General features: G+C 42.6%; 1 protein-coding gene across 47 annotated transcripts; it reads right to left on the bottom strand.

The window, feature by feature from the left end:
- Window positions 1–40,217: 40,217 nt before the first annotated feature.
- LOC110490717 (supervillin) lies at window positions 40,218–190,109 on the bottom strand. 47 transcript variants are annotated; one of them, XM_090199969.1, is made up of 40 exons: window positions 189,688–190,109; window positions 137,275–137,338; window positions 134,535–134,626; window positions 132,029–132,095; window positions 131,808–131,950; window positions 130,636–131,449; window positions 126,697–126,780; window positions 123,800–124,753; window positions 122,922–123,125; window positions 115,895–115,929; window positions 109,627–109,691; window positions 109,195–109,331; window positions 108,200–108,353; window positions 106,324–106,503; window positions 103,648–104,230; window positions 100,164–100,389; window positions 89,745–89,877; window positions 78,253–78,424; window positions 77,518–77,610; window positions 75,737–75,823; window positions 75,174–75,357; window positions 74,882–75,054; window positions 73,093–73,248; window positions 62,588–62,724; window positions 57,035–57,182; window positions 56,612–56,757; window positions 55,761–55,936; window positions 54,615–54,768; window positions 54,138–54,340; window positions 53,868–53,950; window positions 51,347–51,501; window positions 50,661–50,766; window positions 50,208–50,415; window positions 49,627–49,760; window positions 49,376–49,531; window positions 47,769–47,912; window positions 44,234–44,355; window positions 42,235–42,390; window positions 41,837–41,857; window positions 40,218–41,446 (listed from the first exon to the last, which is right to left on the bottom strand). In XM_090199969.1, exons 4-40 carry the CDS (start codon window positions 132,034–132,036, stop codon window positions 41,360–41,362), a joined length of 6,921 nt encoding a protein of 2,306 aa, XP_090056095.1. In that variant the 5' UTR covers window positions 132,037–132,095; window positions 134,535–134,626; window positions 137,275–137,338; window positions 189,688–190,109; the 3' UTR covers window positions 40,218–41,359. The 47 variants fall into 47 exon arrangements, with proteins under 47 accessions (XP_090056095.1, XP_090056093.1, XP_090056090.1 ...); XM_090199967.1 differs by having other exon boundaries at window positions 78,253–78,427; XM_090199964.1 differs by lacking the exon at window positions 122,922–123,125 and adding an exon at window positions 189,120–189,205 and having other exon boundaries at window positions 78,253–78,427; window positions 106,324–106,500.
- Between the last annotated feature and the right edge of the window lie 27,944 nt (window positions 190,110–218,053).

The following is a 218,053-nucleotide window of genomic DNA, read 5'->3' on the forward strand; positions in this document are numbered from 1 at the left end:
ACAATTTAAATCACCTTTATTTAACCAGGGAGGCCAGTTGAGAACAAGTTCTCATTTACAACTGTGACCTGGCCAAGATAGAGCAAAGCAGCGCGACAAAAATACCAACACAGGCTGCAGGTGGTCTAGTGGTTAGAGCGTTGGACTAGTAACCGAAAGGTTGCAAGATCGAATCCCTGAGCTGACAAGGTAAAAACCTGTCATTCTGCCCCTGAATAAGGCAGTTAACCCACTGTTCCTAGGCTGTCATTGAGAATAAGAATTTGTTCTTCACTGACTTGCCTAGTTAAATAAAGGTAAAAAAGAAGAGTTACACACAAACATACAGTCAATAACACAATAGAAAGATCTATGTACAGTGTGTGCAAATATAGAAGAGTAGGGAGGTAAAGCAATAAACAGGCCATTGAGGCTGGATAATTACAATTTAGCATTGATACTGGGGTGCAAGAGGGTAAGTAATAATATGGGGATGAGGTAGTGGGGTGGGCTATTTACAGATTGGCTGTGTACAGGTACAGTGATCGTTAAGCTGCTCTGACAGCTGATGCTTAAAGTTAGAGAGGGAGATATAAACTCCAGCTTCGGTGATTTTTGCAATTCATTCCAGTCATTGGCAGCAGAGAACTGGAAGGAAAGGTGGCCGAAGTAAATGTTGACTTTGGGGATGACGATTGAATTATACCTGCTGGAGATGTTCATGAACATTTACATATATACTATAGAACCATAAACAAAAGAAGTTGTCTCGTCATAGCCGTCATAACATTAGAAAAAGACCCTCCACCTCCAATGTCAATTCGTTGCATTGGTCAATGTGGAAGTCCTAAATGTGTAGATGGCAGTGATTGGATTGTCATTGTGCTGAATTTAGCATATTGAAATATTCTGTATCAACAAAACTGCTCTGAGAAAAGTAATATTGCAACATGTTAGCCAACACAGGAGGCTATTTTACTCGAGCAACCCAAATTGTTCAGTGTTGGGGTCATAGAATTGTACATTTTCCAAGTTTTTGTGAAGGCTGACAAAAGAAAAGGCATGTATTGTAAAAATGTAACCAATTACAGAATTAAATGCATGTATTTCACTTAAAATGGTTTAGTTATTTTGTGTGTAGCCCCACTTCCCTGCAAAAATGTTTTTCCGGGCCAAGTTGTCTCTGTCTGATATTATTGGGTTGCCTACTCAGCATCTTGATGCTCATGATATAAAAAAGACCCCTACAGCCACACTATAGCTAAATAATTTAGGAATATTTAACGACGTTCGGACAGTAAGATTAATAGAATCTAATTTTAATTAAGAAAGATGGACAAGCATGACTGATAGAGTGAGAGGTGGAAATGCATTATACCAGAGGCAGGTAGGCTACAGGTAGGGATGCAGGCAGAGGATGATGATGTAGGCCTACAGAAAGAACTTTAAAAAAGTTAGGCCAACTAGGTAATCATTCATTATTTGCATTATCTCAATTATCATTCTGCCACTGCATGACAATGCACATTTGTTATAGCCTACAATTGTTTTAAGCCAAAAACAAGACACGTACTTTGGGGGAAATGCTCTCAAAAATCACGTTTTTTCCAGGTGTTAATTTTCATACCAATAGGCCTACATGAAACCAAAAAGGCGCAAAAATAATAATAATTAGGTTTACAGCTATCACAATGTATATTTTAATAGTAGTAAAACAGCTTTTGGTTTCGAATGGTCACCAAAATGGAGGGCTACCCAGCTCCCAATTACCATTTAGATTAACCCCTGGCTATAAAATTACAACAAGGTGGTTTACAAGATTTACATGGAGCTGGATTTATTTTTTTGGGTGAGCTACAGACGGCTTTATTGAACCGTGAAGGTGATCAGATTTCTGGGAGCACCACATACCTAACAAATACAAAGTCATAACAATAACATTGCATTGGTCTACTACACAATCCATGTATTCCCTGAGGCAGGATGGGAGGAGAGAAAGGGAGAAAGCGAGAAAGCGAGAGAGGGATAGAGAGAAGAAGAGACAGAGAGCTTCAAGTGCCCTCTAGCTAAATAGAGCCGCCTCGTTCCTCGATACAGTGTTTCAATATTCTCAGAAATACCTTGTTGATGCAAAGCCTCAATATTCTCAGAATGTTTCCCTTCCCTGGCAAATAATGCACAGGCAAATACAACAATTAGCTGAGCGTACACATTGTAAAGAACATTTCTCTGAATACATAGCAAAATCTTTGGTGGGAGGCGCACGAGACAATTGCACTGTCATAGTACACTGTATGCTCCTTCCATAAGTGTGAGTTCATATAGCCTATAGCAGGGGGTCTGCAATCTTTTTCATATGAGTGACAATTTATAATTGATCTTACAATTTCTAAAGATCTGCATGCTAGTTAAGATTTTTATATAAGCATTGTAGGCTAGCTACTCAAGTGTGCTCAGAAAATGTCTAACTGTGCACCAACAACAAAGCCGAATTCGAGCTGCGTTTCAGACAGAGGCGCTGTCCATTCAGCCACACCCCACAGAGCTCCAACTATACCTGCCTGTACCGAGGCGCTGTCCATTCAGCGGTGCTGAATCACGGGCGCGGCCTTATGCCTCGATCACACCAATAGTTTTTTTGCTACGCAGCGTCATCTGGATATGTGCACAACAAAAGTTCAACATTCAACTTCTGCCTCCATTTCCGTCAAGCCATCTATGCATACAGTTTGACTTATACATCCGATAAATCCAACGTTTGCACCACACAGAACGCATTGCAACTAACTCTGCAACGCAACGCTTCAAGGCAAAAGCAGCGTCCCATTGGAAATGAATGTACTTCTGGTGTACCATAATGCAATGATGCTGTCGGTGCAATCGTGGTGTTAATGTGCAGATTTTTCTTCATTCCTTAGTTGAGTTTGTTTGTCTTTACGCTTCCTTGTCAATTGTATACTTAAGGCATTGCTTCGATGTATGCCTTTTATTTCAATGCATGTGTAGAATTTATCTGGCATAGTTTGCATTCGCAGTCAGCAGTTTTATGCTACGGTTAATTTCACATTGATGTTCCTATTTGCAGTCTGCCTTGATGTGGTGTGTCATGACTGGCCTGTTCGGGTCATGTTACCGTGGATCACAGTCCTACAGAAACATCTCTATGACACCTCACGCCCATTGTAAATCTTAAGGCAGCAAACAAATAATTTGTCCTCTCAGTGTGGAGGATTGGAATGTATGGTGGGTCTATGGAGAAACTACCTCAGGATGGTAACAGGGCATAAATTAACTTTGGGACAATATATTTCATCAGCCAAAACGGTGGTAACAATGATATATGGAATATGAAAATGAATGTTGTTTTTGTTATGTTATTAAAAGTTAAAAACATTGTAACTTGAAGAATTTTCATATTTCATTGGGGCGGCAGGGTAGCCTAGTGGTTAGAGCGTTGGACTAGTAACTGGAAGGTTGCAAGTTCAAACCCCCGAGCTGACAAGATACAAATCTGTCGTTCTGCCCTCAGGGGCAGTTAACCCACAGGCCATCATTGAAAATAAGAATTTGTTCTTAACTGACTTGCCTAGTTAAATAAAGGTAAAATAAATATGTGTATTACCCGATCAAAGATATTCTTTCTGTAAAGATGAACTGTGAATTTAGTTGTCCAAACTAGATCAGAGTAACAACCTTGCCTCATAACTACAGTTGAAGTCGGAAGTTTGCTTAGGTTGGAGTCATTAAAACTCATTTTTCAACCACTCCATTTTTTGTTAACAAACTATAGTTTTGGCAAGTCGGTTAGGACATCTACTTTGTGCACAACTAATTTTTTACAAACAGATTATTTAACTTATAACTCACTGTATCACAATTTCAGTGGGTCAGAAGTTTACATACACTAACTGTGCCTTTAAACAGCTTGGAAAATTCCAGAAAATGATGTCGTAGCTTTAGAAGCTTCTGATAGGCTAATAGACATAATTTGAGTCAATTGGAGGTGTACCTGTGGATGTATTTCAAGGCTTACCTTCAAACTCAGTTCCTCTTGACATCATGGGAAAATGCTTTTCTGCAGGAGGGACTGGTGCACTTCACAAAATAGATGGGATCATGAGGGAGGACAATTATATGGATATATTGAAGCAAAATCTCAAGACATTAGTCAAAGTTAAAGCTTGGTTGCAAATGGGTCTTCCAAACAAACAATGACCCCAAGTATAACTTCCAAAGTTGTGGCAAAATGGCTTAAGTACAACAAAGTGAAGATATTGGAGTGGCCATCACAAAGCCCTGACCTCAATCCCATAGAAAATTTGTGAGCAGAACTGAAAAAGCATGTGCGAGCAAGGAGGCCTATAAACCTGACTCAGTTACACCAGCTCTGTCAGGAGGAATGGGCCGAAATTCATCCAACTTATTGTGGGAAGCTTGTGAAAGGCTACCCGAAACATTTGGCACAAGTTCAACAATCTAACGGCAATGCTACCAAATACTAATTGGGTGTATGTAAACTTCTGACCCACTGGGAATGTGATGAAAGAAATAAAGCTGAAAATAAATCACTCTACTATTATTCTGACATTTCACATTCTTAAAATAAAGTGGTGATCCTAACTGACCTAAGAAAGGACATTTTTACTCAGATCAAATGTCAGGAATTGTGAAAAACTGGGGTTTAAATGTATTTGGCTCAGGTGTATGTAAACGTCCGACTTCAACTATATATATCTGCAGATGATCTGTCTATCTGGTCAACATTACTGATCCAGATCCTCCTACACCCTCTGGTGGTATGGATAACTTGTTATTATGTCTCCAGAAAATCCTAGATTCAAATAAAGGTCCTATATTTCAAGTTATTGTAGGCATAATTATATGTTTTTGGCTCTGGTCAAAATGATCCCACAGGACTTGAATTTATGTTTTAACATTCCCCACTGGGAATGGGATGGAAGAAATAAAAGCTGAAATAATTCATTCTCTCTACTATTATTTTGACATTTCACATTCTTAAAATAAAGTGGTGATCCTAACTGACCTAAAACAGGGAATTTTTACTAGGATTAGATGTCAGGAATTGTGAAAAACTGAGTTTAAATGTATTTGGCTCAGGTGTATGTAAACTTCCAACTTCAACTGTAGATATGCCCCAGAGAACTTGCCATAAAGACAGAAATGCCCCTTTGTGACAATGGGGTATAAAACATGTGAGTTAAGAATTTACGTACAGACTAAAACGGACCACAGCTGCAGCATGGTCTAAGATAGTCGTGACCCCACAAACACAACACGAGGAAGAGGACAAAAGAAACTCGTAACAATCAAGGCTACGATTGAATGCTAGATCTACAAAGGTGAATTCAAGAAGGACCAACTGGTTATTCTCTTCAAATCATTGGTTGTCTACACGGCCCTCCTACCCATGCTGGGAGCATCAACACGGCTGATGAGCCTCCTCAGAAGTCCACTCTCACAGAACGAGTGCAAGGCAACAGACCACTAAGAGAAAGGACACCGACATCTTGTGGACAATCAGAGACTTACACCACTCGGTCGAACCGGCCCACTAAGCGGAACTCGGTCCACAAAGAGATACCCAACGAGACCTTCAACAAGTAATTACATCATTCTAATTCTGACCCTTAAGACCGGCAGTTCGGGGCAAGGTGTTCGGGCTAAACTATGCATAGTTTAGAAATGTATCTAAGTGTGCTTTTCTCTCGTGCACTCTCTCGCTCTCTTTCTAAATCCCCATCTTGTGTAACACGTGTCATATTGTGTTGCTCCGCTAGGGACCTGTTTCATTGTACTAAGTTCTAATCAATAGCCTGGACTGTGTGTTTGTGTACGTGCATCTTATATTTAGCTTGTTAGTAAATAAATAATCAACTCAATTGGTTTGGTATGGAATGATTTAGTGAGACCCGGGTTTGTGCAGATTTACGAATTATGCAACGTTCAGGAAAAGACTGTAGAGGAAATGTATGAATTAGCGACTGCTGTAAAATCAATATTCAGATTTTTTTGTGTGTTAATTTGGGATAACGGAAACTCATTAAACAAACTTTTCCGATGTGGCCCCAGTTTACTGAGTTAATTATTACCTGATTAATTTAATCACGTAATTACAAACATAGTTAATTATTTGATAAAGAGCAGTCGTCACATTAATGATACAACGTTACAACATATTTGATGCCCCGTGTGAGGAATCTAAGATAAAACACATTGTTAACTTCTTGGTGACAGGGGGGCAGTAATGAGTAGCTTGGATGAATAAGGTGCCCAGAGTAAACTGCCTGCTACTCTGTCCCAGATGCTAATATATGCATATTATTAGAAGTATTGGATAGAAAACACTCTGAAGTTTCTAAAACTGTTTGAATGATGTCTGTGAGTATAACAGAACTCATATGGCAGGCGAAAACCTGAGACAAATCCAACCAGGAAGTGGGAAATCTGAGGTTTGTAGTTTCATTTAAGTGATTGCCTATCCAATATGCTGTGTCTATGGGGCCAGATTGCACTTCCCAAGGCTTCCAGCAGATGTCAACAGTCTTTAGAAAGTTGTTTGAGGCTTCTATTGTGGAAGGGGGAGTCCTGGGAGTGCAATCAGACGAAGATCAGCAAAGGTAAGTGAAGATTTTTGACTTTTTTTTTATTTATTTATGACTTTTGTTGACTCCACAACTTTGCAGGTAACTGTATGGCTTAATTTCAGATTATTGAATATTGTGCTTTTGCCGTAAAGCTTTTTTGAAATCTGTCTATCGCGGTCAGGAGCGAGTAGACTCGGTCATAAGTCATTTCTAGAGCAGCGGACATATGAGCGTTACATTACGGAAATTTGAGTAGATATATTCGTTTGACCGAAGTGAAGTCATTATCTCTCTACCGCTCACGTTTTGGGAACATGAAGAGCTCAAGGCGGGTATTTATTTTATGCTTCCGCATAGTCCGGAAACATTGCTAGCATAGAAATCCAACCTACGCCGAAAAGGTTGAACTTGAGATCACTTAGTAAACCCATTCTCTTGTTGGAGGGGACTTTTGTCGTGTTGTAAAGTAAGATTCCAAACAAGTGAAGCTAAGCATTGCACTAAATGCTAAGCTAACAAGGGGGAGCAGCCATTTTTTTTCCCCCCTTTGTTCAAAGGGAAATCCCGCGCCGTCCGGGAATCGTATGTGATTTCAGCTTGTGCTATCAGTGACCTCTGGTGGTGAAGAATCACCAGTAATTGTTTTTAAATCATTCAGGTTACACTGTATGGTATCCAACCAATCTCAACTGATTAGATATCATTGTCTCGTTCAATGTAATAAATAAGTTAAATTGCCATACTACCTTTTCAGGTCTTTTATTGGGATAATGTACAAACTCATTGGTTCCAACTTTTCCACTTTAACTTAGATAAAGCAACGCTTTCAGGTTAATTCAAGTTTAATTCCCAAATAGCCTATACAGGTTTGATTAATCATTAACATTGATTAATCAATTACATTTGCATTTGCAAGCTCATTAGAGCCAACTCCCACATTACTGATCTGGTATTGTTGGAAGTCTCGCTTTTGCTAAAATCCAGTGTGAGTTCAGCTTAAAGGCTTAAGTGGTTATCCTGTTATGGCTGCAATCCCGATCCCTGGATCGATATAACAACTACCAGTGAAAATAGAGGGCGCCAAATTCAAACCACAGAAATCTCATAATTACAATTCCTAAAACATACATGTGTTTTATATCATTTTAAAGCTATTCTCATTGTTAATCCCATCAACGTGTCCGATTTCAAATAAGCTTTTCAGCGAAAGCACTACAAGCGATTATGTTAGGTCTCCACCAAACCACAAAAAGCACAGCCATTTTCCAGCAAAATATAGCATTCACAAAAAGCAGAAATAAAGATAAAATTAATCACTAACCTTGAATTATGTTCATCAGATGACACTCATTGGACTTCATGTTAGACAATATATGCATGTTTTGTTTGATAAAGTTCATATAAAAAAATCTGAGTTTACATTGGCGCGTTAGATTCACTAGTTCCAAAAACATCAAGTGATTTTGCATAGCCACATCATTCAACAGATATACTCATCATAAATGTAAATGATAATACACATGGAATTATAGATATACCTCTCCTTAATGCAACCGCTGTGTCAGATTTCAAAAAAACTTTACGGAAAAAGAAACGCATGCAATAATCTGAGACAGCGCTCAAAAGTAAAAACACCACTGCCACAAAGATGGCGTCAACTTAAACAAGAAATTACATGATAAATATTCCCTTACCTTTGATGATCTACATCAGAGAGCACTCCAGGAATCCCAGGTGCACAATAAATGTTTGTTTTGTTCGAAAATGTCCGTTATTTATGTCCAAATACCTTCCTTTGTTAGTGCGTTTGGTATACATATCCAAACGCTAATTCTGGTTAGCGTTAAAACGGACAAAAACTTCAAAAAAGTGATATTACCGGTCGAAGAAACATTTCAAACTAAGTACAGAATCAATCATTAGGATGTTTTAACATATAGCTTCAATACAGTTCCAACCGGAGTATTCCTTCTTGTCTACGTGAGCAATGGAACGCAAGTGACTACCATGAGGAAAAAGGGCAATCACAAAATGGCTGCTTGATGGACATCTGATATATTTTGCTCTCATTCACTCCCACAACAACATAGAAGCCTCATTATCATTTCTATTGATGGTTGACATCTAGTGGAACCCCTAGGCAGTGCAATATCATTCATATCTCAAGGGGATTTCATTGGGGACTCTTGTGAATACATACAAGCTCAGATTTCTGACTTCCTGTTTTGATTTTCAACTCAGAATTTTGCCTGCCAATATGAGTTATACTCACAGACATCATTCAAACAGTTTTAGAAAGTTCAGAGTGTTTTCTATACAATACTAATAATATGCAAATATTAGCAACTATGACTGAGGAGCAGGCCGTTTGATATGGGCACCTTTCATCCAAGCTACTCAATACTGCCCCTGCAGCCATAAAAAGTTAATGTGAACGTCCAACAGACACGTGACAAGGTTCATCCATTTACAAGAGCAACACGTGCAAAACGACTATGCTAAACTTGCCACAGTTTTGAAAATAGAATACAGGTGTTCTGCGACTCGCAAACATGACAGTTCGTTGGCAAACAATATTAAACAAGCTCGAAATGAACACCCACAAATCTACTATCATAGGCTTTGTTCAGCTTACTTTGGCATGTTCACTGAAACAGGAGTAGGAGAGCTATTACCCATTCAAACAACAGTTTCTGTCAAACGTGTCTCCCAACTTCGTTAACCTCTCTAGGGTAGGTGGGACGGTAGCTTCCCACCTGTCAACAGCCAGTGAAACTGCAGGGCGCCAAATTCAAAACAACAGAAATCCCATAATTAAAATTCCTCAAACATACATGTATTTTACACCATTTTAAAGATACACTTGTTGTAAATCCAGCCACAGTGTCCGATTTCAAAAATGCTTTACGTCGAAAGCAAACCAAACGATTATGTTAGGTCAGAGCCAAGTCACAGAATAACACAGTAATTTTTTCCAGCCAAAGAGAGGAGTCACAAAAAGCAGAAATGGAGATAAAATGAATCACTAACCTTTGATGATCTTCATCAGATGGCACTCATAGGACTTCAGTTTACACAATACATGTATGTTTTGTTCGGTAAAGTTCATATTTATATCCAAAAATCTCAGTTTACCTTGACGCTTTATGTTCAGTAGTTCCAAAAATATCCGGTGATTTTGCAGAGAGCCACCGCAATTTATAGAAATACTCATAATAAACATTGATAAACGATACAAGCTTTATTCACAGAATCACCAGCCGACACATATTGCCCTCTCTGATGTGGGAGCGGACATTTTGGTAATAATATTAATAATATTAAAGATATACTAATCCTTAATGCAACCGCTGTGTCAGAATTTTTTTTTAACTTTACGGAAAAAGCAAACCATGCAATAATCTGAGTACGGCGCTCAGACGACAAATCAAGCCAAATTGATATCTGCCATGTTAGAGTCAACAGAAGTCAGAAATAGCATTATAAATATTCACTTGCCTTTGATGATCTTCATCAGAATGCACTCCCAGGAATCGCAGTTCCACACATGTTTGTTTTGTTCAATAATGTCCATAATTTATGTCCAAATTCCTCCTTGTTGTTAGCATGTTCAGCCCAGTAATCCAATAACATAACGCACAAGCTGACAAAGTCCAAAAGTTCCGTTACAGTCCGTAGAAACAGGTCAAACGATGTGTAGAATCAATCTTTAGGATGTTTTTAACATAAATCTTCAATAATTTTCCAACCGGAGAATTCCTTTGTCTTCAGAAATGCAATGGAATGCAGGTCGCTCTCACGTGAACACGTTTTTTGAAATCTGACACAGCGGTTGCATTAAGGAGAAGTTTATCTAAAGTTCCATGGATAACACTTGTATCTTTTATCAATGTTTATTATGAATATTTCTGTAAATTGATGTGGCTCTGCAAAATCACCGGATATTTTGGAAGCAAAACATTACTAAACATAACACGTCAATGTAAACTGACATTTTTGGATATAAATATGAACTTTATCGAACAAAACATACATGTATTGTGTAACATGAAGTCCTATGAGTGTCATCTGATGAAGATCATCAAAGGTTAGTGATTAATTTGATCTCTATTTCTGCTTTTTGTTACTTCTCTCTTTGGCTGGAAAAATGGCTGTGTTTTTCTGTGACTAGGTACTGACCTAACAATCGTTTGGTGTGCTTTCGTCGTAAAGCCTTTTTGAAATCGGACACTGTGGTCGGATTAACAACAAGTATATCTTTAAAATGGTGTAAAATACTTGTATGTTTGAGGAATTTTAATTATGAGATTTCTTTTGTTTGAATTTGGTGCCCTGCACTTTCACTGGCTGTTGTCATATCAATCCCTTTTGAAGGATCTCAGATGTAAGAAGTTAAATACATCTTGGAGGACTGTTTGACCTGTGATGCTCTGATAGTTTCTGGTTTGATGATTTCCCTCATATCTGAAACTTTGCTGGATGAACTCAGAAGGGCAGTGGACCCAGCAAAACATTGGTTAAAAACACAATGTTGCAACACGTAACTTTGAGGTTTCACTCAAGCTCTAACCAAGCATCTCTTACTTTACTCAACTTTGAAAGCATCACTGATCCACCCTGTGTACGTGACTAGCATTGACACCAAACAGATGCTGATTGGGATATATTTAATTGATCGTTTTGGTACCACTGATGGATTGGAGAACCAACCAAGTCTGGTCACAAATAACTATGCCAACTCCGTTGACTTCAATTCATTCTTCAAAGGCTACATGCCATACATTATGCAAAGATATGGGTTTGACGTCAGCAACTGACGCAACCCCGGGGAACTTGGTTATGAGGCCGCCATTGGTGGCAAATGACAAGGTGACAAGTTCAACTCGAAACTTAACCAAACATGAGGTTTTCCAATGTGGCTTGGGTGAATCACCAGCCGACATATATTGCCCTCTCTGATGTGGGAGCGGACATTTTGGTAATAATATTAAAGATATACTTTTCCTTAATGCAACTGCTGTGTCAGATTTAAAAAAAGCTTTACGGCAAAATCCCACCATGCGATAATATGAGTACAGCGCTCAGCCACCATACAGATACCCGCCATGTTGTGGAGTCAACAAAAGTCAGAAATAGCATTAGAAATATTCACTTACTTTTGATGATCTTCATCGGAATGCACTCCCAGGAATATTTTATAAGCTCTTTATTATGATACTTGAAATTGAGCTCAGGTGCATCCTGTTTCCATTGATCATCCTTGAGCTGTTCCTACAACTTGATTGGAGTCCACCTGTGGTAAATTCAATTGATTGGACATGATTTGTAAAGGCACACACCTGTCTACATAAGGTTCCACAGTTGACAGTAAATGTCAGAGCAAAAACGAAGCCATGAGGTCGAAGGAATTGTCCGTAGAGCTCCGAGACAGGATTGTGTCGAGGCACAGATCTGGGGAAGGGTACCAAACAATTCTGCAGCATTGAAGGTACCCAAGAACACAGTGGCCTCCATCATTCTTAAAAGGAAGAAGTTTAGAACCACCAAGAGACTTCCTAAAGTTGGCCGCCCACCCAAACTGATCAATCGGCTCATTGACTAATTTAGCCTACTTGTGGAACAGTGAATACAGTGCAACATAAGATAGATGCATAATACACCTATCGTAACGTTGTATCATTAACGTGACTGCTGTGTATCAAATAATTAACTATGTTTATAATTACTTGATTAAATTAATCAGATAATCATTAACTCAGTAACCTTGGGCATCATGGAAAAAGTTTGTTTAATGAGTTTCCATTTCCCAAATTAACGCCAAGAATTTCAGAATATCGATTTTACAGCAGTCACTAATTAATTAATTTCCTCTACAGTCTCATCCTGAAGTCGCATAATTCGTAATTCTGCACAAACTCACTAAATCATTCTGTACCACATCAGTTGAGTTGATTATTTATTTACTAACAAGCTAAATGATAATATAAGATACACATACACAAACACACAGTCTAGGCTATTAATTACAACTTAGTACAATGAAACAGGTCCCCAGGGGACCAGCACAATATGACACGTGTTACACAAGATGGGGATTTAGAAAGAGAGAGAGAGAGAGTGCACGAGAGAAAAGCACACTTGATACATATGTAAACTATGCATAGTTTAGCCCGAACACCTTGCCCTGAACTACCGCTCTTATGGGACAAAATTAGAATGATGTAATTACTTGTTGAAGGTCTCGTTGGGTATCTCTTCGTGGACCGAGTTCCGCTTAGTGGGCCGGTTCGACCGAGTGGTGTAAGTGTCCTTTCTATTAGTGGTCTGTTCCCTTGCACTCGTTCTGTGAGAGTGGACTTCTGCGGAGTCTAATCAGCTGCGTTGACAAGCCCAGCATGGGTAGGAAGGCTGTGGAGACTAGCAGTCCCCAACCTTTTTTTCTCATATAGACAATATTTTCCCGGACCGGGGGAGGGGTTCATGACCGAAATATTGATTAGGCCTATAAGTTTAGTACAGCCACTTTTTCATAACATTTTAGTTTACGTATATTATAAAAACATAAAATGCATATTTTTCTTTAATCACCTTATTATAAAAACATTGCAACTCACCATGTCGCTGAATCAGTGGGAGCCCTGAGCTTGTTTCCCGGCAACAAGACGGTCCCATCTAGGGGTGATGGGAGACAGAGGCATGTTCCTTATGTCCAGTCTACTCCATAATTTAATTTTTGTTGCCGTCATTGCGAAAAACCCTGCTTCGCAGAGATAGGATGTTGGAAATGGAATCAACGTTTAGAGTGCTTTGTGGCTATCTCAAACATACTTTTAAGGACACTGTCATTTGCGACCTCAAGGTGTTGATCTTCTTGCACGGACGCTTCACCTGGGCCATTCACAAATGGGTCGCGGATCCATTCCTTCGCACTTCGTGGGTCTGTAAGGGTTTTCTTCCCTTGAAGGAGAGGAGGACCAAAATGCGGCGTGGTAAGTGTCCATGGTTGTTTATTAAACACATAAACTGAACACTCTTACAAAACAATAAACGTAACGTGAAATGACGAAAACCGAAAACAGTACCGTGTGGTGTAAAACACAGACACGGAAACAATCACCCACAAACAAACAGTGAAACCCAGGCTACCTACAGTGCCTTGCGAAAGTATTCGGCCCCTTTGAACTTTGCGACCTTTTGCCACACTTCAGGCTTCAAACATAAAGATATAAAACTGTATTTTTTTGTGAAGAATCAACAACAAGTGCGACACAATCATGAAGTGGAACGACATTTATTGGATATTTCAAACTTTTTTAACAAATCAAAAACTGAAGAATTGGGCGTGCAAAATGATTCAGCCCCTTTACTTTCAGTGCAGCAAACTCTCTCCAGAAGTTCAGTGAGGATCTCTGAATGATCCAATGTTGAACTAAATGACTAATGATGATAAATACAATCCACCTGTGTGTAATCAAGTCTCCGTATAAATGCACCTGCACTGTGATAGTCTCAGAGGTCCGTTAAAAGCGCAGAGAGCATCATGAAGAACAAGGAACACACAAGGCAGGTCCGAGATACTGTTGTGAAGAAGTTTAAAGCCAGATTTGGATACAAAAAGATTTCCCAAGCTTTAAACATCCCAAGGAGCACTGTGCAAGCGATAATATTGAAATGGAAGGAGTATCAGACCACTACAAATCTACCAAGACCTGGTCGTCCCTCTAAACTTTCAGCTCATACAAGGAGAAGACTGATCAGAGATGCAGCCAAGAGGCCCATGATCACTCTGGATGAACTGCAGAGATCTACAGCTGAGGTGGGAGACTCTGTCCATAGGACAACAATCAGTCGTATATTGCACAAATCTGGCCTTTATGGAAGAGTGGCAAGAAGAAAGCCATTTCTTAAAGATATCCATAAAAAGTGTTGTTTAAAGTTTGCCACAAGCCACCTGGGAGACACACCAAACATGTGGAAGAAGGTGCTCTGGTCAGATGAAACCAAAATTGAACTTTTTGGCAACAATGCAAAACGTTATGTTTGGCGTAAAAGCAACACAGCTGAACACACCATCCCCACTGTCAAACATGGTGGTGGCAGCATCATGGTTTGGGCCTGCTTTTCTTCAGCAGGGACAGGGAAGATGGTTAAAATTGATGGGAAGATGGATGGAGCCAAATACAGGACCATTCTGGAAGAAAACCTGATGGAGTCTGCAAAAGACCTGAGACTGGGACGGAGATTTGTCTTCCAACAAGACAATGATCCAAAACATAAAGCAAAATCTACAATGGAATGGTTCAAAAATAAACATATCCAGGTGTTAGAATGGCCAAGTCAAAGTCCAGACCTGAATCCAATCGAGAATCTGTGGAAAGAACTGAAAACTGCTGTTCACAAATGCTCTCCATCCAACCTCACTGAGCTCGAGCTGTTTTGCAAGGAGGAATGGGAAAGAATGTCAGTCTCTCGATGTGCAAAACTGATAGAGACATACCCCAAGCGACTTACAGCTGTAATCGCAGCAAAAGGTGGCACTACAAAGTATTAACTTAAGGGGGCTGAATAATTTTGCACGCCCAATTTTTCAGTTTTTGATTTGTTAAAAAAGTTTGAAATATCCAATAAATGTCGTTCCACTTCATGATTGTGTCCCACTTGTTGTTGATTCTTCACAAAAAAATACAGTTTTATATATTTATGTTAGAAGCCTGAAATGTGGCAAAAGGTCGCAAAGTTCAAGGGGGCCGAATACTTTCGCAAGGCACTGTATATATATATATATATATATATTCTTTCCATGTGGCCCAGTAGCGAATATGCGGCCCGGTGGTTGGTGGCCGCTGGTGTTGACAACCGATGATTTGAAGAGAATAGCCGGTTGGTCCTTTTTGAATTCACCTTCGTAGATCTACTACTCAATCCTTGATTGTTACGAGTTTAGGACCACTTTAAGCCGTACACTCCACAGAGCTGGGCTTTACTGAAGAGTGGCCAGAAAAAAAGCCATTGCTTAAAGAAAAAAATAGGCAAACACATTTGGTGTTCGCCAAAAGGCATGTGGGAGACCCCCCAAACAAATGGAAGAAGGTACTCTGGTCAGATTAGACTAACATTGAGCTTTTTGGCCATCAAGGAAAACGCTGTGTCTGGCGCAAACCCAACACCTCTCATCACTCTGACAACACCATCCAACCATGTGGGGATGTTTTTCATTGGCAGGGACTGAGAAACTGTTCAGAATTGAAGGAATGATGGAGGGCGCTAAATACAGGGAAATTCTTGAGGGAAACCTGTTTCAGCCTTCCAGAGATTTGAGACTGGGACAGAGGTTCACCTTCCAGCAGGACAAAGGCCCTAAGCATACTGCTAAAGCAACACTCGAGTGGTTTAAGGGGAAACATTTAAATGTATTGGAATGGCCTTAGTCAAAGCCCAGACCTCAATCCAATTGAGAATCTGTGGTATGACTTAAAGATTGCTGTACACCAGCGGAATCCATCCAACTTGAAGGAGCTGGAGCAGTTTTTTGGGGCGGGGTTCAAGTTTTCTGTTTTTTTTTAATCTTATTTCTTGTTTTTTATACAATAAAACATGTTTTGCATCTTCAAAGTGTTGCATGTTGTGTAAATCAAATGATACAACCCCCCCCCCCCAAAAAAATCTATTTTAATTCCAGGTTGTAAGGCAACAAAAGAGGAAAAATGCCAAGGGGGGTGAATACTATTGCAAGGTCAGTACAGGTGCATCAAAGCAGGGACCGAGAGACTGAAAAACATTTCTATCTCAAGGCCATCAAACTGTTTAACAGCCACCACCAACATTGAGTGGCTGCTGCCAACACACTGACTCAACTCCAGCCACTTTAATAATGGAAATTGATGGAAATTGATGTAAAAATATATCACTAGCCACTTTAAACAATGCTACTTAATATAATGTTTACATACCTTACATTACTCATCTCATATGTATATGTATATACTGTACTCTATATCATCTACTGCATCTTTATGTAATACATGTATCACTAGCCACTTTAAACTATGCCACTTTGTTTAAATACCCTACATTACTCATCTCATATAGGGTAGCCTAGTGGTTAGAGCATTGGACTAGTAACCGGAAGGTTGCAAGTTCAAACCCCCGAGCTGACAAAGTTACAAATCTGTCGTTCTGCCCCTGAACAGGCAGTTAACCCACTGTTCCTAGGCCGTCATTGAAAATAAGAATTTGTTCTTAACTGACTTGCCTAGTTAAATAAAGGCAAAAAAATATGTATATACTGTACCATCACTCATTCATATATCTTTATGTACATATTCTTTATCCCTTTACACTTGTGTGTATAAGGTAGTAGAGGTAGTTTTGGAATTGTTAGGTTCGATTACTCGCTGGTTATTATTGCATTGTCGGAACTAGAAGCACAAGCATTTCGCTACACTTGCATTAACATCTGCTAACCATGTGTTGATTTGATTTCTGAAACTTTGGACTGGTAGTGTACGTACCCAACAAGACACACAATCAGGGGTCTCTTCGGAGTCCCTGAGTCCAGAACAGAGGCTGTGAGACTCACAGTAGAGTATAGAAAAATGACTACATGGAATTCTCTTCCACCTCAGGTAAGTCAGGCAAACAATAAAATCAGTTTTTATAAAAACAGAAAAAACACAGACTGTGAAGAGACACACACATACACTCACTCACTCACTCACTCACTCACTCACTCACTCACTCACTCACTCAAGAATGTTTGAGATTAGTATTATTTGTTTCTTTATTTTTTCTTTCCTATTATTATTTTTAAAATAGTCGTATTGTTCTTTAGTCAAAGTGTTCTAAGTTACAATTTGTGTTGCTGTTATTTTCCTTTAGTGATCTGTATTTTGTCATGTTCTATGTTCTGTGTGGACCCCAGGAAGAATAGCTGCTGCTTCTTGAATGGGGATCTGAATAAAAATCTATAACAAAAAAATCTATAGACCACAGCACATACATGTGCATAGTACATTGCGCACACAACCCATCGGGACTTCAGTGGTAGCGTACAGACCAGTCCGCTTTCTGTACTCCAGGTGTGATAAATGATGCAGTGAGTTAAGAGAGCTGAACAGTGACACTAATACAACACATCCTCTCTGCTCTCACAATCACTCTCACTCTCCTCATCCATTCCTCTTATACACTACACTTTCTCCACCCATTTTGGTGCTCCATTCCAGAACTGGACTTTAACCACTTTGAGACTCTGAAATGCTCCCTAATTGAGCCTATCAGAGTTGCAGAGATTACTGCTTTCAGTTTCATCACTTTTCATCACTTCCCCTGGAGTTACCAGATTCTGAGATCTGTTCGAAAAACATTGCGGCCTCCCGGGTGGCGCAGTGGTAAGGGCGCTGTACCGCAGCGCCAGCTGTGCCATCAGAGACTCCCGCCACCGGGAGGTCCGTGGGGCGACGCACAATTGGCCTAGCGTCGTCCGGGTTAGGGAGGGCTTGGCCGGTAGGGACGTCCTTGTCTCATCGCGCACCAGCGACTGCTGTGGCGGGCCGGGCGCAGTGCACGCTAAGGTAGCCAGGTGCACAGTGTTTCCTCCAATACATTGGTGCGGCTGGCTTCCGGGTTGGAAGCGTGCTGTGTTAAGAAGCAGTGCGGCTAGGTTGGGTTGTGTATCGGAGGACGCATGACTTTCAACCTTCGTCTCTCCCGAGCCCGTACGGGAGTTGGAGCGATGAGACAAAATAGTAGCTACTAAAAACAATTGGATACCATGAAATTGGGGAGAAAAAGGGGTAAAAAAAAGAAAAAAAAAAGAAAAAAATAAAGAAAAACATTGCAATTAACAACAACCACCCCGTAACCCTCTCATAATGTGCCAATAAGCTGACCTACTGACCTAGTAGTGTGGGGCCTCCAGAGTCCATCCAAAACTCCCCTCTCTTCAGTATCTGTGTGTGTGTGTGTGTGTGTGTGTGTGTGTGTGTGTGTGTGTGTGTGTGTGTGTGTATCTAGGGCTGTGGCGGTCATGCCATTTTGTCAGCTGATGATTGTCAAGCAAATAACTGCCTGTCTCACAGTAATTGACCGTTTATATTAATTAACACGTTTAGCATCTCCTGGCTTCCACACAAACCACTGACGCAGACCTTTGGAACATCTACAATTAAGAAAGCCTAATAAATACATTTAATATAGCCTTCGCCTTCACAATAAATCCATTATTTATTTTAGACAGGTCTAAAGAAACATGATATGAAGAAAATGCAATCTATTTCGGAAGAACAGAATAGCATACTCTGAGTTGTCTTTATGTTAGGTTCTGATATGACTAAGCCACATGGCTGTGTGCTACACTAGTTCATTTAGCAGACAAGATTAGCTTATTTTTGCTTATTTTATAGTATGAAGAATACAATTAAAGCTTAATAAAATGAGAAAGGATATTTTCTCCAATAGATTTCAAAGGAAGTGCGCACATGTGGCTATTCTGTGTTGAGTGGTTAACAAAGAACTGGTCCTCATATATTTAGTTATTTATGCAACTTTAGTTGTGATACAAACATTGGGCAATGTTTAGACTTGTAATACATTCTAAGGCTGCATAATGATCTGAAAAAAGTTGCAAGCTGCACACACTTCATCAGTCTCTCATTCACAGTTTGACAAGCACTTGATAATATTCTCACCAGGCCTCAAATTTCCAGGCGGCATCCCCCTTGTGTGGCCATGATGCCCCCTAAAAAATCCATGTCTTTTGTGGCCAGTGGCAGTTGTGCCCTGGGCTGAATATAATAATTATAATTCCCTTCTCCTGGCTGCCTTACTCTGAAGCACCTTTCACTCACATGGCTCTCTCAGATATTTCAATTCTTATTAGCCAACGCCCCCCATGTGATAGGGTTCTTCTCAGAAGTAGGCTACAAGTGAATGAAGACAGACGCATCACGGACGCAAATGCACGCGTCTCTCTTATCGGACCGCCGAGGCACATATTGAAGATGCTAGAACTGTCCACATCTACTATTCTCCATAGCACAAAGTTAACCTATTCCGTTGGTCAACTTGTCCTTCTGTGCAAGAAATACATGTTCCAAATATACTCTGGGACAGTTGTGGGATGCAATAGATCCCAAATTAATTCAACCATTCGCATCAAAACATTTTTAAAAACAATGAAGCTGATGCAACAGATCAGAATGTTTAGTTTAAAATGTTGATCAACTATTAGGCTTTTTCTTCACATTATAAGCACAGCAATGCCGCACATGTCAGTAGGATATAAGAACAAATGTTCCAAAATGCAATCAATTCGCGCAAAAAACACGTCGAAAGTGACGCCAAATGCAATTTTGCGTGTAACGTTTTATTATAAATGTACATTTCTATGGTGAAAATTATCTTCCCCAAACTTGAAACTCATATGCAGCCTATGTATGCCAGTTAGGGTCTACACCGGTTAGAGTTTTTTGGGCTACTTTATTTGTGAAAAAAGCCTTTTCAAAAACACAGAGGCCTATGGCTAGGCTACATGAGGTGTGCGACTATGATTTGAAAAAGTCAGGCAAAAAAAGATATGCAAATGTTTCTTGCCTTGCTGCACAAGCTGGTCATCATTCACAAGTGATAGGCTAATATTGTCACCCATCAGACCATTCTTAATTTAATGTTATCTTTACATATATTAAACAAGATGTGTGAATTGAGTTTTTATTTAGAGTGGACCATTACTATGGGGCGGCAGGGTAGCCTAGTGGTAAGAGTGTTGGACTAGTAACCGAAAGGTTTCGCACGAATCCCCGAGCTGGCAAGGTATAAATCTGTCGTTCTGCCCCTGAACAGGCAGTTAACCCACTGTTCCTAGGCTGTCATTGAAAATAAGAATTTGTTCTTAACTGACTTGCATAGTTAAATAAAGGTTAAAAAAATATATAATTTGTCTGTTTCAGAACAGGGGCATGGGGAAAAATACATGTCATCTATGCACTTAAATAGCCAATGGAGGACACTTTTCCAGTGGTTAGTTTTCATGCCAGCCAGGTAGGCTATATTCCTGTTGTAATGCAAAGCAATGTGCTTAATATTAGGAACGTTGAATAATAACCTATAGCGTATAGAAAGCTGATGAGATCCTCCTCGTTTTAATAGAGGCCATCAAATTTCTGTTTTCTCCCGCAATTGCATAGCCTATAGAAATGCTGCACAACATGAGCTCTGATGAAGTGTTTGATTATATTTTCAATTACATTTGCATTGAGTGATTAGAGGGACAATAAAGTGCTGAGTACGAGGCAGTTAGCAAGCTTGGTAGGCTACTAATGACCATCAGTAGAATCAGAGCTTAGAGCCTAATTACTGTGACAAAACGGTCATGTGGAATTTGACTGCCGTCATGGCTTGTGACCACCGGTGTGGCCATAACACAGTCACTGTAGCAGCCCTATGACTGCCTATGTGAGCGTGTATGTTTTGCGCGCCTAGGGCTAGTCACTGTCTCCAGGTGTGTGTCTGTTTCTGCACTCCTACACTGTGAGGAAAACACTGCAGAGCTTTCAATCATGACTGGAATAACAAGGCATAGTAGCTCCGCAGAATTCAATTAAATGGTATGACTACTCCTTTAAAGTGTGACCGCCACCAACCCACACACACAGACCCAGAAACACCTGTGCATGTGCACACAGACACACACTTTTGTTTTGCTGTCCTTGACCTTGTGTAACCAAACAATTGATTGCCATTCAAAATCCCATTTACCCTAACCCCTGACCCCAAACCTTAATCCTAAAACGGTAACTAAACCTAAATCCTAACCCTAAATTTAACCCTAATTCTAACCCTAACCTTAAACCTAAAAAAAAAGCATTTTTCCTTGTGGGGACCTGTCTAAATGTCCACACGTCCGAATTTTCCTTGTTTTACTATCCTTGTGAGGATTTCTGGTCCCCACAAGGATAGTACAACCAAACCACACCCAGACAATGGACATGTTTGCTTAGGAATAAATGCAATTATAAACTGGGTGGTTTAAGCCCTAAATTCAGATTGGCTGACAGCTGTTGGTATATCAGACAGTATACCATGGGTATGACAAAACATTTATTTTTACTGCTCCAATTACATTGGTAACCAGTTTATAACAGCAATACGGCACCTTTGAGGTATATGGCCAATATACCACGGCTAAGGGCTGTATCCAGGCACTCCGCGTTGCATTCAGCATTGCATAAGAACAGCCCTTAGCCGTGGTATATTGGCCATATACCACACACCCTCATGCCGTATTGCTTTGATATACCTCCGCAAGCACACACTCACACATATAGTACATACACACACAACAAGGATTGCATCTGTCCTTTACTTGACATAAATTATTCTCCATAACACTATCCTCTATTTAACCTACTGTCTTTTTCTTCTCTTCTTTAATCCCATCGCCTCCCCTTCCTCCCCCTCCTCATCTTCCCCCTCCTCAGGGATGCTGGGACCTTAGCGTGTAATCTCTGTCCCACCCAGTTTATAGGTCAGGGGATAAGCCCATAAAAGGGCATGACATGACAGCTCTGTTCACTCCCACAATACCTCACTAACCCTCCTGTCCCCTGGCTCTGATGAGAATTGCTACATCCTAAATGGCACCCTATTCATTACAGAGTGCCTATGGCCCTGGTCAAGGGTGCCATTTAAGACACAAAAGAGGTTAATAAGCAGGGCGGTGCACAGTATTAACAGCTTTACAAAATGTAACACTAACCCTAGCTTCAACCCTAACCCTAGCCTCAACCCCAATCCTATCTCTTTGACTGAAAGTAGAATCATCTGTTCGTAGTCTTTGTAGACAACAACACACCCTGTACTGTAACACCTCTTCTAGACAGACAGACAGCACCACAGAGACCTCCAGTGGTGACACAACATAACCCTGAGGAATCCCTCACATTTGACACAGAGCTGAGATCAAATACATGGAAATATTTTCAAATACTTTGAGTCTGCAGTGCCAGGTGGGCAGGTTTGCAGTTTTGTGACTTTTCTATTGTCCATAGGGCTCTGGTTAAACGTAGTGCACTATATAGGAATAGGGTGCTATTTGGGACACAACCTATGTCAGCCAGTCCCCATGTGGAGGCAGAGCTCTGTAGGGCACAGGTGGTATAAATTATCCCCAGCTACAGGCAGCCTCAGCCGGGTAGACAAACGGTGACACACCCCTCACAGGGCTGGATCTCCTCCATGGCCACGGGCAGGGCTGGGTAGTGGGCAGAAAGACAGGCAGCACCATGGGACCATATGGCTGCCATGTATCACCAGCTACCTACAGCTCCTCAGAGCCAGGGGTGAACGATGGCAAATCTTTCTCCAACATAGATTTAGTATGTCGTTTTTTTGTCTCACTGCTTCACCAAGTACGCCATTTTGACAAGATAACAGATAATTAACCAAATACATTCTAATCCTGGAATGTGAGGTGTAGATTTGATGTGCATATAACTGAGACCTCTCAGAAGGTTCATAATCAATCAATCACTAAACTGATGCGCTGGCCCTTCATCCAGGAAATGTGGCAAAGCTCTACAAGGAAAAGGTAATACTCAAAATGAACCGTGCATAATGACCCTCAGAAGAACCTGAGGCTCTGGAATCTGGTAGTTTAGTTTTGGGCTTTCAGCAGCAGCACTGGCAGGCTGAGTGGCAGACCAGGGACCTCAGAGGTGGGAAATACCCCTGAAGACCTTCCAAAAAAACCTCTAACAGCCTTTCCCCCCTTTCCATAAATCCTTTGATATTTCAAACCTGAAGGCAGCTTCATATTCTTGATTCGTCTGCTGTACTATACCCGTTTTAGTACGTCCCTCGTGTTGCTGACTACGTTTCCTTTCACAAATGAGATTCATAAAGAGCCTCTGCTTTATTCACAGTGGGATCGACTTCAATGCCTCTCTCTCTCTCTTCCCCTGGCAGAAGGTACAGAGAGAGGGAGAGAGGGAGAGAGAGGGGAGAAAGAGAGAGGACAGGGAGAGGGGGGAGAGAGAGAGGCCCGGCTGCTGGTAAGGGGCAATACCTTTCCTAGCCTGCATTTGACATTAGTACTGTACCCCCTGATATTGTCAATGGCGATCAAGGGGCTTTGGTCAAAAATAGTGCACTATTTAGGGAAAAGGGTTCCATTTCGGACGTGTCCAGAAAGGCCTTCTCTGCATGTTCATCTTCTTATTTCCATCACACTGGTAGTATTCCCCTGAGTGCCTGGATGTTTGATGAAGTGCTGAATAGTATCATGGCCCTAGCATGTTCCACAATCGTGGCTGTCACGTGACAACTTTCCTGCTAAATGCATTATATTTTATTACATCATTGTAAAGGGTTTTCAACATCACATAAGTAAAATATGTTTCTATAACACATTGGATACATCAGTCTGTTGCAGGTTGGTTTCATGTAATATACTGTAATCCATCTCCCAAATGAGAGAATATATTTGTGTTGGAGGACTGTCCTGACAGACCTCAAGGGATGTGTCCCAAATGGGCCCTGGTCAAAAGAAAATCACCAGATAGGGAATAGGGTGCCATTTGGGACTCAACCAAGGTGTTGGTGATTGAAGATTATGGAGTGGAACCCTGAGGGGATGTTTTGCATTTGTCAGCTGAAGGAGGTGAAGGAGGGAGGGATGGAAGTAGGGAAGGAGGGAAGGAGAGCTGGAGGGCCCCATCTTTTCTCTCTTCACCTGAACTAATGGCCCTCGTCAGCCTGACAGTTCCCTGATTACTGCTTTTGAATCAAGCCTTTTGAGGAGAATGAGTGAGAGAGAGAGAGAGAACAGCCAGGTCACCCATGATACAAGTCAGCATTCGACATCCATGTCTGAGAATGTCTGGAAATTACGTGGAAATCAGACACTAGGGGCAACAGTGAGCGCTGTTACCTTCAAGAAGGTTCCGGCTTTGCTTGGGAGTTGTGGACAGGGATGGCGGATGGGTGTAAGCATCTGCCTCTGGTTGCAAGTTCGAATAGCGATAGAAAGAAAGTTGTTTTTTATTTTTTTTAATTAAGCCCATCCCAAACCTTAACCTTTCTGATTTAATGTCTGAACTTAACCTTACTCTTCTTAAACCTATATTTAACTAGGAAAGTTAGTTAAGAACAAATTCTTATTTACAATGACGGCCTACTCCGGCCAAACCCGGACGACACTGGGCCAATTGTGCGCCCCCTATGGGACTCCCAATCATGGCCTGAATTCGAACCAGGTTGTCTTTAGTGACGCCTCTAGCACTGAGATGCAGTCCCTTAGACCGCTGTGCCACTTAAACACTTCAAAATGTTGTGTTTGGTTCAACTTAGAAATGTTACATTTGAGAAACATGTCTAATTTGGACATGAGACAGTGAGAGGGAAAGGGGATTCTTAGTCAGTTGCACAACTGAATGCACTCAACAGAAGAGTGTCGTCTGTATTTAACCCATCCCCTCTGAATCAGAAAGGTGCGGGGGGCTGCCTTAATCGACATGCACGTCATCGGCACCAGGGGAGCAGTTGTTGTTACTGGGCGTTAACCGCTTTGCTCAAGGATAGAACGCCATATTGTTCCACCTTGCCAGCTCGGGAATTTGAACCAGCGACCTTTCGGTTCCTGGCTCAACGCTCGTGTGAGAGAGAGAGTGGGAGATGGAGAAAGAGGTGAGTAGAGAGAGCGAGGAGAGAGAAAAAGAGGGATGCAAGAGAGTGGAGTATTGGAGGGGGGCATGACAGGTTGAATAATTAAAATCAGACCACGAGCCGCTGGGAAGAGGTGTCCTCTCACAAAACACTCCATCTTCCTGACGTCCCTCCATCCCGCCATCCATCCATCCTTTCCTTTTTCCTCTCTCTCTCTCCCTCCCTCAACCCGGTGGAGAGGAGTGTGGTAAGGAGGGGAGGGGGTCAGAATTCAGCCTGGGCAGTGCTTCTCAGGGGGAACAAAAGGACAGACAGGTTGCTCAGAAGAGAGAACAGAGCAAGACGAGACACTATTTCTCACTTAGCTGCCTACAACCATGGTAAACTCTCCTTCCCTCATCTCCTTCCCTCATCTCCTTTCCATTCATCCTTACCCTCTCCTCCTCCTCCCTCCCCTTCCTGCTTTCAGGTGAAATTGATTAGGCAGGTCATTAGTCACCGTTCACTCACAGTCATTCAGTCTGCCAGCAGCTCACCGCTCATCTACAGTCACTGCTGTAATTTCCCACTCATTCACCTCATCTTCCCTGTGACTCATGCTAACACTGTTGTTGGTGCTCGGTCTGGCTGTTATTACCTCACTCTCTCTGTTGGGAACAGGAGTATGAAATCGCATCATTACCATCAATATCACCATTGTGATCATTGTCAACATTATCATCATCGTCGTCTTCGTCATCATCAGCATGGTCATCATTAACATCATCATTATCATTATTACCATCATCAACATCATCATGGTCATCATTAACATCATCATCATCACCATCATCAACATCAGCATGGTCATCATCAGCATGGTCATCATTAACATTATCATTATCATCATTACCATCATCAACATCATCATGGTCATCATTAACATCATCATTATCATTATTACCATCATCATCATGGTCATCATTAACATCATCATCATTACCATCATCAACATCATGGTCATCATTAACATCATCATTATCATTATTACCATCATCAACATCATCATGGTCATCATTAACATCATCATTATCATCATTACCATCATGGTCATCATTAACATCATTATTATCATTATTACCATCATCAACATCATCATGGTCATCATTAACATCATCATTATCATCATTACCATCATCATCATGCTATGCTTTTGTTTTGCATGTCAATGTGACCATCAAACATATCTGGATCTAGTTTTCCATACTGGCCACTGACTTTATTTTTTGTAAGACAAGTTTTTGTTGTCATTTGTGAGACACAGATAGTTATTTCATCATATTTTGTCTTGTTCCGTGACACTGACTGTTGTCGACGAGATTTACTCATTATGTATCTGAGCGTATGTGATAATCACTGAGACAGGAAGGTGCTGGCTGCAAAGTTCCATTTAGCATACACACAGACGATCTGCTGATGTACGCACACACACAAACGTACACACTCACTCATGCACGCACGCATGTACGCACGCACACAGCCCAACTTCCATCCATCTGTTTCTGCTTGTGAAAAAGAGCAATTGAAAACACATTTCTGTAATTTGGCGTGTTCTTTCAAATGGAAATAATCTGCAGTCCTGTTTTTCTTTCCAAAGGGAGGCACCCACCTCTATCACCGGGCGGCTTTCAAGGTAAGATTAAGAGGACGTTTTTATTGCTCAGGTTTAGTTCTTTTCCGGAGGTAATTTTTCTTCCCCTCTTAACTTGATTTTGAAATGTTCGGGGCACAATGCATTTATAAACAGCACTTCTGGCTGCCTAAGGAACATCCATCACACAAAGCAGAGAGGGAAAAGAGAAAGAGGAAGAAGGAAGTTGCAAAACACTTTCCTTTAACACCCAAATAACAACAGGATTACAATAGGGAATGAGGACCGACTCGTTTAACAAAGAATGCATCCCTCTACTCCTCGTCATCCCTCCCGCCATCCTTCTCTCTGTTTAGCAGCCCATCCCTTCTCCTCTTCTTCTCCTCTATAAATTTAGAGGACATTTTGTTCTTACCCCTGCTGTGTGAGGTTAATTAGAGTGAGAGCGATAGAGTGTGTGTGTGTGTGGGGGGGGGGGGGGGGGGGGGGGGTGCAGATTGCCGCTCAGATACTTACTGGCCAACCACACACAGAGTGACTTACAGTTAGTGTATTAATCTAAAGATAGCTAGGTGGGACAACCACATATCTTAGTCATAGTAACTTAATTTTCCCTCAAAGTAGCTATCAGCAAAGTCAGTGCTAGTCAGAGGGGGGGAGGGCACTGTGGAGTTGTCAACCTTCTTGGAAAGGTCTTGGAGCGGGCAGGCCTTCCCCGGGGGGAAGAGCAGCTCCATCATGTCGCGGTTGAGGTGGTGTGACAACATCCAAACTGAGATATCTGCCAGGCACGCAGAGATGTGTGTCGCCACCTGGGTATCAGAAGGGGGGGGGGAGGAGAAAAGTAGTTAAGTGTCATCCGCATAGCAGTGATAGGAGAGACTATGTGAGGATATGATGGAGCAGAGTGACTTGGTGTATAGATAGAAGAGGAGAGGGCTTTGAACCAAGCCCTGGGACACACCAGTAGTGAGAGTACGTGGTGCAGACAGATCCTCTCCACGTTACCTGGTAGATGCGGCCTGCCAGGTAGAATGCAATCCAAGAGTGTGCAGAGACGCCCAGACCTGAGAGGGTGGAGAGGAGGATCTGATGGTTTACAGTGTTGAAGGCAGCCGATAGATCTAGGAGGATGAGAAAAAGAGGAGAGAGTCTCAGCTTTGGCAGTCTGGAGGAGAACAGCCTTGTTTGATTGACCCGTCTTGAAGCCTGACTGGTTAGGGTCAAGAAGATTATTCTGAGAGAGATAGAGTTGGTCGGGGACAGAACGCTTTGGAAAGAAAAGAAAGAAGGGATACCGGTCTGTAGTTTTTGACATCAGAGGAGTCGAGTGTTGGTTCCTTGAGAAAGGGAGCGACTCTGGCCATTTTTGATGAGGGAAGTGAGGAATGGGAGAAGGTCTCCAGAGATGGTCTGGAGAGGATGGGGTCGAGTGGGCAGGTTGTTGGGCATGACCTTTTTCCAGATGAGAACAAATTGATGTTACTGTTTCATGCGGTCTCTCCTCATTCAAAACTAAACATCTCTACTGAGCAAGGACATGGATGCCTTTTTCTCTAAAAGTTTTGAAATACAAGACATCTCATGCCACTATCTTCTCAGGCAGACACAGACAGATGAGGGTAAATATCAATGCCTTATATCCTCTATCACAACTCCAACACACACACACACACACACACACACACACACACACACACCATCATAAAAACACACAGCTCAAACTGTAGGTTCTGGCAGAACCGTCCAAACTCACGCTGAAGTTGAGTTCTACTGAGGTCTGACTGGCAAGAGAGAGAAAACCCAGACTCCAGCCGGTTCTAATCATGGTGGAACCAATGTGAAACAGATCCTAAACCGTGTTGCTTCTGCTCTGTTCTCCATTCTCTCTCACCTAGGTGAGATGTGATGTCCACATCACCCCACCCTTCACACTGACGAGTGTAAATCTTCCCATGTGTGTGTGTGTGGTTGTGTGTGTGTGTGTGTGTGTGTGTGTGTGTGAAGGCACTCCTGACACTTTTTGGGGATAGGTAGATAGATTGTGCCATCTGACTGTGCTATCCCTGCAGGTTAGCTGGTTGTCTGAAGCCATCCTCCTCCTCTAAAGGGTAGATAGAAGATGGCAGCTTCACAGTCGTGTGAGAGCAGAAGAGCGGAGAGAGGAGGAGAGAGGCCACAGGGTTTTTCGTTTGCAGCCAGGGAAGACTGGGGCAGGTCAAAAAATAGTGCACTACATAGGAGATAGGTTGCCCCTGTTGTCAGCCTGGCGGCTAGTCAGCCACACAAATGGCCGACACAGCAGAATTATCCTTCTCGTCTCTTCACATCATTTAGCCTGTAGCGCTGTCCGTGTCAGCTACCTGCGTTTTACAGCAAAACCCCTAATTTCTCTGTTCTCTCTGAGGCTAAAGAACGAGAGCATGTGTGTGTGTGTGTGTGTGTGTGGGGGGGGGGGGGGGGGTCAAATCAAATCACATTTCTCTGTTACATGCTTCGTAAACAGGCGTAGAGTAACAGTGAAACGCTTACTTTCACTCTGCCCTTCCCAACAAATGCAGAGAGAAAAAAATATAAATAATTGAAAAATAATAGCACAAGGAATAAATACACAATGGGTAACAATAACTTTCCTATACACGGGGTACCAGTACCGAGTCAATGTGCAGGGCTATGAGGTAAGAGGTAGATATGTACATATAGGTGGGATAAAGTGACTAGACAACAGGATAGACAATAAACAGTAACAGCAGTGCATGTGATGAGTCAAAAGAGTTAGTGTGTGTTTGTGTGCATGTCTGCAGTGTGTGTGTGTGTGTTCTTTGTGACACTAAAGAGGACAGGCGGAGTCTCCTGTGTTGTGCTGCTCTGTCGTCCCAGCATGCTAGCTAAGAACAGGTCACCCTGGCTGTGTGAGAGCGACTGTTTACTAGATACTGCAGGGCTCAGGCCCAGCACTGCCCTGCCCTGTTGTGAGCACAGACATGCCAACACACTCTCTCATCACTCTCCTCTGAGAGAGAAGAGAGAAGAGGGCGTGTGAGAGAGGCAGAGAAAGAGAGAGAGGCAGAGAAGGTAAAGGTAGAAAGCAAGAGAGAGAGGGCTTGTTAGCACTAGCTGGTGGCACCCGAGTTTCTGCACCATGACACCGGCAGCTTAAAAAAAACAAAATTGGTAAGGAAATAGGAAATAACTGACACACCAGGTAACGTCCTGACTCACCTGAGATCTCTTACAGGGCAGTGCTTGGAAGGAGTTTGTTTTCTTTAAGGTGTACCTAAATAGAGATGACATGCCGTAGTGCTGCACGGCACAATGAAAAGTTATAGTACTCCCTCCACTGCACCGGAGGCCCTCGCCTAAAAAAAGCTGAAGTATTTGTTTTCTTTCTTTTTCTTTTCGCTAAAGATTCCTCGGCACACTATTTTCAATGCCAGAGAAAACGGAATCATTGTTGGTTTTAAATTGTTATTCTACTCCATATATCTGTTTTGACCTCCAAATTTGACAAAAAAATACTGATAAAAAAAAAAGAAAAAAAAGTTGAGACTACTTTGACAAATAAATGATGCTTTATGTTATTTAGGTATTCTTTTCTAGAGCTATTACTTTTAATAAAGCAAGACATTTTCCCTGACATTTTTGACTGCTCAGTTTTGATAGAAATTGACATATTGTGGAAATAAATTCCCTTGACTAAATATTTTAATAGCATGATGCATGTACAGTACCTTGACTTATTCCACATTTTGTTGTTACAGCCTGAATTCAAAATTGATTCAATTTATGTTTTTCCTCACCCATATACACACACACACACACACACACACACAATACCCCATAATGACGAAGTGAAAACAAGTTTAGAAATGTTTGCAAATTTATTGAAAGTTAAATACAGAAATGTCTAATTTCCATAAGTATTCATACCCCTTTGCTATGACACTCAAAATTGAGTTCAGCTGCATCCAATTTCCTTTGATCATCCTTGAGATGTCACTACAACTTGGAGTCCACCTGTGGCTAATTCAATTGTTTGGATATGATTTAGAAAGAAGCACACCTGTCTATATAAAAGTCCCACAGTTGACAGTGCATGTTAAAGCAGAAACTATATCATGAAGTCGAAGGAACTGTCTGTAGATCTTCGAGATGGAGGCATATATCTGGGGAAGGGTATAAAATAGAGTGTTGAACATTTCCAAGAGCACAGTTGTCTCCATCATTGGGAAATTGAAAAAATATGGAACTACCCAGACTCCAACCAAACTGAGCAACCGGTTAAGGCAAATGATTCTGTGGTCTGATGAGATAAACATTTTACTCTTTGGCCTAAATGCAAAGCACTATGTCTGGAGAAAACCAGGCACAGCTCATCACCCATTTAACACCATCCCTACTGTGAAGCACGGTGGTGGAAGCACAATGCTATGGGGATGCTTTTCAGTGGCAGGAACTGGATATGGGAACAATGAATTAAGCCAAATACAGGGAAATCCTTGATAAGTGCAAACAACCTTAGACTGGGGGGCGAAGATTGATGTTCCAACAGGACAAAGACCCCAAGCATAGAGCCAAAGCAACGCTGGAATGGCTTCAGAACAAGAATGTGAAAGTCCTTGAGTGGCCCAGCCAAAGCCCAGACTTGAAATCCATAAATAATCTGTGGAAAGACTTGAAGATTCCCCATTTAATTTAAGAGAGCTTGAGAAAATATGCAAAGAAGAATGGGACAAAATCCCCAAATACAGATGTGCAAAGCTGATACGGACATACCCAAGACAACTCAAAGCTGTAATCGCCGCCAAAGGTGCTTCTATAAAGTATAAAAAGGTGCTTCTATAAACTATAAAGACTCATGGGTGTGAATATTTACGTAAATTAGATATTTGCATTACATTTTCTATACATTTGCAAACATGATGGGCTATTGTGTGTAGAGGGGGGTGATTTTTTATTCATTTAATCCATTTTGAATTCAGGCTGTAACACAACATAGTGTGGAATACGTCAAGGGATATGAATACTTTCTGAAAGCACTGTATTTGTAGTAGATATCACCCAAGAGTTCTCTCTTGGGTCATGCATGATATATCTTTATAACATGCATGATTGCGTAATACATGGTGGCACTTTTTTGATAACGGTTGCATTATAGCCTGAATAAACCATATTAAAGATATCTATTATTATGGGTGTTTTGAATATCAAATATCGGAGTGATATTAAAATAAGTTGACTGAGGACTGAAGAAAAATGTGCTCCACGTTACAATAGTCTTGTATATCTTGTATCATCTTGGCCCGAGGTGAACAGCAAAAGCACACCTGAGCCAGCACCCTCCTCATTAACAATTCTGAACGCCCCCAACCCCCTTTTCCCATCATGGTTTTAATTTCCTGAAACTCAGAAGAAAAGAGTCTGAAGGATCCATGGAACATCACATGTTTTTTTGGTTTTACACATGAATCATGTGCAGTTGTGGGGAGGACACTGGTTTAGCAACAACAGGTACTTGAATCATTTTTATGGGTAGTAGGAGTTTGCAGCCTTTCTTTACATGTATACTCTCTGACCAGTTGTGTTGAGGATAAATCATATTGCTATCAGGCTGGAGGGAAAAGGTCGGAGAGAGGGGAGGGGAGGCTTAGAGGAGAGGGGAGAGACACAAGAAGAGAGGAGAGAGGAAATATGGTAGAAGGAAGAGGAGAGAGGGGAGAGGGCAGAAGAGTGGGAAGAGGTTCTGACAAAAAAAGAGGAAAGCCAGACTGCAGAAGCACAAGAAGGGTAGGTTAACACAGTTGAGGTAATGTCGGTAAAGTTTAATATTATCTCCAAATATTGACATTGAACGTTTTTTCTCTCAGGTACAGGCAAATTATATTAGGAGGGGACAAGAATAGGTCATCATGATTTTCCCATATGATCACACTGCTAGGCCTCCCTCCTCCTCTTCCTCCTGGCAAATTTCATTGAAGCAACATGACCAGGCTGTTTTGAAAGAACGTCCTAGTTACTCTCCTTATTAGAGACCAATTAGGCATCAGACAGAGACCAGCTGTTTAGCACGCCTCCGTTTGTTTGTTTGTGTTTGTGTGTGTCGAGAAAACAAGGCTTTTGTCACCTGCAGTGAACTAGGTCATAATAGAGATGTTAAATTTTGAGCGCTTTGAGCGCTTTGCGATATTTGCACATCATTTTTTTATTTTATTATTCAAGCTCTGTCCAGTTGGTAGTTGATCATTGCTTAGACAGCCTTTTTCAAGTCTGGCCATGGATTTTCAAGCCGATTTAAGTAAAAACTGTATTTTTATTTATTTAACAAGGTAGGTTTACTGAGAAAACATTCTCACATCAACGACCGGGGGAATAGTTACATGGGAGAGGAGGGGGGATGAATAAGCCAATTGGAAGCTGGGAATGATTAGGTGCCCATGATGGTATGCAGGCCAGAATGGGAATTTAGCCAGGAAACGCGGGTTAACACCCCTACTCTTACAATGAGTTAATTGAGATCTTTAGTGACCACAGAGAGTCAGGACACCTGTTTAATGTCCCATCTGAAAGACGGAGCCCTACAAGTTGGTATCTTTTTTTTAACACCAGAGGAAAAAGTGCCTCCTACTGGCCCTGCAACACTTCCAGCAGCATCTGGTCTCCCATCCAGGGACCAACCCTGTTCATCTTCAGAGGCAAGCCAGCAGTGTGATGCAGGGTGTCAAAACTGTAACTAGGCCACTATTGTCCTGCTGAAAGGTGCATTTGTCTCCCAGTGTCTGTTGGACAGCAGACTGAATCAGGATTTCCTCTAGGATTTCACCTGTACTTAGCTCTATTCCATTTATTTTTGTGTATTAAAAAAAAAATCCCTAGTCCTTGCTGATAACCAGCATACCCACAACATGATGCAGTCACCACCATGCTTGAAATGTGTTGTGTTGGATTTGCCCCAAACATAACGCTTTTTTATTCAAGACTTAAAGTTAATTTCTTTGCCACAGTTTGACTTTAGTACCTTATTGCACACAGGATGCATGCTTTGGAATATTTGTATTCTGTACAGGCTTCCTTGTTTTCACTCTGTCATTTAGGTTAGTATTGTGGAGTAACTACATCGTCGTTAACCTTTTTGGGATAGGGGGCAGCATTTTCACTTTTGGCTGAATAGCGTGCCCAGAGTGAACTGCCTCCTACTCTGTCACAGATGCTAGTATATGCATATTATTAGTAGTATTGGATAGAAAACACTGAAGTTTCTAAAACTGTTTGAATGATGTCTGAGTATAACAGAACTCATATGGCAGGCAAAAAACGGAGAAAAATCCAACCAGGAAGTGGGACATCTGAGGTTTGTAGTTTTTCAAAGCTTGGCCTACCGAATACACATTGAGATATGGATGAGGTTGCACTTCCTAGGGCTTCCACTAGATGTCAACCGTCTTTAGAAACTGGTTTAAGGATTCTACTATAAAGGTGGGGCTCATGAGACCTCTTTGAGTCAGTGGTCTGGCAGAGAGCCTCGGTCTCATGATGTGCGCTCCCGACAGAGTTACCTCTCGTTCCAATGCTTTTCTGAAGACAAAGGAATTCTCTGGTTGAAACATTATTGATGTTTTATGTTAAAAACATCCTAACGATTGATTCCATACATCGTTTGATATGTTTCTAAAGGACTGAAACAGAACTTTTCGAGTTTTTGTCTGGATGAAGTGCCTGCGCCTCATGAAGATGGATTACTGGGCTGAACACACTAACAACAAGTGGCTATTTGGACATAAATGAAGGACTTTATGGAACAAATCAGTCATTTATTGTCGACCTGGGATTCCTGGGAGTGCCTTCTGATGACGATCATCAAAGTGAATATTTATGGTGTTGTTTCTAATTTTGTTGATTCCAAAATGGTGGATATTCCTCAGGCTGTTTTGGGTTCTGAGCGCCCTTCTCAGATTATGCTTTTTACGTAAAGTTTTTTTGAAACCTGACACAGCAGTTGCATTAAGGAAAAGTCTATCTTTAATTCTGTGAATAACACTTGTATCTTTTATCAATGTTTATGAGTATTTCTGCAAAATCACCGGATGTTTTAGAATCAAAACATTACTGCACGTATATAATTATGTATTGTGTAACATGATGTCCTATGAGTGTCATCTGATGAAGATCATCAAAGGTTAGTGATTCATTTTAATCTATATTTCTGCTTTTGTGACTCCTATCTTTGGCTGGAAAAATGGCTGTGTGTTTTTTCGACTTGGCTATGACCTAACATAATCATATGTGGTGCTATTGCTGTAAAGCATTTTTGAAATGAGACATGATGGGTAAATTAACAAGATGTTTATCTTCCATTTGTTCTAATGGACTTGTTAATTTGTAAAAGTTACAGATTTCTAAAAAATATTTTTGAATTTCGCACACTGCCTTTTCAGCGGAATGTTGTCGAGGGGTTCCGCTACAAAGGTTAATCCATCCTCAGTTTTCTCCTATAACAGCCGTTAAAATCTCGAACTGTTTTGAAGTCACCATCGGTGAATTACTTGAGCGGTTTCCTTCCTCTTCGGCAACTGAGTTAGGAAGGACGCCTGTGTCTTTGTAGTGACCATCCAAAGTGTAATTAATAATTTCACCATGCTCAAACGGATATTTAATGTCTGATTTTGAATTTTTTACCCTTCTACTTATAGGTGCCCTTCTTTGCGAGGCATTGGAAAACCTCGATGGTCTTCGTGGTTGAATCTATGTTTGAAATTCACTGCTCGACTTGATAATTGTATGTGTGGGGTTTAGAGATGAGGTAGTCATTCAAAATAATTTTAAACACTATTATTGCACACAGAATGAGTCCAAGCAATTTGTTAAGTGACTTGTTAGGCACGTTTTTACTCCTGAACTTTAGGGTTGAATATTTATTGACTCAAGGCCACTGTCTAGGCCAGTGACATAAAATCTCAATTTAATCCATTTTAAATTCAGACTATAACAACAAAATGTGTACAAAGTCAAGGGGTGTGAATACTTTCTGAAGGGAGTGTTTTCTGTAGGAATGTACAGTAGTAGAGTAAAAGTAAAAGTTGTCAAAAAATACAAATAGTTAAATAAATTGACAGATACCCCAAAACCGACTTATGTAGTACTTTAAAGCAGTTTTACTTAAGAACTTTACACCACTGCTGCCAATGAAACAGAATACCGGGCTTCAGTTTGGACCTCAGGTTTTCAAATAAACAGCAGCAGTCGGTCAGACCTTGGGATCTAAAGTTGGGATAATGTTTTTGTTTCCTTGGATCTGGGCTGTGAAACAGAGGAGGAGTGACAGTATGAGCGATAGAGAATGAGTGAGAGGAGGAGAGGGAAAGAGAGCGGGTGAGAGAAAGAGAAGGAATGACTTTGGCTGAGCCACTCTCTCCATGGTAACACAGCTTTGTGATTTTGTTTTTCTCCATGTGAGTCCCAAACCGCACCTGACTCCCTCTCTCCTTTCCTAAAAATACTCACCAAAAAAATGCATATTGTCAAGTTAATGTACGTTGTTCACACTGGTGAAATTATGGAGATGTTATTTAAAAAGGATGGAGAGGTGGAGGAGAGGAGGATGGAGGTAGGACTCAGAGCAGAGAAGGTGGAAGGCAAGGAGGGAGGAGGGATGGAGGAGAGGGGAATGGAGGGGTGGAGAGGGGGATGGAGGGGTGGAGGAGAGGAAACGAGAGGAGAGGGGGTTGGAGGCAGGAGTTCTGTTCTTGTTGATTAAAGAAGCAGGATCTGTAATGATGGGAGGGCAAGCTCTTGCATCAGGTCCAACTGGGTTCGCATCTCTGTGTGGCACACACACATATATGGGCACACACGCACACACCCAGTAATGGAAGGAGGTGATTGGGTAAATTATTAGATGGAGATCACTGTTTGAGTTCTCCTTGTGCCTGAGATCTATGTTGACTGACCTGCTGTCACAACACATTCCTGCTAATGAACAAAATGGAAAAGGTGAGGCTGAACTGGAAGACAAGGATGTTATCCCAATAACAGGGCCCGGGGTATAAAGAAAAATGTGTTGTTGACAACATAGAGGATAGGGTGTGCACTGTTAGTTACAAAGGGAACTACAACAGGCTATAGTCCACAATCAGACTCCATCCATGCAACATAGCTCAATCCAGCCAGGTTTAAATCTGGGGTAATACGTACAGATTAACACAAGGACTGACTGAGAGGACTAAGCTTGGGCAGGAGTGAAAAGGAAAGAAAACATTTATTTCCCATAAATCATTTCACTTTTTCAGCTCAGGGTCTTTCAGATGTGGCTAGGTTATGTCCCAAATAGCACCCCACTGCACTACTTTTAGTGCACTATATAGGGAATAGGGTGCCATTTGAGACAGTATTATTCTTTGGATAGTAAACTCTCTGGCTCCAGGGGGCTTTTCCTTTCCAACCATAAAATGAGGGAACGAGTTGGAGTAAGAGAGGAGAGAACGCAGGAGGAGAAAAGGAGTAGAGACAAGCAAGAAACATAGCTCTTTTGTGATGCATGGAGGATCTCTGTGATGCTCCCAACATAAATAGAAACTCAAAACAACAAAACCAAAACAGAAGCACTGAAGAATATCTGCTCAACCTTATTACGCCTGTCATTGTTATGGGCTTGTGATCTTCTATGGATTCTGGAAAGAGGGGTGAGAGGAAGCGAGGGAGGAGAGGCGAGGATCGTTAGAGGGAAGAGAGGAAGAACAGTAGGATAAGAAAAGGAGAGGGAGGAGAGCGGCACCAGGCCAAATGCAAATATTGTGAAAAAAAGGTGCTGAAACGCAACTGTGCCACTTCGCACCTCAAGCCTGCGTGTTGAATTAACACTTATCATAAACATTATGTTCTCGTGGAAAGGGCCTAAGTAACGACAGATGGTTAAGAGCATTATGGAGATAGCTGCCAAGCTCTGTTTGTGTCCCAAATTGCACCCCATTCCCTTTATAGTACACTACTTTTAACCAGGGCCTGTAGGCCCATAGTGCATTATATAGCGAATAGGGTTCCATTTGCTTCCCCGTACATTTAGTCTATTAGTAGTGTATAGACGAGCTAGGCTAAATATTTACTGATATGTTAATTATACTTTGCATAAAGTAATAATTAATCACAAACAGTGCTGGAGTTTTTTTTTTAAGTGGTGGAATTCCCCTTTAAGAGAGTAGGCAAAATAGAGGAATCATGTCGATTTGATAAGAAACTTGAGGTGATGATAATGTGCGTGGTTGGCAGTTGCTTGGATTTGTTCCTTTCTACTGATGTATAATTTACTCTAATGCTCTTAACTGGAGACAGGCTCTTAACCGGAGACAGGATACTTAACCGGAGACAGGATACTTAACCGGAGACAGGATACTTAACCGGAGATAAGAGCCTGTCTCCGGTTAAGTATCCTAACTGGAGACAGGATACTTAACTGGAGACAGGATACTTAACCGGAGACAGGATACTTAACCGGAGACAGGATACTTAACCGGAGACAGGATACTTAACCGGAGACAGGATACTTAACCGGAGACAGGCTACTTAACCGGAGACAGGCTACTTAACAGGAGACAGGCTACTTAACAGGAGACAGGCTACTTAACAGGAGACAGGCTACTTAACAGGAGACAGGCTCTTAACCGGAGACAGGCTCTTAACCGGAGACAGGCTCTTAACCGGAGACAGGCTCTTACCTTGAGCAGCTTGACATGATGTGAATGTGATGCCAAGATTGACTCCTGGCTGTGATACAGAGTCACTCATGCATAGGAGTAACACACAAACACAAGACCTTTTTAAGGCGGGCTGGATGTGCAACAATTCTACCCACACCTGGGACTACCTACAGTTCTTTTATGTGTGTCCCTTTCTGCACGGTATTATGGATTATGGATGGTACACAGAAGAGAGAGGGTGGGAGGAGGGTTGCAAGAGAGGGATGAAGAGTGAGGAGAGAGAGAGAGGTGAAGAGGAAGAGAGAGAAACAGAGGAAGAGAAAGCAGAGAGAGGAGAGTCAGAGCATCTTACAGTGAGTGGGTGGTAGAGTGGGAGGAATCATTGCATGTCGCGTATCAAAGCCCTCAGAGGGTAGACTGGGACGAGCTCAGAAGAGACTTCACAAACAGACGGGAAGTTTGGAGATGCTACAGTGTATGAACAAAAATGTGGCACGCTAGTACACACACAAATAAACACACAGTAGATCTGACATTGTTGTGTTCAGCACTGTGTGTGTTTGCGTTGGTGCGTGTGTGAAGAGACAGAAAACTGTGCCAGGGAGGAGACGTCAGTTTCAAAGTGTGCTGCCTTGTCAGACAGAGACCCTGTGAACTTTGTGTAATGTTGAAACAAACAAACGCCCTGCCCTTCCAATGAATACAACATAAGTGATGGATCCACAATGAGCAGAACAGACACAGCTACAGTGACAGGCTGTGGTGTATACTGTATTGTTCTTCTGTGATTGCACCAAACTTAATCAAATTGGCCCTCATTCCTCTTTCGTCACAATCTCAAAAGACACGCAGGCGCTCAGACACGATCATGAATACGACATCAAAGCTCAGATCTTGACACCCCCCCCCAGAGGTCCATTTTACATGAGACAATCATCATGTATGTAGTCTGGAATAATAACATTTAATACAGGACCTCAAACTACAAATTGTGGGTGTACTATTCAATCAGACTGCACTTTACGCAGTGACACCATTAGTTACGTCGGCAAGCAAAAAAACCTGCAATTTACAGCAACCTGACTTGACTCATGCAACACCCTAAAATGACCCCTATGACTCAACAGCAACCAAGAGGAGAATCTCAGTGAATCAAAGGAAATTCAATTGAGAGTTTGTACCTCCTTCTCAAAACCCACCCAATGTGATTTGAGAAGTTGAGATTCTCCCATAGTATCTATCTGTGTTCAAGCATCATCCTCTCCACTGTAGAGGTGACAAGAACATAAGCAGTCTTTCAGCGCACTCTGTTGGAGAAACTGTGCATCAACATACCTTAGCAACAAAATACTTAAATCAATTGATACATATGCATAAACATACACCTCTGTTTTTTTATCTGAGAGAACATACCAGACTTACCAGTTTTCTGTGTCATTGAGGGTTTAGGCATTATATGGAAACTGAAAGCCTAGGGATTAAAGAAACAATGCGTATGTCCCAAATGGTACCCTATTCCCTTTATAGTGCACTACTTTTGACCATGGCCCATGGGGTTCTGTTCAAAAGCTGTGCATTATGAAGGGAATAGGTTGCTATTTGTGACATATCCATTTAGACCATTTCAGGTGATAAAGACGTAAAACAACATCCTTAGATTTAATTTCAATGTTTATTTCTCTAATATCCTTTATATCACAAAGAGAGTCTTTAAAACACAGACTAATATTGTTCTATATATAAACTGTACATAAAAGCAAGGCACTATACAACGTTGAATTTATAAGATTCTGTAAATTCATGCCTGTAAAATACAACAATTCTCTTCAATCTGAGCACCTGAATGATGCAGGAAAGCCTAGCAATGACAACAGACACTTCAGAATGTAGTAGATACATGATTTGTTCAATAAAATGGCGACATGTACAGTCTCTTGGGAAAGGAGCATTATTGTCCAACTACTTATCAACATATGACAACCTCAACATGAATAACAATACAATGTATTTCATTTCTTATCTCACAGATAATACTCAAAAGGCTTTTTATTCCTAATATGGAGTAAATATAAATATAAATGATTTATTCAAATGCACAAAGAACAGCTTGCAGAGAGTCTGTTTGGGGTGTGTCAAACAGAGTGGTTCTCCTGCTCGCAGACAAACTGCTGTACGGGCGATACTGTAAAAGCATGGTTACACCCACACACATACAGATATACGAGCACACAAGCACACACACAAACAGACACACGAGCACGCACATGAGCACGCACACACACACACACACACACGAGCACACGAGCAAGCACACACACACGAGCACGCACACACACGAGCACGCACACGCACGCACACGCACACACACGAGCACGCACGAGCACGCACACACACACACACAGTGTGGATTTAAAAAGCCGGGTGCCGACACATTACAAACATCCACTTAACATTCACCCGCACACCTCTGAACTACCCACATTTAGAATTACAAAACAAAACTGGTAACACATACAAATAAAATAAGAAAATAAGAAAACTATACACGAGGCTGGCACAACTCTGTTGATCCTCACTCCTTCCACCACTGTGTCTCTCTTCCTCTTCCCTCCCTCCAACCAGGGTAGGGTTCTCAGAAGTGTGTGTTCCCAAGCCTTCTCCAGTCCGGAGATGACGGGGTGAAATGTTAAATTAAAGAGTTCTCAGTGGCGGGCTCCTGTTACAACTGAACCACGATGCACTGACCGTCGCTTGTTGATGATGTCATCCGGTGGTCAAGCCTTCTGTCCAACGTACTAAAACAATCCTTTGGCTTTCTTCACGTTCACCTGCTTCCAACCTGGCAACACCTCATACTCATCCCTCGACATCTCCAGAGCTTTCTACAGGGGGGACAAATACACATTGTTACCACACAATAAACACAAAATCTGTCAACCGCTATATCAACTCTTGTGAAATTCCTTATACCCATGAGTTGCAAAAAACAATATCCACAAGAAAATTCAAGGTCACAACATGGTCAGTGGTCCAGTTCATCACTCCAGGAGCATCTAGTGCAGGAAATCCACAAAGCTATTACTTAGTGAGTTGAAACAGACCAAACCATGCAAGAGAGGTTCAGAGTGAGAGTGTGTTGATCCAGACACAGAGTGAGGAGGGAGGTGAGACAGAAAGCAACACACACAGGATTATGGGTGATCTAGTTAGTCAAAGTGAGGACGCTGTGTACATATCTGGGGCCACCTGTGCTCTCAATTCAAAGATCTCACCTTCCCATAAGCCCCTTCACCCTGGCAGAGGTAAACACATGATGAGCCAGAGAGAGAAAATGAGGACAGAAGGCGATGAAGGGATGGAGAACATATTATGTACATAAAAACACAGACAACAAAAAGTTCAAGGAGACTGAAGGACACTCCCATGTGATTATTGTGTGGATTTCAGAAAGAAGGACTGTTTTAGACCCGGACTACCAGTGTACAATGTACCAGTATGATCCCTTGTCACACACACTGGAGAGAGTCTCATTATTGTAGGCAAACATAGCTTAGCCCCAGATCGAGTAGACAAACCTGTAATAATATGGTTTGAGCCCAGGCAAACCTAGACAAAAAAGTCATAATTCACCAGGGAGCAGATGGTACCGTAGGTGTGGACGTGGCCTCACCTCAAAGTCATCATTGTCTAGGTAGATCTCCAGGCGTAGGGGGTCGACTCCCTCGGGTAGGGGCCGTGCCAGCAGGTCTGCCAGGGGGTAGGTGGTCTTACACAGCCGTGCCAACACATCCTCTACCAGAATTATCTGGTTACAAACCTCTGCCTCCTGGGAAACACAAAGATGTAAATAAACGTTGTGGTCAGTACACACACTTTCAAAATCAATCCCACCCCTATCCTCAGTACCCTGAGGGTTGCCAATTCGAAACTTTGGGCTGGCCAGGAGGAAATCAGTCTGGAATAAGTCGGCAACAGGAGGAGTTGGTTGCAATATACACTGCTCAAAAAAAATAAAGGGAACACTTAAACAACACAATATAACTCAAAGTCAATCACACTTCTGTGAAATCAAACTGTCCACTTAGGAAGCAACACTGATTGCCAATACATTTCACATGCTGTTGTGCAAATGGAATAGACAACAGGTGGAAATTATAGGCAATTAGCAAGACACCCCCAATAAAGGAGTGGTTCTGCAGGTGGGGACCACAGACCACTTCTCAGTTCCTATGCTTCCTGGCTGATGTTTTGGTCACTTTTGAATGCTGGCGGTGCTTTCACTCTACTGGTAGCATGAGACGGAGTCTACAACCCACACAAGTGGCTCAGGTAGTGCAGCTCATCCAGGATGGCACATCAATGCGAGCTGTGGCAGGAAGGTTTGCTGTGTCTGTCAGCATAGTGTCCAGAGCATGGAGGCGCTACCAGGAGACAGGCCAGTACATCAGGAGACGTGGAGGAGGCCGTAGGAGGGCAAAAACCCAGCAGCAGGACCGCTACCTCCGCCTTTGTGCAAGGAGGAGCAGGAGGAGCACTGCCAGAGCCCTGCAAAATGACCTCCAGCAGGCCACAAATGTGCATGTGTCTGCTCAAACAGTCAGAAACAGACTCCATGAGGGTGGTATGAGGGCCCGACGTCCACAGGTGGGGGTTGTGCTTACAGCCCAACACCGTGCAGGAAGTTTGGCATTTGCCAGAGAACACCAAGATTGGCAAATTCGCCACTGGCGCCCTGTGCTCTTCACAGATGAAAGCAGGTTCACACTGAGCACGTGACAGGCGTGACAGAGTCTGGAGACGCTGTGGAGAACGTTCTGCTGCCTTCAACATCCTCCAGCATGACCGGTTTGGCGGTGGGTCAGTCATGGTGTGGGGTGGCATTTCTTTGGGGGGCAGCACAGCCCTCCATGTGCTCGCCAGAGGTAGCCTGACTACCATTAGGTACCGAGATGAGATCCTCAGACCCCTTGTGAGACCATATGCTGGTGCGGTTGGCCCTGGGTTCCTCCTAATGCAAGACAATGTTAGACCTCATGTGGCTGGAGTGTGACAACAGTTCCTGCAAGAGGAAGGCATTGATGCTATGGACTGGCCCGCCCGTTCCCCAGACCTGAATCCAATTGAGCACATCTGGGACATCATGTCTCGCTCCATCCACCAACGCCACGTTGCACCACAGCCTGTCCTGTTGTTGGCGGATGCTTTAGTCCAGGTCTGGGAGGAGATCCCTCATGAGACCATCCGCCACCTCATCAGGAGCATGCCCAGGCGTTGTAGGGAGGTCATACAGGCACGTGGAGGCCACACACACTACTGAGCCTCATGTTGACTTGTTTTAAGGACATTACATCAAAGTTGGATCAGCCTGTAGTGTGGTTTTCCACTTTAATTTTGAGTGTGACTCCAAATCCAGACCTCCAAGGGTTGATACATTTGATTTCCATTGATAATTCTAGTGTGATTTTGTTGTCAGCACATTCAACTATGTAAAGAAAAAAGTATTTAATAAGAATATTTCATTCATTCAGATCTAGGATGTGTTATTTTAGTGTTCCCTTTATTTTTTTGAGCAATGTAGATCTAATGGATATATAGGTGGACGATAGGGATGTGTTTGGTGTAATGGGTAGGGTATGGGATGGGAAACAGGTGATGGATAGGTGACCCACCCTCTCAGTGATCTCAGCTATGTCCTCTCTGTGTTCCCAGCATGGAAACATGTTGGTGAAGGTTAGAGGTTCAAGTCCCGCATGGATCAGATACGCCTTGGGTGGCTTCTTCTCATTCTTCTCTGTGGGGGGTGGGGGCAACATTTTTTATGTTTAGTATAAATCAAACAGTTCCACATTCCCTCTCTCTTTTGATGATATACCTAGAACAAGGTATATCATCCTTGGCATGGTGTATGGCCAGTACTGACTGGTATGCCACTGATGAGATGGAGAGCGTTCATGCAAAGGTGGTGACGTTCAACTCCTGTATTCAAACTGCACTTGAATGTATGCATGCCAATCATAAATAAGAAAAACAACAACACTAGGGAGAAGCTCTGGATGACTGAACAAATAAAGGCTGCCATCAGGAAAAGACAGAACACGGTTCAACAGATGGGGAAAACCATGAAATTGAGAAAACACAGTGCAAATGCTTATCAAGGAAACAAATGAAAACTACTACAAAACTGAAATCCAGTGTCCAGAGTGTCACTGAAGACAGCGTTTCTGGTGTGCCACTTCAAGAATTGCATTTGGCAAAAAGCTCGGCACACGCATACTCAGGCTGACTGGGTCTCGTTCAGGCAAGTGAGAAATAAGTTCCCTCAGGCTATCCGGAAGGCCAATGTTAGTTACTTTAAGGGGGACGGCAGGGAGCAGATCTCTCCCTGTGGGTCTAACAGCAAGTAGCTAAAGAAAACGGTTAATAAAGGAGAATAAAGGTCCTAAATGATGTCACCATTGCCCTTCATTCTCAGCAATGTTGTGCTGCTATTTTTATTTTCTTGGCCAAAGCTTTTGATACGGTAGACCATTCCATTCTTGTGGGCTGGCTAAGGAATATTGGTGTCTCTGAGGAGTCTTTGGCCTGGTAAGCTAACTACCTCTCTCAAAGAGGGCAGTGTATAAAGTCAGAACATCGGCTGCCTTAGCCACTGCCTGTCACCAAGGGAGTACCCCAAGGCTCGATCCTAGGTTCCACGCTCTTCTCCATTTACATCAACAACATAGCTCAGGCAGTAGGAAGCTCTCTCATCCATTTATATGCAGATGAGAGAGTCATACTCAGCTGGCCCCTCCCCGGATTTTGTGTAAATCGCTCTACAACAAGAGCGATAGTGCCCAACAAGTTCTCTACCCTTAACCTTGTTCTGAACACCTCGAGCGGCTAGATGTGCTTTACCATTCGGGCATCAGATTTTCCACCAATGCTCCTTATAGGACACATCACTGCACTCTATAGTCCTATGTAATCTGGTCATCTCTGTATACCTGTCGCAAGACCCACTGGTTGGTGCTTACTTATAAAACCTACTCCCCCCTATATGAGATACAGTGCCTTGCGAAAGTATTCGGCCCCCTTGAACTTTGCGACCTTTTGCCAAATTTCAGGCTTCAAACATAAAGATATAAAACTGTATTTTTTTGTGAAGAATCAACAACAAGTGGGACACAATCATGAAGTGGAACGACATTTATTGGATATTTCAAACTTTTTTAATAAATCAAAAACTGAAAAATTGGGCGTGCAAAATTATTCAGCCCCCTTAAGTTAATACTTTGTAGCGCCACCTTTTGCTGCGATTACAGCTGTAAGTCGCTTGGGGTATGTCTCTATCAGTTTTGCACATCGAGAGACTGACATTTTTTCCCATTCCTCCTTGCAAAACAGCTCGAGCTCAGTGAGGTTGGATGGAGAGCATTTGTGAACAGCAGTTTTCGGTTCTTTCCACAGATTCTCGATTGGATTCAGGTCTGGACTTTGACTTGGCCATTCTAACACCTGGATATGTTTATTTTTGAACCATTCCATTGTAGATTTTGCTTTATGTTTTGGATCATTGTCTTGTTGGAAGACAAATCTCCGTCCCAGTCTCAGGTCTTTTGCAGACTCCATCAGGTTTTCTTCCAGAATGGTCCTGTATTTGGCTCCATCCATCTTCCCATCAATTTTAACCATCTTCCCTGTCCCTGCTGAAGAAAAGCAGGCCCAAACCATGATGCTGCCACCACCATGTTTGACAGTGGGGATGGTGTGTTCAGCTGTGTTGCTTTTACGCCAAACATAACGTTTTGCATTGTTGCCAAAAAGTTCAATTTTGGTTTCATCTGACCAGAGCACCTTCTTCCACATGTTTGGTGTGTCTCCCAGGTGGCTTGTGGCAAACTTTAAACAACACTTTTTATGGATATCTTTAAGAAATGGCTTTCTTCTTGCCACTCTTCCATAAAGGCCAGATTTGTGCAATATACGACTGATTGTTGTCCTATGGACAGAGTCTCCCACCTCAGCTGTAGATCTCTGCAGTTCATCCAGAGTGATCATGGGCCTCTTGGCTGCATCTCTGATCAGTCTTCTCCTTGTATGAGCTGAAAGTTTAGAGGGACGGCCAGGTCTTGGTAGATTTGCAGTGGTCTGATACTCCTTCCATTTCAATATTATCGCTTGCACAGTGCTCCTTGGGATGTTTAAAGCTTGGGAAATATTTTTGTATCCAAATCCGGCTTTAAACTTCTTCACAACAGTATCTCGGACCTGCCTGGTGTGTTCCTTGTTCTTCATGATGCTCTCTGCGCTTTTAACGGACCTCTGAGACTATCACAGTGCAGGTGCATTTATACGGAGACTTGATTACACACAGGTGGATTGTATTTATCATCATTAGTCATTTAGGTCAACATTGGATCATTCAGAGATCCTCACTGAACTTCTGGAGAGAGTTTGCTGCACTGAAAGTAAAGGGGCTGAATAATTTTGCACGCCCAATTTTTCAGTTTTTGATTTGTTAAAAAAGTTTGAAATATCCAATAAATGTCGTTCCACTTCATGATTGTGTCCCACTTGTTGTTGATTCTTCACAAAAAAATACAGTTTTATATCTTTATGTTTGAAGCCTGAAATGTGGCAAAAGGTCGCAAAGTTCAAGGGGGCCGAATACTTTCGCAAGGCACTGTATATACTACAGCCCTCATCCTCCACATAAAACACCCATTCTGCCAGTCACACTGTGTTAAAGCGCACTCATCCCTGGGTCGCTCGTCTTTTCAGTTCGCTGCAGCTAGCGACTGGAATGAGCTGCAACAAAACACTCAAACTGGACAGTTTAATCTCTTCATTCAAAGACTCAGTCATGGACACTCTTACTGACAGTTGTTGCTGCTTTGCGTGATATATTGTTGTCTCTACCTTCTTGCCCTTTGTGATGTTGTCTGTGCCCAATAATGTTTGTACCATGTTTTGTACTGCTACCATGTTGTGTTGCTGCCATGTTCTTGTCATGTTGTGTTGCTATCATGCTGTGTTGTGTGTTGTTGCCTTGCTATGTTGTTGTCTTAGGTCTCTCTTTATGTAGTGTTGTCTCTTGTTGTGATGTGTGTTATGTCCTATATTTAGATTATTTTTTATTTTTTTGTAAATAAGAATTTGTTCTTAACTGACTTGCTTAGTTAAATAAAGGTTAAATATAAAAATAAAATAGTGTTCAAGTACCTGTGCAGTACTGCAGCACCGTCTCCATGGCACACTTCCTGTCTGCGTCCCAGCGGATACGGGCAGAGCCAGGGCTCTCGCTGTCCTGGGGCCACCAGCCTTGCCACAGGTAGACCTCGTGGAGGTTGTCGACCAGGAAGAGGGCTACAGGAAGATGAACAGGACGTGATGTCATGATAGACATACACAATGAGAGCTCAAATCTATGTGACATGTTGTAGTGTAGTCTTTAGCCATGTTGTAAGATTTGTTAGTGTATGTGTATTAGGGTTGGGCAGTATCGTGATTTTCAGACCATCATACCGTGTCTGTACTACACTGGGGTATACAGTATTACTGAATGTGCACACAAGGGGCGCTATTTAAAAAATGTAATAATAATAAGTACATTAAAAAAATTAGGCCGGTTGGACTGCCACATTTTCTAAAACGTCATTGGAGGCTGATTGGTGTAGAAAAAAGTACATTAAATTCTCTGGCAACATCTCTGGTGGACATTCCTGCAGTCAGCATTCCAATTGCACCCTCCCTCAAAACATCTGTGGTATTGTGTTGTGTGACAAAACTGCACATTTTAAAGTTAGCATTTATTGTCCCCAGCACAAGGTTCATCTGAAATGATCATGCTGTTTAATCAGTTTCTTGATATGTCACACATATCTTGGCAAAGGAGAAATGCTAACTAAGAGGAATATTAACACATTTGTGCACAAAATTTGAGCATAATAAGCTTTCTGTGCGAATAAAACATTACTGGTATTTTTTTATTTCAGCTCATGAAACCAACACTTTACATGTTGCGTTTACATTTATGTTCAGTGTAGGTTTTCTCCTTTTGCTGCAAATCAACCTGCAATAGCCACGGAAGCTAGTGTATCTCTATGGAGTTATATTATTGGGGTCATCGCTATAGGACTAGCTTTCTGTTAAGATTAGGTCTCCATGAAATATACTGACATTTCTAGAACTAGATATATCTCAAAAATATACTAAATAATTTCCATTAACTGCAGTTTTGAAGAAAAGCGCACAGCAATTGCAAGCTGTACGTACGTACGTACGTACGTACATACATACATACATACATACATACATACATACATACATAATATATATAAATAAAATGTTTGGGGGGGGGGGTTGAGTATAAGCAACTGCTTAGAAGTATGACTATAAGAAATCTAAAACGTATCAAATTATGTCCAGCTCAGGGCTCAAGCGATGCATTTGGTTTGCTAACTTGCTAGCTAAGTGGCTAGATGTCAAGCTGTAACCAAGCTTCTTTGTTACAGAAGAGACAATCAATCCCACTTGGATAATAATCCCTGTTTTTTGTGTGTTTTTTTTGCACAAAACAATTTAGGCAACAGGGATCTTGATCCAGGAAGGGATTGAATGTCTCTGCTGTAACCAATAAGCTTGGTTGGCTAGCAAGTTAGCAAACCAAATGCATAGCTGGAGCACTGAGCTGGATATAATTACATTTGACACCTTAGATCTTAAAAACATTTATGGTCTTGAAAATCATACCATCGGTATTTCGAAATATGACGTTATACCATACACCGAAGCCTAGTTTGTATGTGTGTGTATATCCTGTACAGTACCTGGTTGAGAGGCAGTGTAGAGGTCCTCCTGTAGGAAGGGCAGTGAGTTGACCTCCTCCGTTATTCTGGCTGGGTAGAAGAACTCCATTGCAACAAACTCTCCAGACGTACTGCTCAGCTGGTAGAGACGAGGGGTGAAGTTGAACTTCCCTGGATCTGTGGATCAAAGGTTGAAGGTCATCACATCAACCAACCAGGGGGATCGTGGACTACCAGAAATAGACCCTTAATTAAAGAAAAAGGACTCTAACCTTGGAGCATGCAGTCGTAGGCCTTCCTATCTCTCCTTCCCAGAGCTTCCCAGAATCCCGTAGGCTCCGCCCCCTCGTCACACTCATAGATGGTCACCTTACTGCTGCTGTGGAGCCCCGCCTCCAACGGACACCTGCATAAAAACAACTGGCTAAACACCTGTGGAACAGAACCTTCGACTACACCAACTGTGACATCAATCCCGTTGACCTTGGAGCATTCAACTAACTCATTCCCAGGTGCTGTATGGCTCACACACTCATGGCATGCATGCGCACACACTGTTAAAAGAGTTACGGCCTGAACCAGGCTTATTGAACACAGTTATACTAATGAGATCCATTTATTCAATTGGATTGGAGACCAACATTATTTAGACTTCAAACAAATCATATCAGCGAGTGCTCAACATCGTCTTCATGATGAGCCCTTTGACCTCTCACAGTGGCACGGTAGGCCATTACCCTAACCCCAACTGAACAATAACATGTCAGGGAGAATGAATGTGCCGTCTTCGGCCTGCCATGTCAGAATACTAGGAAAGAAATCATTGTAAAGTGTTGTGAATGTTGGGACTCACTGTTCTTTGATCTTGTCGGCGGCAGTGCACCCCACGTCGCGGGTGTGGAGCTGGGCCTTGCAGCCGTGCCACACGTACATGGTTGCTTTAGAGACGCTGAGAAGCACCATAGAGGTCCGGGAGCGCAGACTGCTGCAGTGGCATGCTACCTCCAGCAGGTGGCCCTCCACCGGGACCTCCCCCCGCACACAGTACAATCGCCAGTCATCTGATGTGGGAGAGGAGTTAGAGGTGAGAAAGATGATGCCCTGGGATGGTAATAACCTATACCTCTCTATAAAAGTGTAATTACATAGCAGTTTCTACGTAACGAAACATTGTTACTACAGTTAATACTATGCAGTTAGGTCCGTATAGGGGCAACTTAAGGTAAAGTGTTGCCAAATATAACAAACACGAACATACACACAACGTACAGACACATGAGAGGGAAAGGTGTGGATGGTAACTTACTCTGTGAGTTCTCCTCCTCCTCTTCTCTCTTCCCTGCATGGACCACCATCCCTCCATTAAAACACTGAAGGAAACATGGAGGCTCCTTCCCCTGCTGCACCTGGACCTGTAAGAGCAGAGGAGAGAGTGGTTACATACACACACGGACAAGGAGGCAGGCGCACGCACACGCATGGATGACTGTATATATGAATGGACAAAGCCATCGATGACGTGACACCATGCATTCCTATGTGAAGACTCAACAGCGCATTGAAGCCAAATGGTTGTTAAGATGGCGTGCGTCTCATGGAGACATACCATGAAAAGTTTGAGCTACACCAGGAACTGACATTATAGGCTAGATTAGTGCCGCCCCTTCTCATTGAGTAATTCAAGTTGAAGGCCGACCGGGGTACTACAGGCTGCCATTAGTAACTAAATTGTACTTTTAACTTCTTCTGAATGCATTTTTTAAATGTTTTTATTTATTTTTATAAATCGGTTCAATGACATACATCTGGGGTAATAGAAGCAATTATTGGTACCATGATTGTCTCTAAAAAAAGATTGACATTTTTACATGAACTATAATGGGGATCCTGTTTTCTGCTAACAATGCCTGCAGTACAGCCTTTTACTTCAATGAGAGGGGGCAGTCATTTTCCCCTGGCGCGCCCGCCCGCACGCACACACACACACACTACCTGTGCTCCTCTCTCCTCATCCAGTTCAACAGTCATTAGCGCTGACGTCCCCTTTTCACTGACGGTAGAATTCCGGCCCTGCCAGAAGAAATAGGAACACTTCTCCTTCCCAGCTCCTGCGCTCCTCACCGCGTCCGGATTCTGCCTCTTCCCAACTAGGATCAACAGACAGAGACATGGATTCACAAACAGCTCGAATGAGCAACTATAAATTGTTGTGACATACTGTTATGAGACTGGAAATTGAGCTCAGGTGCATCCTGTTTCCATTGACCATCCTTGAGATGTTTCTACAGCTTGATTGTAGTCCACCTGTGGTAAAGTCAATTGATTGGACATGATTTGGAAAGGCACACACCTGTCTATATCCCCACAGTTGATTGTGCATGTCAGAGCAAAAACCAAGCCATGAGGTCGAAGGAATTGTCCATAGAGCTCCAAGACAGGATTGTGTCGAGGCACAGATCTGGGGAAGGGTACCAAAAATGTTTTGCAGCATTGAAGATTCCCATGAACACAGTGGCCTCCATCATTCTTAAATGGAAGAAGTTTGGAAACAACAAGACTCTTCCTAGAGCTGGCCAAACTGAGCAATCGGGGGAGAAGGGCCTTGGGAGGTGACCAAGAAACCGATGGTCACTCTGACAGAGATCCAGAGTTACTCTGTGGAGATGGTTGTCCTTCTGGAAGGTTCTCCCATCAGGACCTTATGGTAGAGTGGCCAGACGGAAGCCACTCCTCAGTAAAAGACACATGACAGCCCGCTTGGAGTTTGCCAAAAGGCACTTAATTAAAGGACTCTCAGACCATGAGAAACAAGATTCTCTGGTCAGATGAAAACAAGATTGAACACGTCGGCCTGAATGCCAAGAGTCACGACTGGAGGAGACCTGGCACCATCCCGACGGTGAAACATAACCAAGAAAAATGTAGGCTGTAATCACTGCTTCAACAAAGTACTGAGTAAAGGGTCAGAATACTTATGTAAAAGTCATATTTCCATTTTATATTTTTAATACATTTGCAAAACAATTCTCCAGGTGACTGCCACAGGAAAGGAAGACCCAGAGTTACCTCTGCTGCAGAGGATTGGTCCATTAGAGTTACCAGCCTCAGGAATTGCAGCCCAAATAAATGCGTCACAGAGTTCAAGTAACAGACATCAACTGTTCAGTGGAGACTGCGTGAATCAATTGCTGCAATAAAACCACTACTAAAGGACAACAATAAGATGAAGAGATTTGCTTGGGCTAAGAAACACGAGCAATGGACATTAGACTGTTGGAAATCTGTCCTTTGGTCTGATGAGTCCAAATTTGAGATTTTTGATTCCAACCACTGTGTCTTTGTGAGACGCAGAGTAGGTGAACAGATGATCTCCGCATGCGTGGTTCCCACCGTGAAGCATGGAAGAGGAGGTGTGATGGTGCTATGCTGTGACTCTGTCTGTGATTTATTTAGAATTCAAGGCACACTTAACCAGTAAGGCTACCACAGCATTCTGCAGCGATACGCCATCCCATTTGTTTTGCGTTTAGTGGACTATCATTTGTTTTTCAACAGGATAATGACCCAACACACCTCCAGGCTGTGTAAGGGCTATTTGACCAAGAAGGAGAGTGATGGAGTACTGCATCAGATGACCTGGCCTCCACAATCACCCGACCTCAACCCAATTGAGACAGTTTGGGATGAGTTGGAAAAGCATTCCAGGTGAAGCTGGAAATGCCAAGAGTGTGCCACGCTGTCATCAAGGAAAACGGTGGCTTCTTGAAGAACTTAAAATATATTAGAAAATAGTAAAAATAAAGAAAAACCCTGGAATGAGTAGGTGTGTCCAAACTTTTGACTGGAACGGTATATTTTTTAAAAATTATTATTATTTTTCTGAATAGCACCCCTTGTGCACATTCGGTGTATCTGTCAAATCATACACACAACAATGGTACATCAGTGTGCCTGTATCTGTGTACTATGAAAGATGATACTCTATTACTGTAATCGGCTGGCATGTTTAGCAGCCCATACATTGACAAGTCCTATGGTCTCTCTCTCCCTCCCTCTGTGCGGAAGAGAACTAGCCGCACTACTGCTAACCAATAAAACTAATCACAGCCTTTTGATATGAATTACTGTTTGGTTGCACGGGGCTGGCCCTGCCATGAGTTTATGTGATGGTTAATTATTACCCTAACATAGAGAGAGGGTGACGGGGTGACAGGGGGCAATCTTTATATGGCCTTTACATGGAGAAGAAAAGTGTATAAATCAAGGAGGATATGTTCAAGCTTACGCAAAGGTTAGTTGTGCTCAGTCTAAGAGAGGAACACAGGGTGTCTTTCCGTTAAATAACCGAGGTAAAATCCAGATTTCAAACTCCTGCCCTGGTTTCAAGTGTGTCATCAGTGACAGTAGGAAAAGAGAGACAAAAAAAATAAACAAATAAAAAGAGAGAGAGAGAAAGAGAACTTTGTGGTGTGTGATGGTGTAGAGATGTGGGCAACGGTGGCTCGATACTAACCTGCTGTGCTCACCATGTACTTCCATTTCACCACATAGGTGTCTCCCTCATGGAACTGTCCGATGCTCTTCTTGGGCAGCCGGCTGTAGGATATGAGATATAATTTTCCGATTGTCCTTTAACCCAACCGCACAGCGTCACACACATAGTACACATCCCAAATGGCACCCTATTCCTTATACAGTACCCTATGGGTCCTGCTCAGAATTTACATGTAGCGCATTATGTAGGGAATATGGTGCCATTTGCTACACAGCCATACACACCCACCTGTAGTCAAACTCTAGTATGTGCCAGATGTCCACAGCGGTGGTGCTGATCTCAAAGTGCCTGCGGTCATCCCCCGCCACCGGGCCATAGCCCCGGCCCAGGTCCACCCCATCCAACACCGTACGAACCGGGGTCTGGAGCAGTGGCAGCATCAGGGAGGCATCATAGGCCCGCATCATGTTCTGTTCCGGGCTCTGCTGCTCCTGGGGGGAGGGGAAAGCAAGAAAAAGGGTTTAGGAAGAAAGGGTGAGTAGGGAGGTTAAGACGCGTGTGATGGTTGTTGTGAGGGAGGAGAGGTGGAAATGGGCGATGGGTTGTTGGAACAGAAGTAGGTTTTGTTGTCTTGTCAAATTTTGTATGATTTAGGCCAGTATTATGGCTTACTTTCTAATAAGGAACGCTTGAGAAGCTACAGGACAAAGGGTTGTAAAGGAGGTGAACAAAATAAAATATGTTAAAAACTATTTGGAGCTGTACCTTGTTGTTTTCGTTGAGGTGCTCATGGCCATTCTTGATGGTACCTTTCTTCTTGGAGTCTGTCCAGTCCAGGAACTTCTCCTTGAACAGGGTGGTCTCGTTGTGTTGCGTCAACCTTCCAAACATAGCCCAGTCTGGACGGCCCTGGCCTTTCCTGCACTCGACAGAGGGAGATAGAGGCCAGGTGGAAAGGTACGAGTTGAAATGGGAGAGGAGAGGTAGAGAAGTAAAAGAGTTGGAATGGGAGAGGTAGAGGTGGAGAGGACAGAGGCTATTTGTAGCTTTTAATTTGATATTTTATTTAAAAGGCCCAATGCAGAAGTTTTATATCAATATCATTTCTGTAAAATATTTGGAATTAAATGGCTACATTTTTTAAAGTAAAAATCTATTTCTCAAGCAATCATTTTGCTAGGACTTTCAGTGGTCTGAGTGGGGAGGGGAAAACTAGCTGTTATTAGCAGAAAGGAACTCTTTCTTATTGGTCTATTAACCAATTTACCTCATGATGATGTCACTACGGAGAGCCAAAACACCCCCACATTCAAACCTGCTGATTAGAAGGTCCTGTGTAGATTGTATTTTCAACCAGCAACTATCAGGAAATAACACTGACAAAATGTTTTCACAGTTTTACAGTGTTAGTTTTCACAGCTGTTGTACAATATTATATAAAACACAGGAAACAAATATTTTAACCTTTATTTTTCCAGGCATTTAAGTTCAGAACCATTTCATATTTCCAATGACAACCTGGCAAGTGCGATTAAAGAAGCCTACCAACTTGTCCATGGGCATAGAGGCAGAGACAGGTTGTTTCGTGCAGAGTGGCGCGATGACACTCCTGCCCATTTATTATAGGAGTCTCCCCTAGCCTCTTAGCTGTTTACACATAGTGGAAAACTTGGCTATGGTACCTATTGGAGGGGGGGCATGTTGTACACCTGGGTGGTTTTAAGAAGGCAGCTCAACGTTATTTGTAAACGCAAATTAACTGAAAGTGGTGGACTTTAAAGAGAAATGTTTTCCTGGTAATTATTATACTTTGTGTGTTGCATGTTTGTGTGGGAGTCAGAATATGAGTGGATATATAGCTGGGTATGAGTGTCTGAAACATACCTGAGTATAAGTGTCTGTGAGCCATACCTGGGTATGAGTGAGTTGCACTCTCCAGGGTCCAGGGGGTTAATGTCACAGTTGGTGTAGTCGAAGGTTCCGTTCCACAGGTGTTTAGCCAGCTGGAAGGCAACTTTTCTCTGGGCCAGAGTCACCTCCTTACCGTGCCACACATACACCTCACTGCCAAAGTCAAACACCAACACCTATAGGAGAGCAGAGCAGAGAGGCAGCAATCTGTCACGAATACCACCGAAGGTGGCTCCCCTTCCTGCTCTGGTGGCGCTCGGCGGTCGTCGTCGCCGGTCTACTAGCTGCCACCGATCCCTTTTTCCTTTTCGTTTGTTTTGGTCTAATTGTTTTCACCTGTTCCTTGTTGGGGTTTTGGGATGGGTGTTATTTAAGTTTGTTTTGCCCGCTGGTGTTTGTGCGGGCTCGTTGTGTTTGTTACGTTTGTGGTGTATCATCGGTTTTGGGTTTTCGCTGTCCGGGTTTGTGTTACTAGGTTTTTGGGTTAGTTTTGCACCTGTGTTTTAGGGCATTCACCCATGTTTGGACCTGTTACTTTGTTAAGGACATTAAAGCGTTTTTTTCCGTTTACTTTGCTCTCTGTGTTTGACTCCTCACCCATTGTTACACAATCAGTACCAGTACAATGCTCCTTATGCACCAGCTCAAAATAGTCATTTGAAAGTGAGGAACTGTAGCAGGTCAGGTCAGAGGAGTGTACCTGTCAGTGTCAAACAATTCCTATTAAGGAGTTACAGCAGTGTCTGATCAGCCAGGTTAATATCTCTCTCTCTGTCTTAACTTGATTGGGATCCAGTCAGAGTGGAAATCTAAATCCAGCCCAAACAATGTTAGTAGAAGTAATGTCTGACCTGTTTGGGGCTGAGCAGCGTGCATCGGGGAACCTTCCCCCAGAAGTCGTCATCGGGGACCAGTTTGTCGTCCACTAGGCGGTAGATGCAATTGGTTTCTACGATGGCGCTCTCATACAGCTCATCCTCGTCTGGTGTCCCTGCGGCTACAGGGAGGACACAGGAAGTTAGAAAAACAGTTACAAAATTTCATAAAAACTATCATCAACGTTAGAAACTGATGATACCGGGAAAACAGGGAAGCCTTTCTGGGTAGCACTTCAGTTGGAAGGGCACCTACATAAGGACTTCATAACACATTCATAACCCATACATATCACATTCATAAGAAGTTGCTACTAAGTTTGGATTGCTACTACATAGCAAGACAAAAAAAGGGGCGTCCCCAAACTGATTAAAATATGAACAGTCAGTTAGCCTTACACTGGTAGCTGATCTGTCCGCCCAGAATCTTCCAGAACTCCTTGGCAGCGTAGCAGTGTGTGTTGATACCCTCCTCGATCAGCTCTACATAATTGGCACGGCAACCCAGGTCTCTCTTGGTCTGGATGAACTGGGCCAGCTCAGCAGCCTGAGAAAGAAAGACACGGACAATAAGAAAACAGTTCATTCTTGGACTAAAATAAGTAATTCACCACTGATGATTTGATGTTTCATTGTTCGACAATTAGATATTTAGCTATTGGTAAATAGATATGTTCTTAAAAAGCATATCCTGAGATGGGCCTCCTATGCAAGTGTTTTGAACAAACCCTCATTGGGTTTTGCAGGTTGACAAAGTGCAGTCAACTTTGTTCTAAGGGCTGAAAGAACCTGTTTGGTTTAGGGCAGAACAAATGTGATTGGTTTCTAAAAGGTCAACGGGCGAAGTTTAGCAGATGCACAACTTTTAAAAACACGGTAAAGGTTTGAACTGAGAATCTTGTAAATAAAACTAGTTGTAACGTTTTTTGAAATGTTACTAGCTCCTAACAATGCAGTAAAATAAAACATTTTTATAAAAAAATACAACAAATCAAGAAGTCTCGGAATGCAATTAACAACCCAAATAGCACTAACAGTAATCCAAATTCAATCTCTACATATATACACTGGATGAATTTACACAACATGTACTAAGAATGATATGTACAGCAGTAGATATTAGAGTAGGCTATGTCAAGAATCCAGTATATAAATACATATACGGTGTATACAAACAGTAACTAAAATGCAATGTACAGTAGTAGAAATATTAGAATGAGCCATGTCGAGAATACAGTATTTACTGTAAATACACAGTGCAAAATGGATAGAATTGCAGGAAATTAGCTTCCTAACCCAGGTCACCTGCTCGTCGAACATCTCCTTCCAAATCCATGGGCATTGATATGGAGTTGGTCCCCCTTTTGCTGCTATAACATTCTCCACTGGAAGGCTTTCCATTAGATGTTAGAACATTGCTGAGGGGACTTGCTTCCATTCAGCCACAAGAGCATTAGTGAGGTCGGGCACAGATGTTGGGCGATTAGGCCAGACTCCACGTCAGCGTTCCAATTCATCCCAATGGTGTTCGATAGGTTGAGGTCCGGGCTCTGTCAAGTTCTTCCACACCAAACTCGACAAAGCATTTCTGTATGGACCTCGCTTTGTGCATGGGGGCATTGTCATGCTGAGACCGGAAAGGGCGTTTCCCCAAACTGTTGCCACAAAGTTGGAAGCACAGAATCGTCTAGAATGTCATTATATGCTGGAGTGTTGAGATTTCCCTTCTGGAACTAAGGGGCCTAGCCCGAACCATTAAAAAAAGCCACACACCATTATTCCCCCTCCACCAAACTTTACAGTTGGCACTAAACATTCGGGAAGGTAGCTTTATCCTTACATCAGCCAAACCCAGATTTGTTCGTTGGACTGCCAGATGGTGAAGTCTGATTCATCACTCCAGAGAACTTGTTTACACTGCTCCAGAGTCCAATGGCGGCGAACTTTACACCACTCAAGCCGACGCTTGGCATTGCACAAGGTGATCCTAGGCTTGTGTACGGCTGCTCGGCCATGGAAACCCATTTCATGAAGCTCCCGACCAACATTTCTTGTGCTGACGTTGCTTCCAGAGGCAGTTTGGAATTCGGTAGTGAGTGTTGCAACCGAGGACAGACAATTGTTACACACTACACAGCACTCGGCGGTCCCGTTCTGTGAGTTTGTGTGGCCTAGTCGTTTCCACTTCACAATAACAGCACTTAAAGTTGACCGGGGCAGCTCTAGCAGGGCAGACATCTGACAAACTGGCTTGCTGGAAAGGTGGCATCCTATGACGGGTTATGACGGGTTGACACGTTAAAAGTCACTGAGCTCTTCAGTAAAGCCATTCTACTGCCAGCGTTTGTCTATGGAGATCGCATTGTAGTGTGCTCGGTTTTATACATATGTCAGCAACGGGTGTGGTTGAAATGGTTGAATCCACTAATTTGAAGGGGTGTCCACATACTTTTGTATATATAGTGTATATGTATCTATGAATTGTGTGAGTAGACAGTACGGACATTATGTGAATAGAAAAGGTGGATACAGTAGTAGTTATATAGGATGAGCCAAGACTAGAATACAGTATATACATGCACTGTGTACAAAACATTAAGAAAACCTTCATAATATTGAGATGCCTAAGAACAGCCACAATTCATCAGGGCATGGACTTTACAAGGTTTTAAAAGCGTAACACAGGGATGCTGGCTCAAGTCCATAGTTGTGTCAAGTTGGCTGGATGTCCTTTGGGTGGTGGACCATTATTGATACACACAGAAAACTGTTGAGGGTGAAAAACCTAGCAGTGTTGCAGTTGTTGACACAAACCGGTGTGCCTGGCACCTACTACCATACCCCGTTCAAAGGCACTGCAATATTTTGTTGTGCCCATTCACCCTCTGATTGGCACACATACACAGTCCATGTCACAAGGCTTAAAAGTCCTGTGATACCAGGTGCTGTAGATTCATTTCTTCAGCCTCCTGTCGGTGTGAAGGGACCATTTCCGGTCCTCGGTGATGTGCACAACTAGGAACTTGAAGCTTTTGACCCTCTCTACCTCGGCAATGGAGGCGTGCTCTCTGCAGTTTCCTGTAGTCCACGAAAAGCTCCTTCGTTTTGTTGACGCTGAGGGAGAGGTTATTTTCCTGGCCATGCATGTCCACGCAGTCATGGGTGAACAGGGAGTACAGTAGGGGACTGAGCACGCATTCCTGTGGGGCCACCTCTGCCACTCCCCCGAATCAGAGTGGCAGAGGTGTTGTTGCCTACCTTCACCACCTGGGGTTGGCCCGTCAGGAAGTCTATGACCCAGTTATACAGGGAGGGGTTTAGACCCAAGCACCTGAGCTTAGTGATGAACTTGGAGTGCACTGTGGTGTTGAAGGATGAGCTGTAGTTGAGGAACAGTATTCTTACATAACAAGAGGAATACCTATGTAAGAATGCTGAGGTGGGATAGGGCAGTATAACGGTGATTGCTTCATCCATGGATCTGCTGGGGCAGAATAGAAATTGTAGTGGGTCTAGGGTGTCGGGTAAGGTGGACGTGATACAATCCTTCACTAGCGACTCAAAGCACTTCATGATGACAGAAGTGAGTGCTATGGGGGCGATAGTCATTTAGTTCAGTTATCTTCGCTTTCTTGAGTACAGGAACAATTGTAGACCTCTTGAAGCAAGTGGGGACAACAGACTGGACTAGGGAGAGATTGAATGTCCGTAAACACTCTAGCCAGCTGGTATGCACATGCTCTGAGGACACGGCTTGGGATGCCGTCTGGGCTGTTAGCCTTGCGAGGGTTAACAAGCTTGAATGTCTTACTCACGTCAGCCACGGAGATCGGAAGCACACAGCCCTCGTAAGCGGCAGGGGCCCACTTTGGCGACTCTGTGTAGTTTTCCTAGAAGCCGGCAAAGGTGTTTAGCTTTCCCGGGAGCGAGGTGTCAGTGCTCTCGACACGGCTGGTTTCCCCTGTATAATCCATGGTTGTATGGAGTCCCTTCCACATGCGTCTCATGTCTGAGCTGTTGAAATGCGACTCCACTTTGTCCCTGTACTATCGTTTTGCCTCTGATTGCCTTACAGAGGTCATAGCTGGTCTATTTGTAGATGTCCATTTTCCCAGTCACCTTGCTGTGGTTCGTGCTTTCAGTTCCCAGTGTGCGTAATCAAACAGTCTTGAAGCGTAGATTCCGATTGGTCAGACCGACGTTGAACAATCCTTTCCATGGGTGCTTCCTGCTTAAGTTTCTGCCTATATTCAGTGAGGAACAGGATAGAGGTGTGATCTGATTTGCCTAAAGAAGGGCGGGGGTGGGCCTTGTAACCATCCCGGAAAAGAGAGTAACAAAGGTCAAGGGTGTTCTCTGCGTGTAGCACAGGAGATGAGACAATATCATTTTTGGGAGCGTTTTCCTCTGGGGGGGGGGTGGGGGGTATGTTACTGAGTATTTTACAGTCCCTTATGTCTCTCTGAAAGGCGATCCTCGCCCTGAGCTAGTCTACTTTACTGTCCAGGGACTGAACGTCAGCAAGAAATATACTCAAAAGCGGTGGATGGTTTGCTCGCCGCCTGAGCCTGACAAACACCCCACTTCTCCTCCCTCTTCTCCAGCATCAAAGTTTTGGTGTAGCACCCGGGATGAAGGGGGCTACCTCAGGAAGTCTAGACGAAGAAACCAGGTCAGGAAAGTCACATTTCTGGTGAGTGACTGCAATCTTAACATCCAAAAAGTTATTTTCAAAAAGTAGGTAATAATACTAAAAATATTCAGGCAAATAATGTAAGAAATAACAGACAAAAAATAGTGCAAAGTTGGCTAGGAGCTAAAAACAGGATGACCATGTTTGTCAGCACCATCTTTTCTCAAGAGCAAAAGAGTCAAATGTAGCAAGCTAGCAGCAACCAATCAAATTTGTTCTGCCCTAAACCAATCAAAGTATTTCTGCCATTAGAACAAAGTTGACTACACATTATGTCAATCTGCTTGGGGTTTTATAGTCTGAATTATATATATATATATTTTTAAATAGTACTTTAGAAGGAAGTCTGTGTTCCTCCAGGCCATACAGAGTTTAGAGTTCAGTTGAGCAGAGTATGTTTAAAACAATGGCTCTAGGTCTGGGTTGATGTGTCCTGTTGCTACAGCTCCTCACACACACACACACACACACACACACACCTTCCTGTGTTGCTAGCTCCCACAACAATGCACTACATTAATCAAAAATAACAAGCAAAATAGTATTTACTTCCTACACGTGATGTAACACACGCCTAATAATAACAAAGTCCCTTTAAACCTCACTGACAGATTGTTACTCGCATTCATCTACGGAGTATAGAAACATACCTAATGTAACAAAAATATTAACGAAATGTGTAAAGTGTTGGTCCCATGTTTCATTAGCTGAAATAAAAGATCGCAGAAATGTTCCATATGCACAAAAGGCGTATTTCTCTAAAATGTTGTGCTCAAATTATTTTGCATTCCACAACCAACAGCCTGATCAACTCTATGTGAAGGATTTGTGTCGCTGCATGAGGCAAATAGTAGTCACACCAGATACCGACTGGTTTTCTGATCCACGTCCCTACCTTTTTTTTTATTAAAGGTATCTGTGACCAACAGATGCATATCTTTATTCCCAGACGTGAAATCCATAGATTAGGGCCTAATGAATTTATTTCAATTGAGCGACTTCCTTATTTCACTCAGTAAAATCTTTGAAATTGTTGTGTTTATATTTTTGTTCAGTATGAATAAGACAGCACTGAGCAGCAATACTTACAATATATGTACGACAACATTGGTGCATGTGTTTTGATTAGTGTGTCTGATAAGCCTGTACTTTTATCATGCTACCCCTTGCTCATGAACCGAATTTTCCTCTAGGGACAATAAGTTACTTATAACACCAAGAGCAAGAAGACTGAATGAAAATGAACATGGCAGACTCACCTTGGCCTTCTCGATGACGTTGGCAAACTCTCCGGTCCAGACAAAGCAGTGATGGGGTGTGATGAGCAGAAAGCAATCCCCGCTGTTTAGAGAGGACGCTCTGGGCTCCACTAGTCTGGTCTGGATGTGCCGTCGGCCTGGTTATCATAAACCAGACAGAAACAAAACAAACACAGACAGAGACAGATAGGCATATATTATCAAATGTTTTTATCTTGATCTTTAACAGCATTTAAGAAGAAATCATTCATTGAGTTGTTAAACAGGGCTTGGGTCAAAATAGTGCACTATATAGGGAATATGGGTGCCATTTTGGACATACCCTAAGGGTGTTTGTAAGATTAGAATACCTGGTCTGGTTGGTTTTATTGGATTTGGGGGGGGGGGGGGGGGTAGAGCGAGGTGACCTGGGTAACATGATTAAGCACCACAGCTGCATGGAAGAGGATAAGAGAAGGATCCAAAACAACCATAAAAATAAAAAATAAACATCCCCTGGAAAAGAAAGGACACCCTTCAAGAGCATCCTTCGTTGCTTTGTGTAAAAATGCCAATTAGGCCATTTTTCTCTGTGGACCTCAGCACAGCAGCACTAGGAAATGGGTTACTACTGTGACAGATGTGGCTGCAATAAGCAGTGCAAACAGGCACAACGTACACAATCCTTTCTTCTTTCCCCAGACTAGAAGACAACAAGGACAAAACAATAATATAATTTAGTCAATTAGCATGCAACAGCAGACAGACATCTGCATCCCAAATGGCACCCCATTCCCTTTATTCCCAAGGGCTCTGGTCAAAAATCGTGCGCTATATAGGGAATAGGGTGCCATTGAGGATGTAGCCAACGTTTTGCTGCTCACTGTCCTGTATGGTTTGCCTTAGCATGCTTGTTATAGGCTACAGTCTCCTTGATACATGGAAGAGGAAGATGTTTTTCCTGCCCTCAATATCTGTCTAATCTAGGCGAATGACCTCTCTGATGACTGGCTGCATCCCAAATGGCACCGTCATTCCCTACATAGTGCACTGTTCACAAGTAGTGCACTACATAATGAATAGGGAGCCATTTGAGACACAGCCTGAGATATTTTTCTCCTCAATGTGACGCGACAGTCAAAGAACACACTGCCTTCCTTCTTTGTGAGGATGAAACCATTATCAGAATACTACACATAACTGATTACTCCAGTCCCTTTGTTGTCATTGTAAAGATGATCTACTATGAGACTGTCTGTTACTTTGTGTGAAATGTGCTTGGGATTCCAGCTCAGATGTATCCTCTAAACGGTTGCGTTTAAATGTAGCATTGTTGACCTGCATGTCTCTCCGAAGAACTACTAGCAAATGGCAGTGGAGGGAGCTGGTTTCAAGGCTGTTTCTTTATTTAACCTGGACTTTGTAAGGGAGTCATGCTGAGATCAAGGATTATTTTACAGATGAGCCCTGTAATTGCAGAAATACAAATGAATAAATATAAAAAGCAAAACAGAGATACAAAGCAATCATAGAAAACAAATACACTCTTCATTCAAATTATCCCTAACAAGAAAAATGCTCTAGAGCAGTGATTCCCAAACTTTTTATAGTCCTGTACCCCTTCAAACATTCAACCTCCAGCTGGGTACCCCCTCTAGCACCAGGGTCAGCGCACTCTCAAATGTTGTTTTTTTGCCATCATTGTAAGCCTGCCACATACGATACAGTTATTAAACATAAGAAGTTTTTGTCATAACCCGGCTCGTGGGAAGTGACAAAGAGCTCATTATAGGACCAGGGCACAAATAATTATATAATAATAATAATAATAATAATAAATAATGAGGATGTGCTTGAAAGTATGCATAAATCTGTAATGTTGGATTGTATTGGAGAGAGTCTCAGTCTTAAATAATTTTCCACACACAGTCTGTGCCTGTATTTAGATTTCATGCTAGTGATGGCCGAGAATCCACTCTCACATAGGTACTTGGTTGCAAAGGACATCAGTGTCTTAACAGCGCGACTTGCCACGGCTGAGCGCAGCCCAATCCAGAAATCTGGCAGTGGATTCTGATTAAATAAAATTTTCACAGAACCGCTTGTTGCAATTTGGATGATGCTCTCTTGTTCAGATATCAGTAAATGGACTGGTGGCAGGGCATGAAAGAGATAACGAATCCAGTTGTTTGTGTCATCCGTTTCAAGAAAGTCCCTGCGTAATTGCGCACCCAACTCACTCAGGTGCTTCGCTGTATAACAATTGACATTGTCCATAAGCTTGAGTTCATTTGCACACAAAAAAAGCATACAATAATGGAAAGACCTGTATGTTGTCTTTGTTAAGAGAAGAGCTCCAACTTCTTATTCATAGCCTCCATTTTGTACCGCACATTGAATATAATTGCTGAGAGTCCCTGTAATCCTAGATTCAGATCATTCAGGTGAGAAAAATCATCACCCAGATAGGCCAGTCGTGTGAGAAACTCGTCATCATGCAAGCAGTCAGACATGTGAAAATTATGGTCAGTAAAGAAACTTTAAGCTCGTCTCTCAATTTTAAAAAAACGTGTCAATACTTTGCCCCTTGATAACCGGTGCAATTCTGTATGTTGTAAAAGCATTATATGGTCGCTGCACATGCAAGATGGCGCCGACCGAGATGGTCGTCTCGCTTCGAGTCCTAAGGAAACTATGCAGTATTTACTTTTTTTTAATGTATTATTTCTTACATTGTTACCCCAAGAAATCTTAAGTCGTATTACATACAGCTGGGATGAACTATTGGATATAAGAGTGACGTCAACTTACCAACATTACGACCAGGAATACAACTTTCCCGAAGTGGATCCTCTGTTTGGGCCACCACCCAGGGCAATGGATCTAATCTCAGAAGCCGACCCAAAACAACGACACCACAGAAGAGGAAGACGGACCGGCGTCCTGGTCAGGCTCCGTAGATGTGCACATCGATCACCGCTCCCGAGTAGACTACTCACCAATGTCCAGTCTCTTGACAACAAGGTAGATGAAATTCGAGCAAGGGTTGCCTTCCAGAGAGACATCAGAGATTGTAACATTCTCTGTATCACGGAAACATGGCTCTCTCGGGATATGTTGTCGGAATCGGTTCAGCCACCGGGCTTCTGCCGGGGGTCTATGCTTCATGATTACAGACTCATGGTGTAATCATAACAACATATAGGAAGTCAAGTTCTTCTGCTCACCCGACCTAGAATTCCTTACAATCAAATGCCAGCCATATTACCTCCCAAGAGAATTATCGTCAGTTATCGTCACAGCTGGGTACATTCCCCCTCAAGCAGACACCAAGACCGCCATCAAGGAACTTCACTGGACTCTATTTAAACTGGAAACCATGGATCAAGGGGCTACATTTATTGTGCTGGGGATTTTAAAAAGCACATTTGAGAACAAAGCTACCTAAATTCTATCAGCATATTGATTTTACCACGCGCGGGGGTAATACACTCGATCACGACTACTCTAACATCCACGATGCATACAAATCCCTCCCCCGCCCTACCTTCGACAAATCCGACCACAATGCCATCTTGCTCCTACCGTCTTACAGGCAGAAACTCAAATTATGTTCTAGTGACTAGAACCATTCAGTGCTGGTCTGACCAATCGGAATCCACGCTTCAATGTTGGTTTGATCACGCGGACTGGGATATGTTCCGGTCAGACTCAGATAACGACATCGATCTATACGTTGACTCAGTGAGTGAGTTTATAAAGAAGTACATTGGAGATGTACCCACTGTGACTATTAAAACCTACTCTAACCAGAAACCGTGAACGGATGGCAGCATCCGCGCAAATCTGAAAGTGCGAACCAGGTCTGGGAATATGCCTGAATATAAACAGTTGAGTAATTCCCTCCGCAAGGCAATCAAACAGGAGAAATGCTGGAACAGGGACAAAGTGGAGTCGCAATTCAACAGCTCAGCCACGAGACCTATGTGGCAGGGTCTACAGGAAATCACGGACTACAAAAAGAAAACGAGCCACGTCACGAACACCGACGTCACACTTCCAGACAAACTAACCACCTTCTTTGTCCGCTTTGAGGATAATACAGTGCCACCGTTATGGCCCACTAACAAGGATTGCGCCCCCCCTTCTCTGTGGCCGATGTGAGTGAAACATTTAAATGTGTTAACCCTCGCAAGGCTGCTGGCCCAGACGGCATCCCAAGCCGCATCCTCAGAGCATGCGCAGACCAGCTGACTGGTGTGTTTACAGACATATTGGAATCGCTACCTATCCCAATCTGCTGTCCCAAAATGCTTAAAGATGGCCACCATTGTTCCTGTACCCAAGAAGGCAAAGATAACTGAACGAAATGACTACCGCCCCATAACACTCACTTCTGTTATAATTAAGTGCTTTGAGAGACTAGTCAAGGACCTTAATCACCTCCATGCTACCCGCCCACCCTAGACCCACTTCAGTTTGCATACCACCCCAACAGGTCCACAGACGATGCAATCGCCATCACTCTGCCCTATTTTAATTATTATTTATCCTTCATTTAACTAGGCAAGTCAGTTAAGAACCAATTCTTATTTACAATGACGGCCTAGGAACAGTGGGTTAAATGCCTTGTTCGGGGCAGATTTACAGATTACAGATTTTAACCTTGTCCACTCTGGGATTCAATCCACCAACCTTTCGGTTATTGGTCCAACGCTCTTACCATTAGGCTATCTGTCTCCCCGATCCCATCTGGACAAGATGAATACGGGTCTCAACGCCACCCTGTACAATTGGGTCCTGGACCTTCTGAAGGGCCGCTCCCAGGTGGTAAAGATAGGAAACAACATCTCCACTTCGCTGACCCTCAACACTGGGGACCCACAAGGGTGCGTGCTCAGCCCCCTCCTGTACTCCCTGTTCACCCACGATCGAATGGCTATGCACGCCTGCAACTCAATCATCACGTTTGCAGATGACACAACAGTAGTGGGCTTGATTACCAACAACGACAAGACAGCCTACAGCCTACAGGGAGGAGGTGAGGGCACTGTGGTGTCAGGAAAACAACGTCTCATTCAACGTCAAAAAAACAAAAAGGTGATGATCGTGGACTTCAGGAAACAGCAGAGGGAGCACCCCCCTATCCACATCGAAGGGACAGCGGTGGAGAGGGTGGAAAGTTTTAAATTCCTTAGCTTGTCACCCAAAACCCTCACAAACGAGAGCATCCTGTCGGGCTGTATCACAGCCTGGTACGGCAACTGCACCACCCTCAACCACAAGGCCGCTACCATCCAGAAGGTGAAGGCGAGGTCATTGCAGGTGCATCAAAGCTGGGACCGAGAGACTGAAAAACAGCTTCTATCTCAAGGCCATCGGACTGCTAAACAGCAATAACTAACTCAGAGGCTGCTGCCTACATTGAAACCCAATCACTGGCCACTTTAATAAATTGATAAATTAATAAATTAGTCACTTTAAACAATCCCACTTTAATAATGTTCACATTACTCATATCATTACATTACTCACATCATTACATTACTCAAATCATAAACTCAGCAAAAAAAGAAATACCCCTTTTTCAGGACCCTGTCTTTCAAAGATAACTCGTAACAATACAAATAACTTCACAGATCTTCATTGTAAAGGGTTTAAACACCGTTTCCCATGCTTGTTCAATGAACCATAAACAATTAATGAAGACGCACATGTGGAACGGTAGTTAACACACTAACAGCTTACAGACGGTAGGCAATTAAGGTCACAGTTATGAAAACCTAGGACACTAAAGAGGCCTTTCTATTGACTCTGAAAAACACTAAAAAGAAAGATGCCCAGGGTCCCTGCTCATCTGCGTGAACGTGCCTTAGGCATGCTGCAAGGAGGCATGAGGACTGCAGATTTTCTTTCTACCTTTCTTTCCACTCCTTTCCTTTTTTGACCTTACCCTTCCCAGTCACAAGGTAAGCAATACGCTTGACCTCATCTTCACTAGAGGCTGTTCACCTACTAACCTCACTGCAACCCCATCCATCTCTCTAATCACTACTTTGTTTATTTTTCTCAACATATTTACTCCAACCGTACCCACTTAGCCTCTACCCAGATGGTCATGTGCCGCCACAATCTTTGCTCTTGCTCTCCCCCCCTACCCTCTCCTCTTCTATCTTTTCCTTTTGCCTCTTTTGCTAAATTCTTTTCCCTCCTGTCTCCTTAATATGCCTCTTCATCCTACTCTCCTCCCTTTCTGCATCCTTTGTCTCAATCCAGCATGACTTCTGCCACGCTATAAAAACTGGAAACTCAGAGCTGGGAAATCTGACTTCAGTGAGTTCAAGGCAACTGGGAACTCTGGGGGGGGGGGGGGGGGGGGAAGAGCTCTGACTGGGAAACTACGTTCTGAACAGTCACCCAAATCTAAATTGCAAGTCAAAAACTCAGGCCTCTTCCTAGAGCTCTGACCTGAAGTTTCATCGATGTCATCATGATTCAACCTAGTTTTTTCCCCCAAAGTTCCCAGTTGTTTTGAAAGCACCATAAATCCAGAGATTTTGATGACAAAGTTTGATGCCAAAGTGCTGTACTCACCAAGTCCAAAAACATATTGTATGCTGCTGCTTACATTATGTAACATGCCAGGGAGATAGTATTACTTTCTTAGCTACAGTATAGATAAGTATATGTTGTGTAGTAAGCTGTTAATAGCCCAATAGCCCACCATAATAATTGTCCCATTTCCCCCTCTTAAATTCGCCTTCCTGTTCTGACTTGGTGGTGCACTTGTAGCCTACAGCCTGTTTTAGAGAAATGTAATCTTTGAATATTGTAAGAGCTTTCGTTGTCTGCTTTATATGCCCCCTTATCTTACAGCTCTGACTTGGTGTACAGGGAGAACACTGTCAGAACGGTCCATGTTCTGAATTCTGTAGCTGTACATTTCAAAAGTACTGAACAAATAGTTATATTGACTACGTCCGACCTAGCTTGCTCATTAATGTCTTAATCGAAATCACGGATTTCCTCTCATCCGCTCGTCGTCCCCTTTAGCCTTTGTTTGTACATCTCAATTGTCAGTAGAAACCACATTTGTTGAAGCAAGTCAGCCATATGTGCGCGTGTCCGTGTTGTGTGTAAATTGACTATGCAAACAATTTGGAATTTCCAACACATTGTTTCTTATAAAAACAAGAAATGACGCAGTCAGTCTTTCCTTAACTCTTAGCCAAGAGAGACTTGCATGCATAGTTTTAATATTAGCCCTCTGATTACAATGAAGAGCAAGACGTGCGGCTCTGTTCTGGGCCAGGTGCAGTTTAACTTTCTTTGCAGCACTTGACTTATATGACTGGACAATAATCAATGTAAGATAAAACTAGATCCAGCAGGACTTGAATCAAAATGTTTTGACCACGACAATTTACAATCTAAGGTAAGGCCAAGTAATCTCCTACACTTGCTCAACAGTCTCACCATTCATTCCTAGATTCAGCTGAGGTCTAGCACTTAGGGAATGATTTGTACCAAATGCAATGCTCTTAGCTTTAGAGATGTTCAGGACCAGTTTTTTACTGGCCACCCATTCCAAAACAGACTGCAACTCTTTGGTAAGGGCAGTGACTTCATTAGCTGTGGCTGCATATATGGTTGAATCATCAGCATACATAGACAAACATGCTTTGTTTAATGCCAGTGGTAGGTCACTGGTAAAAATAGAAAAGAGTAGAGGGCCTAGAGAGCAGCCCTGTGGTACACCACACTTTACGTGTTTTACATTAGAGAAGCTTCCATTAAAGAAAACCCTCTGAGATATATTAGATAGATGGGTCTGAATCCATGATATGGCAGAGGTTGAAAAGCCATAACACATAGGTTTTAACAACAGGTTATGGTGAATAATACTAAAGGCTGCACTGAAATCTAAAAGTAAAGCTCCCACAATTTTATTATCAATTTCTTTCAGACAACCATCAGCCATTTGTGTCAGTGTAGTACAAGTTGAGTGCCCTTCTCTATAAGCATGCGGAAAGTATGTTGTTAATTTGTTTACAGAGTAATCGCATTGTATTGGTCAAACAGGCTAATGCTAAGATCTGGCAGCAAGCTGATAGGTCTGCTGTTCGAACCAGTAAAGGCCGCTTTACCACTTTTGCGTAGCATAATGGCTTGAGGACAAAGACTTTCCTCTAGGCTCAGATTAAAGACATGGCAGATAGGAGGGGCTATAGAGGCAGCTACGATCCTCAGACGTTTTCCATCTATGTTGTCAAAAGAAAAAAAAAAAAAAAATATATATATATATATATATAAAACACCTTTATTTAACTAGGCAAGTCAGTTAAGAACAAATTGTTATTTACATTTACGGCCTACCGGAGAACAGTGGGTTAACTGCCTCGTTCAGGGGCAGAACGACAGATTTTTACCTCGTCAGCTCAGGGATTCGATCCAGCAACCTTTCGGTTACCCCCCAATGCTCTAACCACTAGGTTACCTGCCACCCTGTTAATGCCAGGAGGTTTGTCATTATTAATCAATAACAATAATTATCCCCTCCGTTCTGTGGCCGAGTGATTCACTGCTTGCTAACAGAACAGGGCTGCGGACCGTTGAGTAGAATTGAAGGAAAACAAAACTTCTGGAGGACTTATCCTCCCACTCCCTTCTCTCTACCTTCCTTTCCTCTGTATCCACTTCTAAAGCCTATTTCTGTCACTCTACATTCAAGATTCTGCCTCCATCCCTTGGAAAATTCTCCAAACTCCTTAATCCTCCACCTCCTCTCCTCCCTCTAAGCAGACCATTGAAAAAAAGTTGACAACATCCGGTCATCATTCACTTAGCCTACTGAGCCCACTCACACAGAACTACCTTTGCCTTATTCTCCCTTCTCTCTCCAGATGAAATCCTGCAATTAGGGATGTCCGGCCGCCCAACAACCTGCCCACTTAACCCCATTCCCTCCTGTCTTCTCCAGCCCATCTCTGGAGACCTTATCCCATTCCGCACTTCCCTCATCAACTCATCCCTGACTACTGGCTGCATCCTCTCTGACATTAAGATAGACAATCTCTCCCCTCCTCAAGAAACCAACACTTGACCACTCTGTGAAAAACAGGAAACTGGTATCACTTATTTATTGTCTTTCTAAAACACTTGAGTGCATTGTCTCTGACCAACACTCTCATTATCTCTCTCAGAATGATCTTTATGACCTTAACCTTCAAGGCGGCTCACTAAGACCACTGTCATATGTGTCACAAAAGCTCTCCGCTCTGCCAAAGCTGACTCGCTCCTCTGTTCTCATCTTCCTAGATCTATACGCTGCTTTCGAAACCGTGAATCATCAGATCCTCCTCTCCACGCTCTCAGGGTTGGACGTCTCAGGCTCTGCACACTCCTGGCAGGTCCCTCCTACCAGGTGGTGTAGAGAGGATCTGTGTCTGTACCACGTGCGCCCACTACATGTGTCCCCCAAAGAGGCCCTGTCCTCTTTACACCAAGTCACTCAGCTCTGTCATATCCTCACATGGTCTCTCCTATCATTGCTATACGGATTAAACTCAACCACTTTTCTCCTTACCCCCCTTCTGACACCCAGTTGGCGACAGGCCTCTCTGTGTGCCTGGCAGATATCTCAGCTCGACAAAACAGAGCTCCTCTTCTCTAAAATGCTAATTAAAAGCACCACTGATAAAAATAAACCTCAGTAGTCTGACAACTTGCATAAGCAGGGAAGGAGAGGAATTTCCACGCCTCAGTGCATTAACTGTTTTCCAGCAATTTGACAGATCACAAGCAGAGTCGGATAAAAATAAGTAACTTGATTTGGCGTTCTTAATTGCGGAGGTGCATCTATTTCGCAGCTGCCTGAAAAGCTGACAGCTACAGAGTTTCTAGCTTTAGCTTTTGACTCCAAGGCATTTAAAATGGGGGCGTTTGTCTGCTAAAGAGATAAAAATATATGAAAAAAATGCAGGGTCAGGCATAGAGACTAATACATATCATAAAGAAACCTTTGGGGAGAAAATATTTTATATCCCCATAAAAGGTGAGATTAACATACCCAGTATGTAATCAGTATGTAAACATTTCTGTTTAGAGGGTTGTGTGTGTGAGGCTAACCTGTAACGATGTACGCTGAGAGTCGGGAAGCAAGTTCAGGGAGTGAATCATTTAATAAATCAATTAAAACATAATACAAAACAAGAAACAAACAACGCACGGACATGAAACAGAAACAATGACGACTGGGGAAGAAACCAAAGGGAGTGACTTATAAAGGTCAGGTAATCAAGGAGGTGATGGAGTCCAGGTGAGTGTCATAATGCGCTGTTGCACGTAACGATGGTGACAGGTGTGCGCCATAATGAGCAGCCTGGTGACCTAGAGGCCGGAGAAGGAGCACACGTGACATAACCACATTCTTTCCCTGGGTTTTTTATCTGGGCTTTAACATGACTGACTGATGACCTTGTACCTTTGGGGGGTTGAGTGGTCTAGAGGTCATCTGACAATCTCACCTTTGACTTGCAAGAGCATGAGTTTCTTGTAGGGCACAGCGCTGTTGTTGGACATCTGGTCGGAGATGTTGACACGACGCAGGTTGACACTGCTGAAGTTCTCCTTACTGGCCAGACCCGCCAGAGCCACCTCAGAGAATCCACTATTTTTATTCACTGGAACAAAGAGATGGAGCCATAAGTTAGAGAAGTTATAAAGAAATACAATATACCATATAATTATTAGGAATCAGAACACCAGAATGGAAATGAACCTTCTTATGATGGCATAGATGTGGTAAAGGAGCCAATGGAACGCAGGCGTTCTTAGCTGTAACGCAGTTGATTTGTAACAATGACATGAACATATGTTGGGGTTGACATCCATACAAGCATCATAAGCAGTTTTTTTAAAACCTCAAAACAATCTGAAACACACATTAAAACAATAGCCTAATTGTATACATTTTGCGGGGGGGGGGGGGGGGGGGGTAGTGAGGAGACTCGGGATGTTTCCCCCATGTTTCCATGGCAATTCCACTGTTTTGGTTGATTTCGATTGACCTCTGTACTGCATCTATAAAAGGTCAGACATTATGGTATGGCAGTTGGTCAACCATGGTTTGCCTGCGCAATGAATTTGAAGATTATCGGCACTGTATGTTTGTTAGCTATCCAGACAGTTTTAGTGGAACGATTCCATTGTTTTCTAATTAACTGTCAATATGCCAACATTTCATTCAAACAGTGCAGTCAATCCACAGCCACTACTGGCTGAAATCAGTTGACTTACAGACAAGATGTAAATGCAACAAGTACTGATATTGTATTGTAATAACACACAGCTTTCCAAGACAACAATAATTGAGACATTTATGGCCTGTTTACATCAAGGCCATTTATCAAGGCCATTTATGCAGACAATTGGTTTTGGCATGAAAAGAGTGTTTTGCAACCCAGCCCACAGCACATTACTCAACCAATAATGGTAGAAAAACAACAGTGAACATTTGAATGATTGCTCTGCACAATACCAGGAAATTAAGGCAAGGTTGCATCCATAATGCGCTCTATTTCCCTATAAAGTGCACTACTTTTGACCAGAGCCCCACGGGCCCTGGTTAAAAGTAGTGAACTACATACGGGAATCCTGTGCCATTTTGGGACTCAGACAAGGCATTTAAATATAGGTCACTTTTACAGCGTTTACGTCTGCTATCCCAGAATGCAATGTGTGAATGTATTTATAGAATAGAACTACAGTACAAGGCCTGAGTACCAGCTCCTCCTTGACCTACTGAAGCTGCCAACCGCACTCAAGCTCACCCATTCAACCTGATTTGAATCAGTTCAGGTACTGTAGTATAGGAAGGAAGCGAGTTACTAACATACGATTGAAAGTGTGCTCTGGAAAGTTTGCTGTCGTGGGAAGTGTGGGAAGTGTTGGAGAATATTTTATCAGAGAGCTGTTGTGGTTCTGTTAATGTGTGTGTCTCAACTACAATCACACATACTGTAAAGCAAGCAATTTAAAGCACAGCACACAGCATCCACCTCTGCATAGACTGACAATGCATTTACAACTGAATCACAATCAGATCTAAAACTTATTTTCCCCATATTCCTAGTTACCGAAACTCCCCCAACCACAAGCACTTTTGTAGATCTGAAGGGATGGATAGGTGTAAGGTAAGCAATATGGCAAAATCATATTGTGGACTAACCATAACCCTTCTAAGCCTTCATCCTCTTGCTCTAGATCAGGCCTATGTTGAGTCCCTGCTCTATGTACTCCCTCTCGTGCACTCACTCTTCTCTTGCTTCATCCTCTTGCTCTCCAGCAGGCCAATGTTGAGTCTCTGCTCTGTGTACTCGTGTCGGATGTCCTCTCTGGCCGCCAGCATCTTCAGAGGGTTCCTGGACGACTGGACGTTGCGCACCGGACGCACCGACCGCTTGTGCTCCACCATGGCTGAGGTCAGCCTAGGTCAGAAGTTAGGGTTCAACAGAAAGCAGGTGACGGGTTTTTACAGTGTTGACTCACCCCTGACCTCTGCACTGTGTATTTGTGTGTGTGTGAGTGAATGTGTGCCCATCCTTACTTGGGCATCTGGGTACCACCGAAGATGTCGTCGAAGTCGTCATTGATGTCCACCTTGCTGTTCATGTTGAGGGGCATCTCGGCCATGTGGCGGTAAAACTTGTCGAACATCTCATCATCCAGATTCATGACATCTTTGACCGTCTTCTTCGTGACTGTGATGGTGGATTCCTGCAGGCCGCCCACTGACGGGAGAAGCATGGAAGACAAGATGAGTAACATAACATTATGCTCAAGATGTCCTCAGTCGTCTCCGATGGTGTTTTTACCAACGATTCCAGTAACTTTAAGTAAATGACCTGTAGTTTTGCAAACCTAGACATAACCCAGTCACTAAGGCCTTGATAGACAGAGACCGTCGGTCCCAACCCCTCCCCCTTGGCTTTAAATCTTCAATATTTGCAGATCTGTAGGGTCTGGACAGGAATAAGCAGTGTAGTGGCGAAGCTTCCACCCTATTCCTTCCACCTTACAGATCTGCAAACATCAGAGTTAGTGCCAAAGCGGAAGGGTTGGGAGCGAATTGGGAAAGACGGAAACAGTGTACTAGAACAAGGCACTTACCTTTACTGTTCAACTTGCTCAGGAAAGAGTCCAGCTTATCGAGTTTCCTGTCCGACTCCAGGATCATGTCCGGTTTGGCCTCGATCTCTGCAAAGCAACACGCAAGAGTTACTTTATGAATGGAGAGAGACTGACATCTACACTTAGTCAGCACGGGAATAGGGTGCCATTTGGGACTCACTTTTCAATTAAATCAGAAGACATCCATCCACAAAAAAATGTCAATCACAATAGCAATGAAGGTGACATCTGTCTCATGCATCAACACAGCGTTTAAGTTTGAGGGCAACCAAACACTATCCCGGGGATCATATTCTATCAGACATTGGTTTCCAGATAACAATGACCACACCAATGGTTAATGTCACAGGGAATACACATGACAATTACAGGCGATATGATGCACACAACACAACAGCAAAAGGAATTTGATAAAACACCTTCAGTATCAGATAAATCCTCCATTTCTTAAAGAATAAAAACAAAGACAATTGATTATAACCAAATGTTACCATTGGCAAAATAAGTATTGCACTGTAGTTTGGTCGTGAGTCAAACAGCACAGAGGCTACAATAGCTACGCAGTGATTGGATTATGTTGAGGTGATTTTTGACATATCAGTGCTAGTGTATTTTGTATTGAGTGGCTGATACACACATTTTATGATGAAGATGAGTAGTATAACATTATTCACAAGAACTCCTCAGTAGCGTTTACATTTGGGTCGGCATGTGTCTAATGACAGTACCCCAAACAACACAATGCAGTCACAACCAGGGGTTGGAACGGAAATTATTTTCCAATCGTTCTGAACAGAACAGCTCATTAACTTACTCAAGCCCTTAGCATGGATAGAGAAGCTTGCTAGTTATTTACGTACATGTTTGATTGGTCAGACAAATGCATGCGTGAGATGCGACTGAAATCTCCCCGGAGAGGAGAACCAGTAACCGAAAGGTCGTTTGTTTGAATCCCAGAGCGGACTAGGTGAAAACTCTGTCAACATGCCCTTGGGCACTTAAGTGCAATTGCTCCTGTAAGTTGCTCTGGATAGGAGCGTCTGCTAAATGACTAAAATGTAAAATGGGAGAGAGGTGGACATGGAGGGGGCTCGGCTTGATCAGCATGACATGACGTGAACTGGAATGTTTAGGCTATTACTAACGTTATAATGTTACAGAATTTTATACTAGACATTAGGCATATTTTTTGGAACAAAAAATGACATTAACCGGTTCTCAAGATCTTAAAATAAAAGTAATATTCTGGAACACTAGAGATCACTTTCGTTCCAGGTTCCGTTTCTGTTCCTAAAATGTTTGTGTTCTTTTTCGGTTCTGTTCCCTGAACCGGTTCCAACCCCTAGTCAAAACTATTTACTGTAAATAATGTTAAAGGAAAATTCCACCCAAAAACAATATTTTGGTATTTGTTTCAATAGTCCATTGTTGACATAGACCCAAACTGTTTTGCTTGTCAGCATTCAAGTTTTCAAGATACAGAAATTATCCCCTTATGATGCAAATTGCTAATTCCTGTATTTTGAAAGATAGTTTTTGGGTGCAGTTTCCCTTTAAGGTAACTCATAGACCAGAGAGGAGAGAGAGGTTTATTGCCCAATTATGATTTTTACCTTTCTCACAAAAACATGAACTTGTTCAATCCTACTCAAAAGTTTAAAGCTTTGGATATGTGTAATAAACATGGTAGACAATCTGTCCAATGCTTTTGAATCCCTAAGGGTGAGGGGAAAAAGGGAAAACTGAATTGGGCTACTGACCTTCCAGAGGCTTAGAGATGGCAGGAGTGGTGTTCTTGGGTTTGGAAGGGAGAGACGTCACAGGGTTCAAAAGAGCAGAAGGAGAAGCCAGACCTGAAACACACACAGACAGACAGAAACAATATAATTGGATGTTCCACCACACGGAACAACAGAAGAGACCTGAAAAGTTAGGGCATAATGTAAATTAACACACATACACACATACACACATACATACATATATATATATATATATATATATATAGTGTTTGAGCTACTGTAGCGATACGCTAGCCACCCACCCAGCAGCAACAGTAGTACTGTAACAGTAACTGTCTGTCAGTCAGTCAGTGTTTGTGTTCTCCCCCCCTCCATTTCTTACAGTAATGCACCACGCTTCACTCAATCTCACTCAGCAGTAAACCTGACTCAACCAGGAACCGCCAAGACCCTCTGTACCACTGCTAACTGGATAATAGGAGACCAAACACATAGCTTTCGGCCCGATTGAAATACACACTGACTGCTGCTACTCTATGGGAGCTGGGAGGGTCTGGGAAGATTGTAGGGATAATTCTAGGCACTGGCTGCCAAAACAAACTGCAGGGTTATATGGAATGAGTGTAACTGAATTGCGAATTGACACGGAAGACCACTATCCACTGACTGACACAAACCCTGGCTCCGTGTGCGCTCAGATGCGTGTGCAAATACATGTGTTTTTGTGCAAGTGTGCCCATTAGATGACCCAACCTTTCTTGACCATGCGTGCGGCCACAGTGAACTGTGTGGAGTCGTTAGCGGCCCCGTGGCCCTTGGACTTCCAGGCCTCTTCTCGGGCCACAATCAGCTGCTTCCTCTCATGGATAGACATCTCGATAGGCTGGTTCTGGTTTTCCGTAGTCTCCTCTCCCCCTCCCATCCTCTGCTTGGAGAACACAGAGACATTGGGATAGGGAGACTCTGGGTGTAATCAGTGATGTGAAATATTGTCTATGTACTAAATGGCAGCCTATTACCTACAGTGCATTCAGGGAAGTATTCAGACCCCTTGACTTTTTCCACATTTTGTTACATTACAGCCTTGTTCTAAAATTGATTAAATATATTTGTTTCTTCATCAATCTACACACAATACCTCATAATGACAAAGCGAAAACAGATTTAGAATTTTTAGCAAATTTATAAAAAATAAAAAACAGTAATACCTAATTTACAAGTGAGACTCGAAATTGAGCTCAGGTGCCTCCTGTTTCCATCTGTGGTAAATTAAATTGATTAGACATGATTTAGAAAGGCAAACACACATCTGTCTATATAAAGGCCCCACAGTTGACAGTGCACGTCAGAGTAAAACCAAGCCATGAGGTCGAAAGAATTGGCCGTAGAGCTCCGAGACACGAATGTGTCGAGGCACAGACCGGGGGAAGGATACCAAAAAAATGTCTGCAGCATTGAAGGTCCCCAAGAACACAGTGGCCTCCATCATTCTTAAATGGATGAAGTTTGGAACCACCAACACTCTTCCTAGAGCTGGCCACCAGGCCAAACTGAGCAGAACCCGATGCTCACTCTGACAGCGCTCCAGAGTTCCTCTGCAGAGATGGGAAAATCTTCCAGAAGGACAACCATCAAAACCAGCAGTCCATCAATCAGGCCTTTATGGTAGAGTGGCCAGACGGAAACCATCATCAGTAAAAGGCAATTGACAGCCCGCTTGCAGTTTGCCAAAAGGCACCTAAAGACTCTCAGACCATGAGAAACAAAATATTCTGGTCTGATGAAACCAAGATTTAACTATTTGGCCTGACTGTCAAGTTTCACATCTGGAGGAAACCTGGCACCATCCCTACAGTGAAGCATGGTGGTGGCAGAATCATGCTGTGGGAAGTTTTTCAGTGGTAGGGACTGGGAGACTAGTCAGGATAGAGGGAAAGATGAATGGAGCTAAGTACAGAGAGATCCTTGATGAAAACCTGCTCCAAAGCGCTCAGGACCTCAGACTGGGGAGAAGGTTCTCCTTCCAACAGGACAACAAAGCCAAGCATACAGCAAAGACAATGCAGCAGTGGCATCAGGACAAGTCTCTGAATGTCCTTGAGTGGTCAAGCCAGAGTCTGAACTTGAACCTGATCGAACATCTCTGGAGAGACCTGAAAATAGCTGTGCAGCGACACTCTCCATCCAACCTGACAAAGCTTGAGGATCTGCAGAGAAGAATGGGAGAAACTCCCCAAATACAACTGTGCCAAGCTGGTAGCGTCATACCCGAGAAGAAGCGAGGCTGTAATTGCTTCCAAAGGTGTTTCAACAAAGTACTGAGTAAAGGGTCAAAATACTTATGTAACTGTGATATCACTTTTTATATATACACACACGAAGTAGGAAGTTTAGATACACTTAGGTTGTAGTCATTAAAACTAGTTTTTCAACCACTCCACAAATGACAAACTATAGTTTTGGCAAGTCGGTTAGGACATCTACTTTGTGCATCACACAAGTCATTTGTCCAACAATTGTTTACAGACAGATTATTTCACTGTATCACAATCTAGTGGGTCTGAAGTTTACATACACTAAGTTGACTGTGCCTTTAAACAGCTTGGAAAATTCCAGAAAAGAATGTCATGGCTTTAGAAGCTTCTGATAGGCTAATTGACATCATTTGAGTCAATTGGAGGTGTACCTGTGAATGTGTTTCAAGGCCTACCTTCAAACTCAGTGCCGCTTTGCTTGACATCATGGGAAATTCAAAAGAAATCAGCCAAGACCTCAGAAATAAAATTGTAGACCTCCACAAGTCTGGTACACCCTTGGGAGCAATTTCCAAATGCCTGAAGGTACCACGTTCATCTGTTCAAACAATAGTACGCAAGTATAAACACGATGGGACCAAGCAGCCGTCATACCGCTCAGGAAAGAGACGCGTCCTGTCTCCTAGAGATGAACATACTTTGGTACAAAAAGTGCAAATCATTCCCAGAACAGCAAAGGACCTTGTGAAGATGCTGGAGGAAACAGGTACAAAAGTATCTATATCCACAGTAAAACGAGTCCTATATCGACATAACCTGAAAGGCCGCTCAGCAATGAAGAAGCCACTGCTCCAAAACCGCCATAAAAAAGCCAGACTACGGGTTGGAACTGCACATGGGGACAAAGATTGTACTTTTTGGAGAAATGTCCTCTGGTGTGAGGAAACAAAAATGTATCTGTTTGGCCATAATGACCATCGTTATGTTTGGAGGGAAAAGGGGTAGGCTTGCAAGCCGAAGAACACCATCACAACCGTGAAGCACGGGGGTGGCAGCATCATGTTGTGAGGGTGCTTTGCTGCAGGAGGGACTGGTGCACTTCACAAAATAGATGGCTTCATGAGGAAGGAGAATTATGTGGATATATTGAAGCAACATCTCAAGTTTGAACCAAGTTCAACAATTTAAAGGCAATGCTACTAAATACTAACTGAGTGTATGTAAACTTCTGACCCACTGGGAATGTGATGAAAGAAATACAACCTGAAATTATTCACTCTCTCTACTACTATTCTGACATTTCACATTCTTAAAATAAAGTGGTGATCCTAACTGACCTAAGACAGGGAATTTTTACTCTGATTAAATGTCAGGAATTGTGAAAAACTGAGTTGAAATGTATTTCGCTAAGGTGTATGTAAACATCCGTCTTCAACTGTATATACACTGCTCAAAAAAATAAAGGGAACACTTAAACAACACAATGTAACTCCAAGTCAATCACACTTCTGTGAAATCAAACTGTCCACTTAGGAAGCAACACTGATTGACAATAAATGTCACATGCAGTTGTGCAAATGGAATAGACAACAGGTGGAAATTATAGGCAATTAGCAAGACACCCCCAATAAAGGAGTGGTTCTGCAGGTGGGAACCACAGACCACTTCAGTTCCTATGCTTCCTGGCTGATGTTTTGGTCACTTTTGAATGCTGGTGGTGCTTTCACTCTAGTGGTAGCATGAGACGGAGTCTACAACCCACACAAGTGGCTCAGGTAGTGCAGCTCATCCAGGATGGCACATCAATGCGAGCTGTGGCAAGAAGGTTTGCTGTGTCTGTCAGCGTAGTGTCCAGAGCATGGAGGCGCTACCAGGAGACAGGCCAGTACATCAGGAGACGTGGAGGAGGCCGTAGGAGGGCAACAACCCAGCAGCAGGACCGCTACCTCCGCCTTTGTGCAAGGAGGAGCAGGAGGAGCACTGCCAGAGCCCTGCAAAATGACCTCCAGCAAGCCACAAATGTGCATGTGTCTGCTCAAACGGTCAGAAACAGACTCCATGAGGGTGGTATGAGGGCCCGACGTCCACAGGTGGGGGTTGTGCTTACAGCCCAACACCGTGCAGGAAGTTTGGCATTTGCCAGAGAACAACAAGATTGGCAAATTCGCCACTGGCGCCCTGTGCTCTTCACAGATGAAAGCAGGTTCACACTGAGCACGTGACAGACGTGACAGAGTCTGGAGACGCCGTGGAGAACGTTCTGCTGCCTGCAACATCCTCCAGCATGACCGGTTTGGCGGTGGGTCAGTCATGGTGTGGGGTGGCATTTCTTTGGGGGGCCGCACAGCCCTCCATGTGCTCGCCAGAGGTAGCCTGACTGCCATTAGGTACCGAGATGAGATCCTCAGACCCCTTGTGAGACCTTATGCTGGTGAGGTTGGCCCTGGGTTCCTCCTAATGCAAGACAATGCTAGACCTCATGTGGCTGGAGTGTGTCAGCAGTTCCTGCTAGAGGAAGGCATTGATGCTATGGACTGGCCCGCCCGTTCCCCAGACCTGAATCCAATTGAGCACATCTGGGACATCATGTCTCGCTCCATCCACCAACGCCACGTTGCACCACAGACTGTCCAGGAGTTGGCGGATGCTTTAGTCCAGGTCTGGAGGAGATCCCTCAGGAGACTATCCGCCACCTCATCAGGAGCATGCCCAGGCGTTGTAGGGAGGTCATACAGGCACGTGGAGGCCACACACACTACTGAGCCTCATGTTGACTTGTTTTAAGGACATTACATCAAAGTTGGATCAGCCTGTAGTGTGGTTTTCCACTTTAATTTTGAGTATGACTCCAAATCCAGACCTCCATGGGTTGATACATTTGATTTCCATTGATCATTTTTGTGTGATTTTGTTGTCAGCACATTCAACTATGTAAAGAAAAAAGTATTTAATAAGAATATTTCATTCATTCAGATCTAGGATGTGTTATTTTAGTGTTCCCTTTATTTTTTTGAGCAGTATATATATATATATATATATATATATATATATATATATATATATATATATATATATATATTCGGCCCCCTTGAACTTTGCGACCTTTTGCCACATTTCAGGCTTCAAACATAAAGATATAAAACTGTATTTTTTTGTGAAGAATCAACAACAAGTGGGACACAATCATGAAGTGGAACGACATTTATTGGATATTTCAAACTTTTTTAACAAATCAAAAACTGAAAAATTGGGTGTGCAAAATTATTCAGCCCTTTACTTTCAGTGCAGCAAACTCTCTCCAGAAGTTCAGTGAGGATCTCTGAATGATCCAATGTTGACCTAAATGACTAATGATGATAAATACAATCCACCTGTGTGTAATCAAGTCTCCGTATAAATGCACCTGCACTGTGATAGTCTCAGAGGTCCGTTAAAAGCGCAGAGAGCATCATGAAGAACAAGGAACACACCAGGCAGGTCCGAGATACTGTTGTGAAGAAGTTTAAAGCCGGATTTGGATACAAAAAGATTTCCCAAGCTTTAAACATCCCAAGGAGCACTGTGCAAGCGATACTATTGAAATGGAAGGAGTATCAGACCACTGCAAATCTACCAAGACCTGGCCGTCCCTCTAAACTTTCAGCTCATACAAGGAGAAGACTGATCAGAGATGCAGCCAAGAGGCCCATGATCACTCTGGATGAACTGCAGAGATCTACAGCTGAGGTGGGAGACTCTGTCCATAGGACAACAATCAGTCGTATATTGCACAAATCTGGCCTTTATGGAAGAGTGGCAAGAAGAAAGCCATTTCTTAAAGATATCCATAAAAAGTGTTGTTTAAAGTTTGCCATAAGCCACCTGGGAGACACACCAAACATGTGGAAGAAGGTGCTCTGGTCAGATGAAACCAAAATTGAACTTTTTGGCAACAATGCAAAACGTTATGTTTGGCGTAAAAGCAACACAGCTCATCACCCTGAACACACTATCCCCACTGTCAAACATGGTGGTGGCAGCATCATGGTTTGGGCCTGCTTTTCTTCAGCAGGGACAGGGAAGATGGTTAAAATTGATTTGAAGATGGATGGAGCCAAATACAGGACCATTCTGGAAGAAAACCTGATGGAGTCTGCAAAAGACCTGAGACTGGGACGGAGATTTGTCTTCCAACAAGACAATGATCCAAAACATAAAGCAAAATCTACAATGGAATGGTTCAAAAATAAACATATCCAGGTGTTAGAATGGCCAAGTCAAAGTCCAGACCTGAATCAAATCGAGAATCTGTGGAAAGAACTGAAAACCGCTGTTCACAAATGCTCTCCATCCAACCTCACTGAGCTCGAGCTGTTTTGCAAGGAGGAATGGGAAAAAATGTCAGTCTCTCGATGTGCAAAACTGATAGAGACATACCCCAAGCGACTTCCAGCTGTAATCGCAGCAAAAGGTGGCACTACAAAGTATTAACTTAAGGGGGCTGAATAATTTTGCACGCCCAATTTTTCAGTTTTTGATTTGTTAAAAAAGTTTGAAATATCCAATAAATGTTGTTCCACTTCATGATTGTGTCCCACTTGTTGTTGATTCTTCACAAAAAATTACAGTTTTATATCTTTATGTTTGAAGCCTGAAATGTGGCAAAAGGTCGCAAAGTTCAAGGGGGCCGAATACTTTCGCAAGGCACTGTATATAAAATCTGCAAAAATGTATAAAAACCAATTTTTGCTTTGTCATTATGGGGTATTTTGTGTAGATTGGATTAAAAAAAATCACTTTTAGAATAAGGCTTCAACATAACAAAATGTGAAAAAGTCAAGGGGCCTGAATAAAAAAGTCAAGGGGCCTGAATAAAAAAGTCAAGGGGCCCGAATGCAATGTATAGTGCACTACTTTTGATGGACCCTGGAATAGGGCCCCCCCCCCCCCCCCCCCTTTATATAGCCTCACTATTGTTATTTTACTGCTGCTGTTTAATTATTTATTACATTTTTTACTTATCTATTTTTAAATTAATAATTTTTCTTAACTTTTTATACAGCATTTCACTGTAAGGTCACCATTTGATTTGAGATGGGTCTGTTACTTGAACTCAGTGAAACAATTATTTGGGCTGCAATTTCTGAGGCTGGTAACTTATCCTGAACTTTATCCTCTGCAGCAGAGCTAACTCTGGGTCTTCCTTTCTTGTGGTGGTCCTCATGAGAGCCAGTTTCATCATAGCGCTTGATGGTTTTGCGACCACACTTGAAGAAACTTTAAAAGTTCTTGACATTTTCCAGATTGACTGAGCTTCATGTCTTAAAGTAAAATTGGACTGTCATTTCTCGTTTCTTATTTGAGGTGTTCTTTCATTAAAATGGACTTGGTCTTTTACCAAATAGGGCTATCTTCTGTATGCCACCCATACCTTGTCACAAAACTGATTGGCCTAAACGCATTAAAAGAAGTTCCACAAATGAACAAGGCACACCTGTTAATTGAAATGCATGCCAAGCTGGTTGAGAGAATGCCAAGAGTGTGCAAAGCTGTCATCAAGGCAAAGGCTGGCTACTTTGAAGAATCTAAAATATATTTTGATTTGCTTAACACTTTTTGGTTACTACATGATTCCAAATGTGTTAATTCATAGTTTTGATGTCTTCACCATTATTCCACAATGTAGAAAATACTAAATAAAGAAAAACCCTGGAATGACCAAAATGGTACTGTATGTAGCGTCACAGCTATCACGCAACAAAGCTATGTACCGTCAAAGCTACAGATCCATAGAACCAAAGCTCTAGAAGCACTGACCGTCAAATCTATAGTGGATTATAAATAACCATGCTTTTCACTGGCAGAACTAGGCGTTTGGAAGAGTAGGTATGTTTTTAAATAGGCCATGAAAAAAAGTTGCCTCAGAATTGTGCTGCAGCGGTAGGACAGGGAGAGCAGCAGCAGAGCAACATCATTACAATGCCTGCAGACACATGGATAGCACTTTAGGAGTAAGGACAACTATAGAGACCGTATAGAACTGCAGGGTAGCGGATTTAACACACAAGCTCACAGCAACAAAAAAAAAACAGGCCTGGGCTTTTTTTGAGAGAGTATACAGTAATGGATATAGTGAATGATATGCATCCATATAGTAGATGAGCTTACCATGCAAAGCCTACAGATGCATGCATGATCTTTGGTGTAGATACTAAGCACATTACTACTCAATAACACTAACTGCATAAAGCAGGTAGGTAGGCTATGCATGCTGGCTATAGTATCCAGGTCATCAAACTGGATGCCTGATCTCACCTGGCTGTACTGATCAAGACAGTGACCAATATCATTGTCAGGGAGATCAGGATGAGAGAAAGTGGTGGTAAAGACCGGCTCCTACGGAGGGAGGGCCATGGAAGACACAGACAGAAAGGTCAAACGGAAAGAATCAATGACAGAGGGGAATAAACATTAGATGGAAAAACCGGGATACCGCCAACCTAATAAGCAACTGTACTCTGACAAAGGTTTGTAAATGTGGATTGTTGTCATAGCCTGCCCGCACAACTTCATTCAACACAAACAATGTCATGCAGTTTATGAGTCTGGATTTAAATGCAACCCAACTGGCACCCTAATCTCTACATAGTGCACTACCTTTGACCAAAGCCCTATGGGCCCTCGCAAAAGCCCTTTATAGGGAATAAGGGGCTATTTGGGATGCAAACCCATGCCATCACCACTTTACACAAAAAGCCTTGAGACTTGAAGCTACAGCAACAACCACATTAATGACATCTGATAAGCAGCGGGACTGAATTTGAGCAGGTCAATATGACAACACACCATCACCATGGTAATAAATTAAAACATTGATAGGGTTGCACATTTCTGGACACTTAACCCAAATTCCCAGGTTTTTCAAGAAATCCAAGTTGGAAGATTTCCCAAATCAGGTGGGAATAATAAATACAGGAATCCTCCAAACAGGATTTCTGGAAAACCTGGTAAAGTTATCAGAATTTTGCAACCCTATGTAAAAAAAAAAAAGAGACCACACCCCTGTCATTAGTGCCTTACCCCCTCAAGCATCAATACTACTGTGTATAAAACACCATACCAACAACACACCAGGGTATGTGTTAGGTTCCCCGCTAACACACTGGTCTTACCCAGAGCTGATCAGACACAACCAACTCATTAATCAGCATCCCTTCTTCCTAAAGAAGGACAACCAGGAGAAAAAGGACAAGTGTTGTCTGTAGACTAAGTTGTCATCCGATTGGCTGAGGCTAAGCTAAAACATCAACCTCTACCTCAGCACCCTATAAACCTTAACTGACTTTTGAGATGTTGACTTTGAAATACAAGCTATATTCTTGTCAGGTGTCATTTAAACCAGGGGTTCCCAAACATTCCCTCCCCCTATATTAAATACAAACACCAGCTTTATTTTTTATTTTATTTAAGGGACCTAGGAAAATCCTGCATCCTTCCTGCAATTTTACGTGGTTTAACGAGTTTAATTACATCTTTTAGGTTCGAAGACGAAGAAAAGTCTAGAGCTGATTTCCCCAAATGTTATTCCACTACCAAATGTTTTATGATCACTTATATGAACACTTAATTAAATGACACACACTTTCTCTAAAAGAGTGATTTGATCAATTGATAGGTGACAGAGTCACACATTCTCAATCTATCAAATCAAGATGCATACACATTCACCATATGGGGGGGCAATGCCCCTTAGGTTGGGAACCCATGATTTAAACAATGTTTTTAGGATCACCACTTTTTTTCCCACTTTCAGTTGAGTCCCTGAAGTTGCTGTGAGCTGTACCTTTAACATTTTAAGCAATGATTCCATGTAGTTCAAACTCTTCATAAGCATGGACAGTGACATCCTAGAGCAGAATGGGGTTGAAAGGGGTTGCCTTTCCTGATTTCTAATTCCTACTGTACTGTAGGCTACAGTATATCTCCTTTGACGTCAGAAGGACATGGTTTTGATTGAGCTTCCTGGCCAGGCTGAATGGGAGGCTAAAACAAAAACATCCATCCTTGACCTCATTTGAAGCCCTAAGACGGGCTTATTTCAGTTGATTCACTGCTCTTCTCTTTTATGCTTTGATCCTATACATTTAGTTTCCTCACCGTTCTTATCTTCCTCTTCAGAGTTAAAAGATCAGGGCCCATAGTCATAAAGAGTCTCAGAGTAGGAGTGTCGACCTCGGGTCAGACCCACCCCCGTGTAACCTTATTCATTATGATTTAAAGGGAAAACTTACTCTAAGTTACTTACTCTCTACTCTTACTCTCACTCCTACTCTAAGACGCATGATGAATACAGACGACTCAGGCCTGACAACAGCCTCCTTTTGGTTTCACGAAGGAAATCAAGTTTATCGCAAAGTCTTCAGAGGCTGTCATAACTTGACAAATGGCAGCTGTCATCGCATGTCTAATCTATCATAGCAGGCGTAAAAGAAACGCCTAAAACGAATTCCCCCTATATACTGGTCTTGACGAGAGAGAAAAAAAATGAACTGTCGGGGGGAGTTTCTCTTCTGCACTGTTCCACCAATCAGGTAAATGTGGAGGAGGAGTTAAGAGGGAGTGTCGCCGAAAGCGGAAGTCGAGTCACAGGCTCTCTTTTCATTTCCCCTGAAACCGGAACATCCAGTTGTTGGCGACTCGGCAGAGGTTACCACGTGGAACACTGAAGAATGTTTTCATTCAGTTATGTCAATTACACCCGTACTGTAAAAAAAAAAAAAAAAAACTGGCAAAGCAACAGAAAAAAAATAGGATTGGTGAGCCAAAACAAAACATGGTATTTCTGCTTCGGTGATAGGACAGAGAATAGGCGAGGTTGTGAATAGTTCTAAACAGAGAGGTAAAGTGTAAAAAAATCTCCCCACACCACTTAAAAACCCTCACACAACAAAGCTACAGTGCGCACGCAGAGATTGAAATGAAAGGTTTATTTTGAATGAAAGAAATGCACGCAAACAGAAGGAAGACAAATAGAATAGGAGAAATGACATAGAACATGCATTGGTTATTGTAGGCTAAAGACAAGATACAGAAATGACAACAAACATGCATTAGATTCATATCCTACACTTCATGCCTGACAAATAAAATGTGCAAAACCACAACGGATATGTGATATCAATTAATCCAATTCCTGATACTGCTCAGGAAGTTATCTTGACCAGAATACCGGATTTAAGGAAATGATGCCAACCTTAATCTGGTCTCCTTACGATTACATTTACTTGAAAACTACTGTACAATGTCTTCAGAATACACACATGGTGAGATAGCCTAAGTTCCTTGTCTAAATGGCTTACAGAATATGGTAAAACAGAGTAAATACAGTACTACTGATATAGGCCTACTACTCATTTCCAAAACCAACAATGACTATCATATTTGAGTGTAAGTGCAGTTTAAGATATGCACAGCAATTCTGGCCTCAATAAGCATGATAAGAAGCATGCTTTATAAGTGATTCTAACATGACTGAGATGAAAAGGAAAAGACAGACACACACACACACACACACACAATATCGATGACAATACACAACCCCTCTGTTTAGAGATATTCACAACTGTGTCTTGATATGAATTTACAACGAGTTCATATTAAACCAACAATTTTACTTTATTTATGGTTCATTGATACCAGTTAAAGGTGTCTAAAGGCGATAGCTGAAAGAAGCGACAACTTCTGCACATGGCAAAAGGACTCATTCATTCAGACAAGTGTTCTTACAATTTCCCCTTTTGGGATTACTTGATTGGAAAAGTAGAAAGCAAATGAAGGTGTTTGTGATTTCCCCCCAAAATATGCCTTAACTGCCTGATTGACTCTCTCATTAACATAAGTGTCAGCCAAAATCCTTTAACCATGTGCTTGTGAAGAGTCTTTAGTAGGGGTATAGTTTTCTGTTGATAAAGGAGCCTACCGTAGAGTATATACAGTAGTGAGTCGGGTTACCTTCTTCTTGAAGCTCTGCTCCACCTCCCATAGCTGACCGTGACGTTCTGACACGGCCACCTTCACCACATCCTGCTTCCGATTAATCCTGTTCCTCCAGTCCTCCTCGCCACTCTTCTTCAACAGGGCCAGCCTGGGGGGGGGGGGGGGGGGGGAGAGATGTCAGTCTTGGTTCTGCCAAAGGGCCATGGTTGTATAACACAAAGACACACGTAATACAGCACGCACAGTGGATTGTTTGAGCCACCTGTCCAATATAAGGTCAATTGGATCAATGACAACGAGCTGTGAGAGAGCTGAGAGATGGATGATAAACCATTCCCCCTATGGTCTCAGCTCAGTCATAAGGTCAGAACCTAGACTCTACAAGCTAGGTCCATTATTTAGAATTTGGAATCTTGCTCCTATTCTACAAGGAGCCAATCAGAGTGCCGGGAAGGTCTGGATGCTTAAACGACTCCAAAAGTGTGAAATGGCAACCTATTCCCTATATAGTGAACTATTTGACCAGTAACACAATCAAAAGTAGAGCGCTATATATGGAATAGAGTGCCATTTGGGACACAGGCGCACAGAACAGAGCTGAGAATAAATAGAGCAGGTCAGACCACGGGCACAGCGTCAGTCTCAGCCATGGATCTGGACCATAGCTACACACACTGATGGTGACGGTCAGTCATGATGGAACCCGAGTTGGGAGTCTGCTGCCAATGTTTGAAGAGCTGAAGGAAGTTCTTCTTATAATCATCATCAAAGTAAATAGTAAATTGTACCATTGGCAATGGAGATATTATATAGACTTAATACACTACATGGCCAAAAGTATATAGACAAACCTTCAAATGAGTGGATTTGACTATTTCAGCCACACCCGTTGCATGGAGACTACAGCCATGTAATTTCCATAGACAAACATTGGCAGTGGAATGGCCTTACTGAAGAACTTAGTGACTTTCAATGTGGCACCGTCATAGGATGCCACCTTTCCAACAAGTCAGTTTGTCAAATTTCTGCCCTGTTCAAGCTGCCCTGGTCAACTCCAAGTGCTGTTATTGTGAAGCGGAAAAGTGTCTAAGCGGAAAAGTGGAAGGGCACACAAGCTCACAGAATGGGACTGCAGAGTGCTGTCATGTGTTGCAACACTCTACCGAGTTCCAAACTGTCTCTGGAAGCAACATCAGCACAAAAACTGTTCGTCGGGAGCTTCATGAAATGGGTTTCCATGGCCAAGCAGCCGCACGCACACAAGCTTAAGATCACCATGTGCAATGCCAAGCATTGGCTGGAGTTGTGTAAAGCTCGCCGCCATTGGACCCAAACAGTGGAAACACATCCTCTGGAGTGATAAATCACGCTTTGCCATTTGGTAGTCCGATGGCTGAATCTGGGTTTGGCGGATGCCACCTTTGGGATGAATTGGAATGCCACCTGGGAGCCAGGCCAAATCGCCCAACATCAGTGCCCGACATCACGAGTGTTTGTGCCTGAATGGAAGCAAGTCCCCGCAGCAATGTTCTAACATCTAGTGGAAAGCCTTCCTGTGGAGGATGTTATAGGAGCAAAGGGGGGGACCAACTCCATATTAACGGCCATGATTTTGGAATGAAATGAGCAGGTGTCCACATACATTTGGCCATGTTGTGTAGGTAGAAATACTGTAGTCAGCTAATTTAATGAAACTACAAATGGGCACATACTGTAACCTTTAAATATACCACATAGTGCTGACAAGTAAACGCAAAGCTATAATCCCCTAAAACTGTTAAATGGCTAACACCTACTGTTCCTCCTCACACCTACGCTGCTACTAAAATTACTATGGATTATTACCACTACGATTTTGTTCATTGATTGCCATGATCATTAGTATCTATTTATCCTGGTACTGCTCACTATTAGTCCTGTTCACATGTATACATCGACAACTCAATAGCCCATAATGATCAAATGAAAACGTGTCGAATATGAAATACAGAAAAAATCTAATTTACATACATAAGCATTCACACCCCTGACTCAATACTTTTTAGAAGCACCTTTGGCAGCGATAACAGCCGTGAGTCTTTCTGGGTAAGTCTCTTAGTGCTTTCCACACCTGGATTGTGCAGCATTTGCCCATTATTATTTTTTTAATTCTTCAAGCTCCGTCAAATTGGTTGTTGATCATTGCTAGACAACCATTTTCAGGTCTTGCCAAAGATTTTCAAGTAGATTTAAGTCAAAGCGGTAACTCGGCCATTCAGGAACATTCACTGTTTTCTTTGTAAGCAACTCCTGTGTAGATTCTGCCTTTTGTTTTAGGTTATTGTCCAGCTGAAAGGTGAATTCATCTCCCAGTGACTGGTGGAGAGTAAACTGAGCCAAGTTTTCCTCTAGGATTTTGCCTGTGCTTAGCTACATTCAGTAAATTTTTTATCCTGAAAAACTCCCCAGTCCTTAACAATTACAAGCATACCCATAGCATGATGCTGCCACCACTGTGCATGAAAATTTGGAGAGTGGTACTCAGTAATGAGTTGTAGGACAAAAAGTTATTGCTTTGCCACATTACTTCAGTGCCTTGTTGCAAACAGGATGCATGTTTTGGAATATTGTTCATCTGTACAGGCTTCCTTCTTTTCACTCGGTCAATTAGGCTAGTATTGTAGAGTAACTACAATGTTGTTGATACATCCTCAACTTTCTCCTATCACAGCCATTAAACCGTGTAACTGTTTTAAAGTCACCATTGGCCTCATGGTGAAATCCCTGAGCGGTTTCCTTCCTCTCCAGCAAGTTAGGAAGGACGCCTGTGTGTGGGTGTGTCGATACACCATTCAGAGTGTAATTAATATGCTTTTTTTTGTTACCTCTTACTCGTGAACTTACCTCTTACTCGTGAACTTACCTCTTACTCGTGAACGTGCCATAACAAAGGGGTTGAATACTTATTGAGCCAAGACATTTCAGCTTTTCATCTTTAATTACATTGTAAAATAAAAAATAAAAATAATTCCACTTTGACATTATGGGGTATTGTGTGTAGGCCAGTGACACAATCTCAATGTAATCCATTTGTTATTCAGGCTGTAACACAACAAAATGTGGAAAAAGGCAAGTGGTGTGTATACTTTCCGAAGGCACTGTATATATTATAATTCTATATATACACACTCCTTTTTCCAGTCATTTTTCAGCCTCATTTACATGTTTATCTGCCTATCACGCCTACACTGGCACTCTGCACACACACACTAACACCCTCACACACCAACCCACCACTTATGCTGTTGCCATACTGTTGACTATTGTTATTTATCCTGCTACCAGTCTCTTTCTCCTAATCGCCAGCCGAAAATAACACTGTATCTACTGTAGCTTCCCGTATTATTTTTTATGTTTTCTGTATTATAAGTTGGTGGTTGAAGATATCCCTCTAGTGGTGTGGGGGCTGTGCTTTGGCAAAGTGGGTGGGGTTATATCCTTCCTGTTTGGCCCTGTCCGGGGGTGTCCTCGGAGTGTCTCCTGACCCCTCCTGTCTCAGCCTCCAGTATTTATGCTGCAGTAGTTTATGTGTCGGGGGGACTAGGGTCAGTTTGTTATATCTGGAGTACTTCTCCTGTCCTATTCGGTGTCCTGTGTGAATCTAAGTGTGCGTTCTCCAATTCTCTCCTTCTCTCTTTCTTTCTCTCTCTCGGAGGACCTGAGCCCTAGGACCATGCCCCAGGACTACCTGACATGATGACTCCTTGCTGTCCCCAGTCCACCTGACCGTGCTGCTGCTCCAGTTTCAACTGTTCTGCCTTATTATTATTCGACCATGCTGGTCATTTATGAACATTTGAACATCTTGGCCATGTTCTATTATAATCTCCACCCGGCACAGCCAGAAGAGGACTGGCCACCCCACATAGCCTGGTTCCTCTCTAGGTTTCTTCCTAGGTTTTGGCCTTTCTAGGGAGTTTTTCTAGCCACCGTGCTTCTACACCTGCATTGCTTGCTGTTTGGGGTTTTAGGCTGGGTTTCTGTACAGCACTTTGAGATATCAGCTGATGTACGAAGGGCTATATAAATACATTTGATTTGATTTTGATTTGATTATATATATACACAGGTCAATGATTTATTATACTATATTAATATTGATTACTGCACTGTTACAAGTTAAGCATTTCACTGTATCTGTGCATCTGACAAAACTTTAACTTGAAGGCAGACTTTCTACTGTAAGCAGAATCACATAAATCCAGATCATAGTCAAAGTCACAATGGGGCGGTTTCACGGACACAGATTAAGCCTGGCGCATCGGGCTCTGGTCAAAATGTGTGCACTATATAGGGGATGGGGTGCCATTTGGGACACATCCCTAGTAGGAGACAGGACATAGTGGTCATAAAGCCTGGGTCAGTGGTACCCCTCTGTTCCTCTCAAAAACACCCCTATGTCCCAAATGAGTGGGCGTACAATGATGGATGCATCATGCACTTCATGGAGGATTCAAGAGGACAAACTCAATTTTGCACACACGCACACACAGAGTTTTGAAAGGACGAGGTGGATTTACACGCTTCCGTGACAGAAACACACAGACACACACAGCTTTGGCTAGTCGTTGGAAGCAAATGTTGTTCCATTATGTCACCAATCAATTTAAAAGCCAATCAATGGCCAGCTTGTTGACATGGAGAACAGATAGAAACATGCTTATCTAATTGATTGGATGTGCAAAACCATCACCGGTCTGTAATACTGATGGATCGGAAACATTCCTGTTCCTTGAACTAGATTTAAAAATCACGACTCCACATATTCTGCATTCCCCATTTGCTACAGAACACGACAAAACAACACTGACTACAATTGACAGCTAGTTACAGTAGATCATAGAGACTAGTGTATGTAAACTACTGACCCACTGGAATTGCGGTACAGTGAACTATAAGTGAAATAATCTGTCTAAACAATTGTTGGAAAATAACTGATGTCCTAATCGACGTGCCAAAACTATAGTTTGTTAGAAATTAATTTGTGGAGGTGTTTAAAAACAAGTTCTAATGACTCCAACCTAAGAGTACGTAAACTTCTGACTTCAACTGTACCTGTCTATATAAAGTTCCCACAGTTGACAGTGCATGTCAGAGCATAAAACCAAGTCAAGAGGTCGAAGGAACTGTCCATGGGACTCCGAGACAGGATTGTGCACAGATCTATATTATATTATTATTGCATTATTGAAGGTCCCCAAGAACACAGCGGCCTCCATTCTTAAATGGAAGAAGTGTGGAACCACCAAGACACTTCCTAGAGCTGGCCACCAGGCCAAACTGAGCAATCAAGGGATAAGGGCCTTGGTCAGGGAGGTGAACAAGAACCCGATGCTCACTCTGACAGAGCTCCAAAGTTACTCTATGGAAATGGGAGAAGTTGTCCAGAAGAACAACCATCTCTGCATCACTCAAACAGTTAGGCCTTCATGATAGAGTGGCTAGACGGAAGCCACTCCTCTGTAAAAGGCACAACAGCCCGCTTGGAATTTTACAAAAGGCACCTAAAGACTCTCAGACCACCAAGCCTGAATGCCAAGCATCACGTCTGGAGGAAACCTGGCACCATCCCTACGGTGAAGCATAGTGGTGGTGGCAGCATCATGCTGTGGGGAGGTTTTTCAGCGGCAGGGACTGGGATGGTGGTCACGATTGAGGCAAAGATGAATGGAATAAAGTACAGAGAGATCCTTGATGAAAACCTGCTCCAGAGTGCTCAGGACCTCAAACTGGGGCGACGGTTCACCTTCCAACAGGACAACAACCCTAAAAACACAGCCAAGACAACACAGGAGTGGCCTCGGCAAAAGTCTCTGAATGTCCTTGAGCGGCCCAGGCAGAGCCCGGACATGTACCCAATCGAACATCTCTGGAGAGACCTGGAAATAGCTGTGCAGCAATGCTCCCCATCCAACCTGACAGCGCTTGAGATGATCTGCAGAGAAGAATGGGAGGGAAGCTCTAAATATAGGTGTGCCAAGCTTGTAGCGCCATACCCAAGAAAGCTTGATGCTGTAATCGCTGCCAAAGGTGCTTCAACAAAGTACTGAGTAAAGGGTCTGAATACTTATGTAAACGTGATCTTACATTTTCTCATTTGTTTATAAATTCTCAAAAATTTCTAAAAACCTATTTTTGCTTTGTCATTACGGGGTATTGTGTTTAGATTTCTGAGAGGAAAACAATAATTTAATACATTTTAGAATAAGGCTAACGTTACAAAATGTGGAAAAAGTTAAGGGTTTAGAATTCTTTCTGAAGGCACTGCATTTAAAATAATATATAAAATGTAATAATATATAAAAACAAACTCAGCAAAAAGTCCCCTTTAGAGGACCCTGTCTTTCAAAGATAAGTCATAAAAATACAAATAAAATCACAGATCTTCATTGTAAAGGGTTTAAACACTGGTTCCCATGCTTATTCAATGTACCATAAACAATTAATGAACATGGACCTGTGGAACGGTCGTTAAGACACTAACAGCTTACAGATGGTAGGCAATTAAGGTCACAGTTATGAAAACTTAGGACACTAAAGAGGCCTTTCTACTGACTCTGAAAAACACCAAAACAAAGATGCCCAGGGTCCCTGCTCATCTGCGTGAACGTTCCTTAGGCATGCTGCAAGGAGGCATGAGGACTGCAGATGTTACCAGGGCAATAAATTGCAATGTCTGTACTGTGAGACGCCTAAGACATTGCTACAGGGAAACAGGATGGACAGCTGATCGTCCTCGCAATGGCAGACCACGTGTAACAATACCTGCACAGGATCGGTACATCTAAATATCACAGGTACAGGTACAGGATGGCAACAACAACTGCCAGAGTTACACCAGGATGGCACAATCCCTCCATCAGTGCTCAAACTGTCCGCAATAGGCTGAGAGAGGCTGGACTGAGGGCTTGTAGGCCTATTGAAAGGCAGGTCCTTACCAGACGTCACCGGCAACAACGTCGCCTATGGATACAAACCCACCGTCGCTGGACCAGACAGGATTGGCAAAAAGTGCTCTTCACTGACGAGTCACGGTTTTGTCTCATCGGGGGTGATGGTCAGATTCACGTTTATTGTCGAAGGAATGAGCGTTACACCGAGACCTGTACTCTGGAGCAGGATCGATTTGGAGGTGAAGGGTCCGTCATGGTCTGGGGCGGCGTGTCACAGCATCATCGGACTGGGCTTGTCGTCATTGCAGGAAATCTCAATGTTGTGCGTTACTGGGAAGACATCCTCCTCCCTCATGTGGTACACTTCCTGCAGGCTCATCCTGACATGATCCTCCAGCATAACAATGCCACCAGCCATACTGCTCGTTCTGTGCGTGATTTCCTGCAAGACAGGAATGTCAGTGTTCTGCCATGGCCAGCAAAGAGCCCGGATCTCAATCCCATTGAGCACTACTGGGACCAGTTGGATCGGCGGGTGAGGGCTAGGGCTAGCCCCAGAAATGTCCTGGAACTTGGAGGTGCCTTGGTGGAAGAGTGGGGTAACATCTCACAGTAAGAACTGCAGTACTGCAGTACTTAATGCAGCTGGTGGCCACAAAAGATACTCACTGTTACTTTTGATTTTGACCCCCCTTTTGTTCAGGGACACATTATTACATTTGTTAGTCACATGTCTGTGGAACTTGTTCAGTTTATGTCTCAGTTGTTGAATCTTAATATGTTCATACAGATATTTACACATGTTAAGTTTGCTGAAAATAAATGCAGTTGACAGTGAGAGGACATTTTTTTCCCCCTGAGTTTATACACATTACCGTTCAAAAGTTTGGGTTCACTTAGAAATGTCCTAATTTTTAAAGAAAATCACATTTTCTGTCCATTAAAATAAGATAAAATTTATCAGAAATACAGTGTAATTTCTAATGTTGTAATTATCTACATAGGCGTACAGAGGCCCATTATCAGCAACCATCACTCCTGTGTTCCAATAGCACGTTGTGTTAGCGAATCCAAGTTTATCATTTAAAAGGCTAATTTATCATTAGAAAACCCTTTTGTAATTATGTTAGCACAGTTGAAAACTGTTATTCTGATTAAAGAAGCAATAAAACTGGCCTTCTTTAGACTAGTTCAGTATCTGGAGCATCAGCATTGTTGGGTTCGATTACAGGCTCAAAATGTCCAGAAACAAATGACTTGCTTCTGAAACTCAGACTATTCTTGTTTTGAGAAATGAAGGCTATTCCATGTGAGAAATTGCCAAGAAACTGAAGATCTCATTCAACTCGGTGTACTACTCCCTTCACAGAACAGCACAAACTGGCTCTAACCAGAATATAAAGAGTGGGAGGCCCCGGTGCACCACTGAGCAAGAGGACAAGTACATTACAGTGTCTAGTTTGAGAAACAAACACCTCACAAGTCCTCAACTGGCAGCTTCATTAAATAGTACTCGCAAAACACCAGTCTCAACGTCAACAGTGAAGAGGCGACTCCGGGATGCTGGTCTTCTAGGCAGAGACTCTGTGTTCTTTGGCCCATCTTAATCTTTTCTTTTTATTGGCCAGTCTGAGATATGGCTTTTTCATTGCAACTCTGCCTAGATGCCAGCATCCCGGAGTTGCCTCTTCACTGTTGACGTTGAGACTGGTGCTTTGTGAGTACTATTTAATGAAGCTGCCATTTGAGGACTTGTGAGGTGTTTGTTTCTCAAACTAGACACTCGTGTACTTGTCCTCTTGCTCAGTTGTGCACCGGGGCCTCCCATTCCACTTTCTATGGAATAGCATTCATTTCTCAGAACAAGAATAGACTGACGTTTTTCAGAAGAAAGTTATTTGTTTCTTGCTAATTCGAGCCTGTAATCGAACCCACAAATGCTGACGCTCCAGATACTCAACTAGTGCAGTGCTTCTTTAAATCAACACAACCGTTTTCAGCTGTGCTAACATAATTGCAAAATGGTTTTCTAACAACGTCTACACTGTATTTCTGATCAATTTGATGGTATTTTAAAATGGACAAAAAATGTTATTTTCTTTAAAAAACAAGGACATTTCTAAATGACCCTAAACCTTTGAACGGTAGTGTATATATATGGGGGATTGGAAATGATGCAGACAATTACATTGATAGAAGCCACAATCTATTTGCAATATTAAAGCGGATCTATCCCCGCCCCCCAAAAATGCAATAATAATAAAATGTCCCAGTTCTTCCATGGTCTGCATACTCAGACATGTCACCCATTGAGCATGTTTGGGATGCTCTGGATTGACGTGTTCGAAAGCATGTTCCAGTTCCCGCCAATATCCAGCAACATCGCACAGACATTGAAGAGGAGTGGGTCAACATTCCACAATCCACAATCAACAACCGCTGCATGAGGCAAATGTTGGTTTCTGCAGATGCTGTCTTTCTGATGCACACCCCTACCCTTTTTAAAAAGATATCTGTGGCAAATAGATCTAGGTCTGTTTTCCAATTCATGTGAAATCCATAGATTAGGTCCTAATGAATTTATTTCTGATTTCCTTATATGAACTGCAACTCAGTAAAATCTAGGAATTTATTGCATTTTAAGTTTATATTTTTGTTCAGTATAATTTCCTCCTTATCAGAGAGATGAGGGATGGGGTTAGAGCTGAGCAGCTCTCTCTCTCTCTTCTGCCGACCATCACTGCGGTCTTCCTCCTTGGGTGCTCACAGCTCTAACCAACCAACCGACCTACCGCCCAAAACAAATCCCTTTAACTCAAGTCAAAACGCACCCAGGGCTGCCTCGCTTTCTCTCTCGCTCTTTCCTTCCATCGGTCTTGCAACCTACATTCCACAATGAGAGTCAAGGTAAGTCTCTAACTCTCTCCCATCTCTCTCGAACATACTAATATAAGGACAAGAAAATAAAACACTACATCTTATCATTTTGACCTCATGCAGATCAAAAAGTCCACAAGCGTAAACATACTGACTGAGTCAGTGCCAATATCCAACAGGAGTCAACAACAATTCAAATAACGCATGTGTCTGTTGCTGTCCCGTCTGACAGACTGAAACAAACAGGACTACACTGCATTCAAAAAACACAGCCCAATCAGACAATGATTCAGAGAATGTCATATGCTCACACACATAGTGTACAAAGAATGACCAAAACTGCCTTGCCAAAAATGATTCATTACACTTAGGATCATGTATCAATACACCCAGTCACTACAAAGATACAGGCGCCCATCCTAACATAGTTGCCGGAGAGGAAGGAAACCGCTCAGGCATTTCACCATGAGAAGAAAGGTGACTTTAAAACAGAGTTTAATGCCTGTGAAATGGGAAACCGGAGGATGGTGAGCAAAACATGTGGTCTAGAGACAACTGCCTAGATACAAAAGGCTTTCCCTAATCAACCAGGGTTTCTTTGATGAGAAAAAGAAAATGAACTCACCTATCTTTGATGGACATCTGTCTAGCCGACATGGCTTCTGAGAGCTCTATGTCCTCTTGCTCAGACTGGACCAGGCTGTGTGTGTGTCCCAGACCACTGCTGCCGTCCGTGTGTGTGTCCGCCCCGCCCAGCTCCCGAGCCTGAGGCAGCAGTGTGTGTGGAGAGAGAGATGCACTCCTTAGCTGCTCTGCTGCTCTCGATGATGACACACTAGAGTCTGGCAGCTCTGCACACACACAGGAAGGCGTTAGTAGAGCTCCCCTAGCACAATCATGTTTGCAAACACACTTATCAAAAATCTCTAAAACCGCTGTAGAAAAGCATAACACTCTGAAAATGTTAAAACCCTCCGCCCTGTTGCTCTTCTAGTTGTGTACAGCGAACCTCCCTCTACAGAAGCCACACCATAAGAGAGTCTCTCGCTCTCGGCTGGTCCGTGCCCTAACAGGCTGCGAGAAAAGCCAAACGCTGATACAGACTGACAAGACAAAACAGGGGAGAGCTTGCTAGAGTCTGCGCCCAGAGTGAATTGTCAAATAAGGGAAAGCTTGAAAACCACAGACACTGCGTGTGAACATAATTCATAGAGACACAGGAGTTTTTTTTTTTTGATGAGAGAGATACAGCATCTCTGGTATATCTGCAGCTTAACACTTAAGTTTACACTGTGTCGTACGTAGTATTGGCTATGTTGATGTTTTTTGCGAGTAGTCTACCTGGATTTCATTTACAACAGGAGCCATAGTGGGAGTACCAAGGGGGAAATAAATGTATTTGATTGAGCTAATGTGATCTGTCAGATGGTCGGCATCGGAAATAATTTCATAACTCTCTCCCACAAACACACAGCCAAGCGATGATCAGAATTATTGGCACCATTGATAAAGAGGAGCAAAAAATACTGTATAAAATAAATAAAACAAATACTGAGGTATATTTTATGCTGAAAATTATACTAATACAATTGCTCAGAGAAATAGATTGTGTATAAGTCATAAAAACAAATCTAAAAAACATTGGGGGTTAAAATGATTGGGACCCCTGTTTTCAATACTCTATCACCCTCCCGTTACGATGATAAAGACAGCGAGCCTCTTTCAGAAAACAACGAGATTGGAGAGCACGTTGGGAAAGATGTTAGACCATTACTCTGTAGAGAACAGGGCTTGAATAGTAATTGACTCAATACATTTTAGCTTAATTTGTAAAAAAAAATAAAAAATACAAAAATAAAAATCCACTTTGACATTATGGGGTATTGTGTATAGGCCAGCTACAAAATCCTTGATATCCTTTGTTTGTGCTTATGGATTGCCCTCTTCAATTCAAACCATAGGTTTTCAATGGGGTTTAAGTCCAGAGACTGAAACAACCCTTCCTCCCTCACACTCTTTGACCTTTTGAAGTTTTGTTGTGTTACAGTCTGAATTTAAAATGGATTACATTTAGATTTTGTAGCTGGCCTATACACAATACCCCATAATGTCAAAGTGGATTTTTATTTTTTTTAACAAATTAAGCTAAAATGTATTGAGTCAATAACTATTCAACCCCTGTGTTATGGGAAGCCTAACTACATTTAGGAGTAAACATTTGCTTAACAAGTCACAAAATAAGTTGAATGGACTGTGTGCAATAATAGTGTTTAACATTGTTTTTTTATGACTACCTCATCTCTGTACCACACAAATTATTTTTAAAGGTCCCTAAATTTCAAACACAGATTCAACCACAAAGACCAGAGAGATTGTCGCAAAGAAGGGCACCTATTGGTAAATGGGTAAAAAAAAAAAAACACACAAAAAGCAGACATTGAATATCTCTTTGAGCATGGTGAAGTTAGAATTTACACTGGTGTATCAATACACCCAGTCACTACACAGATACAGGCGCTCTTCCTAACTCGGAGAGGAAGGAAACCGTTCAGGGATTTCACCATGAGGCCAATGGTGACTTTAAAACAGTTAAAAGCTGAGGATGCATCAACAACATTGTAGTTACTCTACAATACTAACCTAATTGACAGAGCGAAAAGAAGGAAGCCTGTAACAGAATAAAAATATTCCAAAACATGCATCCTGTTTGCAACAAGGACCTCAAGTAATACTGCAAAAATAATGTGGCAAAGGAATTCACTTTTTCTCCTGAGTACCAAAATCCAATACAACACATAACTGAGTACCACTCTCCATATTTTCAAGTATCATGTTATGGTTATGCTTGTAATAGTTAAGGACTGGGGAATTTTTACGGATTAAAAAAAACAGAGTGGAGGTAAACACAGGCAAAATCCTAGAGGAAAAGTTGGCTCAGTTTACTTTCCACCAGACACTGGGAGATGAATTCAGCTTTCAGCTGGACAATAACCTAAAACAAAAGGCAGAATCTACACAGGAGTTGCTTACAAAGACAGTGAATGTTCCCGAGTGGCCGTGTTACAGTTTTAACTTAAATCTGCTTGAAAATCTATGGCAAGACATGACAATGGTTGCCTAGCAATGATCAACAACCAACTTGACAGAGTTGCAGAATCCAGGTGTGGAAAGCTGTTAAAGAGACTTACCCAGAAAGGCTCACAGCTGTAATCGCTGCCAAAGATGATTCAAACATGTACTCTCAGGGGGTCGAATACCTTTTTAATCAAGATATATTTGTTTACAAATGTTATAATTATTCTTCCACTTTGATAATTTAATCCCACCTTTTAATACAACAAAATGGGAAAAGTTAAAGGGTGTGAATACTTCGTGAAGGCACTGTATGTATGCATGTACAGTTGAAGTCGAAAGTTTACATACACAGACAGTTTAAATGTATTTGGCTAAGGTGTATGTAAACTTCCGACTTCAACTGTATGTGTGTGTGTGAGCAAGCGCGAGAGAGAGAGAGAGTGGAGAATTTCTAAGAATTTGATGTGGATTTTTTAAAGCATGAGCGAAAGAGAGGCAGAGTGAGAGAAAGTGAAAGACTAACAGAAAAGACCACCCTTCCTCCCTCCTTCCCCCTGTCAGACCACAGCCCCTGGAAGCTTGTTTCACCAGCATTGCTGGGGAGTAGTGAACTACATGTCATTTAACTACATTTTTGTTGGTAGTAGAACTAAACTTCAATCGTGTTGGTGTTTTCAGTAGTTAATTACTTTTTGTTGTTGTAGCGATGTAGCCAACTACTGGAACTACACACTACTTGTTCTGCAAAAATAAACAATAATATGGGTGTGGAAGATTTTCCTTTCTTTGTTGGCACCAGACCTGCCAGAATTCTCACTTGAAACATAGTTTCTGTGTTTAATAGGCTAAACTACACATTCTGTTAACATCTGACTGCAGAGTGATCTGTTCTTGCAATTTGTACTCCATGACATTTCAATATGATAATTTATCTCTATATTTTTCTTAAGGGCAGCTTCAGTGTAGCTTACTTATTCCAGTGTGAAGTAGTTGGTAGCTTGGTAAACTATATTTTCAGAATAGCTTCTGCTTACCAGTGCTGATGACCTTTGATCTGTGTCCGTCTGGGTCCTGGAGGTCTAATGATGACTGTCTCAGATAGCCCCTCTGCTCCTGGTGCTGCCTGTGGTCCTGGTGGAGACCACCACCACCAGTCTCTGTCCCCTTCAACACACGCTGGGGCTCCACACCCTCACCACCACCCAACCTGGCCAAACGCTGGTCCTCCTCCCATTCCCTCTCACCAGACCAGGCCTGAGGCATGGGGGCCTTTCTGACACCTCCCTCCGGAGAGGGCAACTTTCTCTTCCCTCCCCACAGATCGCCCTCCTCTCCCTGGGGGAGGATGGTGGTTGAGTCAGTCTGGTTCGCCTGGAGATCCAGAGAGGCTTGGTGGTGGGGGCCAGGCACAGACCTCCAGACGGCATTGGAGGGTTCTGTGATCTGGGTGGGAGGGCTAGGGTGGTGGGGGATGTACCTTTCGCAGTACCCAGGGTTGGGTGCCTCTGCTGGGCTACCCCCACCCCCAGTGGCTAAGTGGATGTCCCCTGCGTGGTCTGTGGCCCCAGGTCTGAGGGCAGATGAGAATAGCTGGCCCAACTTGGCCCCGTTATGGATCTGGGTCGAGGGAAAAGGGCGAGAGCGAGAGAGAGAGAGAGCGAGAGACAAGAGCGCGGGATGAGAGAGGCAGAGAGAGAAAACAAAGTCAGCTAGAGGGGACAAAGTCTGCTGAACAACGTCTGCTGAAGTTCCCTCAGCAGATGAGCCCGTCTGCCTAGTAATAGTGAGGCAGCAGGCTAACCAACAGACAATGGAACTAAAAGCTGAATAATCACAGGCTGAGCACTTCCTGTGTGGATCAAAAGGACTGCAGTTTGCCTAGCCAATCACGGCCCACCCCCTGACAACCACAAAGCACAATGAATCCAGGGTCATATTCATTGGGCACCAAACAGAAGCAAACTGACCCAAAAAAGGTAGTGACTTGTTTATGTTTTTGGTTACAAAACGTTTTGCTACAGTGTGCACTTATGAATGCGACGCAGCTGCTGCAACAGTCTGTGAAGCAAAGGATGAGTCCAGCCACACAAACACTCTCCCTCCCGCTCTATTCACAGAATCATGCTCTAATAATAACACTGAATCAGTAGACATTGACACAATCGTCCATTCATTTAGGACTGACCCACAAATGTCACTTTTCAACGGAGAAAAAAAACTGACAATTTCTCTGATGTTAATCAAAAACGCTAACATCTAAAGTCATACACTTTTATGAATCATCTCATCTTTGTTGTTACATAACTTACATATCCTGTTGTGGTGTAAACAGAATCAAGTTAAAGGACATTCCTCATCTTCTAAGTCGAAGGACAAACCTAGAAATCACTTTCACAACACACATAACAGAAAACTAACTAATGTATTTCATCTGAGGTAATCAGCTCAGATTACAACAATGTACTGTACATTTACAGTGCTGTACTCTTTATGAGAGGAAAGTAGGCAGACCTCAATGCTGTCTGAACAAGCTGTACTCAAACGTTGATACCATTTAGGAGTGAATAATGTTAAGACTTCACTGTCTGTGTCAACCCTATACTGTATGGCTCACTAACTACAGTCTCAAGAAGCCCGTTCCTTCATTCGTCCCTCTCTTTCAGTCACAACAACCTTGTTTCTAACAGTGACTGGTGAGAGATCAACATCGGCTGATAAACTGCAGTCAGACCATCCCTCCATTCAGAGAATGAACAAGGGAGCAGCTTTTTATTCTCTTCCCTTTTCCTCTCCTCTCCCACAGAGGGTCTTGCTTATGCCAAAGAGCAGCTCAGTGAAATAGCGCCTGCAACCCAAATGGCACCCTATTCCCCATTTAGTGCACTACTTTGGACAGCGCCCCAAAAGTAGTGCAACAGTGGAGGCTGCTGAGGAGAGGACGGCTCATAATGACGTCCGGAACGGAGTAAATGGAATGGCATCAAATACATGTAAACCATAAATGTGATACCATTCCACTAATTACGCTCCAGCCATTACCACCAGCCCGCCCTCCCCAATTAAGGTGCCACCATCCTCCTGTGTCGCGCACTATATTGGGAATAGAGTGCCATTTGGGAGAAACCATGCCCAGCCTTCGTCCGCACATCATCACACAACAATCTCTTAATTGACATCACAGGCCAATCAGGGAGATAGCACTTGTGTCTTGTGCTCTAATTAAATGAGGCTTTCTTCAAAAGCTGCTCCGGCATGCGATGACAATGTGTTTCGCTTTCAAATGAAGCAGCCTCAGATTCATTAGAAGAGCATCAGTAAATGATCCATAGATTCTCTAAGTTATTGTATGCTATTGCTATTTTATTCACGGAACTAACAAAAGCAAACTATTCATGTTTACTAATGAATCTGATCTTTTCATTTTGGTCACGCACATACGGACAAAGCTGGTGTTGCCAAGAGCCAAGCATAGCTCCAGATGCATTAGCCTCCACTCCACACTGGTACTAAACACACAATGGGTGATGTTGAACGTCAATAAAGGGGGATAAGAGGCTTGAATCAATGTTGAACTAGATAAGGGACAGCACTATATATAAGAAGGGTTATGGATAGTATACGATTACAGCGACAATCACCACGATGACCCCGTCACACACGAATACAGTCAGAACCCCCCTGCTATAATATCTGCTCCATTGTCTCCCTACCTGCTCCAGGTCTCCCAGGGTGATGGGCTGGGTCTGGTAACGGGCGTTGGCCCTGCGCCCCCTGCTGTCCGGCCTGGTGCGGATCACCCTGGTGGCTGGCTGGGCCAGCCTGTTGAACAGAGCCATCTTCTCTGCCAAGCTTAAGGTGGACAGATCCGGCTCTGCGTCCCCCTGGCCCTGCTGGGTTTTTGATTTGATTTAATTTACTTGACACATGGCCGATACAACGCATTTCAAACCACCGAAGAGAAAACACAAACTTTTAAAAGTGTACGTTCTGGCTGGAAGGCAGGATAGGATTGGCATACTGATGATGATACATACACCAGATTATAAATACACTGCTCAAAAAAATAAAGGGAACACTAAAATAACATCCTAGATCTGAATTAATGAAATAGTCTTATTAAATACATTTTTCTTTACGTAGTTGAATTTGGAGTCACACTCCAAATTAAAGTGGAAAACCACACTACAGGCTGATCCAACTTTGATGTCATGTCCTTAAAACAAGTCAAAATGAGGCTCAGTAGTGTGTGTTGCCGCCACATGCCTGTATGACCTCACTACAAGCCTGGGCATGCTCCTGATGAGGTGGTGGATGGTCTCCTGAGGGATCTCCTCCCAGACCTGGACTAAAGCATCCGCCAACTCCTGGACAGTCTGTGGTGCAACGTGGCGTTGGTGGATGGAGCGAGACATGATGTCCCAGATGTGCTCAATTGGATTCAGGTCTGGGGAACGGGCGGGCCAGTCCATAGCATCAATGCCTTCCTCTTGCAGGAACTGCTGACACACTCCAGCCACATGAGGTCTAGCATTGTCTTGCATTAGGAGGAACCCAGGGCCAACCGCACCAGCAAATGGTCTCACAAGGGGTCTGAGGATCTCATCTCGGTACCTAATGGCAGTCAGGCTACCTCTGGCGAGCACATGGAGGGCTATGCGGCCCCCCAAAGAAATGCCACCCCACACCATGACTGACCCACCGCCAAACCGGTCATGCTGGAGGATGTTGCAGGCAGCAGAACGTTCTCCACGGCGTCTCCAGACTCTGTTACGTCTGTCACATGTGCTCAGTGTGAACCTGCTTTCATCTGTGAAGAGCACAGGGCGCCAGTGGCGAATTTGCCAATCTTGGTGTTCTCTGGCAAATGAAAAATGTCCTGCACGGTGTTGGGCTGTAAGCACAACCCCCACCTGTGGACGTCAGGCCCTCATACCACCCTCATGGAGTCTGTTTCTGACCGTTTGAGCAGACACATGCACATTTGTGGCCTGCTGGTGGTCATTTTTCAGGGCTCTGGCAGTGCTCCTCCTTGCACAAAGGCGGAGGTAGCGGTCCTGCTGCTGGGTTGTTGCCCTACTACACCCTCCTCCACGTCTCCTGATGTACTGGCCTGTCTCCTGGTAGCGCCTCCATGCTCTGGACACTACGCTGACAGACACAGCAAACCTTCTTGCCACAGCTCGCATTGATGTGCCATCCTGGATGAGCTGCACTACCTGAGCCACTTGTGTGGTTTGTAGACTCCGTCTCATGCTACCACTAGAGTGAAAGCACCACCAGCATTCAAAAGTGACCAAAACATCAGCCAGGAAGCATAGGAACTGAGAAGTGGTCTGTGGTCACCACCTGCACAACCACTCCTTTATTGGGGGTGTCTTGCTAATTGCCTATAATTTCCACCTGTTGTCTATTCCAATTGCACAACAGCATGTGAAATTTATTGTCAATCAGTGTTGCTTCCTAAGTGGACAGTTTTATTTCACAGAAGTGTGATTGACTTGGAGTTACATTGTGTTGTTTAAGTGTTCCCTTTATTTTTTTGAGCAGTGTATATTAATACAATACGCATCATTCATGAATACATACATGATACTGGGTCTGGGGCTGGTTCTCCTCAGGAGAAGAAGTCTGGAGGAGCTTGGAGGACGTACGCTGGGCCTCTCTCTGGACCTCTGGTGCATTATGGGTCTGCCTGGCCTGCTCCCTGGCTGCAGCACTCTCCTGTGAGGACGCATGCAGGCTGGGAGGAGGAATTACACACAGATAGGGAGATGGGGGGGAGAAAATGAACAGGAAGGCAGGCTAGTTCATGAAGGCCAGGACCATGCTACACAGACAGAAAGGGTGTACAGTCCAGTGCATAGCCTACAAAATGTGGACAAATGCAGTATCATTGTAATGACCGGTTGACAAAGCACAATTTCTATGCTCCATCTTTTGAGGAGGTTGTAGGAGATCCTGGATACCACAAAATTGACAATGGTGTAACATCATAACGTGTAGAGAAAAGGGAAAATAGAGTAATAGGTGCAACAGATTTTACATGCAAGTTGTTCCCTCAAATTACACAAGGGGGTGCCAAACACCCCTCCTGACCTCGTGAGAACAGATTGATGGTTGAAATTTCAGCAAAGGTTAATATAATTACACACAGACAAACACTCTGATTGGACCAAATGCTCCATCAACGATATCTCCGTCATGATGGAGCCAGTAAACAACCAACGATGCAATGATGAGCAAATTATGTCAGGAAAAAAAAAGTTGTTTGAAGAAACGTAATTGTTGTTGTAATATCGCAAATGGCTGTGAGAGTTTGACCGTTAAAGGATTCCAGCTTTAAATGAAGGCAGTTCACTTCACAATAGAATAGTGAGTATAATGTAAATGGAGTGTTTATAAGCTGCTATAAACTGTTTATATTGTGTTAAGTGTTTATAAGCTTCAGTGGATCCTTACTATGTTTCAGTGTCAAGCCCTTGGTAAGTCAAACCGAGGTGACTGTTTTAAGGCAAAACGACGCAAGGCAGAAAGGTAACAGCAGATGGAGGAATGGAGAGGCAGGTATAGTTGGGACTTACGTGGCAGCAATGACCACCTCCTCAGTAGTGACTGGCTGGGTATGGGAGCGGTCCTGGGTGCGTCTCAGTCGCCTCTCCATGGCCACGTTCCGTGATGGGGGTTTTGGGGAGCCCCCATCCGTGTTCCTCTCCAACTCCTGGGGAGGCCATGCAGGGAGACCAGAGTCATCTTCCATGTTTTCAAACCCATTCAAAGCTCAAACTCTGTATTAAGGGAATAGATTGATACTTCAATAGAAAAGAGTAAGAGAGGGCCACCCGGGTGGCGCAGTGGTCTAATGCACTGCATCGCAGGGCTAGCTGTGCCACCATTCTGGGTTCGAGCCAAGGCTCTGTCGCAGCCGGCCGCGACCGGGAGGCCCATGGGGCGACACACAATTGGCGACCAGGTCGCCAGGTGTAAGGTGTTTCCTCCGACACATTGGTGCATACCCTGAAGAGAGAACGCTTGGCTGCAACACTCAGCTTGGCCCGCTCATCCAATTTCTCTTCATCGGCTAGAGAGAGAGAGACGGAGAGATAGGCAAAAAAAAAAGGGAGAAAGAGGGGAAGGAAGAGAGAGAGAGAAAGATTAATATCACAAGGAAAATTCCAAGTGTCTCAAATAGAGCGAGAGTCTGAGAATCTTGAAAACCAATTCCCATAATAAAAACAGCATGCTTGAATCCTTTAAAACCTACTTAGTGTGTTCCACCGGAAGTGAAGTAAGTACTAAATGCCAGTACAATGGCTGCAATTTGAGTTAGATCTCACAGCTTGTGCTGCGAAGTACTACAGGCCAAAGGTTTATAATCATCATGATGGTCACCATCTGTAATGTCTATAGAACAAAGACAAGCGAGATTTCCATGTGGTGTGAGTGACTGCAGTGGAGACAGAGCCAGACATACAGTGTTTCCCCTATATTAATTCAGCAGCAGTGGCCCACCATTTGTTTTATATAAAGTGCCTTCAGAAAGTTCACACCCCTTTACTTTTTTCACATTTTGTTGTGTTACATCGCGCCGACAGGAATAAACATCTCCGGTAAGAAGAAGGGCGGAGGTGTATGTTTCAAGATTAACGACTCATGGTTTAATTGTAACAACATGTCCTTTTGTTCACCTGACCTAGAATTCCTCACAATCAAACGCCAACTGAATTATCTCCCAAGATAACTCTCCTCGGTTATTGTCAGAGCCGTATATCCCCTCGCAAGTGGATACCAATACGACCATCAAGGAACTTCAAACTGGAAACCATATATCCTGAGGCTGCGTTTATTGTAGCTGGAGATTTTAACAAAGCTAATTTGAGAACAAGGCTACCTAAATTCTATCAGCGTATTGTTTGCAGTACACGGGCGAGTAACACGCTCGACCATTGCTACTCTAACTTCCGCGATGCATACAAGGCCCTCCCCCTCCCTCCTTTTGGCAAATCTGACTCCATCTTGTTGCTCACCTCCTATAGGCAGAAACTAAAACAGGAAGCGCGCGTGCTTAGGTCCATCCAACGCTGGTCTGACCAATCGGATTCCACGCAAAAGATTGCTGGGATATGTTCCAGGTAGCCTCAGAGAACAACATTGACGTATACGCTGACTCGGTGAGCGAGTTTATAAGGAAGTGTATAGGAGATGTTGTACCCACTGTGACTATTAAAACCTTTAATTATGGCAAGGCAACTGGGAATATGGCCGAATACAAACAGTGTAGTTATCCCCTCCGTAAGGGAGTGTGGTGTCAGGAAAATAACCTCTCACTCAATGTCAGCAAAACAAAATAAATTATTGTGGACTTCAGGAAACAGCAAAGGGAGCACCCCCCTATCCACATCGACAGGGCATAAGTGGGGAAGGTGGTAAGTTTTATGTTCGTCGGTGTACATACATATCACCGACAAACTGAAATGGTCCACACACACAGGCAGTGTGGTGAAGAAGGCGCAATAGCGCCTTTTCAACCTCAGGAGGCTGAAAAAAGTGTGGCTTGTCTGCAAAAACCCTCTAACTTTTACAGGTGCATAATTAAGAGCATATTGTCAGGCTGTATCACCGCCTGGTACAGCAACAACCACAGTGCTCTCCAGAGGGTGGTGCGGTCTGCACAACGCATCACCAGGGGCAAACTACCTGCCCTCCAGGACACCTACAACACCCGATGTCACATAAAAAGATAATCAAGGACAATAACCACCCAAGCCAATGCCTGTTCACCCCACTTCCATCCAGAAGGCGAAGTCAGTACAGGTGTATCAAAGCTGGGATAGAGAGATTGAAAAACAGCTTCTATATCAAGGCCATCAGATTGTTAAACAGCCATCACTAGCACCGAGAGGCGGCTGCCTACCTACAGACTTGATATCATTGGCCACTTTAATAAATGGAACACTAGTCACTCGCATTACTTATCTCATATGTATATACTGTATCCTACACTATCTATTCTATAGTATCTATTGCATCTTAGCCGCTCTGTCACTGCTCATTTACAAATGTTATATTTATATATTCTTATCCCATTCCTTTACTAGATTGTGTATATCAGGTTTCGTTGTGGAATTGTTAGATATTACGTTTTGTTGTGGAATTGTTATATATGACCTGATAGACACTGATGTACTGTCAGATCTAGAAGCACTAGCATTTCACAATAACATCAGCTAACTGTCGGGTCTAGAAGCACACTCACAATAACGTCTGCTAACTGTTGGATCTAGAAGCACACTCACAATAACATCTGCTAACTGTCGGATCTAGAAGCACACTCACAATAACATCTGCTAACTGTCGGATCTAGAAGCACACTCACAATAACATCTGCTAACCATGTGTATGTGACCAATAAAACTTGATTTGAGCCCAGATCTACCCAGCACCGGTCTACCCAGCACCGGTCTACCCAGCACCTAATTGACAGAGTGAAAAGAAGGAAGCCTGTACAGAATACAAATATTCCCAAAAATAGCACTAAAATAAAATAATTGGCAAAGCAATTTACTTTTTGTCCTGAAAATAAAGGGTATGCTAGTAATCCTTAAGAAATGGGGAGTTTTTCTAGATACAAAATAAATGGATTGGAAATAGTGAGGCAGAATCCTTTCTACCAGACACAGGGAGATGAATATACCTTTCAGCAGGACAATGATCTAAAACACAAGGCCATTCTACACTGGAGTTGCTTACCAAAAAGACAGTAAATGTTCCTGAGTTGCCAAGCTACAGTTTTCACTTAAATCTACATGAACATCTATGGCAAGACCTGAACATGGCTGTCTAGTAATGAATAACAATCAATTTGACAGAGCTTGAAGAAATTTCAAAACAATAAAAATGGGCAAATGTTGCACAATCCAGGTGTGGAAAGCTCTTAGAGACAACCAGAAAGACTCACAGTAGTAATGTAAATTAGATTTCTGTATTTAATGTGAGAACAACTAGCATCACCAGAAACCACCACCACCCCCCCCCCCCCCCCCCCTACCCCTGCCGAAAACATTCCTAGGGGAAACACTGCATACAGGTGTGATCTCAGAGGGTTACAGGGAATGGCACCTTTGACCAGGGCCAACAGGGCTTTGGTCAAAAGTAGTGCACTATAAATGGGAATAGGGTGCCATTTTGGACACAAAAGAGAAATACCACAGGACATCACTATGGAAGCATCCCCTTTTGGCTGACGCTGCGCTACACTGCTGACTGACTAACTGATGGTGGGTATTAACCATGTGTGTGAGTGTGTGTATAATTATAGGAACCAGATGGATGTATGGATGTATAGTGCTCTGCTCTATAGAACAATAGCGGTGTTACGTACAGTTGAGAATGACACAAATATTAATTTTCACAAAGTCTGCTGCCTCAGTTTGTATGATGGCAACTTGCATATACTCCAGAATGTTATGGAGAGTGATCAGATTCATTGTAATTGATTTCAAAGTCCCCCTTTGCCATGCAAATGAACTGAATCCCCAAAAAGCATTACCACTACATTTCAGCCCTGCCACAAAAGGACCAGTTGACATCATGTCAGTGATTATCTTGTTAACACAGGTGTGAGTGTTGACAAGGACAAAGCTGGAGATCACTCTGTCATGCTGATTGAGTTCGAATAACAGACTGGAAGCTTCAAAAGGAGGGTGGTGCTTGGAATCATTGTTCTTCCTCCGTCAACCATGGTTACCTGCAAGGAAACACGTGCCGTCATCATTGCTTTGCACAAAAATGGCTTCACAGGCAAGGATATTGCTGCCAGTAAGATTGCACCTAAATCAACCATTTATCGGATCATCAAGAACTTCAAGGAGAGCGGTTCAATTGTTGTGAAGGCCTCAGGGCGCACAAGCAAGTCCAGCAAGCATCAGGACCATCTCCTAAAGTTGATTCAGCTGCGGGATCAGGGCACCACCAGTACAGAGCTTGCTCAGGAATGGCAACAGGCAGGTGTGAGTGCATCTGCATGCACAGTGAGGCAAATACTTTTGGAGGATGGCCTGGTGTCAAGAAGGGCAGCAAATAAGACACTTCTCTCCAGGAAAAACATCAGGGACAGACTGATATTCTGCAAAAGGTACAGGGATTGGACTACTGAGGACTGGGGGTAAAGTCATTTTCTCTAATGAATCCCCTTTCTGATTGTTTGGGGCATCCGGAAAAAAGCTTGTCCGTTGAAGACAATGTGAGCGCTACCATCAGTCCTGTGTCATGCCAACAGTAAAGCATCCTGTGTGGGGCTGCTTCTCAGTCAAGAGAGTGGGCTCACTCACCATTTTGCCTAAGAACACAGCCATGAATAAAGAATGGTACCAACACATCCTCCGAGAACAACTTCTCCTAACCATCCAGCAACAGTTTGGTGACGAACAATGCCTTTTCCAGCATGATGGAGCACCTTGCCATAACTAAGTGGCTCGGGGAACAAAACATCAATATTTTGGGTCCGTGGCCAGGAAACTCCCCAGACCTTAATCCCATTGAGAACTTGTGGTCAATCCTCAAGAGGCGGGTGGACAAACAAAAATCCACAAATTCTGACAAACTCCAAGCATTGGTAATGCAAGAATGGGCTGCCATCAATCAGGATGTGGTCCAGAAGTTAATTGACAGCATGCCAGGGCGGATTGCAGAGGTCTTGAAAAAGAAGGGTCAACACTGCAGATATTGACTCGTTGCATCAACTTCCTGTAATTGTCAATAAAAGCCTTGATACTTATGAAATGCTTGTAATTATACTTCAGTATTCCATAGTAACATCTGACAAAAATATCTAAAGACAGTGAAGCAACAAATTTTGTGGAAATGAATATTTGGCCACGACTATTGTGAGCACCAATAGTAACTAAAATGTTTTTCTTTCTCCTTTATGAATCAAACATTATATACACAAAAGTATGTGGACACCCCTTCAAATGAGTGGATTCTGCTATTTCAGCCACACCCATTGCTGACCGGTGTATAACGTCAAGCACACTGCCATGCAATCTCCATAGACAAACATTGACAGTAGAATGGCCCGAACTGAAGATCTCAGTGACTCCAACGTAGCACTGTCATAGGATGCCACCTTTCCAACAAGTCAAATTTCTGCCCTGCTAGAGCGGCTCCAGGTCAACTGTAAGTGTTGTTATTGTGAAGTGAAAATGTCTAAGAGCAACAGCGTCTCAGCCGCGAAGTGGTAGGCCACACAAGCTCACAGAATGGGACCACAGAGTACTTAAGTGCGTAGCACGTACAAACCCTCTGTCCTCAGTTGCAACTCACTACCGAGTTCCAAACTGCCTCTGGAAGCAACGTCAGGTGCTTAATGAAATGGGTTTCCAATGCCAAACAGCCTAAGATCACCATGCACAATGCGAAGCGTCAGCTGGAGTGGTATAAAGCTTGCCGCCATTGGACTCTGGAGCAGTTGAAACGCATTCTCTGGAGTGATGAATCTCGCTTCACCACCTGGCAGTTTGACGGACGTCAGGAGAACGCTACCTTCCTGAATGCATTGCACCAACTTTAAAGTTTGGTGGAGGAGGAATAATGGTCTGGGACTGTTTTTCATGGTTCGGGCTAGGCCCCCTAGTTCCAGAAGGGAAATCTTAATGCTACAGCATACAATGACATTCTAGATGATTCTGTGCTTCCAACTTTGTGGCAAGTTTGGGGAAGGCCCTTTCCTGTTTCAGCTTGACAATAACCCCGTGCACAAAGTGAGGTCCATACAGAATTGGTTTGTCGAGATCGGTGTTGAACTTGACTGGCCTACACAGAGCCCTGACCTCAACCACATCTAACACCTTTGGGATGAATTGGAACGCCGACTGCGAGCCAGGCCAAATCGCACAATATCCGACCTCACTAACGCTTGTGGCTAAATTAAAGTAAGTCTCTGCAGCAATGTTCCAACATCTAGTGGAAAGCCTTCAAAGAAGAGTAGAGGCTGTTATATTAGCAAAAGGGAGAACAACTCCATATTAATGCCCATGATTTTGGAATGAGATTTTCGATGAGCACATTTCCACACACTTTTGGTCATGTAGTTTAAGTTTAATGATAAGCCTTGCATCATTAAGCTTTTCTCATTAAGGGGAATCATTCAAACAAAAATGACTGATATGTTCTTTAGCGGAACGCAAACATATTACATTTATCCGATGGCATGTACCTGTTCAAAGTTATATACAAATAATTTTTTCCTTTTACCAATGGAGAAAAAGTTCAAAAATAACTTACCTTCAGTGCTTGGTAGATCTGGGCTCAAACCAGACCTTCAGGAGAAAAGGCAAGAAGAAATACAGAAAGAAAAAACACATTAATAGACAATCAAATCAAGTTGTTGGAAATCGATGGCAAATGACTGCAACTGTGAGTACAGCTACCCAGAGATGAGAGATTGAGAGCAGAAAGAAAGCAGTAGATTTTCCCAGCAGTAGAAACAGAGGTAACGTGATAGGTGGTGTTAGGATATTAAACAGAATGTGTCCCTAACGGCACCCTATTCCCTATTTATGCATAACTTTTGACCAGGGAACAAATAGATCAATTCAAATATAGTGCACTACATTGGGAATAGGGTGCCATTTGGGACAAGACCACAGAAATCAGAGTTTCTAACAGAGAGAGTTGCCCAATCTAAGGCATTACAGACTGCTAGACCTTAAGAATAAACAACAACAATAGGAGTGATTCATTCACCCTGGCGAGCATAGAGAGGCGAGCGCGGGTCACATGGAGTGTCCACTGCCAGGATACACTCAGCAACCACGAAACAGACCTTTGGGTTCTAATCTCCTGTCACGCTCTGCTGCCTGGCCAGAGAGCTTAGAGCCTGTGTTTAGGCCATCAGAGATTGGATGACTAGAAGGGAGGGAGGGTGAATCTATAGGTTTCTGAATGAGCCTGTGTGTGTGTTACAGTTGAAGTCGGAAGTTTACATACACTTAGGTTGGAGTAATTAAAGCTTGTTTTTCAACCACTCTACAAATGTCTTGTTAACAAACTATAGTTTTCGGTTAGGACATCTACTTTGTGCATGACAAGTAATTTTTCCAACAATTGTTTACAGACAGATTATTTCACTTATAATTCACTGTATCACAATTCCAGTTGGTCAGAAGTTTACATTGACTAAGTTGACTGTGCCTTTAAACATCTTGGAAAATTCCAGAAAATGGCTTTAGAAGCTTCTGATAGGCTAATTGACATAATTTGAGTCAATTGGAGGTGTACCTGTGGATGTATTTCAAGGCCTACCATCAAACTAAGTGCCTCTTCGCTTGGCATCATGGAAAAATCAAAAGAAAATCAGCCAAGACCACCACAAGTCTGGTTCATCCTTGGGAGCAATATTCAAATGCCTGAAGATACCACGTTCATCTGTACAAACAATAGTACGCAAGTACAAACACCATGGGACCATGCAGCCGTCATACTGCTCAGGAAGGAGACGCGTTCGTTCTGTCTCCTAGAGATGAGCGTACTTTGGTGTGAAAACTGCAAATCAATACCAGAACAACAGCAAAGGTCCTTGTGAAGATGCTGGAGGAAACAGGTACAAACGTATCTATATCCACAGTAAAACAAGTCCTATATCGACATAACCTGAAAGGCCACTCAACAAGGATGAAGCCACTGCTCCAAAACCGCCATAAAAAAGCTAGACTACTGTTTGCAACTGCACATGGGGACAAAGATCGTACTTTTTGGACAAATGTCCTCTGGTGTGATGAAACAAAAAAAGAACTGTTTGGCCATAATGACCATTGTTATTTTTGGAAGAACACCACCCCAATCGTGAAGCACGGGGGTGGCAGCATCCGGTTGTGGGGGTGCTTTGCTGCAGGAGGAACTGGTACACTTCACAAAATAGATGGCATCATGAGGGAAGATAACATCTCAAGACATCATTCAGGAAGTTAAAGCTTGGTCGCAAATGGGTCTTCCAAATGGACAATGACCTTAAGCATACTTCCAAAGTTGTGGCAAAATGGCTTAAGGACAACAAAGTCAATGTATTGGAGTGGCCATCACAAAGCCCTGACCTCAACCCTTTAGAACATTTGTGGGCAGAACTGAAAAAGCATGTGTGAGCAAGGAGACCTACAAACCTGTCTCAGTTACACCAGCTCTGTCAGGAGGAATGGGCCAAAATTCACCCAAATTATTGTGGGAAGCATGTGGAAGGCTACCCGAAACGTTCGACTCAAGTTAAACAATTTAGAGGCAATGCTACCAAATACTAATTGAGTGTATGTAAACTTCTGACCCACTGGGAATGTGATGAAAGAAATTAAAGCTGAAATAAATGACTCTCTCTTCTATTACTCTGACATTTCACAGTCTTAAATACAGCATAGTGGTCATCCTAACTGACCTAAGACGGGGAATGTTTACTAGGATTAAATATCAGGAATTGTGAAAAACTGAGTTTAAATGTATTTGGCTAAGGTGTATGTAAACTTCCAACTTCAACTGTATGTGAACACATGCTGTTGATTTATAAGAACTCACGTCAGCCTAAACGAACACTTCCTGCACACTAAACCCAATAGGATCTATATACTGTAGTCTTTTCCCATGGGGAGTGATGAGGGAGGACACTTCATTCTCCATAATTTCCTTTGCTGGCCAGGCAATGAGTCGGGCGAGAGGGATTTACATCAGACACCCTAACAGGCCTTCATCCCTGTCATTTGCAGTAGGAAGTTGTGGAAGGAGATCGGGATGCCATCTGGCGACGAGTGGCTAATCTCCCTTTGCCATCGGTACTATTGGCCAACATCAAATCGTTGGATAATAAAGTGGACGAACTACAAGAACGTATATCCTACCAACAGACATTAAAATCTGTAATATCTTATGTTTCATCGAGTCGTGACTGAACGACGACATGAATAACATACAGCTGGTGGGTTGTACACTGTATCGGCAGGATAGAACAGCAACCTCAGAGTATCTCATGATAAGTTGTAGACCACACTATCTACCTTGAGACTTTTCACCTATATTCTTCGTAGTTGTCTATTTACCACCACAAACCAATGCTGGCACTAAGACCGCACACAATGAGCTGTATACAGCCATTAGCAAACAGGAAACCGCTCATCCAAAGGTGGTGCTCCTCGTACCCGGGGACTTTAAATCTGTTTTTACCAAATTTCTACCAGCAGGTTAAATGTGCAACCAGAGAGAAAAAAAAAATTAAAAAAAATAAAATTAAAAAAAATAAAATTAAAAAAACTCTATACCACCTTTAGTCCACACACAGATGTATACAAAGCTATCCCTTTGTGACCATAATTATATCCTCCTGATTCCTGCTTACAAGCAAAAATTAAAGCATGAAGCACCAGTGACTCGATCAATAAAAAAGTGGTCAGATAAAGCAGATGTTAAGATACAGGACTGTTTTGCTAGCACAGACTGGAATATGTTCCGGGATTCTTCCGATGGCATTGAGGAGTACACCACATCAGTCACTGGCTTCATCAATAAATGCATTGAGGACGTCGTCCCCACAATGACTGTATGTACATACCCCAACCAGAATTCATGGATTACAGGCAACATTCATACTGAGCTAAAGGATAGAGCTGCCACTTTCAAGGAGCAGGAATCTAACACAGAAGCTTATAAGAAATCCACCTATGCCCTCTGATGAACAAATCAAACAGGCAAAACATCAATACAGGACTAAGATCGAATCGTACTACACTGGCTCCGATGCTCGTCGGATGTGGCAGGGCTTGCAAACTATTAGACTGCAAAAGGGAAGCACAACCAAGAGCTACCCAGTGACACAAGCCTACCAGACGAGCTAAATTACTTCTATGCTCGTTTCGAGGCAAGTACTGAAACATGCATGAGAACATCAGTTGTTCCAGATGACTGTGTGATCACGCTCTCCATAGCAGATGTGAGTAAGACCGTTAAACAAGTCAACATTCACAAGGCCGCAGGGCCGGACGGATTCCGAGCATGTACTGACCAACTGGCAATTGTCTTCACTGACATTTTCAACCTATCCCTGTCTGAGTCTGTAATACCAACATGTTTCAAGCAGACCACATAGTCCCTGTGCCCAAGAAAACTAAGGTAACCTGCCTAAACAACTACAGACTTGTGGACCTCACGCCTGTAGCCATGAAGTGCTTTGAAAGGCTGGTCATGGCTCACATCAACACCATTATCCCAGAAACCCTAGACCCACTCCAATTTGCATACCGCCCCAGCAGATACACAGATGACACAATCTCTATTGCACCCCACACTGCCCTTTCACGCCTGTACAAAAGGAACGCCTATGTAAGAATGCTATTCATTGACTACAGCTTAGCGTTCAACACCATAGTGCCCTCAAAGATCATCACCAAGCTAAGGACCCTGGGCCTAAACACATCCCTCTGCAACTGGATCCTGGACTTCCTGATGGGCAGTCCACAGGTGGTAAGGGTAGGTAACAACACATCTGTCACGCTGATCCTCAACACGGGGGCCCCTCAGGGGTGCGTGCTCAGTCCCCTCCAGTACTCCCTGTTCACTCATTACTGCACGGCCATGCACGACTCCAACACCATCATTAAGTTTGCCGATGGTGTTGGAGTCGTGCATGGCCTGATCACCGACAACGACGAGAGCCTATAGGGAGGTCAGAGACCTGACCTTGTGGTGCCAGAACAATAACCTCTACCTCAACGTGATCAAGACAAAGGAGATGATAGTGGACTACAGGAAAAGGAGGACCGAGCACACCCCCATTCTCCAACACAGTCGTGAAGAGGGCACGACAAAACCTAACCTACCTACCGGTCCTCAGATCCTCAAAATGTTCTACAGCTGCACCATCGAGAGCATCCTGACTAGTTGCATCACTGCCTGGTATGGCAACTACTCGGCCTCCGACCGTAAGGCACTACAGAGGGTAGGCCCCAGTACATCACTGGGGCCAAGCTCCTGCCATCCAGGACCTCTATACCAGGCAGTGTCAGAGAAAGGCCTTACAATTGCCACTCCAGTCACCCTATTCATCGACTGTTCTCTCTGTTACCGCACGGCAAGTGGTACCAGAGCATCAAGTCTAGGTCCAAGAGGCTTCTAAACTTAAACAACCAAGCCATAAAACTCCTGAACATCTAATCAAATGGCTACCCAGACTATCTGCATTGCCCCCCCCCCCCCCTTTACGCTGCTGCTACTCTCAGTTATTATCTATGCATAGTCACTTTAATAACTCTACCTACATGTACAGTGGGGCAAAAAAGTATTTAGTCAGCCACCAATTGTGCAAGTTCTCCCACTTAAAAAGATGAGAGAGGCCTCTAATTTTCATCATAGGTACACTTCAACTATGACAGACAAAATGAGAAAAAAAATCCAGAAAATCACATTGTAGGATTTTTTATTAATTTATTTGCAAATTATGGTGGAAAATAAGTATTTGGTCACCTACAAACAAGCAAGATTTCTGTCTCTCACAGACCTGTAACTTCTTCTTTAAGAGGCTCCTCTATCCTCCACTCGTTACCTGTATTAATGGCACCTGTTTGAACGTGTTATCAGTACAAAAGACACCTGTCCACAACCTCAAACAGTCACACTCCAAACTCCACTATGGCCAAGACCAAAGAGCTGTCAAAGGACACCAGAAACAAAATTGTAGAACTGCACCAGGCTGGGAAGATTGAATCTGCAATAGGTAAGCAGCTTGGTTTGAAGAAATCAACTGTGGGAGCAATTATTAGGAAATGGAAGACACACAAGACCACTGATAATCTCCCTCGATCTGGGGCTCCACGCAAGATCTCACCCCGTGGGGTCAAAATGATCACAAGAACAGTGAGCAAAAATCCCAGAACCACACGGGGGGACCTAGTGAATGACCTGCAGAGAGCTGGGACCAAAGTAACAAAGCCTACCATCAGTAACACACTACGCCGCCAGGGACTCAAATCCTGCAGTGCCAGACGTGTCCCCCTGCTTAAGCCAGTACATGTCCAGGCTCGTTTGAAGTTTGCTAGAGAGCATTTGGATGATCCAGAAGAAGATTGGGATAATGTCATATGGTCAGATGAAACCAAAATAGTACTTTTTGGTAAAAACTCAACTCGTCGTGTTTGGAGGACAAAGAATGCTGAGTTGCATCCAAAGAACACCATACCTACTGTGAAGCATGGGGGTGGTAACATCATGCTTTGGGGCTGTTTTTCTGCAAAGGGACCAGGACGACTGATCCGTGTAAAGGAAAGAATGAATGGGGCCATGTATCGTGAGATTTTGAGTGAAAACCTCCTTCCATCAGCAAGGGCATTGAAGATGAAACGTGGCTGGGTCTTTCAGCATGACAATGATCCCAAACACACCGCCCGGGCAATGAAGGAGTGGCTTCGTAAGAAGCATTTCAAGGTCCTGGAGTGGCCTAGCCAGTCTCCAGATCTCAACCCCATAGAAAATCTTTGGAGGGAGTTGAAAGTCCGTGTTGCCCAGCAACAGCCCCAAAACATCACTGCTCTAGAGGAGAACTGCATGGAGGAATGGGCCAAAATACCAGCAACAGTGTGTGAAAACCTTGTGAAGACTTACAGAAAACATTTGACCTCTGTCATTGCCAACAAAGGGTATATAACAAAGTATTGAGATAAACTTGTGTTATTTCCACCATAATTTGCAAATAAATTCATTAAAAATCCTACAATGTGATTTTCTGGATTTTTTTTCTCATTTTGTCTGTCATAGTTGAAGTGTACCTATGATGAAAATTACAGAGGCCTCTCATCTTTTTAAGTGGGAGAACTTGCACAATTGGTGGCTGACTAAATACTTTTTTGCCCCACTGTACATATTACCTCAACTAACCAGTTCCCTGCACATTGACTCTGTACCGGTACCCCCTGTATATAGCCTCGCTATTGTTATTTTACTGCTGCTCTTTAATTATTTGTTACTTTTATTTATTTTTTGAGGAATTTTTCTTAAAACTGCATTGTTGTTTAAGGGCTTGTAAGTAAGCATTTCACTGTAAGGTCTACTACACCTGTTGTATTCGCTGCATGTGACAAATACAATTTGATTTGATTTGAATAAAAAGGCAACACACATCTTGCCGTATGTCAGGAACAGTACATGCAGCCGGAGAGAGAAAGCAAAGGTTTCTGGATTAGCCTGTGTGAATGTGTGTGTGTATGTTCCTCCAGAGCTGAAAAATATGAGGACTAATTCCTTTTGTTTGCCATGCATTAGCCACAGCACACACAACCCACAGTACCTATCAGACCGGTGTCTCTCAGCGGTGGTGATGGGCTGGGTCCTAAACCTCTCTGAGGTCCTTCTACTCTCTCCAGGCGAGATAGAGAGTCTGGGCCTGCGCCCCCAGTCCCTGTCCCCCCTCCATGGGACTACTGTATTGTCCCGCACCCCTCTCCAGGGGACCTCCGTCCCCCCTGGGTACACCCACTTTATTTCCTCCTCTCTTTGGAGCACAACAAAGAGATGGAGAAGGGTCGGAGTGATGAAGAAAGGAAAGAAAAATAGCAGGGTGAGAGAACAAAAGTAAGAGCAGGAAAATAGTCATTTAAGAATTGAAGCATACTTTTCATTTGATTCCCCACACAGAATCCCAACCCCTGGTTTTATAATTGGAGGAGCAATGAAGGCCACACTCATGCAGAAGTTGGCTTGATTGGCCACTACATTGTGTTAGACACACATAAACACACACACACACACACACACACACACAACTGTCCATCAGGTAAGAGAAAGCAACAAGTCAAACCTCCTCCTGCGAAACACACTACTGCTAGCGTTAGTGATTGGATGAGAGTTTCTATAAGTAGAAGAAACAGTTAAGAATTATCAAAAAGATGATTTCAGTCAGTCAGGAGGTTGGTGTTAGCTAGGCAGTGCATGGCAGTGAGTGAGTTCCAGATAGAAGCCAGCAGCAGTTCCCAGCAGTATGCATTGAAGAAACTATACTGTATCAGCTTTTAGATGAGTGTTTCTACACGTTAGAAACAGTGAAAACAATCACACTGATTATCATTTCGTGTTAGGCAGCGGATGACTGAGTTCCAAACAGAGAAGCCAGCCGCAACTCTTAGCAGAATGCATTGTAGAGCAGCACTGTATTACAGAAGCACCTACAGCTCAGGTTTCCTGACGACTGGGGCAGTAGCAGTCGTAGCACTTTCCAGGTAGGAGTGACGAAGCTTGGCCACAGAGATACGAACGTCCCTGGTCTCCAGTGGTCTCTGGTCTCTATTTCTGATCCCTTCTTCAATGGCCCCCCTCCGCAGGCCTGCTGCCTCTTTGAACGACCATGGCTCCTGGGCCCTGGGGATGGAGCCTCTAGGGGCCCCATGGGGCCCAGTGTCGGATGAGGAGCGGATGAAGGCATCAGTGGTCATGGTGGTGGCGGTTGGGCCTCCTCCCCTGTTCTGGATGTGGGTAGAGATGGGGGAAACGCCTCTCTGGATGTAGATGGCGTTGTCACTCCACAGTTGTTGGCCCTTCTCCCTGGAGGCTCTGAGCTCTGCTCTGACCTCGGCGGCCTGCAGGCGGGTCATGGGTTGTTCCGTAGGTCTGATTGGTTCAGGGTCTGTGTCTGATTCCTCCCATCTCATCCTGGGTCTCTCTCCCCCTCTTTCCATGTACCCTCCTCTGGGCTCAGCCTCCCTCCCCTGTCCCACTCCCTGGACTCCTCTGATCTCTGATGGCAGCACAGCTTTCCTGCCCTCCCTAGGGGCTCCCCTCTTCTCCTCTTCTTCCACTTCTCCCTCCATCTCCTTTTCCTCCTCTGGCAGAGGCTGTTGGGGCCGCTGTGCCCCGGAACCGGGGCCAGTAGTCATGGACAGATAGCTGGGGTCATCACTCCGCCCAGAACGGGTGAGCTGAGGCTGGTGGTGAGAGTAGGACTTGGGGCCTGGAGAGTCAGTGGTGGTATACGCCGGAGCCTGGGGGTCATGGTGGTAGGCTGTGGAGCAGGTGGTGATCTGGGGGTGTCTCCTGTACAGGGGGGCCTCAGGGACATGGTGGCCCAGCTCTGGACTCCTCTTTCGAACTCCCTCCTCCCTGGCCAGTTTGTCCCTAACTCTGATTCTTTAGGGAGAGAAAGAGGGTTTACAACACGCTCCAGTTTGTACTGAAACTCAGAGTGCAGAGAGATAAATGATGGTAAATGCCCAACACATCCCCTTCCCTCAGCCACAAACATACCTTTGCCCCCCATCCCTCCCTCACCTCCTCCCTTGCTTCCCCTCTCTTATTCAAGCATGGCTCCATTTAGAGAAAACAGTCCAAATGTAATCAACGATATAACCCAGAAATAAGAATGTAATACCATCTTACCAGTGAGATACTAATGAGAAACACATGATGAACACCAAGTCACCAAACTTAAACAAACAGGGAATCAATTGGATGCAGAGCATAGACAGATCACATGCTGGATGATGGTGGGGGTCGGTTGGGTGACAACACGCTAGGCTACAGCTGTTGTCAGGTGGTGGCTAATGCTTTTCCAACAGTAGTTAAATATAAAACAGTAGCTCTTTCCCATAAGACTTGATTTTGTGGTTCTGGGGGAGTTAAAGCCAGCAGTATTGTACAGGTTAATCTCTCTGGAAGGCGGCTAGCATATGGCATAAAAACACTCAGCTCTTCACCATTTTCCTATAGTACATCTAAGATGTTACTGGAACAGTTGACAGAGTGCCCTCTCCTTATTTTCCTTTCTCTCTTCACTGGCCTCTACTACTCAAGGTCCGGGAAGACTTCCACAGCTGAGCAGGCCTGGGCCTGGATTCACATCACATATCTTCAGAAGAAATCTCTTCTTAACTGCCATTTTTCCCTTAAAGGCCCAGTGCAGACAGCAACGTGATTTTCCTGTGTTTTATATATATTTCCACACTATGAAGTTGGAATAATACTGTGAAATTGTGAAAATATTGATAATGCCCTTTTAGTGTAAGACCTGTTTGAATAGAATATCTGAAATTGTAGCCTGTGTTGGTGGGGTGGGAGCTTTGGCCTGCCTGGGGACATCACAACAGTAAATTAGTTTGACCAATAAGAGAGTTCCAAACCGATCTACCAATAACAGCTAGTTTTCAGCTTTCTCCTCTCCACTCAGACAATCCTAACAAATATCTTGCTTGAGAAATTGCTCTTTGCTAAGAAGCTATTTTGTTTCTTTTTGACCATTTCAAATCGAAAAAAAAATCACAGTAAGGTACTTAAAATGTTACCCGGGAATTATTTGACAGAGATGAAAACGGCTGCATTGGATCTTTAACTATAGACTTATGAGGAAAGTTAAGCAAAGCTTAGTCTGCTTTTATCCTAATCTCTGAACGACACATTCCTTTATGACTAAATCCGGTAATCAGGTATAGTGGGTCAGAAATGGTCTACTATGATGTCAATGTCGTGAATATAGAAATTTAGTCCGCATAACTCTACTGGACTCCATTGTCTGTCTGTAATCACAAGGTTACCACTGCTTTGAGTCCATTTCCAATGATCTGATTGTTGAAATCTAGAAAAAGGAAACGAAGAGGAGCTAATGGCGCTAACAGCAATACTTTTTCCAGCTCTAATTTCACATTTCTCTGACTATGTGGGTGGGCCTGAGAGAGAGAGGATACATTACTGGATATATCTGCTGAGTCAAGACAGAGAGGAGTGGGGGATGAGTCGTGACTAAAAGGGTTTTCCCCCACTGTGACTCCCAGCATCATCCTCCCCTCTCCCTCAGTCTGGCCTAGTCAGCAGAGAAACAGGGATTAACAAAGAGAGTACCTCAATAGAGCACTTACTGTAAGTAACTCTACAAATCTATAAGTCATTGAGATAGAAACTTCTGCAGTCATTAGACAACCTGAATGGAGGTGGGGAGGGGGAGAATTTGGTCAATAAAATGAGACCACAGCAACACCATGTTGATGGGGGGTGAGGTCAGATGTGACAATGCCATGATGGGATAGGTTAAGAGATGGGCATGTGGAGGGGAAGGAGGGAAGGTCAGACACCCACTGTACCTGGAGGGCCAGTTGATAAGGGACTGGGTGTTGCCTGCCGAATCACTCTGGAGGAACCAATCGCTGGGTGGTTTCACTTCCGGGCTGTACCAATGGGACGGGAGATGCAGTGAGTCAGCGACACACTTGGGCATGTCCAAAATGTCACTCTATTATTCCCATGTAGTGCATTACATTTGACCAGAGAAGTGTGGATCTCTGGTCAAAAGTAGTGCACTATATAGGGAATAGGGTGTCATTTTGGAAGCACACTGGGTGAGTGCGTGGCTAGCGGCTAGACTGCCCAGCATTTCACTTGTAGCACACACACGATTGACTTCATATTGAACTTGACCAAAAAAGACCATACATCTGCCTGGAACTTCAATGGATATCCCATTCTCTAGTAGTCTAGTGCACGCTCTGTTATGATACTGGTATTTGGAGAAATGTCAACAAACATGAAACAAATATGAAATATGAAATAAATCCTCTCCAGGAACGTTAATCACAATGAACAATGAATTGGGGTTTATGGGGTTGGGTTTTATGAAAATAATAGGACCATAGAGTCAGACCAGTGGAGGCTGCTGAGGGAAGAATGGCTCATAATAATGGCTGGGACGGAGCCAATGGAATGGCATCAAACCATGTGTTTGATGTATTTGATACCTATTCCACTGATTCCTCTCCAGCCATTACCATGAGCCCGTCCTCCCCAATTAAGGTGCCACCAACCTCCTGTAATACAGACATAACACAAAACAGCAGCATGTATTGCACACAGTGTACTGTACATGTTCAGTGCCTTCATAATAAGTTACATGGACTCACTCTGTGTGCAATAATATTGGTTAACATGATTTTTGAATAACTACCCCTCAGTCAAGTAGTGAATTTCAAGCACATATTCAACCAGTCCAAGGTTTTCCAATGCCTCGCAAAGAAGGGCACCACTTAGAAGATGAAGAGATATATATATATATATATATATATATATATATATATATATATATATATATAAAAAGAAGAACGAATATCCCTTTGAGCATGGTGAAGTTATTAATAAGGCTTTGGATGGTGTATTTATACACTGAGGCACTACAAAGATAGAGGCGTCCTTCCCAACTCAGTTGCCGTAGAGTAAGGAAACTGCTTACGGATTTCACCATAAGGCAAGTCATTTTAAATGACAGTTTAATGGCTTTAATGCAACAAAACATGGAACAGGTAAAGGGGGTTGAATACTTTATAAAGGCACTGTATATGGGAAAGAATTAGTATACAGACAGTCAATTGATGTAGCCTATTGTAAACACTGCATGATTTGGTCCTAAAAAAAGAAATGAAAAAAATCCCTGTGTAGTCCGGTCCCATGTGGCTACATAGTATATGTCCTTCCTTATCTGTCTTACCGATATCCAGAGCCATAACTTCCTAGTATAGAGGGCTGTACCGGATTGAAACTTCTATCTATTCTATGCAGAAAGGAGAGATATTTAAATAACTAGTCATAGGTCAGTGCCGCTTGGCAGGGTTGTGTTTTGGAGGACGCACGGCTCTCAACCTTGGCTTCTCCCAAGTTCATACGGGAGTTGCAGCGATTGGACAAACTGTAACTACCAATTGGATATGACGAAATCAGGGAGGAAAATGGTGAGAAAAAAATGTAAGAAAATAAATGACAGAGTGAAAGAGAGAGGATAAGAAAAAAAAGAGAGCTAGTGAGTGATAGACAGCTAGCCCTCTGCTCCATGACCTAAACCCTAAACTCTTTCTCCAGGCAGGCGGTTTGGCATGGTGTTGCTGGCCTTCATCAGTCCCAGCTGTGTCTCTGTATGCTGTCATAGTTCTGACCGAGGAGTCACACAGTGCACCCCGTAACTCAACACCCCTTCTGATGGTTAACGCAACACAGCTGCTGCTAAGTTTTGAAACCGGAGAGTGAGAGACAAACACAGCGAGAGAGAGCGACAGACACAGAGAGACCGACACAGAGAGAGACAGATGAGGGAAAGAGTAATGCCTGGTGGGATGTGGAATATAAATGTCCCCCTTAGTGAGTACACATTTACTACCTGCAGGGTACAGCAAGGCCAAGAGCTGGCTGTTAAAAGACTGAGGGACTGAGGGGAGGAGTATGAAGAGCACTGGAAAAAAACATTGGAAAATGCAATGTCTCCAAACACCGAACTGCATTGGCCAGGACTGTGAATGCCAAATGAAGTATTCCTTTAACTATTTGTTGAGGATATCTAACATTGACAGTGCCATTTTTTACAACATGACACCATTACAGTTTCACCGCCTGAAATAAAGGGCTTTGGGTGACTCAGTCATAAGCTGTGTTCGAAAACCCATACTAACATACTGTATACTACACACTTAATGAGTATAAATGGCATACTATTGGTTAATTTTTGTGTACTGTACACAAACAATATCCTTTCAGTCGAGCGTACTAGCTCTTCGCCAGTCTACCGGAAGTTGATGCTGTTGCTATGCAACCATTTGCTAGCTTGTTAGCATAAAAAATGACTAGTTAGACATTTTACGACTTCAAGGGTGTTATTAAACTCAATCTGGAGTGCCAGAGTGCTTGTGTTGTCAGATTGTAAATTCAGAGCGTCTCGCTCTGGGAGCGCACACTGACCATACAACTGCAGTCAATCACCTAAGCTAACGTTGGCTAGCTTGCTAGTTACTTCCAGACACAAATGAGACCACTGATAATTTTACTCGCCCTAGCAGAGTCAGTTATGTGCTGCTGGCAACAATTTAATTACGTTTTTTGACAACATTTAGTTAGTAAATTCATTGCGCTCTGGTACACTCAGACGAGAGTGCTCTGAAATAGATTAGATAGCCAGAGCGAATTTACGAAAGCACCCGAATGTCCATTGAGAACGCACAATGACGATACCATTTAGCTAAGAACGACAAGAATAATGAAGTCAAAAACCATTGGATAGTTAGCAATTAGACAGCCTATAGTTAATATATACTGGCAAGTTTGATGTTTTATTAGTAGCAAATTTAGTAGGACATCCGGGAACTTTTGGCATACTAACTATATCCATGCTTTGACCAATAAGCATACTACATACTTAAATCACGTCACAAATAGTATGGTTAGTGCAGTTAGTGTGAGGATTCGAACACCGCTCTAGTATGAAAGCAACTGTACAATTATAGTAGATTCTTAATATAATTTTGACTTCAACTAAATCCCCAAAGCAACTCCTTTTTATCTAGTCTAACTTAACATCTTAACAGTACAGGTTGCTGTTAAACATGAAAGACATGCAGCACTAACATCCATGCCTGATCTGAGGTCAGTTCAGAATTAAGTCCTCTCAGTCCCAGCTGCGTGTCTGTTTGAACCCTTTTGGACTGACTGAGCCTGCCTGAGCTGCACTTTAATTCCACTCCAGACAACTGCTCTGGGTTCAGATTGCGGTTTGAAATAATGTGTGCGTCCCAGTGGTGGTCAAAAGTAGTGCATTATATAGGGAATAGGGTGCCATTTGGGACACAGTCAATGTTCCTGCCAAGAGGACGACTTTGTGAGGGAGCGAGCGATGAGTGTGCTGCAAGCCTAATGGATGATGTGTCATCTTCCAGTCCCAAACGCAGCCCACCCATCCTTCCATAGGAGGACATTAAAAACCAGACACACAGGAGCGTCTCCTTACGCACACGCTAACACACAGTCACACACACGCCCGCAAACATAGGGCCGGGGTCAGAGAGGGGGACAGGCTCTGGGCTGGAGCGAGCACAGGCACTGTAGTTCTGTTAAAGGCATCTAGGAGACGCAGTGTGTGTGTGTGTGTGTGAGGGAGGGAGGGAGGGAGGGAGATACAGAGACTCTTTCTCTCCATCTGTTATGTTTACAGTAAGGGGACAGAGAAAGAGCGAAGCAGATCTAGACATAGTGTAGGAGGTAGGGCCACTCACCCCTGTCTGCTGAGGATGTTGTGGGCCTGTTGCTCTATGAACAGGTCCCCCTCCCCCTGTTTGGGGGAGGGCAGCAAGGACTTCCGGCCAGTCTTGGGTGAGCTGGGGGGCAACCCCATGATGGTGTTGTGCTTAGCAATGGGCACTTTGGCAGAGGTCGACGACGTCACATCCATGTAGGTGGAGGAAGATGGCGGCTGCGGCTCGGGGGCTTTGATGTTCCTCTCCTGCTGAGCTGCCCTGCGCTGGTTCTCCAGGTTGATGTTCCTCTCCTGCTGAGCCGCCCTGCGCTGGTTCTCCAGGTTCTCCACCCTCTCCCTCTCTGTGAAAGAGTCAACCCTGGGTCGCCCCTGGTCAGGCTTGCCGTAGCCCTGTGGTGGGGGGGCCACTCTACCCACCCTGGATCTACTGGATGTGTAGGAGTGTTCGTCCCCCACAGACTCTGCCCTGCAGCGTGTTTCTGGGTGTGTGTAGCCCTGTTGCCTCTCAGAGGAAGAAGCCAACTCCTTGAGTCCACAGGAGGCACCGTATCGGGAAGAGAAGTGGTCGGTGACAGTGGTGTCTGGCTCTTGGTCCAGCGAGATACCATAGCGCTCGGCCAACTGGCGACGCCTTTCTGCCTTGTAGCGAGCGATCCGCTCCACCTTGGAGTCCAGGTCAGAACCAGCGGGGTCTGTGGGTTCGGTGAGGACGGTCTGGGTCTGTTCCTCGGGTCTGCACCGGGCTCTGGACTGCCTCTCTGGAGCAGTGACCAGCTGATGGGTCATCATCTCTGGACTCTCCATGTCCTCCTTACTGTAACGTTGTACTGTGACTGGGGATAGAGGGAGAGACCATTGTTGCTTCAGACTATTACATTATGTATGGACTAAAACACTACGCAAGTAATATATATAATGCATGATGTCAATGTATATCTTGCAAATTACTTAATACTGTAAGCAAATATTGACCAAATTCATATTAAAAAGCATGGGTCAGGTCTCTTTATTTATATGGTATATGGAGCTCTGACTACGCTCTAGTGCTGTCATTCTGTGGGTTGCGTAGGTAGCTGATGCAGCCATGTAGGAACTCCAGGTACAAGTTTAGTGAGTGGGTGACTGTATTCTGTTGTGCCTAGGTGCCCTTGTCCTCACTGACACAGGGTACTCTGTGTAGTGTGTCCTCACCAACACAGGTGTCCGAGGCGCGTGTGTAACGGGGCGTGTCTTCCTCTACCAGCTGATTGGTCACCAGGCCTGGGCAGCTGGGTAATATGGCGGGATGCACTTCGCTCTCTATGCCCTCCAACCGCCGGGCAATCCTCTCCTTCCTACACAATCAGACAGAGTCAAATACACACACAGTGACACACACACGTTCTCATCCATCACGAATGTCTCGGTTGTACCTGTTCATTTCCCAGTCACAGCTAGTGCTTGGGCTGATGCCTTCAAAACGCTTCCTCAATTCTGAAACTGGACAGATGAAAACACAGGTAGGTTAAACGTGATAAAACTGGAAAGTAGAGAATAAAGTCTATTCAATTCAGTAGTCATAAGAGAGAGACACACTTCACAGCAGATAAGGATGGACAGTTTAAGCTCACATTAGCCAACAGAGTTTACTGTAAGTTCAAACCGATCTTGGACAGGCTACTGTCACATCTAGAGCAAGAATAGATCTCGGTTTGTTTGTGGGTCTTGTTATAAGGAAGTGCCGATTCCTCCAGTAGCAGACTCTGTTCTCTACAACACAGTGACAAATCGCTGAGAGACACATTCACAAGGAACTGACAAAATCTCTATCCCACTTTGAAAATAGAAAGAGTCCAATCTGCTACTGACTAATTGACTTAGCGAAAGAAGTAGTTACACTCGGAATCTTTCATGTGATTGATCGAGCCCTACATAGAGACCGAGAGATCACACAAAATGCACCCAGACCCATAGGCTGTGTTTACACAGGCAGCCCAATTATCATCTTCTGGGCAATTATTAGCGAAAGATCTAATCCGATTGTTCAAAATACTAATTACAGGCAAAAATAACAGAATTGGTCTGCCCATGTAAACACAGCCAGAGCAGGGCAGTCAGGTAATAGCCTATTGGGTTGGACTGAACCGGACAGCCCCTCTAGGGGGACAGACAGACAGAGTCCTATCCATGAGCTAGTAGGAAAGGAGCTGCACTGTAGTCAGGATAAACAGAACAGTACAGCTTGTTACACGTGTTACTGCTGGACACCACATGTAATAAAGCAACTTTTTAATACACAACAGAAACAAAACAACCAAACGCACTCCAAGTGCCATGTGCCCTGGCCTCTCTGTGTGAGCACACACTGAGGGAAACCGAAAATGTTACCTAAAATTATCGACACCGACCAAATAGAACAATTATCGTGGACACTTTGCTGATATCGTTTATTATTATAAATAAACTTTAGGGCCCTACTAGAGAAATTAGATGTTAGAAATTAAATAATTTTGATTGTTAGCGGAGAAATTGATAGCTACAACACTCAATGTAGTAGTACAAGTTTAAGGGTAATATCAATAAATAACTGTGGTGCACATTCATGGTATAAACTTAACGTTTTATTTATCACTATCGTGACAATTCAGTCAATTTACCGCGATATGGATCGCCCAGGGCCCGGTTTTCCGATAGCGATGGAACTTAGGCGTACCAGTGTTTTAACAATGCATCTTTCCTACAACAGCCGAAGATGTAACATGCGTTTCCCACAACATCGCGCAGGGAGAACGGTCGCTAAGTGCATCGTTGGAGCATGTGTCGATACTGATAGGATCGAAAGAAAGGGAGAGCTGCTCTTGGATCAGCTTTCTTCATTCAAATCTTTTCTTAACATTACAATTATTTCACATTACCGACAACATCAGCTCCTAAAGATATTACTACCTACAGCTGCAAATATTAAGGCAGCTTATTCTATACTTCCCCAATAAATTGCATTAAAATCACAGATTTGGCACATCATTGCGCACATGTTAGGCTACTCAAGAAATAGATTGAGAAAAATTACAGACACTAGCCTACAATTAGCAAAATAACAATTGATTGAACATGAAATGTATTTCAATATGATTGAAATAGGCCTAAAGCCTACTGTTTATATTTTAATGCACTCATCTCAGTTTTCATTTAAAAACATATTTTTATTCATTGTTTCTTTGTAACACTTGCATAGAGAACTTTGTATTTGTAGTCAACTTTGTTCTGAAGTTAATCAGATGCGCAACCTTTATTTAACTAGGCAAGTCAGTTAAGAACAAATTCTTATTTACAATGACGGCCTACACCGGCCAAACCCGGATGACGCTGGGCCAATTGTGCACCGCCCTATGAGACTCCCAATCACGGCCGGTTGTGATACAGCCTGGATTCGAACCAGGGTGTCTGTAGTGACGCCTCTAGCACGAAGATGCAGTGCCCACTCGGGAGCCTGAGAGATGGATAATCCATGTGATTCTACATTTAGCGGAGACCTTGCGTGTATAAAGTGATGCGGGAGAGCAAAAAGCATCTAACAAAGCACTTAGCTGTTCTACGAGTGGTCTGAGGCAGGCATTAGCGTACAAGTGTTTTGAAGTGCTTACACACTGTTCACATGAAAAAATATTTATATTATTTCTGACTGAACCTTGTCAAAGCAGTAAGCACCCTCAGTTACACAACAGGCACCACTTCCCATAACCCTGGGAAAGTATCCTTTGTCCGAGAATATGCCCCAAATGGCATTCCCTATGTAGTGCACAACTTTTGACAAGGGCCAAAAGGGCTTTGGTCAAATGTAGTGCACTATATAGAGAATAGGGTGCCATTTGAGATGCAAACTTTGTCAGATAGAGTAATGTGTTTCATGCAGCACAGCATTCCGAAATAGAAAGTCACCTTTAGGGAGGCTTGCCAAGAGATTTACATCTATATCCTTGGTGTTCTTGGCCAGGGTGTTTTTCTCTTCGAACAAGAACACTTTCTGGAAGCTGCAGGGGGACACAAATATAAACAGAACAGCTCAGTCAGTCATAACCAATTTTGTATATAAACACTAGATTGCTGATGCTATGTACAGTCGTGGCCAAAAGTTTGGAGAATGACAAATATTAATTTCCACAAAGTTTGCTGATTCAGTGTCTTCATATATTTTTGTCAGATGTTACTATGGAATACTGAAGTATAATTACAAGCATTTCATATGTGTCAAAGGCTTTTATCGACAATTACATGAAGTTGATGCAAAAATTAAATATTTGCAGTGTTGACCCTTCTTTTTCAAGACCTCTGCAATCTGCCCTGGTATGCTGTCAATTAACTTCTGGGCCACATCCTGATGGCAGCCCATTCTTGCATAATCAATGCTTGGAGTTTGTCAGAATGTGTGGGTTTTGTTTCGCCACTTGCCTCTTGAGGATTGACCACAAGTTCTCAATGGGATTAAGGTCTGGGGAGTTTCCTGGCGATGGACCCAAAATATCGATGTTTTGTTCCCAGAGCCACTTAGTTATCACTTTTGCCTTATGGCATGGTGCTCCATCATGCTGGAAAAGGCATTGTTTGTCACCAAACTGTTCCTGGATGGTTGGGAGAAGTTGCTCTCAGAGGATGTGCTAGTACCATTCTTTATTCATGGCTGTGTTCTTAGGCAAGATTGTGAGTGAGCCCAATCCCTTGGCTGAAAAGCAATCCCACACACATGAATGGTCTCAGGATGCTTTACTGTTGGCATGACACAGGACTGATGGTAGCACTCACCTTGTCTTCTCCGGACAAGCTTTTTTCCGGATGCCCCAAACAATCTGAAAGGGGATTCATCAGAGAAAATTACTTTACCCCAGTCCTCAGCAGTCCAATCCCTGTACCTTTTGCAGAATATCAGTCTGTCCCTGATGTTTTTCCTGGAGAGAAGTGTCTTCTTTGCTGCCCTTCTTGACACCAGGCCATCCTCCAAAAGCCTTCGCCTCACTGTGCGTGCAGATACACCTGCCTGCTGCCATTCCTGAGCAAGCTCTGTACTGCTGGTGCCCAGATCCCACAGCTGAATCAACTTTAGGAGACGGTCCTGGCGCTTGCTGGACTTTCTTGGGCGCCCTGAAGCCTTCTTCACAACAATTGAACCGCTCTCCTTGAAGTTCTTGATGATCCGATAAATGGTTGATTTAGGTGCAATCTTACTGGCAGCAATATCCTTGCCTGTGAAGCCCTTTTGTGCAAAGCAATGATGACGGCACGTGTTTCCTTGCAGGTAACCATGGTTGACAGAGGAAGAACAATGATTCCAAGCATCACCCTCCTTTTGAAGCATCCAGTCTGTTATTCGAACTCAATCAGCATGACAGAGTGATCTCCAGCCTTGTCCTCGTCAACACTCACACCTGTGTTAACGAGAGAATCACTGACATCACTGTCAGCCGGTTCCTTTTGCGGCAGTGTTAAAATGCAGTGGAAATGTTTTTTGGGGGATTCAGTTCATTTGTATGGCAAAGAGGAATTCATCTGATCACTCTTCGTAACATATATGCAAATTGCCATCATACAAACTGAGGCAGCAGACTTTGTGAAAATTTATATTTGTGTCATTCTCAAAACTTTTGGCGACAACTGTATTGGTCAATGAAAGGCTTTGAAGCTACCGGTCGGCCATATTGGTTCTTCTCAGAAGACGCAGTCCTCCATAGGAATTAATAGAATTATACAGTATTTCAATTACATATGCTAAGGACAAAATGACACGTATTTAAGTATCTTGTTGTGGTAGTGGGGACAGTAACATTAGTGCTCTCCAAAAATGTTATGTTAAAATGTTGAAACAAATGTTTTTCTATATTTCAATGTTTTTATTTGTATGTTTAGCTCACATAATATAATTTTAAAGTATACATTAAGGCGTCTGTCATAGAATAAATGTGGCATAAGCAAATTACATTAATAAATGCATTTCTACAGCTTACAAAATATATGTTTTTGTTACAAACGGTGGGGGAGTAGTAAAATAGAGGAGCAGCGGTTTCAAATCAGCTCCCCCTGTCAGTCATCTAGTGTGCATAGTATATAAATAATTGGTCAGAACCATGTCCATGGGTTCATTTCAGTAAGCAGAAATTAACTATGTAATTATATTCTGGTTGCATCTCAAATGCCAGAAATGCACAACCCAAAAGTATTGATATAGGGAATAGGGTAAAAACAATGCACTGAAAGAGGAATCAATGGCTGGGTTAGAAAACGGGGGTACTGGATTCTTAGGAGGTCATGAGGACATCCAAATGTTTAAAAAATATTTTTGGAAGAGAGAGAGAGAGAATCTAAATAGCCGACCAGTAAATCTTGGCCCTAAGTTCTTCCTATTAGCAACTAAAATAAGTCATTATCAAAACTATGTGCAGTTATTTTCAGTAATAGGCCGATTACATCAAAGTCGTAGATCCTGTTGATCTATTCACACTGACTCAAATCTAAAAGGCACCTGTTATGTCTATTGACGTTACGTCTATCCATTACCATTGTCTATCCATTACGGATGGGAAAAGAATACAGATGAAAAATATTAGATGTATTAGATGTGCAAGGATACTGTATACAGAACTGAAACAATAGACAAATATTTATATTATCCATGAAAATAGCATCTTACCTAAGAGCCCTCTTCTGTAAAAGTCTTGCCTTCCCAAGTTTGATGGGGGTCTCACTCCCAAGTTCTAGAGAGGAGAGAGAAAACATCATTTAGACTTTAAGACCATACTCAGTTCTTCGTCACTGGAGTGAGAGGAGACGGACCATTCACAATGGCCTAACTTTACATTTTTAATGACAAAACGTTCAAACGAGTGTATTAGAGGCATCTTAAGGTCCTTCAACAACATTTCTCTATGCACGACATTAGTCATGTGGACTTGCAGCACTGCAGAGGAATTAAATACATTAGAAAACTAAAACATGTTTTATTGAATCATGTTGAACAATAAGATCTGTGCAGCCTTTGGGTTGTAATGAGAACAATGTAACTGTGAGCACATCCAAAATTGCACCTATTCCCTGTATACTGCAGTACTTTAACAGAGCCGCAGACTAGTGTTTATTTGAAAATGAAACCAGGTGAGAGTTGAGACAGCTAACTCACAAAGACACACGCACGCACACAGTAAATTGCAGTACAGCTCTTTCTAAAGTGGCTTGTCTCTATGTCGTCACAGCTCAAGGCGTTAGAGGTTTGATTGCTTTTCATTGAGACGGATTGGATTCTTTAAAGTCTGATCACATGTAGGACTGGCACAATTAACCATATAACCAACGGTCACGGCCGGATGTGATTTTTATATTTTATTTATTTCACCTTTATTTAACCAGGTAGGCTAGTTGAGAACAAGTTCTCATTTGCAACTGCGACCTGGCCAAGATAAAGCATAGCAGTGTGAACAGACAACACCGAGTTACACATGAAGTAAACAATTAACAAGCCAATAACACAGTAGAAAAAATTATGAAGCCTGGATTCGAAATCAGGTGACGCCTGTTGTACTGAGATGCAGTGTCTTAGTCCACTGCGCCACTCGGGAGCCCTTCGTGCGGTTAAGTCCGTTTCTGTGGAAACATGGATTCTTTACAACGTGAAACTTTGTTGCTCCTTGCTGAAACAAGCAAGGTGCTGTAGCAAAAAAGTATTCAGTTGCCTAGACAACACATCCTAGATTGCCTGCACTGTCACACATATAAATAGAATGAATAAAACTGTCTTCGAATAAAAAATGAATAAAACCTCTAACCCTGGCACTTTGACTGAGTACATGTGTACACTCGCAATGGCTGCCGGGTATTGTGATGCAATAATTTCCATGGTAATGTAGAATGTTCATTCAAGTGATGTTAACTGATGTGGCTCATGAACATGGAAGGAATCAACAAATCACATATTGATGGGTACACTTTCTGATTTGCTCCTATGGGTACATTCGCAATGGCCACCAATCCACCCATTATGCCAACATGGACTTAAATGGGGACGGCCGTTATATTCATTCTGTCTATGGCAGCCCATGCAGGCAAGAGTGGAGGAGATAAGAAAATGTGCGGAATTTTGTTTCATAGATTTGTTTATTTATTGTGCTTTTCGAACAGTTAAGAAGACCACGGTCACTTGGCTGCCCAATTAAGGTCCTCCAAATTTCCATGAACATCACAGCCCTAATCACGTCATGGTTGTTTCTTTGTGAGTATGTGGCAGCACCTACCAACTCTACCTAATAGAAGCCTCTCTATGAGAGAAAAATACAGAAGAGAGATACAAGCAATTCAAATTAAATACATGGTAACCAACCCTCACACATAGGTGACTGATGAGCCTTTTCTACTTTTCTAACTCATGACACAGGCGCATCGAAGTGATAAGTGCCAGCCACCATCGATGCAAAGACAGTTGTCAAACTCTGCCCTAATACACCACACAAACATCATAGTTCCTATGAAGAAAGCAGCAGCCTTGAATATGTGCAACACAATTTTAGACATAGAAAAACAAAAACAATGGAGACCGTTTAAAGTCAATGTTGCAGTAGCATGGCCAAGTCTTGAATTTGCTTTGACATACAATTCCTTCAGAAAGTATTCACACCACTTGACTTTTCACAATTTTGTTGTGTTACATCCTGCATTTAAAATGAATTACTGGCCTACACACAATACCGCATGTCAAAATGGAATTATGTTTAGACATTTTTTACAAATGAATGAAAAATGAATAGCTGAAAATGTCTTGAGTCAATAAGGATTCAACACCTTTGTTATGGCAAGCCTAAATACACTACATGACCAAAATTAAGTACACCTGCTCGTCAAATAACTCATTCCAAAATCAGGAGCATTAATAGGGAGTTGGTCCCCCCTTTTCTGCTACAACAGCCTCCACTCTTCTAGGAAGGCTTTCCACTAGATGTTGGAACATTGCTGCGGGTACTTGCTTCCATTCCATTCAGTTTGGAACTTTGTAGTGAGTTTTGCAACCGATGACAGACGATTTTTATGCGCTATGCGCTTCAGAACTCGGCGGGCACGGTCTTTGAGCTGGTGTGGCTTACAACTTCATGGCTGTGCCGTTGCTGCTCATAGACATTTTCACTTGACAATAACAGCACATACAGTTGACCCGGGCAGCTTTAGCAGGGCATAAATTTGACAAACTGACTTGTTGGAAAGGCTAGAAGGGGTGTCCACGTACATATATATACACAAACACACACAAAAGTAACAGTATAGCTTCCGTCCCTCTCCTCGCCCCTACCTGGGCTTGAACCAGGGACCCTCTGCCCACAGACAACAGTCACCCACGAAGCATCGTTACCCATCGCTCCACAAAAGCCGCGGCCCTTGCAGAGCAAGGGGAACCACTACTTCAAGGTCTCAGAGCGAGTGACGTCACCGATCGAAACGCTATTAGTGCGCACCACCGCTAACTAGCCAGCCATTTCACATCGGTTACACATTTTATATAATATATATAAAAAAATCTTAACAAGTTGCAAAATAAGTTGCATGGACTGACTGTGTGCAATAATAATGTTTAACATGATTTTAGAACAACTACCTCATCTCTGTACCACACACATACAGATAATTGTAAGGTCCCTCAGTACAGCATTGACACAGATTCAACCACAAAGACCAGGGAGGTTTTCCAATGCCTCGCAAAGGGCACCTATTGGTAGATCTTTTTTTTAAAAAGCAAACATTGAATACAGTGATGATTTTAGTATGTAAATCTTGGTGGGGCAAACTCAAACTGCCAGCAAAGCCACAACACAACACTAAACAATACATGAATTGCACTATAAAGGTGACAAACGGTGCCCACAAACTGTTAGGGCCTACATAAAGCTGTCCCAACAGCAGAGCTTTCTTTTCAGCACCGTGGAGTGAATCATTACAACTGCTACACCTGGATATCAGCGGAGCCTTGTCTGGCAGCGAAACAGTTAATTCAGTCAATATGGCTAACTTGCTTAAACAAATGTGGTTTCTACTGACAATTGAGATATACAAACTATGGCATAAGGGGACGACGAACGGATAAGAGACAATCCGTCATCTCAATTAAGACAAACTATTTGTTCAGCACTTTTGAAATGTACAGCGACAGTATTATCCCTGTACACCAAGTCAGAACTGTAGGATTAATAAAGGGGACATGAAAGCTCTTACAATATTTGATGGCATTTCTCTAAAACAGGCTATAAACTACATGTGCATCACCAAGTCAGAAAAGTAGGCTAAGTTATTAGGGTGAGGCTCACGGGCTACTAACAGCTTACTGCACAACATACACTTAGTATTACTTTGTGAGCTACAGTATACATGTCTCCCTGGCATATTACATAATTTATGCAACAGCATACAATACATTCTTGGACTCACCTTGTTGTGATGTGCTCACTTGAAAAGAAAGTTGGCGCAGCAGTCATCAAACTTTGTCAAAGTATTTCCTTTTCTGGAGATTATAGTACTTTCAAAACAACAGGGAACTAAGGGGGAAAAACAAGGTTGAATCATGACGTCAGTGATCTTCAGGCCGATCATTAAGTTTGCCGATGACACAGCCTGCGTTCCCGACTTGGAATTCCGAATTGGATGACTGTTTAAAACTTATGTTCCCAGTTGTCTTGAATGTGGCAGAAGTCATGCTGGATTGACAGCATGGCCAATGTAATCAAACTTTTCTGGCCCATGGTGTTGAATGTTTATCCTTTTAAGCTTGGAAAAAAGACCCTTAAACCCAGACTTGAACCACACAGCCACTCCACTGAATAGCAGGCTTGTGATTGCTTTGCAACACTTGCAGTTAGCCACTGATTCCTTCCAAACCACTCATTGTTGAATTTGCGATTTCCAACTTGTTGTGTAATGTCCAATGGCCGATGAGCACTGATACATTTGATCTATAATTTGCGAGTAGATTGTCGACGTGATTCATGATAATGACTGCTTGTCTAGCTTGCTAGCTAAAATTTGGAAAGTATGATATTGACATGATCAGTCCAATCAAAGCTACGGTAGATGTAACATGATTTGACGTCATTCTATCTGTGGCCAATGACCTTGAGCCTTTTAGGATGGGCACTTCTAATGTAACTCAAGGGGCTTGAATTTTTCAGTTCTCCCCGTAGATTTTGAGGTGACGTAGTGTCCCCATCAATGAGCCAATCACGGCGCAAATAGAGTACATTACCAACCCCAATGTTCAGTATTTTCCGCTGGCTGCCCCTCCACCACAGAAAGCACTGAGCTCAGCTGAAACACCTGCATTTTGGAGCTGCCTTACTCAAGGAAGCAAAAAAGAGACCATGTTTGTATACGGCTTTATTTACTCAATTATTTAATTCTATACAATGTTTGTAAACTGATATGTGACACAAATTAATTCCAAAATAACATTGAAAACAAGCAAGAAAAAATGTTTTAATATATATATATATATATATATATATATATATATATATATATATATATATATATATATATATATATATATATATATATAGAAAAATTATATATACAGTGGGGCAGAAAAATATTTAGTCAGCCACCAATTGTGCAAGTTCTCCCACTTAAAAAGATGAGAGGCCTGTAATTTTCATCATAGGTACACTTCAACTATGACAGACAAAATTTGAAAACAAATGCAGAAAATCACATTGTAGGATTTTTTAGGAATTTATTTGCAAATTATGGTGGAAAATAAGTTTTTGGTCACCTACAAACAAGCAAGATTTCTGGCTCTCACAGACCTGTAACTTCTTCTTTAAGAGGCTCCTCTGTCCTCCACTCGTTACCTGTATTAATGGCACCTGTTTGAACTTGTTATCAGTATAAAAGACACCTGTCCACAACCTCAAACAGCTTGCAGATAGCCTACTGTAGGCTAGTCTACATGGAATTATTACGGAAAACAGCGAGAATATATTTATTTGTTAAACAGCAGTCAAGCAACGATCATCATGTCACCAGAATAAGACAGACAATATTTATTTGGAAAGGAGCATCAAGATCACCATGCACTTTCACCACCCTGTGAAGTTCATCATAACTTATTTCATCTGTAGCCTAACAAACTGCAAGGTTTCCCAAGTCATAGTGGGCGGACCACACACACACACACACCATATTGTCGCGTGACTTCAAGTTTACTTCGATGGTATGGTTATTATATCAATATTTGCAAATAAAGACGTTTCCACCACCATTTCTAGCGTAATTAATTTTAGACACAAAAATAACCCACCATGTCGAACTAACCTGTCGGCATTTAAAAAAAAATGTTATAAAACTTCCTGTTTCCATTATAGCTGTCATTATTATTTTTCATACGGTATGACTTTACTCACATAAAAACTGTGGATGGAAACGTGGTTCATTATGTAGGCAAAACATTTTCACTTAACGGGGGCCCCTCAGGGGTGCTTGCTTAGTCCTGTACTCCCTGTTCACCCATGACTGTGTGGCCAAGCACGACTCCAACACCACTGTTAAGCTTGCTGACGACAACGGTGGTAGGCTTGATCACAGACAACGATGAGAAAGCCTATAGTGAGGTGGTCAGAGACCTGGCAGTGTGGTGCCAGGACAACAACCTCTCCCTCAACGTGAGCAAGACAAAGAAGCTGACTGTGGACTTCAGGAAAACGAAGGCCGAACCCGCCCCCATTCATATTAACAGGCTGTAGTGGAGCATGTCGAGCGCTTTAAATTCCTTGGTGTCCACAGCAACAAAAATATCATGGTCCAAACGCACCAAGATGTGAAGAGGGCACGACAATGCCTATTCCCCCTCAGGAGACTGAAAAGATTTGTCATGGGTCCCCAGATCCTCAAAAACGTCTATAGCTGCACCGTCGAGAGCATCCGGAGCAATTGCATCACCGCCTGGTATGGCAACTGCTCGGCATCCGACTAAGGCGCAACAGAGGGTAATGCATACAGCCCAGTACATCACTGGGGCCAACCTCCTGCCATCCACGACCTCTATACTAGGCGGTATGAGAGGAAGGCTGCAAAAATTGTCAAACTCCAGCCACCCAAGTCATAGACTGTTCTCTCTGCTACTGCAGGGCAAGCGGTGCCAGAGTGCACAGTCTAGGTCCACCCACGTTTTTTTTAACACTGCTGCTACTCTGTTTATTATCTATACATAGTCACTTTACCCCTACCTACATGTACATTTAACCCAAATACCTCGACTAACCTGTATCCCAGCACTTTGACTCAGTACCGGTACCCCCTGTCTATAGCCTCACTATTGTTATTTTATTGTGTTACTTAAGAAAATATTTACTAAATAAACAAAACTTATTTTCTTAAAAAACTGCATTGTTGGTTAAGGGCTTGTAAGTAAGCATTTCATGGTAATGTCTACACCCGTTGTGCTCGGCGCATGTGACAAATTACATTTGATTTAACCTGGTCACTATTCTGCTTGTGCAGAGGAATTGGCAAGACACCACAAACAGGCTATACCATACTATTACTGCAGTGTAAAACCACATTTAGCGGTTGAGATCCTAGTGGTGCTGGATGAGTCAACATGTTGTAGCCTACAGGGGGCATAGAAGGCCATCAGATACATGCCTGTGTTACTTTAACAGCCTCAATGGCAGCATGCAGGTCCATTTAGAGCAGAGGAAAGATAAATAGTAGGAGGGTGCTTCAATGCACTACACATTCCATACACACACTAATATGATCACAGACATCCCAACCCTTTGATGTTAAAGATGTAATCTACAGGCCACTAGGGATGCAATAGTGTTATAAGAACACTATATGCACGTAGACAGAGCTATTAAAGTTGCCCTGCACGAGTAAAACATGGGGATGAACTGATTTCATGATTCAATGGAGTCTCATAGGCATATGCCCCCCCCCCTAGGTCTAAGCTGAGATATCAAAAGATCATAGCATAGACTTCATACCACTTTGTGGGGCGGCAGATAGCCTAGTGGTTAGAGCGTTAGGCCAGTAACCGAAAGGTTGCTGGATCGAATCCCTGACTTGGCAAGGTACGAATCTGTCGTTCTGCCCTTGAACGAGGCAGTTACCCCCTGTTCCCTGGTAGGCCGTCATTGTAATTAAGAATTTGTTCTTAACTGACCTGACTAGTTAAAGGTTCAATTTTTTTTTTTTAAATCAATTTTAATCAATTTTAATCAAATGTAGACTAACTTCAATAGGTACAGTGCCTTCAGAAAGTATTCACACCCCGTTACTTTTTCCACATTTTGTTGTCGTACAAACGGAATAAAAAAATGTATTAAATTGAAATTATTTGGTCAAATGGTCTGTCTATATACACATTACATGTCATAATGTCAAAGTGGAATTACATGTCACAAAGTCATTAAATATCGGCATGGAAAATCTCGAGTTAAGTATTCAATAGGACTTCAATAAGTCTAAATAGGTTCAGGAATACAAATCTGTACTCCACACACACAGATCATTTATAAGGTCCATAAGTCAAGCAGTACATTTCAAAAACAGATGCAATCACAAAGAACAGGGAGGTTTTCCAATGCCTCTCAAAGAAGGGCATCTATTGGATATAAAAAATGAGACATTAATATCCCTTTGAGCATGGTGAAGTTATTCATTAGACTTTGGGTGGTGTATCAATACAGTCACTACAAAGACACAGGCGTCCTTCCTAACTCAGTTGCTGGAGAGGAATGAAACTGCTCATTGATTTAGCCATATTTCATTTTCAATAAATTTGCTAAACATTTCTAAATACATGTTTTCACTTTGTCATTATGGGGCAGTGTGTGTAGATGGGTAAAAAAAAAAGATAATTTTAATAAATGTTGAATTCAGGTTGCAACAAAATATGGAGTAAGTCCAGGGGTTTGAATACTTTCTGAAGGTACAGTAGATCTGATCCTGAATGCCGATTGCTTGAAACTGCATTAGACATGATTTATTTCATGATAAACCTACTGTGTTTGACAGCGAGATAACCCTTTACTGTTCTATAAGTAAGTTCTTTCTTGCTACAGGCTCTATACACTAACGCTAATACTTGGAGAAGGCAATAATCCCACATTGGGCTTATTAAGTAAGTATGTGCAGAAAATACTCACTCCATTCAAGAGCATATGTCCCTGCTGAGATGGGATTACCCTGAGCAGAAAAGCCCGCGATTAGAGAGCGCCCAAAAGGAAATGTGACTAAAATGACACAACAGGATGACTTACATTACAACTCCGACTACCCCCCCCCCACCACAGTTTGTGTTGAAAATGCCTAATCACTTGTATAATCTTTTGCATACACTTGAAACATGCACACATACCCCACCAGACACTCCACTATGGGTTTCTTCACGAAACCCAATACAAAAACTGATTTAATGCATCGTTCAGTTATGTATAGAGCCATGTCATCGTGAAATGCTCTGCCACAAGAGGTTACTCAGATAAAAAGCAAGTTTAGCTTTAAAAAAAAAAAAAAAAAAAAAAAAACATTGAATCACAGTACCTCTCCTCCTACTAAAGATCTAATTTAACTGTACTGTATATAATAATATATGTATCTATGAATAGTGTGTAAACAGTATTGTTGTTGTTGTCTCTTGGTGTCTTTCCACTATACATTACCAATCAAAGGTTTTTCAGTTCAAAAGGTTTTTCTAAAGTGTAGAATAATAGTGAAGACATCAAAATTATGGAATCATGTACTAACCAAAACAAAGTGTTAAACAAATCAAAATATATTTTATATTTGAGATTGTTCAAAGTAGCCACCCTTTGCCTCGAAAGCTTTGCGCACCTCATTTCAATTAACAGGTGTGCCTTGTTAAAAGTTCACTTGTGGAATTTCGTTCCTTAATGCGTTTCAGCCAATCAGCTGTGTTGGGACAAGGTAGGGTTGGTCTACAGAAGATAGCCCTATTTGGTAAAAGACAAAGTCCATATTATGGCAAGAACATGTAAAATAAGCAAAGAGAAACAAGAATCCATCATTACTTTAAGACATGAATGTCAGTCAATATGGAAAATGTTGAAATATGGAAAGAAAGTTTCTTTAAGTGCAGTCGCAAAAACCTCCACAGGAAAGGAATACGCAGAGTTAACTCTGCTGCAGAGGATACGTTCATTAGAGCTAACTGCACCTCTGATTGCAGCCCAAATAAATGCTTCAGAGTTCAAGCAACTGACACATCTCAACATCAACTGTTCAAAGGAGACTGCGTGAATCAGGACTTCGTGGTTGAATTGCTGCAAAGAAACCACTACTAAAGGATACCAATAATAAGAAGAGACTTGTTTGGGCCAAGAAACACGAGCAATAGACATTTACTGGTGGAAATCTGCTCTTTGGTCTGATTAATCCAAATGTGAGATTTTTGGTTCCAACCGCCATGTTTTTGAGACCCAGAGTAGGTGAACGGATGATCTCCGCAAGTGTGGTTCCCACTGTGAAGTATGGAGGAGGTGGTGTGATGGTGTGTGGGTGCTTTGCTGGTGACACTGTCAGTGATTCATTTAGAATTTAAGGCACACTTAACCAGCATGGTTACCATAGCATTCTTTATTACCCCTTTTCTCCCCAATTTTGTGGTATCCAATTTGGTAGTTAAAGTGTTGTCTCATCGCTGCAACTTCCGTACGGACTCGGGAGAGGCGAAGGTCAAAAGTCATGCGTCCTGCGAAACACGACCCAACCAAGCAGCACTACTTCTTGACACAATGCCCACTTAATTTGGAAACCAGCCTCACCAATGTGTCGGAGGAAACACCATACTCCTGGTGACTTTGTCAGCGTGCAGGCCAAACCCTCCCCTAACCTGGACGATGCTGGGCCAATTGTGCGCCTCCCAATAGGTCACCCGGTTGCGCGACAGACTGGACTCGAACCAGGATCTCTAGTGGCACAGCTAGCAACAATGCAGTGCCTTAGACCACTGCGCCACTCAGGTGGCCTACCATAGCATTCTGCATCTGGCTTGCGCTTAGTGGGCTTATCATTTGTTTTTCAATAGGACAATGACCCAAAACACACATCCAGGCTGTGTAAGGGCTATTTGACCAAGAAGAGTGATGGAGTGCTGCATTAGACAACCTGGCCTCCGCAAATCACCCGACCTCAACCGGATTGAGATGGTTTGGGATGAGTTGCACCGCAGATTGAAGGAAAAGCAGCCAACAAGTACCCAGCATATGTGGGAACTCCTTCAAGAACGTTGGAAAAGCATTCTAGGTGAAGCTGGTTGAGAGAATGCCAAGCATGTGCAAAGCTGTCACCAAGGCAGTGGATGGCTACTTTGAAGATTCTCAATAGTAACATCGATTTTCATTTGTTTAAACACTTTTTGGTTACTACCTGATTCCATGTGTTGTTTCATAATTTTGAAGTTTTCGCTATTCTTCAGTGTAGAAAATAGTAAAAATAAAGAAAACCCCTTGAATTAGTAGGTATGTGCAAACTTTTGATTGGTTGTCTACACACACACACACACACACACACACGGCATTCATAAAGTATTTAGAACCCTGGCTTTTTCCACATTTTGTTTTGTTACAGTCCTGTTCTAAAAAGGATTGGGGGAAAAAGAAATCCCTCAATCTACACACAATAACCCAAAATGTCAAAGCAAAAACACATGCACATTTATTAAAAATAGAAATATTACATTTACAGACAGTGGGGCAAAAAAGTATTTAGTCAGCCACCAATTGTGCAAGTTCTCCCACTTCAAAAGATGAGGCCTGTAATTTTCATCATAGGTACACTTCAACTTTGACAGACAAATTGAGAAAAAAAATCCAGAAAACACACATTGTAGGATTTTTAATGAATTTATTTGCAAATTATGGTGGAAAATAAGTATTTGGTCAATAACAAAAAAGTTTCTCAATACTTTTATATACCCTTTGTTGGCAATGACAGAGGTCAAACGTTTTCTGTAAGTCTTCACAAGGTTTTCACACACTGTTGCTGGTATTTTGGCCCATTCCTCCATGCAGTTCTCCTCTAGAGCAGTGATGTTTTGGGGCTGTTGCTGGGAAACAGACTTTCAACTCCCTCCAAAGATTTTCTATGGGGTTGAGATCTGGAGACTGGCTAGGCCACTCCAGGACCTTGAAATGCTTCTTACGAAGCCACTCCTTCATTGCCCGGGCGGTGTGTTTGGGATCATTGTCATGCTGAAAGACCCAGCCACGTTTCATCTTCAATGCCCTTGCTGATGGAAGGAGGTTTTCACTCAAAATCTCACGATACATGGCCCCATTCATTCTTTCCTTTACACGGATCAGTCGTCCTGGTCCCTTTGCAGAAAAACAGCCCCAAAGCATGATGTTTCCACCCCCATGCTTCACAGTAGGTATGGTGTTCTTTGGATGCAACTCAGCATTCTTTGTCCTCCAAACACGACGAGTTGAGTTTTTACCAAAAAGTTATATTTTGGTTTCATCTAACCATATGACATTCTCCCAATCTTCTTCTGGATCATCCAAATGCTCTCTAGCCAACTTCAGACGGGCCTGGACATGTACTGGCTTAAGCATGGGGACACCTCTGGCACTGCAGGATTTGAGTCCCTGGCGGCGTAGTGTGTTACTGATGGTAGGCTTTGTTACTTTGGTCCCAGCTCTCTGCAGGTCATTCACTAGGTCCCCCCGTGTAGTTCTGGGATTTTTCCTCACCGTTCTTGTGATCATTTTGACCCCACAGGGTGAGATCTTGCTTGGAGCCCCAGATCGAGGAATATTATCAGTGGCCTTGTATGTCTTCCATTTCCTAATAATTGCTCCCACAGTTGATTTCTTCAAACCAAGCTGCTTACCAATTGCAGATTCAGTCTTCCCGGCCTGGTGCAGGTCTACAATTTTGTTTCTGGTGTCCTATACAGGTCTGTGAGAGCCAGAAATCTTGCTTGTTTGTAGGTGACCAAATACTTATTTTCCACCATAATTGGCAAATAAATTCATAAAAAATCCTACAATGTAATTTTCTGGATTTTTTTTCTCATTTTGTCTGTCATAGTTGAAGTGTGCCTATGATGAAAAGTACAGGCCTCTCATCTTTTTAAGTGGGAGAACTTGCACAATTGCTGGCTGAATAAATACTTTTTTGTCCCACTGTATGTATTCAGACGCTTTAAATCAGTACTTTGTTTTAGCGCCTTTTGGCAGTGACTACAGCCTTGAGTCTTCTTGGGTATGACACTACGAGCTTGGCACACCTGTATTTGGGGAGTTTGTCCCATTCTTCTCTGCAGATCCTCTCAAGCTCTGTCAGGTTGGATGGGGTGTGTGGCTGCACAGCTACTTTCAAGTCTCTCCAGAGATGTTCGATCGGGTTCAAGTCCGTGCTCTGGCTGGGCCACTCAAGGACATTCAGAGACTTGTCTTGAAGCCACTCCGCGTTGTCTTGGCTGTGTGCATAGGGTCATTGTCCTTTTGGAATGTGAACCCTCGTCCCAGTCGGAGGTCCTGAGCACTCTGGAGCAGGTTTTTACTTAAGTAAATAAGGTCTATGTTTTTATTGCTACATGTTCTAAAAACCTGTTTTTCCTTTTTCATTATGGGGTATTGTATATAGACTGATGGGGGGGGGGTTATTTACAAAAGTTAAAATAAAGACATACCTTTGAATGAGTAGGTATCCAAACTTTTGACTGGTACTGTATAACACTTATTTAGAATTGAATGTAATATCTTATATTGTTCTTGTCTATTAATGTTCTGTACATCGTCATGTATTTGTACGTTATTTGTGGACTCGAGGAAGAGTATCTGTTGCATGTGCAGTAGCTCATGGGGATCCTAATAAAATAAAAACCCACACCCACCCACACAGACGCCCACCTGCCCTGACCTCCCTGATGTTCTACTCCGAGAGACAAGGTAATCAAAGGAGGATGTGGCATGAGAGGCTTATAGAGTAAAGAGATCAAATGAGGGAGAGGTTTAGTTTATTCAGAAAACCAAGGAGGGGTAAGTCAGGTGAGACTGAGTCAACTAAAGTCTTAAACCCCTCCCTACAAACAGAGGACTTACAGTAGATACTACTATAAGCCAATTATAGACAATCAATCAAGACAATGAACAGCTAACAAAGCCTAGTCTTATTCCATTAGCAAGAGCATTGCATGTGTAGCCATTGTGGAATCGTTAGTTGTGCGCTAGTAGTAAATGGCTGATCAAATGACGGATGGCTAAGTACATGGCGTGTACAGGAGACTCTTATGTATGGTCAATGTGCTGTAAAAACCTTAACCCCAAACACAAAATACCTCACCAGACCAGAATGGCATGCTATTCCCTATATAGTGTATTACTTTTGACCAGAGTCCTATGGGCCTGGGTCAAAAGTAGTGCACTAGGTTAAGGAAAAGTGTGCCATTTGGGATGCAAACCCTCCTACTGGGTTTGAATGGCTGGGAACCCATCCTGGGATACCACCAGGAACATCTGTTGTGAATTCTCAGCCAGTTAAGCAAGCAGAACCCCCATTCAACACTCAGTTCAACACCCTGGAAGCATTATTGAAAGGGTGAAAATGGTATACAGCTATGAGAATCATTGGCTACACAAGCACACACACTCAAACAGCGTCTGTCACACACACACATAATATGCCTTAACATAACTCTCCAAAAATAAACCTCAGACAAAGTAGAGCCCAGAAATAGCTCTCCCTCCTTCTGCAATCAGCTAGTCCCTCATCTTGGCTGCTACGTAAGTCCTTGGAGGCTACAGCTGCAGACAGCGCAAGGAAAGCTGGAAACTGGGGTATTTAAAAAGAGAGCCAGCTACAGCCCACAATCCCAACCCTATCTTCAGCCCTATCCTCAGTCCCAGCCTCTCTCTTACCTTGGCCGCAGAACTTGACATGGCTCAGGTAGTTTGAGATCCATGGGTTTGCGCTCCGATACATTTTTGCAAGACCAGGTAGGTACAGCGGACAGATTGAAATAAAAAGAGAGCTGGAGAGAAAAAGTGAGAAGTGCTGAGGTACAACCCACAGGCAGGCAACTGACTGCAAGGTGATGCAGAGAAACAAAGGCAGCCAGTAACTGCCCCGGGATGAGCAGCACGAGAGAGAGAGAGACAGGGAGAGAAAGACAGGAGAGGGAGTGAGCTGAGCAGTAGTAGTAGTACGTAGTAGCGTCGGCAGTGTAGCGTTTTAGAGGAGCGTCGAGGCTGTGGCTACGACGCTAGGCTGAGTCTCTTGACAGCTCCCCTCTAGTCTCCTCCAGCACTAACGCTAATAGCTAACTGGCTAAATAGACAGGTTGCAGGGAGACAGGGGCTAACTAAAGCTGCTCAGTGCCTGCTAATCTGATTACAGCCAAGAAATTAGCTAGTCGAGGCCCCATCGCTACACTAACAGATTGGACCTGAGAGGCTGGACATCCCTCTCCTACAGAATCTCAGAGATAGTGAGAGAGAGAGCTGAAGAGATAGGGAGAGCGGAAGGAGAGCGAGAGAGAGAGAAAGGTATAGTCAGGAAGTACGAAGAGTGTGCTGCTGTGTTCCCTTGGCCTAGTGACAAGACAGCAGTGGGATGCTACAGAGCGAGAGAGGAGAGAGAGACGCACAGAGGGAGGAGAGGGAAAGAGAGCTGGAGGGAGAGAGAAAGAGAGAATGGGAAATCAGCTGCGATGGAGCTCAGATCATGGGATTGTTTGTCTGACTAATCGTATCATTATGGTAAATACTCTAGTAATCCATCCCCAGAGCAAGGCAAAAGAGGAGCAGTGTGGGAGGAAAATATTGATTTATAGTCTGACAGCTTCTCACACACACACACACACAGAGGGAGACCACATAAAGTGAATGAGATTGAAAAGGAGAAGGATACATGTTCAGACGTGCAGAATCACACAATAACTGATAGTGTACACACACAGGGAGACAAATAGGATTACTTTGATTTCTCAGCCAAGAAATTCATGTGATGTGTCCAAACACATCCCACTTGAACCCAGGTGTGATGTGGAGTGTTCTTAAGGAGGGGATGAAAGACAGTCGATCAGTTTATTAGAGGTGGCAGGTTTGCTAACTGCCTGCTACTCAGCACACTAATTGTCCCTCTAATCTCTCTGACAATGCAAATGTATTCGAAAATCTAATCAAGTACTTTATGAGAGCCCATGATGCGTAACATTTCAATAGGTTATGCAATTGCGCGAGAAAAACAGTGATGGCCTCTACTGAAAAGGGGAAGTTCAGCTTTCACTATATGCTAGGCCCACTATATATATATATATATATATATATATTTAAACGTTCCTAATAATTGAGCACATTGCTTATATTTACAACAGGAGTATAGCCTACCTGGCATGAAAATAAACCACGGGGAATAGTGTCCTCCATTCGTTATTTAAGAGCAAACTGTTGATGACATGTATTCTTTCCAGCTGCCCCTGTTGTTTCGATACAGGTGCATAATAATGGTCCATTGTAAATCAAAACAAATTTCACACATATACTAAATAATGTATGTAAAGACAAGATGAAGTCAACAATAATATGATGGGTGGCAATATTCGCCTGTCACTTGTGAATGATGCCCAGCATAAGAAATAACGCCTTTTTTTTGTATAACTTTTTTTGAATCATAGTCGCACACATCACGTAGCCTTGCCCATAGGCCTATAGTGGCCAAATAACGTCTTAAAATTAATCACATGAATCCACTTTACATTGGTTGTAGAGCCTAACTGGCATACATAAACAGCGCGTGAGTTTATATTTGGGGAAGATCATTTTCACCATAAAAAAAGAAACTTTATAATAAAAGCATTACATCGACACAGCCCTAGGCCGCATGCACACCAGACGCACTTCAGACCTCGCAAGTCACATCGCGGGTGAGACAGACAGCTATACATTTGTCTGTAGTCTACATGCTAGGCTAGTAACCATATCATCCTCAGTAAAAGTTGCCACCTGACTGACCTGCTTAACTTGCACTGTAAAACCCATTAATTTTCAAGTATGTAGCTAGGTGAATTACATACCAAATGAGACGTGGAAGTGGCTAAAGAGAAACATCTACTGTAGCCTACGCCATACCAAAGCAGAGAGAAACTAAACATTTTCTTGAAAAGCAAAACATTTCAGCTCTACTGTCTCTAGTGGCAGCAGGACGCCGCAGAAGCTCAGCCATAAAATAACCATAAACACCCCAGACCTACACAGCAGTGTTCTCACTGACACTTAACACTCATCCCATATAGACTGAGGAGGAGTTGAAGAGGACTGGGGTCTGTCACTGGAGAAATGCAGTATTGAGTCTGTGGAGAGGCCTGGGAAGAAACAGACGTGGGCCATGGTCTGGTGTTCATGCCTTTACTGCTGGCTCCAGACCTGGGTTCTAATAGTATTGTTTATTTTCCGATACTTTGAGTGTTTGATTGAGCCGGTCTAGTGTCCCAAATGGGGCCGGGTTTGTACTTTTGAAACTATTCCATCGGTCCCATTCTCCCGGGTAACCTCACTCAAGTGCAGCTAAATTATTTTAACGAAAACGAAATACTACTTGAACCCAGGTGTGGTTGGCTCACATAGAGGGTGGGGCTAACAGTGGGGCTAACAGCCTAATAGAGAACAGGAGAACAGAGCCTTCTGATCCACCTTTATCATGGAAAACTATCACCATCTGACGCATACCAGACCTGCAGACTAACGTCCTTATTATTATCATCTGTCCCAGCTTCCACCACCACCCCCCCCCCCCCCCCCCATCCCCATCTGCTCGATGGGCACAGTCAAAGCCTTGGGAAAAATGCATCTGTACGTGATTTACTCACCTGGTTTAAGGATGACATCAGGACTTGAAATGACTTGGTGGTGAAGCCTATCATTAAATATGACGACCCTACCGTGCCAAAGGATGGGCAGGTAGATTCAGGCTCCGCTATAACACATGCCTGGCCCTGTCCGTGTACTGTAGCTAGCTCTGTGATTACCAATGTAGTTCCGAATCACGGAGACAGTTAACTAGCCCAGTCCCAGATCTGTTTGTGCTGTGTAGCCAACATAATAATGAATGACCATAGGAATTGGCAAGACAGCACAAAACAGATCACGCTTATGCACAAGTTCAAAATGCAGACACGCGCATGTTCATTTGCAGTTACAAGCCTTACAGTCAAACCTTGCTGCTCCGCATTAGGAGGGATTACAGGTCATTCAAGCCAAAAGGTTACCCAATATGGCAACCGCATCCCAAATCAAATCTTCAAGGTAAACCACTAGAACACAATGTTAGTCTATGTAGGCCTAACTTCAGTACCTGTACTGACAAAGATCAAAATGCCATGTTTTAACAAGATATGATTGACTCGATTCCAGTACTAAGAGTATGCTGCTCTGTTCCCTTGGCCCAGTGACAAGACAGCAGTGGGATGCTACACACACAGAGAGAGAGAGAGATTGTAATACTAAACAAATGTCAGTAATTTGACAGGTACAATCCAAGCAAATCACTTTTTTGTGGGGGATCTTGAAGAGAAACAGGCCATCGATGAGACATCAGCACCCGTATCCACAAAGCATCTCAGAAAAGATCCTAGGAATCCTGTTAAAACCTGTTTTAAGACAACAACAAAATCCCAGATCAGAGAAGGTTTTTTGGGATGATGTTAAGACACTGACCAGACAAAGTCTGAGCCAGGAGTAAAATCAACTGATAAAAGTTGACCTATGCTAGTAATCACAACGGTTGGAGGTACCGCAAAGGAAAGCAACGACGCTCATTGACATGGCTGAAAATGGGTAGTAATCTAACCGCAAGCTGTGCACACTTCAGACAACCACAATGAATGTAACTGTACATCAAATGTTGCAATGGTAAAACGTTGTGTCATTTTCACCTGGAAATCACTTTGCCTACTCTTAACTCTTGGCTAATATGAAGGCATGCATTACCTTTTTTTTAACCAATTCTGATGGTTGTTAAAAGTGGAATTTGTACAATTAACAACGAAATAGCTTTGGCACAGTCAACTCACTTGCCAATAATGTTGCATAAAACATTTTAAAAGGTCTATAATGTTCATTGAACACAGTCAAAGTTAACATAGGTCCTAGTTGCCTTCAATTGCCCACTTATGGGCATGCCCAATTTAAAAATAAATAAATACAATGTGATATTGCACTACAAAGGGATAACTTGAAATAACACGTAGGTTAATTAAATAATCTCAGGAAAAATGGGATTATTTACTAGCCTGTGGTTCTGCAAGTATTTAGGGATATCTATTTATGGATTGATCATATAGAAACATTCTTGCAACAATTCCAAAGCAATTGTATGTGGCGCAGCAACCACTGACCCACTGCCTTTTTTCTACTGGTTAGAGCAGCTCACGGGTTGTCTTAAATATCTGTCATAGGTGGGACACACGACTAAAGAGGCTCCATAAGAGTAAGCGTAAAATGTCTATTCTCAGCACTTGTGACAATTTTCTACTCCGAGATGCTTTATGGATACAGACCCAGGTCTTCGATCATCATAACAGCACATGTATGCATGTTCACACCTCCCCACCAATCATGCACAATACTGATGACTGGATGTCACATTCATTCGACATAGAAGACTTGTATTATTGCATACAGTGAAACCGGTGATTTCTATGTAAACACTTCAAAAGAGATCCAGCGACAGTGTGGCCCTTTAAATGACCCCTGCCATTTCAAGCCCGGTGATGAAGTGTGTGCATGCTTGGGCGTGTGTGAAATCCTGTAAGTTAACACGGTTTGTTAAATAATTTGTAGTGTAGAAGGAAAACTTTAGCAGGTTTGTCTCAAACTCCGGACCCAGGCCTCTCTCAGAAATAGTCCAGATATACTGGTTTCTCCCACAGGACAAATATCCCTCTCTTCTGGCAAGTTAACAAATGGAGGAGACCAGCACGTTTGGCTCTACAGACAGAGAGCAGGCAAAGATATTCAGATAATCACACTCATGCTTGTACAGAACTGGGATGGAGGGAATCAAAGTTGACCTTGGTTGATGGTAAAAGGCCATTGTTTCATAGAGGACATACGGTAGAGATAAGGTACAAGGCAACACTGATGACTTCAAAGTACACCTTCAACCCAACAGTTGAGACTGTGTCCCAAATGGCACCCCATTCCCTATGTACAGTAGGGTAACTACTTTTGAGCAGGACCCATATGTTTCTGTTAAAAATGTATGCACTACATGGGGTAGAGGGTGCCATTTGGGACATAAACACAATAGGGAAGTATTTGGGACTGATACATTTCCTCAGACAGCTCTGAAAGGACCACGGGTCCACATTTACTTGATTGTTTTCCTGTTATAATGGTCCTTGGACAGTTAATACACACTCAGACGCATGCATGCTGACACAGCGTGGACGGTAGGTTGACCTTGTTTGTAGCTCACTGTTCTATCTACCCTAATAAGGTGAGGTGTTGCCCAAGTAGCTGGGCATGTACCGTCACTGTTTACTGGCTGGTACCCAGGCGTGGTCTGGCCTTACCCAGACCATCTCTATAGGGTCCAAGGCCAGTCACAAAACCCAGGTATCAGTTCAAAGGACCAGACCATGTCAATGTCCAAGACAGTTCACACGAACGTCAACATTTTCAAAAAGACTCTACTTACTGTACCCAAGCCTGGTCTTCAACATAACTGACACGAATAGGAGGACCAAGATAACGTCGTCCCAACACCATCATTTGGAACACACACAGCTAGCCATGCCCTGTTGCCTCACCCCTGACGGGCTAACCCAAAATAAACCAGATAAAAGTGTGCCTAATGGGCTCAATGGCTCTAGGTGGAACGATCTCTGAAGGGCACCATCGACTACTACCCCCCACAGTGGTGGTCAACAGCATGCAGCTTGAGAGTTGAAACCTGACATGAGATTTTAATTTACTGTACACCCTGAGAAAAATGTGCACACAGGTACAAAGACATTTCCACAGAGAAAAACAGAAAACACAAACAGAAGTCCACTTGTGATATTGGCAGCTCTATCAAGTGAGACGCAACATTCAGTACCAGAATACTTCACTGATCCAATTTGCTAAAGTATTCCATGTGTTATTCCCATTCTGTTCCATTCTCACCACACAGTCTTCCCGGGAACTGTCATCCCGTTGTTTAGTGTATTGGAAGAGCTGGGACTAGGAGAGATGTCGATACTGGAAACACTTAGTATCTCTTTTCCATCCACTGAAGGGCCAGAACAGTCAACAGAACACAAGGTAAGCCAGCGGGTAGGAGACTGTTCCCGTGGCATACCAAACCAACTGTAGCACCATAATATGCTGCTGGCAAAGAAACGAAAACATATTCCCAGAGACTGGAAACTCAATTAACAAAAGGAGTGGTCCAAGGGTGAGGAAGGTTGCCTACATGCTTTGTAAGTAGGAAAACCTGCAATATCGGCAGTGTATCCACTGTGTGTGTGTATATATATATATATATATATATATATATATATATATAGAAAAAAAGTATTTATTCAGCCACCAATTGTGCAAGTTCTCCCACTTAAAAAGATGAGGCCTGTAATTTTCATCATTAGGTACACTTCAACTATGACAGACAAAATGAAAAAACAAATCCAGAAAATCACATACATACATACCATTACATTACATACATACAGATCATGTGACACTTAGTTAAATAAAGTCCACCTGTGTGCAATCTAATTATGTGACTTCTGAAGGTAATTGGTTGCACCAGATCTTATTTAGGGGCTTCATAGCAAAGGGGATGAATACATATGCACGCACCACTTTTCTGTTTCATTTTTTTTTTAAACAAGTTATTTTTTTCATTTCACCAATTTAGACTATTTTGTGTATGTCCAATTTAAATTACAGGTTGTAATGCAACAAAATAGGAAAAACGCCAAGGGGGATGAATACTTTCGCAAGGCGCTGTACACACCTACTCATTCAAGGGTTTTTCTGTATTTTTACCATTTTCTTCATGGTAGAATAATAGTGAAGACATCAAAACTATGAAATAACACATGTGGAATGTAGTAACCCCAACGAAATGTTAACAAATGAAATATTTGAGATTTGAGATTCTTCCAAGTTACCACCCTTTGCCTTCATGACAGCTTTGCACACTCTTGGCATTAACTCAACCACCTTCATGAGGTAGTCATCTGGAATGCATTTCAATTAACAGGTGTGCCTTCTTAAAAGTTAATTTGTGGAATTTCTTTCCTTCTTAATGCGTTTGAGCCAGTCAGTTGTGTTGTGACAAGGTAGGGGTGGTATACAGAAGATGGTCTTTTACCAAATAAGGCTGAGTCCATATTATGGCAAGAAAAGCTCAAATAAGAAGATAAACGACAGTCCATCATTACTTTAAGACATGAAGGTCAGTCAATACTTTTCAAGTTTCTTCAAGTGCAGTCGCAAAACCATAAAGCGCTATGATGAAACTGGCTCTCATTAGGACCTCCACAGGAAAGGAAGACCCAGAGTTACCTCTGCTTCAGAGGATAAGTTAGAGTTAACAGCACCTCTGATTGCAGCCCAAATAAATGCTTCACAGAGTTCAAGTAACAGACACATCTCAACATCAACTGTTCAGAAGAGACTGCGTGAATCAGGCCTTCATGGTCAAATTGCTGCAAAGAAACCACGACTAAAGGACACCATTAATAAGAAGAGACTTGCTTGGGCCAAGAAACACGAGCAATATACAGACAGGTGGAAATCTGTCTTTGGTCTGATTAATCCAAATGTGAGATTTTTGGTTCCAACCGCCATGTCTTTGTGAGACGCAGAGTAGGGGAACGGATGATCTCCGTATGTGTGGTTCCCACCGTGAAGCATGGAGGAGGTGGTGTGATGCCGTAGGGGTGCTTTGCTGGTGACACTACCAGGGATTTATTTAGAAATCAAGGCACACTTAACCAGCATGGCTACCATAGCAGAGTGAAGGAAAAACAGCCAACAAGTGCTCAGCATATGTGGGAACTCCTTCAAGACTGTTAGAAAATCATTCCTCATGAAACTGATTGAGAGAATGCATAGATTGTGCAAAGCTGTCATCAAGGCAAAGGGTGGCTACTTTGAAGAAACTCAACTATAAAATCTATTTTGATTTGTTTAACACGTTTTTGGTTACTACATGAATCCATGTGTTATTTCATAGTTGATGTCTTCACCATTATTCTATTATGTAGAAAATAGTAAAAATTAAAACCCTTGAATGAGTAGGTGTACACACACACCCCAGGTCAAACGTTTTAGAACACCTACTCATTCAAGGGTTTTTGACAGCGTTGCACACTCTTGGCAAAGCCTTTGACAGCTTTGCACACTCTTAGCATTCTCTCAACCATGCTTTTCCAACAGTCTTGAAGAAGTTCCCACATATGCGAAGCACTTGTTGGCTGCTTTTCCTTCACTCTTTGGTCCGACTCGTCCCAAACAATCTCAATTTGATTGAGGTCGGGGGATTGTGGAGGCCAGGTCATCTGATGCAGCACTCCATCACTATCCTTCTTGATAAAATAGCCCTTACACAGCCTGGAGGTGTGTTGGGTAATTGTCCTGTTGAAAAACAAATGATAGTGGGACTAAGCCCAAACCAGATGGGATGGCGTATCACTACAGAATGCTGTGGTAGCCATGATTCCATATGTGTTATTTCATAGTTTTGATGTCTTCACTATTATTCTACAATGTAGAAAATCATAAAAGAAAGAAAAACTGTTAGGTGTTCTAAAACTTTTGACCGGTAGTGTATATATAAAATGTTGTATACATAAGGAGCTATACTGATCAACAGAAAGTGCACAATTGTCTTTTTAAAATCAGACAATAGAGTTTGCCCAATTCAAAGCTCACCTATACCTGTGCATATCATCTATTACTAAGAGGTAATAATAGCTATTAATAATAGCTATTATTTTCAATGTTGCTGGTTTAGTCATTATGTACTTGGTAGTGTTTAAGGATGAGGCTGCCATCTTGTCAGAATCCTGTCACAGAGGAAACAAGGTCCTGGGCTAGGTTAGTTGCTAATCAGCTCCAAGTCAAACAGCCAGGTTCTGGCAGGGAATTGGGAATGTTCCGCAAGAACCAGAATGGGTTCTATAAACCAGTTCCCTTCCAATAGATAAGGATTGGGCCAGCTCGCGATCAAATTGATAAGAGCTATCCAGCCAACTATCATATCAATCAGACCACTTCTTCACTGAACACAGAATAACAGACAGCCCAGCTAGCTTTCGCTTCAAACCGTATAAAAGCATTTAGAAGCCAGTAAGTATTTCAATGAGTCTACTAAAAATGTTATCTTCTCAGCACAAACTCTCTCCTGCCATGTCAGCAACTCAACTCCTTACTTACTTGGCTCAAGTTTTCCTCTCAGGCTACATTAGATGTGACAGAGTAATGCCTGGGCTGGGGTAGGTCTGTTGGTAGTAGTACCTAGTTTGGGTGGGTAGTTCCACAGTGGGTCTGGAAAAAAAAGTCACAGTTGAGCACAGGAGGGCTTGCGGGACAACTGACAGGAGTGGCATGAGGCACGAGTAGCCAGCACCAGTGGAACGATGACCACCTTCCCCCCTGCTCACCCCCCTCTCAGGAAAGCATGTGTGGTAGCTTCGTCTGCAACAGGCATGATTCAGGGAGCTGACTAATTTAGAAAGCTGCTTTTACACTCTGGCGATGCCAGGCCAATCAAACATGGAGACAGAGAGGATAGAAGAGGACAGGACAGAGAGAGATATACCATGATTCATGTCCTAGGTTATAACTGGATACGCCAGCAGCCATTGATGGCCTCAATGCTGGAGCTTTGATAGCCCTCAATCTCCCAGAAATATATTTCTCTCTTGCTCAGTCTCAACACAAAAAAAGGAACAAGTCAGCGGTCACAGGGCAAGAATCCACTCTCGGATTGACACCAAACTTTCAACACTTAAAACACAGACTTTCCACCAACTTAAAAAAAAACTAACAGTAGCTAGCTAGCTATTATTTTCTCAATGTTGCTGGTTTAGTCATTATGTAGTGTTTAAGGATGAGGCAGCCATCTTGTCAGAATCCCTTTGATATACTTTATTAATGACTAGTGAAAACTACTACCCTCTCCAGAGGGTGTACAGGTGACAACAATATGTAAGTCAAGGTCTCACATGGCTCCAAAAGCATTAAGAGAAAAGTTCACTGGACCACTATTTTAAGATCATAACAACCCATAGGCAGTAACTCGTGTAACATATTGGCCTATAGGAAGTGATGAAAGATGAGGTTTGCCATAGCGTTTCGGGTTGATGTGGTGGGTTAAATCTGTCCCGTGTCGATGACAGGGTGAGGGCATGTTCTGGATGTGGGCCAATACTAAACACTATTGTCCTGTTGCCAAGGCAGCCTCCGTGCCAGATACTTTTAGAACCATCGCAAGACACCAGAGCCTGTCGTTTCCAATGGAAGAAAATGAATCATAGCGAGCAGAACAAGCAACGTGGTGGGCAGAGCCAAGCACAAGCTAGTGAGATCCTATTGGCGAGTTCTAGCATTTATTTGTCAAATTTCTGTTAGGGAATGGCTACACTGAATTGCGCATGTGCAATAACTCAATTCGCCTGTGTTCTCCTAAACACCGCATTCTTTTTAACTTTGGGCAAAGGGTAAAGTGCACAAAATGCAGTCCACTCTGTTTGTTACAGATTATAGCTTTGGAAACAGAAAACTGTACGGAGATCAAATGTTTAATAGATGAGAAAATGAGCAGAATTTCAGACAAAATCCATCCAATCCATCCACCCATTAAATGAAAAGACATGTTGACCGTTATTAGGTTCAAATCCCAGGAAAAGTACTCAATAAGTCAGCAAGCAACACAGAGCCTAAATAGTCACCAGGAAACACAAAGCTGAACTGACCCCCATCACCTGCCACTCAAAGAGATTCTCATCATCAAACAGTACCCTCTGGTGTTCACCGACAGATACTGACTGAGAATCCCCCTTTACTTAGCCAACGGCTGGCTCAACAATAACATGAATTAACTGTATTTCAAAACATATTTTTTATTGATTTGTTTAGCTTTGAGTTACAAACGTCAACCCTGAAGCTGATTTATGTTCTGTCAGTTGGTTGGGAAATTGGGTCCTGGGCATGAGGCCAGAGCTTTGAGGTTATTCAGCACAGAGGCAAGGCGCATCGCTTTGTGCTTTCTCTCAGTGGGTTAGCAACGGTTAGCTTAGAAGGCAGAGGAGAGGAAACTGACTCACAGACAAATTAGCTGAGGGGAAATATTAGCACTTTCGTAGCCAACCACTACACGACTTTCAAAATCGTAATGTCGCTGAGCCCCTCACATTAAACAATCTTTCCTGTGGTTATTTTTGCCAACGTAATGGTGCACACACTAAACGTTCTGGCACAGGCAGGGTGTCACTAGGGTTGCATAATTTGATCACTTTCCCCCCCTCATAACTTAGCCTACTGTTCTGACTTGGTGGTGCACATGTAGCCTATAGCCTGTTTTAGAGAAATGTAATTGAATATTTTAAGAGCTTTCATTGACTGCTTATATAACCCCTTTATTTATCCTATGCTTCTAACTTGGTGTACAGGGAGAATACTGTAAGAACGCCGCATGTTCTGAATTCTGTCGCTGTACATTTCAAAAAAAGTGTTGAACAAGTAGTTTTATTGACTACGTCCGTCCTACAGTAGCTCGCTCATTAAGGTCTTAATTGAAATAACGGATTGGCTCTTATGCGCTTGTCGTTCCCTTATGCCATAGTTTGTACATCTCAATTGTCAGTAGAAACCATATTTGCCAAAGCAAGTCAGCCATATCAGCTATGTTACTTTTAAAAAAGCAGTACATGAGGCTGAATTAACTGTTTTGCTGCCAGACAAGGCTCCGCTGATAGCCAGGTGTGGCGATGGTAAGAATTCACTCCATGGTGCTGAAAAGAAAGCTCTGCTGTCGGGACAGCTTTATGTAGGCCCTAACAGTATGTGGGCACCATTATAGTGCAATTAATGTATTATTTAGTGGTATTGCTGGCAAGTATCTAAAAAGTAGAGGTTTTTTTGCCCCACCAAGATTTACATGCTAAAATCATTACTGTGGGTCTGAAAGAACTGCTATTGCCTTCCTGCCTGCCCACTCTCTTGGCTTCTGTATTTAACATTGGGCAAACAAGAACTTGCATCCCTCTTTAAATAGTCTATTGGTATAAGAAATGCAAGAACAAAACATGTCTAGCTAACTACTCTAGTCTAGCTTTTCCTGCATGGGACTCCAATAACTAAGGAGCATGTTTTAAGGAGAGGCCAGCAGACCACAGGTGCATGCGCACTGTGCACGAGACAGAGTCTATAAATTATAAGCTTATTATGAATAACCCATCATTCATTAGCTAAATATAAGGCTAATACTGCATTGAAATTATTTACCGAAAGAGGTAGGCTAGGATACGGAGAGATGTATACACACTGAACAAAAATAAAAAGCAAAACGGAACAATTTAAATGATTTTACTGAGGTACAGTTCATAAGGAAATCATTCAAATGAAGTACTCATTAGGCCCTAATCTATGGATTTCACATGACTGGACAGGAGCGCAGCCATGGGTTGGCATAGGCCTACCCACTGGGGAGCCAGGCCCAGCCAATGAGAATGCGTTTATCCCCACAAAAGGGCTTTATTACAGACAGAAATACTCCTCAGTTTCATCATCAGCTGTCCGAGTGGCTGGTCTCGGGAGATTCACCCAGGTGAAGAAGCCGGCTGTGGAGGTCCTGGGCTGGCGTGGTTACACGTGGTCTGCATTTGTAACGCTTATTGGACGTACTACCAAATTCTCTAAAATGACGGCGGTGGTTTATGGTAGAGAAATTAACATTAAATTATCTGGCAACAGCTCTGGGACATTCCTGCCGTCAGCATGCCAATTGCAGGCTCCCTGAAAACGTGAGACATCTGTGGCAAACTGCCTATTTTAGAGAGGCCTTTTATTGTCCCCAGCACAAGGTGAACCTGTGTAATGATCATGCTGTTTAATCAGCTTCTTGATATGCCACACTTGTTTTGTGGATAGATGATCTTGGCAAAGGAGAAATGCTCACTAACAGGCATGTAAACAAATGTATAGAAAACCAGAAGTTTTTTGTGCACATGGAAAAATGCTGGGGTCTTTTATTTCAGCTCATGAAACCAACACTTTACATGTTATGTTTATATTTTTGTTCAATATACACAGTACCTGTCAAAAGTTTGGACAAACCTACTCATTCATGGGTTCTTTATTTTGACCATGTTCTACATTGTAGAACAATAGTAAAGACATCAAAACTATGAAATAACACATATGGAATCATATAGTAACCAAAGTGTTAAACCAATCAAAATATATTTTATGTGAGATTCTTCAAAGCAGCTACCCTTTGCCTTGATGACAGCTTTGCACACTCTTGGCATTCATTGAAGCAGCTTCACGAGGTAGTCACCTAGATGGCATTTCAATTAACAGGTGTGCCTTGTTAAAAGTTCACTTGTGGAATTTATTTCCTTCTTAATGCGTTCGATCCAATAGAAGATAGGGCTATTTGGTAAAAGACCAAGTCCATAATATGGCAAGAACAGCTAAAATACACAAAGAGAAACAAGAGACCATCATTACTTTAAGACACGAAGGTCAGTCAATCTGGAAAATTTCAAGAACTTTTAAAGTTTCTCCAAGTGCAGTCGCAAAAACCACCAAGCACTATGATGAAACTGGCTCTCTTGAGGACCACCACAGGAAAGGAAGACCCAGAGTTACCTCTGCAGCAGAGGACAAGTTCATTAGAGTTAACTGCACCTCAGATTGCAGCCCAAATAAAAGCTTCAGAGTTCAAGTAACAGAAATACATCTCAACATCAACTGTTCAGGGGAGACTGCGTGAAATCAGGCCTTCATGATCAAATTGCTGCAAAGAAACCACTACTAAAGGACACCAATAAGAAGAGACTTGCTTGGGCTGAGAAACACAAGCAATAGACATTAGACCAGTGGAAAACTGTCCTGTGATCTGATGAGTCCAAATTTGAGACTTTTGGTTCCTCTGTGTCACGGTTCCTCCGTGTCAACCTCCGTGTCTTTGTGAGACAGAGTAGGTGAACGGATGATCTCCGCATGTGTTGTTCCCACGTGAAGCACGGAGGAGGAGGTGTAGTGGTTCTGTGCTGGTGACACTGTCTGATTTATTTAGAATTCAAGACACACTTAGCCAGCATGGCTACCTCAGCATTCTGCAGCGATACACCATCCTATCTGGTTTGTGCTGAGTGGGACCATCATTTGTTTTTGTTCAACAGGACAATGACCCAAAACACCTCCAGGGTGTGTAAGGGCTATTTGACCAAGAAGGAGAGTGATGGAGTGCTGCATCAGATGACCTGGCCTCCACAATCCCTCGACCTCAAACCAATTGAGATGATTTTGGATGAGTTGGACTGCAGTGAAGTAAAAACAACCAACAAGTGCTCAGCATATATGAGTACTCCGTCAAGACTGTTGTAAAAGCAGTGCTCATAAAGCGTTTTGAGAGAATGCATAGATTGTGCAAATATGTCATCAAGGCAAAGGGTGGCTACTTTGAGGAATATTAAATATTTTATTTGTTTACTACTTTTTTGGTTACTACATGATTCCATGTGTCATTTCATAGTTTTGATATATTCACTATTTATTCTACAATGTCGAAAATAGTACAAATATAGAAAAACTCTTGAATGAGTAGGTGTGTCCAAACTTTTGACAGGTACTGTATCTATATCAATCTTGAACAAGATTATCTATTTTGGATGCAATTTGAACAGAATTGCTGTAGAAAAAGACTGCGTGAGAGTGCTCGCACGTGCACTGATTTCAATTAATGCTATTCGAGCGATAGGCTGTTTTAAAACTCTGCAGCTACAATTTAAAAAATATAATCTTTACAAAAAAAAAAATGAAGTGACCTCCGAAAGCCAGATGGAGATGTGTAAATCAGACGTGCATTCGGTCCTTATATTACTGTTGAATAGGCTATGCTGCAGCAAATTTAGGCCTACCTGTCACAAGAAAAAAAGATACCATGATGAGATGATAAGCCTACATGCATACCGAGATGGGCTGTCGGTCCCCACCCTGAGCGTTGATGATTGATCATATGAGAGCAGAGAGAAGGCACATTTAGACATTGCATAGAATTTAACAGTTCCATTTCACATCACGCTGTTTATACAAATAATTTACTTATAATTTCCTGGTTTCTCGCAGTTATTTATCCCGGGAAAGGGGTGTGGTTTTGGGCGGTAAATCTCGGTAACCGGGTTCCCGCCATTCAACCCTAGGTATCACACACTACAAGATTTTTCACTTGGTCGTGAAGATTCTCGATACCACCACGCTGTCTCGCGAAAACAATGTGATGATGTGGATGGATTGTTAACATAGCTAGAACGAGTCATAGCTCAAAGCAGCCTAATAAACGTTTTCAGTCAGCTTGCAATAGAGTAAAAAAACGCATTGGCCTACTAGTAGTAGCCTAGTCATCGCTCCTGCTCGAGAGTACACATTCTGGGTGATGCAAAACATTGTCTCACTGGCTTCTTCTCTGGCAAGCGCTCATTAGCTGCTGCTGATCACCGTTCTCAAAGCCTTTGTTCTGATAAAATCAAACATGTCCCGGTATTTTCAAACATCTGGCATCGCTCAAAGACGGGATCAGTAGACACATGGTGGAGAGAGTTGCGAATGAGATTTCAATTTAACTTTGTGTTGTGAGGCAGGGCAGAATGCTAATTACAAAAATGCCCAGAGTTGATCACATGGGAACAGTCAGCACAACAGAGACTGAGACAAATTGTCCAGTCACAGCAAATAGCTAGCCAACTACCCTTCTGTTTTTCCATAACACCAGCAAATTTTCCACCCCCACGATTATTATGACACCTCAACATTTCCACCATGACCCAGAAGCACACTTAGACACTGCTTATTCAGCAACCAGGGGAGCCGAAGCACTCTGATAAAGAAAAGAGTATCCCTTTACAAGTACTATACAGATGTACTCCCATCTCAACCCCAGTAACCCACCACACTTCAGACAGACTGGCTGGGTGTATGTAAGTTCACCAGTTACTGCACAAGACGCTGTGGATTGCACAATTCCAACAAAATACAGCAACCCCACATGGAAGCAGACACAGAGAGATAAGGCTGCAGAAGACATAAGCCTTCAAAGAACTGGTGCATAGAGGGAGAGAGAAGAGGAGAGGTTTTTGGGAGCCATGTGTGTCAGAGCCTCTTATCTGAGCAGGCTTCAGTGCCGGCAGGAGGCTCTCCCTGCTCTCATATCATTTTTCTCCCCCCCCTTCCTCCCCAAAAACACCCACCCCTCTCTGACCTAAATGCTTACCCAACAGACGCCAAAATCAGTTACACAAACCAGACCCCTTCCTTTCCCACCACAGCCTGCCACTTTGCTCGGTAGCCCCAGGCCAGCCACAGAAAATAAATTACATTTAACAGTGCATTAACATGCAGATATGTCAGCTCAAAATGTGGATGAACAGTAGTAACAAGACACAGAGACATGGAGAGAAAGAGAGGAGGAGGCCTATGCATGGCCCAAAAAGGCTGCTGCGTCTGGTAACCCTAAAGAGCCACGGAAGCCTACCTTTCATGATGCCCTTGTCTCAGTGAACGGTGTAGATCTGTCCTCTGACAAACAACCTCCGATGCCAGATTGGTCCAGAGTGGGAAGAGAAAGAAAGAGAAGAGGGAGGCAGGGCAGGGCTAAGTCACATGACAACCAGACTGGGGGGAGAAACTAACTGGCTGTTCCCAGTTCCTGTGTGCGTCCCAAATGGCCCCTTATTCCCTGCACTACTTTTGACCAGAGCATTACGGGTCCTGGTCAAAAGTAGAGCACTATAAACGGAATAGGGGGCCATTTGGAACACACAACCTATGCCAGCCAGGCCAGGGCTCCCCACCAGTAACCACAGCCAACACGACCCACAAAGCCATGGGGCGGTGACAGGGTTTGACGGTGACAGGAAAAGGTTGGCCTGCTGTCACCTGTCTATTCGGACGGCCATTAGACAGCTAGTCTGCATCCGAAATTGCACCCTATTCCCTAATATATATATATATATAGCACTACTTTTGACCAAAACTATGTAAGAAATATGGTGCTATTAGGACACACCTTTAGTCTGCTGTGTGTTTCTCTCTGGCCCTATAGGATTCTCCCCAGAGAAGAGTTAACCAATCAACAGGCTGAACTGTCGTTCAGGATAGCAAAAGGAGTCATTGGCTAGAACAATCTCCATGGAAGGAGGGACGGATGTGGGTCAACTGTAAGAGATGATGAGCCAAACAGAGGGACAGTAAAAAGAGAAGGAAAAAACTATAACAAAAGAGGAGAAAACAACTTTACCACATGGATGGATGCCAACACACAAACAGTCTACGCTCACTGTCCTGCAGTAGACTGTTCCTGTCAGATGTGAACAAAGCTTCTCATCCAGGTCGAAGGTCAGAGGTTAAGTGGGGTCTATGCCGCCCAGGTTACTGATAGTATGTGCTGACACACAGATATGCATTCAAACCACAGAGTAGAACACTAATAATTCACCATTTGCAAAAGGGATCAGGTTTGCAAACAGTCAATTGTGTAGAAAGCTAAAATGTCAGCAATGCAGTTTGTTGAATATGGCAATCAGCCTAAAGCTCACTAAAAGACTTAAACGATCTGGCAGCACTGAAGATAGCCCATTAAGGACGGAGTAAGAGGTTCTGAAGAGGCCTACTACTGGAATGGTCTTTAGATAAGGGAGTAGAGCAGAGACTGAAGGACAGACAGGCTCTCTATCAGCTTTACAGTGCAAATATACCAGCTCTCTCCGTTTCACAAGCTGTCGTTGTCCTAAATGGCATTCTTTCCCCTTTAACGTGCACTACTTTTAACCAGAGCCAAATGGGCCCTGGTCAAAAGTAGAGCACGGGCCTCCCGGGTGGCGCAGTGGTTAAGGGCTCTGTACTGCAGCACCAGCTGTGCCACCAGAGCCTCTGGGTTCACGCCCAGGCTCTGTCGTAACCGCCCGCGACCTGGAGGTCCGTGGGGCGACGCACAATTTGCATAGAGTTGTAGGGTTAGGGAGGGCTTGGCCAGTAGGGATATCCTTGTCTCAACGCGCACCAGCGACTCCTGTGGCGGGCCGGGTTAGCCTTGGTTAGCAGGGCACGCTAACCAGGGTTGCCAGGTGCACGGTGTAGCCTCCGACACATTGGTGCGGCTGGCTTCCGGGTTGGATGCGCGCTGTGTTAAGGAGCAGTGCGGCTTGGTTGGGTTGTGTATTGGAGGACGCATGACTTTCATGCGTCCTCCAATACAGTCTCTCCCGAGCCCGTATGGGAGTTGTAGCGATGAGGCAAGATAGTAGCTACTAACAATTGGATACCACGAAATTGGGGAGAAAAAGGGGGTACATTTTTTTTTTAAAGTAGAGCACTAAATAGGGAATCGGGTGCTATTTTTGGGACACAACATCTGCTTGGGGCAATGTAAAAAAAATACTGCAGTAATAGTGTGGATAAACAAGCAAGGCATAAGCAACTAACACTTCACAAGACTAAGCCTTCTTCAGGCAACTTCTTCAATGACAAAGTCTAAGTTGGAAGAGACAGTTTACCAAAACATACTATCGTTTCTGTGTTTGGTTCTGTAAAAATTGGTGAAAGACAACACAGAGGTTTGGATATGTCGTGGTAATGACCATTGGATAGGACTGTCCTACAGCAACTCTTCATTCCCAAATAAACAGGAGGTGTGAATCATGAACAAAACATCTGATATCCTGAGTATTCGGTCTGTGTGAACGCAACGAGTGAGAGATGGGTGCTAAAAGTGCGAATTCGGGGATGTATGATAGACAGCCTAGCCTTTGCAAGTCTAATCTGCAATTATTTGTACAGAGCTGATGCTCAATAACATTTCAAAATGTACATTAAGGAAATAGACGCTTGGTTCAAACAGAATCCCGTCTCTAATAAGCGTCAGTTGTGTTCAGTGATTGAAAATAAACACCCAAGCTATTAATTGAAGTTTTACGATAGTCTCCCATTGACATCAATGCATGACTAAGTGAAAATTAAACTTAAGTGGAAGTTTGGATTTGCCCCTAAACTCTCAGATCAGTGGGAATGACAGAAACTAGATAAGGAGGACTGGATCCATTCAATATCCCCCACACATTAACGGCTAAAACAAAACAAAAAGACACATCCAGGTCTTCGTCAGGAAGCACTGCAAATCATATTATCTTCAAATCAAAATTGTAATTGTCACATACATGTGTCACATACATGTGATTATTTGAAAATTGTACACCCAACATAGGCAGCTACTGCCCCTTTAAGACCTAGAATGAATTTTGTCACATGTTGTGATTCTTACCAAATATGTTGTTCTTACACTATTCAAACCCCATAATCAAATAAACAGCGTATGAAGCGCTTAGCCTATAGATCACATATTTTCAAACAAATAATAGTAACTACATATCCACACATATTTTGGAAATTCTCTGCATCCTTGCCAATCGCTAAACAATATCCAAAAACGGCACACCTTTTTTTTCCCACAAATCTGCACATCATCATCATCATCATCTTCTCTCTTTTGTGGCACCAATGTGAGTGGTTATTTCCGGGGAAACAGCGTTGCAGTATAGTGTGTGGTGCGGGAATTGCGAATTTAGGGAGCTTTGTGTTCACATTGCCCTAAAAAAGGGCAATGTGATCTGAGAGTTTCAGACCACCTCTCGAAATGTTCTCAGTTCATTAAGGGGCACTTTTGAGGGATCTTATTTCCTTTGGAAAGCGAACCACAATGAGTTCACAAAACTAGGGTGAAAGAGACCAACTGTTAAAACACCCTTAGTGTCTTTGCTTATGTCCTGTACTAATTTCTCCCAGTCTCTTCATCTCGCACTGACAGACACAATTAGGCTAGTAACAGACGCCAGAGTATCTGTGTGTACAAAGTACAAACTAGTGTTTTCAGGACTACAGTACAACAAAAATACAGCATATTTCCGTATGGTTTTGTGCTATGAGATTATGCACAACGGACTCAGACTAGGGACCGTTTGGGAATGATGACAAGGCAATGTGACATAACATGTCAACCAGTCCTCAGAGGTGGAAGGGAAGGACCAAGTAAATGTCATAAAAATAGTGAAACATGAAAAAGTTAAACTTTTCAGATAAAACTATACTAAATAATTTCACATAACCAAATAATTGATTAAAACACACTGTTATGCAATGTAGGTCTACAGTAGCCTCAACAGCACTCTGTAGGGAGGCACAATGGTGTAGCCAGAGGACAGCTAGTTTCCGTCCTCCTACAGTGGGTCTTCCTTTAAAAGTTATAAGCTTATGCCGCAACCGCTAGTGGTAGATGGTAGCATTCTGTGATTGCACCACACTATCAAAGGGGGGAGTTAGAACGCTGATCTATCAGTAGTCTAAACTGCGGCACAAATTGACCATCTTTTCGTAAACTAATGGAGTTATCAGTATCAGTCAGAGAGTCTCTTCTCTGGCACTAGACTCCTGCATCAGACAACAACAAAAAACTGTCGGTGGTCCTGGAGTTAAGAGAGAACTTGGGTAAATACAAAATGGGGGAATTACACTTTTCTTTCCCTCTAAAAACAGAAATAAATCATTGTAAATAACAAACTGGCTTTACTTACAAATTAGTAAGAATGTCTTACCCGATGTTCAAGAATGGGCTTTATCCAGATGACAACAGCTCACTTTGAAAACTAAATTTCCAAAATATCGTTATTTTTTTTAAACAAAACATAGAAAGTTGGTTGCAATTTCAGTTTTATGCACCAGAAAAGACAGAAGAAATAATTCAACAAATATTGTGGTTAAACTCAAATATACTAATTGATTAAAAAAAATGTTATCAATTGGAAGGGGGGGGAAAGTAAGGAACTCGTCTGTCGGCCCTGAATTAAAGACTAAAATTGGTTCAAGAAAATTGTGATAATTAAAAATATATACCAGTGTCCTGACTCTGCTGTGAGGATCTGAAGGATCAGGTTAAAGTGGGTGCACCTCTACTCCGCTCTCTCTCTCCCGTAGAGGGGGAGAGGGGTGAAGTAGGCCGTTTTATGACAGTCGTAAATACCTGCAGGCACTCGCTCTCCCACTCTGCAGAAATGGAAGTTAAAATCCCTTTGTACTACTGCGACATCCAAGATTGGATAATGAAACAATATTTCTGAAATCCAAACATTTGGAATGGTGCGTGGGTATTTAAAATAAATAAAACTGGCCTTCTTTAGACTAGTTGAGTATCTGGAGCATCAGCATTTGTGGGTTTGATAACAGGCTCAAAATGTCCAGAAACAAAGGACTTTCTTCTGAAACTCAGTCTATTCTTGTTCTGAGATCCCTTCAGTCCAGAATAGACTGACTAGTTTCAGAAGAAAGTTATTTGTTTCTGGCCATTTTGAGCCTGTAATCAAACCCACAAATGCTGATGCTCCAGATACTCAACTAGTTCAAAGGCCAGTTTTATTGCAAATAATAATTTGTTCTTAAACTGACTCGCCTAGTTAAATAAAGGTTAAATAAATCAAATGAAAATGTCTTCTGTAAATCAGAACAACTGTTTTCAGCTGTGCTAACATAATTGCAAAATGTTTTCTAATGATCAATTAGCCTTTTAAAATGATGCCATTGGAACACAGGTGTGATGATTGCTGATAATAGGCTTCTGTACGCCTACATAGATATTCCATTAAAAATCAGCCGTTTACAGCTACAGTAGTAATTTACAACATTAACAATGTCTATCTATCAATGTCTATATGTCTGTCTATCAATTTGAGGTTATTTTAAAAGAGACAAAAAAAAATTGCTTTTCTTTAAAAAACAAGGACATTTCTAAGTGACCCCAAACTTTTGAACGGTGGTGTATATAAAAATGTCTTACAGAGCCTTTCCATAAGTCCACTCAAGTTCCTTCAACTGTCTTCTGACTGTGATTAGAGCGTGTTGATGTTGTGCCGTGATGCCAGCAGATTCCAGATTGCCGATTGCTCATCACCTTCAACCATCAGTGAGTCGATGGCTTGAAAAGTCTAGCTGGAAATGGAATACAATGTCAAAATTTGCAGCATACAGTAAAGACCAGCAGTTTATTTATTTAAGCATTATTTGGCCTACTTTACAGTATTGTAGCCTACTGTAACCTATTCATTTTCCTGGGTTTTCTCAGTCGGTGTAACACCGGCGAATAGCACAGTCCGTGACTATAACCCCCAAGTCTAACAGTATTTTACCGACATGTTTAAATATTCAAGGCTCCTTTCTCTTCAAGTTATTTTAAGCCATCCACCTTTGATTGGCTATTAGCAGGACAATAGACTCTTACCAAGTCCACCAAATGCATTGTTTTCTCACCACATTGGGATGGATCCATAACAAATTACTATGTGAATAAATATCACTGAATGCCAGAAATATTGGAATAAAGTATGGTAATGAAGGCAACAAATTGCTGCTTACTGGAACACCCAAAAAGTCATCCAATTGTTATAATAGGATTTGAAGCAAAAGCCTACCTGCGTGTAGTCAACTATTTCAGCACTGTTTCGCGCTGCTCAGACAAGCATGGGGACTGGTCTTGATAAATTAATGAGATTTTTTATTTTCACTGAATCTCCATTTGGGTATTGGTTAGCCTACGATTAGGGTGTGGAAATGTTAGGATTATTTTGCTCTTCACTCGCAGTCACTTAGTAAGCCTACTCCCGACTGGTCACGTTGTACAGCACCATATTTTCCTAACGGAAACCCAGAGGGTTTCATTTTTTTTGGAATAGAAACACCATAATATTAAATCAAATTAATTAAGCAACATTTCTAAGAACATAGTAAATGGGATTGATATTAACAAAAATATGTTTCTCTAGTACAGCCAATTTTAAAAACAGTCAAATGCAAGTCAAAGGTGCCCTCTGGTGGTCAAACTAGCACTAACTAGCATTAATGGTAACAATGGCTGACACCTAAATAACGTGCCATAGAATTATGCAGCAGCCCGCAAGCTGTGCTGCAGTACGACACAACTTTTAAAGGAAGAACCACTGTATGGGTACATTGACTTGATTCAATGTACCAATACAGGTACATGGTTCTCACTCTCTTCCATAAACTTATGACAACTACCGGAGGACGTCCGTCAACCTATCAGAGCTCTTGCAGCATGAACTGACATGTTGTCCACCCAATCAAAGGATCAGAGAATGAATCTAGTACAAAAAGCATAAGTTACAGCTAGCTAGCAGTGCATAAAATATGGTGAGTAGTTGACTAACAGAAAGAAAATACTGTTCTAACAAATTAATTTCTTTAAAAATGAGAAAGAAACAGCGAGCGATATATATTTAGTTGTATTTTTTATTTAACTTGCTAGCAAATGCAGCTAGCTAGTTTAGCCTACTCAAACAGACAGGGATTTCATGTTAGCTAGCTGGCTATCCAACACTGGAACTTCTCCAAGTCAAGGTAGGCTTTTGGTTTTATTAATGTATTACCACTGGGGCCCGCAGGTGTAATTTCTAAACTGCTTGCTGCTGACATACACTGTACTGCATGATTATAGCGGGTTTAATAATGCATAGGTGACAATAATGAAGTTTTTTTAATATACTTGGGCACAGACAGCTGATGTGTTGTGCACTAAAGTCCACATGCAAAGGGAAAAGGTAAGAGGAGAGTGTGTAGATGTGTCACTGAAGAATTAGGGGCCAAATGTCTCAATCTTGGGGTCTCAATTTGAAGAGGGAGGGGGTGTGCAAAGATCCCTTCAGTCCAGGGGGTGGGGGTGGGGGGGGGGGGGGGGGGGGGGATAGAGTGAGCGTGAGACCTTTCAAACACAAACAGGGACAGTAAACTGTTCCAAGATTTATAAGAACATACAGTGCTGCCTGTTACTACCACACACGCAGCACACAGTCAGTATCTGGATAACGTGTGAAATGCTTGATAAAGTATCTGATATCAACAGAGAGGTATATTTCTGTGTGATTTAAATACTGACTGGCTTTCATCAAGCAGCTCACTCAAGAAAAAGCTTCAACCTACCAGGGTAGTTACAAACAGCACAGGAATTAAAATCAACATGTATTGATCACATCTTTACTAATGCTGCAGAAATTTGCTTGAAAGCAGTATCCAGATCCATTAGATGTAGTGATCACAATATAGTAGCCATATCTAGGAAAATCAAAGCTCCAAAGGCTGGGCCTAATATAAAATATACGTTTTATAGTTATTCCTATGATGTCAAGAATATCTGGTTGGTCCGTGGTGTGTAATGAGGAGCAAACAGACACTGCAAACTTAGGCAAAACATGCCAGCAACAGATGCGGACACTACACATCCATGTATATCTGACCAAATTATGAAAGACTAACATTGTAATTTTAAATCCCATAAATTTAGTGTGGAAGAGGTGAAAAAATGATTGTTGTCTATCAACAATCACAAGCCACCGGGGTCTGACAACTTGGATGGAAAATTACTGAGGATAATAGCGGACGATATTGCCATATCTTCAATTTAAGCCCACTAGAAAGTATGTGCCCTCAGGCTTGGAGGGAAGCAAAAATAATTCTGGTACTTAAGAACAGTAAGCCCCCTTTACTGGCTCAAATAGCCAATCAATCAGCCTGTTACCAACCCTTAGTAAACTTTTGGAAACATTTTGTTTGACCAGATACAATGCTATTTTACAGTAAACAAATTGACAAACTTTCAGCATGCTTATAGAGAAGGATATTCAACGAGCACAGCACTTACACAAATGACTGATGGTTGGCTGAGAGAAATTGATGATCAAAAGATTGAGGGCTGTTTTGTTAGACTTCAGTGCAGCTTCTGCTGCTGGCAAAACTGCTGCTGCCAAAACGTATGTGTTTTTTAAAATTATTATTATTATTCGTTTTTAAATCGTCCGATTAATCGGTATCGGCTTTTTTGGCCCCCAATAATTGGTATTGGCGTTGAAAAATCATAATCGGTCGACCTCTAATACACACACGATGGCATACACACTATACACACACGTACACATGGATTGTGTACTGTACTGTAGTGGTGATGTAGGTCAAACAGTCTGAATGTATTGTAAAATTGCATAAACTGCCTTAATTTTGCTGCACCCCAGAAAGAGTAGCTGCTGGCAGCAGCTTAATACAAATACACACAGTTGATGGTGAGCTGGGTGGGGGTAAAGAGAGAACAAGACAGGAGACATTTCTGACAGTCTGGGGGAAGGAGGGAGAATGATTAAGGATGGATCGATTGAAGTAGCTGAGGACAGCGCAGGAATGAGTGCATAGTTACCTGCAAAAGCTAAATTAACCCCGTTCCTAGGAGAGAATGTAGAAAACAAGAACATGGACAGAGAAAAAAAAGTGAATACCCTAAACTCCCTCCCCTCCTTGTACCTAAATCAGATTAGGATGTGTCCAGAATGCTACCCTACTCCCTATATAAAGGCTGACCAAACTGACCACGTTTGGTTTGACCCGCCAGGACCACTAGGGGGCCCCCAACCAAAAAAAAGGCAGTCAGTCTTAACTCACTGTTTAAATATAGCATAGTAGAATACACAACCTGCAATTTCTGCATTTGATAAGTTTTCCTCTTGTAATGTCAGTCACTGAAAATCAATTAGCCCATGACACCTAACATTTTATAGATTGCTATGTAAGATAGCTGGCTACTAGACTATCTAAACCTTGTAGTAATCATGTGGCCAAATTACTGACTGGGCACCAATGACTGCATGGCCGTGCATGACTCCAACCCCATCATTAAGTTTGCTGACGACACCTGATCACCGACGATGAGACAGCCTATAGGGAGGAGGTAAGTGACCTGGCAGTGTGGTGCCAGGACAACCATCTTTCCCTCAAAGTTAACAAAAACAAAGCATACGGCCCAATACATCACATCACTGGGGCCCGAGCTCCCTGCTATCCAGGACCTCTATACCAGGCGGTGTCAGAGGAAGGCCCCAAAAAATTGTCAGACTCCAACCACCCATGTTATAGACTGTTCTCTCTGCTACCGCACGGCAAGCAGTATCGATGCATCAAGTCTGCAACCAACAGGATCCTGAACAGCTTCTACTCCCCAAACCATATTACTGCTAAATAGTTAAAATATCTACCCGGACTATCTGCATTGAGCCCCACTTGCACTAAATATTTTGACTCATCACATACGCTGCTGCTACTGCTTATAATCTATACTGTTGCCTAGTCACTTTATCCCTACCAAAATGCACATATCTACCTCAATGACTTTGTACCCCTGCACATCGACTCTGCGTGGTATCTTTCTATTATCCTTTTTCTTTGCATTGTTGGGAAAGGCCCATTAGTAAGCATTTTAATGTTAGTTGACCAAACTTGAAACAAATCAAATGTTATTTGAAGTCACTCACTCAAGACATCATATGAACATGGCATTTCATAGCAAAATGTGTAGAACTACAGGGAATTACCATTAAAAACGGCAACATTCTCTCCATCCAATGGCTAAATGAGTATAATCACATTACATTTGTTTTAAAACTGCTAAGTTTGATCTCTGCCACATGGTAAAACGTGTAGAATTGCAGGACATGAACTTTAAAGCAGAAAATTGGGGGGGGGGGGGGGGTCACTAAAATGTTTTGCCTGCGTGGTGGAGATTTTATGGTACAATGGTAATACTGGTAATCACAATGTGCTGTTTAGTGCCAAGCAATATGGCCACGAATTGATTAATGTTTGTAATTTTATGCTAACTTTAAAAAAAATCTATTGTTTCAAGACCCTAAAAACTACACTGAACAAAAATATAAATGTAACATGTTAAGTGTTGGTCTCATGAGCTAAAATAAAAGATTGCATACACACAAAAAGCGTATTTCGCTCAACTTTTGTGCACAAATTTGTTTACATCCCTGTTAGTGAGCATTTCTCTTTTGCCAAGATAATCCATCCACCTGACAGGTGTGGCATATCAAGAAGCTGATTAAACAGCATGATCATTACACAGGTGCACCTTGTGCTGGTGGCGATAAAAGAACACTAAAATGTGCAGTTGTCACAGCACAATGTCACAGATATCTCAAGTTGAGGGAGCGTGCAATTGGAATGATGATGCCAGGAATGTCCACCAGAGCTGTTGCCAGATAAAATAACGTTAAATTATCTACCATAAGCCAACTACAACGTCGTTTTAGAAAATCTGGCAGCATGTCCAACAGGCCTCACAACCGCAGACCATGTGTAATAACGCCAGCCCAGGACCTCGACATCTGGCTTCTTCACCTGCGGGATCGTGAGAGAACAGTCCAACCAGAAAGCTGATGAAACTGTGGGTTTGCACAACCAAAGATCAAAAATCGTCTCAGGGAAGCTCATTTGCATCCTCACCAGGGTCTTGACTTGACAGCAGTTTGTCATCGTAACCGACCTCGATGGCCACTGGCACACTGGAGAAGTTCTCTTCATGGATGAATCCCGGTTTCAACTGTATGGCAGACAGCGTATGGCGTCGTGTGAGCAAGCAGTTTGCTTTTGTCAATGTTGTGAACAGAGTGCCCCAAGGTGGGGGTGAGGTTATGGTATGGGCAGACATAAGCTACGGACAACGAACACAATTGCATTTTATCGATGGCAATTTGAATGCACAGAGATACCGTGACGAGATCCTGAGGCCCAATGTCGTGCCATTCATCCGCCTCCATCACCTCATGTTTCAGCATGATAATGCACAGCCCCATGTCGCAAGGATCTGTACACAATTCCTGGAAGCTAAAAACTTCCCAATTCTTCCATGGCCTGCATACTCAGACATGTCACCCATTGAGCATGTTTGGGATGCTCTGGATCAGCGTGTAAGACAGCGTGTTCCAGGTCCTGCCAATATCCAGCAACTTCGCACAGCCATTAGAGGTGTGGGACAAAATTCCACAGGCACAATCAACAGCTTGATTAACTCTATGCGAAGGAGTGGTGTCGCGCTGCATGAGGCAAATGGTGGTCACACCAGATACAGACTGGTTTTCTGATTTCATGTGAACTACTGTATATAGATTAGACCCTAATTAATTAATTCATTAATTTCAATTGACAGATTTCCTTGTATGAACTGTAACTCTGTTAACAAAAAAATGTGCATGTTGCATTTTTGCTGCATTTATATTTTTGTTCAGTGTAAGAAGCTATTGTTTAATTATGTCGATTTGTTCTGCTAGCTACCCACCACTCTGAATATATTTTGTCCCCTTCAAGCCCAAAAGTGTAAGCACCCCTGATTTATAAAGCGCACTACATTTGACCAAAGCCTAATGTTGTGGTGGGTCTAACATTTGAAGTTCATATACCCAACTTCACACTTCTTCCACTTGTATGACAGACAGACCAGTCCACAGTGAAACAACCTCCCCCAAACCAATAATGCTCACGAGACAGATTTATATCCACCTCGTTTCCATCAATTAAACTCTAAGCCAGCTCATTCGTCCAAGGTCTAGGAGTCTGAAAGGATGTGGGCAGCAATGGTCAATGTTGCCATATCTGTTCTGTCAAGTCTTGAGCTGCAGTCTAGGAGATAAATTAAACTCAGCAAAAAAATAAACGCCCCTTTTTCAGGACCCTGTCTTTCAAAGATATTTTGTAAAAATCCAAATAACTTCACAGATCATCATTGTAAAGGGTTTAAACAATGCTTGTTCAATATAACCATGAACAATTAATGAACATGCACCTGTGGAACAGTCGTTAAGACACTAACAGCTTTCAGACGTTAGGAAATTTAGGACACTAAAGAGGCCATTCTACTGACTCTAAAAAACACCAAAAGAAAGATGCCCAGGGTCCCTGCTCATCTGTGTGAACGTGCCTTAGGCATGCTGCAAGGAGGCATGAGGACTGCAGATGTGACCAGGGCAATAAATTGCAATGTCCGTACTGTGAGACACCTAAGACATCACTACAGGGAGACAGGACGGACAGCTGTTCGTCCTCGCAGTGGCAGAACACGTGTAACAACACCTGCACAGGATCGGTACATCCGAACATCACACCTGCGGGACAGGTACAGGATGGAAACAACAACTGCCCAAGTTACACCAGAAATGCACAATCCCTCCATCAGTGCTCAGACTGTCCGCAATAGCCAGAGAGAGGCTGGACTGAGGGCTCGTAGGCCTGTTGTAAGGCAGGTCCTCACCAGACATCACCGGCAACAACGTCACCTATAGGCACAAACCCACCGTCACTGGACCAGACCGGACTGCCAAAAAGTGCTCTTCACTGACGAGTCACAGTTTTGTCTCACCAGGGGTGCTGGTCGGATTTGCGTTTATCGTCGAAGGAATGAGCATTACACAAGGCCTGTACTCTGGAGCGGGATCGACTGGGAGGTAGAGGGTCCATCATGGTCTGGGGCGGTGTGTCACAGCATCATCGGACTGAGCTTGTTGTCATTGCAGGCAATTTGTGTTTGGGATCATTGTCATGCTGAAAGACCCAGCCACGTTTCATCTTCAATGCCCTTGCTGATGGAAGGAGGTTTTCACTCAAAATCTCACGATACATTCACTAGGTCCCCCCGTGTGGTTCTGGGATTTTTGCTCGTGATCATTTTGACCCCACGGGGTGAGATCTTGCGTGGAGCCCCAGATCGAGGGAGATTATCAGTGGTCTTGTATGTCTTCCATTTCCTAATAATTGCTCCCACAGTTGATTTATTCAAACCAAGCTGCTTACCTATTGCAGATTCAGTCTTCCTAGCCTGGTGCAGGTCTACAATTGTGTTTCTGGTGTCCTTTGACAGCTCTTTGGTCTTGGCCATAGTGGAGTTTGGAGTGTGACTGTTTGAGGTTGTGGACAGGTGTCTTTTGTACTGATAACACGTTCAAACAGGTGCCATTAATACAGGTAACGAGTGGAGGACAGAGGAGCCTCTTAAAGAAGAAGTTACAGTGACCAAATACTTATTTTCCACGATAATTTGCAAATAAATTCATTAAAAATCCTACAATGTGATTTTCTGGATTTTTTTCTCATTTTGCCTGTCATAGTTGAAGTGTACCTATGATAAATTACAGGCCTCTCTCATCTTTTTAAGTGGAAGAACTTGCACAATTGGTGGCTGACTAAATACTTTTTTTGCCCCACTGTACATGACCAGTTCCAGTTAGAACTGCTGGGGAAAAAAGGTTACATTAAAAGGGGGTTAGTGAGTTACGTCTTTATGTTTGTGGATAGTGGGGGCATTTGGTCATGGCCCAAAAAGACCGTCAGACTTGGGAGGACACAGTAATTGAAAAATCATGTGGAGATTCCATGCTGCATGGGCTGGGCTTTAAGCTGAGGCTTGTGCACGCACACACACACACACACACCCCTTCTGAACAAACAGAGAACCCTCTCACATCCCTCCCACCCACCCCTGACATCCAGCAGCAGTGGTTGCCATGGTGCCAGAGTAATGTTTAGAACCCCTACTCCACATGGCAGAGGTCTGTTGTTGATCCACCAACTGCATCACCGTGGAGATATGTCACAAATGAGGTCACTGACAAATGTAGCGATTGACTGACATACCTGAAACGGCGAACGAGAGCTACATAGAGAGAGGCTTTCTAGAGTTGAAGACAGCCATGACCCCAGCAAGATGATTTCACCAACTTCCTACTGTGAGAACTAGAGCCCGCAGGCTATACAGTCAACCTCAGTGAAGCATATAGGCCTAGTACTCCACCCTGGCAAGAGGTGCTTTCTTAGCAGGTGGTGATTTTCTGACTTAGTCCTATGTCATCCCAGGTTCAGAGCGTAGGGGAAAGCTGACATAACAAACCTACTATGAACACCTGCTATGCAGTCCCTCTTTCACAATGTTTTGATGCTTTAGTCTAATCTAAGCTCTCAATGTGATTTATGGCAGAGGCAGACACTAGCAACCGTTTATGCAATGATCATTAGTCATTACAATCCAAACATCTGAGTGCCTGTCAGCCTGAAACTGTTTAATTGGTTTTGTCCCTCGCATTAGTGAACACTTAAAAGTAGACAATGTGTGTGCAAACTCCAGATTGTTTGGGCTTGGGGTAGGGAGGGAAATAATATGGCTTGCAAATAGCATTTAGTCCCATAAATGTGAATACCGCACAAATGAATGGGCCTGGAATTAGGGCACTCAGGATTTTCCTGGATTTATGAATGTCTCCAATGAGATACACCGTTTTCATTATCTTTTACAAAACGTTTGGTTACCGTGCACTAATGAACATGACCCCGCTGTTTTCCCTGGGCTGGTCAAGCACCAGGCCCTCTACTGCACCTCCCCTGCAATGCTGCTGTTCTTGTTCAGTAGTTTCAAAGCAGATCAGGAATGCCCTGTTACCTCTTGGACAAGTCATCTACTCTAGCTAACTCCATGTAGTTCCTCAACATATTCACAGCAAACCAATTGAGTTCATGTGGTTGGTTTTACGTGATAACTTGGGTGGGACTGAGAATAATTATTTCTGTATATAGTTGTAAGTTGCTTGGGGAGATTTCAGGATTGACATCCGACCTGCTGTAGCATTATTCATACATAGTATTTTGGATATTGTTGGACTTTTGGAGAACACACAGAGAGGTGCTGTTGTTTGAGGGATTTTATACACCGGGTGGGTCTAATCCTGAATGCTGATTGGTTAAAAGCGCATTCCAGCCGGTGTCTATTCCACAATTAACCACCAGCTAAATCTATGAAGGCAAAATACCCATTTACTCCGTTCCAGCGGATCCACTGTCTCAACAGCCCAGCCAGGCAATTTATAAACTTGCCCTCCACTCATAAAAAGCATCTAGACATTCTCACATTTCTTTTTAACTAACATTTAGTTTTCAACCGTGGATATTTGTATAAACCTTGCTGTCTGTCTCTCCGACATTTGCAACATTGTTTCAATATTCTAATTCGATCTCCAGCTGTCCCATAATAATGAATGTGTCAGGAGTCAGGATGAGAGACAGGCAGGCAGCTTTTCTCAGCCAGTCGAAATAATGAATCAGTAGCATTTTTATGTATATATACACACACACACACACACACACACACATAACTATCAATAGAAAACAAGTAGAACAAAACGAAGTGCAACTAGTTTGCAGTCTTTCCAGCTCCAGTTTGAAGTGATTGTGTTAGATGTGTTGTTGGCTAGCTCCACTGAAAAACAGTGCCCTGACGAGAGAGCACATTTTCTATGCCAGGCAAAATCGCGCCTCATTCGCGCATTGTTATGGGTGTATCCAAATAAAAGTCACTAGAAACAGCTTAAACAAACACAAATGCAGCTCCTTTGATGTTATTCTGGCTGCATTATTTTTTGACATGACTGTAAGTTAGCCATAGTTGGCTAGCTAGCAAGCAAGGGATAAGAACATTGCCAGCCAGTATGGCAATGGAATATTTAGAACGAACGACTGGGTCGCGTCAATACAGTAGATGCAGAACAAAACACTGAACAACTGGGTGACATCTCTGGCAACTAAACGACCAGCCAGCTTGGGTAAGACCCCTAGGTTTGTGTCAGGACTAGATCTTGTGGAAGGATGAAATGGTATGAATCAATTCATCCAAATAATGTTTCATAAAAATGTGTAAATCATTATTTGAATATGTTGGTAACCCATTGTATAAAAGTGATAATGCCCTCGAAGCCGGCATTTGGAGGATATATTGGCACTTGACTTTGTCTCGTGCCTAACAACACCCGTGGCAATATATCCTCCAAACACCAGGTTCTCAGGCATTATCACTTGAACATTCTGTACGTATCAATCAACATCACCATGGCAACAAAGCCCACCCAAAACATTATCCTCTCATCCATCGCATAACTTCATCATCAGAACCTAATAGAGAGAGAAGAGCCAGAGGGACCACAGCACAGGGTGAGTCCCCCTGGTCAAAAGTAACGCACTATATAGGGAACGAGGTGCCTTTTGGGATGCACACAGTCATTATGGCATCATCCTGCTCTGTCTCTCTGCTGCTTTAATGCTACATTAGGTGGAGGCCCTTTTCACCACAAACACCGACTCATTATTCACAACAGAGGAGACAGAGCAGAGCAAACGTCCAACATCAGGGCACTCAATGTGCTTCCAATACCCGCCAACGAGAGGGTCTGTGTTGGAGGAGGAGAGGAGGCTGAGGGCCTTTGAACCCCAACAGACTATGTAACCACGGCTTCAGCAGAGCAGTTCCTCACTGACACAGATGTTGGAACTCTGGATAGACATACTGGCTGACAGGTAAACACAAAGGTTGCATCCCAAATGGCACCCTCTTCCCTATACAGTGCACTAGTTATGACCAGAGCCCTATGGGCCCTTATCAAAAGTATTTCACAATAGGGTGCCATTTGGGAACACATTCACAGAGAGACTGGACATTAGTTAGATGCTGTTGGCTTATACTGGGGGGGGGTAATAGATAATCATCCCCAGGTGTGAAGGGGCTAGATCAGTCCAGGCCAGCTATGGCATTATGGGATGGATAGACTGTGGTGGTCAAGGGACTAAGTTGGGTCCAGTTGCCAAGTTGATACAATATTCATATAACAACACCATGTGTGTCTCTCGAATGGTACCCAAACAACTTTTTGGACTGGTCAAAAGTTGTGCACTATATAGGGAAAAGGCTGCAGTTTGGGACAGCCGCTAGGCTCTTCTGTTTCTACCACCACACCACAGACAAATAAGGGAGTCATCCAAAACAGTGCTCACCATGCAGTCATACTATGGCCTATCTCCACTCATCGCTTTCATCTGACGCCATATTACTAATCCTCTGTTAGTCTTCAGTTCAACAGAGAGCGCTACAGATGTCGGGCGACAGGTAGCCTATCGGTTAAGAGAGTTGAGCCAGTAACCGAAAGGTCGCTGGGTCGAATCCCTGAGTCGACAAAGCACGTTATTCCAATTACTTCTGTAAGTCGCTCTGGATAAGAGTGTCTGCGAGACGTCGGCAAGTAAAAGGAGCTGATTTTTGACGACAGGAAATGGAGGGCCGAGCACGGCCCTATTCACAATCAACGTGGCTGTGGAGCATGTCGAGAGCTTCAAGTTCCTTGGTGTCCACATCACTAAGGATCTATCATGGTCCAAACACATCAACAAAGTCATGAAGAGGGCACAACAACTCCTCTTCCCCCTCAGGAGGCTGAAAAGATTTGGCATGGGCCCGCAGAGACTCAAAAAGTTCTACAGCTGCACCGTGGAGAGCATCTTGACTGGCTGCATCACCGCTTGGTATAGTAACTGCTTGGCATCGGACCTCAAGGCGCTCCACAGGGTAGTGCGTAAGGCCCAGTATATCACTGGGCCGAGCTCCCTGCCACCCATACCAGGCGGTGTCCGAGGAAGGCCCTAAAGATATTCAAAGACTCCAGCCACCCAAGTCATAAGACTGTTCTCTCTGCTACCACATACGGATGTGCCAACCAACTGGTCCCTGAACAGCTTCAACCCCAACACTAAATGAGACTGCGAAATAGTTGTTATCCAAACAGCTATCTGCATTGACCCTTTTTGCACTAACTTTGACTCACCACTTACACTGCTGCCACTTTCTATTATCTGTCCCGTCGCAGTCACTTTATTCCTAGTTATATGTACATATGTACTCAGTACTGGTACCCCATGTATATCCAAAGTTATCATTACTTGTGTATTTATTATTACTTTTCTATTTTCTTTCTCTGCATTGTTGGGAAGTGCCCGTAAATAAGCATTTCACTGTTAGTCGACACCTGTTGGAATTGTATTTGAAATGACTAAAATGTAAGTCAAGGACAGCCCCAGTGGCTGATTTCAGTGGTGAAATATGGTGCCAGTGAACTTGTATGGAGTAGAGAGGAAGTAGAGAGAGAGGAAGGTGAAGGAATAACAGTTCAAATGTGAATGGAAGAACATCTCTGAGAAAAACAATCATCAACTGACTCATCTTCAACTCATCCTGTTTTATTAAAGTTATTATCCTGATAACTTTATATTCATCTTTGAGAAGAAAAAAAAATGCTTTTTAAGCAATTATTTATATTCCATAAGGTTGTCAGATCAACTCTGACAGTAAACAAACCAAGGATACATTTTGTAATAGTCCAGAAAATAAAACATTAAATAATTTGCAGACATCATAACATGGAAATTCAGCGAGGCAGATTGACGTCACTTCTTGACCGGCTGTTAAAGAGCAAAAAAAAAAAAAAAAGTTTAAAAAAAAAAGTATTTACTGCTACTTCACTGCATGCTTGTGGTGCTTTCCTAACCTGACAGTACAGTGGCTTAGGGCACAAACATAGAAATATAATCTCATTCTAGTTCAGTGGTAGAAGCATCACATTGTTTGCAAAACTGCACCATAGGATGGGGCCATGATCAAAATGTGTGCACTATATAGAGAATAGGGTGCCATTTGGGACGTACCCACAATCGTCTCCAGTTACTATGGAGAGTCAAAGCTGGGTAAGTAGTGACTGCACCACCCATTCCTTAGTAATAAAATCATATCACAAAGGGAAGGTCAATACTAGCAATAATATGGTCCTCATCACCCCAGCCCAGCCACCCATCCCCCTATACTGATCAATAATGATGTTCTCATCTCTGCCTGAGGTCGAGCTACTGACACAAACACACAGGAAAGGAGGAAAGTAATTAGCCTTCAAGACCAATTAGCCTTCAAGTAGTACAACAACATAAAGCTCAAATATAATAGGAGGGAGTCTATGTAATTAGGCTACGGAGTAGTTCTTTATTTTGGCAGGTACTGTTATACCTACACTACAGTACCTGCCAAATAAGGAGGAATAACATAGCATTCTAGTTTATTGGTCTTGGTATTCTACCTTGAACTTGGACCGACAACGACGCCGTCTGAAATTAGTTCATGAAAACAGGCCTAATGAGCATCGAGTCCTACATATACAGCAGTCAGTTAGCAACATGCTCAAGAGCAAGACAGAAAGAGGACATGAGATCAGAGAGACTTCGAGAAAAATGGAGTTGCGTCCCAGATGGCAGTATTCCCTTACAGTGCCTTCAGAAAGTATTCACACCCTTTGACTTATTCCACATGTTGTTGTGTTACAGCCTGAATCCTTACCCATCTACACACAATACCAAAGTGAAAACATGCTTTTCAAAATGATTGCAAATGTATTTAAAATGAAATACAGAAAAGTATGTACACACACCTAAGTCAATAGTTTGTTGAAACACCTTGGCAGCAATTACAGCTGTGAGTCTTTCTGGGTAAGTCTAAGAGCTTTCCACACCTGGATTGTGCAACACTTGCCCATTAAGCTCTCAAATTGGTTGTTTATCATTGCTAGACAACCATTTTCAGGTCTTGCCATAGATTTTCAAGTAGATGTGTGAAAACTAACTCATCCACTCAGGAAAATTCACTGTCTTCTTGGTAAGCAACTCCATTGTAGATTTGGCCTTGTGTTTAAGGTTATTGTCCTGCTGAAAGGTGAATCCATCTCCCAGTGTCTGGTGGAAAGCAGACTGAACCAGATTTTCCTTTGGGATTTTGCCTGTGCTTAACTCCATTCCATTTCTTAATCATCCTGAAAAACTCCCCAGTCCTTAACGATTACAAGCATACCCATAACATGAGGCAGCCACCATCCTGAACTTATTTAGGCTTGCTATAACTAAGGGGTTGAATACTTATCAAATCAAGACATTTCAACTTTTAATTTTGCATTAATTTGTAAACAATTTCAAAAAACATAATGTTAAAGTGGAATTATGGGGTATATTTTGTATAGGCCAGTGACAAATCTGAATTGAATCCATTTTAAGTTCAGGCTGTAAAAACAAATTTACTTAGGTAACTGATGGGCATTAAACCTAGGTAAACCATCCATAGGCCTATATACACAAAAATGTGGACAACACTTCAAATTAGTGCATTTGGCTACTCCAGCCCACACCCGTTGCTGACAGGTGTATAAAACCGAGCACACCGCCATGCAATCTCCATAGACAAACATTGGCAGTAGAATGGCCCGTACCGAAGAGCTCTGTGACTTTCAACGTGGCACCGTCATAGGATGCCACCTTTCCAACAAGTCAGTTTGTCAAATTTCTGCGGTGCTAGAGCTGCCCTTGCGAACTGTATGTGCTGTTATGGTGTGTGTTCATGATGTGTTTATCACAAAGCCTCAAAAGAAGAGGCTGCTAGGTACAGAATGAGGTCCAGCTTGTATGTATTCCTTTAGGTGTAGACCACAGCAAAGAACATCATCGTATAACATGCAGTCTTTTCTCCCAAGAGATATAGGCTACCCACCTATTGTTAGGCCCATTCCCCTGGACTCCAGTCCTGGATGCTGAGGTATTAGGTGACATGTTGTTCGGGTCATGTTCAAAAATGTTCTACAAACAAAATGTCACTTTCATTATGGGGTATCTTGTGTATATCAGTGACACACAATCTCAAATCAATGTTAAATTCCGGCTGTAAGAACAAGATTTTGAAAAAGTAAAGGGGGGGGGGGGGGTAGATTTTATGGAAAAGAGATGCATGTTTTTGGACGATGCAGCACCCTGCCTTGTTGACAACATGACCGAACAGTGCAGATTACAGTTCGATTCAAATTTGCCGATTCACGTGCCATGGATCCGTGCATCGCGGCTCAGGTTATTTGAACAATCAGGGCATTGGTCCAAATGTGATGTGATAGATAGCGTACAGTGCGCAATCAAAGGGAAGCGCTGCATGTTTTTGTTGCACTACTGTGCAATGTTAATTGACTAGTTGATTGATCACACTTATAAACAAAACTAACAGCCCAACAAATAATGCGTTGAAACATTAACATTTCCAAAGATTTAAACAAGCCGTGAAATGAACTTACCAATGTCACTCTGTTGAATTTTAAACGATATGACAAGTTATGGCGGATGTCCCCGAATATTCTGACGTGAAAGTTATTTATTTGTCCACTGCTATTTCTAACAAACGCTAACGTTTGCGAGAGAAATCTCATCAGGCGTTCCTATACATTTGAACATCAATTTCCCAAAGTATTTAGAATGTCAACTCCTCACGCGCTCTAATGCCTTATTCAAAGTCATCTTCAATCACCTAAGATCGCCTACTGTTTCTTTTAGAAAATTAAATACGAACGCTGTCCGGAGAGAAACTGACGATGCCGAGTAGTCTTGCTCAATTGCAAACTCTCGTTGTATAGGAACGCAAGTACGACTGTAATTCACTTTCGCCTGCTTCGCAAACTTCTCCACTGTTGCCTTGTGCTCGTTGCTTCCGGACAACATTAACCGTTTCTTAAAGGAGCAGACCTATCAGGGCACGGTCCAAAGCTCAAAGTCACCTGTATAGAGTAGACACACCTCTTGAACCAACGAATCATTCAGGTTAGCCAGGTTGAAAAGGAACCAAAGAGTATCTATTTTTGTTTTACACACACACACACAGGACCAGCAGGGGCAAAGAGCCTTGACCTGAAATGACTGATGGGGTCAATATGATTCCAATGGACAATCAATGGTCAGTCTTAGTTAATGGAATGCAGTAGACCAGACCAGAGGTCCTCTTTCCATTACGATGTCCCATAAATAAACCAGAACCATCCCGCTGTTCAGACACTGCCAGTTTGTCACACACTTTACATTGCTGTCTCTGTGGCGTGTACTGTATTATAGGCCTGGGAAACGTTGACACATTAGGACATACAGCATCACCTTCCAACATAACGACTGTGTATGGAAACAAAAAAACAACAATCAATCTATTTTACTTTACTATTTGTGTATATTTTCCCATCAGTGGGATTTGAATCCCTGTCCATCCCTGCCAATCCCTGTCCACTCCACTCCACTGGGCAGAGAGTCTCATCCTGGCCAAGGACAGATAAACAGGGGCGGTGGGTGTTGCTAGGAGCAATCAGCTGGTTGCAAAAAAAAAAATTGTGGAGGACAAGGACGCTTGTTTACAGATGTACAAGAGACTGCAATTATAAATATGGTTTTGGCCAACAATGCAATTAGGATTCGAGAGATAAGAAAGCATATCTTGAATAATGACACCATATTTAACAACATCAATGCTGTAAGCCTGTCGACCATACAACGCATCCTCCAACGGCACCGAGTGACGATGAAAAAACTTTACAAGGTGCCATTTGAGAGAAACTCTGACAGAGTCAAGAATATGCGACATGACTTTGTAGAGGTATGTATGCAACACTACTTCCAGTACTTCAGACATACCATATTTACTCATCCGTATATCCTTTTGTCTGTTGCAGAGAGTATTGGAGCTGGATGCCCATGTAATTCGCTATAAATTTATTTATTTGGATGAGGTTGGCTTCAACCTCACCAAAACCAGGCGCCGCGGAAGATATGTAATAGGACAGAGGGCAATTACCAATGTCCCTGGACAGCGTGGGGGTAATATAACTATGTTCACCTTTTCTAAATCCCATAGAGGAATTCTTCTCAGCCTGGCGCTGGAAAGTGTATGATCGCCAACCCTATGTCCGCATGCCACTTCTCCAGGCAATGGAGGATGCATGTGGGGACATAGAGGTTGCCTCTGTCCAAGGTTGGATACGCCATGCTAGGAGATACGTTTCTCTTGCCAAACATCGGGGGAAGTATCTTGTGATGTGGACGAAGTATTGTGGCCAGACCCAGGCCGGAGAAGAGATGGAGCGTAGCTTAGCACTGGTGACTGCCCCCCCCTATATTTATGGTTTTGTTGTATGCTACTTTATGGCATTTTGAATGCAGTGTTACATTTTGAAGGAGATGTGAGGTATTTTGCATTTTGTGTGTGCAGTTTTGGGAATTGTGTGTGAAGTTTTGAAAAAAGGAGACAGTTTTGAAAATGTGTGTAAGCAGTTGGAAAAAACTGTATTCCAACCTCATAGTGTGAAAATATTATATAAAACCCAGTAAAATCACATTTCTGACTGTGCAGGACCTTGAAAAAATATTGTATAACTCCGTATACCAAAGCACATCAAAGTGTATCCTTATAGCAAAGTGTTACCAGTAGGGGTACTTAGCAAAAGTATTCAGTTAATCTATATACCGTAGTTAGGGAAATTATATTACAAAGTTATGCATTGCTGTGGTTTTGATGGCATTACTCATTCTGGGAATTATATTATGCAGATGACATGGTGGCATAGATAGAGGACCTTTTGTTTGCAGGGAATTATAATTCCAAAGAAAATTGGTCCTCATGTTACATAGCGAGCGCTATCAAAATGGCATGACAATAAACAATAACAAGAGATCACAGGGAAAATATACATAAAAGAGTCAAGGCATGGAATAAATACATGTGAAAGATTACAAGTTACAGTAAATCTGAGCCCGATGTGTCTCAGCTACCAAAGGATGGAGAGACAGACAGACGTTGTAATTTCCTTAATGTCACTGTGACCTTCTTATGTTGCAGTGCTGATATCAAAGATTTCTTGGAGCCTGATGAACGGTGTGTGTGTGTGTGCGTGCGCGTGAATGCGTCCCAAATGGCACCCTATTCCTTATATAATGCACTACTTTTGACCACAGCCCTATGAGCCCTGTTTAAAAGTAGTGCACTATAAAGGGAACAGGGTGGCATTTTGGACTCACCCTGTGTTTCTAAATCCACCCGAAATCTGAAAGAAATATAACCTGTTAGATGCCATAAATAATGTCAGCCTTCAAAGCTATGGCTCTCATGCGGGTAAGGAGCAGTTTGACAACAATTCCATTTGGCATTTAATACACAAGAAACATACAGTATGTGTCACACAAGCAAAGGATTTTAAGTTTTCAGCTGTGTAAGATGACATTGCACGGATGGATTTTGCATCAGTACCCAAGGAACCTGAGCCTGAAGAGCAAAGGGAACCAGAACAGTTGAGACACTCCAAGTTACTGTGAATGTTGGATTTATGGCCAATAACATTTTAAGTGGTTCAATGGCACATGAAAGCAGCTGAATTATTAGTCAAACTGGTATAAATAATTTCAACATGGGTCCTTAGTTACCCTCTCCATGCCCGTATAAGGTGAAAAGATGATCATGATGACATGATGTACCCAGCCAAAGAAACTGCTCATCGCTTTACAGTGTCAGTAGTACCCCACCTCACCCTCTAACTAACTGAATCTGTTCTCCATTCCCTCACACTAGTACTAATAAATGTAATCACTCCAATTGAACTATAGTTGTCTTTACTGACATCCATTGTGGTGGTATGGGAAGATTCCAACTTGGTTTGGAATCTCTCTGTCCCTCTGTCATTGTCTACATGTCGTATCTCAATGACAAAGAACAACACATATCCCAACAGATATTACTAATCTGACTGTCTGTCACCCTGAAGCTTGTCTGATAACCTGTGTGTGTGTGTGTGTGTGTGTGTGTGTGTGTGTGTGTGTGTGTGTGTGTGTGTGTGTGTGTGTGTGTGACTTATTAAAGACAAGACTGGAATAGCCCGGAGCCCGGGATTCACACTCCCAGACAGACAACAGCAGACGTCATGTACTGCAAATTACGTCTGCCAGGCTCCTTGGAACGCGATGTGTAGGTGTGTGTGTGTGTGTGTGTGTATGCCAGTCTCCTTTGAAGCAATGACTGTTTTCAGCATGTAGTAACCACTTTGGGGGGGTAACACAACAGACACATTACAGTATGACTGTGTCTTTGTAAAGGTTTCAAACAATCTGAACAAGTCAACAATGCAGTCCCTTGCTATATTATAGTGCCTTGACCAAAATATCTGACCCCTGGCAATAGTTAATATTCAACCTTTCTTGCCCTCCCTCTTGTGTAAACTCGTCATCACACATTTTACCATATCGTGTAAGATTTGGTAGAACTGTGTCATTTTAACTTGCCTAGTTAAATAAAGGTTCAATAAAATAAAAAATGAAGGAACCACAGAGTTTCAGAGAATTCAGGCCCTGTCTCTCTCTCTCTTTGTCTCTGTCTCTGTCTCTGTGTATGTGCATGTGTGCGTGCTCTCCCTCCCCATTCTGTTTCTCTCTGACTGACTGGTAAACTCCAGTAATGAGCTCAAGCTAGCAGTAGTGGCTACACTACAAGACCCCTTTCATTACAGCATTTCTACCACAGTATGTCATGCAGTGGGAACTGTTATTATGTACCTCATATGACAGTCTCTTACATGAATGAATAGAGATGTATCGCTCTGATCTTTTGTTATCTCATCAAAAATTTAGAAAGAAGAAGCCAACAAAGAGCACCCTATTCCCCATTTAGTGCACTACTTTTGACTAATATCAACAGTACAGCACTATAGAGAATAGGGTCATAGAGCTCTGGTCGAAAGTAGTGCACTATTTACTTACTTACTTAGTCCCCTTCGTTCCTATGTGGAACATAAGGCTTCCACGATAGAGTGCCACTGCTGCCGATCTTCTTTCTTTTTGGGGATGGTTTTCCATGACAGGCCACTGTCCTTTTCCCATCTGCTGTCCAGTGAAGGGCTGTCTTTGGTAATGCAGGCTCATTCATCCGGCATACATGCCCTAACCATCTCCATATTTTGATTGTTTGGGTAATTGTGATGCTGTTTGTCTTTTATATTGTGTGTGGCCAGTAAATGCCCAGTACCTTCCAGTACATTCCCAGTACCTTACTGTACATGCCCAGTACCTTAGTAAATGCCCAGTACCTTCCAGTACATGACCAGTACCTTCCAGTAAATGCCCAGTACCTTCCAGTAAATGCCCAGTACCTTCCAGTAAATGCCCAGTACCTTCCAGTAAATGCCCAGTACCTTCCAGAGACATTTGTTTTGGAAAGTATCTAGTTTTCTAGACAGTCTGGATGTTTCCTTCCAACATTCAGAGCTGTACAGAAACACACAGAACATTACTATTGAACAGGCAAAGTTTGGTTTTGATGTGAGTTGTTTTTATTTCCATACGGTTTTTAACATGCCAAATGTGCACGGATCTTAATTTGAGCCATTTCGCTACAGCAGGAAAATCATTATTTGAATTACTATGTGTAGTATAATCAATGGACAATTTTGTAAGGGTTGATACATTTTTTGTCCGGGCAAATCAAGTCTGAAATACCAAAGTGGAAATAACAAACTTTAGAAGCCTTTTTAAAAACTCAAATACACTATACGTTTGCATTTCCTGCAGTGCAGGAAAGTTCTCAACAACAAAAGAGTGATCAAATTAAGATCCTACATCTGTATGTTGCTTTAATGATCTTTTAACATTGATTTTCAAACCCATTTGGAGGGATGTGTTTGTGAGCCTGTCAACCTTTTCTTTCATGTCAGATAGTCTGCCGGAGAAACAGGGTGATGTCATCTGCATAATCCAGGGCTTCCAGAGTTGAGTGTCCATCTGATGCACCTCTTTCTGTTTTTCAGGGTCTGTGTCCTACACCAATCAATGGCTATTATGAACTGAACTGGGTGGGGGAGAGAATGCATCCTTGTTTAACACATGTGTTAACTCCAAAACTGTTGGTTACGTGTCCATTACAGACAACCTGACAGTGAAATCAGTCTACAAGGTCTTGATGATGTTGAGGGAGGGATTCCATAGTGGCATAGGGAGGGAGGGATTCCATAGTGGCATAGTGGCACCTTCATTGATTTTGAAATGGCCTTCGACGGTCTCCACCAAATATGGAAAATATGGGGCTGTTCCATTCAATACTTTGTTCCAGTATTTGGCAGAGTGTGAAGATGTGATCTGTGCAGGTCCTCTCTTTTCTAAAACCGGCTTGTTCTTGTCTCATATAGTGCATTATGTACTGTAGGGAATAGGGTGCCACTTGGGACATAAACATTACTTTACTAAATCATGCTTAAACAAAGTTGCGAAACAATAGATATCATGTACCTAATTTGAATTTTTTTTCCCCCTTTGTGGACAAAGCCAGAAACCACACAAGTTATGAGGCCATTCTGAACAATACTGCATTTCCTTTCACATGACAGGCGAGAGGAGTGGCAAAGCGAAACAGATCGTGCGAAGCAAAGACAATGCTTCTGTGGAGAAAAGACCGTTTTAGGACACCCACCTGGTCATTTGAAAGGCTAATCAAACACTCACATTTTTTCTCTAACCTTGAGAGGTGAAATAACTTTGAGCAAAACTTTGAGAAAATTGCTGTGGTCAACATACACTGGCCACTCGTGGGCCAATGTGTCATCCGTCCATATCTTTTGTTTTAATTCAATGAGTCTAAGACAGCAAAGTTAGACATTGTTTGGGGCCAACAAGGTACTCTAATGAGTATAATTCTGAAAAAAATTGGAGCTGTGATTATACAGTAATTAAGTTTGAACTTTATCCTTCCATTGTGGTGTTCTTCTGTCAGCCAGCTGCTGTTCTTTTATTTCTGTGACAGGATCAAGCAGGATTTGAGAGTTTACATCTCTGGTAACAATCACGCTCGCTCTCTCTCTGTGTAGCTCTATCCCAGGAGGTGCGAAAAATAGTATGGCACTGAAACACCATATTAAAGTATATCACTGTGAACTTTGCCTCACTTTTTTAAAATGTTTTCACAAACTAGAGCACAGTGAAAGTGAGATTTTCTGAGGTAGTGCGGTCTAGCTAATGTGGTTCCCTTTGAACTGTAATGGCAACAATGTGTTTTAAAGGTGTAGTATCTAACTGAGGCTTACAAGTGCCTAAAATGGTCTTCACTATGTTCTAGAATGTAACTGCTCACTAACGTCAAGGGCTAAAGCTCCTGTACTCATCAGACCCATGACAATGCTGACGATAGTTGTCACTGCTTGGAGATTACATACACCATCTCTCATGTCAAATCAAATAAACGATTATTGGTCACAAGAGACACATTTAGCAGATGTTATTGCGGGTAAAGCGAAACGCTTGTCTTCCTAGCTCCAACAGTGCAGTAGTATATAACAATCCACAACAATACACACAAATCTAAAAGTAAAAGAATGTCTCTCTTTTTGTTCTGCTGGTGCCCCTACCGGTTGATGGATCTGGGCCTTGAGTGGATCTGACCTGAGCTGAGCGATCTCGCAGACAGGCAGTTGAATGGGAAAGGGCACATTTGGACACATACCTGTGAGTCCCAAATGGCACCCTAATCACTGAAGCCCTATGAGCCCTGGTCTAAAGTAGTGCTCTATTTAGGGAATAGGGCGTCATTTGGTACGCACTTATTGAGTAGGGAGCCTGTTGGGATGAATGAGACGCATTGTGTGTATGTTTGTGTTGACCTATTACAGAATGGATGGATGTGGGGCCTAAGGGGCATTTAATGTCCAGACTGCCTCTGTAAATGTCTCCTGTGTATTATAGTAAACCCCAGCTCGTTACTGGGCAGAACAAGCCTTTAATAGCTTTGGTAAGGTGCTTAGCTGGCAGGGGAGCAAGAATTTTCAGGATAATATAAAGGGCTGCAGTAATACAGTATATATCCAGTGTCTTGATTTGAATGAAACCCTATAAAACACAGGTAATTATATGCATATGTTTTACATTTATAACTTGACATCAGAGTAATACTTTTTTGCTTGGTACTGTGAAGTATAGGGTCAGTATGTCAACTGATTATGTCATACTGTGAGAAATATTCTAATGCCATTTTTTTTACCCAGACATGTTAATTGTAAAAAGTATTAAATATATAGGTTTTTAGGTTGTTGTTTTCTTACACCAAAAATATGTGAAATCTCCTGGTTTGTGATTTTTATGAATGCTGGTATTTCATGGTAATGTTCAAGATCTTGGGGAATAACTTTGATTAAAAAAAACTTTGGAAGAAAGGTTTTAGAATACTTGCATGTGACCATAACAATTATATTGTGAGTTTTTTCTCCATTTAAACTAGCTGTGAACATTTTTCCAACAGCTAGTTTAAAAATGGAGAAAAAAACTCAAAATATAATTGTTTTTTAAAATAAAATTACAAAGAACAATGATACGAACTTACCAATAAATGTTTACAGCTGATAGTACAAAATATTCAATAAATATTGCTCAATAAAAAGGAATTGTTCTGGTGAACAATGTCATAAACTAAAATAGGAACAACAATGTTAACTAATTACAAATTCAACTACATTGTGGGTACAGTCATATGTAATTACTATTTACTAAGAAAAGAAACATGGCCCTAGGCATGGTCATATCAACTGTTAAAACATAATACATTTACATTTAACATTTTAGTCATTTAGCAGATAATCTTATTAGTTAGTGCATTCATCTTAAGATAGCTAGGTGAAACAACCACATATCACAGTCATAGCAAGTGGATATGGGCCTTGAGTCAGTGCTAGAAGGAAAAGTCAAGTGCAATTTTTATATATTGTTTTTACAATAACAAGTCTAACTTCCATCCAGAGACCCTGTTAATTGCATACATTCTTATTGTATGTATCCAGGTAACACAAACATTATAGAAACCTTCACAGTGTTGCCAGACAAAACCAATTACATAATCATGAATGGTTGGGTCTGACGTGTGAAGCCTATAGCCAGCGACAACATGTACAATGCCTTCAGAACGTATTCACACGCCTTGATTTTCCACATTTTGTTGTGTGACAAAGTGGGATTAAAATTGATTAGTCATTTTTTCAAAACATCTACACAAAATACTATGTAATGTCAAAATGGAAGAAACATTTAAATATTTATGATGGCAAAAAATATTTATACAAAATATAACACTAATGTATCTTGATTACATAAGTATTTAACCCCCAGAGTCAATAAATGTTAGAATCACCTTTGGCAGCGATAACAGCCATGAGTCGTTTTGGGTAAGTCTCTAAGAGCTTTCCACACATAGATTGTGCAACATTTCCCCATTATTATTTTCTAAATTCTTCAAGCTCTGTCAAATTGGTTGTTGATCATTGCTAGACAACCATTTTCAGGTCTTGCCATAGATTTTCAAGCAGATTTAAGTCAAAACTGTAACTGGGCCACTCAAGAACATTCGCTGTCTTCTTGGTAAGCAACTCCAGTGTAGATTTAGCATTGTGTTTTAGGTTATTGTCCTGCTGAAAGGTAAATTAATCTCCCAGTCCCTGTTGGCAAGCAGACTGAACCAGGTTTTCCTCTAGGGTTTTTCCTGTGCTTAGCTCCATTCTGTTTCTTTTTATCCTGAAAAACTCACCAGTCCTTAGCGATTACAAGCACACCCTTAACATGATACACCACTTTTCTTGAAAATATGAAGAGTGGTACTCACTAATGTGTTGTATTGGATTTGCCCCAAACATAACACATTGTATTCTGGAAAAAAGGGAATTGCTTTGCCACATTTTTTGCAGTATCACTATAGTACATTGTTGCAAACAGGATGCATGTTTTGGAATATTTTTTATTCTGTACAGGCTTCCTTCTTTTCACTCTGTCAATTAGTTTAGTACTGTGGAGTAACAACAACATTGTTGAGCCATCATCCGTTTTCTCCTATTACAGCCATTAATCTCTGTAGCGGTTTTAAAGTCCCCATTGTCCTCATGGTGAAATCCCTGAGCTCTTTCCTTCCTCACCGGCAAGTGAGATAGGAAGGACGCCTGTATCTTTGTAGTGACTGGGTGTATTAATACACCAACCAAAGTGTAATTAATAACATCACCATGCGCAAAGGGATATTACATGTCTGCTTTTTTTAGTATTACCCATCTACAAATAGGTGCGTATCTTTGTGAGGCATTGGAAAACCTCCCTGGTCTTTGTGGTTGAATCTGTGTTTGAAATTCACTGCTCGACTGATGGACCTTACAGACAATTGTATGTGTGGGGTACAGAGATGAGGTAGTCATTCAAAAATCACATTAAAACACTGTTATTGCACACAAAGAGTCCAATGCAACTTACTGTGTGACTTGTTAAGCACATTTTTAACTCCTGAACTAATTTAGGCTTGCCACAACAAAGGGGTTGAATACTTATTGACTCAAGAGATAACAGCTTTTCCTTTTTTTATTAAGTAGTAAGAATTTTGGAAAACATAATTCCACGTTGACTTTATGGCCAGTGGAAAAAAAATCGAAATGTTATCCATTTTAAATTCAGGCGGTAACATAACAAAATGGGGGAAAAGTCAAGGGGTGTGAATACTTTCTCAAGGCACTCTGTAACGGTTTTCTTCTGGTGAAAGAGAGGCGGACCAAAATGCAGCGTGGTTAGTTTTGTACATTTTTAATAAAGATGAAAATACAACAATCTACAAAACAAGAACCGTGAAAAACCAAAACAGTCCTATCTGGTGCCACAAACACAAAGACAGGAACAATCACCCACAAACACAGTGAAACCCAGGCTACCTAAGTATGATTCTCAATCAGAGACAACTAATGACACCTGCCTCTGATTGAGAACCATACTAGGCCGAAACATAGAAATACCCAAATCATAGAAAAACAAACATAGACTGCCCACCCCAACTCACGCCCTGACCATACTAAATAATGACAAAACAAAGGAAATAAAAAGGTCAGAACGTGACACACTCTAGAAAACACAGAGTTCTCATTGAGTCACTTACAGCCTAGACTGATTGTGTCATCACCACAAACAGTGTTACTGTGTTCTTCTCTATAGAGGAAAGGTAATAGATTAGGTGAGTGGTTCAATCCTGGGCCGGTGAGCAAGCATTGTCTTATTAGATCATGATGATGGACTATGGTACAACTATCTATCACATGGCCTCTAACACAAGAAACATCTATTGCTTTGTGTAATTCTTCCCCTAAAGCCACATTGGATAAGTGTTTGAGGTAGGCCTAGCCTAATCAACAACTGTCTCAGAATTTGTTCTCTTGTAAATGAATGGGTGTGATTGATAGATGAGAAATAACAAATGTATAGCAAATGTTCTTCATCATACTTATTGTGTGTTTGTGGCCACGCACAGACAGTGTGGTCCATTACATAACTGCAATGGATGTCCCTTTTCAACCTAAATATTTAGATAGAAATTAAACCCAACCAAACACAATGGAAAAGTTGAATAATGTCTTGGAACACTTGAACTGCGCAAAATGAACGATAAATGACAAATATGATGAATACGGCAAAGGGTTCTGAGAGGCAGTGAGGCTCTCCCATAGAACAATACAGTTCCAGGGAACAATGTACTCAGTCCAGACAACTTAGGCTGTCTGGAAGCAAAACGGATTGGGCTTAAGGGAAAGGGAGAGAGAGAATGAAACAATGCTTTTGGATTGTTCCGAACAGGAAATATCATGTGTGTATTTATTGACAAGGGTGCGCGTATGTACAGTATGTACTAATATACCCACGTTTCATGAGCTGAAACAAAAGATCCCGGAAATTTCTCATACGCACAAAAAGCTTATTTCTCTAAAATGTTGTTTATGTCCCTGTTAGTGAGCATTTCTCCTTTGCCAAGATAATCAAGCCACCTGACAGGTGTGGCATATCAAGAAACTGATTAAACAGAATGATCGTTACGCACGTGCACCTTGTGCTGGGGACAATAAAAGGCCATTCTAAAATGTGCAATTTTGTCACAGCACAATGCAACAGATGTCTCAAGTTGAGGGAGTGTGCAATTGACATGCTGACTGCAGGAATGTCCACCAGAATTGAATGTTAATTTCTCTACCATAAGCCACCTCCAACATTGTTTTAGAGAATTTGGCAATACATCCACCTGACTGCAGTTCGGCATCGTAACTGACTCACCTTTGATGGCCACTGGCGTGCAGGAGAAGTGTGGTCTTCACAGATGATTCCCAGTTTTAACTGTAGGCAGCATGTATGGCGTTGTGTGTTAGTGGTTTGCTGATGTCAACGTTGTGAACAGAGTGCCGCATGTTGGTGGTGAGGTCGTGGTATGGGCAGGCATAAGCTAAGGACAATGAACACAATTGCATTTTATCGATGGCAGTTTGAATGCACAGAGATACTGTGAAGAGATCCTGAGGCCCATTGTCATGTCATTCATCTGCAGCCGTCACCTTATGTTTCAGCATGGCCCCATGTTGCAAGGATCTGTACACAATTCCTGGAAACTAAAAATAACCCAGTTCATCCATGACTTGCATACTCACCAGACATGTCGCCCATTGGACATGTTTGAGATGCTCTGGATCGACAGTGTGTTCCAGTTCCCGATAATATCCTACAACTTTGCACAGCCGTTGAAGAGGAGTGGGACAACATTCCACAGGCCACAATCAACAGCCTGATCAACTGTATGCGAAGGAGATGTGTTGCGTTGCATGAGGAAAATGGTGGTTACACCAGATACTGACTGGCTTTCTGATCCACGCCCCTACCTTTTTTTTAAAGGTATCTGTGACCAACAGATGCATATCTGTATTCTCAGTCATGTGAGAAGGGCCTAATAATTTTTTTTCAATTGACCGATTTCCACTAGGAACTGTAACTCAGTAAAATCTTTGAAATTGTTGCATGTTGCGTACATATTTTTGTTTAGTGTCTATAGTGTGTGTGCGTGAGATTGTGTGTGTGTGTGTGCGTGCGTGTGGGCACACACATGCATGTATGTGTGGAGGGGGATAAAATAGGGTGTAAATGGTATTGAAGAGATTGAGTCTGGCTCCACACTGGGGATGTAAGTGTCACACCGTGTCTGCTGCTTTGCCCTTCTCTGTCTCTTTGTAGCGTCATGAGGTGCCTGTTCCAGGGTGGTCCAGATGCTTACACTCATCTCTCCGTCAGCACTTTACTGTTGCCAGGGGGATTAGGCAGATTTAGGGCGGACCACGTCAGGCACTCTCCTCCTCCTCCTTTTCCTCATCCTACTCCATCTCGCATTTTCTCTTCTTTCCTCTCCTCTTCCTCCTCATCCTCCTCCATACCTTCTTCTTCCTCCTCTTCATTGCCTATTGTTTTTCCCTCATCGGATTTCTTCCTCATCCCTTCTTTTGGCTACGGTATGCTGATTGCTTCCAGGAATACTCGTCTTGTGTCTCTACTTTAATGCCACTGATATAAATGCCCTTTCCAGTCATGTCTGAAGGACATGCAATTCACAGTGGAGGACTATGGTCCTCACCTGTCTTTCAACCTCAAAAACAAACAATTTCATTCCTGCGATGATTGATATTCAACTAGAAAGTGTTTGAGAAAGTACTTTATTATGAGCAATCATTATCATTATTTCTATTAGTATGGTGGATTCTAGAAAAATATCAACCAATAGATAATGTCGCGAGATGTCCTCTATAATTACAGTCTCCTCTGATTGTTGGTATTGTATGGCATTTACTGGTACGTATTTCGATATTGAATGGTTTGTGTAGCCTGGTCCCAGATCTGTTTGCACTGTCTTGCCAACTCCTAAAGACATGATGTGGCAATGACCATATAAGTTGGCAAGAAAGCACAGATCTGGGATCAAGCTATGATCAAAGTAAGTGGCCTCTGATGTGGGCATAGGGCCAACCTGGCTACTCCATTGGCTGTTGGGGTTCCATCCTGTCACAGAATCAGCTGCTTGTGGGCGGAACCATCCCCACTATGGAGAGCGGTGGCGCCATGGTGACTTAAACGGTTAATGTGGCCAGACTTTGGATGACAGCTGACCAATTGGCTCACTGACAAGACTAACGAGCCCCTTCTGCCGTTGACTGTCTTTACCAGGGTAACATGGGCTGATCAGTTCATCTCAGTGCAAGGTGTGGTCTTTTTGGAAAACATAGGCAGCTTTCATACACAGTACAGACTGATGACACCCAGGACCAATATACAAAGTGTCACTTTTTTTTGCAATGGGAAGTCTTTGCAATGGACAATTTCCTGATGTACATGCTGGTGTGAGTTAAGAGAGATCTTGACACCATGGTCTGATACTTTCTGTGACTTCAGACTGGATCAGAGGAACGCAGGTCACATGATCAACCTGCGAAGGGGTAACAGTCTAACAGAGGTCACTGTGCTAACATGGTCATTGGGCAATTATGTGAAATGGAAAACCACAAAAACAACCAACTTAAATAACATTCTCTGTGTCTCAAATGCCACCGTATTCCCTACATGGTTCCCTACTTTTGACAAGGGCCCATATGGAATAGGGCGCCATTTGGAATGCAGAACAAAAACCCTGAAACAGTTGACATAAACAACATTATTTGCTGGCAAAGGTTGAAGCAGCGAGTCAGAGCACATAAATTACACTTACAGTAATAAAATGTTAAAAGGGTGGAAAGAGTGTCTATTCCTGTTCCAAAGCAAATTGCTCTGGGTAGTTAACCTACAGCAAAATACTAGGGGCATAATACAAGGAAGAGGAAAATCTGTCAGTTCCAAAAATCTTTGCCGCTTGGTTTAAGAAAAATAATGTGGTTTCAACAAGTGCTGGGCTGTAATGGTTCAAGGTTCTGACATTTTATGGCATATCTATTTACAGTACATACACAACAGAAATCATGCAGTTATAGCAACAAACCCTGGATTGTATAGTCCAACTAGAAACAAAGCCAAAACATATAACAGGTACTGGGACCATTTCCAGACTTAATTTGGTAAAGTTGTTAGTCAGGCTGGTTAATCCCATGAAACTTTATTGACTGAACAGTGGTTACACTCCAAAGCATTCACCTTTTCACCAATGAACCAGTTCCCCCTGAATTGAATTCATCATAGTATAAGTCAGTGTGTACTTTTAGTATGTGTATGTGACACAGGAGGCTGCTGTGGGGAGAATGGCTCATAATAATGGCCGGTTACGGAGAAAATGGAATGGCATCAAACACCTGGAAACCATGTGTTTGATGTATTTGATACCATTCCATCTACCCCACTCCAGTCATTACCATAAGCCCGTTCTCCCCAATTAAGATGCCACCAACCTCCTGTGGTATGTGATCTCTTCTGGAATTGAACCCACAACCTTGGTGTTTAAAAAAAAAAAAATGTATTTCATCTTTATTTAACTAGGCAAGTCATTTAAGAACAAATTCTTATTTACAACAACGTCCTACCAGGGAACAGTGGGTTAACTGCCTTGTTCAGGGGCAGAACAACAGATTTTTACAGGATCTGTCTGCATATTTAATCACGTAAAGAGAGTTAGAAAATGGAAGATATTCAACACGAAAACATAAACAAGCTAAACTCAACACATTCATAAGCAGTGCGTGTCAATAAAGGAGTGGAATGTAACAGAGCCATTGGCTACTTTCATTACTAGGCTTATACAGGATTGTTGAATAAAATGTTTAGTTCAATTGTTTCGTGAACTATTTTCCAAAGATGTCCGCCTAAACCCCAAACAACCCTGTCCCTTTATTTTATTCTTTAGAATCAGAACCAGATGTAGTTCTCTGTCCATTTGATAAACCCTATTCTGTTTGTTAAACTCCATGACCACTTTACCAGAGCAAAGCAGCAAGTTTTGTTCAGTGGAGAATCAAGGCTCCCTCAGGCCCGAGAAACAACACAAATATGTTGGTTGAAGAAAGTGTTTGGGAAGCTAGCATGACTCAGACCAGAGAAGAAAACTAAGATGTGAGAGTGAGAGTGAGACAGAGAGAGAGAGAGAGAGAGAGAGAGAGGCTGGTTATGTCACTAATGGATATTAAATGGCCCCTATTCAAGCCCTTGACCTTGGCTTCACCGCACTTGAAAACTCTGCAATATTCCCTCTGTGGAATGATATGTGTGTGTGAAACCAAAAAAAGCTGTTTTATAGCAGCCAGCGCACAACACAGGGACCAAACTTGTGCAAGGACTTTTTAAAAAACATTTTTTACATTGAGGCAAAACATTAGATAGTGATGTGATAACAGTTTCAGTGAACCAGGGCTACATCTTGACAGACAGCCATGATTCAGCTGTAAAAACACAGAACGGATGAGATTTGGTGTGTGAACTGATGACTGCTCATAATTTGCAGATAGTTGTTGACCCATCAACCAGGATCAAGGGGCAGGACAAATTGTGACTTGTTTTGGTAATCAGTGGCTGTATTGGAGGAGGAGTGGTTTCACCTCTGTAAATAGAAATTAGTGTTAGTTCTTTAGTCTCCCTTGGTTTCTCAGCAGCAACTGTAAGCGGTTTTGTGGCAAAACTAAGACCGTAGCCGAAATAAAGACTGTTCTGAAAAGTTATTTGAGGAAGGAAAGAGAGGAAGGCTCCACACCACTCTCTCACTTGAGTGTCTTACCTAGTTATTTACAGATTATCTCATTTGGCTCTTTTGCAGATTTGTCAACAACGTGTGTGTTTCTATACCTGTTCGCAACCCTTCCAATTTATTCTACCCTGCGCGCACAACCTATGTGGAATTCCGGGTCTCTGGCAGTGTTTGGAACTGCCAATCTGTGGTCAAGAACGCCGATATCACCTCAGCCTATGCTGCCCTTCAGTCCCTTGACTTTTTGGCCCTGACAGAGACATGGATCACCCCAGAGAACACTGCTACTCCAGCTGCTCTTTCTTCATTGGATTATGTCTTCTCTCATAGTCCGAGAACATCTGGTCGTCGCGGTGGTGGCACAGGTCTACTCATTTCTCCTAAGTGGAGATTTTCTCTTGCCTGTCTAACTCCTCATTTGAACTCCATGCTGTCACTTTCACTTGTCCACTCAAGCTTGACATTATTGTCATCTATCGCCCACCAGGTGCCCTCGGAGAGTTCCTGAACGAGCTTGACAACTTGATACGCTCATTTCCTGAGGATGGCTCACCGCTCTTCGTACTTCGCAACTTCAACTTCCCGACGTCTACCTTCAATTCACTTCTTTCCAACTCTATCTTGCAACACCTTGCCTCTTTTGATCTTACCCTTTCCCAATCCCCTCCAGCTCACAAGGCAGTCAATATGCTTGACCTCATCTTTACTGGAGGCTGCTCGCCTACTAATCTCACTGCAATCCGCCTCCAGGTCTCTGATCACTACTTTGTTTCCTTTTCGGGCTCCCTTTCCTCCAACCCTAACCACTTAGCCCCTAAACAGATGGTCATGTGCCGTTGCAATCTTCACTCTCTCTCCCACTACTCTCTCCTCTTCTGTCCTATCATCTCTCCCTTCTGCTAAATCCTTCCCCCTCTTGTCTCCTGATTCTCCCTCTTCGACCCTACTCTCCTCCTATGACTCGCACTTTCCCGTTTCCTCCTGGCCGGCTCGGTCCTCCCCTTCTGCTCCGTGGCTGAGTGACTCATTGCGAGATTACAGAACAGGGCTACGAGCAGCTGAGAGAAAATCGGGGAAAACTAAACTTTCGGGGGACTTATCCTTTCACTCCCTCCTCTTTACCGTCTCTTTCTCTGTATCCTCTGCTAAAGCCACTTCCTACCACTCTAAATGTCAACCTTCTGCATACAACTCTAAGAAACTATTTTCCACCTTCTCCTTCCTCCTTAAAAAAAATTTGCAAATCAGAATGAACTAAACTGAGTGAGCTCAACTGTGAATGGTCCTGGCTAAAAAAAAGATGTGTCAAGCCAGCATACATCATAAACAGAAACATCTTTAATTGTTCCATCTCGTTGTGTTGTTGTCCTCCAGTGGCTAGCTAAGTTAGGCCCTTTCCTAAATTAGCCATGGATGGAGATCGGGATTCGAACTTGTAGTTTTACTTAATTCTCCGTACTGGCCAATGACTATACCGTACTGGCCAAGCGATTCTAGTTGTCACTGTATTAGACTAAGTGGAGGTGAATTGACATTGTTAAAGTTGAAATGGTGCTGGAATAGTGGAGGCAACTCAGTGTAGGTTGTAATATGGCTTTTTGGGGGGGGGGGGGGGTTGGCTTCCCCAGTGATTTCACCCACACACCGCTACTGCCTCACGCAGGAAGCGGCGCAGGTCCTAATCCAGGCACTTGTCCTCTCTTGTCTGGCCTACTGCAACTCGCTATCTTAAGATGAATGCACTAACTTTAAGTCACTCTGGATAAGAGAGTCTGGTAAATGACTAAAATGTCAATGACAATCTGTACAGTATGTTTTGGACCCAATATTTTGGTTAATTTCGAGAGAGGATTTCTCACTGAATTATGCTTGCCACATAATTACTCACATCCTCTTATTGAATGTGTTTCTCAACCTTTTTACCAGGAAGAGACTGGCAAGCTATGGTTCTTCCTCTTCGCAGGATCCCTTCAATTACAGTTTCTCAATTGCTAAAACACTAAAACCCATTGGCAATACAATGGATGAATTGTATGGCCCTGAACATTGTGCTTTCCATTTATTAACAGTACTGACTGCTCAGTAGATTTTGACTGGTTGCAGGTTCATATCAACAAAGAACAAGAATTACAGTATCACAGAGATAAAGGACAAGTTTGTGAGACGCAGGGTACAGTACTGTAAAAATAGGGACCACAAGGAGAAGGAAGAACAAAAAACAAAATTGCAAAGAGCAAAGCAGAGTAGTAATTTCTGATCAATTTTGAGCTACTATGATAGAACATGTTTTCGTTCATCAAAAGACAATGACGGAAAAATATGAATATTTTTTTAGATCAAAAAGGTACTTCTCCCTGAGAATTGTATGTTTTGAACAATGTGTTTTCTATTCTTCGGTGTATTGTTTACTGACTGCTTGAGAGTGTATATAATTTTGATCACTTTGTTTATGATTTGAGAGCAGTGTTTGATTTTGAACACAGGTAAAACTGTTTTGAGGCAAATGTTTCATTTTGCAAGAGGAGGTTATGTAAATAGTGCTTGAAGACGAGGTTTTGTGTTTAATGTTTTCAGGAAATGGAGCAAGGTTTCAGAAATTGTGTTTTAGCAATTGAGAAAAACTGTAACAATTGAGAGCAGCAGTTTCTCTTGAATCACATTGGATACGGTCAGCTCTGAGAGAGAGAGAGCGAGAACATACAACATTATACATTTCATGTACACAAACATCAAGTGTGTGGTTAAAATTGGCAAAAACACACATTTCTTTCCACAGGGCCATGGATTGAGACAGGGATGCAGCTTAAGCCCCACCCTCTTCAACATATATGTCAACGAATTGACGAGGACACTAGAACAGTCTGCAGCACACTGAAGTCAAATGTCTACTGTTTGCTGATGATGCGGTGCTTCTGTCCCCAACCAAGGAGGGCCTACAGCAGCACCTAGATCTTCTGCACAGATTCTGTCAGACCTGGGCCCTGACAGTAAATCTCAGTAAGACAAAATAATAGTGTTCCAAAAAAGGTCCAGTTGCCAGGACAACAAATACAAAATCCATCTAGACACCGTTGCCCTAGAGCAGTTATTCCCAAACTGGGGTAACCCCAGGGGTATGCGCAATGCCGTCAAGGGTACACCAAATAAAAATGTGACTCACATTTAAAAAAAAACTAATATTCTTCACATTTTATAACAGTACATTTATATTTTCCAATAGGGCTATACATTTGGGTGAGCTTTTTTTTCTCGCCTGAGTAGCCTCGTTTCCCTGCCCAAAATAAAATGAAACCATCTAGTGTTCAGCAAAATAACAACACAATGTCACACACAGGTAGCCTTGTCAAATAATGAACATCCAATCACATTAACCGTTACTCTCTCGCAGGAAACCTTCACTCTTGTGCAGACATCTAGAAACATGACAATTTGAAAAAAAAGCCACAGGAGTTTTTGGAGTGAGTATAAAGACCACTTTCAAGTAGTACGACATGTATAAAAGCAACATATACCATGAATAAGAAGGGGCTAGAACATCTTATATGGTATGCTACCGAGTGGCTAGGACAGGCAAGCCCCATACTATTGTGGAGGACTTAATTCCGCTTGCTGCCGTGGATATGGCTGGGACAATGCTGAGGGAAAAGGCCAAAAAACTATACAGACAATTCCTTCATCAAACAACACTGTTTCACGACGCATCAGTGACATGGCAGGAGATGTTTTGAAACAATTACTGCTTCGCATACAAGCAAGTGAATTATATGCATTACAGCTGGATGAGTCAACAGACATGGCGGGCCTGGCACAGCTCCTGGTACGTCTGTTAGGTTTATGGGGGGTCAATTAAGGAGATATCCTCTTCTGCAAACCCCTGGAAACCAGGACAACATGAGAGGATATTTTTTAAGTACTGGACAGCTTTGTGACATCAAATGGACTTTGGTGGTCAAGATGTGTTGGTATCTGTACTGATGGCGCAAAAACCATGACAGGGAGATATAGTGGAGTGGTAATGCGCGTGCAAGCAGTTGCTCCCGATGCTACTTGGGTACACTGCAGCATCCACCTAGAAGCTCTTGCTGCCAAGGGAATGCCTGACAGCTTGAAAGACGTTTTGGACACTACAATGAAAATGGTTCACTTTGTTAATAACTTCTTGTGACTCTCAAACCCGGATCCGGGAGCGTAATCATCGCCTCAAACTAATTAGCATAACACAGCGGACATAAATATCACTAGAAAATCACAAATTAAATATATTGAGACACAGCTTAGCCTTTTGTTAATCACACTGTCATCTCAGATTTTCAAAATATGCTTTACTGCCAACGCTAGACAAGCATTTGTGTAAGTTTATCATAGCCTAGCATAGCATTAAGCTCTGCTAGCAACAGGCAACATTTTCATGAAAATAAGAAAAGCAATCAAATTAAGTAATTTACCTTTGAAGAACTTCGGATGTTTTCACTCAGGAGACTCCCAGTTAGATAGCAAATGTTCCCTTTTTCCAAAAAGATTATTTTTGTAGGCGAAATAGCTCCCGTTTGTTCTTTACGTTTGGCTGAGAAATCGACCGGAAAATGCGGTCACTACAACTGTAACGGTTTTCTTCCTGGGAAGGAGAGGAGGACCAAAATGCAGCGTGGTTATGGTTGAACATCTTTAATGAAAGATGATAACGTGAACAATATACATATACAAAATAAGAAACCATGGATAAACCAAAACAGTCCTAACTGGTGCAAAACACAGAGACAGGAAACAATCACCCACAAAATACCCAAAGAATATGGCTGCCTAAATATGGTTCCCAATCAGAGACAACGATAAACACCTGCCTCTGATTGAGAACCACTCTAGGCAACCATAGACTTACCTAGAATACTACACTGAACACAACCCCATCAATCTACAGAAACCCCTAGACAAGACAAACACATAATCACCCATGTCACACCCTGGCCTAACCACAATAATAAAGAAAACACAAAATACTAAGGCCAGGGCGTGACAACAACGCCAAACCTTTTTCCAAATTAGCTCCATAATATCGACAGAAACATGGCAAACGTTGTTTAGAATCACTCCTCAAGGTGTTTTTCACATATCTATTCGATAATATATCCGTCGGGACAATTGGTTTCTCATCAGAAGCGATAGGAATATTTTCTGCTGGAGCCATCATGTGACCACTTGCTCAATGTGGTCCCTTACGGCTATTTTTCAACATAAATGCGTAAAAAGACGTCACAATGCTGTAGACACCTTGGGGAATACGTAGAAAACGTAAGCTCATTCGTGGCCCATTCACAGCCATATAAGGAGTCATTGGCATGCAGCGCTTTCAAAATATAGGGCACTTCCTGATTGGATTTTTATCTGGGTTTCGCCTGTAACATCAGTTCTGTTGCACTCACAGACAATATCTTTGCAGTTCTGGAAACGTCAGAGTGTTTTCTATCCAAAGCTGTCAATTATATGCATAGTCGAGCATCTTGTCGTGACAAAATATCTTGTTTAAAACGGGAACGTTTTTTATCCAAAAATGAAAATACTGCCCCCTAGTTACAAAAGGTTAACCTTTCTAGCGCAGGCGTTCCACTAGCGGAACCCCTCGACAACATTCCGCTGGCAGCGCGCGAAATTCAAAAATATTTTTCTGAAATATGTCACTTTCACACATTAACAAGTCCAATACAGCAAATGAAAGATAAACATCTTGTTATTAATCTACCCATCGTGTCCTATTTCAAAAATGCTTGACAGCGAAACACAACATATGATTATGTCAGGTCATAGCCAAGTAAAAAAAAACACAGCCATTTTCCCAGACAAAGATAGGAGTCACAAAAAGCAGAAATATAGATAAAATGAATCACTAACCTTTGATGATCTTCATCAGATGACACTCATTGGACATCATGTTACACAATATCCAAAAATCTCAGTTTACATTGGCGCCTTACGTGCAGTAATGTTTTGATTCCAAAACATCCGGTGATTTTGCAGGAATTCTCACAATAAACATTGATAAAAGATACAACTGTTATTCACAGAATTAAAGATAGACTTCTCCTTAATGCAACCGCTGTGTCAGATAAAAAAAAACTGAGAACGACACTCAGAGCACAATCCAGCCAGAGAAATATCCGCCATTTTGGAGTCAACAGAAGTTAGAAATAACACCATAAATATTCACTTATCTTTGATGATCTTCATCAGAAGGCACTCCCAGGAATCCCAGTTCGACAATAAATAATGGATATGTGTCCAAATAGCCACTTGTTGTTAGAGTGTTCAGCCCAGTAATCCATCTTCATGAGGCGCAGGCACTTCGTCCAGACAAAAACTCAAAAAGTTCCGTTACAGGTCGTAGAAACAAGTCAAACGATATATGGAATCAATCTTTAGGACGTTTTAACATAAAACATTAATAATGTTCCAATCGGAGAATTCCCATGTCTGAAGAAAAGCACTGGAACGAGAGGTAACTTTGTCGGGAGTGCGCGTCACGAGCCTGAGACACTCTGTCAGACCACTGACTCAAACAGGTCTCATGAGCCCCTCCTTTATAGTTGAATCCTCATTCAAGTTTCTAAAGACGGTTGACATCTAGTGGAATCCGTAGGAAGTCCAACTTTATCCATATCCCACTGTGTATTCGGTAGGCCAAGCTTTCAAAAACTACAAACCTCAGATTTCCCACTTCCTGGTTGGATTTGTCTCAGGTTTTCACCTGCCTTATGAGTTCTGTTATACTCACAGACATCATTGAAACAGTTTTAGAAACTTCAGAGTGTTTTCTATCCAATACTACTAATAATATACATATATTAGCATCTAGAATAGAGTAGCAGGCAGTTTACTCTGGGCCCCTTATTCATCCAAGCTACTCAATACTGCCCCCCTGTCACCAAGAAGTTAAAGAACCCATTGCCCTTTCTGGTTGTGAGGTCTGCGGTCCGCTCACCAACCAAGAATTCACAAAATGGGATAAACACCAAATTGAGACTATGCATGCAGAATTCTGCAAAAATATCCTCTGTGTACAACATACAATACCAAATAATGCATACATAGCAGAATTAGGTTGATACCTGCTAATGATCAAAATCCAGAAAAGAGACAACTGTTGTACAATTGTACAACCACCTAAAAGGAAGCGATTCCCAAACCTTCCAAAACAAAGCCATCACCTACAGAGAGATGAACCTGGGGCAAGCAAGCTTGTCCTGGGGCTCTTTCCACAAACACAAACAGACCCCACAGAGCCCCAGAACAGCAACACAATTAGACACAACCAAATCATGAGAAAACAAAAAGATAATTACTTCACAAAATAGATGGCTTCATGAGTGAGGAAAATTATGTGGATATATTGAAGCAACACCTCAAGACATCAGTCAGGAAGTTAAAGCTTGCTCGTAAATGGGTCTTCCAAATGGACAATGACCACAAGCATACTTCCAAAGTTGTGGCAAAAGGGCTTAAGGACAACAAAGTCAAGGTATTGGAGTGGCCATCACAAAGCCCTGACCTCAATCCCATAGAACATTTGTGGGCAGAACTGAAAAAGCGTGTGCGAGCAAGGAGGCCTATAAACTTGACTCAGTTACACCAGTTCTGTCAGGAGGAATGGGACAAAATTCACCCAACTTATTGTGGGAATCTTGTGGAAGGCTACCCGAAACATTTGACCGACGTTAAACAATTTAAAGGCAATGCTACCAAATACTAATTGAGTGTATGTAAACTTCTAATCCACTGGGAATGTGATGAAAGAAATAAAAGCTGAAATAAATCAATCTCTCTACTATTATTCTGACATTTCACATTCTTAAAATAAAGGGGTGATCCTAACTGACCTAAAACAGGGAATTGTTACTAGGATTAAATGTCAGGAATTATGAAAAACTGAGTTTTAAATGTACTTGGCTAAGGTGTATGTAAATGTCTGACTTCAACTGTGAGAGAGAGAGAGAGAGAGAGAGAAATGGCTGAGCTAACATCTACTGGTGTGGTGATATTTGACACATTGACCTGCTGCCCAGTCTATAAAGCTGGAGTAAATGTTCACGGTGCTGGGCCAATTAACCCACAAGACAAAAGGGCTCCATTCCAAATGGTACCCTATTCCTTACATAGTGCATTACTTTTTACAAGTGTGTATGCTATTTGGGATGAAGGGATGTAAGGCCAGGCACCACACCCTCATAACGTAATTGTTGTTCCTTAATCATATCACAATCAACTACTTTTTTCTAATAACAAATGTCTGAAATGACTTTCTGGAAATTGCAATTAAGGACAAGTACACTGAATTTAGACTACCAAACGCCAAAGCCTATTTAGACCAAATCACCATCTCTTTAAATTAAGTTGCTAAATATAGCCCAGTTTGTAACGTTCTCTATGAAATGGGCTTTGAAATTATGTCTAAAATATTGTAGTGGGATTGGAAATTGATCTATGTCCATTTTAAAGTGGTTCAAGTTCATACACATTTTAATTAAGCTTTTTACAGTTTTAGGTTTACTTTTTGAAAATACTAATTTTAATGGACAAAAATACCAACATATCTCAAAATTGATAGGTAGATGCAAAAAAAAAATGTTTTGCCTGTGGTGCCTGGCTTTAAACATCAATGGGTTGGCTCCAGCCAAGTCCGAGTAATCGCTTCAATTTGGAACCAAGAAGTCTAAATCTTTCGACAAGGGGAGACTTATGAGGACAATACTGATGACTTTGATAGAAACATGTAATTATTAAGCTATTGCACTCCACACTGCCCTTTCCCACCTGGACAAAAGGAACACCTATGTGAGAATGCTGTTCATTGACTACAGCTCAGCGTTCAACACCATAGTACCCTCAAAGCTCATCACCAAGCTAAGGATCCTTGGACTAAACACCTCCATCTGCAACTGGATCCTGGACTTCCTGACAGGCCGCCCCCAGGTGGTGAGGGTAGGCAGCAACACATCTGCCACAATGATCCTCAGCACTGGAGCTCCCCAGGGGTGCGTGCTCAGTCCCCTCCTGTATTCCCTGTTCACCCACGACTGCATGGCCCGGCACGACTCCAACACCATCATTAAGTTTGCTGACGACACAAGTGCCTGATCACCGACAATGACGAGACAGCCTATAGGGAGGAGGTCAGAGACCTGGCCGGGTGGTGCCAGATTAACAACCTATCCCTCAACGTAACCAAGACTAAGGAGATGAATGTGGACTACAGGAAAAGGAGCACCAAGCACGTCCCCATTCTCATCGACGGGGCTGTAGTGGAGCAAGTTGAGAGCTTCAAATTCCTTGGTGTCCACATCAACAACAAAGTAGATTGGTCCAAACACACCAATACAGTCGTGAAGAGGGCACGACAAAGCCTATTCCCCCTCAGGAAACTAAAAAGATTTGGCATGGGTCCTGAGACCCCAGCCACCCAAGTCATAGACTGTTCTCTCTACTACCGCATGGCAAGCGGTACCGGAGTGCCAAGTCTAGGACAAAAAGGCTTCTCAACAGTTTTTACCCCCAAGCCATAAGACTCCTGAACAGGTAACCAAATGGTTACCCGGACTGTTTGCATTGTGTGCCTCCCCCCCAGCCCCTCTTTTACGCTGCGCTACTCTTTGTTTATCTTATAAGCATAGTCACTTTAACTATACATTCATTTACATACTACCTAAATGGCCCGACCAACCAGTGCTCCCGCACATTGGCTAACCGGGCTATCTGCATTGTGTCCCACCACCCGCCAACCCCTCTTTTTACACTTCTGCTACTCTCTGTTCATCATATATGCATAGTCACTTTAACAAAACCTACATGTACATACTACCTCAATAAGCCTGACTAACAGGTGTCTGTAAATAGCCTTGCTACTCTTTTTTCCAATGTCTTTTTACTGTTGTTTTATTTCTTTACTTACCTACACACACAGACACATACACACCTTTTTTCCCGCACCATTGGTTAGAGCCTGTAAGTAAGCATTTCACTGTAAGGTCTACTACACCTGTTGTATTCGGCGCACGTGACAAATAAACTTTGATTTGATTTGATCTTGCTGGTAGTCATATCAAACGCCAATTGAGATGTCACCACCAGGTCTTATTAACCACATCAGATGGCCTCAATAACTCTAATGAGGAAGTTCCATCCGCCCCTCCCCTATAAACCCCCACAGCTGTCTGGCAACAGCCCTCAGATCTGCCAGTCCCCTGAGACCCGAGAACAGCAGAACGAGCTTCCTCTCTGTGCCAAACACCTGGACGTCAACAGGCTCTGGCGCCATGTCTTATTTTCAGTTGTCAGAAAGTGAAAACAGCCACCGCTCTGTTCGCTCTAGGCCTTGTGTTTTTGCTGTCTTTCCCAGACAAAATAAAATATGGTGATTACATGAATCAGATGTGCCAGGCCAAGCAGTAATCACCCTTTTACATTGAAGTGAGAATCTTTTTTCTGAATGTAATATTCTTTATGCACAAGTGGAGATGTTTTAATCAGTTGGTGACAACTGGGTCTGATAGTCAGAGTGGGGAAAGTGGGCAGGTTCCATGACTGGGAACAGGACATCTCTAATCTTGTGATCTGCAGCATACTTACTCCACATAGATAAGCACATCGAGTGCATTCCAAATTGTACCTTTTTAGGGCACTACTTTTAACCAGGACTCCATATAAGGTGTCATTTGGGACTCGACCATCCTGTAGGCTTCAACTACGGCTACCCACAATGCAGCAGGCAGGCAGGACCTACCCACAATGGCAATTGATTCCATGTGACCAATCACACCAGGAGACAAAATACCCATTGAGCTAAAACCAGGGAGGGAAAGGTGTAACTCTTATGCAACAGTCAGCGTGGACTGTGGCTAGTTCGCCTATTAGGCTGTGAAACCTACTGTAGATTACAGGAATACAATATGACTCATACATACTGCTAATATGTTTGCCTATTTAATGACTCTCAATCTGACGATGGATGGGGCCCAGGCAATTTGTTTCCTATCACTCCCTAACACAGTCCGATTGGATTAAGACTGGGCTGACGTCTGCAGTGGTGCTGGTCCTGGTTCTGATCTTTAACCCCTTTACTATGGAAAGTGTGAGGTTCAGTAGTACAACTGAGACAGAAAGGCAAGATACAATAGGGCAGGAAACAATAATGAACAACCATGTGTGGTACCACCAAGGCCCGGGTAGCGACTTTAGACGAGAAAATGAACAAAACACAACACAATGATGCTATGAACTTAGCTGAACCCGATTCTGAGATAACCTATTATTGCATTATCATTTCACGAGCAGAAACGGATCAATTAATGTGTTTGCGTGTGTGTACTGAATGTGAAAAGTTTATTTCCAAAACACAATATCCACAAATGTTTCACATTTAGTTTTTCACTAGAAATTATTGCTTGTGTGTACCTTCATGTGTATGTAAAATATTTCTGTTCAAATATTTTTTATTAATAGATTGTAGATGTGTATTAAAATGTGTTTTCTTTGCAAAACGCTATATATTCATTGTTTAGCTGTAGTGGAATGTTCTTATCCTATGTATTTGACAGTGATATGTGGTCGCTCTGGATAAGAGCATCTGCTAAATGACTAAAATGTAAAATGTAAATGCTTTACATTTAAAGTTCATATTACTGTATTGAATTAGATATATATATATACATACAGTACACACGGTGTATTCGGAAAGGATTCATACTCTTTCACTTTTTAAATATTTTGTTATTTGTCAGTCTTATTCTAAAATTGTCATGTATTGTCATGTTGTGTCTTTCTGTCCTTTCCTTTCACCCTGTCTCCCTCTGCTGGTCGTATTAGGTTACCTTTTCTCCCCCGCTTTCCCCCAGCTGTTCCTTGTCTCCTCTTGACTACCTCGTCACCCCTTCTCCCACCTGTTCCCCTTTTCCCTCTGATTAGTCCCCTATATCTCTCTCTGTTTTTGTTCCTGTCCTTGTCGGATTCTTGTTTGTTGTGTTTCATGCCTGAGCCAGACTATCGTCATGTTTGCTGTAACCTTGTCCTGTCCTGTCGGAATCTGCCGGTCTATCTGAGCCTACCTATGTTTGGTTATTAAAGAAGCTCTGTTTAAGTTA

Source organism: Oncorhynchus mykiss, chromosome 15 (genome assembly GCF_057628025.1).
Source record: "Oncorhynchus mykiss isolate SJ-2025 chromosome 15, ASM5762802v1, whole genome shotgun sequence".
Classification (NCBI taxonomy): Eukaryota; Metazoa; Chordata; class Actinopteri; order Salmoniformes; family Salmonidae; genus Oncorhynchus; species Oncorhynchus mykiss.

What these genes read in the sequence shown, in the direction of transcription:
- LOC110490717 (XM_090199958.1), bottom strand. Translation starts at nt 151,562, where the DNA reads ATGTATCGGAGCGCAAACCCATGGATCTCAAACTACCTGAGCCATGTC. An exon ending in AACATCCTCAGCAGACAGGG is followed by an intron (nt 126,781 to 130,635) that starts GTGAGTGGCCCT and finishes CCATTGGTACAG; the next exon opens with CCCGGAAGTGAAACCACCCA. An exon ending in GGTGGTACCCAGATGCCCAA is followed by an intron (nt 75,055 to 75,173) that starts GTAAGGATGGGC and finishes CTTCTGACCTAG; the next exon opens with GCTGACCTCAGCCATGGTGG.